The sequence below is a fragment of the Thamnophis sirtalis genome, unplaced genomic scaffold (genome assembly GCF_051295495.1).
Source record: "Thamnophis sirtalis isolate CommonGarterSnake01/CBP01778 unplaced genomic scaffold, rThaSir2_p1.2 scaffold_6, whole genome shotgun sequence".
NCBI classification, from domain to species: Eukaryota; Metazoa; Chordata; class Lepidosauria; order Squamata; family Natricidae; genus Thamnophis; species Thamnophis sirtalis.
Window position 1 is genome coordinate 24506761 of NW_028261386.1, and position 255481 is coordinate 24762241.

At 40.0% G+C, this 255481-nt stretch overlaps 4 protein-coding genes across 8 annotated transcripts; 3 read left to right on the forward strand and 1 right to left on the reverse strand.

Moving 5' to 3' along the window:
- The first annotated feature begins 13643 nt into the window (after window positions 1-13643).
- LOC106552982 (L-gulonolactone oxidase) lies at window positions 13644-51477 on the forward strand. The gene is made up of 11 exons (XM_087717435.1): window positions 13644-13740; window positions 14254-14379; window positions 15679-15773; window positions 17828-17918; window positions 33197-33382; window positions 39692-39799; window positions 40979-41055; window positions 42902-43051; window positions 46784-46948; window positions 48724-48814; window positions 50942-51477. The coding sequence occupies exons 1-11, from the start codon at window positions 13702-13704 to the stop codon at window positions 51068-51070; spliced, it is 1257 nt and encodes a 418-aa protein (XP_087573561.1). The 5' UTR covers window positions 13644-13701; the 3' UTR covers window positions 51071-51477.
- A 4269-nt stretch (window positions 51478-55746) lies between these two features.
- On the reverse strand, window positions 55747-76733 carry FBXO16 (F-box protein 16). 4 transcript variants are annotated; one of them, XM_014074381.2, is made up of 11 exons: window positions 76539-76733; window positions 75200-75292; window positions 69902-69999; window positions 68856-68891; window positions 67456-67662; window positions 66201-66365; window positions 64454-64686; window positions 63521-63626; window positions 61011-61055; window positions 58069-58294; window positions 55747-57325 (listed from the first exon to the last, which is right to left on the reverse strand). In XM_014074381.2, exons 3-11 carry the CDS (start codon window positions 69995-69997, stop codon window positions 57216-57218), a joined length of 1224 nt encoding a protein of 407 aa, XP_013929856.2. In that variant the 5' UTR covers window positions 69998-69999; window positions 75200-75292; window positions 76539-76733; the 3' UTR covers window positions 55747-57215. The 4 variants fall into 4 exon arrangements, with proteins under 4 accessions (XP_013929856.2, XP_087573562.1, XP_087573563.1 ...); XM_087717436.1 differs by lacking the exon at window positions 75200-75292; XM_087717437.1 differs by lacking the exon at window positions 67456-67662.
- Window positions 76734-77004: 271 nt separating this feature from the next.
- FZD3 (frizzled class receptor 3) lies at window positions 77005-105156 on the forward strand. 2 transcript variants are annotated; one of them, XM_014074380.2, is made up of 7 exons: window positions 77005-77122; window positions 85338-85809; window positions 90807-91003; window positions 92336-93353; window positions 97656-97804; window positions 98800-99033; window positions 100324-105156. In XM_014074380.2, exons 2-7 carry the CDS (start codon window positions 85621-85623, stop codon window positions 100535-100537), a joined length of 2001 nt encoding a protein of 666 aa, XP_013929855.1. In that variant the 5' UTR covers window positions 77005-77122; window positions 85338-85620; the 3' UTR covers window positions 100538-105156. The 2 variants fall into 2 exon arrangements, with proteins under 2 accessions (XP_013929855.1, XP_087573564.1); XM_087717438.1 differs by lacking the exons at window positions 77005-77122; window positions 85338-85809; window positions 90807-91003 and having other exon boundaries at window positions 92382-92492; window positions 93169-93353.
- Window positions 105157-114516: 9360 nt separating this feature from the next.
- ELP3 (elongator acetyltransferase complex subunit 3) lies at window positions 114517-216917 on the forward strand. Its single transcript, XM_087717439.1, has 15 exons — window positions 114517-114617; window positions 117083-117182; window positions 118111-118249; window positions 119495-119565; window positions 120601-120664; window positions 122220-122288; window positions 123745-123899; window positions 147739-147900; window positions 155739-155865; window positions 168304-168497; window positions 172835-172925; window positions 176936-177001; window positions 182076-182303; window positions 196532-196613; window positions 216111-216917. The coding sequence occupies exons 1-15, from the start codon at window positions 114599-114601 to the stop codon at window positions 216185-216187; spliced, it is 1644 nt and encodes a 547-aa protein (XP_087573565.1). The 5' UTR covers window positions 114517-114598; the 3' UTR covers window positions 216188-216917.
- The last annotated feature ends 38564 nt before the right edge of the window (window positions 216918-255481 follow it).

The following is a 255481-nucleotide window of genomic DNA, read 5'->3' on the forward strand; positions in this document are numbered from 1 at the left end:
GATTCTACCTTCCTGTAACTTAAATTCATTATTCCGTGTCTGGCTTTCTGAGAAATAAAGGACAGGAGTTGGTTTCCTTCTGAGCCATATCAGAAGGAATTTGAAGAGTAAGATGATATCGTTTTTTCTGCTCAGTTTTCTCAATAATCATAATCCCTCTTCTCAAAACACTGCAATTGGTTCCTAATCCTTATTGTTATTCTCTGAGTATATTTCAGCTTCCTCAATTTTCATAAATACAGGATGCTCAGAACTACCAATCCACTTGAGATGAAGACTGTCAGTATAGAAACAATGGGACTATTATTTCCTGAGACTGGAAGAGTGGCATAATGCAGCCCAAATTTATGTTTGCCTTTATTTTTCCGCATTGTACATTCACCATGTATAATCCCAAGATCTTTTTCCTAGTTATTGTTAGCCAATCAGGTACCCTTCATTGAATATCTACAGATTTCTCATCTAAATTTATCAGAGTTTGTTGCAGAAAAATCAAATCCAGAAAGCACACACAGATAACTGATTCAGCAGGACTCATCAACTTCTTTATATACATAAGAATAGATGAATAAATGTACAATACCAAGAGGTGGTTCTTCCAAATAAACACAAGTCAGGAGAGTTACAGGCAAGCACAAGCAGCTAGTTTCATTTCAGCAGACAAGTCCAGACTGACTGCTGGTTTACTTTTCAGGGCAGCAGACTGCTTAAGTTTCTGTTTCAATTCTCTGCACAGACTCAGATCTGTTTAAGCTCCTGTTGGCTGACTTAGTTGCTATGCCTATTCATTGGCTGACCTTGTTCCCGCGTCTCTCCCAGTCATGACGTCTTTAACAAAATTGAATATACATTTTTTAAACACGGAGATGTTTTAGGACAGTGCTGGCTCTTCGGCTTTGAAATGGAGATGAGCACCACCCCCTAGAGTCAGGAATGACTAGCACATATGTGCGAGGGGAACCTTTACCTTTTTACTTTACAGGCATTATTTTGCAAATCTCAGTGGTGTTTTATAAGCTTTCTGATTTCAGTACTGATGGTACTGAAGTAGTTTTTATTATTTGAGTAATGTATTATTCATGTTTTGTTTTATAGACTGCTTTAGAAGGATATAGATCTCGCAAGTGATCTAAATACGTTCTACACTATTTAAGAAGTCAAGATTAGTCCCAGATGTCAACAACTTAAGGGTCACAAGTAATAGAATGAGAAAAGTGAGTATTTTTTTCTGGAAGTATTTCAAAGTAGACACTTTTCCATGAACTCTAAAACTATAATCCCAGTGGCAATCATTTAAATTGATTCTCAATGGAATTGCTATTGAATTTCAATTTACTTGGATTAATCATTGGACTCAAAGTTTTATCCCCTAAAAAAACCTCCCAGTCTGGACATTTAATTATTGAAATGACCTTTTTAGACTCTTTATAAATTCAGCAAAGAAAAATCAGTGAAGTTGCTAAATGATTGAACCTGGGTCAGAAAAAACCTAAGTCCCTAGATATCCCTACGGCTAACTGGATTATTTTGGATTTTGATTATTTTCTCTTTCAGTTCAATTAACATCACAAGGCAGTATTTGTTGTGATAAAATGAGGGGGGAGCCCAAGAACCCACGACACTAAAGTCTCATGAAAAAAATGTGATCTAAATGCCCAAAATAGATTTAAAAATACTATGAAGCAAATAGCTTAGCCTGTGGATACTCAGTAGATGTGTATCGGATCATGTTGTTAAAAATAATAGGAAAAACAAATAAACTGCAGACAATTGAACTGAGTGCATTCAATCAGGCTTAACTTCAGACGGAGTGCCCTTCCTTGGTATGAAGGCTATTGCCTTGACCTGAATCAAAAGCAAAGGAGAAACTTTACAATGTATGACTTTTAGGACTTCCTGACCTTATTCTGAACACAGCTTGACTGTTTTTATCTTCAAGATTGCTTATCTTGGTTCTTTATTTGTCTGCCCATGGAGATACAGGATGCAAGAGAAATAAGCATTGCGTTGTCAGAGACAAGTTGCAAGTGAGAAGTGATTTCTGAGCAAGAAGCACAGCCTTGATGCTGTAACATTATTCCAATAGAAATACCTTTAAACCACGGATTTCACTGTTTTGATCAGCTCATAAATTCAGGGCCATGAACTTTCTAGGTGATGATGCTCTTATCTGGCCAATTGCAACCGTCCTTAATTAGCTTGGAAAGTTGCCAATGCCTTTTCTATTAGTCCAAATACTCTGTTACTGCAGAAAAATAAGATTCCTGTTTTTGCAGCGGCTTTTGCCCCCCTTAGTTTTCAGTAATAGGAGCCAAATGGATGGATTTAAGAAAACGGGGCTGCCTATGTTAAGAAAATCCAAATCACAGGGAACTAAGCCATAATCCAATTTTATACCTGTTACAATATGGAACATGTGCCTTTTTAGATTTCATATCTCTCACTCAAGAATGGCCATAGAGCCGTGATGGCGAATCTATGGCACACATGCCTCAGGTGTCACGCGGAGCCATATTTGCCGGCCCTCAGCTCTGGTGTGCATGTGCGAGCCAACCAGGTGATTTTTGGCATTCTGGAGGGCCATGGGAAGCCATTTTCCCTTCCCCAGGCTTTAGGAAAGGCTCTGGAGCCTAGAGATGGTGAAAAACCAGCCCAATAGTTCCACCGGAAGTTCCGGTTGGCCCATTGTACCTGTTTTTCACCCTCCCAGGCTCCAGAAGCTTTCCTGAAGCCTAGGGAGGGTGAAAACAGCCTCCCCCAACCCTCCCGGAGGCCTCTAGAGAACCGGGGGGGGCGTTTTCACCCTCCCCAGGCTTCAGGAAAGCCTCCAGATCGTGCGCACACAATTTTGGCACACCTTTAGAAAAAGGTTAGCCATCACTGTCATAGAAGATAGAGGAAAAGTCCACAGATGCTTTGTGTTTAGCAGAATGCTTTTACACTTGGAAAAAAATGTCAGGTCTTTGCAAAAGCTCTTTTCTTACTTACACTTTGTACCAACAGTCAATCTCCCTGGCAACTCCAGCAGTCTCCTTTGATTGTACAAAAATGTTTCTCACTCTGACCCAGGTTTTAAATGGTTTTGTGATGATCCTTCCAACACTGAGTCATCATGAGCTTTGTAGGGCTCCTCCTCCTGCTGCTTTTCTGGATTCATGTGGACTTATTAAACTCACATTAACCAAAGTCTGGGTTTGCTAGACCAGAACCAAAAAGGAAATTTCAGTCTGCAATGCAAAGAATGTATTCTGGCACTAAACTAAAGGTTTCATGCCAACAAGATTCAAGTACATTTAGGGCATAGGTGCCAATCTCGCCACGTCATGTTGCCATCACGTGACATTTAGCAATGTTTTCCCCCTTCGCGGAGCTAGGGTGGGCATGGCCTGTGCGTGATGCATCCATCCCACAGGTCATCAGTTTGACACCCCTGGTTTAGGGGATCCAAGAATGGAGAACATTGATTGGATATTCAACTTAGAGGACTGATCAGGGATAGATTAGCATAGTTATACATATACATATACATATACATATACATATACATATACATATACATATACATATACATATACATATACATATACATATACATATACATATACATATACATATACATATACATATACATGTTTATCTTTGGTGGGGGGTGCAGTGCCCTGCATGCCTTTTCAAATATTTCCTGACAGCCCTGAGAATTAGAAACAAAAGGCAAGGTAAGATTAAAAGTACAAGTATCAGGCACAGATCTATACAATTTGTCTGTGGATGTATATTATTGAGGTTTCCTTCCCAGCAGAATGGATTCTCACAAGAAATCAGATAATCAAATATATATTCTGGAGAAAAATCTGTTTACCTCTTAGCAATCAATTCAGCTCCATTATGAAAAGGAATAATAAAAGGGTCATAAATCTTCCAAGGCTAACAACAGTGGATCTCAACCAGTAATGACATTCAATTTTTTTTACTAACAGTTCTGTGGGCATGGCTTGGTGGGCATGGTGTGGCTTGGTGGGCGTGGCAGGGTCAGGAGACTGCAAAATCCCCATTCCCTCCCCACTCCTGGGGGAAGGATATTGCAAAATCTCCATTCCCATTCCACTCTGGGGCCAGCCAGTTCTCCGAACTACTCAAAATTTCCGCTACTGGTTCTCCAGAACCTGTCAGAATCTGCTGGATTTCACCCCTGATCTCAGCTACAGTTTTGAGCAGGGGCCTTAGAAGATGGGTTGGAGGAGTTCAGTAGTATGAGCTGCTCAACCAAAGGGGAAATTTGTTGAGCATCCAACAAAATCCAAGGATCCAAGACCATCCATGGAAACCTCTTTTCTTCCTGTAGGGCTAACAAAGGCAAACACCTACTCTCTGCTCTCTAGAAATCCAACCCTCCTTATGCAAATTTTTGACCATGATAAGGATTTGGTTTGTCCTCATGTTTGTTTGTGTTAGAGAAAGATTCTTTTTTTCTTGATGCCCTTCTAGTTTCTGCTTATTGTACTTCAGCAAGAACTGAAATCTAGGCATTAAATGACCTGTGAATATTTAGTAGCAGCAGGCTCTTCCTGTGTATGCAAATTGGTCCATTTTCATTGATTCAGTGCCGTGCCTTTAATTAGCATATATATTCCAAGCCATAGCCGCATTCCCCTCACCAGATGTTCCTGTACACTCACCCTTCATCATTTATAATTATAGCCCCACAGTCACAAATGTCCATACTTTATTGTGCAGATTTGCATTTGTATTTATTATGTGCATTATATATTGTATGCTATTTGGCCACTCCCGTCTTATCCAGTAACATTGTTTTCCATTCTGTCCCTCTTCGATGGATACCGTGTCATCATGGAAGCTGCTAACTGTTCAGAGTTAGGTTGGTTGCAGGTGGCTAAAACATGAAGGCTGGAGTTTCCTCAATGGGAATGAATGAAAACGAGATCCTGAAAACTGAGGCTGTCTCTCAGGTTCTTTTCAATGGGATCTCTAGCTCAGATAATACTGCTCCAACTCAGAGGTAGGTTGGAGAGAGAGAGGGGGGGGAGGGAGGGGGGGAGGGAGGGAGGGCGAGCGAGCAAAAACATCTTTGCAATTAACAAAATGAAAAGCGGGGGAGCATTGTCCAGTTGGAGTTAGCAGGAAATTAGCTTGCAGAGCTATAAAGAAAGAGTGGCATTAATTGCAGTTTTGCCATCTCTCAGGTTTGAGTAATTCACCTTTTCCCTAGAGGTATAGGTGAGTCTGTACTGTTCTCTATCCTCTTGTACATAAAGCAAATATTGATGTACATGCAAATGACACAAACTGATCTTATTTGCATGAAGCCATAACTCAAAATGAGATTCATTCAGTTTTCATCTAATGTGCTATGTGGATTTACAAACTTTGATTTATGGTTTAGCAGAGACTGTAGGTAGCTTGCTTGCCCAAGGGCAGGAGGGAAATATAGGTATAACTCAGCTTTGGGCTCTGTGACAAGCCAGGTAATAAATAACACACACACACACACACATATACACACAAACCATACCAAGAACTGATAAGCTTTTCTGTAAGAACTAGGAGAGCAGAGTGCAAAAACAAGTGGTACCTGTAATCATGTGGAACAGACACTAAGAAGAATCATTTTCTCTCTTTTCTCTCTCTCCCCCATCTCTCCAAATAGTCCAGTTAGATTATGACTGTTGAAAAATCACAGCATTTTCCCATTATTTTCAGATAGGAGTATACGAAACCTAAAGCTTGAGACCTAAAGTACGGATAATATTGTAAGGAAAGACAACCTTTCAAAAACAGAGGAGAAAAGAGGAGAGAAAAACCTTTTAGTGGGGTTTTGGAGAGCTCGTATATATTTTTTTTCCTTGATGCTCTGCCTCGTCTCTTAATGCTAATTTTTACAGTTTCTTAATTATTTTGCTATTAAAGGTTTTTTTCTGCATCTGTAATGTTTTCTTTCCACACCCCTGGGTTCACAGCATAATAAAGTATCTATTTCTATAATTTTAAAATCTTCCTTTTGTGGGATGGATTTAAGACTGGAGAGCTGAAATGTCTCTTTTGTCCCTTAAAAGCTATCCACAGTGGGAACAATAAATCCGCTGGGGGAAAGATGTTAATTATGTCCTGCCCATTCAGGATAAGCTCTGAGGGCTACAAATAGGGCTGATGACAATGCATGTCCCAACAAAATGTGAGTTGCCCACCCTTGATCTGGGAAGCTAGATCATCCTGTAATCTCACAGGGATTACACTGAACAGCTATTTGGGCAATCTTAACCTTCTGCTGATGTTCCCCGTGGCTGACTTGGAGAAGCCGAACACTCAATATTGACATAAATATAGAGCCAGAGAAAGCATTTCTTCCAGAACTACTCTAATGCCAACATCAAATTCTCTAATTAGATCTCTTTGGATGACTTCAAGCAGAACATGGATAGATATTTGTCAAGGATGCCTTGATTTGGATTCTACACTGAACAGAAGGTTGGGATCAATGGCCTGAATCAGTATCTCTTAGATTCTGCAAAACTAGTATTCTATAAAAAGCATTCAGATACTGTGTTTTTAAATATCTTCACCTTTGAAGCTTAGTCACTATTACACACAGACAGCTGTGGAAATCTCCTGCAAAGTAATTCAATACATTGCCCTGATTGAATTGCTAGATTGCCTGTGTGGGGAGAATGTTTCTCCACCATACACCATGGTGGCACAGTGGTTAGAAAGCAGTATTGCAGGCTAACTGCGCCCACTGCCAGCAATTCGATCCTGATCGGCTTGAGGTTGACTCAGTTTTCCATCCTTCCAAGCTCATTAAAATGAGGATCCAGATTGTTGGGGAAAATATGCTGACTCTGTAAACCGTACTAAGAGGGCTGTAAAGCACTGTGAAGCGGTATATAAGTCTAAGTGCTATTGCTATAACCCTTCGAACTGAAGTGGGAAAAGGCTCAGTAATGTATCCAGCATTTGTTCTGCACTGGATATGGTATGTATTGTATATAGTTGTAGAACATAACAGGATATGTCTTCTGCATCTTTTCAAGGCTTTGCAAAGAGCAGGGTTGAAACCATGTTGTGGTTCCAGTGGGTTAAGAGAGTTGGCATTCCCTTTGGCATTTCCCAGCAGATGGCAGTAGAGATGCAAGTAGAAAACAGAAAGTTGGCCTCCTATGCTTCTGCCATAACCTAATAACCTTGCAGCTTTCTTCTTTGGAAAAAAGAATACCCATAGGTTGCTCGTTCTGGAAAAAATTAAGAAACACTGGTTTAATTATCCCTTCCAACACAATGATTTTGGGAATATTAATTCCCCTCAGTAAAAAAAAAAAGTTAGATTGGCAACCTCAAAGTTCAAAAGTATGCAAATGCCAATAGATAAATAAGTACCATTACGATGGGAAGCTTACTGTGTTTTGTGTTTCATGCCGGCTACATGATGGCACAAATGTCTCCCACCAAACACAGGTCTCCTCTGCTGAGAGTTGGAGATGAGCCCTACTCCTGCCTATTGCAGATTTTAGGCCCCTTGGGAAGAAGCTCTGTAAGGCACCACCCATAGTGAGCTCTACAAAGGTATAGATGTCCAAATGTTATGCAATCTGGACTGTAATTTCATCAACCTTCAGTTTTCTGAAGTGTCCTCAGTTTTGTTGATGAGTAGCAGACACCCCATTCCACCAAGGGAATTCCATGTGTTCAGCGGTGCCCAAGGGCCTCTAGAATTTATGGGACTCTGAACCAGGTAATAGCTAACTTGCTGATACACTGTTCTTATTAACCATTCTGTGATTAACAGGGTCATTATTCCAGTCAAACTTTAGCCTTTATGTCTGGAATTGAAAAAGAGGGATGGGGCAAGAGGTGTTTTTTTTTTAATCTATTATTCAGCAACTGGATGTTAAAAGAATCACTAGGGAAAGCTGACTCAGTTGTTGCAAAAAAAATCATTTCGGGTTTGTGTCTTGTTTCCCTGTTGTATCAGCATAAGGATTGCATGTAATATTTCAAAGCAATTCCTCCCATCTTGCTAATGGCTATAGTGCGGATGTTAGCAACCAGCAGCTCCAGAGCCGCACGTGGTTCTTTGACCCCCCCCCCCTCCTGTGTTTCCTTGCTGACCTGGTCACGCAACTTGCTCTCTGCCCTGAGACACTGACCCAACGTGGCTGTGGCCGAAGCCAACCTTGCTAACACGAGGGCTGGCAGGATGGGAATGGGATCCAGGAGGAGGGTACAACGGAAAGGGGGACACGCCTGCAGTTGAGGAGTGAGCACGAGCCACAGCCATCGCTTCCCTTTTTTTCCAAAAAAGTTTTTTTTACTTTCCCTTTCAAATTCATTCTTAAATATACATTCTTATAATTGCTATTTAACATTGGTCAATTCATATCATTTTTCCACCTGTTTATTTACATTTTTATACTTTCTTATTTCCCGTCTAAGTTATTTGTTTTATGCTTTGTTCCTTTCTCTTTCTATTTGTATCTTTTTTCAAGCCAATCATAAAATCACCCCCATGTCCTGTAGTACACTGATTCCTCCTTGTGCTTTATTCTCAATGTCAACCTATTCATTTCTGCACAATCTAATATCTTCTTTATTACCTCCCCTTCCGATGGGATTTTGTCTGCTTTCCAATTTTGTGCAAATACAATTCTAGTTGCTGTTATTATTTGTACAATCAAATATGAATCTTCTTTACTATATTTCTCTGGTGGAATACCCAATAAGAATATCTCTGGCTTAAATTCTATGGGTTGATGTATCATTTTTTCTAACCATGTTTATATTTGAACCCAATAGCTTTTTGCTTCCCTACATGTCCACCACTTATGATAATATGTCCCTGGTAATTGGTGACATTTGCAACATTTAGCTGATTTATCCTTAAATGTTTTTGCTAATCTTTCCAGTGTCATGTGCCATTTATAAACCATCTTATATAAATTCTCTTTGTATGCTGTCGCCATTGTCAGTTTATAGTTCCTTTCCCATAGTTGTTGCCATTTTTCTAGTTCTATTGTACTGCAGCTGAGGAGTGAGCATGAGCCACAGCCATCGCTTCCCTGAAACCAGTCCGAACCAGCTGAATCCCACCCCTGGTTGGAAGACAAGATTTGTTTAGGAAATTCTTAGCTCTTTTGGCATGCAGAGAGCAAGGTGGTGTATACAGTGATCAGCAGAAATGCATCTAAAAAGGACACATGTTCTAAGCCAAGTGTCAAACTCAAGATCCTGGGACCAGAATCGGCCCATGGGGTGCTTAGATCTGGCCCACAGGACCACTCTGGAAAGAGCGAAGGACTGGCCCATGGTGCCTCTGCCAGCAAAAATGGAGTTTGCAAGGGCTATGGCCGGTCCTCCTGAGCTCTGTTTTCTCTGGCAGAGGGTTGCAGGAGGCTATCACAGCTGGAAATTGAGCTTGCAAGGGCCATGGGTGGTCCTCCCAAACTCCATTTTCACTGGCAGAGGGTTGCAGGAGTCTGTTGCAGGCGAAAACGGAGCTCAGGAGACTGTTTTTGCTTCCAGAGTGCTCAGGTCACCAAAGGTGCCCCCAACATGAGTGATGTTGAACTGGGCATGTCCATCGTGGGCACACACACCCCGCCCCAGGTCAAACACAACCCTGATGTGGCTCTCAATGAAATCGAGTTTGACACCCCTGTTCTACACTCTTATTGAATTCCCTACAAAGAGAAAAGCAAGATGGGGTTTATTCATTTACTTTAATGGCAGTTGTATGGAATAGTTTATGCGCACTCTAGCTAGGCTATAGAAGAAGGCAGATTCAAGATTCTAGAAGGTATTGCTTGGGGAAAATACCAGAACGAAACCAACAAGATAAACATAAACTGAGGAAGGGAAGGGGCAGCTGTTCATGCGAAAATAAATAAATAAGTAATGACCATTTTTGGGAGCAACTTGTTCAGTTGATGGACTTTGGTTGGATCTGATCAACAAAGCATGTCTTGCATCCTCATTGGCAAATGTTTCTGCCTTTCACACAATGATTTGAGATAGAGGCAAACTGCTAATAAAGGTGTGTGGGGGAGAAAAGGTTGTCTCATGCTTTGGTACAGACTTAGTTCAAGAATAATCCAGCATGAAAAAAGCTTTTTCATTTGATTCGGGCAATCTCTGATTTGCTTTAAATAGTATTTGTGATATCAAGCATTTTCATTTAACCATTTAAAAAAGTATTCATATAAATTATAAATGTATAACATAAGGAAGGACTTAACGAAAATAAAAGAGTTAGAAACAAAACCCAGTGCCAATGAGTAGGCATAATCCTAAAACTGCATGTAAATGTGTGTATATAATACTCTTTGATTTTCTAGTATTTCTCCAAGCATCTATTCCAAACATCTTTAATCATAAAATATTCCTTTCTTTATTGTTGTTTTTGTTAGTTGCAAAGTCATATCTGACCCATTGCAACCCCATGGACAGTGCTCCTCCAGGCCTTCCTGTCCTCTACCATCCTCTGGAGTCCATTTAATCTCATGCCTACTGCTTCAGTGACTCCATCCAGCCACCTCATCCTCTGTCATCCCCTTCTTCTTTTGCCCTCAATCTTTCCCAGCATTAGGCTCTTCTCCAGTGAGTCCTTCCTTCTCATTAGGTGGCCAGCGTATTTGAGTTTCATCTTCAGGATCTGGTCTTCTAAAGAGCAGTCAGGGTTGATCTCCTCTAGCACCGACTTGGTTTGATCGTCTTGCAGTCCAAAGGACTCACAGGACTTACTTTATTCTCCAGCACTTACTTTATTACTCAATTCTTCTTAAATAATTTCTCAGGGCTATCTGTTAATTAAATAGGATAGCTGCTTAGCTTTTATCCCAAATCTAAATTTCTTAACTCCCAAACCAACATTGGTGTTGTTACTCATTAACCCCTTTTTCCCCTGGAGAAAAGCCCTTACGGCACAGAGAAGTATTCCATCATTTGGCTTCTCCCAACTCAGCACTCTTGACTGAATTTCTGAGCCTCCTGTCTTCAGTTTTTAAATCCCCCCCCCCCTTTATTTTTTTTAGGGCTCTTTAATAGAGGACTTCCCATTCTGCAAATCTTCCCTCTGAGGTTCAACGGAAGCCAAGAACAATGGTAAGAATATTTCATTTAATGGTGGGAGAAACTACCCTTGGAATGATGAATGAGTTGGGTTGAGGAGCCGAAGGAAAGATAACCTCATCTGAAATTATCTTGATGGCAATGAAGCGACAGAGGAGAAGTGATGATTTTATAGTATTTGAAAAATGAGGTTCTTGTGTTATTTATCTTACTTATTTTATCACCATTTCCAAAAGGAACCATCTCAGGGGCAGGTTCTATAGAATACTACTTTATGGTGCACCATACTCTGCCCAGAAGCAATAAGGTTCCATTTATTCCTCACCTGCTTAAAACTTTTCCAGCATGGTTTGTTTGAAACCTTGGCCAACCACCCTCTCAGATGGGTCAGAATTCTTTTAATACTGGGGTACCAAGGTCCTTCCCCTATGCAGAATACATACATACATACATACATACATACATACATACATACATACATACATACAATGCAACACAAATGTAACAAAGGCAACAGTAAAAATAATAGCTTTCTGTCTGGATGGTCTCTTGTGATGAGCCGATAGACAGAGAAAGGAAGCAGTATGCTTCCTCCCATATTTGGACATACCAGGGGTTGTGACACAATACATACATACATACAGACAGACAGACAGGCAGACACACACACACACACAGACACACACACACACACACACACACACACATATATATACATGTGCGCCCCAAAGCAAAGCTAGTCCCTTGCATTATATCTTTCTAAGAATGCATCTGAAAATATGTGGCTTGTATGTAATCTTTTCTTTGGAAGTATCCCCACTAACTAGAAAGAAAAAGAAATAAATTAGCAAAATAGAAAATGAATAGAATACAATAGAGTACAGTAGATAGAATAGAATAACAGAGTTGGAAGGGACCTTGGAGGTCTTCTAGTCCAACCCACTGCTTAGGCAGGAAACCCTACACCGCCAATTACTTTAAGGGTTTTTCTCATGGGAAATAGAGGACAAATGTTTTAAAGAAGTTAATAAACTGAGCACTAGAAGCAAAGCACAATTCATCTTCTCATAAACTGTTGTAAATAGTTAGCAAGTCTCCTGTGGAAAATGTTTTCTGTCATTAAAATTGCAATTCCTGTGGCAGGAAAAGGCTTGGAATCTAAATATTTGTGAACTATGTTTGCTATGGATATAACAGTTCGGGGGTTGGGACTGTGTCCTGATTTTTTTTTTCTCCAAGGGTTTCATGAAGAAAAGGGTTCTCTTGAATCAGACTTGACTTCTGCTGGGTACATGACATTTGCTCATGTCAATTTCTTGACAGTAATACAGAAATGATTTGTCATTGCCTTTTTCCAATACAGTTTCTTTAACTTCCTAATCTGGCCTATAGGTCTAGATTTCCTGGTGGTCTCCTATTCAAGTACAATATTAAGCCTACATACATAGAGTAAACAGTTGTTAATTATGAGAGATTACAATTGGAACCTCCAACTTCCAAGTCACATGCTGAAATATCAATGAATTTTCATTGCACCAAAGGAACACAATATCCTTTAAAGGGGCAGTTCAGATACTTGACCAAGAATCATGAGTGTGCAGAAAGGCTCTGCTCCTAAACTATTTTGGAGTCAGACAAACCACTATCCAATTCTTTGTCATCTAAACTGATTATTGGAGGATTTTTCAACCCTGAAGTTCTGGCTCTGGTTTTTCAAATCCTTTTTTAAAGCTGAAAATGACATTTGAGTAGTGATCAAGGGCCCATCCTCCAGAAAATGAATGAGACCCCCAAAAAATAAAATAAAACCAGAATAGGTAGGACCAAGACAGCAGTTACATTTGATTTAATTGAATTTAAATGCTAAATTAAAAAGAAATTAATTCAATAAATGAATATGATTCCTCCTCTCAATTTTTTTTTCTCTTCTATCCTATTAAGAATATTAATTTGGCATTCACTTTTGTAAAAAGTTGGTAGGCAGTGAGACATTCCAATCTGCTGAGGATATCAAACAGTCCTATGGCTTCAACTGGAGCCCCTGCCAAAATAGTCTGGGAACAGGTTATTTGTTCATCATGGAGATGGTGCAAGCGTATGAATTTGCCCAAGCTTTAAGATCAGCAACAGAGGCTAATTTGGTCAATCTTCAAGGTCAGATAGATCAATGTTTCTCAACCTCAGCAGCTTTACGATGTGTGGACTTTAACTCTCAGAATTCCCCAGCTAGCATTCTTTCATAGTTCAGGGGGATACATCCAACTGTTTCAAAAGTCTTGTAATTTTTTTTTAAGTAGACTGTCACAATACTTGATGTATTAGTTGGAAGAGTTCTATTTTAGAATCTTGGAGTTATTTTACTGTACCTCATTTTGTGCATGTAGTTTACCATTTTAAGTGGAGTTGATCCAGTAAGGTAATCTACAAGTAAAGCTATCATCCATGTTTTTTTTAAAAAAAATCTTCCCAGAAGGGTACAGATAAAACTGGCAGTTTTCATGAAACCTGATACAATGAATTCTCAAACGGATTGAACTTCTATTATATGTTTTGGGGCACTAGGTTCATGGTGAAGGTGGAGTCAGATTCCAGAACTGGGCTCGAACATATGGATCCTCTCCAGAAATGTATTTCCAGCCAACAACAGTTGATGAGATCAGAGAGGTAAGCAAGCAACATCCAACCAGGTGTTCTGTTGTTTTGATGTTCTCTATGACTGATTGTTCGCTACCTGTTCTCTATCTTCTTTACTTCTTTACTATTCTCTATATTCCATTCTTCTCTACATATAACAATATGTCCTGTTGTTATATCTGTTGTTATATCTTATATATACCTCTATCTCTATTGTGCCAGCTGCACCTTATGGGAATTCTTGTTGGAAAGTATTGGGTTGCTTATTGGATTGCTTATAAGAGCCATGGTGGCACAGTGGTTAGAATGCAGTATTGCGGGCTAACTCTGCATTCCACTGCCAAGAGTTCAATGCTGACCGTCTCAAGGTTGACTCAGCCTTCCAGTCATCCAAAGTCAGTAAAATGAGGACCCAGATTGTTGGGTGCAATGTGCTGACTCTGCAAACTGCTTTGAGAGGGCTGTAAAACACTATGAAGTTGTATATAAGTCTAAGTTCTATTGCTAAGTGTTATTCTAAATGTGCGATTAACATCTTTGCAGATCTTGGCTCTGGCCAGGCAGAAAAGCAAGAAAGTGAAAGTGGTTGGTGGTGGACACTCCCCATCAGACATTGCCTGCACAGAGGATTTCATGATCCAGATGGGAAGGATGAATAAGATCCTTGAGGTAAAAGGATCTGGCACTGGGTCAGATTCACCATTCATCTTGCTCAGCTTCAGAATTCCAAAGGCTTATTTCCTTTTATGAAAGAGGCAGCTGAACCAACAAGACTAAAGGCTGCTAGGAATGTGTAAAGAGCTCCAAGATGTTGGTAAAGGAGTGGAGAGTAGTTCTGGCTAGGCTCACAAGAAGGACGAGGGGAGACATGATAGCAGTGTTCCAATATCTCAGGGGCTGCCACAAAAAGAGGGAATCAAGCAATGGTGGGATACGATCGGTATGCCCCAGTACGGGCATACCGGTGCCTGCTGGGAGCACCAGGTATGGTGCTCCACAGGGTCCATCCTCCCACCCGCCCTCCTTACCTGTACTTGAGCTGATCGGGGCTTCCGCACACGCGCACGGAGCATACGGTGCCTGCGCAACGCTCCACCAAGCAGTTAGAGCGATGCAGAGCATCGCAGACAGTAAGTACACATGCGTGAGCTGTGCACGTTCTGCACATGTTCATGTGGTGGACACCTGGCCCCGTTGCACTGTACCGGTTGCAATGGGATCCAGAACTCACCACTGGAGTCAAGTTATTCTCCAAAGCACCTGAGGGTAGGACAAGAAGCAATGGGTGGAAACTAATCAAGGAGAGAAGCAACTTAGAACGGAGGAGAAATTTCCTGACAGTTAGAACAATTAATCAGTGGAACAGCTTGCCTCCAGAAGTTGTGAATGCCCCAACACTGCAAGTCTTTAAGAAGATGTTGGATAGCCATCTGTCTGAAACGGTACAGGGTTTCCTGCCTAGGCAGGGGGTTGGACTAGAACATCTCCAAGGTCCCTTCCAACTCTATTATTCTATTCTATACATATCATGCCAAACCATTTTTTAAATTAAGTCTGATTATCAAAGATCCAGTAAGGTAAAATTCTCTTTATCATTTAATCGATCAATCATGTTTGAAGATCACAGTGCCAATTTTATATGATTACTCAAAGAGTTTTGGTGCTTTGACTCTGGTTCTGTATTTAAAACTCCTTGTGCCCACTTTGAAAATAATTCCAAAGAAACAAGCACAGCACCCCTTTACAACTTATTATAGCATGAATATTAAAAAAAAAAAAACTTCTATGCAGGCTTGAAAAAGATGCTGCTGCCTTAGAATCAAATATTTAGTATTTAATCCTTGTGGGATGTCTGATGCATTTCTTCCCAATGATGCTTGGCCCATGTGCAGACATAATCAGTCCTGATCGCATATTTCCTCCAGGGCTGCTTCTTTGATTAACACAACAATGTATTATCCCTCGCAGGTGGACAAAGAGAAGCAGCAAGTGACAGTAGAGGCAGGGATTTTGCTCTCTCATCTGAACGTGGAGCTGAGCAAACATGGCTTAGCTCTACCTATGTAAGTAAACCTTCACTGAGATGGTAGGCACATCCCTCGTTGAAACAAACAAAATGTTTAAAAAGTTATGATATTTATGCAGTTACTTACCCAAGGACATCTAACATTATATTAAAGTAACCAAAATATATTTTCAATCCCCAAAGGCGTGTCACAATTTTTGAGCACCCCAGATGCTCGAAAATTGAAAATTGAAAAATTTGACACACCCTATAAAAATGCTCAGAGGGTTGTGAGCAGAGGTGGTATTCAGGCAGTTCTGACTGGTTTGCCTGAATTGGTAGTGGCGAACTGTGGGTGGACTCCGCCCACCTGCCCCGGCTCCAAAACGTCCTAGGTAGCCTCATTTTTGATACTGCACACATGCGTGTATGCCGCGTGTGTGCAAAGTGCATGCGCGGGAGGTAGCATGCATGCACAAAAGGCTTCCAGTAAACTTTTACAACGCTCACAGTTGCAAACCGGTGGTAAACCTAAGTAAATCCCACCGCTGGTTGTGATACATGTAAGGACAAATATTATCACCAGTCTATAAATGTGGCCAGATGTGTGATGGGCTTCTGAGTGGCAAATTGAATCGAACCATTTTGGGAAGCGGAGAAGACCTTTTTAGAATCTTCCATCTAGTAAAGGTCTCTAGGACCAGGTTTCAACTCATCTAAATTAGTCAAATACATTACAAACTTAAGATTCAAGGCACAAATTTGCTTCTAGGGCCGGGCAGAATGATTTTACCACAGAAGCTCAGGTATAGTTCTCTCCAAAGACCTTATAATTGCATATAGAGGGAATCCTTCACCCCATTGCCCTTTTTTGGAGTGGCAAACAAATTCTTTTAAAGCCAACTGGAAAATGAAATGGGCTTATGGAAGCATATGCAAATGCACTCAGGTGTGGTGACACCAAGATGAAAAAAAACTATAATCACAGAAGGATCTAATAAGACTGACTCTTTTTTTCACAGCCAAGGTTATCCAAGAGTAATTATCAATGCCTGAGCATCCAGAACTGGTTCTCTTCCCCCCCTCCCCCAACAAAACTAAGAGAGGATTTTAGAGGAAGCATGGAAGGATTCTTGGGATGGAGGTGGTTCCCTTGTCAGTTGAGTGCATATAGGAACACAATTTCAGTTTCACAAAGATCAGAAATCCATGCACCCCTGATTACATATGTCCTTGTTAACACGTGAAGTGTTAATACCACTTTATAAAGCCTTGTTAAGGCCACCCTTGGAATACGGCATTCAGTTTTGGTCACCACGATGTAGAAAAGATGTGGAGACTCTAGAAAGAGTGCAGAGAAGAGCAACAAAGTTGATTAGGGGACTGGAGACTAAAACATATGAAGAACGGTTGCAGGAACTGGGTATGTCTAGTTTAATGAAAAGAAGGTCTAGGGGAGACATGATAGCAGTGTTCCAATATCTCAGGGGTTGCCACAAAGAAGAGGGAGTCAAACTATTCTCCAAAGCACCTGACGGCAGGACAAGAAGCAATGGGTGGAGACTAATCAATGAGAGAAGCAACTTAGAACTGAGGAGAAATTTCCGGACAGTTAGAACAATTAATCAGCTTGCCTCCAGAAGTTGTGAATGCTCCAACACTGGAAGTCTTTAAGAAAATGTTGGATAACCATTTGTCTGAAGTGGTGTAGGGTTTCCTACCTAAGCAGGGGGTTGGACTAGAAGACCTCCAAGGTCCCTTCCAACTCTGATATTAGGTTAGGTTAGGTTAGTTATGTTGTGTTGTGTTGTGTTGTGTTGTGTTGTGTTGTGTTGTGTTGTGTTGTGTTGTGTTCCGAATCCAAGGAATCACTCCAGGATCAGAAATACAATTCTGCATGCAACATCCCTTCATAGTCAGTGTCCTATTTCTATGGCTTGATAGGTTGTGACATATGCTCAACACTCATTGGGGCATGTTTTGAAGTCAGAGCAGGTGCAGTTAATTAGCTTTTTTGTATCAGTGTCACATTTGTTAATATCATCCTCTCAACAGTCACCTTTGGATTGGATCCCAGCTAAATCTCTCCCTTCTCTGTGTTTCGTGGCCCAGTTTAGGAGCTGTGTCAGATGTGGCAGCTGCTGGGGTCATTGGAACGGGCACTCACAACACTGGCTTCAGCCACGGCATCTTGGCCACTCAGGTAAGACCCCTGGGTTGTAACTGGCGGGATGTAAAAATTTCCTAGCCATTATGCCTCACGAGCAAGTTATTAGAATGCTAATTATGTCAGCTTTTATTCCCCTGTGGGAGAAAATAAATGAGAATAATGTAGAATTAGTCCCTTTGTATGCAAGGCACCATGGCAGAGCAGTTACTCAAAAGACAGTGCCTGCCTAGAGTTCAGAAGCCTAGTGGATCCTTGGCTGGGATATCCCAGGGCTATAGACTAAATTGGGAAGCAGAAAAACATCCTGTGAAATATATTAGCAAAGTACTTCCTTTATTATTGCCCCAAACACTACAGACAAAGGTTCCATGAGGTCACTGATTTGAGTTGGAAGAGAATTTTCCTTGCACGTTAAGAATCTGGCAAATAGTCATGTGCTGTTCACACAGTGTACTTACTACCTCCTCCCACCTCACCTTTCGCTCTAGATAACTTTGGAAGGAATTGTTTGGGCCCAAAACTTTTCCTTTATGTTCCAACGCTGCGGCAGACTTTAGGTTTAGGTTTAGGTTTCGTTTTATTTATATGCCGTCCTATTCCCAGCGGGACTCAGGGCGGCTCACAAACCAAAGAGGGGAAAGGAAACACAAGAACTACAAATACAAGCATTTAAAATAACCAACAGACACACAATCGAGAGGGGAAGGGGAACTCATCAACCCCAGGCCTGCCGACACAGCCAGGTTTTAACGGCTTTTCGGAAGGCCTGGAGAGAGGTGAGAGGTGAGAGCTCCCTAGACTTTGCTAACATACGTGGTCTCTGAACTGGATCCAGATCACCTTTGTCTTCCAGTTCAGAAGAAGTGCAAGAATCTTCCCAAGCTGGCAACTCATATAGAGCAACTCACATGGAGATCTGATCCAAAAGTTGTGATTGGTGGGGTGGAGGCAATTAATTCTTTTAATGAACTTCTCCATCTTCATGCTTCTAAAAATAGTATTTATTTATTTATTTATTTATTTATTTATTTATTTATTTATTTATTTACTTACTTACTTACTTACTTACTTACTTACTTACTTACTTACTTACTTACTTACTTACTTACTTACTTACTTATTATGGCCAATGTAGCCAACAAATTTGTCACAAGAGACGTTGTTTTTACATTATTTCTTTCTTAAAAATAATAAGCGAGGGGAAAGCCCCTATAAAGTCGGTAATATGACAAGGGGAAAGAAAATAAACCAGATGGTAGTTTGACAGAAAGTAAGACTTTTAAAAGCTTTTCCTCGATTGAGGTGACATGAAAATGCATTGAAGCAATAAGGCTTTTTAAAAGACACTTGTCTCGCTTCTAAATGCTTGCGGTGAATGTTTGCACATCTAAATTGGCACCGAACGGACATATTGTATGGCACTTCGTAGATCTGCCCCCAAATTAATCACCAGGAACCAATAACATACAGAAGAAGGCAGGCTCAGCCAAGGACTTATCAGAATTGTTTCTGTTGAAAAACAATAAAAGCGAGTGAGGAGCAAAAGGGCTGCCTCCTGAACTCCAGCAGTCAAAATTGTCTGTGAGGTTTGAGAGTTCAGCTTAGTTATTTTTTTGCCCCTGGTTCAGCTGCCATTTACTTGCAGCTGGAGCAGAAGTGCAATTTTCCTCAGAGGTGTTGTCCTAATGCATTGTTTCTCAACCTTGGCAACTTGAAGATGTCCGGACTTCAACTCTCAGAATTCCCCAGCCAGCATTCGCTGGCTGGGGAATTCTGGGAGTTGAAGTCCGGACATCTTCAAGTTGCCAAGGTTGAGAAACACTGTCCTAATGCCTGTTTTCTCCTCTATACTCAAGTAGACCTCACAACCCTACATTTCAGCAATCTGTTCCTGAGCTTATTGGCCCCTTTTCTCTACTTCAGTCACAGTAGCATCCTACAAACGGTGGTTATGGTTACTGAGAAACGTGCCTGATGTTGCAAGAGTTCCTAGCATAATCACCAACACAGTTCACGGGGGCCATAAAATGCAGTGGAGGAAAGGGAACTTAGGGGCTTCACAGCCATTTCCATTAGCCATTATTCTGATGTTATGGGAGGCAAATGTATGGAGAAGCTGCATGGATGATCTCATTGCTTAATGCCTTTTTGCGTGGCATGTGGGCAATTTTTGTAACTCCAGGATCTCTAGTGGATCAGGGGAAGTGGTATGATCTAAATACTGGTGTCAGGGTTCCAAGTAACACCCCTAACAGAAGAAGACGCCGAGGCTTGAGTTTCCTCAAAGTTCCATTTTCGGTTCCACCACAAAACTGCGGACGACAAAATCGCGCTCGACGAAAGCGCGCATTTGACGTCATCACAGCGCGACGAAAACATCACGCTGTGATCGATAAATGTAAAAATAAAGCGAAAACCTTACCCTAACCCCCCCAAACCTAACCCTAAACCTAACCCTAAACCTAACCCTTAACCTAACCCTAAATCTAACCCTAAACCTAACCCTTAACCTAACCCTAAACCTAACACTAACCCTTAACCTAACGCTAAACATAACCCTAACGCTCTAAACCTAACCCTAACCCTTAACCTAACCCTAACCCTAACCCTAAACCTAACCCTTACCTTTATGTGAATTGGCTTGCTTTAATTTTATTTTTATTTCAATTTTTAATTTTTTTCGTTGCGCTGTGATGATGTCAAATGCGCGCTTTCGTCGAGCGCGCTTTTGTGGACCGCAGTTTTGACGGGTCACGCCATTTTCTTAGAGATGTCATATTGGCACATCTGGGAAAACCCGAATCTGAAGGCTTCCAGGTTTTCCCCACCCAAATGAAAGTTCAAGTCTCTACCCAGCACCCACATGTCCATCACATGGTCCAATCAGGTACCATCCAAAACTGGAGATGCCCCCCAGTCACACCATCCCATCTGCAGGGCAAGACGTCCTTGACTCTCTGAGAAAAGAATGTTATTTTGACTACATCTCACCCACACTCCATATAATCCACCCTCCCATTTTCCCGCATCAGAAAAATGTGGCAGGCCTAAAGGCCCAATGTAAAAGATGGCCTTCAGGTCTGACAACTGGTTGTTGTTGTTGTTGTTGTTGTTGTTGTTGTTGTTGTTGTTGTTGCACTCTCTTACTGATCAGCTTTGGCCTGCTTTGGTGAGATTGGAGGCAGAGATTGAAACAATGGGAATATAAAAGGATCCCAAATGGGAACACAGAGGCTTTATTAGCAAAAACAAAGGTGGTATTTCTAGGGGTTGACTGGCATTTTTATTTCCCATAAGTTTTTTTGAGAATGGCACCGTGAGAGGCCAACCTTTGCCCTATTCCCAGTCTTCTGCCCTTTGAGGCGAGCAGACTCAGGAAACAAGAATGAGTTGGATCAGAAGCAACCTAGAACTAAGGAGGAATTTCCTGACAGTGAGAACAATAAACCAATGGAATTACTTTCCTTCGAAAGTTATGAGTGCTCAATCACTGGAGGCCTTTAAGAAGAGGCTGGACAGACATTTGTCTGAAATGATGTAGGGTCTCCTGCTTGAACAGGGGATTGGACTAGAAGACCTCCAAAGTCCTTCCAGGTTTGATGTTCCATGTTCTGCAAAGATCTTTACTGCAAGTAGAGTGCAATGACATAAATCTTGAAAGCCTACTAATCCAGCTCAATTTATATCTAGCATAACTACAGGACTGCTGCGTGTATGTGCGGACGGGCGCGCTCACATTTCCAGTGCTGGACGAGCCGGTTGTTTTCATTCAGGAATCTGACAGTCCATGGATAAAAACTGTTCTTCAGCCTGTTTGTGCGAGGCTGCCTATGCTTCTATATCTCCTTCCAGATGGTAGGAGAATAAAGAAGGACTGACCAGGGTGTGAGTTGTCCCTGAGGATTTTCCTCACTCTTCTAAGCCAGCGAGCCCTAGCAATATCATCTAATAGTATCAGGGGACAGCCCACGATGTTCTGTGCTGTGCTCACAACCCTCTGTAGTGTCTTTCTATCTGCAGCTGTCAAGCCAGCACACCACACCGTAATTCTCATCCACTCTGCTAAAAAGAAAAACCCACAATTCCATTCTAAAGCTGATGCAGTAAACAGGAAAATATGTCTCTAGGTAGATGTGGGATGCATTGTGTAACTCATTCCTGAAAAGGCAACCTCCACTTTGACTTGCAGTTGTGGTGTGGGAGGAAATACCAACAAAGATTATGAAGATTTTATTGAATTATGAAGAATGTTTCTATCCTTGAGCTGTCAGACTTTTAAATACAACCACAATCACTCCATGCGCAGGCTAGTTTTTTTTCTTTTTCTTTCTTTTTTCGTTTCTGCTATAATTTTGCACCCGTGAGGTTAAAACCAATTTCGTTGTATTTACCGTATTTTTGGAGTATAAGACGCACCGGAGTATAAGATGCACCAAGGTTTTGAAGAGGCTTTTTTTTTAAAAAAAAAGTAGGTAGGTAGATAGAGGGATAGAGAAGGAGAGAAAGAGAGAGAAATACAGTTGGTAGGTAGGGAGAGAGAGAGAGAGAGTAGTTAGTTGAGTTAGTTAGTTAGTTAGTTAGTTAGTTAGGTAGGTAGGTAGGTAGGTAGGTAGGTAGGTAGGTAAAGGGAGGGAGAGAGAGAGAGAGAGAGAGAGAGAGAGAGAGAGAGAGAGAGAGAGAGAGAGAGAGAGAGGGAAATACAGTAGATAGGTAGGTGTTTCTGTTGGCACAGCACTTGATCTATGTAATTCTCATCAATCAGTTAAAGAGCTTTCCAAAAGGGAAAAAAAGTTTTTGCACTCTGCAAACCTCCCAAAAACAGCCCGTTTTTCGCAAAAACGGGCCTGTTTTTTTTTTAAAGGCATGAATAGCCTTGGGTGGGTGGGAGCTTGCAGAATGCTCCTCGGGAGATGGGGGCCCAAAAAAGAGCAAAAAATGGTTGTTTTTTTGTGAAAACGGGCCCATTTTTTGTCAAAAAAGTTGCATGCATAGTATTATGGAAGCTTATAAAGTGCTGCTGGGGGCTGGGGGGGCAAAAAAGTCCATTCTCTGCTCATTTCTGCCCTCCCCAGCCCTCAGGAGCTCTCTGAAAGCCTCCATAAAGGTATGCACGGGCATTTTGGGGAAGGAGCGGGGCTTCAGGAGGCAAAGTAATGCTGTATTCGGTGTATAAGACGCACCCAGATTTTCAGCCTCTTTTTTTGAGGAAAAAAATTGAGTCTTATACTCCGAAAAATACAGTACATACAATGACAATAAAGATTATACTTATATACTTAAAAGCAAACGTATTATGGAATAGAAATAGCACTTAGACTTATATAGTGTTTTACAGTGATTTAAAGCCCTCTCTAAGTGGTTTACAGAGTCAGCATATTGCCCCCAACAATCTGGGTCCTCATTTTATTCACCTTGGAAGGATGGAAGGCTGAGTCAACCTTGAGCCTGGTGACATTTGAACTGACAAATTGCAGGCAGCTGGCAGGCAGCAGAAATAGCCTGTAGTACTATTGTCAGCATTCCAAATATCATCCAGAATTAAATCAGAGTCCAAGGCAGAGCTTTCCTCAAAGTTCCAATTTAATAAGAGAGACATGTTGGTACATCTGTGGAAAACCCAAACCTGACAGCTTCCTGGGTTTTCCACCTAGTTGAAAGTTCAAGACCTTGCCCCTACACCCACAAGTTCATCACATGGTCCAATCTTCCATCTTTGGCATGTGATGGACCCGTTTTTCGCCCTCTCTTGGCTCCAGAGGCTTTCTAGAAGCCTGATGAGGGTGAAAATGGCCTCCCCTGCCCTCCCCCTCAGAGGCCCTCCAGAGACTTCAGGAGGCTTCCCTAAAGCCTCCAGAGGGAGAAAAATGGCCCAATGAGCAACCCAGCCATTTTTTGCCCTCAGGAGGCTTCCCTGAAGACTCCAGAGGGTGAAAAACTCCCCAACACACTAACTGGAAATCTGTTCCCGAACTTCCGGTTTGTGCATTGGGTTGTTTTTCTCCCTCCGGAGGCTTCAGGGAAGCCTCTGGAGAGAGAAAAACGGCTGAAAATGAAGGCTGAAGTCAGCTGGCCAGCGCGCAATACCTCACCTGCCCTAACAAATGGCTCCACATGCCACCTGTGGCACGCGTGCCATTGGTTCGCCATCACAGATATATACATTTCAAGTACAGGTAGTCCTCAACTAACAATCATTTATTTAGCAACCACTCAAAGTTACAATGGCACTGAAAAAAGTGACATGTCCACACTTACAACAGTCATAGTAATCCACGGTCACATGATTAAAATCTGTACCCATGGCAACTGTACTACCCATGGTAGTGTATTTTATGACAGCTGTAGCATTCCAGGGATATGTGAGAGCTACTTAAGACCTTCCCAACTGGCTTCCCTTGGTCAATGTCAACAGGGGAAGCTGGATTCACTTAACAATTACATGAGTTACTAAAAACCTGTAGTGATTCCAGAGGTGGACGGTAACAAACAGTTTGCCCAGAACCGAAAATGTGAGCATGCGCGGCATCAAAAGAATGGGGATTATATAGGATGAGATAGCGCAGGGCGAGTGGGTGGGCCCAGCTGTTGGTCAGAACTACTGGTTCACCTGAAGTGGTCCAAACTGGCAGGAGCCCACCACTGAGTGATACACTTAACAACTGTGGTAATAAAGAAGAAAGTCATAAAATCAGCTGTGACTCACTTAACCTCCTGTTTAGCAGCAGAAATTCTGGTCTTATTTGAAGCCAAGGGCTACCTATACTTGCAAATGGGCATGCGAACATAGAGGATCCATATAAAGGCTCATTTGCATTAATTCATGAATATTGACATAACATTGCAGAATAGGATGCTCTTCGCTGCCATGTAAGTGTGAGGATTTGTAACCATGAAATGGTATGAGGTGGAGCTAAGATGAAACTCAGAGCTTCGATTCCTTCTTCCAATTATCTGTAGCCCAGGAATAGCCATTTATGGCTACTTGTAAGACAAATTGCTCTCCCTGGTTCAGACATGGTGGCTAGCTAGATTACCTACGTTTGAATGTGGCTAATAATTTTTCTCCCACAAAACTCTGTGAGTTGTAAGGCCCGACAAGAGAAGGCTGTGGAAAAGAAAGAGAGGGAAAGCTAATAAGAGAGGGCGGGTAATCAATTGGGAGACAAAAGAGAAGATGGAATGGCCTTTTTGAGAACCAAGAAGGCATAAAATGTACGAGCAGCTGACAGAAACAGTTCTGAGGGGAAAAAACAAAGGGGAAAAACCTTAGGAAATGGGGAGAAAGTGCAGCAAAGACAAGACAGCCTGTGCTATGAGGGGTCAAGAAAGAAGACGTATTTGATGAATGTTGCCTTCTTGTCTCTTTCTGCCTCTGAGCATCATTTTCCTGCCTGAAAACTTCTGAAGAAAGTTTTACAGTGGCCGCGTTTTTCTTCTGGTGCAAGTGCTTATAAATAAGTGCATGTTGACATACAGACGACTTCTCGGAACCGACCGGGAGTGTGACATACAAATGTGTGAACAAAAGTAAATGCGTAATGGGAATATTTAGGTAACCAGTTGCAAAAGAGCACAGGGCTCTTACAACTTTAACAGTGATCCAGGCACAGAATCAGGAATTTCTGCAGCTGCAAGGAAAAGAAACAAAGTAAATTCCCAAATAGAGTCTCAAAATACAGAATGCAGAATGCAAATTTCAGTTGGAAGAGAGCAATGTGAGCCCAAGTAATATAATGCATATCAACTCAAAAGTAACCTAACTTTCAAATACCCATGGATGAGTCTTGAGCTTGGTAAGCAGGGCATGATAGAAGCATATAAGGCATGGTTTGGAGAAAGTACATGAACATAGCAATAGCACTTATATACCACTTCACAGTGCTTTACAGTCTGCTCTAAGCAGTTTACAGAGTCAGCATATTGCCCCCAACAGTCTGGGTCCTCATTTTACTGACCTCAGAAGGCTGGAAGACTGAGTTAACCTTGAGCCAATCAGGATCGAACTTCTGGCTGTGGGCAAAGTTAGCATGCAATACTGTATTCTAACCACTGCACCACCACAGCTCAATATCACAACGTGATATTGGAAGATTAATGGTAGGAGATGCAGGGTAGAAAACTGGAAATTCATCATATTATAAATTAGATTATAGCATCCACTGCCAGAGGATGTAACTGCAGAGGTGGGATTCACTTACCTTCCCTACCAGTTCGCAAATATGAGCACACAAACCTCATCTGGGCATGCCAATGCTATATCAGAGGTGGCATTCAGCTGGTTCTCTCCGGTTCAGATGAACCGGTAGTAGCAGCTGCGGGAGGCTCTGCCCACCCACTCCGACATAATGCGCAAGCTCTGCGCATGTGTGTGAGCAGAGGCAGCTGCCACTACTGGTTCGCTCGAACCAGAGAGAACCGGCTCAATACCACCTCTGATGTAGCATTGGTCAGAGTTTGTGCTCAGTCCTTGCTTGTTTAAGCACAGTTATTTAAACTAGCCATGTTTGCTTACTTCACATGACACACTAAATCTAAATGCTAGCTTATAACAACAATGTTAGGGTTCAAATAGTAAACTAGGTCAAAACTAAGCAATAGTTTAGCATGAGGTTGAGCCTATTCTGTCTGTGTGCCAGGGGTGGGTTCCTGCCAGTTCTAACCTCTTCTATAGAAGAGGTTCCACAAATCTACAGTGCCATTTAGAACCGGTTCCAGCTCCCTCTCCCCATCCATCCACACATCAAGATGAAGAGCGAGAGGAGGAATTCTGGGAGTTGAAGTCCACAAGTCTTAAAGCTGTCAAGTTTGAATACCCCTGGGTTTTTTTTCTAAAGGGTTAGGGGTACAAGGGTCTTGTAACCTGACAGCTTTAAGAGTTGCGTGCTTCAAATGCCAGAGTTTCTGAGCCAACATTTTGGTTGCTAACAAGAGCGTTGTTAAGTGAGTTTCACCACATTTTACAAGTTGGCCACTCCCCCCTGTCACATGGCCAGCAAGCCACCCCCCACCCGGTCACATGGCTGGCAAGCCACTCCCACAAAGCAGGTCCCACCTACAAAAGAGGTTCTAAAAAAATTTGAAACCCACCACTGCTGTATCCGTACATGTATATATGAGTGCAAGAGAGAAACATAGGAAATGTGAACCGGTCCTCAAGTTCATAGTAAGATGTAGTCCAAATCTGGTAGATTACTGAATGATGTAGAACTGTTCAGAGAGCAGATTTTTAAAGCAATGATGTTGGCCCATATTGTGGCCTCTTTTGCTTGCTAGAATGGAAGTCCATCTTTGTTATTGTATCTAGTCAAAGCCGTTAATGGCTATCTAGAATAGCAGCAGAGTCTCAGCTGTGAAGTTTTCAGAATGATAGACAGGTTTGTTTCAATTGATTTTAGTGTGATTTCCCTAGAGCTTGTTATCTCCTCTGAACCACTTTGACCTCAGAAGATTGCCTAGAGATTAAAAAAAAAAAAAAACCTAGTACGGCAGCAGTACCATGCCAAAGGCCTCCGACTCCTAATTTTCTCTACTTCCTGTCCCTTGTTTTTTCTGTCCCCTGGGAAGTCATTTTCAGCAAGTGAGATTGTAGGGAAGGCAAATCAGAAGATTGATGAAATTTGCTTTGTAGAGCTACTGGAGACTCAGAGGGTAGCCTGAATTTCAACCCATTGGTGCCCTCTGCTGGAGAAAATCTCCCGAGAGAGAAAAAAACTGGGTTAGGTTGGGAAAAATGGATGGCTGGGATGCTTTCATCACGCACTGTGTGAAGAATTGGAATCTCAAAAAACATTGCCTAACAGTTACTTACATCATCATCTAGCATCTTCCAGCTATGGGACCCATCCAGTTCAGGAAGAATGCTAGTTATGAATCATCGGAGGGGATGGCACCTTAGGATCTTGCCTTTCTAGCAACTGTAAACTCAATGATGAGTTTATCTTGGGTTGGGACCTTGCCTCTCTAGCAACTCAGTGAAACTGTAAAGCCAATGATTGAACAGTGCAATATTCTCCACATCCTTGCAGAAGCTTGGCAGTTGATCAAAGGTCATGACTCAGATCTGCAGATGTTCATATTGCTGAAGCAGATGTACTTGAACAAAACCTGAAACTAGGAGCATTTATGCTGAGGTCAAAATAAGCCAAGCACATGGCTATGACTATGCAATTAAAGCTTTGGCCTCTTTTACGTATTTTGCACATACAATGTGCATAAAAACCAATAGAACTTCAATCCTGCAGTCAAAACCACAACCCTAACCTTTTTTTTTATACTGTCTCCTGAGGATGACTCTCTCTGAATCAATACTTGATAAATCCCATTGGAAACAAAACATTAAATGAATGTTAAAACTGAATTATCAGTTCAAAGTAAATCTTCCTGGTGCTTGTTAGATACTTTTAATTTAGAATTTAAATTAGCCAGTTATGAGTGATGGAATTTTCCTTTCTCTTTTCTCAAAGACACAATGCTATGAACCTTCAGCATGGTTTGTGTTTAGAATTCTGTTGAGCATCATTTTTTTTTTTGCTTCTTTTTATTTCTTAAATCAATCATATGATTGAACTGACCCTGCCAGGGATCTTATGGTAAATGAAGCTGATGTTATTTTTTTTTTATAGCCAATCAGATTTTACTGAACCAAAATAAGTGAAGATAAGAAAGTAGACATTTTTATAAGCAGATTTACAAAGTAATTCTATTTTATAACTCAAGAAATCACAAACTAGCTGACACCAACTTTGGCTAACTTTTGGCTCCCTTCTTATGGGGTTAATTTATGGTTCAGTGTATCATGAGATTCCAGTAAATGGGTTTCTTCAATTAAAATTGTTCAGATAACCATGGGTAAGCATAGCAAGCAAGCACAGCCATTGTTAAAAATATGAGCAGTTTGGACTTTGCTGTAATAATATAATGTTACGGTAAAATTAGCCTGAAGTTGAACTGTAATGACTCTAATGTGGCATCTTGTTTAAAATATCTCCAAAGTACCCTCATGGTAATCAGTATGGAGTCTGGTGACGTACAAATAAGGGAGATTTTTTTTAACCGAATCAAATAGTTCAATATCAAGTAATGATGCATATGAATTCCAGCAATTTAAAGTCTCCCTCATTTATCTGTGAGAAATAATTACATCAAAAACTCACAGATGAATGTCTATTTTGAAATCTGTGCACTGAATCAAGTCAGGCGTACAAATCTGCAGCCTTCTTTGTTTGTTCCTTTTATTGCTCCTGTATCCAAAATGCAGATTGCTCTCAAAAGGTTGTCCTGTCCTGCATTTATATGACCACCCCTCTTTCTAAAGTGACTCTGGGTATGCAATAAATGTTAAGAAATACCCAATATAAGGGTTAAGGTAAAGGTTCCCCTCGCACATATGTGCTAGTTGTTCCTGACTCTAGGGGGAGGTTCTCATTCCGTTTCAAAGCTGAAGAGCCAGTGCTGTCCAAAAGACGTCTCCGTGGTCATGTGGCTGGCATGACTAAATGCCAAAAGTGCACGGAATGCTGTTACCTTCCCACCAAGGTGGTCCCTATTTTTCTACTTGCATTTTTTACGTGCTATCAAACTGCTAGGTTGGGAGAAGTTGGGGCAAGTAGCGGGAGCTCACACCGTTACACGGCACTAGGGATTCGAACCGCCAAACTGCCGACCTTTCAATCGACAAGCTCACTTCATAACCTAAACAAAAAAGAAGCTAGCACTGGGGCTGAAGACAACTCTTTTATGAGCAAACCCATTATGCAATATGATGACAGCAAAACCAAGATAAGATTCAAGGGAGGTAAAATATCCTTCTCTCAAGAGCTCTTGGATTCCCAAAGATTTATGGGAATTGATGTCCAACAAATCTGAAAGTCACCAAGCTGGAGATAGCTGCAGTAGAAGTTGTGGTGCTTCAGATTGACTCAAGGCAATGTGTTCCAATGGGATGAGCATATATTCAGTTGTTTGTCTTCAGTTAGCCTTGGATGAGTGCAATGGCACCAACAGGGTTAATGAGCATGTAAGGGTGGTATTAGAAACTAGGTGGCTAGGTTCACTTAGTGCATTTAGGCTAAGAAAACATAGCATCTATGCTTGCATCACATGCTGTACCAAAACCAACCAACTCACCGCATTATGCTTTCACTTGATCGAAGGATTTATCATGTTGATTTATCTTGTTGAATGATTTATCCTGTTGATAGTCCCAAGGGTGCTTTTTCGGGAGGCAACTGGACTTTCTTGTTTTTTTTTCCTTTTGAAGATGTTTCACTTCTTCAAAACATCTTAAAAAGAAAAAAAAAGCCCAATTGCCTCCTGAAAAAGCACCTTTGGGATAACCATGACCTGGATGACTGAGAATCTCTACAGACTTTTAGCTATACAATTTGGGATGGACACCCTTTGAATGGTGTGGGAGTGGGGATGGATTTCTAGAGGAAAAATTGCAGGCTACAGGAACCGGGAGCACTACTCAGGTGACCCCGAGGACATGGATAAATGGATAAAGTGCTTCAACAACCTTCTAAAAGGGTGCAGATTACCAGATGTCTGCAAGGAATATAAATCCTTCCATTCCTCACTGTTCTGACCCCCCCCGTACTCCGAGGCACTCCAAGACAAGATTACTGCTAGACAATTTATTCACAGTAAATTAAACACACCGACAAGACTTTGGCAGCAATCCAGACTACCAAAATAAGAAATACACACGAGAGCTTCTCCAGCGTTGGTATATTAGTTGAATCCTGCAAACAGCCTCCTCTCAAAGTCTCTCCTTATATACTCTCTTGGGAGGAGCCTAATTGCAACCACCTAGGTCCAGTTATCTTCTGTATCTGCGTAGTTGCTCTCTGCGTTTATCTGCCCGCCTTTGCCTGGCGTCCAGGACCAACTCCCTTTGGCTTTCACCACTGCTCCACGCCTCAGGTGCCTCCTGGTGGCAAACCAGCTTCTCTGGTCCCTGCTTGGAGTCTGAACCCTGTCCAGGGTCCTCCACATCTTCCAGAGCTGACTCATAGGGCCCCTCGCTGTCGGAGTCTGTTTGCAGCTCCAACGGCTCCTGCTGGGCCACAACACCTCACCATCCTGTCAGAGCTGAAGAAGCTCCTTGGATGAGAAGTGAAACGTCTTCAAAATTAAAAACAAGAAAGTCCAGTTGCTTCTTGAAAAAGCACCTTTGGGACAACCATGGATGACTGAGAAACTCTACAAACTTTTATCCTGTTGCTACTGCACACTCCAAGCAAACCACCCTGTGGCAGTTTAGAACTTAAAACAATGACATGATCAATAACATCCAATAATCTCAGAGTAAAATAAATGTTGAAAATATGCCAAATAAAATCATAAATAGCATCAACACCCAAAACAGCACAACATAAAAAGCTTCAAACATTAAAAAAATAAAATAAAGTAATTATGTGTAAATCAACCCCTAGATATCAGGCCTTCTGCAGCTTCAATGAAATATTGTTGGCTTGGCTGATAGAACTCAGTAAACCCAGACTACAGGTAATCCTCATTAAGTGACTGCCTCATTTAGCAACCATTGACTGTTACAATAATGATCAAAAGGTATTTCTGTGATTAATCCTCACATTTTCAACTTTTGCAGATCTGTAAAACCAAGTAAAGGTGAAGTAAGATCGTAAGCATAGGGACAGTTTCATTTAATGACCGCTTCATTTAGTGACTGAGTTACCAATACCAACTGTGGTCACTAAACAAGGACTACCTGAAATATGACTTCATGCAACATATTAAGGAAGAAAAAAGTTGATCTGGGAACTTTTTTAAAAACTATCTTAGTATGTTGTATATATGTAATCACAGGTAGCCGCTGACTTACGACCACAATTGAGCCCAACATTTCTGTTGTTAAGTGAGACATTTTTAAGTGAATTTTGCCCTGTTTTACAACCTTTCTTGCCACAGATGTTAAGTGAATCACTGCAGTTGATAAGTTAGGAACATGGTTGTTAAGTGAACCTGGTTTCCCCATTGACTTTGCTTGTCAGAAGGTTGCAAAAGGTGATCACATGACCCTGGGATACAGCAACGGTCATAAATATGAATCAGTTCCAAGCATCTGAATTTTGATCAAACGATCATGGGGATGCTGCGAAGGTTGTAATGTCGAAAAACAATCATAAGTCAGCTTTTTCAATGCTGTTGTAACTTTGAACAGTCATTAAATGAACTGTTGTAAGTCGAGGACTACCTGTACTGAATGTAGCTTGGTTAAATTGAACACAGAACTGTTGTGGCCCAGCAGGAGCCGTTGGAGCTGCTACCAGATTCCAACAGCGAGGGGCCCTATGAGTCGGCTCTGGAGGATGTGGAGGACCCTGGACAGGGTTCCGACTCCGAGCAGGGCGCAGAGTGGCTGGTTGGCCATCAGGAGGAGCCTGAGCCTTGGACCAGTGGGGAGAAGACAAGGGAGTGTGATACAGACGTCAGCAGTGGGGAGGAGCCAAGGGAGTTGTTCCTAGATCCACGGCACTGGAGAGCTAATAGGCGTAAGGAACAATTGCGCAGTTACAGGAGGTAATTGCACTCAGCTGGTGGTAATTAGGCTCCTCTCCAGACTATAAAAGGAATGCTTGTGCACACACCCCTTTTGCAGAAGTCAACGCATTAACTAATGTTGGAGAACAGTATTGTGAGCTTGGCAGGCTGGATTGCTGTCAGGCTTATCTGTGCTGGATTGCTGCCAAGGCTTGTCCGTGCCAGTTTGCTGCCAAGGACCTGTCTGTCTATTAATAAATTCCGTAAAGTATCTTTGGCTTGAAGTGCTTTGGTGTGGAAGAGGGGGGGTCAGAACACAGAACTATGCGTGACAATTTTAACTCACGGTCCACGGTCTACCAGTTGGGCAGATTGACAGATGTTTCTTCTTTCGTGGTGGGTGGATGTAAGCAAATTACAGTAAGGCAGAACTCTTCAAATGTACTGTGATAGGTGGGCTGATTCCAGTGGTGGGATTCAAAAATTGTTACTACCAGTTCTGTGGGCATGGCTTTGTGGGAGTTGTGTGGCTTTGTGGGTGTGGCTTTGTGGGCATGGCAAGGGAAGGATACTGCAAAATCCACATTCCCTCCCCACCCCACTGACCTGCTTTCCAGCTTCGTTCTCCTGTTCAGAGCAACAAAAGCTGGGAGGCAGCAGGGGATGGGGGCAGCCTATTTGCTGGTTCTCCGAACTAATCAAACTTTCCGCTACCGGTTCTCTAGAACCTGTCAGAAGTGGCTGAATACATACCACCTCTGTCTGATTTCCAGATTCAACCAGATCCTTTGCTTTCCCCCTGGCAGGTGGTAGCCATGACATTGTTGACAGCTGCAGGGGACATCCTGGAGTGCTCTGAAACTGTGAATCCTGAACTCTTCCAAGCGGCCTGTGTACATCTGGGTTGTTTGGGCATCGTTCTCACAATCACGTTCCAATGTGTCGCAGAATTCTACTTGCAAGAAACTACCTTCCCTTCTACGCTCAAGGAGGTAAGCTCAGATGCTGCGTTCGGGAAGTATAATTTAAGACCATTTTGAGAGGCACGTGTTGTGTCTGTGTGGCCAAGTTGCCATTTGATATTTTAATGTCTCAGAAGAATCAAAGCTGCTAGAAAAATTCTACCAGCATGCAACGGTAATTGGTTAACAAAGTATTCTTTTTCTATGCACAGCAGTCTCAATTAATCTAATTTGTTAGGAAATCTTCTAAGCTGAGGATCCTAAGTAGGAAGATTGAGTTTCTTTTCAGAGAGTATCTGGTCTTTGGAAATTATTTCTTAGTATCTAAAATGTGTGTGTGCATTCCCCAGGTGTGCCAAATATTTTATCTCTTCTTTTCCCACCGTTAGGAAAGAACAATGTATATTCAATATATTTATACTTGGAGAACTTCACATCTCATGTTATCTTCCATAAAACAAATTTCTGGCAGACTTTGGTTACAGTACAAATGTACCCGTCTAAGAATGCTTTATTTTATATCAAGATTCTTGTCTTGTTTGCCTCTAAGATAAATGGGAGCTGTTCACTCTCCATTTATTTATTCAACCTATATGCTGAATATATATTAAGGGAAAATGGATTGGAAGAACATGAGCATGGATTGAAAATTAGAGGAAGAAACATCAGTAACTTGCAATACGCTGATGACACTAAACATGTAGCCCAAAATGCAAGCTCCAGTAATAAAAGTTAAGGAGCATAGTGAAAAATGGGATGAAAAATTAAATCTAAAGAAGACCAAACTAACGACAACAGGTAGAACAACTATCAATAATACTTAGCACTTATATACCGCTTCATAGTGCTTTACAGCTCTCTCTCTAAACAGTTGGCAGAGTCAGAATATTGCCCCCAACAATCTGGGTCCCCATTTTACCAACCTCGGAAGGAGGGAAGGCTGAATCAACCTTAAGCCGGTCAAGATTGAACTCCCGGCGGTGGGCAGAGTCACCCTGGAATTCATTCCCTAGAATTGACAACGAAGATATTAGAGTGTTGGATAACTTCTGCCTTTCAGGCATTAATAGTAAGCAAGCAGTCACGAAATAAACTGTAGATGATGACTTGGCAGAGCAGCCACCAAAGCCTTGATAAAGATATTTAAAAGTCATGATGTATCTATAACTACAAAAGATCAAAATCATGTTAGGTATGGTGGCGCAGTGGTTAGGGTGCAGTACTACAGGCCACTTCAGCTGACTGTTATCTCCAGTTCAGCGGTTCTAATCTCACTGGCTCAAGGTTGACTCAGCCTTCCATCCTTCCGAGGTGGGTGAAATGAGGACCCAGACTGTGGGGGCGATATGCTGATTCTGTGAACCACTTAGAGAGGGCTGAAAGCCATATGAAGCGGTATATAAGTCTAGCTGCTATTGCTATTGCTATTCTTGTGATGATCTATGGAAGCAAACATTGGAATTTGAAGAAGCAAGATGGGAAGAATATCAACATTTTTAACCTAGGGTATTGGGGGAGACTCCTGAGAATATTGCGGACAGCCAACCAACAAATGGATCATCAAATAAATCAACCCAGGGTTCTCCACACTATACAAAAAATGTTGAGACTCTAGAGAAAGTGCAGAGAAGAACAACCAAGATGATTAGGGGTCTGGAGGCTAAATCATGCAATGAACGCTTGCAGTTAATCAGCATGGCTAGTCTAGTGAAGAGAAGGACCAGGGGAGACATGTTCCAATATTTGAAGGGCTGCCTCAGAGAGGAGGGGGTCAAGCTATTACCCAAAGCACCCAAAGGCCAGACAAGGAATAATGGATGGAAACTGACCAAGGAGAGATTCAACCTGGAAATAAGGAGACTTTTTCTGACAGGGAGAGCAATCAACCAATGGAACAGTTTGCTTTCGGAAGTCGTGGGAGCTTCATCACTGGAAGTCCAATCTGCCATTTGTCAGAAATGGTGTAGGGTCTCCTGCTTGGGTGTGGGGTTGTACTAGAAGACTTACAAGGTCCCTTCCAACTCTGTTAATCTGTTAAATGACCAGGCTCAAACTATGCTATTTTGGTCTCTCTGTCTCTGTGACCTACAAATAACTTACAGCAGCCTTTTGTAGGCAGATGGGCTGCTTTCCAAATTCCCAGCCCACATTGTCAAAAGGGACTGTGCTGTCCCAACCCATCTGGAGGGGGACAGCAGGGGAAGGTTCAGATGAGAACAATTTGCCTCATAACTTTGCTCAATTCATGCTGCAATTTTCCTCGGAGGAGAAATGACAACTTTAGAACATTTCTAGTTTAAAAGGTGAGGTGTGGTGTGTAAAATTATTCAGGGAGTAGAGAAAATAAATACAAAGATATTTTTTCTCTTTTTAAAGTGAGATTGTCCAATTCATCTGACTAATGGAAAGTTATCTTAGATACAGCGCACAGGAATTTCCTGAGCTGGCTTCCAAGGACATTTAATCAAGTATATGGAATAAGTTTATTCCAAGGATGATGCTGTTACTATTGCAAACTGTCTAGTGTTCATGCAGTTTTCAATACTTAGATTTTATTGGCCATTGATTATCATGTTTTAATCCATATTTGACCCAGAGAATTGTGTTTGGGGGACAATTGATAAATGATGGCAATAAAGATGAGGAAAATGTGTAGAAATAGCTAGGAAGAGTCAAAAAGTGGCCGAGAGGTGAAGACACTTGCCTCCCATTTGGAAAGTTGAGAGATCAATCTTAGGCAGGAACAGATGTTTCTCAATCAGGGTGCAAAGAGAAAATATCTGCTGCGAACTCCGCTTAGGCATAAGGAAAGGCATCTGGCCAGTAAACTCTCAGCTCCATTCAGTCACCCCCAACTCCATCCGGATAAAGGGGATTGCAGGATCGTAAAAAGAAGAAGAAGAAAGTTAGAATGAGTCCTCTGAATACCAAACCCAGGCGACCAACTGCAAGAAAAGTCTACTATATTCCTATCCACCTTTAAGGATGACTTAATAGGTCTTTGATGTGACCATCAAGCATAGATTTTCTCATATACTATTTTTTCAGGAAATATAGAGACCTTGAGTGGGCAGTTTTACCGAAACTAGTAGCCTACAAGAAATAGGGGTGAATGGGCCAATTTTTCAAACAATTGAATTCACCCTCTTCTCCTCATTGGCTTTTTTGTTGTGGTTGCTGCAGCTTTGAAAGACTTAATAACTTACAAACACCTATATCTATCTTGATATCTCTCTATCTTTATCCCTATCCCTATCCTTACAGCTACAGCCACAACTAACTAACTATCTATCTATCTATCTATCTATCTATCTATCTATCTATCTATCTATCTATCTATCTACCTACCTACCTACCTACCTACCTACCTACCTACCTATCTATCTATCTATCTATCTATCTATCTATCTATCTATCTATCTATCCATCCCTCCATCCATCCATCTATCCATCCATTGATCTATCTAATTTAGATACCCCCCATCTCATTCCCAGAAGAACTATAATTCCCATAACTCACAACCAGCCAAGCAATCAACCATGTTAGATGTTTAGGAACCACCATATGGTCTAATAAATCTGGCAAGCACCAAATTTTGAAAGGTGCTCCGTGTTAGTACTTCAATAAATGAATGTATGGTGGATTAATCCATTGCAATTAACTACAAACATGGAATTAAACCTTCAGAACAATTGAATCTCTGAATACCTGATACTGGCAAAGGCAGGACCATTAATAAGGGGGACTTGTTAGCTTCCTATTCTGATTATAGGCTTCCAGAGGCCTATAAGCTGGACACTGGACTTTCTAATTCACCAAGGACAAGTTGCAGAAAGAGCAGCACTTCCTATTTTAAAAGAGGGATGCAGATGTCCAGAAGACCTAAATCTGAGCCCATAATTTTATGAATGACCTGGATCAGACATTACATCCCTGAGAAATGCTGGCCTGTGATGCAGAAGACAGTGGTTTCACGTCTTCATGTAATACCTGAATCAGAGTGGCCTCTTTCTTTTCTCTTCTTTGACTGATTTTCAGCATCTCCCTAAATATGCTTCAATATTACATTGTTTGTCCTCAAAGCATTTCCTGTTCCCTGAAGCAGCTGGAGAGAGCAAAATTAAGAGAAAGATTCCCCCTCCCCACCTTTTTTTTTCCTTTTCTTTGTGCCATGATTTTCTTTGGAACATATATATCTCATTTTTCTGATTTTGCACATGGGCTTCCAGATTAGGTTGTACAAACAGATGCTCTTTATACGTGAATTGTTGAGCTTCCGTGGCTGCTCACCTTCTTTGTTTCTCTCCCTGGACCATTCTTGTCCAATATATTTTACTCCTCCTTCAGTTCCTGCATGTTAATTTGTGCTTCTTAGTTCCCATGGTCTCTTAGGCATAGGATTCAGTGAGAGGGATGGCAAAATCAGTGGTTACTTTCTTCTTTCATTTTGGGCATTTTCTTTCCTGGCTTTCAAAAGAAATCTATAGTAGCTACCTTTCCATTTTAAGATAACTAAAAGCTGGTGAAAATATAACAGTAAATCAAATTCCTTGGCTGCAGAAAGGAACTGAGAAAATTCAACCTATTCTTTAGCAATGATTTGCAGTTAGAGAAGATGCCAGGGTTTCCTGATCCTGAAAATTATTTCAAGGGCTCCTCCAGGGTTGAGAAAGCCTGATGTAACACAGTCCTCAATATCAGAGTTTGTTGCACAAATCGCATCCAGAAAGCACACACAGATAACTGATTCAGCTGGATTCATTAACTTCTTTATATACATAATAACACAGGAGTAAATGTACAATACCAAGAGTGGTTCTTCAGTTTCAGATCAGAGCAGCAGGTGCAGACTAGTTTCATTTCCAGCACAGAGCATAATACATACAAGACTAGTTTCAGTTTCAATTCTCAGCACAGCACACAGAGCTGCAGGGCTAAACCACACCCAGGCTCCAATCTGTTTCAGCTCCCATTGGCTGATCTGTTGCTATGCCTATTCATTGGCTGACCTTGTACCATGTCTCTGCCAGTCATGAATTCTCTGACACTCAATTGTGTCAGTTTTGCTGCTAGATTATTTATTTATTAGATTTTTATCCCATCTTTATTACATTATAAGTAATGTACATAATACTCCTTCCTCCTTCTATTTTCTCCATAACAATAACCCTGTAATCTGGGTTGGGCTGAGAGAAAATGACTGACCCTGAATCACCCAGCCAGCTTTCATGTCTATGGTAGGATTAGAATTCACAGTCTCCTGCTTTTTAAGCCAGCACTTTAACCACTACACCAAATTGGCCCTCTGATGTATTAATTCTGCAATTTTGGCTCCCATCTCCAGAGCAAATTTATAACCTTTCACGTAGGAAGTATTGGGATTACTCTCTTTTTCTATTTTTAAGCTACCTTAAACTGGTTCATGGCAGGAAGCAGCAATTAATTAGAACAATTACTGATCTTGTACAATGGTGGCATGAAGTTTCAATTATCAAATTTTGCTAGCAAAACATTTAGAAGGTGGGCAGAGGGAAACACCCAAGATTTGATCCCAAAATATTTTAGTGCAAAATATTTTAAAGTGTAAAAATTGCATTTTATAGACCCTATATGAAACTCCCAGGTGAATGTTCTTGTTCTTCTGCATTATTTTTGAGATCTTCATATTGATGAGAATTCCCTGGAGCATCCTAGGGCAGGAAGGAACATTTAAGCCAGCAGATCTAACCTTCTACTCCAGTATTTCTCAACCGTGACAACTTCCACAGTTCCCCAGCCAGCAAGTGAATCTTCAAGCTGCCAAGGTTGAGAAACACTGCTCTACTCAGGCCAGGAATCCCAGTTAAACATCCCCAGAAGATACGTAACTGTCCACTCAATGAAAAGGATGACAACTGTTTCCACTGTTGAACTGTTCTTGCTGTTAGGAAGAGTGTAGACTATCTGTTTGTGTCCTTTTCTTGCAGCAAATTAATGGGCTGAAAAATCAGGCTCTTGTAGAGGAGACGCAGTGTCTGTGTGATGGTTAAAATATTGAATAAAAGTAGGGAAATGCAGGTTAACCTTACCATGGAAGTTCTTGGGGGTGAGAGGGATGGTCATTAATGTTGAATCAAAACTATTTCACACAGCTGTTGTAAGTATAAATGGAGGAGAGGGTATGATGCATTCCTCCTAGAGGTTCATGAGGAAAGGTGAGAAGTAATAAATTCATAATTTCACTCTTGAACGTGAATTATTCAGCATGTCACACAAGTGACCCACCAAACTAGAAACTTTAGCAATATCACCCAATTTAAAGATGTGTCCGTTCCGCTCTCAATTTGAACACCTTGTAGGTTCTTGACAACCTAGATAATCACCTGAAGAAATCTGAGTATTTCCGCTTCCTTTGGTTCCCTCACAGTGACAACGTGAGCATCATCTACCAAGATCATACCAACAAGGTGAGTACGTGCTACCCTGATGAAAGTCACCTGCCATTAAGTTTATTTGAGAAAGAAAACTAGGAAGGCAGGGATTAAGAACATTTCAGTTGCTATGGGGTGACCTGAGTCTTGCTCATTTCAACAGGACAGGTTGAATGGGGAAAAAATGATAATGGGTAAACCGTCTGTTGGGTTACCCATTATCATTTTCCCCCCATTCAACCTCCCTGCTAGGCAAAGCATAACTGTCATCACTCTACAGATCAAGAAATTACATCTAATCACAACACAAATATGCTAATCTCCATCAACTGTTCCCAGACCATCTCAAAAGTGCCCAGTTGAAAGAGACTGGTCTGTCCTACTAAAATTAGATGTTAAAGCACTGGGCTTCGACCAGAGAAACCCAACCATGGAATTTGCTATGTGAAGTTTGGATCAATCACTCGGTCTCTCAGACAAAAGTTTCCACCACAAAACCGCGCTCGACGAAACCGCATAGCTGATGTCATCAACAGCGCGACAACAGTGCGGAGACAGAAGCACGCTGTAAACGCTAAACCTAAAATTAACCCCTAAACCTAAACCTAACCCCCCTAAACCTAATCCTAATCCTAAACCTAACCCTAAACCTAACCCTTAACCTAACCCTAAACGTAACCCTAAACCTAACCCTTAACCTAACCCTAACCCTAATCCTAACCCTTAACTTAACCCTAAACCTAACCCTAACCCTTAACCTAACCCTAAACCTAACCCTAACCCTTAACCTAACCCTAAACCTAACCCTAAACCTAACCCTAAACCTAACCCTAAACCTAACCCTAAACCTAACCCTTACCTTACATTGAATCGGCTTGCTTTCAAAGCGCTATTTAAAGCGCCCTTCTTTCTCCACGCTCGCTGTTGTCGCCCTGTTGATGACGTCAGCGACATGGTTTAATCGGACGCGGCTTAGTCGAGCGCGGTTTTGTCGTGCCACATAAATTGATGATAGGACCCCGTTTAAGACCCTGTATGAGCTCTGAAATGTACAAAAAAATGGGATATCAGTGCAATCAATCAATTCCATGTTGATACATGCTCGGGTTTATGATGAACTTAGCATTAAGTGGTTCTCGCAATACCATGGGTTTAAAAGCCAGATCCCCAGCCTTGTGTCAAGTTCATAAAAATCCAATACTCTTGTTTTTGCAGTCTCCCTCTTCCTCAGCAAACTGGTTTTGGGATTATGCCATTGGATATTATCTGTTGGAGTTCCTTCTTTGGATCAGGTTAGTTTCTACATCTCTTCAAAACAAAAATTGCCTGGTGGATGGAAGGACTGCATTTGCCTGGTTCATATCTCATTGCTTCCAATGAGGTTTACTATACAGGTTAGCTTGAGGTGGGTTCTTGTAGTTGTCACTCACGAATGTATCCGCCCCTTCTCCAAGCCTTCAAAAATGAATTAAAATATATCAACCCGGGACAGTCTATTTGATATTCTGATTAATTTTTATTCCTGGAAGTCAAGGGATTTCATCCCACACTATGTATCAAGCAAGATTACTCACAGACAGACGCATGCAGAATCTCCTACTACTGTTGTAAATCTCCCTATTCATTCTAGTAGAGTGATAGCTGAACTTAGGCTGTCCTCTGGTGGGCAGAAGATGAAAGCACCTTTGTGAGGTGGAAAAAATTGGTGGAAAAAAGAAATTGCTCCACCCATAATGGATGGACTCAAAACACACCATTGGGAGACTTGAAAGAACAGATTAGGGATGGGTTGCAATGGAGAAAAATCTATGTGGTTGCCAGAAGTTGAAAACAACTTGATGGTACATAATCCATCCATCCATCCACTCATCATCCATAACTTGTTGAAAAGTAAATTCTCATTTGCATGGTGTTCACAAGTATAAATAATATTCTTGGCAACTGTACTGAAGGGATTTGCCATTGCTTTTTTAAAAAGGTTTTCAGTTTAGACCACAGCCCAGATATTTCCTGGTGGTCTCTCATCAAATCAAACCAAATCTGGCCTTGCATAGGTTTTCAAAATCAGCCAAGATTGGCTAGAGATTGCTCCGTAATTGTGCTATTCTATTGAAATCAGTGGCCATATATACAGTAACAATGAATGCAATACAATACAATAGCAGAGTTGGAAGGGACCTTGGAGGTCTTCTAGTCCAACTCCCTGCCTAGGCAGGAAACCCTATACCATTTCAGACAAATGTCTATCCAACATCTTCTTAAAGACTTCCAGTGTTTCACAACTTCTGGAGGCATGATAGAGATGAAGAGTTATAGTAAGGTTTCTTTGCCTGTTAGAATGCACCCTGGGAAATAATGAATAGCAAAGTTGATTGTGAGCCCAAGTCAAAGTTGATTACAAGCCCAGTACTTTATTTGTAGAATGCTGTTTAGCTCCTGGGGCTTCTAGCCTTGTACTTAAATAAGGAGGCCATGGAGAAATGCTAACAGCTCTAGACATGTGTTGCCACTCCCACATGGCTTCCTTTTCATCCTTTTTGGAAGCTACAAAAAGACTCCGTGCTGTGTTCGTGAATAATCTCTGTGACATGAACAGCTTGTTTAGAGGCAGCAATGGGGAAGGCTTTTATTGCCCATTCAGTGAAAGTTTTGCACTACAAAGCTCTCTTTGATGACTTCCAGCATTGACTCTCCAGTCCCCACCACCACCACCGCCGTCCTGGCTGCTTCTGCAAAGTAGAAACAAGGGAAGCAGAATTTCAGCAGCTCAGGATATTTTTCAGTCCAGCCCAGGAATGTTTGACTAGGAGCACTCAACTTGGCCATGGCGGGCAGAGAATGATGGGCAAAGCAATCTCACCACATCTGGATGATATCAGATTGGGGAAAGGAGGTCACAGAGTTGTAATCAAAGATTTGGGAGGTGCCAAACTGGGAAAGGTTTTCCTTCAGACTGCCAGGAGAGGAATCCCAATTCCCCGTGCTGTCAGGGGAATTCTGGGAATTGAAGTCCACACATCTTGCCAAGCTTGAGAATGCCTGCTGCCAACTATACCCTCCGAGGGCTTTAGCCTGCAGACAAAGTGTTCCAACAGTGACTTAGTCCTTCTCAGCTTGTTGTTTCTCCTTCACCTTCAGCGCATTCCTGCCCTTCTTGGTATCTTGGATCAACCGCTTCTTCTTTTGGCTCCTCTTCACCGGCAAAGTGGAAAATGTGAACGTGAGCTACAAAATCTTCAACTATGAATGCCGATTCAAGCAGCACGTGCAAGATTGGGCCATTCCCCTGTAAGTCAATTGGGACTCTCTCCCCCTCTCGCTCCAATAGAAACCAATAGATTCCACAATATCTGGAGGATATTTGACATACAACATGCAGACCTCTACCATTATAAGTTAAAACTATTTCCCTGTGTGTTGGTGATTCTCATGAATTGTTTCGAGATCGCGTCAGAGTGATGTAGTGGTTAAGATGCTGACCTAGAAAGGAGACTGAGTTCTAGGTTTTTATTAGGCAGGGAAGCCAGCTCCGTGACTTTGAGCCAGTCTGCCTCTCTCACAGTCTAATCCAGTACCCAAAGTGGTGGTTATGGGGAAAATAGGAGTATTGAGTATATTCACTGTTTGGAATTGATAATGTAGAATCACACACACACACACACACATGCACGTGCGCGCACACACACACACACACACACACACAGAATGAGGGAGAGGGAGTTGAATATACATATAAGATAACAGGGCAATATAGGAATACCACACATACACACACACACACCATGATGTGAAAAAGATGTTGAGAAAGAGTGCAGAGAAGAGCAACAAAGATGATTAGGGGTCTGGAGGCTAAAACATATGAAGAACGGTTGCAGGAACTGGGTATGTCTAGTTTAATAGAAAGAAGGACTAAGGGAGACATGATAGCAGTCTTCCAATATCTCAGGGGTTGCCACAAAGAAGAGGGAGTCAAACTATTCTTCAAAGCACCCGAAGGCAGCACAAGAAGCAATGGGTAGAAACTAATCAAGGAGAGAAGCAATCTAGAAGAAATTTCCTGACAGAATAATTAATTGTGGAAGGACTTGCCTTCAGAAATTGTGGGTCCTCCAATATTGGAAGGTTTTAAAGAAGAGATTGAACAACAATGTTTTCTGAAGTGGTATAGGGTTTCCTACCTGAGCAGGGGATTGGACTAGAAGACCTCCAAGGTCCCTTCCAACTCTGTTATTCTGGTTGTTAAGCGAATCACCTGGTCATTGGCTGAACCATGCAGTTTTATTTACCTGGCTCCCTTCAGTTGTGTTGGATTTCAGCACTTCAGTTGCATGACATCAAGATAGCATGGTCAACACTGAAATCTCACCCAGTGAAAGACGCCAGACTGTAGAAAGTTGGAGACAGTAAGAGAAGACTTTTATCTCAAGTTACTTACCTTAAAATGGTCTTCAGATCTGTGGTTGGTTGCCAACTCACCCGAGCCCAGGAGTGGGCTGCTACAGGTTTGCCCATGTTCAGGAAAACCCATAGCTAAAATTATGGCCAGTTCGGAAAACCTCCAAATTCCAACCCCTGGCTGGCCATGCCCACCTGCTCCTCCCCTCCCAGGAGTCTCCACACGGCCCATTTTTGATGCCAGGTAAGTGCAGGGCCTGCTCATAGGGGAGGGGGAAAACCAGCCTCCTGGAAGGCCTCCTGAGCCAGGGAAGATGACCTCCCCCCCCCGACTGTGGTGTAGGCGGCCAACTAGGCCATGCCCACGCCCACCGATCAACCAGGCAGAGAACCCCTTCCTGAAATTTTTGAAGCCCACCCCTCACACACACACACACACACACACACAAATAAACATCTAGGATAGTATATGTAATAAAAGAACTTCACTGTACAATGAGCTTAAAGGTTGAAGAAGAAAAGGAAACAGGTCTCTGAGATCAGAGGCACATCGTAAATATTGCCTATAGTTCCGTACAAGGAAAAAGTAACCATATAAATCATTGTCTTAGAATAAATAATGCTCCAGTGCAGCAGGGTGAAGAACTGAAACCAGACCAAAGTAAAGTAGACCAGATGATGTCCAAAGCATTTGAGGAATACGAAACAAGATTAGTTATTCCCCTGGCTGAAGACTTATTTGTATTTTGCATTTCTTAGTTTGTCAAACATATACAAGATAGCAGTTATAAATATGGACATGGACATGAACGAAAGAAATGAATACAAATAAATGGGGCTGTTAGGGACGGTGAGCACGCTGGTGCGCTTATGCACGTCCCCTTTATGGACCTCTTAGGATGGGGTGAGATCCATGGTAGACAGTTTAAAATTGAAGCTGCGGGGGTTAGAGGATGTAACAATGGAGCCAGGTAGAGCATTCCAGGCATTGACTTATCCTCAGCTGAGAAGAAGGCCATTAGAGGACCCATCCCAAGCACCTGAGATGAGATGACATCAGGATCCCCTGTTTCTGGCCCTTGTCATTCAGATCTGGACCCAGACACTCAATCCGTTCCACATGTAACATCAGAATTCAGACTGTTTGCTGAAACAAGACCTGGCTGTGAAGCTTGTCTGGCATGATGATCACGCTCTGGATTCCCTTTGAATTCAGAGTGTATTTATTTCTACCCCTTTGTCCATTGGATGTATAGCCTTGTAATTGCTAATTGATTCCATTCTGGTATCATTTTCAAATCACTTAAAGGCAGGCACTGAATTTAAAGCCCATCTTTAAATTCAGTTTTTATAATGGTATTTTGTCTTTCCTTCAAGGATTTAGGCTGAAATACATAGTGAGTCCTTGCTCCCTTTACATTTACTAACCCTGATAGCTTAGCTAAACTGAATTACTAATTTAAGGTCACAGAGTTACAGATGAATAGCTATTGCTCTTCTGTGGTCTATTTTGCCTTTGATGTAATTAAACAATAATTGTTTGTGTCTGAAGAAAAAATGATTGAAGAGTGCTATCATCTCCTCCATGGCTTTAGTCTCTGAAAATTAAAAGTTCCCATTTCCTTCACTCTCTCTTCATATGATGTTGTTTCTGGTCCCTTGATCACATTTGTTCTTCCCTGAACTTAATTGGCTTTGATCATAAAACACTGTTGCCCAGAACGGGACATCATTCCCAAGATGCGGATAGAATAATGGAACTCTTTTTTCGCCCTTTCATCTGAAAACTTTAGTTTTATGGCCTATCCTTCTATGACCTAAAACTATATTTCTCTTTCGGGCCATAGCTATTCAGTCTGCAATCAACTACTTTCAAGTGCTATTCTTTTCACGGTTATTACTAGCAAGCTAAGTAATCATGTATCTGTATTTGATTCTTTCTTCTTCCTAAAGAGAATAGCATTTGTTTTTTTAAAAGTTAATTCTATTATTTATAATTTCCTAACTTTTTAAAAAAAAAATGTTTCGAAACGAGGGATTTTGAGAATGCCTTTAATTAGCTCTCATTTATTTAATGGACATTTCCAGCTATGACGTTGGTCCACAGTGGTTTTTAAAGTCCCCCGGAGTAGCTATCACTTTGGACAATCTGGAAATCGTAACTATCCATGTTCACTGACAATAATAGAGCCACAAATGTTGCTGGATGCTATTGTGGGTGACAGGATTCCCTTCTTTTATTGAACAACAACAGCAAATGGTTGCTCCCAATGGACTTAAATCAGCCTACTGTGAGGTAGACTGGGTCAAGTAACTGACTCTACAAGATGACTCAAACTCTTGTTTTATTGAGATTGAATATAGCAACAGAATTTGGCAAGTGTACCTACGTTTTCCTTTCCCTCCTATTTATATATGAGGAGTTTGAGTCTATTCTTCATACTCTCCCCCCCTCCTGTGTTTAATGCATCTTTCAGTAGTACTTGTTGGCCTAACAACATCTGGATTCCTTCTTCAAGGTCATCTCCATGGTTCCATATGAGAAGGCATGGATAGTGGTGGAAAGATAATATTGTCCATTATAAAATACTGTCTGATTTGACTACAGAGGTCTTTTTTTTTTAGTGAGAAAACAAAGGATGCTCTTCTGGAGCTAAAGGGGATATTGGAGACTAACCCCAAAATGGTAGCCCACTACCCAGTAGAAGTGCGCTTCACCCAAGGGGATGACTTCCTCCTGAGCCCCTGTTTCCAGAGGAATAGCTGTTACATCAACATTATCATGTACAGGTGAGAAGGGGGGGGAGGCATAACTGGAAAAGACAAGCTGGGTAATTGGAGGCAAGTGTTTCTTTCGGTGCCAATGAAAACTAAAGTGAAGCTTAATTAACTGTGGGCCAAAAAAGCAGAGCTTTAAACATGAAAGACTTGTGGTTCAAAAGGGATGAATGAATCCTGTTTTGGCCCCTCATGATGTCTACACCTTTCATTCAACTTTAATGGCAGGCTCTAACAGAACACCTCTATTTTCTTTCCCAGAATCTCCCATCTGTGAGTCTGGCACAGAGAGAGCTTCTGGGGAAACAAGGGAAGTTCCCTTCCTACCAATAGGCATTGCTTTATTTCCAGAAGATTCCTCCCTCACGGTGCTCCATAGGGAGGGTGTCCTGGGGGGGGTGTTGGCAATCACCAGAAAAGCACCCTGAAGAACCAGCACTCCTGCAGCGAGTTTTCTGTTTGCCAAAATAAATTAATAAAATATATAAACTCTGCTATCCTCCCTATTTCTTTTTTAAGCCGAGCCTTAGCTGCAAAGAAGTAGTGGTACATTCTGATCCAACACTTGTCCTGTTATGATCAGAAGAGTGACATTCAATGTGGTCACTTTCGGTACCACATATCAAGGTCTCCAACCTTGGCAACTTTTAAGACTTGTGGACTTACTGGTCAATTTATGCAGCACTCCAGGATCATTCCAGCACTTCTAGAGGAGTGCTGCATAAATTGACCAGTAATTATTAATCTCACCAACAAACCCCACTGCTCCAGAAAGCCATCTGAAAAGCATTGTTCCAGACTACTGATATGTCAGGGGTCTCCAACCTTGGCAACTTTAAGACTTGTGGACTTCAACTCCCAGAGTTCCTCGGGAAGAAAGGAACAGATTTCTATCCCTCAACACCCTACTTCCTACAAAGAGCCATTTTAGAACAGCCAATGGTGCCCTTCAGATTTACTGAAAATGCAACTACAAGAATTTCCAGCCACCTGGGGATTTTGTAGACCTGAAGTTGAAATGTATCTGGAGGGGCCCAGCCTAAAGATCATTCTACCAGCTGGCTGCACATATGTCAATTCAGAAAGTTAGACTGAATAACCAGAAACATTTTGTGACTGTGAAGCTCTTCAAGAAGTCCTACCCCCACAATGATCTTATCCCGTCTCTAGTAGTATTGAAGGTATCTTCTGCATTTGCAATCATGCTGACAGCCATCCAGCAGGACGACCGGGTTACAAAAGGTGCACAACCTCTCTCCTCACCACTACTTTTGAACCAGTATTTTCCCCCTTCCCTAATCCAGAGAGAGCAAAGTCACCCAGTGTTTGTGGCATGTGCATTTTCTGCGACTTACTGCCTACTTGCCTGACCTAACAACCCTCCCACTTCTGCTCGGCTTTGTGTGTTAAAAGAAAAAAAGAAAGAAAGATTGTTTAACCATGCGGGCTTGCAGAATCTTGACTTGTTGGAAAGGAGCCAGGTTAAAACAAAAGCCATTCCCTCCCTTAGTGGTGAAATAGCACTAAGCTACTGGGTACTGTAAATCAAATAAATGAGCTGAAGTTGCTCCTTGTGAGCTGAATGTATCTGAAATCCCCATGATGAGGGCAGTATGAAAAATCCACATTTAAGATGCCTTCAGGATGCCCTCCAAATGGGGGTGATGGGGATAGTCAGGATGTGGCAAATCAGAAGATTCCCTCTGTAATGATGTCACACATATGTATGTTCTTTAAGGGAGAATCTCTTCCTTGTTCTGACTTTCTGCTGCTGCTTCTTTCTCAAGGCCCTACGGGAAAGATGTTCCACGCCTTAACTACTGGCTTGCCTATGAAGGAGTCATGAAGAAGTTTGGAGGGAGACCACACTGGGCAAAGGTAGTAGGTTTTCTAGTAAATACTGACACTTTCCCCCTTGCAGAGTCAGATCATTTTTGCACATAAAAAACACAAAATGAAAATAAGAGCATGTAGCAATCACACTTAGACTTATATATCGTTTCACAGAGCTTTCCATCCCTCTCTAAGCGGTTTTACAGAGTCAGCATATTGCCCCCAGCAATCTAGGTCCTCATTTTATCCACCTAGGAAGGATGGGAGGCTGAGTCAACCTTGAGCCTGGTCAGATTCGAACTGCCAAACTGCTGGCAGCCAGTGATCAGCAGCAGAAACCTGCAGTACGAATTTTAACCACTATGCCACCGAGGCCCCTTGTAGTCTTTTATCAATTAAGAAGACAACCTGACCTGATACAATTATTTCCTATGTGCTGTCCCATAGTTGGCTACCATACTAAGGTTGACTCCTTGCTCTATCATTGTTCATCATAAGATGAACCCAACAGTATCACAGGGCTTTGTCAGACTTCCCACCAGATACAGCAATAAATCTCTGCAGGAATTCATCCATACATTCAGTAGTGATTTCACAACAGAAGTTTCATATGCTCAACTCTAAGGGTCTCCATGGATGGAGATTTGCGAAATGACAGGTGTGTTGCGATTCAAGTCCCATCTCTTTTGTATATACATGAAAAACAAGTGGGGCTTTGATCATAGCATCATACTCACCATCCTACAGATTTTAAAACAGGACCTAACTTAGAATAATTGCTTTATTGCTGAAGAAGTCATATACATGAAGAAGGCACGGAATTCAGCAACTCCAGGGCTTGAATCCCAAACATTTTCTTCTACCTTTTTAAGTCAATAGAGTTCTGACATTTTTTTCTCAGCCTTGAAATAGGAAAGCTAAGATACCTGCTCAGGACTATATAACAATTTTGTAGCAATTCTGTAGCATTTTAGTTCCTACCACAATTGCTTCCGTTCTTATAGATTTGAATTAAATAATAATAATTATTTTAATATAATTAAAAGTAAAATGAGTATGTAAATTAGTTGATCTAAAAAACTGCTTTGAAATTTCAAGGCCATACAATTTCAAGAGATTAATTCTCTTGCCCAAACTAGGCTGCAACACAATTGGTCTTTAAATAAAAATGTGCACAGGAAGACTACAATATCTCTATGCCCTTTCCAGCCCTTGCATCGCATGCACTAATGCTGTGACACAGACAGTCTAAAGTGAGACTTGAAATAATAAATGCTGTCTAGCATCATGAGACCAAAGTCCCACCCATTCATTTCCATGTTGTGTTGCATGCTACCATCTTGACTTTTTCAATATCTCTCATATATCTGATGTCTCTGGTAACTTCTGCCTCTTGGCTTATCTTAGGATATAGTTTTAGGCTTCACATCAAGAAAAGAACAACTGATAACACCTCTTCAGCAATAGAACAGACTGCCAGGGAGGTGGTGGATTCTCCCACCTGTTTGAAGGAACCTGCACTGTAGAGTAGATTATTTTCTATTTCTTAAATTATATTTCTCATATGCATGTATTCAGTGTGTCCAACTGAAAGCTACACAAGCTCACAATTGTTATCTAGTATCTTGCTTTAAAATACTCAAAGATATAAACTTTGAAAGCAAGCACTGAGTTGCAGATGCCAATATTTTTATTTCCTAAAATGCCTCTGGGATTTATTTCCAACAATTGGAAATATAAATTATGGTTCAGATCATGAGAGCTTCTTATGCTTAAAAAGATTTTACAAAACAAAATCAGGTGGGGCAGAAGTATGGCAGATGTCAGTGAGGTACTGGTAGATTTTCTAAGTGTCCCTAGGAGCTGATTTAGAAACTGGGAGATTACAACCCATTCAGGCTAAGTGCTTTAAGCAGACTGTAGGAAGACAGACTGATTTATAGATGTATAACCAAAGTGATATATTTTACAGTATCATCCATCTGTAATTACTACCAGGAATTTTTGAAGGATGCTTACCAAAAGTTTTGGGTTACAACTTGCAGCACCCATAGCCAATATAATCACATGAGAGAGTAATAGGTGAATTATTTCTGTGCAGATGTTGTGATCCTATGCTTGTTGACACCCATTTTCAAGACCAGTATCATAAAACATATTTTCTGTCACCAGGCCCATACATGCACCCGGAAGGATTTTGAGAAGATGTACCCAGGTTTTCAGAAGTTCTGTTGCATTCGGGAGAAACTAGACCCCAGAGGAATGTTTCTGAATACTTACCTGGAGAGAGTCTTCTATTGAAGGATAAAGTAGAGGAAGTGGTCGCGACATGGACAAGCCCCTTATTAAGGAGTTCTCCATTGGTTATTCTTGTTGGATGGATAAACGCTTATTTGCTGGGATCTGATGCCAAACTGAGCTGCTACAAGCACATTGCTTTTATATTGCCCATTTGTTGTTGTTAGTTGTGAAGTCGTGTTCGACCCATCGCAACCCCATGGACAACTTTCCTCCAGGCCTTCCTGTCCTCTACCATCCTCTGGAGTCCATTTAATCTCATGCCTACTGCTTCAGTGACTCCATCCAGCCACCTCATCCTCTGTCATCCCGTTCTCTTTTGCCCTCAATCTTTCCCAGCATTAGGCTCTTCTCCAGTGAGTCCTTCTTTCTCATTAGGTGGCCAAAGTATTTGAGTTTCCTCTACAGGATCTGGCCTCACTCACTCACTCACTCACTCACTCGACGCCTCTTCACCCAACGTGGGTATAGGCGACTTCCATGGAAAGTCATGGCGATCCATGGAAGCTGTTTCGGCTGGATATACCCAAGGGGACGCCGAATCTGGCCTTCTACAGAGCAGTCAGGGACTGACCGGTTTGATCATCTTGCAGTCCAAGGGACTCGCAGGAGTCTTCTCTAGTATCATAGTTTAAAGGTCCCAATTCTTTGGTGCTCAGCCTTTCTTATGGTCTAACTTTCACAGCCATACATTGCAACTGGGAAAACCATAGCCACTTTTGTTGGCAGGGTGATATTCCTGCTTTTTATTATGCTGTCTAGATTTGCCATAGCTTTCCTCCCCAGGAGGAAGCCTCTTTTACTTTCTTGGCTGCACTCCCCATCTGTGGTGATCCTGCCCATAAGTCCATTTAATAAATAGAAAAAAAAAGTAACAGAAGGGGGAACATTTTTGGAGCAATTAAAATGCAGTCCACTGTTCCTCATTTTCTTAAGAGAGATACAATAAATAGTTGGACAATGATTGCCTTTTCCCAATTCTTTATTCAAAATTATGTTGTGACCCGCTGGACAATTCCGTACTGCTGCTGCTTCCATTCTATTCCCCAATGCTTAGGAAGAAAGAATTACATGATTTGCAGTTGTCTTCAAACTAGCCAATTTTCATATCAACCTTCTTTTTTCAGACGCCAACCATGTTATACTTATTACACTAGCCAATTGCATGGCTGCAATGAAAATGAGGTAAAAACTGAGACAAAAGCCAATTATTTTGGGTTTAGAAGATATTCCATATTAGTATTTTGGGTTTAGCTGATCTTTGATCTTATAAAGAATTGTTGCTATTATTTCATAGGTGAAGGAAATATCCCTTTTTATGCACATGCATGATTTATTAGAACATGGATCTTCTGTCTGAATGTTTATATTAGATTTCTATTCTAAAATACAATCCACAAAGGTCCACAATCAAAATCAAAAGTGATCCACTTGTTTCTTAGATGGCATTAGATTTTTTTAATTACTCCCCTGTCTTTCTAAGGTTACTCCTCAAGATTACCTCTTTTCTTCTTTGTTCTTACATTTGTCAGTTTTGGAGCTCTGACTCCTCCCCTCCAGTCTCTCCCTAATTCAAGCATTTTGATAAAAATGCGGGAAAGGATTCTCAGGAGCAATGTACATTTCCTTAATGAGTCTTTAAATGTGCACTGTAAATGGAATAGGGTTGGTGGTGGAGTGCTAGATAAAGGATGGACAATTTTTGAAAGAAAGTAGATGGTGGAGTAGAATGAGAACTGTATGCCAGTGAATATGACTAGCATTGGTAGAGCAGCTCAACATTTGTACACTCTCTTTTTCCAATCAACCACTAACCATGTATCCATTATCACCACTACATAAGGGAGAATCTCTTTAATCCTTCTTTTCACTTTCTGCTGCTGCTGCTTTCTCAAGCCCCTATGGGAAAGATGTTCCATGCCTTAATGCCATGCACAAACTTTGGTCTCCCCAGTGTGAACCTGGAGGTCACTTCGGAAATTTGATTGCGCTTTCAACACAAAAGTGCAACCCCTTTTTATACACACCGTGGTTTAAATCCAGCATGTTTTTCCTGTCTTTTTCATGGTTTAAAGAACACCTCACTTTGCTTTTCTCCAGCTGGGCTGTAGGTAGCAGATGGCTGGCAGATTACCCATTAACAGAGTTGGAAGGGACCTTGTAGGTCATTAAGCCCAACCAACCCCTGCCCAAGTAGGAGACCCTACACCATTTCTGACAAATGGCAGTCCAATCTTTTCCTGAAAGCCTCCAGTGAGGAAGCTCCCACAACTTCCAAAGGCAAGCTGTTCCATTGTTTGATTGTTCTCACTATTGCCTATTGGCATAATCAGCATTTCTATCCAGGGATACCTTAGCCCTCAGCATGAAAGGAAAAGAGTTAATTCATGTGGCAAACTCCCCTGCAGAAAGAGGTGGGGATCTGACTCATGAGTAACAGCAAACAAACGCTGGACTCCCAAGGAGGTAGAAAACCTGCTGCAGACTCTTAAGCATTCAAGGTCAAGGGCTGAAAACAAAAAGGCCTCTTTTAGCAGTCCAAACAAAGCATGTAAGAGAAAACTCCTCAAACATAAAATAGTCAAATTAAGAGAGAAATGGGATAGACAGCAATAGCTAGAGGCTTGATATCCTCCTTCACACCAGCAGGCTATTCCCTACTTGTGAAGATTCTGGCACCTTCCTTTCTTGCCATAAGGAATTCCAATAGAGGAACTAGCTCTACTTAATGCCTGACAAATCAGCAGATCTCAACAAGGCAACATAAACAGGTGAAAAATTCATTTTTACAATCCTTAATAAGGAAATTTCTGAGGCAAGTGTGTAATAATGGAATTTGCAGAAGAATTGGAAGGAGGTTGCGACATTCACTGACATCTACATTGGCCCCACATTATGCACCTTGCCTTGTTTCCATACTGTTTAATAAGGGAAATCTTTTTTTTTTTAATCTAAGTTTCTCAAAGTTCAATCAGCGGCTACAGAAACAAAGTAAGACCATATCATCTTTCCAAAATATAAAGGTTAATACAATGCAAAATGCAATGTTTGATTCGGTCTTGTATAAACTGAATTATCATTTTTGGATTTCTTTTGAGTCAACTCAGATGCCTGAAAACTTTTCTTGGACTGCCATTAATCTAGTAAAGGGTGGTTCATAAGAAACGTTTTATCAATATTTGCTTTCTATTATGTTATCACTTTGTCAACATTTGATTCATTTGAATGAACAAACTTCTTAATCCTCGAAATGTGCACTACTTTATTTACTTTACCCCAAGGAATGTAAACTGGACTCTAACAGATCGTTTTTTGAAGGTGTTTAGTTACATGGGGACAAACGTTTTCCATACTAAATATAAACAGTATTTCCCCAACAAAACATATATGTAATAGTAAAGGCCTTCCTATAGAACCTCAAAGGCTGGATTTTGCCACAGTAATATTTTGGAGAAAGCAACCTTTTAATCTAAATTTTTCATGCTATGTGTTTGGCCTTTGTGAAAATAGGTGTGAGATGTGATGTAGCCATAACAAAATTCTTTCTAGAAAGCCAAGGTCATCCTTTGTCTTTGCACCTCTGCACATGATTGGAACTGGATGGGTAGAACTGCCAGCATGGCAGTGGAAGATTGGATCATGTGATGGACTTGTGGGTGTGGGGGCAAGATTTTGAACTTTCAACTAGGTGGGGAAAACCGGGAAGCTTTCAGATTCGTTTTTCCCCAGATGTGCCAACATGGCTCTCTTAATAAATTGGAACTTTGAGCAATACTTTGCCTTGGACTTTGATTTACTTTTGGATGCTATTTGGAACCCTGACAATAGGAATGTTTGTTTACAAATATCTCACCTTTAAGGTGGTAAACATACCCAACACACCTGCCTCTTCCTATTTTCCTCACAATAACCCTGTGAGGTGGGTTGGGCTGAGAGTGTGTGACTGGCCCAAAGTTACCCAACCAGCTTTCATGGCTAAGCCAAGACTTGAACTCATGGTCTCCTGCTTTATAGCCTGGTGCCTTAACCACTAGACCAAGCTGGCTCTATTGGTGTTCTTCTGATGACTACATTAGTTCCCCTTTCCATGATCCCTCTTCCTCTTCTGTGGAAGAGCAGGCTGCTTATAAAAATTGCAGGCACCCATCTGGCCTCCCTCCCATATGAGTCCCCCCCGCCCAGCATCAGAATACAAGTGTTGCCAATAAAGCTACAACTTTGAAACAGATGGGGAAGAAAATGGAGGAGGTATGTGTCTTGGAAGTTCTGCAACCAAAGAAAACACAGAACAGTGCCAAATAAAAGGAGGTGTTTTTTCTTTCAAAAGGAGTGGATGGTCCAAAGGAAAAAGAAGTGTAGAGGCACAACAAAGCACAATGTGGAAAAATGTTAGCTATTAACAGGGAAAGAAAAAGCAGAAGAAATTCCAGAGAGGAATTAAAGACAGAAAGTAATATAAGAAAAAAGTATTGCTAGTAGTATTATAAGAGAGTAATATAATAATATTATTGAATAGCAATATAATAGAATATAGTGGTGGTTATAATAGTACTATTTAACAGAGTAATATAATAATAGGAATAAAATGTAATATAATATAGGGTGGAGTCAAAAAGCAAGCACTTGTTGTCAGGCCTGTCTCTGTTTGGACATTTATGAAAGAAAGACCCTTGCTTCCATTTGTTGCGAAAGGTATACTTTTACTTAAGCCAAGTGGTTACAGTATAGGAAAAGCCAAATCTGAAAATTCCCACGCAAAGCCGCTATTTTTCCCTTCTCCCTGGCCTTCCCCCTTGGTCATCTGGCTATTGTCCAATGAAGTTCAAATTAGTTGTTCTGGTAACAGGTCTATCTTTGGTGCCTCTTTGGTGGGCGTTTGCTTTCCGTTACCATGCTGATGTCCTTGGATCACACAACCGCTGTTTCTGGTCGGCACTTCTGATTCCTGACATATGCAGGCCGCCATCAATGCAAAGCAGGGCTGAGGTGGTGTGATGGCAGATCTGACACTCACATATACATGTGTAAATTTCATATTTCACTTTTATACCTTGTTTTATTTTGACAAATCTTCCAACCTTTTAGGGAACTATAAAAAAATTACTCATCCAGGGCTTGTGTGGCTCTTTTGAGTCTGGGTCAGTCTATTTGGGTATAGTTAAAAAAAAAAAAAAACATGACAAGCCAATGCCTTTTTCCCATTCCATATTGCAGTTTTTTTAAAAAATCAAATCATGTTTCTATAGCTTGATTATTGAACAGGTGCTAGTAGCTATTGCACACTGGATTACATTAAAAAGTCAGCATCATAACCAACATTGATGAATTGATACATTACCGTATATTCCTGGTCTTATATTTGACCTTCCTCATTATACATCCCAGTTAATTAGCATGTTCCAGTGCACAGTGAACATTGTCACATTACAAAATGCTTTTTCAAACAGCACCAGCCAAGCATGATTGGCCTCTTTCCAAGGAGTTTTCAAACCCCATGCTAATAATGGCAGCCTTGAAGAGGTGACAATTCTTTATTTAATATACACCCTGCCTTTTTCCTTATATATATTAAATACTTATCTTATTCAAGCATTTATTCATGATAGACGGAAAGAAAAGAAGATGCAGAAATGGATGTGAAAACTACATTTGGCACAGGTCATGATAGTCATTTAGCTATTATTATTTAGTATGATATACACCAATTTCAAATATTCCCCCATTTTTAACTTGTTTTTTTAAAATTCTGCATTGAGATGCATTGTTTTAGTTTCTAAATACCTTCAGCTGCAATTGTTCACTCAGTTATGTAAATTTCACTGAATACATAAATAAATCTAAGCAGAATTGAGCTGTTGCAATCCCTATAACATTCATCCTCACAACATTCCTATGAAATACATTAAGACAATTTCCATTCCACAGCTGAGTAACTGAGGCTGGGAAACCATCCAAGGCCACATGGCAAGTTCCTGGCTTCACAAATTTTTAAAACCAAGATATCCGCTAATTGATTCACTGTGGAAATGGAGTCAGGATAAATCTGTCAGCTAATCTACTTGATTCTTAATCCTTGTCCAAACACCAACTTTGAGAAAGAGGCATCTCACTTAACAATAATTGAACAAGCACTTTTTCTTTTGGGAAACTAAGTCAGTAGTGATGTGGAGGTTCTCTTTTCTTCAGCTTCTTGCTCTGCATCAGATATATAGAGGGATGATGGAACTTCCCAGGGTTGACTTTCAAATAGTGGTGATGCTGGAAGGGAGTGGGAGATTAAAATAATTAAGTTTAGTGTTAAGAAAATTATATTATACATTGCATTTAAGAACATACTATCAGAGCAGAGATCTATCTAGTCAAGCACGCGGATTCCTGCAAGGATCAATCAATTTAGGAAGCCATCAAGTGGAATGCAAACCTAAGCAAATTCTCTGTCATCTACAGCAGTGGTCTGCAACCTTGGCAACTTTAAGACTTGTGGACTTCAACTCCCAGAGTTCCTCAGCCAGCAAAGCTGGCTGAGGAACTCTGAGAGTTAAAGTCCACAGGTCTTAAAGTTGCCAAGGTTGCAGACCACTGATCTACAGCAGCTGCCTCCAACCTTCCTGCCTTTGTGGACTGTTGGGAGCGGGGGATGGCTCTGTGCAAAGGGCAGGCAGGCAGGCAGGCACACGTGCAAAAGCTGCTCATACAAATGGAGCCGCATGTGGTTGCTTGACACTGCGCACGTACATGGAGCTGTGCATGTGCGCACCCTTACCCACCGTTTCCACAGCCTGCATCTGAACGGGCCATGGGCCAGTGGTGGGCCACGGCATGAGGGTTGGGACCTCTGGTCTACAGCATTCAGATTTAAGAGAGATCCAAATGGGCTCTCGCTAAAGTTCAAATCGAGGCACAAACATCAGAGGAGACAGCACTTCTGTTTTCTTTTCATCCCTCTCTCCTTTTCAGCCATCCACCCCATATTTATTTTAAATGAACAAGCGTTTACTGACTTGGTGAGCTTCTGCTAGTTCGGGTAAAGGCTTTCTTTCCTTTCTCACTCAGTTTTGGGATGGGGCTTCGAGCGGGCGCAGGACGTATTTCAGCATTCCACTGAGCACTCTGAGCAAACATTTTAGCTGTTGATTTAGTCAGTGGGTAGCTGTTTGGCTGATGCTGAGCCCAGTTTGGGCGAACTGTCACTTCTGCCTCTGAGTCAAGTTCTGCCGAGAGGGACATCTAGGAAACAAAGTGGATAAACATGAAATTTGGAACCGAGCAAGTGATGACATTTCTGGTAAACATGAAAATGAAGCTTTGACTTCCATGGTTTTAGTGATAAAATTGAAAAAGATAGATGGACTCCAAGAGGTACCATGTACTGAGCCGAGATTTGGCTGTTGATTGCCAAGTATTTTCTGCTAAGGGATGTGAATGAGTGTATGGCATAGTAAATAATGCTAACTGGTAAAATGCTCTTGGGCGTAGTAAACTCTGGAGCATGAAGAGCCACAATTATACCAAAATGTTCTCCAAAAATTTAATATGGAATCCTGAAAATCTCAGCTTTTATGTAATCCTGGGCCTCACTGTATGCTAGTCATCCATTTCTAAACACAGTGATAGCAAAATCATGAAATGCATGTTGTAATGTCACAATGCAAGCTCCATCTTTTTGTTCTTGTAAGTTACATACAATGTGTAGAATTTGTGTTGCAATGTTCATTTCATCATTTGTTTCCCCTTGACCCTACCGAAACCCTTGGTGAACCAGAGGCTCCCAAAGCTGTGTTTAGTTTTAAGGGAGTTTAAAAATTAGAAAGTAAAGCTAACAGTAGAAAGGCATAGTTTCAGCTGCATTACCCAGAATCTTCTTATGTCCAAGCTGCTGGATCTCCATAATTCCTCAAACCCTCTTACAGTTCCCACCTCCCCCCCCCAGTACGCTACAATCAATTAGGCCATGGGTTTTGCCCCAGTTACTAGAAAAGAGGATAGACAAAAAGGCAAAAGAAAGAAACAATGAGAGGAAGCAATTAACTCAGTTGCTGTTTATATATATTTTCTAGATGTTTGTATATACCTGTGGTTTTGAATGTTTTTACTCTTTGTTTTTAATTGTTTCAATTGTTTTGTAATTTTAAAAATGTAAGCTGTCCAGTCATATGGCTATAGAAATTGAATGAAATGAAATGAATGAATGAAACAATGAATGAATGGAGACTCTTTCTTTTACAGAAGTTTGGATAAACTCTAGATTCGTGTAAGAGACCTTTTTTTTTTACTGTTTGCTTTACTGATATAAACCCAGTTTATTCTAATCAGTTCAAGGTCAGGATTTCATTAGATTATAGCACCTATACCAGACATATTGGTATAGGCTAGAAAGCTAAGCAGGATTGGAACTAGTTATCACCTGAAAGGCAGACCACCGAGGAACACTGGGTCTAAAAATTATTAGAAGAAATTTAAAAAACAATCCTAGAAAACAGTATTCACCTCATTTAATTTTCAATTTCCAATTTCATTGGAAATTAATAGTTTTTGCATTTTCAGAATAGGCAGCCATAATTATTTATGTCCACAGGTCTCTGGCTATTACTGTATTTTGGTTTTGGGTTCAGGTTTCCCTTAATTGTTCATTTATTATTTATTTCTTACTTCTATAATAGCAATGATGAGGAACAAGTGTTACAAATAATATCATCTTCAGAAATGCAGCTATCTCCTTTCTTTGAGCCAAAAAAAAGAAACAATTTGGAACCCAAAAAATCCTTAAACTATTAAAGCACACCTTTGACTCTACCACATTAACTTTTACATGTTAAAGCAAATTAAAGTTTTAGAAGTCTCTAACTTATCCTGAATGTCCTGGTGTGCCTGTGGATTCTTTTCAAACCCTTACACTTCGCTCTTCCTACCAGGAGCAGATAAACAGATCACCGAAGCTCTGTCTTAATTTATTGTGCTGTCTGAATTGGGATCCTTCGCTTGTTTCCTCCCTGTATTAAGAAACAAAGCTCAAGCTATGGCTCACAGCACCACGGCCTTAATTCAGATCTCATAAAAAGATCATGAAATAAATGTCCATGCTCTGTTCATCTGTCCCTCTTGGCCAGAAAAGCATGTGATCCAAATGTTCACTCATCTGTCCCATTCATGCTATGACAGAATTGTTTCACGTATGGTTGGTTTGGGCTCCTGCAGTGCTACTGGCTCCAACAAGCGGGGGGATTAGACTGAAAATGCCATTAAGTCCAAACTTTGGATATTTGTAGGTTATAAAATGCTGCATTTTTCTATGCAGCCTGTATGTCACCCATCACGCTGAAAACGTGAGTCACTGATTATTTATGAGAATCCTACTTTGAGACATCCACAGGAAGTCATTCATCTTTATACGGCAGGGCATTCTGTCATGGCCTGTGATTTCAGACCTGAAATTTGAAGTGATACTTTGTGGATACTATTCATTAACCCCAATGATAGCTAGTGCTTAGTAATGCAAAACAAAAAAGCACATTAATCAACAAGACTTACGATTTCCAATCAGAAGGAGACATACTTTAGGATTGCAGCCTTAATTTATTTATCTAATATCTTCTCTAGCACTTATTATAAAGAGATTGTGGCAGATAAAGCTTGCCTGGCAACAGTGTTTAAGTCTGGAAAGGCTAATAGCAGCATTTTCCATTTCCGTAGCATTTGGTTGAAAAAGCTAGAGTTAGAAACAATTTGTGAATGACAGGGATTAATTTGCAATATGATTGGCAGGTAGCAATTGAAAGAGCAACAGATGGGCATGCTAGAGCTTAAAATGTCAAAGATAGTGATGTTGCATGACAGGATGGGATGGCTGGCAGAATGGGAACCTGCTACTGCCTCTCTGCCCCCAGAAACAGAGGAAGCACAGAATGAGCAATGGACAGCAAATGCTCCAAAGGGCTTCATATACCTGAGTCCCACAATCTGGTGTTCTCGATAATTCACTGTTAGGTTGCTAAAGGAGGAGGAAGTAGAATATGTTAATTCACAAAGTCAGGCTCCTCAGAACAAGGAAAATAATAAAAGACACTTGAAGGTGTTTTTTGGAACTCAAGTGTTTTGTATTGTTTTATAAGGTTAATCATGGGCTTGAGCAAGCACATATTGGGGATTTCATTCCAGCGTTAAACCAAAGATCATTACTGAATAACTTAATAACTGAGCCAAGGTGGCGCAGTGGTTAAATGCAGCACTGCAGGCTACTGCTAGATCAGCAGGTCAGCGGTTCAAATCTCACCGGCTCAGGGTTGACTCAGCCTTCCATCCTTCCGAGGTGGGTAAAATGAGGACCCAGATTGTTGGGGGCAATATGCTGACTCTCTGTAAACCGCTTAGAGAGGCCTGAAAGGCCTATGAAGCGGTATATAAGTCTACTGCTATTGCTATTGCTATTAATAATTAACTATACAACCTATTCTTCAAATATGTACAAATGATGAAATTGTTATGATAGATGCTTCAACAAAAACAGGAACCAAAATTTTAAATATATCTACACTGGAATTATTCCATAGTGAACAACTTGGAACCATGTAGGTATTTATATTTTCAGCTTTAAGTTATAAGAAGCTACACCGGTAATGATAACAATAGTAGTAGAAATAATGACGATAAGCCAGGAAAGGTGAAGACTATTTTGGAAATACTTTTCCAAGAAATTCAATATTAAATTTTTAATAGAACAAAGAGGAATTTTACGTCTCATCTTAGAACAATTAGAAATATCTCATTGGTTCCAATATCTTCAAATATACTGTATAATATAATTCAAAACAATTACTAAATCAAGATGGAACATTCAGAAACCTGATCAAAAATTAACAACAGAAAATTTAGAAACCCTATTGGACTTATTTAGACTTACTGGACTTATTATATGATTCTGACACTGAATAAGTCAAAAACTGAATGATTAAATAGTGCAGTATCTAACAGAAAGAATAAGAGTATAATGCCCAGAGGTACCCCACAGACCAAGAGGCTTGGACTCAGGCTATCTTCTCTTGTCACCACTGACTGGACCCAAACACAGAAAAAGCAGGACACTACCTCAGCACTATTCTTCCACTTCCGGCAGACCAGAACAACACTATGGCGGATGGCACTGAAAGAGATCAGTAAGAATCTTGGTCGTAGTTCCTCTAGTCATTAACAAACACAACTATTGCTATCTCTCTACTATGCCTGGGCCTCAAATCTGACTGAAAGGTGTCCAGATAATCAGTTAACTCCAGGACTCTCTTGTAGTCACAATCCATCACTTTCTCAACAAATTTCTCTAAAACAGAAAAGTTAGAGACTGAATAAAAATTCTATTAAGATCTCTTGAGGAAGTGGTGCATCACTGCCCTCCTCCTCAGTGAATCCATGACTACAGCATGAACCCAATCATCTATCACCTCCCAGACAGTGTACACTAACCAAGAGGGGCAGAGATCTAAAAAAGAGAGAGAGGATGGTAGCTAGGTTAGCATCTGAGGACTGTGTCCACCTCCTCAGGATCTATAAGTTCAAACCTGTCTCAGTTAAACACCTTGCTTCTGTCATCTCAAAAGGAATGTCCAGTCAGAATCTAGCTCTGAGTCATCCTTCCATTCCCCACCAGTCAGCCAGAACTGAAGTAGCTTCTTGGATGAGAAGCAAAACGTTTTCAAGGAAAAAAACCCAAGAAAGTCCAATTGTCTTTTGAAAAGCAGCTTTGAGACAACCATGACCTGGATTATTGAAAATCTTCACAGATATCCATCTCTTAGGGATTAGTGCAGAAATGTCAAACTGGCAGCCCGCAGGCTGGATGCATCACGTGCAGGCCACACCCACCCCAGCTCTGTAAAGGCAAAAAATGTTGTCATCGCGTCATTGACACCCGTGATTTAGTGCTAGGAATTTGAACATAGATTGGAATCAGATTTTCTTGAATACTTTCCAAATATGCATAAAATGAAATTAAGATAATCTATCAATTGGAGATCAGTTATCTTTTGTGAGTGCACTGCTGTTCGCATACTGGCAAAGTATCATTAATGAAGAGTGGGAGCGGGGGGAATCACAACTTAATTACACTGTCTGGTAGAACATGTAACTTTTTATTCATGCCTTTACTCTGCACAGTGATATTCTTCTTATTGCCTATGTCTTTAAAAGCTGATCCCAAGGATACCTCCTGTGAGCCCCATTCTGCAAAAAATATTCTGTCCGAAAAGAGCCTGTCTTGCCAGCAGTGATAACAATTTATATGCAAAGATTAAATAGCAGCTTTGAGGTCTGATGGTTAAATTGTAGGCTGCTATACTCAAACAGCAATGAAATGCAGTGGGGCACAAATAAAAGGGGCATTGGGAAAGCTGCCAATAGCCGAGGGTTGGACTCCTCACAGAGTCTGTTGCTTGGCTTACACAGTGAACCAATCACAATACTTGCCAGAGACTTTGCTTTTCTGAGCTTGTACGTTCCACTGCCTGGTTTCCTCTTTTTCTGAAAGGCTGACTGACTGAGGTCTGGGGTGAGACCTCCTCCTTTTCTTCTACTGCAAGAGTGGAGAAAATGGATATATTAAACAACGCTACAATGGCTTCTTAAGACAGACAAGATGAAGGAGTTGTATCAAATGATACCCTGACCTGCAATGAGACTAGTTAGGACAAAAGCACTCACTCTGAAATAAGCCTGATCTCAGCCAAATTGAGAAAGCATGCACACAGCTGAATTGCATGAGGGCTTAAGAGCAGATACGCAGATGGTTCAGGGTTCTGTGGTTTCTAGAATTTTAAAAATCAGTTTGTAATCCATAACTTGGAGTTGGCTTGTTTTGAAAGTGCTGCTACCTGTTGGCTGCAAAATGCTTTATTTTGCTCATTCTGATCTGAAAATATCAAACAATTAAAATATCAGTAAATCTTGGTGAGACCTTTGGGGTATTCAAGAATTGGCTGCATCATAGATTCTTAGCAATGCTCAGTGCCAGAGACATGAAGATAGATCTAGCACAACAGGATTATACTTAGGGCTGGAGTTGCTCTAGGCATATCTGAAAATGACAACACAACTCTTCAATGACTTTCTCAGAATTCTGGTGGAGCCCAGGCTTAGCCAAAATATTTGACCACCACAAGAACCCCTGTTCATATTTTACTGGCTGGAATTAGAGTCCAATTAGGTAGGATGTGCCACTAATCTTGAAAGGAGATACACAAGGAAATAGTGAATAAAAGATTTGGCTTTTGAGGAAAAAATAGGAGAATCCTTTGATCAGCTTCTGCTGATGCAGAGGGCAATGTAATATCAAACATAACATTGGTTTTGTTGCCAGAGAAAGACATAGATAAAAAATACTGTAGGAGAAAGGTTTCTTACGCCTGCCTTGCCTGCTCAATGGGATCAAAGTTATCCAAATAGTTGTAACGAATGATATCTGTTGGATGCTTATCTGATGAACGCCAAGGTGGAAGGTCTCTCTTTCCTTTGTTTATCTTTCTTCTTAACAGAGATGCTGATTCAAGGACTGACAACAAAGACTGCTTTATTTCTGGGACATCTTTTGTTATTGGCTGAACATCAACCACCACAAAATCATTTTTGGGTGGGGTCTAAAGAAAGCAAAACATAAGCAAAGTAACCCCAAAGCTGTTATTGATATTCCATACTACACTGAGTCCCTCTTCTAATGTCCCCCATAGTATCTTTATTTATTGCTTGAAAAGAGTAGTGCACTGGTAGTAATGCACTGGTTCACCATAACTCAGTCTCTCTGAATCTGTTACAGATACTGAAGGCACAAAAAAACTGAGTAAAATGACTGTTTATTAATCAATGAACTATCCAAGATTATCCCTTCTTAACTAGAGATGAAAACAAAACCTTTTCCCCTATATCCGTGATGGTGAAGCTATGGCACGCATGCCACAGGTGGCACGTGGAGCCATATTTGCTGGCACGCAAGTTGTTGGTTCCAGTTTGCATGCACGCGCTGGCCAGTGATTTTCACCCTTCTGGAGAGCCAGTGGATGCCATTTTCATCCTCCCCAGGCTTCAGGAAAGCCTCCGGAGGCTGGGGAGGGCGAATAACAGGGCCAACAGGCCAATCGGAAGTCCCTGTTTTTCGCCCTCCCCAGCCTCCGGAGGCTTTCCTGAAGTCTGGGGAGGGCGAAAAACAGCCCCAATGGGCCAACCAGAAGTTCAGAAATGTTACGTTTCCAGCTTCCGGAAGGCCGGGGGAGGCTGTTTTCACAAGCCCCAGGCTTTAGGAAAGCCTCCGGAGCCTGGGGAAGGATCGTGCATATATGTGCGGGGGGGGGGGGGACGACGAGAGACCTGCACATGCACAGGTGGGCGGGGAGGATTGAATTGGTGTGTGCACGCACACGCAATTTTGGCACGCCGTAATAAAAAGGTTCACCATCACTGATCTATATTTTCTTGTCAGGTATCAATATTTTGATGAACATTAATTCTGATTGTATAAATTTTCTTTAGAGACCATGACCAGCCATGACAAATATATTTATGTGAAATTGTCTTTAGGCTTTAAAGCCAAACAAGTCAATGACCATCATTATACCATGCAGAAATAAATTTCATCCATTCTTTACAAACTGAGTATGGCCAGAATCTCTGGTTATTGTATTTAATTGGATGCAGTAGAAACATAACTGAGTTGTATTAAATCTGCTCCAGCTTTTTCAATATCATCTGAGAACAGTTGTTTCCAACACTATATAAATTTGTTGGGGAATACAGATGGAGCCATCTCCATCTGTATTCCCCAGATGCACCAGCAAAGTGCTCTATCACCAAAACAAAGACCTTCCTTTAAATTTACATCACTATACGTTTTTATACATAAACACTTTGAAGTACCAGCTCAGATATCCACACATGAATTTTCAGGAGATTATACATTCTATGAGACGGTTCAGAATTTCAGAACAGCATCTAGTACAATCTTATAAAACTGTTCTGCTTCAATATGGAATTATAAGCCTGAATGTTTCCCATGTTTACTAAAACATACTTGCATATGGAAATTTCAAACATCCAATATATAATATAACATTCAGATTTATTATCCAAAATACTCATCTTCCAAAGGCTTAATAAATACCTTAGGTCTGGACACTCGAAATTCTTCTATCTTCTTAATATAGTGTTTCTTCCAGATTCCTTGCTCAAATGGAGTTGGAGAGAAATTGATGTACCATTCAAAACGCAGACATTTTGGCATCCAGAGTTGATCAAGCTGGGTTAAGTAGTTCCAGTGCCAATTTACCTGAAAGTGCCAAAATACCTTTACTGTGTTTCAAAGGACTATATCATAGCAAAAACCCATGAGATATGGGGCACATCCTCCAAATACAAAACACATTTTGACAATTTTAAAACACAGTGTTGTTTTAACTCTAATTGATAATTCCAAGGAAGTATTCATTTGAATATATATTCTTTGATCCAACCTAGACTCTGGACTTTTGAAGTATATGTCAGTGCTACATTTCATAATTGTATATCTTCTAATTTGCAGTATGTGATTAGATGTATTTCCTGCAAATACACAAAGTACTGTACAAAAAGCAGGTGTTTTATAAAAGAGTTAAGAGTCGTCTTAGTCACCAATAAAGTCTACTTTACAACCCATTCTGATTCGCTTTACATATTTTAAACTAAAATTGGCATGATCGCAAGGAAGCACAATTAGCAGTCATTCTGGCCAGCTATTACTAGAATTGTATCCATTCAAAGGACTTTGGGAGAGGGAAGACTATAAATCTAGCCCATTATTATTTATTCTGACGTAAAATGGGTCTCCAAGGTCACAACTGAAATATATATTTTGAGAATCTTTTAGCTGAACTTGCCAGAAACTAGAACCATAAAGTTTAGGACCTAAATTAGGTATGTTGATGAGCCTTAACAATGAGTTGAAAATTCATCAATGCCAGTGTGACTCTAAACTGATCTTGCAATTATGTTCAAGTGTTGTAAAATTGCTAGCTGGAAAAGACTCAGATAATTAATCTACTTCCCATGTCCCCATCAAGGTATATAGAATTGACCAGTCTTACTGTGAAAAGCTACACAAGTGAAATTCATTAGCACTTCCTTACTCAGCTCATTTTGTTGTCGAAGAGCTTTTCCAGTAGGAAATATTTCCTAAACTATAATCAATACCTATTAAGTAAGACATTTCTTTGTGCCTTTTACAAAGCAGCATAGGTAACTATTGTTTTGCCTCAGCACCTCTGAAAATGTGAAATCTGTTAACATAATTCCCTTAGCTTTCCCTTCTCTAGGCTAAACCTACCCAATGAGTTCAGCTTTGTATCTCTCCGCTGCATCCTTTCCAACATGCTGAGTTTTACCTGGGCACATTGGGAGAGACTTCGAGGATCCAGGAAAGAAAAGATGTACAAAGTTAACACTCGGGGAAGCTGGGTGGTGAAATCCAGTGCTTCAATTGGCACTCGATCCTGCAGCAGTTTGAAACAGAATTTCAGCTGTGAAAGGGAGCAGTGCTCCAAGAAGTCTGCCAGGACTCTTCGCCTTTGACTGTCTGTCCACTTGTCAAACTGTGGGGAAAAAACGGAGTTGTGATTTTCATGACCTCTGGGGGAGCCATTTACAAGTGACTTTCCCTCATTATAGTTTACAAGCAATAAACTGCAAAGCCAATTATGAACTTAAGCTAATTCCAAAAGTGAGAGAGATCTCTGCACCTTTCCTTGTTTCAAATGTCCGCCAAGAATTCATTTAGGCCACATTTTGCCTCTAGAAGTATTATCTAGGTATTTGTGGACAGTTCATAAGCATAATTTAAAAAAGAATACATTTTGCTTTGTCCTCAACATGGGACATCATTCAAAAGTAGACTGCACTTTTTTATTAAAATCAGCAACACAGAATCATAAGAGTTGAAAGGAACGGTCAAGCCCCTAAAGTATTTCCCACAAATAATTGTCCAGCCTCCCACTAGAACACATCCAACTAAAGAAAGCCCACCATTTCCCTCCATAATTGGTTCCACTTTCAAATTGCTCTTACTATTAAAATATTATTAATATTCAATCAGAATATGTCTTCCTATAACAAGAGCATTATTCTGCATTTTGTGTTTTGATGGAGATCAGGCAATTTTGTATAAGACAGTCATTCAGGTACTGATAAGTCTATGATAACTTTCCTCAACTGCTTTGATTGTAATATATTTTATGTATGTTATTGTAAGCAGTTAAAGTAATGTATGAGCCACTATATAGAAGGAAGGAAGGATACTGTGAGATACTAAAGTTTTTTACTGTATCACTGGCAACCTACTTCAAACTCTATTCCTAAGAGAAGAAAGTTAGGTGCAAGTAAGAATTTCATAAAAGTGGCATGATATAAACTGTTATATACTGAATACACACTAGGAAACCTATTTTTTGAAGACCTAGAATACATTGTTTATGTATAGTATAAGGAATAAATAACCTCTAAATCAGCCTTCCCAAATGAATGTCCTTCAGACAATTCCTGTAATCGAGGAATTATAGAACTATGGAAGTAAAAATCTTTTACATTGTAAAAGTCCCTTTTTGGAAATACTCTTAGATAAATGTTATGCTCTTTTTAAAAATATTCACACACTATGTTCTATGGTTTAAAAAATGCTGATCGTAAGGATTTTGGAATACGCTTACATTTCCCAGCGACGTCTAGATATTGTACAATAAATATTGAAGCCTGTAAGATTGACAGAGCAATTGAAATAAAAGATGATTACCCATTTCCCCAACAAGTTTCTTCTTTCTTCAAATACCTGTAAAGAAATAAAACTAATTTTAAAATTACTTTTTCTAAGATTCAATAAGAAATGACTCATTACATTATTAGAAACAATTAAGTAAATGAAGCTGTCAGAGGAACAGGATAAAAGAGGCAATTCTAATTTAAGAAATGATCAGAATCCTATCTGCTTCAGAAGACCTTAATACAATTTTCAGTTCAATACAATGATCGAAAAACATCACATGACCACATTATTTAGTAATGGGAATCCTGGAATCTCCTGATTGCTTTTGTAACCCCAAAATACACAGGAAGACACAGAAGTCCCAGATAAGAAGTGCATGAATGCCATAGAGGACTGGAGAGCTTGAGGAGAACCAGTGCGGGCCAAAAGTGAATTGAGGGTGGGCTGATATAGGCTATGCGTGGGTGGGAGGTTGCTGTGGTGGGAAAAATGAAGGATGTCTATGGAGATTCTCAGTCATCCAGGTCATGGTTGTCCCAAAAGTGCTTTTTTCAAGAGGCAACTGGACTTTCTTGTTTTTCTTTGAAGATGTTTCACTTCTCATCCAAGAAACTGAAGAAGCTTCTTGGATGAGAAGCGAAATGTCTTAAAAGAAAAACAAGGAAGTCCAGTTGCCTCTTGAAAAAGCACCTATGGGAAAAAAATGAGGGAGTGCCTTGCAACTTTTCCTACTAGTTTCCTCACTGAGTTTGCTTGTGGGAAGCACGCAGTGCAGTTTGAAAATGTGATCATGTGATTAGAGCTCTCTGCAATGTTGTGAGGTTGCCAGGGAATGACAATTTATAGTTTCAACGTATGTGAAAGATATCAAGTCTGGAAAGTCTGAAGTATTGCTAAAACACGAACTATCTGGGTTTTATCCAGGGCAATTCTCCAAGCAGAAAAGGGGCTTATTAGAATCATACAAGAATGATCTTGATGCTGTTGTTACCTAACATGCTGGAGGCCTACGTAGCTGTTAAGAAAGTGGGCAAAAACACAAATGATTCATAATTTATAAAGTTCCTAAAACTTACCTTATCATTCATGAGCTGATGATTCAGTGGTGTCCAGGTGCTCATCTTTGTTTGCATCTTGGGACCATTCAGGTTTTTGGGAGGTCCAAATGCCATGTCTTTTTACATAGAAAGGAGCCAAAATAATTAAAAATGGCAATAACAATATTTGAATTATTTTGCAAACGTAGATTTTAGTTGGGCATCATAGATTTCATAATGATAAAAGCTGTTCAAAGTGGGAGATGATAGACCGTTATTTGTTGGAGGCGTTTAGTCACAGGCTGATGCTGTAGTATAGAATTCCTGCACTGGATAGGGAATAAGGCTACCAGATGGTCTCTAAGTTACTTTCTAGCTCAATGATTATAAATGAACATCCCTCAATCTGGTACTCCTTAGATGTTGGCATTATAGTTGTCAGAATTCTAAGTTAGCATGTTGGTTGGGAATTCTGGAAGCTGCAGTCACAAGTGCAACACATCTAAAAGGTGAGAAGTTGGGCAAGGTTGAGCCAAATGGATGTGCAACAATGATCTGTGTCTTAACTATATCACAATTCTACTGTTGCAATCAACTTAATGTAAATCTAATCTGATGTAATGTTCCGTTAGCTTCAAATACATCATGTTATTAACATTAATGGCTCAAGGGGTGGGTGGGTAATCTTCTCGTGGATAAACATATCCCAACATTTCCAGCTATTGCTCCTAAGTTTTTTTCTTACAGGATTTTATCATTCTGCTTTGTTCTCCTCAGGTCATTCCCACCTACAAATATTTCTGCCTCATTACTCTAAAGCACATTTTTCGGAAGTGCAAAAAATCAATGATATTTATTACAATATCAAAAGCATAACAAAATTGGATGGTGATTCCTAGAAACATAAAAATATCCATGTTACAAATTGTAATCAAATTAGTTATAATTGAGCTGGAACGCTACAGTTTTTGTAAGGTAGATGATATATGTTTTGTTCTACTCATGAATAGTGGGGTTGTGCAAAACCTTAGAAAGAGGTAAATTGCAGCACATACTTTTTTTCAAATTATGAAAGCAGCCACATTTTTCTCCTGGCTAGTATGGCTGCTTCATAAGCAATTTGCAGATGCCTCTTTGTAAGGCTGTTTTAACAATTCAAAATCGTACTTCTGTGTGTTGTGACGTATCTGTTTTGAAGGATTAGCAATTAGGGAATGGAACAACAAGATATCTACAGTATTTTTAGCTATATCGCTTTATAACACAAAAAGACCGGAATTTGAAGTCCCAATAAACCTCACAGAAAGGCAAGGAGCCAAGGTAAGCTGTTCACAGACGTAATTTAATTATATTTAAGAAAGATTAATTACTATAATGCTTGTATCATATTAACTAAAGTCATTAGACTAGGGTTTTTTTTTTTGCATTGTGCTAATCCCGGTTTAACTCAGCAGAAATTCTAAACTGGGGCTTCCAAGACATACAGGCTTTACACGTAAGAGTCTGTATTTTAAATGGTTGAATAAATCAGTGTATTTAATTTAAGACGGGAAATTTTATCAGTTAATATGTAATCATGAGATTGATTCCATCTTTGTTTTTCATTCATATTGTTTTTTATTAGTGTAAGATTTCAAAATACGCGAAAGAAATAATCATAAGAAAAAACATAGGATACAGTATGTAAACTAAAACGGAGTAACTGCCGTTGCATGAGCTGGGTTGGGGCATGGGCGGCCTGGCTGTGGGGGCCCTAAGGTAAGCTGGTGTGGGGTGCATGTGGAGCAGCTCCATCCTCCTGCCTTGCAGTGGCTGCACGCCACTGCAAGGCAGGAGGATGGAGCTGCTCCACATGCACCCCACACCAGCTTACCTTAGGGCCCCCACAGCCAGGCCGCCCATGCCCCAACCCTTGCCTCGCAGCCATGGCATCAACACACTGCTCAGCCTCCTGCTCCATTGCAGCTGTGAGCAAGCAGAAATGGACCGGCACCCATTGGCTGCTAGTGCTGCCACCACAAGGCAGGTATCAGGGCATGGCTATGGCTTGGCTTACCCTGGGGTAAGCTGGTGCAGGACGCATGGGACAGCTCCATTACCCAACTGCCTTGCTCATGGCTGTGGGACCATGAGGAACCAGACAGAATGGATGGGCGGGCAGTTGTGCAGGCTCTTAAGTACAGCTTATTTGGGGGGGGGGGAAGGATTTATATTAAGCTCTACACCCAGGAGTTAAAAAAACATGCTAGGGCTTATTTTCGGGATAGTTCTCATTTTGGGGGAAACAGGGTATATAAATATTGGAACTAAGAGGGAGGGCAGAATGGCTTCAATAGAAGATTTTCTTCAGCAATGACTTCAGCTCATTAATATAATTGTATGTGTAATGTACAGGATATTGTCTTCTATTGCAACCTTTTTTCAATTTCCTCACTCCTTCCATTAGTGGGTGGCCATAAACAATGAAATATTTTGTTTTCTTCCTGAAATCCATTAAGAAAGGAAAAAACAGTACCTAAGTATGAGCTTTCTAGCCAGGAGAAACTGGAGTTCACTATAAGCTATATTTTAATGTTAACTGGATAGCGTACATCAGGTGAAATCAAGAATGTAAGAAAAATGTTGAAACATATAAAACAGAAGAAACAAAAATGTTGTATCCAAGATTTCTAAACTAATTCTGAATTAGGAAAGTAGAGAAATCACCTATTGTAGTATCTTCTTGCAAACATTCCCCCCAAAACAACAATTTTGTGATTTGATTTATAGTTCATACCCCGTTATTTTAGCCTCAGTGTTTATATTTCACTTCTAATTGATATAGCAGTTTTATCATTAAATAAGTACACTCCACTTGCAATTATTTCTTGTACACAGGAAAGGGTTTTGATATACTTGGGATTACTCAATATTTTCAGAAATACTTTGAGGTTTTGAAATTTGGGTAAGTATATGTGTCCCTTAATTATTATTTAACACTCATAGTGAATGATCTTATTTTCTTTACTATAGCTTTCTGAATAAACCACATAGACTGAGCTCATGGAACATTCTAAGCTGCTTCAAAATATATTACATATTAACATGATAAATAAACAAGTCATTCTCAATTCCTATTAAAATTATGTTATTTAGGGCTCCCTTATGCTATTAAGAATATCTATATATGTTCAAGACATTAGTTTAGACAAGGCTGATTTTATGGCCAGATGTTATTTTATGTATTATTCATACTTTTGAAATTTAAGTCCCTAACTTCTATAATATATAAATTTAGGCTTTTATAGAAGAAACAGTTTAAATTGGATGCCACTGGATTCTAACAACACTAATAAAGTAATAAAGGCTTGGAAGTGGTGGTAGTACCTAGAATATTTTTTTTACTTTACATAGGTGTCCCTAAAGAATTTTCAAATATAGTTAATTCAAATTTATCCTACCTTATGAAAACAGTACATAAAGCATGATTTAGAAGGAAACAGACTTTCCTTCTAAATTTGGTCCATGATATATATTTTTCCTTATGTTCAGTCATGTTCAATTCTCAGAGACTATCTGCACAATTCCTTGCAGTTTTCTTGGCAAGGTTTTTCAGAATTGGTTTGCCATTTCCTCCTTTCTAAGGTTGAAAGCCAGACACTGGCCCAAAGTTACCAAGTAGGCTTTTTGCTTAAGGAGGAACTAGAACTCCCTGCCTCCCAGTTTCTAGCCTGGTATCTTAAACACTACACTAAAAGTCTCTTGCATAATAAATACAACTAGTAATTCTGTATTTTAAGGGATTACTCTACTCTTTCAATCTTCCTGTCATTTCAGGGAATATTGTACACTATTCAATTATTCTGATCCAGAAATTAAGAATGTAATTACAAAAACTGTTATGATTTACAGAATAAAGAAATGTGGGGTTTATCTTTCACATTTCCAGTGGAAGAGTGGAACTTTGGTTCTTTATAAAAATCAATAACTTTATAGAAAGTTAAAGAAAAATTTCTTTCTGGAAAGAAATAGCTTAAATTCAATTCATTTCTGGGCTTAACTTCAGAATTATTTGATTGTGGAAATCTATGCAAATATGAGGATCTTTTTTTAAAACAGCACTTAATTTTCCAGTATATATTTCAAAATATATAGAGAAAGAAAGATACTGATTCCTTCATTAATGGAAAATATATATTGAGGGAGAATCTTGAAACACCTGATCAACTTGTTTTCTGAGCATCCATTAATACAAGGGTGTCAAACTCAAGACCTGGGGGCTGGATCCATATGATGGGGTGCTTAGATCTGGCCCGCGGGACAGCCCTGTAAACAGCAAAGGACTGCCCCGCAGTGCCTCTGCCAGTGAAATTGGAGCTTGGAAGGGCTCTGTGCGGCCCTCCTGAGCTCCATTTTCACTGGCAGAGGGTTGCAGGAGGCCATTGCAGCCAAAACGGAACTTGGGAGCCCGTTTTCACTGGCAGAGCACTGGGGCCGCCACAGGTGCCCCTGACATGTGACATTGAGCTGGCCACGCCCACCCCAGCCCCCCAAGGTCAAATACAACCCTGATGTGGCCCTCAATGAAAGCGAGCTTGACAATTATATATAATTAATATAATTATTAGGGGTTTTTTTGTATTGCTGATTTTTGTTTTCTTTAGTGAGATTATTTGAAGTTATAAGCTTATGAGGACCCAGATTGTTGGGGGCAATAAGCTGACTCTGTTAAGCGGTATATAAGTCTAAGTGCTATTGCTATTATGTTATCTAAGCAGAAGTGAGTTGCTATCGATTCGCACCAGTTTGGGTGAACTGGTAGTGGAAATTGTGACTGGGTCACCAAACCAGTAGGGACGGTAGGCTCGCCACACCTCCAAATCAGTTCCTCAGTTGCCGCAGCATGCTTTTTTTGGGACATTTTTAATGTTCTGCACATGTGCAGCCCTATTTACAGGCAACTGCAAACGCGTGCGTGCAAATCACACACGCACCAAACCGGCAGTAATGCCAGCAGAAACCTACCCCTGTATCTAAGCTTTCAGAACCTAATGTGGGAAAGCTAAAGACAGCTATATCTAATATTAACATGAATAAATTAAGCAGAACCCTTCCCTGTCCCTTCAAATCTGCTCCAACAGGTTCCTCAACCCAGAAAAGCAGTCTGAAGCATATTTGAGAGAAATCTATTCCACTGATAGATGTTACAGACAAATATGCTCTCTCTTATGGAGTATGCAATGTATTACAAATCTCTTAATCTAGACAAAAGTTCCCTCTTTTGAGAGGTTATGACTTTGACTTTGAAACTGAAGATTGGGCTCGTACCCAATTCATGCAGTACCATGTGAGGCCTACCTGATGTCAGTTTTCTATTGACAATAAAAGTGGCCTTGAAAGTTGAAAACAGGATGTTCTGGCCTGGGTTTTCTGAACTCCTAGGTCAGGCCTCTGAAAAGAAGTAAAAACAATTTTTTAAAAGATCTATTAATTTGGATATGTCGTCATTATTTGTTGAAGTTGGTATCTGTATTTATATTGTCGTCGCCCCCCCACCCTATAGGGATTCCAACAAAGATCATTGCAATCATATACTCGATGTCAGCAATGATATGCTAGCATAATTAACAATAGTAAAAATAGCATTGTTATATAAGCAGTTACACTACTATAGATTAGAAACATAACTCCTCAAATAAAAGGTGGAAAACATTTTCTAGATGCTTTACTTCCAAATAAAGAAAAGGTACTTTTTTGTTCTAAAAATATTATTTGTCTTCTTTACTAAATGGAAGATGTAATAAAAGAAAATAATTAATTAAAACTCTACGCTTATAATCTTTTGTTATTTAATATGTATTTTACTGAATTTAAATTTGAGGAAGAGTTAGACTGTTCTCATATATCATATATATGAGATATATCATATATCTCATACATCAGTTTGTATGTATAAAATTCCTTCCCAATTTTGTTTTACACTAAAAAAAATGGAGGGTATACTGTAGTGTACAGACTCTTTTCTCAATGTTAATAAGTCATATATGGATAAGGATTCTATTTAAAATAACCTGATATTGCTAATACTAATAATGAAGATTTGTTAGTGACTACCCTAATGCCTATCTATATAAATATTTAAAAATTATCCCACTCTCCCATTTTCTATTCCATTTTTTTTAGCAACTCAGAGCAGCAGATGTCAATCCACCTGCACACTGACACTGTCAAATAGATAAAGATGTAAGACAGGACCTTCCAAGATCACAACTCTTGAACCCAAGGTCCTAATCTAATTACTTCTTTCTACTAGATATCTCATATTTCTTTGCAGGATGTCCAAAGCAGCAAACAAAGAAAAAAAGTAATAATATAATTTCCTACACATATTTTCACAACATAAAAACAGGCATTGTAATAATTACCTTTCAAACATAGGGTATAATTTCAAGCAAAGCAAAAAAAAATAATGATTTGAATTAAAGATTGTTATTATCATATATGTCAAGATGTGTAGAGGGAACTGTGCATCTGTGGGGTCCTTCGTGCTCTGGTAAGTTTGTTTTCTTGCAGACATTTCATTACCAAACTAGGCAACATGACCCACCCCATAAGGACTCAAGGCTCAACTCTGAGCTAGAAATATTCTCTTCTAACAGCACCACCATGACTGGTGTGCCGCCACACAAGCTCTCACCTGTTCTGTTTTGACTCTTTAAAGCTTCAGCAATGACATTAACGATGGCGAGGGCGAGGGGGCCATTAAGGACATAGTTGTCTTCTTCCACAACTCCCCCACCATTCACGCTCCACACAACGGCCTAGTCTCTTGTACAGCGCTCCTTCCTCCAACGCCGCCGCCTGCGAGTTGATTCTCTTCACCATGGAAACCGTTGCCTAGTTGCAGAGGCCCATCCGAAGCGCAGTGTCCTTCCCACCTCCTCCTTTTGTTCTAGCTAGTAGCCAAGCGAGAGCGGCGGTAGGGATCGGTATTTCATTGGGTATTTTTTTCTCTTCTTTCTTCGCCTCTCTCTCTCTCTCTCTCTCTCTCTCACACACACACACAGATACACACACAGACAGACAGACAGAAACACTCCCTCCCCCCCCCCCCGCATTCAAGACTCGTGAGGGGGCGGGGCAGAGTGTGAGGAGAAAAGGCGCGGCGGCGGCGGCGGCGGCGGCGGCCGTTGAGGAAGTTGTTCGCCGGCATATTGTACTTGATGGACCTGGAGTGGCGGAGGCACCTGAAGGAGGAGGAGGAGAAGGAGCCGGAGGCAGGTACAGTAAACGGTGGCGGAGAAAAGGGACGGGTTTGTTTGTTTGTTTTATCCTCCCCCTCTTCCTCGTTCCTCAGAAAAGGAGGAGTCCTTAATTTTCTCCCAGGAAGAAGTGTGAACGCTCCGCTTTCTTTTTCTTTTGTGTGGAGACCGGTTTCTCTCGCCCCATAGTAGCTGTCCGTCCCCCGCTCCCCTCAGCCTGGCCGTTTGTGTTGGACTACAGCGCCCAACATCCTCAGTCTCAGTAACCAAGGGCGGGTTGCCTTCCCTCGCTCGCTCCCGTAGGACAATAAAAACGTGATCTCAGCCTCTCCTTGCGCGACCGAGGAGGTTGGAGTTAAAAGGGCCGCAGGTACCTCTCCTTTTTCTCTCCCGTCCTCATGGCCCCTTCTCTGTCTCCCGTATTCTCCCATATCTTCAGGTCAAAGTGGGCTTGGCACTGAAAGACTGAGAGACAAATGGAGTACATACCTGATTATGCTCTATCTTTCTAGATGGGGAAAGAAAGCGGGAGGATTAATGGAGTCTTTCGGTCTTTGTTTTAACCAGTTATTTTTTGTGTCCCCACCCCACCCCCGGTAGAGGATATGAGGGAGCTGTCAAGAAATAATAGTTATTGTTTATGTGACCAATAATTTTCTTATAGCTTTTTAGATCTGACAATCCTAGGCCACCAAAGTGACTGTCAAAAAAAAAAGGCAAAATGTGTGAAATAAGATTTTTAAAGTGACATTTAATTAAAGGTCAAATATTTTAATGTAACTGAGCTTATCTGTACAGAACCTCATGGGGGGGGGGGAGGGAGCAATTAAAAAAACAATACTATCTTCTTTTTGATTTACTGTCTTGCTATATGTAGACACTGAAATAAGGAGGAATATCTACTGAATTATTTTCACCAAAGATGTGTTTTGCAGGAGCTAGAAGTAATCCTGGGTCAGAGTTGATTTAGAATAACCTTTTCAGATGGAGAATAACACTCCATAGAGAAATTGATATTCCAAATTATCAATAGTGCACAAAGAAAAGCAATGAGTTGCAAAAACAAATGCAATAATCCCTTTGCTTGCTCATTTTCTAGAAGAAAGACAGGGGAAACCCTTTCTGTGGATTGCCTTTCAGTCTTACTGGTGCTGGAAAAGAAATTGTAGAGCGAATCCTCTGATCCCATAAAACAATTTTCCTATTTTTATAATATCTTAATACTGCAAGGCTGCTCCCTTCATTGTCCCCACCATAATTCTAGCAACAAATATATTTTACATAACCACTTTTGTTCTGCTTTAATTTTCCCCCAGGAATGATAGAAGCAAGAATGTGCTTCATAGGAAAACTAAAATATTAATTATGCAAAGAATATGCAATGAGATAGATTAATGTTTTAATGCAAAAGGAGAAAATTACTAGTTAAATTTTACTGACTGCCATACAAGGCATTGATTGAGTACCAAGGAACATACATGGGAAAGTTTTCCATTTCAGTAGATGATAGCATGGAGAGTGAGTTTTCTTTTTTAGTTTATGAGATAATCCTTTAGAAGATATTATGGGACAAGCCTCTAAGCAAAGATTATTTAGCGTGAATTATTATTTTTATTCCAATGATGCAATGAAAGATTCCCAAATCACTACTTTGTAAACTTTTGGCAGTTGTGGACTCCTAAATAAATATTTGGAAATAATAGATTCCCAGTTAAACGAACACCTTCTCTCTCTATTTTTATCTGCAAAATGGAAACCAATTTTTCAATGAATAAGATCATGATTATAGTTACATTTGTGTATGCTTCCCTGTCCTCCCTGTTTGAAAGCTATTTTAAGCTAAATTTTCAATCCCCAAATTCAGTATGCCTTTTCACTCTTAGATTATTTTGTATATCCAAAGCCATAATAATATTTTAGCACAAATCTTCTGTAGAAATCTCTTGAATACTAAAATGGTGGACAAATCAATGTCCTAAATTGATCTCCACTCTATGTTATTAAGATACTCATATATGTATTTCTATTTCTATTTTTCTTTTTAAATTATTTACATAAGATCACAGTTGCAATTAACATTCACTTACAGACTCATAGTCACTTGAGATCTATTTGCTGTTGTTTTATGAATTCTGGTGTTTGTAGTGCTACTTTTATCACCTGTATGCTTCAATGAACCTTTTTTCATCTACTGATTCATTTTCATGAACTAGCTGAACATGCAGAGAATTTACTATAAGGAGGTGGGGACTGAGATAGTTAGCAGACTTTGGTTTAGGCTGCTAACTATCTCAGTCCCCACCTCATTAATGCTGAAGATGGTGGGAAACTCTAGTTGACAATCTGGTAGTCTGCAAACCACTGCTTATTTGACAAGAACCCGATATTGAAATCATTAAACTATTTTTAGTGCTTTAAGAGATTATGCTCTATTTTGTGCTTCTGCTTTCTTTTAGAAACAAGACAGTAACCATAAGAGTAGAACAAACCTGAATAACAGAGTTGGAAGGGACCTTAGAGGTCTTCTAGTCCAACCTCCTGCTCAAGCAAGAAATATACTGTTTCAGACAAATGGCTACCAAATCTCTTCTTAAAAACCTCTAATGGTGGAGCACTCACAACTTCTTCATGACTGCTATCATGTCATCCCTCGTCCTTTTCACTAGACTAGATATGCCTAGTTCCTGCAACTGTTCTTCATATGTTTTAGTCTCCAGTCCCTGAATCATCTTTGTTCCTCTTCTCTGCACTCATTCTAGAGTTTGATTATCTTTTTGGTACTATGGTGATCAAAACTGGATGCAATATTCCAAGTATGGTCTTACCAAAGCATTCTAAAGCAGTACCAACACTTAATGTGATCCCGATTCTATCCCTCTTGTTGATACAGCCTAGGATAGATTAGTTTGACAATTAAAGAGCCTGATTTCTTTTTCCTACTTATGTCACTGATTATTCTTTCACACTTAAATTGCAACTGAAATAATTTTCAAAGCTGGCAGTTTACTGTTGAAACATTAAAAATTGTACCACTAACAACTGATAGAATGCAGAGATAACATTTTCATTATGGTCGCTAGTGATTATATAAATCATTTCAGTAATATGCAGAAATATTGAGGTTTTTTCCTGAGTAATTACATGATCTGTACTTTCATATATAATCTGAGTTGTTTATGTGCATGCTGGTTGTATTAAAAAGATTAAAAAGCTGATAGTGCTGCTGGAATTGAAGTAGGAATGTTTTATTTTAGCTATCAGTTCATATAATTTATTGGGCAGGGTGGTTGTTAAGCCCCTATAAGATTTGGGGGTCTGATTTTTTAACTATTATCACCTATTTATTAATTTCATTTATTTATTTGCTTTTGAAGTGCAAACAGTTGTTTGGAGATGAGAAGACTGTTATGTAAATAAAAAAAAATGAAAGTTTCTTACTTGTATATTTTTGAAGATCATAAATGCTGAATCTCTCAGTAAAGTCTGAAAGCTTAATTTAATTACCAGAGATCTTGTAGGAAATATCACCAAAATGTTTAATATGACAAAATGAACATTATTAAGTGGTCTGGAAATAATTATATTAATTCTGTTTTAATTAAAAACATACCTTCTATTTTTATCTTGATTCTATATACTTTTGGCATATAGCTATAGATATCTTGAGTGATAAAATATGTTCAGGACACAAACCCTGATGCTGTATACTTGTGTCATGGTATAGGATGTAATAATCTGAGTAAAGAAGTATTTCAATTGAATTGCATCATGATGATGTGACATATGTTTCCTCATTTGTTCCCACTTATTCTTATGGAAGTCTGTATATTGATTCCCAAGATATAATCGTAAAATCAAATGCAATGGCCATACATAACAAAAACAGTTTTGTTACAGAAACATAAATATAAATAATAGTAAATTAAAGAAACTTTATTCTAACATTTGTGGCAAAAGTAAATGCAACTAGAAAGTGAAGACTAATGTTACCTTCCTCTTTTCTAAACTATGATTTCTTGGACGTTTCTGTAATTGGTAGAAGGCAGATGGTACATTATCTTGAATAAATTCACAATAAATAATAATCAGTTTTCACCTATATAGAGAACTTTATATTATGCTTGTTATTAATAGCTACTAGATATAATGGTAAATATTACCTGCTATTCCAGATTCGTTTTGCTCTTAAATACCACTTTCCGTGAAGAAATGTTAGAAGTAAGGACATTCTTGGCGTCTCTGAATCAGGATAGTAGATTAGATAATCCCTTTTTGCATCATATGAGAATTCTTATATTACCATATCAGGCTGACTATAGGAAATGATGTTCTAATCATAGATTCCATTCCTTATATGCAGTTTGAAAAATGCTAAAACCATTATGAGAGGATATTTGTCATTCTTAAATTTTTATAACTGTATTAGTAAAAGCATGTGTTGTTTTTTACAGATAATGCCTTTATGTAGCAGGCCTTTGTTTAAAGAGCAGTCAAGTATAAGTCAGCTTAGCTAGAAGGATTCCTAAAAAGAAGGAAAGACTATCTAACCTTGCCAATAAGTATTTAATAACAGAACAACATTCTAAACTGGCGCAAGAATCCTTCACCACATATATCTTTACTGTATATATAAATACTAGTTTTCTGTTTAAACAGTACTAATTATGTTTGAACATAAACCTCACCTGAAAATAATTGTTGGGTTTTTATTGTTACAGTTAATTCTTTTGGATGATCACTAATTCTAATCATGTGTAAGGGCCAATATATTTCTCTGAAAAAAAAGATGTCCTAGTTTACTACCAAAATATATTAAAGAGAGAAGATTCTCTTATTTCAGTAAATCTGAAATAAACTTCTTGCTTTAATGGTAAATTATTAGTTGAAAACTTTATCTATCTATCTATCTATCTATCTATCTATCTATCTATCTATCTATCTATCTATCTATCTATCTATCTATCTATCTAATTGAGGTATTGCACATCTTACTCTCAAATCCTAGTTTTCCTGCCAGATATAGTAATATAGTAAATGTAGTAAATAAAATAACTATACTTTTGCCATAACATTTTATTTTAAAAAATCACTATTAATCATGACAAACAAAATTAGCCTAGTACATGTAATATTTATAGTGAAGGGCTATTTAGCATTGAGGACTAAATTTCAGGGGAACATCATTCTATCTCCAAAGTTATGTAAGAAAAATGCAAATATAAGAACTAACATTTAATCTGGCATCTGGTTTCCTGTACTGATTTACTAGATAGTTTTTGAAAATGCAGCGAGGCTTCGGAAGAAATGTATCCTTTGCTTCTTAAGCAGTTTCTCATATTAGATATCCAATAGTGCAGAATTTGCAGAAAGTAAATTTTTAATCTTCCTGTACTAGGATTCCTATAATAAAGCTGAACTCTGAGGGATTCAGGACAGGTAAGCATTGTATCACATAATTATGGAATGTAATGCCATATTATATAGTTTCATATAAACAAATACTACATTCTTATCATTTAGTTATGTTTCATGTTTCCCCTGTCTTCAAAATTTATGTTTAGTATTTTAATTCTGTTTCTTCCACTTTTAGATTTGCTTTCAAAGGAGGAAATTATGATTATATGTGGGTAATCTACAGACTTGGGAAATAAACATAACTAAATGATGAGAATGTGGTGTGCGGTTATATAAAGCTATCTTGGTCATGTTTTGTAAAATTCGTGCTGATTTGTTCCAACCTGCAAATTCTGCTGGAATTGAATTAATTATTCATTTGGCATTTTGCTTGATCTTCTTTGCAATAGCCATGGCTCTTTTTAAGTTGTTCTATCAAACTCATGGCCTGTGGGTTAGATGTGTCATATGCTGGCCATGCCCCCTTGTTTTAGTGAAAGGGAAAAAGTCATGATATGTCATGTGATGACAACGTGACAACGGGAGTTTGACACCCCTGTTCTATAGCCTCTGCAATTCCTTAACTCTCTAGGTTGTATTTTTGATTTTCTTATTACAAATAGTCCTTGAGTTATGACCATAATGGAGCCTGCCCATCACTGTCATAACTTATGATGGCCAGAAAGCAGGTCAATCATATGATCAATCCAATTTTATGACCTTTTTTCTATGGTTCTTAAGCAAATCATTGCACTTGTTAAGCAGTGTTGTAGTTGTTAAGTGAATGCCACAGTAGATAAGTCAAACCAATGGTTTGTTATGCATGCGGTTTGCCAAATGCAGAAGTAAATATTGGTTTTTGGCAAAATCATAATAAAACTTGGGCTGCAAGGCCTGCAAATGGTGTCCAGTTGCTGAGCACCCTAAGTTACAGTCACATAACTTTTTTTTTGGGGGGGGGGGATGACGACAACCATCACAACTTTGAATCCAGGTCATAATAATACCTTACAGTAGTGATGGTCAACCTTTTCGGCACCGTGCCAAAACTGGAGTGCGCATACGCTTGCCAGAGCACCAAAACCCAGAAAAGAGCAGCGGGCTGGTGCACATGCATGCGACGGAACCCGGAAGAGCAGGTGGCCTCCACATGCGTGCCCACAGAGAGCTCTGCGTGCCATCCTGACACAAGTGCCATAGCTTCGCCATCACGGCCTTAGGGTAAGCAATCAGTTATAAGTCAAGGACTAGCTGTTTTCTAGCTTCCTTTTCTCAAATTCTTCAAATTGCTCAAATCTATGCACATTTTCTTTATCCAGATCCGTGCATTTTCCATTTAGCTTTTCCTTTCTTAATGACTTTATTGCTTCATATTTTAAGCTCCAATTCTTCTATGGTTACATCAGATATAGCATATAATAGCTGGATCATTTGGGTCACATTTTAAACAGCTTCATTAATATTTTTAGTGTTTTAGCCACAGTCTTCTTGTTAATTTGATTCATTTTTGCCAAACATATTCTTTTGGCTTCTTTCATTTGGTCTTTGAATTCCCAACTAGGTCTTGATTAGCTAATAGTATTTGCAATTCTTTAGCACTTTTTAAGCATTTTTTTCTCCTTGTTCTTCATTGAAATCAATAGTCTTTTTACTTTCTACTGTATGTCGCTCACTCTGCAAATTGATATTATTCATAGTTCTGAATAAATCTGAATTTGTTTTTCAATTGTTTCCAGTTCAGTGTTTATAAAAATTTGTGTTTCAGAATTACACACTTTTGGACCATAAATTATTATTAATTACTAAATGAAAATGTCTTTTTTCCCCAAAGCTGGTACATTCACTTTTGAAATCTGCATTTCAATGATTCCAATTGGTAGAATCATTCTATAATTGTCTAGTTTTCTTCCTTTGACCAAATTCTTCGTTTTTGATTGCCTTCCAGTAGTAGCCTGTCAACTCCACACCTAGTTGCCTAGCAGGGGGAATTGAACCTTTGAGCATTTGTCAATGAATACCTAGGAGCCATAGCATCCAATGTGACTTTTGTTAATCTGGGCAATAGTTGATCCAGCATGAAATTCAGATTATGTATTCTCACAGCATTGAATGGGTGTGTGTGTGTGTCAGACAGATTTAGTCTGATTCTTCAACTGATATTGTTGCACCTGTTCAGCATAGCCCTTGACATCACTAAAGCATCCAAGCCCTTCCACTATGATGAAGTACTATTTCTTTGGAGGGGACTTTTATTTATGATTTGTCATATAGTCAACCCAATGTTTAGACTGGATCTGGTATTTTTAATGAGTGCTTCCCAAGGACCTGGAATAGACAAATGTTTGATAGTGGTAAAGATATCATTCCACGATTGCAAGTAATGTATCTTTCATATATTTGGCATACATCTAATAAGCAATGAAATTTTATTTATTGCATTTCTATCTCTTATTTATTTAGAAGTTGATGGCAGTGCACAGGAACCTCTCTTCAGTTATTTGTATCCCACCTTGATTATTTTTACAAATAACTCAATGTGGCAAACATATCCTATTTTCCCCATAACAACCCTGTGAGGTGGGTTAAATTCACAGTCTTTTAACTTGTTGTCTTAACCGGTTAGGCACCAAACTGGCTCTTTTATATCAGATTGTATAAATCTTTCGCCTTTATATCAATTATATCCCTATGACAATCCTATGAGTAGATTGGGCTACAAAAGAATGTTTTCTCCAAAGCAATTCTTTGTGCTCCATGTGTCAGAACTTGAGCGTATATATTTTTAATTATGTCCAGTACTAGTTTGAATTTTAATAAAGTATTTATGTTCTTATCCTTAGATTATTGATAGAAGAAAAAATGCTGTCAACATGGAGTCTGCTTGGGAATGCGGTTAGTCAATAAGTTATGATGATACAGTACAACTTACATGGTGACATGGAAGAAAAAAACAAGACCAAGTATGTTATTAGTGTTTTGGAAATAAAAGTATTCTACTGGACTATGCTAAAAGCTATTAGTGTGAAGAGTTATTCAGTTTCTGAAGAACTTTAAGATAAAAAGATGAAATATCCAGCAATGTCTGATAAATAATTTGGAGACCCTCATGACTGTTGCAGAAGAATGGCTGTGATTTGGATGATCCATTATCTTTGGCTTTTGGCAGTTCTAGCAAGATGCAGTGGTGGCCACAGTCTATTCTCATGTGAACCCATAATCCTGAGGATGTGCCAAGATCTTCCGTACAATACCACATTTATGCCTAACCTTTTGAATCATTATGATCAACAAACAGCAGCTCTAGCAATGGAAGTAAGTATTTGCATTCAAAATATAAATCAAGATCTTCACTTCAGTTGTTCACAATTATTAACAAAGAACAATAAATGTATTTACTACTTTTTTGCTATTTGGAGGTGTTTACAAAGCATGAAACCTTCATGAAGGGTCATCACATGTGATATTGTGTTCTCTGGATCCAGTGCGTTTTATTAATATATAAAATTTATTTTTATATTACCCTATGTGTGATGAGAATTCTTTAAAATAAATATATATAATGTGATTAAAATGACTGTTATGGATTAGGGCAGTAACAGTGGATTTTGAACCAATTGTATTTACTTTCAGTAAACTGCTCATGAACAATTTTTTATCTTGAGACATTATAGAGTTAAACAAGTATGTTCTATGCTTTGGTAGAGCATATGTAATTAATAATTGATTGGTAATATTTACAAAAATGTTCTTCAAAGAATATATTTGCAACTAGAATGAAGCTTTTTGAAATTTTCATGGGGGGTTGTAATTGAGGCTGCAAAGATTCTTCTGGACAAGTTAACTTATAAGATGATAAAAGTGCTATTAGGGAAAAATGTAGGGGAAGCATTATACATGTTTAAAGAGACAAAATAAAACATAATGAGCTATACCAAATGAAAAATGAAGATATACCCTTTTTGTAGTTCATTAATCAGATCTGTATTCTTTCCAAGAAGGAAGGAGAAATGAAGGAATCTATTATTTTTTCTAATATCCTTCTAGAGCTGTTATAATGTATATCAATTCCATAAGCATTCTTTCTACACAAAATGAATGGTGTAATCTGTAAGAAGCAAGGCAAGAGCTATCTGTTTCCGAGCTAAAGGAAATGATTATGTAAACATAATTCATCCATTTCCCAAAGCTATCAGATATTTGCAAAATATATATTAATTTATAAAAATGGCTGGAAAAAGCCTAGATTTTAAATTTTACAGCATAAATGCATAAAGTCTCTCATTCCTTTGACTTGCAGTAGCCAATGTAAGGTTCAAGGTTTTACTGTTAGCAGTATTTCCTAGTACTGCTTGGGCATCCTCTGCCAAGTCTAGACAGGAGCTGAATTAAAAATTTCAAGTCTGGAGATCTGTGATTTACTTCTAGCTCTAGGCATGAATCCTGATATAATTTAACTTTAGTAAAATGATGTCTGCCTTCCAGTGCTATTTTCTTTTGCTCTTCTTCCTGTGTACTCCCAGAATCAATTCTGGAAGTTCAAAAGACTCTCAGAAATAGAATTTAAGAACGTTCAATTAACCTGCCCCTCTACCCCCTGCTGTTGCTCCCATGAGTCAGGCAAGGATGGCTGGATGTGGCTCATGGGCCATAAAATGCCTGGGTCTGATCTAAGCATATTGCCTTTATTAGGAATATATGTTAATTGGTTATACAGTTGCTTTGCTTCTGTTGCTGCTTGTTTTTTTTTGTTGTTGTTGTTTGTTTTTGGTATTTTTATTATTTCTGGAACAGTTGGTTCCTTCCTCAATCATTTCTTAGTTTTTGCTATCTTATGCTATTATCAGCTTCCAGAACTTGATGCCCTTGAGATATCTTATTCCACCTTCCATCTCCCTCAGCAAGCTGAATGGAAGATGGTAAATAAAATATGAAGATTTTATTTCCATAATAATTATATTTTGAAGCAATTTTATATTTAAAGGTTCGCTTTGTTTTAAAATCAATGAGTTAAATTTCTTAGTATTAGAATTAATTCAAAATGTTAAAAAAAAGTCCCTGCGGATTGTATTCCACTAGTTGTTGCAGACTCTAGAGGGCGGTGTGTCAAGGCCATTGAGCCAGCATAGTCCAAAGGCATTTTCATGGTCAAGCGACCAGCATAATATCATGGAGCACTGTTACCTTCCTACCGAAGTGGTACCTATTTATTTACTTGTATTTGTGTGCTTTCAGACTGCTAGGTTGGCAGGAGCTGGAGCGAGAATGGAAGCTCAGCCCATCACGTGGTGCCCAATTCAAAATGTAGGAGCACTGAATAAGAATATAATTATTTTATTGAAAATCATGAGAAATGTGCACTGCAATTTTAAGTAGCCCAACAGAGTCCTCCACAAACATCCTCCCAAAAAACTATATTTTTTCAGTTCAAATTCGCTGCGTAACCAACAGCTGAATTTCAACAGCAAACTATTAAGAAATGGGGATATACTTTTCTATTGCTTTTTCTTTTAAGCTTTACATATGCATCCAGAATGTCCCTAAAAACCAAAACTTTCCCTATTACATTGGAAATGTGAAAATGTGAGAGTTTCAGTGGAGGACTTTTAAATTATCTGGAACCACAGTGAAAATCTTTAATATTATGATAAAAACCCTGTCTATATTTTTCCTTAGTTATTAATCCCTTTAAAGCTCCAACATATGAGTTATTGGAATGGCAGAAAAAAGTAGTTATATCCAGACATAGTGTTAAGTGTTGCCATTGATTTCAAGGGCAGCTTTGCTATTTCATAGCATGCAGACCTGTGCAGTGAAGATGCAGGTTTTTGAATTATTATTCCAGCATAACTCCCTGATAAATCAGAGTAGAAAATATTTGTGTATTTGCCATGATTGCATATTTCATGGTATCTTTGCCTCTCCTGTATACGGTATCTCTTAGTATATTAGCAAGACCCTTTTTCTTTGATAACTGTTCCTATGGTTACCAGCCTTTTGTGGTGTGACAAAGGTTAGTGTTCTGATTCCCATGAGCCAAATTATACCCTTTGACTCTACCCTTTTCACACTTCAGACTAAGCTTGGCCTGTGGTAGGCTTGAAATCCTATAAATGCAATGTTCCCATGGTAATAGGTATGGAACACTGAGAGGAGCAGGCAGATTGTGAATAGAACATGCAAATCTTATTAATTTGGATGTAAATAAAGTGGAAGACTTTAAGGTTTTAAAATTCAGTAATTGGTTAGTAGAAAATAACCTTTTCCAAGTTATAAACTCATTTATGTTTTCTGTTTCTTGATTTGGATTAAATTGTTCATGTCAAAGGCGGTGATCAACAGTAAAACAAGTGTTAAACTGAGTTTCTGTTTCTCATTTTGCAAAGAAACTTCCAACTGAAATTCAGAATACATGCAGTTGAAAGGAGGGAGGAGAGAAATTTTGCTTTCCTAGGCATGAGCAGTTGCCATGCATTCAAGAGGAATTATCCATAAGAAATGTGAATTAATTTATATTTTGTACATTATATAATTGATTGTATTTTTGGGCTATATTTTGTCATTTTCTCTCTTAGAGGAAGGGTAAAGGAAGTAGAACATCATGCTACTGGATTTATAATATGAATATTCCCTCTAATCTGTTTAAAATAAATATAAGCATAGGCAAGAATCCTATTGAAATGCAATTCTTATTAAAAAAGCAGAAGAGGTACATAAACTCTATCTTGACACTGATTATAATGGAGCATACTAATTAAAAATTTAAAGAGAAAAACTATTTGAATAAAGCTCCCTTTGCCCTCTTATTAGAAGCAGCCTTTTGCTGCTAGCTGCTTATATATATAAATGCTTTTCTTTGCATGATATATTTTTTTAAATTTCAAGCTAAAGGTATTATTAAAACATTCCTTCTCTTTCTCTCCCTTATCTTCTAGTATTTCATATTGTTGATCCTCTCCCCCATTAAACTTGTGAACCCCATGCTGTTTTTGTAAGGATTCTCTATTGCAATAATTTATGAAATTTTAGTTCATAATATATTGCTTCTGGCTTCAAGTTAAAATCTGGTCATTGAATTAATCCTTTTCTGAAATCTTGCATTTAAAGTACTGAAAGAGTAGGAGACTGATAAAATTACTTTCTGCATATAGGTAGTTACTTATTCAGAATTTGCATTACTCTAATAATATGCATTCACTGGGAATATTGGCTGTCATTGGGAGTGCTGACAGCTTGTCTTCCAGTGCTTCTTTGTCTAGACATTGTATAATAATATTGGGATATGAAATTGAGATACTGCCTGCATCTGATTTGCATCTTTCCTCCAAATAATTCTAGATACCATACATGTTATTACATCCTCAAAAATTCTGAAATGACCAAACTAACAGGGAATTATTTGTTCAAGTATCACCAAATGGGTTTTTTTGTTAGTCATTTCAGTCAATATTCTAATCCATTATCAGTACAATATTTTCTTCATCTATGTTTGCAGTTGTATCATATTTGTTTTTCAAGCAATATTCAATGCAGTATTATTGCCTTGTTTTTCTTTTACTTTTCCTCACGTCTTTTCTCTAAGTTCTCTATGTAATATGATACTGAATACACTATCTAAACATTTAATATTTGTATCTGTTTTCTAAAGAATTCTTAACCTGAATGTGAATTCTGGTTATATATATATAATATTGCCAAAGAAGGGTAGAATCCTTTGTAATGTTAAAATTATTTCCTATCTAGAATAAGCTGATATTTTAAGTGTGCAATATTTTCGGTGTACATTTTGAGTTAATTTGGACTGGATATACAGCATTGAATAGTTGGGAGTATAAATCCAGTACTGCCCAAAATGTAATAAGTTCACATACAAACACACATATCAACAAAAGGAGGTTTGTGTCTGAGTGTGTAGCATTTCCCTGTCTGGCTGCTTTATCAATTTATCTCATGAAAGCCTATTATATTACTAATGTATCATGATGCCCTCCGCAAGTCACGTTTTTGCCCTCCCAGGCCCCCAGAAGAACTCTGCAGGCCAAAAGCAAGTGCGTTTTTGCATGCAGAGCCCTACAGAGTGCTCCAGGGGGGGCGGGTAGAGCAAAAAATGTGATGCACGGAGGCGAAAAAATTTTTTTGTTTTGTTTTCCTCCTGTAAATTTAGGTGTATCTTATAGTCCGAAAAATACGGTATATTATTTTACCTGTTTTCGCAAACCTGTGTAAGGATTCTGAGAAATCAGAGTACACAATATAGAATTTGGTTGTTGAAATATTGGCCCAGAACCACTTATTTTTACTTCTTTTTATAGCCATTTCATCCTATGGTTAACCTTGATTGTTCCCGAGACTTTCGACCATTCCTATGTGCTCTCTATGCTCCTGTTTGCATGGAATATGGTAGAGTCACCCTCCCATGTCGCAGAATTTGTCAACGAGCATATAATGAATGTTCAAAGCTCATGGAGATGTTTGGTGTGTCTTGGCCTGAAGACATGGAATGCAACAGGTGAGTGAATCCTCAAGATTTGTGTTTATTAAAATTACTACTTAAAATTATTATTACATTAAAATTACCTACTATGTAATGTTTTTTCAAGATATATTTTCAGACAACATGTCATGTGCCTGTGATATTTTCTTGGATATAAAACCAGTCCTGAGCTCCCTGTTCTCATATATATATACAAAGCTATATTTTCAAACTTGAAAAGTTTTACATTAGTTTTTAATCAATCATGTTTTCCAGCCCATCCTAAGCACAGTTTCTTTAGAGAACTTATTACAAACTCTGGTGAATGCTTTCGAAGGGCACTGCTAGGCTGCCTTTGTCAAAACTGAAAGCAGCTTCTACATAGGAGTACCACTTGTATAGAAGCCTCTTCTGGCTTTTGAAAGTGACAGATAGAAGTCAAATATAAACTTGAAACCAATTACATTGGCCTTTATTTCAATGAAAAGGAATATGTAACTTCCACAGTACAAATTACTGAGGGAAATCATACTTACAGACTATTGCAGCCCAGTTATTAGATTTCAGAATTAAAATCTGAAAACTATGGGGTAGAATATTTAGTAGAGTTGAAAGATGTTGTATAAGTACTAAGACAAAACTGAAAAAAGAATGCAGTAAATTAATGAAAAATACAGGAGCAGAAGTATAGGAATACATCTGTGCTATTTATATGCTTAATTAGGAGAAATATATCTTGATTAGATATAATTGGATAAACAGTGATATATTAGTATTTCAGATATTTATACATTATGCTGACTTTTAATAACAATGTGTTTTGCTGAAGGACCCTGTTTTGCTGAAGGACCCAGATTGTGTAAGGCAAGGCATTCCAGATTTGTTTTTGAAGTGTTTGCACTCTAAAATTGAAGACAGTAAAAGCTGCCATGGACATAGCAAATACCAAAGCCTTACCTGGCCATAAAAATGTACACACAAAGCAGTAGCATTTTTCTATTATTCATTTAAATGTTTTAAGATGGTTGGTTAATTGATTGATTGATTGATTGATTGATTGTTTTTCTTGGTTAGCGACAAAAATTCTCTTTGATTATGTACAGGATAAAGGCAGTTGACTATCATAGTTAATATGAAATCTTCAGATATAAGCCTCTGAAAAGAAGCTGGTATTTATAGTTGGATATATGAAATTATTAATCTAAAATTTGTATAAGAATTTGTTTTCTATCCATAGAACCCTATAATTTAATTTTATTTCTTTTTAGACTGTTCCTTCAAATCAATTATTTTTTAAAGAACCAGAACAGGCAGAAATACTTGCTTATATTTAAAAATTATTACAAGTCCTTTGGTCTTGCTTTCTAGGTTCCCAGACTGTGATGAGCCTTACCCTCGCCCCATTGACCTCAATGTAATTGGGGACCCAACAGAAAAAGCAACAGTGGAAGTGCAAAGAGACTATGGTTTTTGGTGCCCTCGAGAACTGAAAATAGACCCTGATCTGGGCTACACATTCCTGCGGGTACGGGACTGCTCTCCTCCTTGTCCAAATATGTACTTTAGACAAGAAGAACTTTCTTTCGCACGATACTTCATTGGTGTGATCTCCATTGTCTGCCTTTCCGCTACCTTGTTCACTTTCTTGACTTTCCTGATTGATGTCACAAGGTTTCGCTATCCAGAAAGACCCATAATCTTCTATGCTGTTTGTTATATGATGGTGTCCCTCATTTTCTTCATTGGCTTTTTGCTAGAGGACCGGGTTGCCTGCAATGCCTCCGGCCCTGCCACTTACAAGGCTTCCACAGTGACACAGGGCTCTCACAATAAAGCATGCACCATGCTTTTCATGGTACTGTATTTCTTTACCATGGCTGGGAGCGTTTGGTGGGTGATTCTTACCATTACTTGGTTTTTGGCAGCTGTCCCAAAATGGGGTAGTGAAGCTATTGAGAAGAAAGCCCTCCTCTTCCATGCTAGTGCATGGGGCATCCCTGGAACCCTTACCATCATTCTCCTAGCTATGAATAAAATAGAAGGTGATAACATCAGTGGCGTGTGTTTTGTTGGCCTTTACGATGTAGATGCCTTGAGATACTTCGTTCTTGCTCCTCTCTGCCTGTATGTGGTGGTTGGAGTTTCTTTGCTACTTGCTGGCATCATTTCTTTAAATCGGGTTCGTATTGAAATTCCCTTAGAGAAGGAAAACCAGGACAAGTTGGTGAAATTTATGATTCGGATTGGCGTCTTCAGTGTACTGTATCTTGTGCCACTCTTGGTTGTCATTGGCTGCTATTTCTATGAACAAGCTTACCGAAGTGTGTGGGAGACAACATGGATTCAAGAAAGGTGCAAGGAATATCACATACCTTGCCCTTATCAGGTAAGTGAGCCTATCTCTTAAATCATTTCTTTATGGTCAATTCCTTTCGTGTCCCTCAAGGCAGAAAGTATGCTGTTTTTTCTATAACTTTGATACCAGTCTCCTGCAATATATTTATCAAGTAAAAACATACTATCTGGCATAATTAGCTGACTAGAAATATGACTCAGAAGAAATCCAGTTTTATAAACTGAAAATTGAAATTGAGATTTGAACATAAATGTGAATTTTTAGAAGGTATGATTTTCAGAGAAAGAATCATTTGGTATATTTTTTTTAAAAAGATATATTTTTATTATTTTAAATGCCCTGAAATATAAAGTCCTTCAGTTAAGAAATGGGGATATTAAAATAATTTAAATACACTAGGCACTAAGCATGTCCATATAGAATTGCACACAGTACTTTTCTGTAGGTTTATGTTGTAAAGATAGACATCTAAGCACTTGCCAAACATGAAAAATGATCAGAAGTACACACTGAACATGCTAAGTAACTGTTAGGGCGAAATACACACCAGTATGAAATGAAGAGGATGGTTTATTGAACAGAAGCAATCTTTATTATAGTATCTTGAATAGAGTTTATTCAGAAGAATGAATTGCAATTGCTTTGCTATTAAATGCCTTTTCTTTTAAGCTGATAAACTGCTGTTATGAGGTGGTAAATAAGGTTCTAGAATAATAGTGCTTTCTTTTGTGTGTATCTCACTAGGTCGTATTTGAAAAAAGAGTCATGTGTAATAGATTTCCAACTTTGGCATTCCAGTCTCCAATCATAAATAGCATATTTTATTTGCATTTTCTTTCACTGTTCATTAACATAAAACATGTCAACCACCTCTTCTAGTTTGGTATTCCAATGTAATAAACTGAATATAATGATGCTGTAGTGTAGTCTTTTGTGACTGAAATTTGTGGGGAAAAAAGTGTCAAAAATACTTTTGATAATATCCAAAGAAATTATATTCAAGCAATAGTAATCTATGTGGTTGCTAGTAGTTGGAAACAACTTAATGGCAGATTGTTTTATCTATCTATCTATCTATCTATCTATCTATCTATCTATCTATCTATCTATCTATCTATCATCTGTCAATCATTCTTCCTTTATTTTTATAAATAACTCAAGACAGCTCCTTCTTTCTCCTCATATTTTCCCCACAACAACAACCCTGTGAGATGTGTTGGTCTGAAAGAGAGCGGTTGGCCCAAAATCACCCAACTGGCTTTCATGCCTAAGGTGGGACTGGAACTCCAGGCCAAAACCAAACAAACCACACTATGGCTTAGGATAGAACTTAGAAACTCAGTATCTGTCTTGCTTGAAATGTAGATTGTATTGGTCTATTTCATGTTTCTGATCACTAGATCTGGGTTAGTTCTTGGGCATACTCCTTTTAACTATGCAGAATAGCACATAAGTAAATGACGATCCTGGGGATTTTTTAAATTTATGACATTTATATAATCATATCACAATGAAGTGACAATAGGCAGCTTGTTAAAAACTGCAATTAAAAGATATCAACAGTATTATTAACAATAAGATAATGGAGCCAGTCTCACCTTATGTGGGATGAAGTTTTACAGGGTGGATGCCATGGCAAAAAAAAAAAAAGCATGTCTCTTGGGTCCTGCCAGATTGAAACACTTTTACAGATGGGTTCCACATCATATCTATTCTGCGAACCTGATGAAATAGGTAGATATAACTGGAAGAAAGTGATCCCTCAAATAACCCAGTCCATGCCCTGAAAGTCTTTAAAGAGCATTCGGCGACTTCAGCTTGTCCAGAATGCAGCCGCGCGAGCGATCGTGGGTGCACCTCGGTTCACCCACGTAACACCTATCCTCCGCAAGCTGCACTGGCTGCCTATTGGTCTCCGGATACGCTTCAAGGCGCTAGTCGTCACTTATAAAGCCCTTCATGGTATTGGACCTAGGTACTTGAGAGACCGCCTGCTGCCAATTACCTCCACTAGACCGATCAGATCCCACAGATTAGGCCTCCTCCGAATTCCATCTGCTGGCCAGTGTCGACTGGCGACTACCCGGAGGAGAGCCTTCTCTGTGGCTGCTCCGACCCTCTGGAACGAACTCCCCGTGGAGATTCGAACCCTCACCACCCTCCAGGCCTTCCGCAAAGCCCTTAAAACCTGGCTGTTCCGACAGGCCTGGGGCTAAAGAACTGTTGCCCCCGTCTCGAATTGGTATGACTGTTGTGTGTTTTTAACTATGCATTGTTTTGTGTTGTTTTAATTTTTTGTTTGTATCCCCCTTCCCTGGTTGAGTTGTGAGCCGCCCTGAGTCCCCTTCGGGGGAAAAGGGCAGCATATAAATTAAATCAACATTCAACATTCAAAGGTAAAAAAACATCACCTTGAATTGAACCCAAAAGTAAACTGACAACCAATGCCACTCAAAGAGCAGGAATGTAATGTGCTGTTCTAAGGGGCAGACATAATTGTCTGTGCCACTGCATTTTGCATCAGCTGAATCTTCTAGATGCTATCCACCGGCAACTCCATGTAGAGGAGATTCTAATAGTCCACTTGAGGGGTGATCAGGGCATAAGTGACTGTAAGCAGAGCGTACTGGTCCAGCAATAGGCACAATTAGCAAACAACATGAAGCTTGCAGAAGCCCTTCTTGCTCCAAATTGCATACCAGGTCTGTTTGAGACAGTGCTGGGAAGAAAGGTGCCTATGGAGGGATAGTGTTGTGATGGACTATAGTGAAATAGCAATTTTTCAGGAAGGAGGTATAGCACATTCCAAGGAGAGGGATGAGACAAGAGGCCATACAACCATAGAGCTTGATAGGAGACAGAGGAAGAGAATTAGGATAGCCACTCCCTAGAATCTGTCAGGGTATGGGATAAGGTTTAACCTGGCTAAATTCTGTGTATTGAGTATAAAGAAATAAAGAACTGAACTTTGGCTGGATTGTTCTATGTTATTCTTGGACTGAGGCTGACAAGTGAATCCTATAGAGTCCAAAGAGGCATAATCCCTGAGCTAGAGGGTGCAAATACCAAGAGCCACTCAGTTTTGCCAGGGTTTAGCTGAACTCTCTTGTTCTTCATCCCCACAGCCTCCAGTCATTGGAATAGAACATCAATAGTGTTTTTTAAGTCATCGGGGACAGAAAAGTATATTACATGCAGATGATACCACTCTCCATGGTGATGGATGATCTCATCCATGTAAATTTTTGTCTTGTGCTTTACTTTTTATATTAAGAATTAAGCTTCCTAGTCTAGCAGATTATTTTTCTCTTGATATGAAGCATCACAGTCTAAATTAGGGACTATTTGATCCAAAGACATTCTTTTTTTATATGTAGAGTTATTCTTCAGGGATAAATAATTAAAGAATCTCAGATTATAATTGTTCACTTTCTCTCACCATCTGGTCTGTTCTATTATGTCATTTAAATTATTGATAAAGGAGCTAAAGGAAGCAGCTACAATTTGAAATTTGAGAAATCAAAAATCCAACAAACCACCTAGCTTTTAATGGCTACACAGAATGTTTGTCTTTGTACATTGTACAATACCAATTGCAGAAATAGAGGTCAAACTATAGCACTGCATTTTTAGATGAGTTCCTATCCCATCATGTCAACAAAGTTCAATAGTCACTACACTGATTAACCATTTCTTGATGCCCTTCTCTAATATCTTCAATGCCACATTGCCCTGGAACCATAAGAGATTCAGACAACGTTGACAAAGCTGGAAGTTTGAAAAAACTCCAGATTTCTACATGCAGGCAGTCCAGCTCCCTCTTCTTCAAGAAGAGGAAATATATTTACGAAATATTGCTCAAGCACAAAAATAATTAATATAAATGAGAAGCTTGCAAATAAGAAATCCATGTAGATTTTTTTGTAGAACATAAGAACAACTGCCTTTTCCTCACTAATTTAATACCATTCTCAATCCAGCAGTGATTACTAAATTAATTGTACAAATTAAAAATGAAGGTATTGGGAACACTATTTCAAGAAAACAGCCCTTTTCCTAGCATGTCTCATGCAGGGGTACTAGGGATATAGGGTTTTCTTTGGGTAGTGATACATAAACGTATTACCCAATCACAATAGGGACATTTAAATTGACTTAAAGTGATTTATCTACATCTGGATAAGAAGGACTTTCCGATAAGCACCTTTGGGTAATAAAGGAAAAAGTTTGGGTACACCTAGGTCTATAGTAATTATTTTTAAATGACTTAATACCTAGAACTGTATCTGTGCAGCCCTTTCTCTGCTTGTTACACTTGCCTCTTTTTTATAGGTTACCCAGATGAGTCGACCGGACCTGATCCTCTTCCTTATGAAATATCTGATGGCCCTCATAGTAGGAATCCCATCAGTCTTTTGGGTTGGAAGTAAAAAGACTTGCTTTGAATGGGCCAGCTTTTTTCATGGGCGCAGGAAAAAAGAGTGAGTTGAAGTCCATATACTTGGAAGGTGGGGAAGGTTGAAATATATGAGAAGCCAAATCTGTCTTTTCTAGTTGATATGTTAAACCAAAGTCCATAAATGTCATACCTGGCTATTTGCACTACTTGTGCTTTCAGAATTAAAAATGAAGCCAGAAACACCTTTTAACTATAAACTTGATTTTAGGAGGTATGCAGCTCTACCCCATTAGTTGAACTCTTTTGCCTGGGAAATACATTTTCCATTGATTTTAGTTCCTGAGCTTGTTTCCCCTCCTCAGTTCCAAAATCATCTGTTTTGGATTTATGGGTAAAAAAAAGCATCAAGTTTCCATATACTGATGACATTGCATTCCAAAACTGAAGGTGACTTTCCTTTATGAGCTATAAATGTTAATAACATGGGCAATAAAACCATGGTGATGCATTATTGCAGTACTGAATGCAATATTGCAGGCTAACTCTGCCCACAATCTGGAGTTCAATCCTAATGTACTTGAGGATGACTCAGCCTTCCATCCTTCCAAGGTTGGTAAAATGAGGACCCAAATTGTTGGGGGCAATATGCTGGCTCTGTAATATTGTTAATATTAAGTGTCTGCATTACTTCCCAGGACCAATTTGTCAGATACAATTAAACCCTAACCCTAACCCATAATATCATGCCTCCCCAAAGCTTATTATATTGCTTAGATGGCAGTTAGTATACAGCAGCCATGTGGCATGACCAAATTGTGCCCAATAATAGCTAATATCTGTTTGGTGGTTGCAATATTCTGGGAATGATACAATGCAACTGCTGTAATTGTAGTGTTAATTTTTAACCACTTTCAACCTTCTGTCATACATTGCCTTCATTTTAAATGATATACAGTAGATGTAACAGAAATATGCACTTCTGAATTCAGTATAGTCAGAACTTTTTGTTGCCTGGCTTCTTCTACATGCTGCTGTTTCCATTTATCATTTGGTGTTAAACTGATTTATATTTACCAGGGTTGTTAATGAGAGTCGACAAGTACTTCAGGAACCCGACTTTGCTCAGTCTCTCTTGAGAGATCCAAATACACCCATAATTCGCAAATCCAGAGGGACTTCAACCCAAGGGACTTCTACTCATGCCTCCTCGACACAATTGGCTATGATGGATGACCAACGAAGCAAAGCAGGCAGTGTGCATAGCAAAGTCAGTAGCTACCATGGCAGCTTGCATAGGTCACGAGATGGCAGGTGAGAACATTAAAATATTATCCTGTAAATACATAAGCAGAGTATAAAAAATTCTTATCAAAGCCAGGGCAGAATGAATTCAAGGAAAATGATTGAGTCAAAGTTCCTAATGAAAAGTTATATGCAGTTATTCTTTCTTCTACCTACTCTATGCTAATTTGAAATAAAATTTAGCAAGTTGTTTTCTAGGGCTTAAATTGTCTTTCTCTAACCTGGTATATTCCTAATATAAGTTCATTGTGAACGTCTGAAACATATCTAGAGGACATGATTTGAGGAAGTCAGTTTTTGGTTGAGCTTCTGTCACAAGATCTCCACATTTAGAGAAATTCAGTACAAATTACCGTGTTTCCCTGAAAATACGACCTGTCCTGAAACTAATGCCTTGCCACATTTTTCACGTGGGCAAAAATACAAGCCCACCCCCAAAAATAAGCCCCCCTTACATTGCTTGCCACCTTCGGGATACTGCTAGGTTGGGGAGTGGCGTTCTGCCTGCCTGGAGGGGGGAGTTACCGGGCGGCTGCTCCCTTGCAAACTGGCTCCCGAACAGCCTCGGGCGAAGCAGCCATGAGGTGACCATGCTCACGAGCAGCTGCCCGGCAAACCCCTTCTCCAGCCGGGCAGAGCGCCATTCTCCCCAGCTCCCGCAGCTTGGCACATTCGGGATACCCCCTAGGTCAGTGCATGGAGCTCTACCTGGCTGGAGAGGGGGGGGGGGGTTGCACGAGCATAACTTCTTCTCTGGCTTCCAAACTCCAAAACTTGGCTGCCGAGTCTTCCAGCAGCGGCCGCTCTAGGAGTGCGCTCTGTGGTTGTGGGTTAGCTGCTGGAAGACTCTCTGTCTGGAAGACACTCTGGCAGCCGGCCCACAATCAAAACAATAAGCCCTCCCCCTATAATAAGCCCAAGGCCATATTTCATGGGGCAAAAGTAAATAACACCCTATCTTATTTTTGGGGAAACATGGTAGGAAGTCAAATGCTGTAATTCTTAGCAATTCCATTCTGTAATATTTTCAGTGATATATAACTAATTAATGAGGGCAATCATGTCTAGAGCATTTTATAACCATTCCAGGGTGCAAGTTATATATATATCCCACCCAGTTGCTTATTAAATATAAACTATTTTTACTGAAAACTGATAGTATTACAAATGAAAATATTTGGATTAAACTGCAGTACATCTAAATTTTGCTTATCTAATGTATATATTTGGGAGATAATTTAAATATTTTCAAGGTATATGTGTCTGTATTACTAAAACAGATACGTCTTTATGAATTAGATATACCCCCTGCAGTTACCGTGGAATTGAAGATCGACTACCTCATGGCAGTATGTCCCGATTGACTGACCACTCCAGGCATAGCAGTTCCCATCGGCTCAATGATCAGTCACGTCACAGTAGCACCAGAGACCTCAGTGGAAATCCAGTAACTCACATAACTCATGGCACCAGCATGAACCGAGTTATTGAAGAGGATGGGACCAGCGCTTGATCTGCACTTCTTTTCCCATCTCACACTTATTTTTAAATGAACGTCATCCATTTCTTATCAAAATAATATATCAGCTTTTACTCCTCTTATCAGCCAGAATGGCACCCAGTTCGGTCAGTACCTTTTTCCTGTAGCTCAAGATTTCTTAGGAAGATTGCCTCTAAGCAAGTCTGTTGTTGATCAAGTCTACAAGTTAACGGTGGATGCATTTAAGATTGGCTACTATAATTATTTGTTGATATTTTCCCCATCTTTTCTAAAAATCCCTATGCATCTATAAGTGTCAGAAGGCTCTATGAAAAGTTTCTCAAAATAGAAGACTGGATTGGCTTTTTTGTGGAGGGAGATATCTGTTTTGCTTTTTTCCATTCTAATAAAATAATAAACTAGTTAGTTATTCTCCAGTGGCACAGAATGTAGGCTGCATATTAAAAGCTGTATAGAGGGCATCAGAGATTATTAGTGAATGCACTGGAAATACATCAAAGGGGGGAGGGATAGCAAAAGTCTTAATATTGTTGGCTCTTAAGTTAAATTCTGGTCTTGGTGGAGAGGGAGGGAGTTTATCAACATTTAGTGTAAAGTTTCTTGTATGGTTTGTGTTTTGGTAGAAAATATTCCAATTTACTACTAGTTTTCAAAGAAAAGCAAAGTGAAGTTGGTTCTTAATTATCAAACTGAATTCAACACCTTCAGCATTCTCACTGAATAGGAGAGAAATTGATTTCTTAATATAGCAATTAATGTAGCCTTTAGGAATATTAAGAAAATTCCCACATGCTTCAATTCTTTCAGCATCAGTGCCTTGAACGGTTCTTCCTATATCTATTCTAGGACAATTTGGGAGGAAAGAGTTAATGGCCTCTTTCAAAGAATCTGAGATACTTTTTTTGAGAAATGAAGGGCAAGAAGATCTATAAAATAATAAGTACTTTGAATTTATCCTGTTTATGAAGAATATTTGCTGAGCCCTGCAGTTAGCCATTGAGGAGAAAATGTTGAATTAGATCATTTTCAGTTCCAAACTCAAGATATGCATATAGAAACCAGAAGAACAAATGCAGCCAAACTCTTCAGTGTTCATATTGTAAGAAGCTTTTTGGAGTCAACTGCCCAATTGCGAAGCACTAGCTTTCAATTTATTATTTCAAAGTTCTTTGATATTTAGGGACCAATTCAAGATTAACAGCAGTGAGACTATAATTCCAGAATAGGGATTTTTCTAATTTGAAGATGCAAGTCAAAATATATTGTACAAGACAATAAGACCAGTTAAATAGAATGAGTTTTACCTCCAAGTTAAAAGTACAAACAATGAGTTCTTAACTGCAGTGTAAACCAGCTATAGTTTTGTATTCATTCACACTTACGAATGATATGCACATGAGCAATTTAAATATGCAAACCTACAGTTCTTAATTAAAACATTGCCCATGCTTGTCTTGGACAGTGAACTTGATTTTTCTAAGGCAGCTATTGGCATGAGTTAAGGAAGCACTTGTGTGTGTTTAAATCTACCTCATCTATTGCTCTAATACTACTGCTGGAAGATTGTTCTGCTTCTTTTTCTTAAAATGCGCCCTCCCTTATATCAACTTTTTATATATATAATGGAGAACAAATATGCTAAGTATCTGAATTTAATGACAAATCATTTCATTCTTGGTTCATCAAGAAAAGTAACCGATGCTGAAATACTTTGGAGCTATAAGAAATAGGCTTAGTATTATTTTAAATTCTAATTTATAAATTGTGAGGTGCCAGATCAGCAGCTTTGTAACTTGATTAGGTACTTTAAATCAATTGGGATCAAGCTAATGTTAATTATGAGAATATAATTATGAGGAAGCCTGAACAGCATCCAAACCATGGTAAGCAAGGATTTTTTTTCTGTTCTTGTTCTAGCAAAATTTGCAGTATTTGCATTTCAAGAGAAATATTAATATCAAGGGAGTTTTCCATAAAATGTAAATATAATGTAGGTAGCCCTTGTTATTTGTGATGGTTCTATTCCAGTCTAACATCAATTGATAACAGAATTGTGCATAACAAGACTTTGAAGAAGTGTGCTTTATTCATGAGCAAGTCCACCATTATTTTGTGCACACTTAAATATTTCCCTCAATTTAAAAAAAATATTCTAGAAATCTTCCAAATGTATCAAGGATAAAAGCTATCCAATCCTTTTGCAAATAATAAAATCTGATCTATATTTACCAACCATAACTAATCGATTGCAGATAACAAAGGTCACTTGTACCAACTTCAGAGAAGCGAGACTGTTAGATCAGAATTGGAGAAAGACAAGTTAAACCTCGAGTTTAGAGTTTGTTTGGTTTTTTTTAATATAATTAAAATATATATACACATTCATACACACCCATACCCACACTATACGTGATTCAATCAGTGCAACAAACATCTGATTTAACTCTAAGGCAGCACAATTATTCAATATCCAGCAATGTTTTTTCTTTGTTCTTGGCATACAGCAGTCCCCAAACTACGTAATTCAAAATAAGGCAAAAATAAAAATCTCTGGTAGGGGAAAATATCTGTAGAATTTTAGGAAATTTTAAAAGATGTAAAATATTTTTTTTCTTAATGTCTTTACAATTTGAGAAAGCATGGATTCCCATAGATTTAGCTCACTCAGACAAAAAAATGTCCTACAAAATAGTGACGTAGTTTGCTTCTGCATTCTAGTCAAAGCTTACACATCAGCTGCCTTTTTCTATTAATGTAAGGCAGAATGGCGCCAAAAGAGTTCCCATAGCTACATATTTCAAAGCCACTTGCAAGCAGACAAAAAAATTGCCACATTCTTTTTTTCCATTAATTGCCTGTTAAGATACCTACCTTTTAAAATCTGAGATTTATATGCCAAGTAATGCTGCTTCTTAAAAAAACTGTACTGGGGTATCTCCACTTCTCAACTGTTGAAATTGGGGCAAGTGCCTGTAAACTAATATTTTTCCACCTTCATTGTTAAATGAGGCAGGCAGTTTTCAAAATCACTTTTTGCATCATACTGCCTACCTCCTTAGGCAGCTTGCCTGACCCCTCTAGCCCACAAGAACTATTTTCACTTCAGTTAACCATATTTAGGTAGTGCTGGATAAAACATTCACATGGCATTTTTATAAAATGCTATACTCAAGACAGTGCGCAGAAAATCATATATTGTGATCATGCAGTTAATCTGTACAATTTCTCAAAACTAGAATGTGTTTTTCATTGGGATTGATGTGGCCAAAATAGAAAATTCTGGGCTTAATTCAGCCTATGTTTATATAAATGAATAAAAACTAATTTGCAATCTCAAGTACTTTTTAAAGAATATTAATAAAACAATCCAAGTGGCTCTAGAAATTCCAAGGCATTCCTGCCACTTTGGGCTCCATCTTGCATACATGAAACTGCTAGTCCCAAAGCATCTATTTTTTCCTCCCTACTCAGGAGCTGTAGAAATAGATTGTTTAGACCAATTCTTCAGTTTACTTTCTCATGTACAACAAATAGTGTCCTGGGTTAGCAATGCTGTCACCATAAACCAAACAGTTTTAGAGTTTATTGTTAGCGGGAGGCTTTTTTATTTTATTTTATTTGGGGTAATCGCAATAGACTTAATCTTTGGTTTTACAAAGAATTTGTTTTTCTCTTGCAAAGTGATACTAAGCAAAAAAATCAGGCTATATTTAGCATTAGCTTGTTACTTCGCTTTTTTTTTTTAATGACTGGGACAAGCATCCTTGGAATGGTGTTATGTAAAAATCTATGTCCAATTTTGAATACAAGTTATGCAGATCACTCTTGTGGCTCTTTATATATAAAGAAAACTGTCTTAAAATGACACATAAACTAGTTTTAGTAGAATGGCATTTGGGCTCCCATTTGTTCCCCTTGCTGAGAAGCATCATTTTCCCATTCCCTAATTTTGATTTGATTATGTCACTGTTGCAGGTAATGTTGCAACTATAACAAATATAGAATATTGAACAATTTAGTAAATAAGCCAGTTTCTGTCAGTTCTGGCATAGTTAGGCAGAGAAGGTAAGTCTTCGTTCTAGAAAAAGAAATAGTTCAGCCTTAGCACAAAACACCTGTATTTAATATTGTTATTTGTATAAAATGACTTGATGGATATAAGCTACTTTTTGCCAGTGCAGAAAAACCAAAATGAAGTAGCAGATTAAAGAAAAGATTGTTTACTTTATTTTCAATCAGGAAAGGTTTTTTTTAAACTATATAATTTCTTTTAGGAAAAATCTTCCCAAATTAGTACTTCTAATCAATGGTGTTATTTCGTGAAGGGGAGCGGTGTTGTTACTGTTTCTATAAAAAATCAGGTTTATTACCTTTATCTGAAATTGTGATTTGAGTATAAGAGATAGTGAATATACCAGCATGGTACTTGATCTCCAATGCTAACAATTCAACTTGCACTAAACTCCTTGTAGATTTGATTCCTCATGTACTATAAGCCAGTGTCCTACTCACTTTTATTTTGTTTTTAGCACCTTAACTGTGCATGTACAAACGGTTACCATAGCATTGATTAAGCATTTTGTTTTTGTTTTTTAAAGACTAGAATTTTTAATAAAAAGATTAAAATGAAAGGTTTGAAGTGTTTGTTGCTTCTTTAAACATCTAGGAAAAAGAGTAAACTACAAAGGTATACATAGAATGTGCAGGCTTTTAGGGGAAGTGCAGAATTCTGCCATATACCAGGAGTCACCTCAAGACTTGTTTTATTTCATGGCTGATTCATGAAATATGATACAGGCTTCCCCTGGCTTATAAATCGGTTTCCCACTAATATCATTAGTTGCTTGACATAATTCCATGACCCAATAAAGCTTTAAAATAGCGCACCAGAAACCAAATCCCTTTTTATTCCAAGTAAGAATTGCAGTATCAATCTTACGGTTTTAATATCTGCTGACTTCGCAGTTAAAGCCACCATGCTAGGTTTTTCACTGGGAGCTGTTTATTCACACATTATACTAAGCAGTTAGTACATTGGGGCATTTTTTTTTTTGAATAATCCAAAATTATTCAAATCTACAAAGCAAACTTAACATAGAAGCAATCTTTGAGACTGCGGATGACATTTTCTTTTTTCCAAAAATTTATTTCCTGAAGGACATAGGGAGTGTTTCTGGAGACATAATTGAAAATGTTCAGCTGTTGGGAGAAGGGAAAAATAGGTCTATTACACCACAGTTTAACACACACTTTCTATCTTTGGGAACAAAAAAAAGAAATATCCTTGAATATTAATTTGTTTGCTGCTAAATTTCAGTGCTGCCATCTTTACATGGTCTGAGGCAACATGTGGACTCTGGATTGTCTAGTAGTGTTTATACCAAGTTGCATCTCCTTAGATTAGTCTTAGTATTGGACTAATAATCACATTTGTGGTCTATACATCTGCAAGTCCCTGTACTAAAGTAGATGGTTTCAGGTAAGTTTCAGAAAAGCTTTGATTGCTTTTGGTTACTGCAGCCATAATATGTTCCCTCAATGGAAATTAATCCCTATTGCAGTTTCAGTTCTCAAAATTGTGGTCTGCACTTAGGAAAATCAATTTGGTTTATGGCATTAAAAGTATACACAAATGTTTTAGAAATTTGCTACGATGTTCATAAAATGTATAGTAGAAACTTAAGAGAGTTATTACTTTTGTCAGCTGTTTGAAATTATACAGAATAAACTGACCTTATTCCTCTGCTAAATTTGTATGACTTCTTGTAGGCATGCCTTTCTCCTTTGGCTTTGCTCATGAGTTTCTACCAAATACCTTGAAGCATGAAATTGAAGGATCATCCAGCTACTAATTCCATCTGAAAGCTGCCAAAACTAACAAGTCTGAACAATATGTGAATTCCACTGATAACTATACTTTCAGAGTACTTTACCTGGTGAATTCTTTATGGGACAAAATGTTGCAAAACTAAAGGGAATGGTTGTCATACTAGTGCTTTTCTCTAAAAACTGGTAAAAATCCAGTTGTGTTACGAGCTATCAGTGTTTAGGCACAGCTAATTCCTAGCCCAAAATAGGAGCAAGCTTTGGACAGCTGTTATATACCAACTGAACAAATGAAAAGTCCTTTGTATAAGTCAATTGTATGCAAATATTTCTCAGCTCTACATCAAGAAGGCTTAACATAAATTGGATCCAAAGCAAAAATCTGACATTACAGGAGTTCCTGGAAGATTCATAAAAGTTTGTGCTATAATAAAAATGTTGTTCTTTAGGTGAGACCTACTGTAAATTTGTGTTGCTGTTTTACCTTGTAAAGCTCTAACCACGCCTGATGTGTTATATCAAAGTGTTTGATTAATTCCCATAATCCAAATAGTGCCATCTCGACCTAGACAACTGGTTGGAGAATATAGGCGCTCAATGCAGAGCAGAGAAATAAGTATGTCTGCAGCTTCTATGGAACCATTATTTTCACTTCTGGGCTCTACCTGCATACATTTGTATATAGTACAAAAATTAATCTTTTTAATATATCATTTGTGAATCATTTCATATATTGAAAAGGAGGGCAAATAATAGTTTACACCTGAAGGTGTTATTGCAATATATGAATAGTATGCTATTTTTATCCATCGTTATTTCTAGTTATAACAAGCAGCTTTAGAGGGCTTTAGAAATATAAAATATGTCAGTTTGTTGCAAAATTTAAATCTAGAAAGCGCATACAGATAACTGATTCAACTGGATGCATTTTTATATACATAAGAATAGATGAATAAATGTACAATACCAACAGGTGGTTCTTCCAAGTAAACACAAGGCAGGAGAGTTACAGGCAAACACAAGCAGCTAGTTTCATTTTAGAAGACAAGCCCAGACAGACTGCTTGTTTACTTCTCAAAGGAGCAGACTGCTTAAGTTTCTGTTTCAATTCTCTGCACAGACTCATCTGTTTAAGCTCCCATTAGCTGACATAGTTGCTATGCCTATTCATTGGCTGACCTTATTCCCATGTCTCTCCCAGTCATGAATATTTTAACAAAATATATTTACTATGCGATATCTGAAGTGCTTTTCATTGGTCTGTGGAAAAAGCAGATATAATAAACATCCATACCATGACATCTTTGAAAAAAATGTCTCCTCTCATTTTACTTTTATCCTGTTCTGATATCTTAGTTCTGTTTGCAGGATCACTCAGCTCAGTTTAAACTTTCTAATACAACAATCCAACCTAGGAGCATTATTACATTGATAGGTTAATTGTGGCTTAGCCATTGTGCTGTTTTGCTGTCCTCTTTCAAATATTCAGTCCTCCTAAATCGTATTAGTAAATACGCAAAAATTAGAGGGAGCGGTGCAGAGATGGGTTGCAAATCCCAGCACTACCGGTTCGCTCGCGCGCAATGAGCAAACCAGTAGCGCCAGTAGGTGGGCGGAGCCTCCCGTCGCCACCACTAACAGTTCGCCCGAACCGGACTGAACCGAGAGCAACCCATCTCTGGAGCAGTGGTACTTTTCTGCCAAGGAAGTTTATCAAAACTAAGACAGAATCAGTAACAACTTTTAAGTATGATGACATGGCTTTTTACCATAAACTACTAAAACAGCAATTTAAAACTGAACACAATTAAGGAGATAGTGAAATGTTTTCTCTCTGCCCTGTCTCTTCTGATTTACTGTGCAGAGATATTTAGTAATAGCTATTCTATAAATCCAAAATAAAGGACTATTGATTTTCTGAATAACAGATTTATCTTGATTTGTGGCCATATTTAATCTCCATCCATTTTCATTCTGTAATTTAGAATACTATAATTTGTGCTTGGCTTCACATTCCCTTTCATTTTAATGCTTCCTTCATCGTTGCAAGAATTTTTATATATTTTAATATCCAATACTCTCTGAAGTATTCTGAAAATTCTGAAGTTTTCCAGCAGAGCGTACAAATAAATGATCCATATTGTGCACACAATATGGGATGGAAAGGGAGAGGAAGGAGAAAAAGATTGGCAGAGGAAGGGAGAGAGGGAGAGGGGAAGAAATGAAGATGGAAGGAAAAGAAAAAATAAGGAAGAGGCAAGGGCACTAAACATGAAAATGATCAGGCAAAGAGATGTATATTATAGCCTTTTACAAAATTGCTTGTATTGGGAAGAGAAGGAGGGAGGTCAGAAAGGAAAGATGGAGAAATAAAATGAAAAGATGGAGAAAGAGGAAGAGGGGAGAATGAATTATGGCAAGATGACAGAAAATGAACAGAAGGGGCAGGAAGGGACGGAGCAGAGATAAAGTCAAAGGGTAGAAGAAAGGAAAAGAGATTATGAAGAGCAGATAGGATTATGTTCTGCGGCTGTAATTCTCTGCCCATTTAATTGGGAATAAAACTTGCTCATTTGCATTTTTATTCACACTTAGCATAAGAAGTCCACAATGAAGTTCACCAATAAAGAAAGCAATTTAAAATTAGTAGCAGGTGGCTTTCAAATCATCCACTATCCCCAGCAGGCAGAAAAAGCAATCAGCTAACAGATAAAATCCCTGGGTATACACCCCGAATGAAGGTTACTGCATAGAGCAGGGCTGTCAAACTCCCGGCCCACAGGCCAGATGTGCCATGTGCTGGCCACACCCACGCCTGGTTTAGTGAAGGGGGGAAAAGTCACGATAGGTCACAACGATGTTGTCACGACACGAGTTTGACACCCCTGGCATAGAGGGTTAGATGGGCAATCTTAAGCAGCAACTTCCAGAATTGGAGCAACCATTAAAAAGGCCCCTTTTTGGTGACCTTATCACAGTGGTCTCCAACCTTGGCAACTTTAAGACCTGTGGACTTCAACTCCCAGAGCTTTGCTGGCTGAGGAACTCTGGGAGTTGAAGTCCACAGGTCTTAAAGTTGCCAAGGTTGGAGACCACTACCTTATCAAATTCATTTGTAATAAACGATGAACACTCTGGAACAAGATTTTGAAGATCTTGCAGACTTACAGAAGAAGAATCCTGTTTGTCCAACAAATCATCTATTCAGCATTTTCAGTCACTGAGTGGTAGATGATTTTTTTTTAATTTATTTTCGTCAAGCAGTATAAACATAACTATAAATACATGAAATGGATACGAATAAAAGGGAACAGTAGGACAAGGATGGTAGGCATATTGGTGCGCTTATGCACGCCCCTTACAGACCTCTTAGGAATGGGGTGAGGTCGACAGTAGACAGTCTAAGGTTAAAGTTGTGGAGGTTTGGGGAAGAAACCACAGTGTCAGGTAGGGCATTCCAGGTATTGACAACTCTATTAATGAAGTTGTATTTTCTGCAATCAAGTTTGGAGGGGTTTACCTTAAGTTTGTATCTATTCTGTGTATTGTTGTGGTTGAACCTGAAATATTCATTGGTAGGACATTGTAGCAGATAATTGTATGTACTACGCTTAGGTCTGATCGAAGGCGGCCAAGTTGTCTAAGCCCAACATTTCAAGCCTGATGGCATAAGGTATTCTGTTGAGAGCAGAGGAGTAGAGTACTCTTCTCATGAAATATCTCTGGCCTTGCACAATTGTATTAATATGTGATATGCAGTGTGGGTTCCAGACAGAAGAGCTGTATTCAAGAATTGGTCTAGCAAATGTTTTGTATCTTCTAGTTAGTAGTACAATATTACCAGAGAAGAAGCTACTGAAATCTTTCACCTGCAGCTGTCTCTGGCTACAACCAGATCATATTCAGGAATTTGGCAACCGGCATGTATTTGTAATAGTTGCAGCCAGGGGTGGTTTCCAGCTGTGCCGTGGGTGCATGCACGCTTGATGCGTGCTCTGCATGCATGCACAATACTGAAAAAATGCTTCTGAGCATGCACAGAGCAAAAAACAAGATGGTGCCGCCTATGGCGCCGCCGATAGAACCGGTTCATGGGCATGGCAGGCTGAGTTACTATCTACTCGGCCGAACCGATTCGAACTGGTAGGAACCCATGTCTGGTTGCAGCATCTTGAGATTCTGTGATTGCCATTTGCGACCCTTCCAAGCTGGCTTTTAACAACCAAGTCAATAAGGGCTGTCGGCTTCGCTTAGTGACTGATTTATTTAACAGCAGTAATTTACTTAACAACAGTGGCAAAAAACAGTCATATAATTGAATGCAACTTACTTAACAACTGCCTTGTTTAGCCATGGAAATTATGTCTTCCAATTGTGGTCGTAAGTTGAATATTGAAATTCTCAGCTAGTCCTGCTTTCCATCTCCTCAGATATAATAAATATATTTATTATGTCTGCTCACTGCAGAAGACCCTGGGTGACTTATAATATTTATACAATTAACAGTTAAAAACACGAAACTGCTCTTCTTTTGTACATCTTTGTGACTTAATAGCAATTTCTGAAAATTAAAGGTATATGCTCAAAATCATATCATAGACATTGGATCTGCATTAGCTGGACTTGGGGCTTGCACATCAATGGTTCATGATCTATTCCAGGGGTTCACACTCAAGGCCCACAGGCTGGATCCGGCCTGTGGGATGCTTAGATCTGGCCCATGAGGCTGCCCTAGAAACAGCGAAGGACCAGCCCGTGGTACCTCTGCCAGAGAAAATGGAGCTCTTTCGGCTGCAGTGGTCTCCTGTAACCTTCTGCCAGCAAAAATGGAGCTTGGGACTCCATTTTGTTGGCTACCACATGATAGCGAGTGGTCAGTAGCCCTGATACGAGAGGTGTCGAGCTGGCCAAGCTGGCCACTGACATCAAACCAGGGGTAAAATTCAGCAGGTTCTGACAGGTTCTGGAGAACCAGTAGTGGAAATTTTGAGAAGTTCAGAGAACCGGCAAATACCACCTCTGGCTGGCCCCAAAGTGGGGAGGGAATGGAGATTTTGCAGTATCCTTCCCCTGCCATGCCCACCAAGCCATGCCAACAGAACTGGTAGTAAAAAAAAAAAATTGAATTTCACCACTGCATCAAACACAACCCTCATGTGGCCCTCAATGAAATCAAGTTTGACACCCCTGATGTATTCCATAATCAGCAATTAGCCACATCCTTGCTATTCCACCTCTCTGTATCAATAATTTAGTTGACTTGATTTGTCTGTTACATCTATGTATGTATATACTGTAGATTATGTGCATGTATATAAGTGTTGCTTTGATTGCTGGAAGACTAGGTTAGCAATGAAGAAATCAACAGATTGACAAACTGATAGGACGATATCCCGATTCATTTCATTTCTGTTTCATAGGCCATTCAGTCTAGCTCCAACTTTGGCATTAGTCTCCAACCATAAGTATCACATCTTGACTGCATGTTCTACATCTAATTTCAGGTTGAACTTGGACACAAAACCTTTCAACCTTATTTTTTGCATCAGTGGTTCAAGCATAAACTTATATTGTCTTATTAAAGGATTGTCTGCAAATCTAATTGCTACTTTCAGCCATTGACTTCATTGGACCCAAGTACTATCCTTTATATATGCTTTGATAACTGAAAGAAAGCAATTTTTTTCTTCTTTGTTTTTGGGTCCTGAGCAGTAAATAGTATGGTCGACTGACCGAAAGTGTCCAATTTCAGTTTATGTCAATTTGGTAATGCCCAAAATGTCAATGTTCATGCATTCCATATCTCACCCTGTTAAGCTTTCCTTTGTTCCTGCTTCTTTGTTTCATGTTCCCACTGTAATTCAATCTTTGTAGTTTTGGATTATTTTTCCCCCCTGCATGATCACAACTAGAGAAACAGACTTAATCTGCTCATGGCATACCATTAGTAGGCCGAAAGATAATATTTCTGAGTAGAATTAATATATCTGGGGGCCCATCATTCAGCACTATCATCATCAATCACTTCATATTTTTATACACATTTTTTTTCTGGTGAAATATAGGGGTGGCTTATCATTGCCTTCTCCAGTGCAGTATGAAATGAACTTTCTCAGTCATTAAAATGATCAAGAATCAGAATTCTACCAGATATGGGATAAATGGTACAGGTGGATGGAGGAAAGAAACAAGAATCAATGAAGGAATATAACAAAACTCAAAAAATAATAGTTATGAGTAAAATAAGAGGGTTACGAATGGTGAAATCCAAATGAAATACAATAGAAGGGGAAATAATATAAGGTGAGCTGTATCCATTGATAATTGCTATTAGAAAAAACAGGAAGCTCCTGTTCGTATTGTATTGTGTAAATGTGTACGTCTAGGTTTTGTGTGTGTGTATTTTACATGTTTGTTAATAAAAAAATATGAAAAATAAAATAAAAATAAAATGATCATCTGCCTTCAACATTTTTCTACATCGCTGCTGTTCAATAAACATCCCTCGCTTGTTTTAGTTGGGCAGCATTTAAACTGATGACTTTTATGGTTTGAATGACCTTTCAGGGATTATATATACTCTTGGCATACACTCAAAGCATTATTTACTCAGCCCTGCAAGAACCACCATCACCATCATGGCTATGGAGATTCAGTCATCCAGGGCATAATTGTCCCAAAAGTGCTTTTTCAATAGACAACTGGACTTTGTTTTTCCTTGGTTTTGCTTCTCATCCAAGATGAGATAATAAAACAACAATAGACACAAACTTAAGGTAAACCGCTCCAAACTTGATTGCAGAAAATAAGACTTCAGCAACAGAATGGTCAATGCCTGGAATGCACTACCTGACTCAAGTGGCTTCTTTCCCAAACCCCCACAACTTTCAACTTAGACTGTCTACTATCGAGCTCACCCCATTCCCAAGAGGTATTTAAGGGGCGTGAACAAGCGGACCAACGTGCCTACCATCGTATTCATTTCATGTATTCAAAATCATGTTTATACTTATTAAGTTATCAAATACATGCTTGATTAAATGAAAAAAATAAAAATAAAAATCAGCTTTTGGATGAGAAGGTTTCAAGGTTTATTACACTTGTATGCTGCCCTATTCCCGGAGGGACTCAGGGCAGCTAACAAACGGAAGGGGAACGGAATAATACAGACAAAAAACAAAAAAAAACAAAAAAAAAATACGGAAACAATTTAAAAGCAGTCAACAGCCACACAATTCGAGTGGGGATGGGAACTCATCAGCCCCAGGCCTGTTGGAACAGCCAGGTTTTGACGGCTTTGCAGAAAGCCTGAAGGGTGGTGAGGGTCCGGATCTCCACGGGGAGGTCGTTCCAGAGGGCCGGAGCAGTCACAGAGAAGGCAAAACCTCATCAAGGAAAAACAAAAGTCCAGCTGCCTCTTGAACAAACATATTTGGGACACCACCACGAGGCATTGTAAAAACAGGACTCATTAAGTGTCTATCAGTCATACATTATTATGAGAATTCATTGTCGGTTTTTAGTAAAGAATGATTAAATAAAACTTGCGACAGCAAACCACGTCTACTAAAAGTATCGAACCGACGGCCTTGCTGGAAAAAAGCAACCGCCTGAGATCGTACGAGTTAATCTTTTTGAAGGCAAGAGGGCTGACTTAGGTTCACTTAAAACGGGGGTTCTCTACGTGCTTACGCGACCTTAAGTGATACCAGATTCGAGCTGCAAAAACCCTTAAAATTCCTACATGGCAGCAAAATTTTCTGCTTCGTCCTGGCATCCGGATTTTGGAGTAGGTAGTATACGTAAACGCCATAAGGGAGAGATGGGGAACGATGGCCCTTTTATGACTTGTGGACTTCAACTCCCAGGATTCCTAAGCCAGCCAGAATTCTGGGAGTTGAAGTCCACAAGGGCCATCGTTCCCCACTCCTGCCATAAAGGCATCAATACCCGTCTTGGCTCCGGCTGCAGCGGAATATCGTCAGTTCGAAGAGGCGGGACGTCTCGCGCTCTACCAATCCCTTCTCCTCGTGCGCGCGCTCGACTCGCTTAGAAAAAAACCTGCCTCCTGTTTCTACTCGGTTCCCCGTATTTCTTCTTTGTTTTTACGGCACTGTCGTGAAGAAGAAAAAAGAAGAGATTTGCCTAGAGCGGCATAACAGAAGCTCCTGCTTGACGGCCGGCGAGAAGAAACGGGGAGGGGAGGGCTTGAGAAACCGTTTCGTTGTCGCCGGGGGGACCTTCACCATGAGGCAGAAAAAGAAAGGTAGAAAGGGGACGGGACAGAAGGGAGATTGGTATGAAGCCTCCTAAAATAGATGCTCTCCAGAGGCCTTGGATCGGGTGTAGGGCCGCGCTATTGGGGTATTCTGGGAAATGTAGTCCCACTACAGCTGGAACGCCTCAAGATAGGACAGTCTCATGTGCATCGATAGGAAGTTGCGACTGAGATAACTTTTAAATACGATTGGCATCGTTAGCTCAAAAAGGAGTAACTTCATCCTGAAAATGCTTGTTGAGTGTTCAGAGACTTAAGGGGTGCCCTCTGTTCAGCGTAGGAATCCAGGTTAAAGCATCCCAAGGAGAGAACGGTCTTGTTTTCCACCCAAACACATCCACTGAAGGGGAAACCACCACACTCAATCACAGCCTGCCCTCCCGTAATTTAAATCTATGATCCCATATCCTGCTCTCTGGGGCAGGATTCTAGAGAATCTGCTGGGTCCCTTTCAGGTGTTTAACAATGCTAATATATCCTGTTAAGATCGAGGTTTCTTTACTCAAGACTTATTCCCAGTTCCTTCGTCTCTCTCTCTCTCTCTCTCTCTCTCTCTCTCTCTCTCTCTCTCTCTCTCTCTCTCCCTCCCTCCCTCCCTCCCTCCCTCCCCCTTTCAAGTCAGTGCTGATTTCTGATCTGGACAAGTTCCTGCAGTTTTTTTAGGCCGGGGTTTTCAGTAGTTTGCCATTCCCTGCTCCTTAGGGCTGAGAGAGAGTGACTGGCTCAATGTCACTCAGCTGACTTTGTGCCTAAGGTAGAGTTAGAGTAGAATATAATTCTTTATCGGCCAAGTGTGATTGGAAATTTGTCTTTGGTGCATATGCCCTCAGTGTACATAAAGAAAAATAAAATAGAATACATTTGTCAAGAATCATAAGATACAACACTTAGTGATAGTCACTGGTTACTAATAAGCAATCGAATTATACTAGGAAACAAATAAAACAATATAAATTTTAAAGATATAAGTAACATGGTAATAATCATAAGTGGAAAGAGATAGGTACTAGGAAGGAAAAGAAGAATAATAGAAATAAGTCTTAGTAGATAATTTGATAGTGTTGTGTGGATTTGTTGTTTAGCAGAGTAATAGCATGGTGGGGGGAAGAACTGTCTTTGTCTCTACTTGTTCTGGTGTGCAGTGCCTTATAGCTTCATTTTGAGGGTAGAAGTTGAAACAATTTATATCCAGGATGTGAGGGGTCAGTCGATATTTTCACAGCTATTCACAGATATTTTGATTTGTGCAGTATACAGGCCCTCAATGGAAGGCAGGTTGGTAGTAATTGTTCTTTCTGCAGTTCTAATTATCTGTTGAAGTCTGTGTTTGTCTTCTTTGGTTGCAGAGCCAAACTAAATTAAAACTCATGGTCTCCCGATTTCTGCCTACTGCCCTAACCATTATGCTAAACTGATTGTCTTCTTACTTGATTTCTAATCTTCTGATCATCCTTGCTGCTTTTCTCTAATTCGTTCCACTTTGCCTTAATCCATACTATGTGGTGTCCCAAACCCAGTCTTGATGGTACATCTCACCAAAGCAAAACGGAGTGGTTACTTTCTGTCATTTGGAAATTATACTTCTGTTATGTTGATGCTGCCTAAAATTGCATTTATATTCTTTTTGCAACCCAATTACCTTGTTCATTTAATTTATAATCTATTCCTTGGCCTGGTAGGACAAATATCACCTTTGCTCTCTGTGCATTTGATTTTTCCCCTTTAGGGAAGAACTTGTCTCCGTTAAACTTAATTCTGTGACTTTTGGTCCACTTCTCTAAAATACAAGGCTTTTTTCAATTTCCTTTTGGTCTTCTAGGTGTTATTCCATCTCAGATTTCATATGCATTTTTCCTGCATCTTCTCCCCCAAAGCATTACTGAAAGGATTGAAAAGTATAGGGTCAAAGTTTGAACCCCATGGTATCCACTCAATATGTCAGTTCAGTTTGATAAAACATTAATAAATGCTTTTTGAGTATGATTTTCCAGTAAGCTAGGTGTTTACTTAATTGCCATATCCTCCAGTCCATGACTATTCTATGTGAATAATTGTTCCTTAGAAAAGAATAAACTTTTGTAAAAAATATATAGTTCTTCCAAGAACTCTTTATTACCTTCCTTCTTGGAGTCTTCAAACATCCTTGAGGAAAGTTAACTAAGGGACACGTAATAGTTTTCACTTCATCCTTTGCAGTATGTACTACAGTTATCTTGCCTCTTACCTGAAGGCAGCATTTTCTCAACCCTCACACATCATCTACTGCAGAGCAATACAGATGCCACATTGATTAGTACTAAAGGCACTTGTGTTCTGTGACTCAGGTGAATAGGCTTTAGGCTTTGAGAGAAGATAAAGGCTATTCTGTCAGAGAGAGCACAAGTCACTTTACATTTGTATGTGAGAAATCACTTTTGCCCAGACTCTTTCATAACCTTTTATTTCTATTTTAGGAGATCTCAGCCGAGCAGAACTCATGATGATGACTATAGCTGATGTCATCAAACAACTCATTGATGCCCATGACGAGGGCAAAGATGTGAATTTAAACAAGTGAGTTGTCTTTTATTTCTTCTTTGCTCTTCAACATTTTATTGTTTCTGTCTTCCCCACTTTTTATGGGAAAGCCAATGTCCTATAAAAGGTTTGTATCTGAAGTTATAAAGAACTTAAATATAGCAAACACTAGGTTGGAGAGATCCTGGTTGAATGCTAGTGTGTCAGATTTTAGTGAATAGCAAAATATAATTGGAGATAGGCTGTTCTATGCCATGAGTAGCTCTTTAGGTGACCATCAACACCTTCAGTTGCACCCAAAAACCCACTGACAACCAAAGCAGCTTATGGAGTACCGGTTATTTAGGCATATAATGAGGTATGCACATCTGTATTTGTGCCACTGTATTCTAGACTATAGCTTCTGAGTTAACCCCACAAAGCAATACCACCCCATCCAGAATCAAGAATAGACTTTCAGATCTAGACAGTCCCGAAATTCTTAGTCACTCAATCTTTCTAAGTTGAGCTTAAGTCTGTTCCTTTCCATCCAGAACCTAAGATGCTGAGATAGAAACTTAAGAACATAATTTGGCCAGCCCAATGATTAAATAAGTGCAATAACTGATATCTAACTCTTTGCCGACAGCCTCACCCAGTGGCTTTATATAGATATTGAATAGGATCGGAGAGAGAATAAAATCATGACATCATCCAAAGGCAAGGTTATAGGGCTGGAGCTCTTCCCTCCTTTTTTGTACCCATTGTAGTATACTCCAATGTAATTGTGTTGAAGAAAGACATATATAATAGAAACAACCTGAAGCTTTTGGGTTATTATTGACCATAGCATTAACAATTTCTTGCCAAGGCAAGTTTAAATATTGATGTAAACTGATATGAGTTGAAATCCAAATCATCTGGAGAGCATCAGGTTGCCTCTCCCTATTATATAGCCTCTAAGTAGCATGGCTTTCAATTTTAGGATTAAAACAAGGACGGCTGCCAAGTATGGCCTTTCAGCACAGCCACGCCTGGTTGACATCATTGCTGCTGTTCCCCCTCAGTACCGCAAAGTGCTGGTTCCTAAGCTGAAAGCAAAACCCATCCGAACTGCTAGTGGGGTAAGTCTTTCTTTGTTTATTTTTCATGCACAAGGTCCCAGAGTCAATGATTGGGGGGGGGGGGGGGGGCAAGGCCAGGGTGAGCATGGCCAGCTCAATGTCCCTCGTGTCGGGCACCAAGTGCTCTGCCAGTGAAAACGGGCTCCAGAGCTCTGTTTCGGCTGTGACAGCCTCTTGCAACTCTCTGCCAGCAAAAATGGAACAGTAGAGGGCCACACGCAGCCTTCCCAAGCTCTGTTTTTATTGGCAGAGGCACTGTCGGACGGTCCTTCATTTTTTCCAGGGTGGCTCTGTGGCCCAGATTTAAGCATCCCATGGGTCGAATCCTGCCCCTGGGTCTTGGGTTTGACACCCCTGGTCTAAGGTGATAGCTACGCTTTGAAAAACAATGCTTGTAAAATTGTAGTTACAACTTCCTTTGGTGATTTTCAGGAAAAGTTTTTTTTCCATTCAAGGTTTTTTATTTTTTAATACAAATTATACATATTATAGGAACAAAGAGTTGTCTGAGTCTTTTCTTTTACATCCTCTCATTTACATAGTCCTTTTTACATCATAGCTTTGTTTTCCCTTTCTGCCAAATTATTCTCTTCTATTATTTTTCATCTTTATGATTATTTTTTCTTTGCCCCTTCAAAGTTACACCAAATTTTCCTTTCTTATTTTCTGCATTGGTATATCTTGCTATAAACAGCATACATTGTCTAATTCAATTTAAGCAGAGAGCATTTCTTTCAATTTTTTTCTACAATTAACAATGTACTATCATTTCTTTATTTCCTAATTAGTTACCTCTTAATAACAATCTTACTACTATTCTCTTTAGTCTACTAATGTAACTCTTTTTCCTTTTCTTCCTCTTTTAACCGTTTTCTCTCGTGCTCTCAAAAATTCCAGTTTTAATTCTCCTCCTCTTCTCCCCCTTTTCCCTAACTTCTTTTTCTTTTTCCTATTTTTGTGATTGTTGTATCTTTTCTTCAGAGTATTTACTTTTATTATTTTAGTAACTTTCCCAGGGGTTTTCCCTGTTCTCCTCCTTTCCTTGCTATTTTGTGGTTTCTTTTTTGGGAGAACTCCTTTCTCTGCCTTTTCTTTGTGGCAGGAAAAGTTAACAAAGTGATCAGGTTCAGGAAGTTCTGAGCAGAACAGTTGTTTTAACCCTTCCTTCCTTGTGGATTGATGTATTTGGGGTATACAAAAAGACCAGATATTAAATAACTTCTCTGCAATACTCCTTTCTTTCAGATTGCTGTTGTGGCAGTAATGTGCAAACCACACAGATGTCCACATATTAATTTCACAGGAAATATATGTGTGTGAGTATGCCTAATAACATGTCAGAATATCTTAAATACCTAGCCAAAACATATGGAATGCATTAAAATATTCAGCTTCATCTAAAAATAAATTCCTAATAATTGTAAACATATTTTACAATAATAGAGAGGCTATTCTCTTTCTTTAGACTCATATAAAATGAGGCTTGCATACATATGTTATTTTTCTATGATTATAGTACCTGTTCTTTATGATATACCGGTAGGTGCAAGACTTTTTTCAGGTGAATGGCTGAACGTGGCATTTGATAGTGTAATAAGAGTATTCTAAAAAGAAGATGTAACCTAAATGTAACATTATTTTAATGTCAATTTATAAACTTGAAGGGACTCCAGCCATCTTTTAGGAAATAAAAATACTGAGCAACTGCAATTTAGTGCTTTTTTTGGTAAATGTGCTCAGGTGATGAATTTTTGCAGGAAGTTTTAAAAAAAAGTAATATGGGCCTAGGATTTCAACCATGATTTGTGGAGTATGGAGCAATTTAGACATAGATTTTGCTTGCACGTGTTATTAAACAATGGCTTTTCTAATAATTAACTAACTAACTATGGTTATAAATACAATGGTTGTTGCAAATAACACACTGAACCAGTGCCAAAGAAACTACATTATGCTGTAGCATAATACAGCCATGGATTTTCCTAGCAACACTCATTATCAACTTTGCCTTTCAGAAAACAACATTGGGACTGGTTTTCCTAGTACCTCTGAGGTCCCATTCCACTCTTTGACCTGGAAGGTCTCTGGTTCATGTTCTTTCTTCTGTCTTGGAATTGATCAGTACCCTAAACTGAATTTCTTTTCTGGCACTGCATCTTAGGGGCTGGATCTATTTAGGCTAATAGCCTGCTTCCTACAGGGGTCACTTTGAAAGTTCATTGGAACAGTTCTTTTGCCTTCAAGCATCTGCTACTCATTTCAATATACACAGTTTATGGGTTGTCAACCCATGCTTTTAATTATATACTTAATCTCTAGCTATGATTTCATATTTTTCCTTGAAAATGCAGATACTGTCCTGGAGGGCCTGATTCAGACTTTGAATATTCAACACAATCTTACACTGGATATGAGGTACTGCTCTCATGGACCTGTTGATCCTATTATTTTTGTGTGTGTGGGGGGGGGATGTACTATAAACCAAAATATCAGAAATTTTAGGGGAGGACCAGTTTATTTTACATTCATAGAATAGTGAGGGCTTCGGATTTTTTTTCTTTCTTTCAATATTTCACAACTGGACCTCTATCTGGTAATTATTAGTCTCAAGTGTGAGATGGTCATGCTTGAGACCATCTCAATATTTTAGAAATTAAGTTAGAAATGAAGAGATGGTTGTGGGTACAGGTAAGTATACTTTCTACATTGTTGTACTGACACTGTTAATCATATAACAGCTTCCCCAACCCAATGCTCTCCTGGAGTATGTTGGATTTCAGCTCCCCTAATTCTCATCCAGAATGGACAATGCATATGGAGGACCTAAGTTAAAGATACAAGTTAAATATATTACATTTGTGAAGTAATATATTAAGACTTTTCCAAACTGTGTCTCCACAAGTGCTCTATTACATCTCTCCTTGTTTTCAAATAACATAGTCACTAAGAGTGGCCTCTGTTTTTAAAAAGACACTTAGCTTTTTATTAAATTGATAGCTGATTCAATCTGGTCATTTGCTAAAGTCTGATATATGAACCAGAAACAACTTTTAAGAAATTATGTTATATTGAGTTAGATACCTTTTCCCCTAACTCCTTAATCTATTCATCTAGCATATCCCACCCCCCCCCACCCCCCCGTATTTTGGATTGCTTTGAAATTGGATTGGCGATTCTATAAAATTATTTTATAATCACTCCATTAGTTGGAGATTTATTTATGAAATCCCATTTGGACAGCATCTGTGAAATTGATTTGCATATATCATATTAAAATTAATTCAGCTCTTAGAGTTGTTAAGATCAAATCAGATACATACAACACATATGATTCTCCAGAGCCAAGGATGAGGTTTCCCGAGCTTTTCTGGACATTGCTACTTAAATGTCAAATTCAATATGCTAGAATGAATTATTAAACAGAAGAATGGTCATCTTGTTTGCAGCATGTCATTTATATTTACATTACATAAATTTTAGTTTACATACTGAACCCGGTTAACTTTTTTTAATATGTTAAGCACCATTTTTGAGCAAGACTGAGTAATCCTCAGTCCAATAAAAGCTATATACTCCTGATCTAGCAAAAATAAAATTTGACAGTACAGTTAGGAATTTGGATTTGATGCATTCTTTGCCATTAATTCAGTTAATTCATTAATTCTTAACAAACACATAAATTTTCTCAATCTGTCCATAACCTAAGAGTTCAAGTCTTCACGGAGTACCATTCGCCACTGTGACTGAGTCCATCCAACTTGCTAATGGTGGTTCTCTTCTTTTTCCTTCCACCTGTCCCAGCGTTAGAATTTTCTACATACAGCTAAGTCCTTACATAATTGGTCTGAAGTACTATAAGATAATTTAAGCTTGATCATTTGTCCCTGGAGTGAGAGGAGTTTGAATTATAGACTCTTTAAAACAACCTTGCTAGTTGTTTCCTAAGGAATTTTGTTTTGATTTCTTTTAGCCAACATCTATGAGAGCCATACGTGCCAGATATGATCCTTATCTCCAGACCAGACACCGAGTTGAACAAGTAAGGATTTGTTATGGTGGAAGAATGTGATGATGGTGGGATAAAAATGAAGCAATTTAGTTCTTTGTAGCTAAATGCGAAGCTTAGGCTACAACTATGTCCATGATTTTATTGCGTTCATGGAGATTAACCAATTGGCAAAAGATTTTTTCACATAGGGAAAGCATCAGTAAAAATGAAAACTGAACCAAAAGGAAACTATGCGGAATGCCAAATGGTTAAGTAAGGCAAAGCTGGATCTGAAGTTTTGCGCCCAAAGCATCTAGGAAACTGTTCCCTTCTCCCCACCTTTCCCCTAATTATCTTTAACTATCCAATTACATTCAAACAAATTGTTTTGCAACAGTCCCTGGCTTGGCAGGTTGGATGGCATCACATTCCATTGCATGAACTTGGAACTGCCAGCAGTTCTCATGTGGCACAAACGGTAGATTCAATTCCCCTTTATCCCAGCCACCCTTCTACCTCCCCTCAGGCTCCCTATCCCAATTTCCTATGGCAGACTGGCATTTGGCAAAGCGTGGATGTAGCTGGATGGGAGTCCTGATAATTACTCTTAACTACTGCAGCAAATCATTTGTCTAAAGATCAGGGCTAGATTAAAAACTTTTCACCAAACTCTGAACCTTTTTCATTGAGAAGATTATAATTGCTTCAAGAGGGAAATAGATCCCACTAATATGACTTATATTGCTTGGACTTCATAAGTCAACATCAACTTCTTGAATGGTGATCTGCAGAGCTCTTATGCTAGATGTTAAGCATTCTCCACCATGGTATTTCATTCAAAAAGGTGTCTTACACTGAGTTACACCACTTATAGCCAAAGGTTATTTATATCACCTGCCAACAACTCTCTTACAGGTTGAGAAAGTAGTCTTCCTCTACAACAGGGGTGTCAAACTTGTGGTGCCCAGGTCAGATGCGTCATGCACTGGCCACACCCATGCCAGGTTTAGCGAAGGGGGAAAAAGTAATGATATGTCATGTGACAATGCGAGTTTGACACCCCTGCTCTACAAGTTTCCAAATACTATTCAAAATAAATAAATGAATACATATAATATTTTATTAAAATGTTGGTGTGAGGAAAGCAAGAGTACTCTAAATATTCCACCCTATCCCTCCATCCTCCTGGAATATCCTACATCTGTAACATGAATGGCCAGAGATTAAGGAGAGGCATAACATAGGCATTAATAGGACTCCAAGGAAGAGAATTCCAAACTTGATGGGCTATTAAGAGAGAAGGCTTGTGAGTGAGATGGATAGCTCAATATAAGTTTGTTGCTTGAAGTTGAAGGACACTCTAAAATAAATCTGCTAATACTATAATGCTTGTTTTATAAAAAGCTGTGAAGTAACATCACTTAAAATATTTTACAGTGTTTTGATAACCAGACGTAAAAATATGTAGTTTTTGGCATGGTTCAAAAGACTGATCTTGTTTTTACAGCTGAAACAGCTGGGTCACAGCATCGACAAAGTGGAATTCATTGTGATGGGTGGAACATTCATGGCTCTTCCAGAAGAATACAGAGATTACTTTATCCGTAATTTGCATGATGCCTTATCAGGTCATACGTCTAACAATGTAGCAGAAGCAGTCAAGTAAGTATCTTGTGCAGCAGATACTTTGGTGCATCAATTAATTTACTATGTTAATTTGTTTATTGTACCTGACAGTTGCATCATATGGGTGTTCACAGTGAAAATTCCCCTGGTGTCTTTAAACATTCCTGGCGAGGTTTAAAATATTTTGAAAAAAATATTGTAAAAATCATTAAGACCAACAGTGATAACTATGGAAGCTGCTGTACTGTTAGCTAAAAAAAAAGGATCAAGAGCTTCTACGAAAGTCTGTTCCTGCTGACTAATTCGGTTTCCTTGTCTGCACCGTTGCTTATTCAAGAAGGAGGATGAGAATCAAGGCAAAAGTTTGGGGAAATGAGATGTTTTATGGATTATCAGCAGATAAAAATTGCCAAATAATTAGGTAAGGATAGCATCTACCCAAGAAATCTTAGGTATGTGTCCTTTATGATAGTATAGCAAAAATGTGTATCTCGCTACCAGCATTGGCCTCAATAGTTAAAAAGTAACCAATGTATTGCTCATTTTAAAATAAGACCAAAGGGAAAATGAATTAATTAAAGGCCATCTTGAGTGATTTTTATTTTGGGTAAATTGGTAGACAGCAGCATTAACTTTAGTAACTATTATAATATCTGTTGAAGATGGACCAATATATGTTTTATAGAGGTAAAGCAAACTAGTTGTCTAGAACTGCTTTTGATTATGTCCTTCACCAAGCACTTCTAAATAAATATATCTGTGGGTAACTTCATGGAATAATAATAAACAGCAAAGTATGGACTAAATATATAAAATTTATTAATTTCTATAGCTGAGGCACTTTTTTTAAAAAAAGACAGTTGGGTTTTTAAGGAGTTTGTAAGTGATTTGGAGTTGATGGTGAGTAGTGGTGCAGTCTAGCTGGTTAATATTAGCTAATTACAATGCAAAACATTAAGAAATTCCAAAAAATCCCTAGAAAGTCTAAGCATTCCAATCTTTCATATAATTTGGAGGTGACATACATAAGACATCCCTCCTTTTATCCTTCATCAAATAAGAGATTCATGGATATTAGTGAGATTCACAAGATAAGATGAATTTAGCTCTCTGCCTTTGAAATCAAAATAAATATTGTTGTATCCTAAAACCCATAAACTTTTGTGAAACACGACTGTAAAACCATGTGAAGTACATACAATGTTCATTCTAGAATCTTAAACATTTCTTTCCTCCGGAGGGCAGCAGATACTTAAAATAGTTTATTAGAAAAAAAAATTCCACTTGATTTTCCAGAGTTGCTCTTCAGGTGTGACTTGACAATCATAAATTAAATAGAAAAAGTATTACATGGGAAGGAATCCATAACTTTAGCTGTTTCTCAGACTATTGAGCTGGCATGCTGCCAATGGGGGTCTGATGTTCATTAATCTTTCTTGAAGACTTGCTTGAAAAACTCAAATTGAAAATTTACTTGTACATGTGTTCAGACAGCTATATAAAGAAGAGCTATAGATGTGTGGTGCACCTATGTTTCCACGATCAACTCTGTCATGTCCAGTATGAGTCTGAAGGTCAACAAAGTCACTTCTTATTAATATAGTCTAGGTTTCTCCAGTATAGTGCCTCTGGGTTTGTTGGGTCACATCTTCCATAATCCCTATACAATCTAGGTTGGCATAATAATGTATGAAAACAATACCTCAATCAAGGAACTACTAACTCAGGCAAACAAGTTAACACAACAGCAACCCAAACAAGGAACCACCAAGACCACTCCCACCAATACTGACAGGGCAAACCACTAGTATATAAAATGAGAACAAACCCCACTCCCTTTTAACACTGATGATGTTACCTAGTTTGGTAACAAAATGTCTGTAAGAAAACAACCAAGCTCAGAGAGCACCAAGGACCTCACATTTCAACCCTGAGTGGCAAATATTCTCTTCTATTGATAATAGTAAGTTAGCTAGAATAATCTGTTTCCTACATAGTGTTCCTGCATTTCAATAATCAAATGATTGTTCTATGTTATTTTACATTATTTTGTGGTTGCTTTTCTTTTCTTTTAAAATCCATACTCTTTTGTAGAGGTGTGTGCATAGGTACACGTAAGAAAATCATTAGTCAGAAACATAGCTGTCAGTTTACTGCTGAAATTCCAATGGAGGAAAGGTAGACAGCAGGTAATGATGAAAATAGATGAATATTTTAATCATGATTGACCTATCCTCTTCTCCTGTGTGCTGCTTGGGGAATCCAAGCATGGGTTAACTTTGTCCATTAGCCTTGAGACTGAGTTATGTAAATTGGTCCCAGACTGTGGGGGCGATATGCTGACTCTGTAAACCGCTTAGAGAGGGCTGAAAGCCCTATGAAGCGGTATATAAGTCTAACTGCTATTGCTATTGCTATTGGTGACCACGCCTCCACTGGCCGGATGGGCTCAGTTTTCTTAACTCAGTCCAGCCGACGAGACGTATATCAATTCTTCTCCAGACTTCTGGGACAAATTTATACTCTTTTTCTGGATTTCCTTACAAGCACGATGGACTTAGTTGGTGGAAAAGATTTGCAATGGGGAGGCGACAGTTCGCTATCTGCCAGTTCCCTCTATGGCCCCTTTTACTGCTCAGGTATTTCTCTACCGTTTGGAGCCGTTTGGGGCTTGAGTTTTCCCCGCAGGCGTTTAGAGCCTTTGCAGATGGCTGGGCGGCAAGGGCTTTGTTCCTGCTGGCAGGGGGTTTTCTTCCACAGCGCGGAGCTTCAGCTGGCGCTAACGACGAGATTAAGAGCCCCCGCTGCGTTAAGAGCCTCGGAGCCTTTGAATTGCCTGCCGTTCACGGCGTGGCTTCTCTCCTCTTGCCGCTGGGAGTTACCCACCGTTCGCGGCGAGGTTTGCCTTTGCGGAAAGCCGATCGCATTAGGGCTGCGCGCTAGCGATTCCGGCATTATTTTCCCCCTGAGAGCCTAAAGTGATTGTGCTTGTGGCTTACGATTTGAATTTTGGCGCTCGTTTGTTCGGCACCATGCTGGGGCCGTTTCTGACGCAGGCGCAGCTGAGACCGGGCGTTTCCTCTTCTTGCAGTTGCTGACTCATCGGCCCCTCCCAATTCCCTCACTTCGGCTTTGTGTGCCTTGGGGAGGAGTTGTTTTCCTGCTGCTTTGCTGGCCACGCGGTCTCTTTGCCTTACAGTGAACTCTGTGCTCTGTGCCTTTTGAGTCTTTTCGAATCTCAATTCATTGCAATGGCTGATCATTCTACTGTGGGAGTTGAATCCTCTTCTGATAATCAGGGTGCTGCCCAAGCGGGGGTTAGTTCAAGGCCTGGCAGAGCCACCTCTAGGGCCACCAGTCAGAGGCCCAGAGAGACCTCCGGAGCTCCGGATAAGGGCCACAAAAAGAAAGATAAATGTAAAGCATCATCTAAAGCCTCTGGAGAGGGTAGAGTTTCCCCTCCCACGCTCTTACCTCAGCATATTTCACCAGCCCCACAACCTGCAGGCTCCAGACCTGGTCTCCGGATCGTTCCTTGCCTGTTATCCCTGAATCTGGGGCGGTCGACGGTTCCTGCGTTTCCACTTTGCGGGCCGTCATTTCCAGTACAGGGCCTTGCCCTTCGGCCTCTCATCGGCGCCCCGCACTTTTACCAAGCTCCTGGCGGTGGTGGCGGCCTCCCTTCGTTCGGTTCTGGTGAGAGTGAATTGTTACTTAGACGACATCTTGGTCCTGTCACCATCCCGGGACCAGGCCCTATGGGATCTTCAGGTAACGATGGACTCCCTGCGGAGGCACGGTTTTGTGCTGAACCTTCCCAAGAGCCATCTGCAGCCGACTACAACGCTGCTTCGCTTAGGGACCATCATCAATTCCACCACTTGCCAAGTTTTCCTGTCTCTGGAAAGGCGACAGAGCATCCAACGGCTGGCTTCTCAAGTGTCAGCCTTGCGGCTCGTGCCCCTGGCTTTACTCTCTCAGTTGTTAGGGAAGATGATTTCTTGCATCGACATCATTCCTAGGTTTCACGCACGACCACTCCAATGGTTCCTGCTTCCTTATCAGAGATCTCACACCAGTCATTCTCAGCTCAAGGTCCGTCTTTCACCCAAGGCCCTCAGATCACTCTGATGGTGGGCGTCCTCAAAGATTCTCAAGGAGTGTCCATTCAAAGAGCCGGAATGTATCCAGGTTATGACGGATGCCAGACTGTTTGGATGGGGCGGCCATGCCCTGGACAGGATGGCACAGGGTCGCTGGTCGGACCGGGAGCTGTCCAACAGCATCAATTGGCTAGAGCTGCGGGCCATCAGACTGGCCCTGCGAGTTTCAGGACATTGTGACTCACAAGCACGTGCTGATTTTGACCAACAATGTGGCCTCCAAGGCGCATGTCAACCGCCAGGGGGGCACGCACTCCAGAGCTCTCATGATGGAGGCGGAGAAATTGCATCATTGGGCAGAGTCCAGGCTGTTGTCCCTTCAAGCGGAACACATTTCAGGCAAATCCAACGTCCAGGCGGATTGGCTGAGCAGAGCCACAGTGGATCATGTGGAGTGGCAGTTACATCCAGACCTCTTCCAGCAGATTTCTCTTCGATTCGGCCATCCGGTGGTGGACTTGTTCGTGCAGCCTCACAATGCGCAACTGCCCCGTTTCTTCTCCAGGTATGTGACCCCTGGAGCGGAGGGAATGGATGCCTTGCGCAGCCTGTGGCCGGCCGGCCTCCTTTACGCCTTTCCACCTCTTCCAGTAATCCCGGCGGTCATCCAGAAGATTCTGTCGGAATGTGCGGAAGTCCTCCTGGTGGCTCCGATGTGGTCCCGGCGGACCTGGTATGCCGACCTGGTGCATCTGTCGATCTCCTGCCGGTGGAGGATCCCGGACGATCAAATCCAGCTCCATCAAGGGGCCCTCATTCATCCGAACCCCCAGTTGCTACAATTAGCCATGTGGCACGTGAGCGGACTATTCTGACAAACCTTCAGTATTCCAGCGAGGTCGTCAGTACGATTCAGGCAGCCCGCCTACCTTCCACCACTCAAATTTACGAGGCTACTTGGCAGGCCTTCTGCAGGTGGTGCCGACGGGCTGGGGCAGACCCCCTCCAGGATTCGGTGCCCCGAGTGTTGGACTTTCTACAATCTGGTCTTAACAAAGGTTTGGCACCCAACACGCTCCGCAGGCAGGTCACAGCTCTTGCCACAGTGATTGGGGGAGGTCAGGGATGCTCCTTGTCACAACATTCTCAAGTCAAGGCCTTCCTGAAGGGGGCGGCCAACATCCGACCTCCGACCATGCACCACTACCCTACTTGGGATCTGTTATTAGTGCTCAGGGCACTTATGGACTCTCCTTTCGAACCTATTTCTTCCATCAGTCTTCGACTATTGACTCTTAAGACAGTGTTTTTGGTGGCGATTACATCAGCCAGGCGGGTTTCCGAGCTGGCGGCTCTTTCCGTTCGAGCGGATCTCTGTATATTCCACCCCAGCAGAGTTGTTCTCCGCTTGGACCCAGCCTTTCTACCAAAAATCAACACGCTGTTCCACAGAGCTCAGGAACTCGTCCTTCCGGACATTTGTCCCAACCCTTCTCATCCGCAGGAGTGCCAATGACATCACCTGGATGTGCACAGGGTTCTTCGCCGCTACGTGAAGCGGACAGCGTCCTTCCGACGGTCTGAGGCACTCTTTGTTTCCTTTCAACCATCTTCCATGGGACAGAAAGTTTCTTCTCATACGATAGGGCGGTGGTTGAAGGCGTGCATTGCCCTTGCTTATGACAGTCAATCCCGGCAGGTTCCCAGGCGCATCACCCCTCACTCTACCAGGAGGGCGGCCACCACGGCCGCCTGGGCCATGCAAGCCTCAGTGGAAGAGGTCTGTAGAGCAGCCACCTGGTCTACACCATCACCATTTATCAGACATTACAAGGTTGATGTGTATGCCTCGGCTGAGGCGTCCTTCGGGCGGCGTGTATTGCAACAGGTGCTCCCCCCTGCGGGGTACCCTGGCCAGCCTGGTTCCTGCCCTGGACCTTAATTGCTTTGGCATGTCCCATGCTTGGATTCCCCAAGCAGCACACAGGAGAACGACCGTTGACTTACCTGAACGGTCCTTCTATGTGTGCTGCGAGAGGAATCCAAACCCGCCCGCAGCTGCGGCTGGCCAGGGTGGTCATGTCTTGAAATTCATTATCTTCATTGATATGTTACCGCTTTATGTCAGATGTTATTTACTTATGACTTGCGTTTCTTCTTGACTATGTTTGTATGCCTTTTGGCAACAGCCTTTATTGCTACTGTTATTGTTATGTTATCAGTGTTCTTCTTGTTATACATCAATAAACGGCTGACTTCGTACGAAACTGAGCCCACCCGGCCACTGGAGGCATGGTCACCAATTTACATAACTCAGTCTCAAGGTTAATGGACAAAGTTAACCCATGCTTGGATTCCCCTCGCAGCACACATAGAAGGACCGTTCAGGTAAGTCAATGGTCGTTTTAAGGCAGGAAATTAAGATGTATTGGCAAGCTATAATCTAGGAGGGGTATTGTTCTAGTTTATTATAGAATGTGAATGTACCTAATTACATATTATTCAACATACCATGGTTAAACAAAGTTAGTCCAAAGTGCTGAAGCAATCATTATTAATTAAATTGGATAGGTCCTGTATAGCTTGAGCCCTTCAATAAGCAGGGATATGGTAGTACATTTTCAGACTAAGGTTTTCTCATTTCATTGAAGCATAAGATTTGTGAGCTATAGCTCACTTCATCAGATGCAATGGAGTGGTTAGATTGATGTCAGATTTAAATTGGAATGAGTCAGAGGGGTATTGCTGATCAATTGGGTGAAAAATTGCTTGTGTATTATCACCCTTTCATTATATTGCATCCAATAAAGAGAGCCATAGCTTACAAAAGCTTATACCTCTTAATGAAATCCATTAATCCGAAAGATTCTACTAGCCTTCTTCTGATATCGGGCTACCATAGACTAACACAGCTCTCTTCCTATAATATCTGATCCCGTCATTGATCAAAAAATCCTAGCAGTACAAAGAGATTGTCAGGTTGGTAATCCCCAAATGAAGTCCCACAGCTTTTTTCAACGTGATTCCATAAATGTACTGTTTTACTTTAAATATCATGTATACAGTACACATCACCAGTGTAGTATAGAAGTTAAAGCATTGGAGATAGTTCAAGTACCCACCCAGTTGTAGAGTTAAGTGGTGACTTTCTGCTAGTCATATTCTCTCAGACCAACACAACACACTGAATTGTTGCAAAGATTAAATTTGGAGAGACTTTCCCTTATATACGGTGTTGTGTTTACATGTTCAAAGAGCTATTCTGTAGGACAGAGTTGAGGAAACATTTTGTTTAAATGTCTACAATCATTAATTTACTTTATAAGGCTAGCTGATTGAAAGTAATTTAAAATGCTTTCAGAAAATATATAATATATATATATATATATATATATATATATATATATATATATATATATATATATATATATATATATATATATATATATATATATATATATATATATTATATATATATATATATATATATATATATATATATATATATATATATATATATATATATATATATATATATATTCTCCCTTTATTTATTTATATATATATATATATATTCTCCCTTTATTTATTTATCAGCATAAATATAACATATATATATGTGTGTGTATATATATATACACACACACACATACATACATACATACATACATATATATACATATTATGTATGTATGTATGCATGATTGATTGATTGATTGTGGGGGTGGGGGTGTGTGTGTGTTCCAGCATAACTCTGGAATGCCTCAAGCAATTTCAAACCAACTTGCTACCCACATGACTTACCCTCTGGAGACAAATACTGTGGGGGAAAGACACCGCTAACACTCCTTGGGGTGTGTGTTCTGTTAAGATACCTGTTGTGCCTTTAAATGGCTTCTACTGTACTGCCATAAAATGACTTCTACTGTACAGTGTAATGGAGTTGCTATGCAGGGGCTGGGTCTGATAAGGGGGAAAATCCAACATTAGAAATTATGTTTGGTCCGGATATTTTCCCCTTATAAATAAATACCCGGGCAACGCCGGGTTATCAGCTAGTGCTTTGAAAAATGCCACTTGGGAACAATACAATAATAGGGAAGATGCATATATTTCCTGGAGAAACTTCAAGTCTAGTTTAGATGCCAGGTAGTGAGTTTTTTCCAGAGCAGGCAATGTCTGTTTAGTTCATTGATGGCACATGTGTCCAAGACAATATGCTACAATATTTCGGGTAACATGCCAAGATTCACCAACTAAGTCTTTTTTTTTAAAGCATGCCCTCTTTTCGTGTGACTTTTGGAAGCTGCAACAGAATGGGATATGCTCTCACATGGGCACTGGAGCCTCAAAAATTGTAGAAGAATTGGCCCTGTGAGAATGGGGCATGCTTTTACAAGTTTTTCAGAGGCTGTGGAGAGCATGTGAGAATGGGATGTGTTCTGGGGCAGCCTCTGAACCCTCCCAAACTTTCAGTAGAAGACTGTGTGTTTTGGGGTAGTTTTTGGAGGCTGAAGAGGCCATAAAAGAAAAACCGGTCTTTGAAGCCATTTCAAGAACAAAGGCCTTGTGCAACCCAGAGCAGCTTTAGGTATACCACAGGGACCTGTCAACAGAAAGAGAACACCTGAATGTAAGAGCTGAGGTGGCTCAGTGGTTAGAGTGCAGTACTGCAGGCTACTTCAGCTAACTGCTAGCTGCAGTTAGGTAGTTCAAATCTCACCGGCTCAAGGTTGACTTAGCCTTCCATCCTTCCAAGGTGGATAAAATGAGGACCCAGATTGTTGGCGGCAAGAGGCTGACTCTGTAAACCGTTTAGAGAGGGATGTATAAGCACCATGAAGTGGTATTTAAGTCTAAGTGCTATTGCTATGTGGCATGCAGTAGATCCATGGGGGCAATTGTGCGAATCCCAAAGGATTGTGCACGTTTTGAATGACATCAGTGATGCTAGAGCTAAACTTTTGACTTTTCTTTTGTGTGTGTGTGAGAGAGAGGGGGTGGGGAAGGAGGTTGGTTCACCAACACTGGTCTAGCTGATATGCCTGACTTTTTTTCTACTGAAGAATTCATGGAATATGTAGAGATAGTCCTTGGCTTATAATCATCATGGAATATGTAGAGATAGTCCTTGGCTTATAATCATAACTGGGACCGGAACATCCACTAAGTGATGCAATCATTAAGTAAGTCATCAGGTGAAACAAATCATGGGGTGTTAAGCAAATCCATCTTCCTCCATTGATTTTGCTTGTCAGAAGCCAGCTGGGAAGGTTGTAAATCATGATCACAGGACTCGGGACACTGCCGCCATCGTAAAACTTGGTTGCCAAGTACCTGAATTGCAATTATACAACCCAAGTGACACTGCGACAGTCATACATCATTTATTTTAGCACTGTCATAACTTCAAACATTTGTTAAATGAATGGCTATAATTCGAGAACTACCTGTAAAGCAATGAAGTGCACTAATGTGCTTTTTTGTAACCTAAGGGCAGCAAACCTCTATTTCGTTATTATCTTAACTGAACTAATTGATAAAACAAATGTCATCCTGATTGCTAGAAATACTTTTCTAAAATACTTGAGCATAAAACGTGTTGTCGCTCATGTCAACACGTTGTCACATGATGTATTGTGTCTTTCTCCCCCTTCGCTAAAATGGGGGTGGGGGTGGCCAAGGTGTGATGCATCCAGCCTGTGGGCTGTGAGTTTGCCGCCCCTGGTATAAAAATTTGCAACTGGAATTAATAAAAGTAGCCTTAAGCAAGGAAATTGCTTAATCAGTATATAATTTTGCATGTCTGTTAAAAATAATATACCAGACAATGTAAACACTTCTCTCTTTCGCTAACACGGTTTTCATGATGATATTTTTTTAAAACTTTCACAAAAGCTTAAATAATTTAAACAAATATTCTTCAATAATATTTTGGCAGATTGGCTCTCAGCTGGCACTGTAAGGATACCGTAGGATTTTTAGAATGACATCAAAAGAGAAGAGCAGTCTTGGCCACCTCTTTCCCACCTTCACCTGCATTTAGTATTTCTTTCACCTTCCCTTTAGTGCAACAAGGGATGATGGGGGTTGTGAGTCAACGCAGCTGGAGGGAAGCTCTGAGGAGAAGACAATTCTAAAGAGCATTAAAGCAATCTCTGTTCTTTGGAAGTCCCATATGCACCTGGCATCTGAGCCTTTAAATGTACATTGTCTCCAATGAATGGCCAATCAATTGTCTTCTACGCTGAATGATAATCCAGCTCCTTATAGAATCAAGTTCTGTGCCCACAATAAATATCTTTTTAGTCCAGGGGGTTCCTACATGGCCACATATTGCTGGCCTTTTATAGAAAAATTCCAGCAGATGCAAGCAATTTTTCCCAGAAGGCATTGCATGAAGGAGCCTCTGTGTTTGGGGGAAACAGAACCATCCCCTGACCCAATCACAAGGGCTTTTCTCTTTCTAAAGAATGCCTGGCAAGGCTGATGAATTTTATCTCTTGAGAACATGAGGCCACTAAAGAGATTTCAATAGGCTTCCCAGATCCCTATCAAACAAGGCCCAGCTGGGGATTTGATGATTACATGGATAAGGCAGAGGGCGTCACATCTGTGGGAGGACAGCTGCCTGCATGGCAATCATCACTCTGCTGCGACTTGACTTTGTTCTTTAGAGAAAGGGTTTCACTTCTAGGTGTTGAAACACAGAATTCTGGGGAGAAAGCAGGTAGGAGGGGAAGAGAAAGTGATTGGAACAGGAGCACATAGATGACCTTAACTTTTTAAATGAAAATAAACCGGGTTTTCTTTATCTTACTTTTTCTTCTGACTCATTTAGGAGATGGAGGAAAATGTTCGCCAAAACCAATCCAGTTCTGACTCACGATTTAAAACCTTGAGTGAAGTCCAAGAAAGTTTAACTTGGCCATCAAGTTGTTAGTAACTTTTGGCAGAGAAAAGAGAACAGATAAGACCTTTAATTATGTGTCTTTTGAACAGGCTTAAAGAATTTTAAACAAATTGGAGTAGAAGCAAGTTGGCAGAAGACAGATGGGGGGGGGGATGCTTTTATCCTTATCCTGCCAATGGGAAGAGCGCTGGGTTCTCGTTTTACCTGCCAGAGATTTAATTTTGCATTGTGTAACTTTATGCACAATGATGCTGTCAGTTATTTTTATTTGGAAAATAAAATTCACACTGCGACTTGTAGTTTGGCTGAATTTGAAGACCTGCATTGATTTATTCTAGAGGCAGTCACAATGTCAGTGGCTCTTTAAAATGATTTCAGTCTGTTAGTTGCTCCCTGTTTCAGTTTTTTATGGTTATTAAATGGAAATTAGATAATAAGGTATTGTAACAAATTCTGGTACCTGCCAAGCAGTTTTTTAGACAATGCTGTGTTTTAGTATTTTATAAACTATTGGTAACAGACTATTTTATTTTCCCTGAATTAAAATTAGAGAAGCATTTCAGTATTGCAGACATATTTTATCTATATTGCTGTTCAGATCCCAAAATGGTATGTTAGGATGATCTGCATTATATTATTACTGTGTGCAGAGGGATATATACATAACCTTAAAGAAGGGATAGAGGTAAAGCAAAATAAGAGATGAAATCCTGGGAAAGGAGAAAGTATGAGAAAGAAACTGAAAATAACTTCACCTTGAGTCTTTTTGGTATAAGAGAGGACGTAGGAGGAATCATCAACAGACATTCAGGTTTTTTTATTCCAACAATAAAGTAACCTTACCGTAATTCTTGTCTGCTTCCTGATCTGGCCTACCTCATAATTCCAACTCTTCTTACGATCAGTCATTTTGGTTTTTGCAAATTCTTGCTAGATTTGTGAAAATTAGGCACATGGAGTCTTTCTGTTCAAAGGAAGATTGAACTGTTGAGGTATACAATAACATGGTGAGATGAAGTCTCAAGACACCTCTCAAATCTGTAGAGTGCCATCAATTCTGTGTTACTAAAGTATTTGCAGAAGCCCAAAAAAGTTATAACTTAAATCTTTTTCCAGATTCTGCCTACAACAGCTTTTTCCAGCTTATGGCCCTTCCCAAGAATAGCAGTTCCCATCATTCTTCAACCAATGTGGCTAACAGCCCTCTCAGAATAACTAATTCTGAGGCAGTAACTGCTTGAACTCATGTCTACTTCTTATTTTTCAACATGAGGGTAAATTTAAAGAAGTTGGAAGAAGATGAGAAATCACTGCAGGTGTACACTCAAATCCCCCCTTTTTGTGTGCATGAGCATATTCTTTAAAGAAGTAAGCTTATCACTGAAGAATTAATTCAGTTTTTATTGCCAGAGGCAAGCAATGTTTCTGAGTCAGTGGATCCGTTTAAAATTTTGAGAACATCTCTTTAACACTTCTAAATGCTTGCCTGTTAAATCCAGCCACAATCTTGTAAATTCACCATTTGAAGACATTAAAACATACACATTTTTTAAAAAAAAAATGTAAACCAAATGTATTATAAAAACCAACCAAATTTTGGCAATATGAATACCAATTTTATTTAAACAATAAAAGATGGCAAAGATGATAAAGTTCATTTAACAGACCAGGAAACACTTTGCATCTTTAACATTCTGAAAGTCATCAAGAAAGAGGCTACTCTGAACTCTGTGGTAAGTCTGTTCTGAAGCAATGGCATTGAAAAGCAGTGCCTCCTGGCTTCAGTCTTTTTCTTTTCTTGGAAGTGGGAAACCATGAAGAGTTTCTTCCAGGATGATGTACAAATTGAGTTAACCTGATCTAACCTCTTCACAAAGTTAATACCTAACAGTTAAAAAAAATTATCAGAAAGCAAAATAGTAAATTTAACCATTCTTTCCAAACTCCAGTATGCTTTAGATCAGCGATCCCCAACCTTTCTGGCTCTGTGTACCAGTGTTGAGGGGTGGGGATAAGGGATGATTTAACGTGCATACACTGCTTGGACAAATGAAGCTTCGTGTGCTTGCCTATGGCTTGTGTGATCCAGTTCCCAACAGGCCATGGCCCAGTTCCAGGCTGCAGCTCAGGGGTTGAAGACCGCTGCTTCAAATCACTCATATTCACTTTGGACATGGAGAACAGATATATACTGTACATCTCAGGCGGCGCAGTGGTTAAATGCAGCACTGCAGGCTATTTCAGCTGACTGCAGTTCTGCAGTTTGGCTGTTCAAATCTCACCGGCTCAAGGTTGACTCAGCCTTCCATCCTTCCGAGGTGGGTAAAATGAGGACCCGGATTGCTGGGGGCAATATGCTGACTCTGTAAACCGCTTAGAGAGGGCTGAAAGCCCTATGAAGCGGTATATAAGTCTAACTGCTATTGCTATTGCTATCTCCAAACAAAGCTACTCATCATTTTATGAATGGTGGATCCCAGTCACATCCTTCCAGTGGTGGGATTCAGCCAGTTCGCACCTATTCGGGAGAACCGGTTCTTAACTTTCTAAGAGGTTCAGAGAACTGGTTGTTGGAAGAAATCTTCTTTTGTTTTTGTTTCTGCTTTACAGGGCTAATCCTGTAAGGAAGGCAGGAAGGAAACATTCTGCTGTTGTTTCTAACTTAATCTTTATTGCCCTGCTTACAGAAACTGCCTCTCCGGTTAACCCTTATTACATTGTAACAGCTAAGGCAAAGTGCCCATCGACCTGAATAATGTTGAGTTGGCCACGCCCACACGGTCTCATGACCACTAAGCCCCGCCTACCCACCTGGTCATTAGGACAGAGAACTGGTTGTTAAATTATTTGAATCCCACCATTGCATCCTTCTAAATAAATATGATACACTGTAATAGACTAATTTATCATATGATTTTTCTAAAAACAGTATTTAAAAGAATTTGATTTCCTCATGGGCATTTTATGTCTTTCATTAATATGAACTATATTAGGTGACAAGGAGGGGTTGTTAAATTTCCTGAAAACATAAATTATCTGAGAACTTTCTTGGTGGTGCATTTGTGCCCAGTACTATTTCCTCAACTTTGAAATTTCAGAAGAGTTCAATATCATATCTGGTTACTCCCACTAGAATTCAGTGGATGACTCCAGAGATGGTTATATCCATCTCAATTCTACAAGGTTTCTATTATACCTCTGTTTTCAGTTTAAAACAAAGGAACCCTAGAAAAAGTAGTAGTTCCATTGACTCTGAGAAAATTCAGAAAGCATATGAGTCCACAGGAACTGTGTGCCAATAAATATAAATAAATAATAAAATATTTTAGGAACAGTTCAATTTAACAAAATATTGTAAAAGTCCGGAAGTTTTTGGCAGATTAGAGATGAATGGAGTGATGGATGTTTTCAAGAAGGTTTCATCACATAAAGTAGTTAAAAGTCTGTGGGAGAGGAGCACAAATATAACATGTTCAAATCGTGTCTACATTTGTTTACAGTTTAAGATAGATTGAGGGAGATGTTTCCCACAATATAATGGATTAGTCTTAGTTTGTTCCATGAATTCTCCCAAAATTCTGGAGAATAGATAAGTAAACAAAATCTTAATTCTCCTTTTTTGGAAATACCAAACTCAGATACAAGCTCAGATCTGTTTCTCTCCCTGAGTAAAACAAATATCTCTCTTGTTAAATGAAACTCAGTAGAGAGATGAGCATTTATTTGGATGAATGCAAGATTAATATTAAATAATATTTTAAATGTTTCCTGAGTGTGAATCTTACATTTTTTCATTGTCTTGTGAGATAATTTTCAATTTTCCCACATGAATTAATGCATGAAATATCTTGGCAAAAAATGGGAATGAAAGAAAAAGCAGTGAAAGAAACAAGAGGAAGAAGTATGATGACTATGGGAAGAGAAAGTACATATCCTGTATGAAGAAGTATTAGAAGATGAATTTTCCAATATAATGAGTAAAAAATGGATGCCAGGAAACAGGCAAAAAAAATCAATATGTATTATATACTACTCAATGGAGTAGCCATGAGGACTGGAGCTTTTCTTCTTTTTATGATTTTAATAGGATCTGTTATTTCCTGAAGAAATAAAGGTACAGCTAGAGAGGAAGTTTGATCATGTGTGAGCAATATTACATAAGAATTGATTTGTTTTTTCCTCAGTTACATTGGAGTCAGTTTTATATAGTAACAGATAAACGTTTTTAAAATTTGATTGATGAAGTTGTAGCCATTGTATTCTTTTATCCTGACTATCTTTAAGTAAGAAAAATAATAACATTTTGTTATAACTGTTTCAATCAAGAGGCCAGTGATTTATTTTCTCTTTTCTTTCATTCCCAATGCTTACTTTATATACCGTACTTTTCAGAGTATAAGGCACACTCCCCCCCTCCCCCAGTGGTGGGTTTCAAAATTTTTAGAACCTCTTCTGTAGATGTGGCCTGCTTTGTGGGAGTGGCTTGCTGGCCATTTGACTGGGTGGGAGTGGCTTGCCGGCCATGTGACCAGGTAGGAGTGGCTTGCCAGCCATGTGACTGGGTGGGCATGGCCAATTTGTAAAATGTGGTGAAACTCACATAACAACACTCTTGCTTAGCAACCAAAATGTTAACTCAGAAACTCTGGCATTTGAAGCACGCAAGTCTTAAAGCTGTAAGGTTACAAGACCCTTGCACCCCTAACCCTTTAGAAAAAAAAACCCTGGGGTGTTCAAACTTGACAGCTTTAAAACTTGTGGACTTCAACTCCCAGAATTCCTCCTCCAGTCATGTTGGCTCAGGAACTCTGGCGTTGAAGTATGCAAGTCTTAAAGCTGTCAAGTTACAAGATACTCTCACCCCTAATTATTTAGAAAAAAAGCCCAGGGGTGTTCAAACCTGACAGCTTTAAGACTTGTGCACTTCAACTTCCAGAATTCCTCCTCTCGCTCTTCATCTTGATGATGTGCAGACTGGCGGGGGGAGGGAGCTGGAACCAGTTCTAAATGGCACTGTAGATTTGTGGAATCTCTTCTATAGAAGAGGTTAGAACTGGCAGGAACCCACCGCTGCCATTCCCTAAAAGAGGGTGGAAATGTCAGTGCGTCTTATACACCAAATATGGCCATTTTTGGCCTCCTGAAAACCCGCCCTGCACGTCCCGGTTTTGCCAAAAAGGGGCCCATTTTTTGCAAAAAAGCAGGGTGCACAGAGGGCTTGGGAGGTGTGGAGAGTGGTCCTGGGGGCTGCGGAGGGAAAAAAGTGGGGGGTTTGGGAGGCCAAAAACGGGTCCGCTTTTTGCAAAAATGGGATGTGTAGAGGGTTTGAGAGGACTGCAGAGTGTTCCTGAGGATCAGGGAGGGCAAAAACTATTTTTTTCTTGTTTTCCTCTTCAAAATCTTGGTGCATCTTATACTCCAGTGCGACTTATACTCCAAAAAATATGGTACTTCAATCACAATATAGCAACAGAAAACAAGATTCTCCCAAAGTCATATTTAATTAGATTTATTAAAACATTAGAGAAAAGGCTTTTTGATAAGTGGATAGTTAGCAAAATATTTTACTTTACTAATACACTAGGGTGTGATTATTTCTTAATTATCTTGCTAACAAGATAGGACAACTCTGCAGATGTTCCAGGCTAACAATGTTTTATTTCTGTGTTAGGCTCCAGGAAGCTAACATTCATGTGTCCATTTCTTTATGAAAGCCGCTATGGGTTGCTCTCACATTATAAGGAATGTTTAAAAATTATACATAATTTCTACTAAAGTTAGTGGCCATATACTTTATCATCTAGATCAGGGGTGTCAAACTCACGTCATCACGGCGGTGTCATGTGATGTATCAGTACTTTTTCCCCCTTTGCTAAATCGGGCGTGGGCATGGCCAGCATGTGACACATCTGGCCTGTGGGCCAGGAGTTTGACAGCCCTGATCTAGACCAAACATCTTTTGGGAGTGAAAGGAGGTGCTAAAAATAATTAACATTCCTCCTGATCCAGCTAACACCAGGCTGGCTGTTTCTTGGACCTCATATGCCACAGCATATAGCAGGGCTGTCAAACTCCTGGCCCGCAGTCCAGATGCATCACCCGCTGGCCACACCCATGCCTGGTTTAGCAAAGGGGGAAAAACTCCCATCACGTGATAGCAATAGCAATAGCAGTAGACTTATATACCGCTTCATAGGCCTTTCAGGCCTCTCTAAGCGGTTTACAGAGAGTCAGCATATTGCCCCCAACAATCTGGGTCCTCATTTTACCCACCTCGGAAGGATGGAAGGCTGAGTCAACCCTGATGATGCCACTGTGACGCCCTGAGTTTGACATACTGGCATACAATATGACCCACATAATGAGGTAATTTCCCATTTGGTTGTTAAGTGAGTCATGGGTCATTAAGGAAGGCCTCACATGACCCATGACTTGGGAATTTACTGCTGCCTTCTGCATTGACTTCTTCTCTGAAGCCAGATGTGAAGCATGGAAATAGCAATCATGTGACCATAGGAAGCTGCCATGATTGTAAATTCCTGCGGGTTGAGATGTGTCCAAATGTTGGTTGTGACCATGGGGAAGCCTTGATGATCGTAAATGAGAGAATTGGTCATAAAGTTACCTTTCCAGCGTCATCATACCTTTGAACAATTGCTAAGCAGGGTAAGTTGTTAAGCAAGATCGGCCTTTATAATGTAGCTAACATAACGTTGTTTAGTATGAGCCTTTAAAAAAAATATTGGAGTATCTACAGTATTATAAATCAGAAAAAAGTGCAGCCTGAAGGCGCACACGCCATGGATTCAGTCCTGCCTGATTACATCTCCTGGTCTCATCTAGAATATTCTGGAACTTGCCTCACAGGGTGACTGAACAGAGACCATTAAAGCAAGCTCTTGAAAACATTCATCTATAATGAAGCTAGAAGAGAGAATACAAATATTTTGCAGGTGTGAACCTCTGTATTTTCTTAGTGGTGAAAAGTCTTTGCTATGAATCATAGCTCATTTTGTATTTAATATAAAAATGGAGTGAAACACTACACAGTTATGTATAATGGTGAAAAAATAAAAAATAAAGGAAGGGGATGAGTTTGTGTTTATTTTAAACAAATGTTTGAAAGACAAGTATTCCATAAATTTCTATTTATGGAATACTTGTCTACTATTTCTTACATGTATGATTTGCACATCTGCATATACTAGAATCTATAAAAGCTAAAGCAAGTAGAACAACAGTAGGAGGAAATATACTTAGAAAATAATAGCCCCACCTTAGCATAAAATCCTTTCCTTAACATAGAGTTTTGCAGTTGTTTCATGGCAACTGCGATTATTTGAGAGATAAGAAATGTATGAAATACACACACAATATCTTTGTATCATTTTTAAAAAAATCCAACTTGTAATTAACAATTTGTTTTGTAAAGCTTGCATGCAACCGTGTAAGTCTGAGTTTGAAATTTCCTTCCTACGTGCCAAATAAGCTTTTGTGGCTTCTCTTTCTGATTCTCTTCTACCCAAAAATAAAAAAAATTCAAGCCATTTAAAGTTTGGCTTACTTAGACCATAATAGAACAAGTTCTGCTTCACCCAACTTTGCCTGAAATGCTGACTGGTTCATGATCTATCCCTTTAAATTGCATGTTAATGTCCTCCGACATTAGTTATAGGGAGTGAATTTTATTTATTTGAAAAGTGTTTCCAAACTGCTTATTAAAATAACCCTAAAGGTAAAAATATTAAGATATAATAAAACATTGTAATGAATCTGAACTCACAAAAGCATTCCTATAATTAAAAAAAAGCAATAAAATGTGCCCTGGAAGGGAAGAGATTATTTGTAAGTAAGTAATTCAGAAGCAAGAATTGTTTTGCTAACAGATGGTAGCCGAAGAGCTGTTTGTTGAAAGCAGCCAAATGATAGCCCAGTCTCTACAATAAGATTTCTAATGTGCTATAGTTTATTCAATAATCCTATTAATGTGTGTGTATTGGGGGGGGCGGTCCTTGAAGAATTGACTATGGTTCAGAGTTGGCTATTCTTATGAAAGAATTCAGGCTATATTACAGAAAATATGAGAAAGATATCCGATGATATTCAATTATACATCTCAATTCCAGGCCGACAAGGTGATGCTGTCAAGGCCCTAGTATCTGAAGACTGTGTAGGTCTGATGAGGAGGAATACACTCTGGTCCAATCCTGACAAGATTGAGTGGCTGTAGATATTTTGGAGGCCTGGCTCTGGGATCTTCAGTCTTTGGTCTTGAAATGAATTGCAGTTTCTTATTCAAGACTGATGTGCAGTTTGGAGAATCCTTATGGATTCATTGCACCTCATTACATCTACAGTAAAGAGCAGGTGGCAGCTATGATCAGGAGTGCCTTTGCACCAGTTACATTCTTTCCAGGAACCAAGAAGCATTTCAGTCATTCATCTTAGTTAGCTCACAAACTGATTGCTTAATGGGCTTTCTATTGGGCTGCCTTTGAAGACTGCCCAGAATCTACAGGTACTCCAGAATACAGTGGTACGGTGATGGATTTCTTGTTATGGCCATGTGACATCATTGTTCTGCAAGCTGCTCTAGTTACTGATTGGCTTCCAAATGCAATTTAAGATACTGGTTTCATCTATAAAATCCTTTGTGGCATAAGACCTCCCAGACTTGTTGGGAGTCAGATGCCCTAAAAATTATACTCTGTTTCCCTGAAAATAAGCCCAATCAAGCTTTTGAGCGCATGCGCTAAAATAAGCTCCCCCCCCGAAAATAAGCCCTCCCTGAAAATATTGCCACACAGCAGCAGCCATAAGGTGATTATGCTCGCTGCCTCCTGCACCTCAAAAATAATAAAACCTCTCCGAAAATAAGGCCAAGCGCTTATTTTGGGGTCAAAAGAAAATAAGACCCTGTCTTATTTTCAGGGAAACATGGTATATATATGTGTGGGCCGTAATACAATGTTTGAATTATCTCCTACAAGCCTTAAGAATACATTGCTAAACTCACAAGGATGGCATTGATTGAAGTACAGAAAGATTAAAAGTCAAAATGAACAATTATAGAGGAAAATGTTGTGGGAGTAGACATAACGATCTGAACACCCATTTTCCATCCCTTGGACCAGGCAAATGACATTCGATGGTAAAACCATCAACTGTCAGTACTGCAAGTTTCCATATCTCTTTCTCTCTCCCCATATATCTAAACATAAAAACCTGGCATGTTAACAGTTTATATGTAACACCATCTTCAGTGCTGGATGGGGTTATTTGGCTCCAGAAAGACCCAATATGCTATTTGTGGGTCCTCCTGACCTCACAACTCCTAGAAGAGCAGATGGCAGTCATGACTAGGAGGGCATTTGCACTGTTTCATTTATGCATCAGTTACACAGATTCTTGGACCGGGTGGCTCTGCTGACAGTTATTCCTTCTGTAGCCACCTTCTGACTGGAGTATTGTAATGTGCTTTATGTGGGGCTGCAATGGAAGAATATCTGGAAGTTTCCACTTGTGCAAAATGCAGTGGCACAGGCATGTGTGCTTCTGAAACAACACATATTACTTCTCCATTCTGTCAGATGCATTGTTTGCCTGTCTCCTTCTAAACCATTCTACACTCTGAAGTGAAGTCAGCTACATATGCCCTTATTTTTCAGAAGTCCCTCAAGACCTTGGTTTGTCATCTTGCTTGGAGGTTTCAGGGACCCAGTAAGATCTCTTGTGTGTCCTCCTTTTTCTAACTTGTTTAATATGACTGGGTTTGGCACGTTTATTGTTTTATGATTTGTTTTGCAGTATGCCATCCAGATTCACTTCTTGTGAGATGGATGGGCATATCACTATAATAAATAAAAGAAAAATAACAGGCCACATTTAAAACATCTGCAGAACAATTCCAGAAAGGGCCAAGAATATTCCTCTTCCCTCTAATAATATCATATCACTGAATGTCCTTTTTGTAAGTGATTGTTGATATTCAGTATTGACTGGATACACTTTAATTGCTACTTATTTAGAATAGGTTCATTGAGCACTAGGCAGCTTCTTAATGGTATGGGTGGTTGGCAGCTTTCCAAATTCCCAGTGCTGGAAGGAACATTGGTCATTGTTGGACTTGGTCATTCTTAGGTTCAAAGAACCTAAATGGCTGGATTTATTCCCTGATGACGTCCCATGCCGTGGCTGATTCCTAAGCTATGTCACTTGCATTTTCATATCCTGGTCATTGGTAGGAACATGAATTGACTTCTGGCGTCTTACCTTTCTTGCCCCACTGGTCTATGAATACACTTTGTAGAATGGGTAAATTGTGGATTATGCAACTCTGCTTTGTCTATATTTTTCTAAGTTCCATTCTGGTGACCTGCCTCCATTGTGAATCTTCCAATGAGCTTGGCCATTTTCTTCAAAGTAGCTATTACTTTTCTTAATAGGATATAGGGGTTCTTAATCTATATGTTTCTACATATGTTGCATTCATACCAGATGAACATGATGCAAAGTTATATTACAATCATCTAATCTAGATCTCAACAAATACATTTCTATAACTTCTAGATTTAACTCGCTGCATAGTATGGCTATGACAAATAACAGTAGCTGCTGCAATGCAGAGTTTTAGCAGTGAGGATATGATCCCCTGCCTGCAACTAGGAAATGTAGTTAATAACCTAGTTTCTATCTCTTTTTATATTTAATTGTGTTCTTCTTCTTTGAAATACTTTTTCTACAACTTCAAAGTAGAATGATTACTTCAAAATCAAGATATATTACCTTTGATTTTATTTGCCAGGTTGTGTTTTGCAACAGTGCACTATATATTAGTCATCAGTGGAAAATTTGTGTTCCACCATTCATTCATTCATTGAAAATAGGCTTCTGAAAACTACTTCTTCCCTGCAGCGTGGGATGTGGCTGAAAGTAAAAGCTTCACAGTAGTTACAGGAAGTTGGCAGACCAGAGGCAACAAGGTTTTTTTTAAGGATTCTCTAGAGAGTATAATTATAGTCTCTCCAACAGGAGCTAGATTTTGCTTCCAGTGGATTCCAAGATTGAGCAATGGATTCCTTTTCAGATTGTGATGCAGCATCTAGAGTTCAGTAACTTGGGAAAGGCTGATGAACAGTACCCCACTTTACTTCCCAGATTCAAATTGAATCTGAAGGAATTAAAATCCAATGAAAGTAATAAAATACAAGGCAAAATTATTTATCCACTGGAATTGATTGATCACGTACCCTTACACCTTTATCGGTTGTTAGATAGACCTTCTTCAGGAGCATCTATCATCATCTAGTTCTTTAGGTTGCCCCAGCTACGGTAAGTACCTATCACCACTATAAGTCAAGTCTATCCACCTTTGTCATCTTCTTTTATTTCCTTCCACCTTTTTCAGCATGATGGACTTGATAAGAGAACTGGTTCTTCACATACTGTGCCAAAATATCATAGAGCCATACCATTTGCATGTCAAGTGACAACACTGATTTATTGTTTTGTGATCCATTTGTTTGTTTTCTTTGTTACTGTATTCCCTAGCAACAAATTTCAGAAGGGTCAATGCTCTTTCAATACTATTTTTTTTTCCTTCAAACTCAAACTTTCACACTTTTGTCACAGGGAAAAGCATTGTCTTCACAGTTGTGAAGTATAGACATAGCATCTGAATATCCTTTCCAAGCCTTTTGTTGCTACCTCGCGACATAGTAGCCTGTGGCACAATTCTCAAACTACCTGAAATAATAGCCAAAACCATTTTTAATAAAGCAATACTGCTCCAAAAAGCTAGTATAAAAGAATGATAATTTTAACTGAAATAAAAGAATATCTACACACTAATAATGTTGACTAATATTGATTGCTTTTTCTCATTGAGATATTTCAGATCAGCATTTCCCTTAAATGCGAAAACATTTAAAAACATTTAAGTACCAAGACTCACAGGTTTTCATTTGAGGCTAGCCAGTTCTTGTGCTAGCCTTGAATGAGGTGGCTCATCTGTATATATCTGCAAATCAGTCCCATTAAATACTAATACACGATGCACAGGCGTGCACTGAAGTCAAGGCTGCGGTTATTTGAAGCACAGTGGACATGCGCCAGTCTTTGGTGAGCTTCAGGAACATTTTCAAGACAATTCACATGTTGATTTGTCTATCATAAAATTGTGAAAAAAATCTTGCATTTGTGAATACCAGAAACCCACTGGCATTGTTCTCTGGTTCTTTTCATAGAGCAGAGGTGTCAAACTGATGGTGTATGGCCTGGATGTGTCACATGCAGGCCACGCCCACCCCGAGTTCCGCAAAGAGAAAACCGTTGTGATACATCATGTGACTGCAATGTGATGCCACGAGTTTGACATCTGTGTCATAGAGGGAGGAAAAAACTTCTTTGTTTTCTAATATTGGAAGTAGAATTAACGTTTCTTTAAAACTAGTTCGCGTTGAAACATGTCTGAAGCAAATAGTGTCCTGAAAAGAGAAAACATTCAAGCAAATGTCCTTTTTCTCCAAAGCTATTATGACATGAGGCAGCATAGTTTTTCACTGCAATGGATAATCACAAGTGTGATCAGCTCCAGACTATCTTTTAGTAAAAGATCCTAGTTTACACAATATTTCAGCGGCAGACTGCAGAGATTTAGAGGCAGTTCTGAATGCACCATTGTCATAGCTGTCATAAAATGATTTGCTAAAATATTCTCCGAAGCCAGTGATTGTAATGAGCTGTGCCAGCTTAGATAGATGTAACCTGTGGACCATAACATGAACAATCTTGACTAAACTTAACCCATTTCATTTGCAGCTCTTTTTCACCTCACTTTGCCTATTACTTCCTTCTACAGATACTCTGAGCGAAGCCTTACAAAGTGCATTGGGATTACTATAGAGACCAGGCCAGATTATTGTCTAAAACGGCATTTGAGTGACATGTTGTCCTATGGATGCACAAGGCTGGAGATTGGAGTACAAAGCATTTATGAAGATGTGGCCAGAGATACTAACAGGTAAGACTTGGGGTGGGGGGGAGGAAACAAAAGTAAAAAGGAATAAGAGAATAATAACAGAGTTGTAAGGGACCTTGGAGGTCTTCTAGTTCGACCCCCTGCTCAGGCAGGAAACCCTATACAATTTCAGACAAAAGGGAATTAGAAGCTTTTAGAGGGAGATTACACAAATTTAGAAATGAGGCTCTAACAGAATCATCTGTGGAAAAATGGCTATATTTTCAGTGTTTCCTGCTTCCAAGATTCCTGGCTGGAATTTTGCATTATGTAGGCGGGATAGGCAATGTGGGCACATTGCTTAGCATGCCTACAATATTCTTTTGACCACCAGGTTGTTTTGATTTTTGTTATCCTTTTTAAAATTAAAAATAAATAGGAAGTCGGTGTACTACAACACAAATTATACCTTTATCTTTACTTCTAAGAAAGTATTTGAGACATATAGCTGACAGTCTGTGAAAAATGGTGATTGCTTGGAGCTCAGTGTTGTGTATGGAATGTGCCTACCCCATAAATTGAAGTGATAGGTAATTTCTTGGAGCACTAAAGAGAATGATGGGGAAGCAAGTGGCAAACAAGTGATTTGCCACTCACATCCATCCTGCCATCAACTCATGATACTAGTCTGTGAAATATGCAGGTAGTCCTCAACTACAATCGAGGCCAACATTTCTGTGGTTAAGCGAGATGTGTGTCAAGTGAGTTTGCCCCACTTTACAACCTCACTTGCTACAGTTTTTAAGTGAAGCATTACAGTTGATAAATTACTAACCGGGTTGTTAAGTGAATCTGGCTCCTCCATTGATTTTGCTCTTCAGAGGATCGCAAAAGGTGATCACATGACCCTGGGACACTGCAATGGTCATGAATATGAACCAGCCATCACATGATCTTGGGGATGCTGCAACGGTCGTGAGTGTGAAAAAAAAATCATGTCACTTTTTTCAGTGCTGTTGTAGCTTTGAACTGTCACTAAACAAACTCTTGTAAGTTGAGGACTACCTGAAATTCATCTCACAGATTGCAGTAACTGAAATGCTTCCAATTAATTGCTTCTTGAGGGCTGAGGTAACTTTAAAAACACACTTGCAGAGTTGGGTTTTAATATATAAGATGCAGCCAAAATAGTGAGATTATTGCAACTTCTTCACAGCAATTTTAGGGCTTCTTACTTTGGTGTCTATGTTATGGTTTGGCATATATAGAATAGAATTGAATTGAATTGAATTGAATTGAATTGAATTGAATTCTTTATTGGCCAAATGTGATTGGACACACAAGGAATTTGTCTTTCATGCATATGCTCTCAGTGTACATAAAGAAAAATAAAATACAATACATTCATCAAGAATCATAAGATCCAACACTTAGTGATTGTCATAGGTTACTAATAAGCAATCAAATAAACAATAGGAAACAAATAAAACAATATAAATTTTAAAGATACAAGAAACATGGTTATAGTCAAAAGTGGGAAGAGATAGGTACTAGGAAGGAAAAGAAGAGTAATAGCAATTATTAGTCTTAGTAGATAATTTGACAGTGTTGCCGGGATTAGTTGTTTAGCAGAGTGATGGCATTTGGGGAAAAACTGTCCTTGTGTCTAGTTGTTCTGGTGTGCAGTGGCGTTGTTTTGAGAGTAGGAGTTGAAACAATTTATGTCCAGGATGCGAGGGGTCTGTAAATATTTTCACGACTCTTTTTTTGACTCATGAAGTATATAAGTCCTCAATAGAAGGTTGGTTGGTAGCAATTGTTTTTTCTGCAGTTCTAATTATCTGTTGAAGTCTGTGTCTGTCTCCTTTGGTTGCAGAGCCAAATCAGACAGTTATAGAGGTGTAGATGACACACTCAATAATTCCTCTGTAGAACAGAATCAGCAGCTCTTTGGGCAGTTTGAACTTTCAAACTTAATTAAAAATTGGGTTTTAATATATAAGATGCAGCCAAAATAGTCAGATTATTACAACTTTTTTTTCACAGCAACCTTAGTACTTCTTACTTTGGTGTCTATGCTATGGCTTGGCATATATGAATGTCATTGAGATTTATTATGGTTTGAAATAAATGGCAAGGAGAAAAGAAAACTTTTCTGATGCTAATAATACTAATATTTTGGCCAGAAAGCAAATCTAACTGGCAATAGGTTTATGTTAGACGAGAGAGGGGGGGGAGGGAGGGAGGGAAGGAGAGAGATGGAGATGGAGATGGAGATGGAGATGGAGATGGAGATGGAGAGAGAGAGAGAGAGAGAGAGAGAGAGAGAGAGAGAGAGAGAGAGAGAGAGAGAGAGAGAGAATCCCCAAGTAGTTTACAAGTCATTTGTGCCATTTGGCAGCACTAGGCCAGAGATTATGTTCTCTAGCGTAGCAATTATTTTCTTTCCATATGAACTCAAGTCCTGGTACTTGAAATGTCCATGAGGTTTTCTTGGCAGTGGTACAGGTCTAATTGACAGCCCTGGTATTCCTGGAGGTCCCCCATCTAAACACCCACCAAGCTCAGCTCTGCTTACCCTTCTGACTCCAGAGATGTTCACTTAAATGCTTAAATGATGAGACATGCTCCAGCTTGCTAGATGTTAACAGAATTAGACATTCTGAGAGCAGAATGCAAATCTACATCAGTCCATAGCCTTAACCCTGCATGTATTTTTGATACTGGCATTATGCTAACTTTCCCTGCCCCCTTTCTGTATTTGTGGAAATTGTCTCAGATGTACAGCAGAAGTACAGCCAAGTAAAACTGGTCCACTAGGATTGGGTGGATTTAAATAAGTTTGAATAAATAATAGCAGTAAACAAATATTTGCTGATTTTTAACCAAATTAATGCAAAAGAATTGTGCTGATCTGATAATTTGGGGAGTGAACCAGATTTAAGGGGTTCATATGTACAATTGACTATATTTAAAAAGGGAAGTGCATCAAAGTTTACCTTTGAGATGAGTGACTATCCTGGATTTGATAGACTTATGAATATTAGGGCCTAGGATTCAAAGTTGAAAGAAGTTTGGGTTTATACCACACTATGACTGCAGAAAGTTTTAGTCATCGTATGTAATTCTAAATTAAACTTATTCTGCTACATATTCATCCAAAATGAAAGCTTCCAGATCTAAAGCTCTCATGAGAGTTTTTATGGGCAGATTATTGTAGTAAACCACAAATGATTGGCTTTCCATATGTCAGGTGTTCTCTTTGGATGCAGGAAAGACTTGGAAATGCTGTGAAGAAATCAACAGCAATTCCTGTACACTCTGTATCCAAGGCAGTGTGCTTTATCAAATGTTGCCCTGTTTTTTTGGAATTTCCTTTGGGCAGAGATTTATTTAACTTAGTCCTTCTTTGACTTTACAGAAAAATTGAAACACCTACATATTCCATCTTTCATGGGAGGAGGGTGTGTTGTAATGGGAAGTACTAAGGCTAAAACCCAGCCTGAAGATGGCGAGTGAGACCTCGCCGAAACATTGCCAAGACAATCTCAATATTACATGGGAAAAGACCCAAATACAACAAGACCAGACTACAACAAGACCAGCATATATACGTGTGTATGTTTGTGTGTGTGTGTGTGTGCGCGCGCATGCATGCATGCATGCATATACATAGATAGATAGATAGATAGATAGATAGATAGATAGATAGAAATATGATAGATAGATGATAGATGATAGATAGATAGATAGATAGAGAGAGAGAGAGAGAGAGAGAGATGATATATAGATGATAGATGGATGGATGGATGGATGGATGTGTACATATATACATATACATATACATATACATCATATACATATACATACATACATACATACATACATACATACATATATATATATTTAAAGTCACAACCCCTGGTATGCCCCAATTATGGGAGGAAGCTAACTGCTTCCATTCTCTGTCAATCGCTCATCACAAGAGTCCATCACGACAGAAACCCAATATTTTTACTGTTGCCTTTGTTATATTTGTGTTTTTTTATTTGTGCTGATAAATAAATAAAGGCACAAATTTATCAGCACAAATAAAAAAACATATATATATATATAGATAGATAGATAGATAGATAGATAGATAGATAGATAGATAGGGAGGGAGGGGGAGAGGGAGGGAGGGAGGGGGAGAGGGAGAGGGAGAGAGAGAGAGAGAGAGAGATGCCAAATATCTGTATATGCATTTAGCCCAGATGGTACTTGCAGAAATCAAATTCGATATTGAATATTCAACAAAAAAAAGTGGCTGCCAGCTGCTACATTCCAGTTACGATTATCAGTAACTTCACACTTTTGTTATCTCGTTTTGCATTCATATCTGCAAACATTTAATAGTGTCTATAAAAATGTAGTATGTGAATGAGCCTTGAAGTGTTCTTAACTGTTCCTAACTTTTCCCTTTAAAATATTTCACCTTCGCTTTCCAATTTTTTTCTTGCAATATGGAATTATAAGCATTTCTTAGGTAGGTTAGTTTTCTATTAAAAGGTAAATGGCTCAAAGAAAACTGTACGAAAAATTCCCTGATGTGGAATTTTTTCTGATTGAGTAAAATGGGCTGACTGACTGACTTTCTGACTCTGGCAGGCTTTCAAAACAGCAATAACATACATTTTCAGAGGTTTCTGTAGTGTATTAGTTCCTGACCCCAGCTGACTTGACTCCCCCACATGCCCCCCGCCCCCTCACATGTATGGCAGAGACCCGAGGACCAGCTGGCTGGTGGGAGGCATACATGCGCGGTGGAGCTGGGCTGGGGCGATGACTGGCGGGCCCACAGAGAGGGCTCTGTGTGCCACCTGTTCGCCATCATGGACCTAGATGATCTAGTACACTATTAGAACAATGTTCTATAGACAGATGAAACCCCCTCAAATTGTATTTTTGGTATTAATCAGAAATGTTATACTTGAAGAAAATAAAACATAGTGAATTTCTGCTTAGTGTGTTCAGTAAAGTTATGACACCACACATTATTTTGTTAAACATTGATGCTTATTGTTTAACCAGAATCTCTTCATGTATTAATAGAGCTTAGATGAAGCTCAGTTCACAACTTAAGTCTAAATAGCAGTCTAAATGACTCACTACCCTTTTCTTATTACTCCAGGCATCTAAAATGCATTTTGGTACATTTATACATACGTACATTTTTTAACTTTATCTTCTGCTCATCTCACTGTGGGCGCGGGGACGCAGCGGCTAAGACACTGAGCTTGTCGATCAGAAAGGTTGGCAGTTCGGTGGTTCGAATCCCTAATGCCGCATAACAGAGTGAGCTCCTGTTACTCGTCCCAGCTTCTGTCAGCCGTTCAAAAGCATGTAAAAAACACAAGTAGAAAAATAGGGATCATCTTTAGTGGGAAGGTAAGAGAGTTCTGTGCGCCTTCAGCGTTTAGTCATGCCAGCCACATGACCACGGAGATGTCTTCAGACAGTGCTGGCTCTTTGGCTTTGAAACAGAGATGAGCACCGTCCCCTAGAGTCGGGAACAACCAGCACATATGTACGAGGGGAACTTTTACTTTTACCTTTATACATACATGCATTTGTTAAGTTTATCTGCTGCCCATCTCCCTGTGGGGCTATTCTGGGTGATTTACAATAGTAAAATGGAAAAAGGAAATAATAAAAATAAAAAAATGTAAATATAACAATAGAAAAGCAGTGAAAAAATAAAAACAAATAAAGGAAAGTACAATAATATGAATTCAAAGAAGGGCAAGAGGGGGAACCAAAAGTGCAGAGGGGAGATGGGATCAGCTAATCAGTCCAGTAGCCATCTCCAGTGCCCTTCCATATTGGGGCCCAGGCCAAACAGCAGAGTCAGGTCTTCAGGCCCTTGCAGAAGGACAGGAGGATAAGAGCAAACCATGTTCATGTTCCAAAAGGCCGGCACTACAGCTGAGAAGGCTCTTCTGGATCCTTCCAGTCCGAGTTAAAAGCCCTACATGGTATCGGACCTGGGTACTTGAGAGACCGCCTCTTGCCAATTACCTCCCTACGACCAATTAGATCCCACAGACTAGGCCTCCTCCAAATACCATCAGCTAGCCAATGTCGACTGTCGACCACTCGGGGGAGGGCCTTCTCTGTGGCCGCTCCTGCCCTCTGGAACGATCTCCCCGTGGAGGTCCGGACCCTCTCCATCCTTCCGGCTTTCCGCAAAGCCACTAAGACCTGGCTATTCCGGCAGGCCTGGGGCTGATGAGTTCCCGGCCCCACTTAAATGGTTATGACTGTTGTTCTGTTTTTAACTTGTTTGTTTTGTCTTTTGTTTGTATCCCCCCTCCCCCCCCCTGCTTGTTAGCCGCCCTAAGTCCCTCGGGATAGGGCGGCATACAAATGACATAAATGAAATGAATGAAATGAAATGAAATGAGTTTCTTGACTGACAGGATCTGCAACAGGCTTTCTCTGTTGACACAAGTAACAGGGGGCTTGCCTTAGCAAGACGAGTTGGTCCTTTGCTTATGACAGAAATAGAGATACAGATATAATTTTTGAAATTTAATTGTGTGGCAATATTATAAACAATGTGTATCAAATATATAAAGGAAGATCCTACAAAGTAAAGGGGTTAATAAAACATTTGGGAAGGAACACAATGAGCAATTCTTAGCCTTCATTTAAAACACTTGAAATTGGTGAATGCAATAAATCACCCAACATGGGTTTCTGCCTGTGCTGTGCAATAGGAGTCTCCTTCATTCTTTTTCTCCATCACAAACAACCTGGATTCATATTAGGAGATTCTATAATCTTGTAGGCCAGAGGGAGAATAAATTCTGTTGGCAGAACTGATATGCAGTTCCATGATTAATTGGATTAAGCACAATGTTTTATCAACAGAACTGTGTATCAGTTCTGCCAACAGAATGCTTCATTTTCCTATCCAATATTTGCCTCCTAATATTGTGGATTTGTTTGCATGTATTTAGCATTCTTGTCCCAATAACCCCAAGTCTTGTATGCATCTATTAACCTTCCGCTAATGGCTTCTTTCACCTATAAAGAAGAGAGAATCTGGAAGATGAAAATATTTTCATGCTTATCTCAGGTAGCTATATGCTTTTAAGGGTCCTGTTATCTTTCACAGACAAATAAATAATGGAATATAGAATATATTACAATATAGAAGGCAGACCTTCCGTGTTTGAGTAAATTAATATCTTCTCTAATTTTTCCTACATCAACTCAATTGGAGGTAGAAAAATTAACAGATATAGCAACATGGAACAGAACATGGGTACAAATTGAGGTTTGTAGAAAGAATGTTACTAAATGTGTATTTCACGCATGTTCCATTTGAACATGGTTCTGCCTTTAGCTTTTGTTGGGAGTAATATGCTTGTTTACATGACTGTTAATCAGTTACTATATATTAATGATATATATGTTGTTCTTGATTGTAGCTTCAGTATTTGAAATCTGCTGCTTTCAGAAATTATGGGTATAGGTTTGTCTAAAAAATTATGTAACATTAGAAGGGAAAAAAACTATACAAGATTTGTAGTAATTGATTTTTCTATGCTTATTAACATTTGAATTACTCTCTTTTTTGATAATGGACATAAAAAAGACTTTTAACCAACATGGCCAACATGTTTAAAATTATTTTGTCTAGAACATAGTTTCCAGGCCTTTCTTTGTTCCATGCTTATTAATTTTTTGGTTATACTGTTCCTTTAATGTTATTTATAGATTTTATGAGTTTTCATAATATTTAGAAAGTAAAGAGTTTTGGATACAGGTATTCTAAAATGTCTACTCAAGAGGTTTTCATCACAGGGAACATAATTTTTGCATATGTACGTTTCTCAACAAATTCCTTATTCCAGGGGCCATACTGTAAAGGCTGTGTGTGAATCGTTCCACTTAGCCAAAGATGCCGGGTTCAAGGTGGTAGCGCATATGATGCCAGATCTCCCCAACATGGGACTTGAGAGAGACATCAACCAGTTTGTGGTAAGAATTTACTTTTTAAAAAATTTATCTCTGATTATTGCTCCCTTAGACTGATGAGACAATCAGGCTCACTTGCCTGGAGAAGGAGAATAAAGAAAGCAACCAATTGAAACTTGATCTTTCCTTTGAGTATCCTTTTATCACCAAGCCTTTTCATCAGATGCTTGACTATTTGACACAAAAATTCATCCTGACTGTATCTTAAAGTCCAATGTTTAGCAAATCAGTGGTGATTACATGGACAAAGAGTCATTACAAACTGGCTGAGTAAGCTATGCAGAAATTGGTGTTTAGCAAGATCATAACTGAATCAGAGTTCACTTTAGCAAAAGGGGGAGAGAAAGGGAGCATAGGTTGGAGACAAAGTAGCATCTGTCTGTCTGTCTGTCTGTCTGTCTGTCTGTCTGTCTGTCTGTCTATCTATCTATCTATCTATCTATCTATCTATCTATCTATCTATCTATCTATATACATACACATACACCAAGGGTGTTTCCCATAATATTATTATACTATTTCCCATAATACTAATAGAACTGCTCAGGGCCATAGGTTCTAGAGAAGCTAAAGGAATATTTCACCAAACATACTGCAGCTAGACAAATTAATAAATAGTTTACAATTAATGCTTTTACAGCACTGGTTTCTATGTCCAGTGATAATTTAAAAAGCTTGATATTATAAAGATACGGTTTAATTCACATATTTTGATATGCCATTGGTTGCTTATCCAATCTTTGTGGCCTAAGCCTTAATTGTCAGGGTTCAAACAATATACCATTAACCATCAAACGGGTCTCCTTGAACCTCAAGATGGGTGGCAAATACATTTGATGATGATGATGAAGATAACAACAAGGATAACAAATAGCACCCTATGCTATCAACTACCATTTAGAGACACTCTATCTAGGTTTGCAAAACATATCATATCAGGCAAACCATATCAAGGCTCATTCAGTATGTGAACCCAGCTGCATTTCATAAATATTACAATAATTTAACAGGATATCCAATGTTGAAAGATAGAACTAAATTACTAGGTATCATTACATTACTACAAGCAGTCAAATGGGTCTAGGACTATTCGGCGTGGCCAGCTCACTGCCGCCAGCTCACCACTACCAAGTTGCCTCTGCCAACTCACTGCCACCAAGTCACTGCAGGACAACTCTACCCCACAATTCGCTGCAGGGACAGTTCCCTGTGGGCAGCTGGAGGAAGTGCCAGCCTGGTGAGCAAGTGGGTGGGCAGAACAGTGGTAGCAACTGGAGGCTTCCCATTTTCATATCCCTTGCCGCTCTAGGCCATTCAGCAGTGGTAGTGTTTGGGTCAGGGGTGGGATTCAGACGGTTCAGGCGAACCGGATGCTAACTTTCCATCTGGTTCTCTGAACCGGTACTTGGAAGGATTGGCTGGCTCCGCCCACCCTAATCCTAACCCCCTCCCTTGAGTCTCCATTTGGCCCGTTCATCATGCCAAGTAAGTGCAGGGCCCGCACGGAGGTTCTGGGAGGGTGAAAAACGGGCCTTCCGGAAGGGCGGGAACAGGCCTGTTTCCAGCCTTCAGAGCCGGGGGGATGCCGTTTTCGCCCTCCCAGAGGCTTGAAGAAAGCCTCTGGAGTCTGGGGAGGGTGAAAACACCCCCCCCCACACACAACATGGTGCAGGAGGCTGAGTAGGCCATGCCCCCCATGCCCACACTCACCCAGCAAACAGGCAGAGAACCGGTTGGCAAAATTTTTCAATCCCGCCCCTGGTTTGGGCCATTTGGCAGTGACAGTGGACGGGGCTGGGGACAAAGAGGCAGCAGCAACTGTGCATGTCCCATTTTCACACGCATCCACCACTGCCGAGCTCCGGGATACAATTACAACATTCATTAGTGAATTTTAATTGGCCATTGTATTTTAATAAGTCACGTGGTTCCGTACCTGAAGTGTTTTGTTTTATTTCAGCAAAACCTCATTTTAATAGATTGATTGAGTATAGTGCAGTAAGAACCAGAGTAGGTTATCTTTGGACTTAACATCATTTGTGTGATGACATCAGGTACATTTTTACATAAATAAATATACATTCATTTCTGACATCTGCATAATGTAGATATCACATCAGTGAAGATGCAAATGACTTATTTGTATCATTCGGGTAATTACTTCTTTATGCAAGTAATATAAATCATAGTGGAGATTTGCTTTGCTTTGCTTCATGTGAAGTCTTTTCCATTAAGACCTGATCAAATGAGATTTCATTATATTAAAATGAAGACAAGTCTAAGAAAAGGAATAGTTTGTAGTTAAAAGACCACAGCAAATGGAGGAATCCCAAGTGGGCATTTTCCACTTGTAGAACTTAGTTCAATGCTGTTTTGACAGCATGGGTGATTCATGGACACCCCCCCCTTATATTTCCCCCCCCCCCAAGTCACCTCATTTTTCTTGCCTTGCGACAACACACGTGTGCCTTTTATTGCCTAATGTAGTCTTGAAATGCTGGCTGTGTTAAAAACCTCATTAATTTTGGTGAGCAGTTGATTTATGCCAGCTATTAATTTGATCATGTTATAAATCCCCTGCTGAATCTGAGGCACTTGAAGGGATATGCGTTCCCTTTCTCTAGTTTTCTCTAATTTCGGCCCTATTGATGTTAATTGTTCACAGTAGAGGTTCTGGAACAGTGTTGTGAATTATGTGTTGTTAATCTGCACAGTTTATTATTACACTGTAAACAAAAAGATGCTTTTGAAATTCTCTCTTCAGAATTTAGAAATCTCAATAGATATTGTAGCAACCCATGGTGCTTGCTAGCAATAGAAAGTCCCGCATGAAATCCTCATGAAATTTTTATATATTTATCTAGCTTTATCAAACACCATAACCTAAGAAGAACCATAATGAATCAGTTTAAGCACCTTTCTAGTCCAGCATTCTCTTTTTGTAGTAGTAATTATGGAAATCTCTAAGAAGAACATGAGTACAATATTCATATTCCCAAAATTGGTAGTAAAAAGATCGGCTGACCATGATATGGAGAAGGGACAATGAAGGTACATTGCAAAAAAAAAAAGTAGCCATTAGTAATCTTATCCTTCATGATTTTATTTAAAAGTTTAAAGTAATCTCCATTGCTAGATTTTTTTGAAAGCGGATTCCATAGTTAACTGTGAAGTTGTGAAAAAAAATTTTCTTTCTTTTGTTTAGTATCCTAATCGTCAATGATTCCTATTCATTAAATGACCTAGATTTTCATACAACTTGGATAGCAAATGAAGTGTAATGGTTCAAGTGCTAAACTAAGATAAGGAAAATCCAGGTTCAGATTTCTAATTAGCCATGAGGTTCGCTCAATTATTTGATCCTAGCGTTATCTCAGAAACTAATGAATGTCTTAGGATTGTTATGAGGATGAACTTGGACAAGATAATCTACAATATATTGAGGTCCTGTAAGAAATGCAGGATAAACAAATAGTAAATATGCTGTTAAAAATTTATAGTATTCTGCAAGAGAAAGAAGGAATTTCACTTCATCCTGTTTTTCCACACCATAATTAGTGATAGTTACCTCTGCCATTTCCACCCCTATTCCCATCTCTTAACTCATGGAGGTATAACTACTTATCAGTAAATCTAGAACAGCAAGAAATGTCTTCATATTTCAACAATACTTCATAGGCCTTAAGCTATAGGCCTCCCAAAATGTTTAAATAAGCAAATAAAAGGGATGAACAAAGGAAAGGTATTTTTCCCATTATTGTACACAGAGGGAAAATCTCTTAAAAGACTTATAAAACTGACAAACATCCCCTTGAAAACCTGCCATTTTTGCAGAAGGGAAAAAACCCTTCAAGAAAATCTTTTTACCTTTTCCACTCTTAGATTAGCAGAGGAAAGATACAAGGTGTTTGGCAGCAGTGACTTGAAAAAAATATTTCCAAGAGCTTTATTCCACAAATGCCTGAAATAATAACTTTAATTACAAACAAATTGCAGTCACTTACACTCTGAACAATATAATGCTCTTCTTTCAGCCCTGTGTCTATCCATCTGTCTGTCCATCCATCAGCAGAATGACCCTCCCAAACAAACAAACAAACAAAATTGCTTTGACTGGAACAGCTAACACAACAAAAAGGAGTAGTTTGGAAATGGGCTATTGGGGAGGGGGGGAGGGAGATCCCACTGTGCAACCCTATGACCATAATCTCTACAGAGTTCTTTCTTTCCTTTGATAAATAAGCATCTTGGCAGCAAACCACTGAATGTTTTTAGACTCCACATTTTCCCTTGATGGTAGAGATTATACATTCTTCTAAAATAGAAATATATGACCACCCTGGGTAGTGTCTAAAATATAAGCCACAATTCATCTGACATTGCTAAACCAAGCGAACAACATAAAGTCTTAACAGATTTTCATTGTTTTTGGTTTAGCATGTCAGGTGAATTGTGGCTTATATCTTAGAATGAGTGAGCCCCAATAGTTGTGGTTTATGCCCATGGTCCCCAGCCTTTGTAGCTTAGCAGCCCGGCGGGGGGTGGTGGGGTGTAGAGAGAACCAGTCCGTGCAAGCAACAGGCTGGTGCACCGTGACCCGGCAAATGCGCACACGACAATAGTGCACCAACAAAACCGCGTCGAGAAAACTGCGATGTCATAAACACACCCATAACAACGTGCTGACAAAACTACGCCCACAAAAGCGTGATTTAAGTTAGGGTTAGGGTTAGGGTTAAGTTTATTACGTAGTTTTTGTTGTTTTTTGATGGCGCGCTTTCGTCGGCGCACATTTGTTGGCACGCTTCTGTGCGCATTTGTCGCCGTGATTCTGACCTCGCGGTTTTCTCACCGTGGTTTTGTCGGCGTGCTTTTGTCGAGTGTGCATTTGTCGGTGAACCCTGGTGCACACATGCGCACGCCACTCAACTTACACAAGCGGTGGGCCAGGACACATATTCATGCACACGCAACTTGACTTGTGCAAGTTGTGTGGCATGTGCACATGCGCTGGCCCACCGCTCGTGCAAGTTGAGCTGCACACATGGGTGCATGCCATCCCACTACTTGTGCGGCCCAGTTGCAAATAGGCAATGGCCTGGTAGTCAGTGGTTGGGGATCCCTGGTTTATACAACAAAGCATCATTAAAAAGAACCTTTTTTAGCACATAGTACAGCCCCAACCTTTCCATGCACTATAGCAGTTATGGGACTATACAGAAAGTAAAGTTTTGCTGGTTCCTTTCTTCTTTTCAAAAAAAGCTACTGTTTAACTGTTTATTAAATTTATAGGCCGCCCAATCCTGGAGGACTCCGGGCGGCTTACAGAAACAAAAATTAAGAGAAATTAAAAACAGATAAAACACGACAAATTTAAAAAGACACAACATGCACCCAATCTGAGCGGGGCTGGACCTCAGTCTAGAGGTCAACAGCCCCCGGGCTGCCGGAATAGCCAGGTCTTAATAGCTTTTCGGAAGGCCATGAGAGTGGGTAGACTTGGATTTAAATGACCCAGAATTGTTGATTGAGAAGGGTGTTTAAATTAAATAAATATATTCCATATAGTATGAGAAATGTACTAATTTTTGTACCAACAGCTAATACTGTTCTGTTCTGATCCATGTGCTCCGATCTCTTATCTTTGACACTCAGTGAATAGCACAAAGGAGACAAACTGTGAACATGTGCTAGGTACATCTGCCTCTGTCATGAACTACGTGGGGCAGCTTTCTATGTGGAAAAAACCCCCTCTGTGAACGACTATAAGCAGTTCGCAATTTTTCTCTTGCACCTTCATTTCTTTTAACAGATGATGAATGGTAAAAACTGTTCCTCTGCCTTGGGCTGCTTATGACTCATCAGCTGAAAATGTGCAGGGCAATTTTGAGAGTTGAATGATAAACCTTTGCTATCCTCCCCTCTGCTCTGCCTTTGGATTAATTGTTGCTGTAACATCACTGACATTTAAAATCTCTGAAATAACTGCAAGGGAAAAAGTCAGCTGTGCAGATTCTCTGGTTGAGAAACTCATATGCCTTTGCAAGGAATTGCCCAACTTGTCGACTTTTTTTGCTAGCAGAGTAAATGTGTAGTAATAGTACAGTGTTACTTTAGTAATAGTAAACAGCGTAGTCTAAATGATAGTGAAGAATTCTCAAATAACTATAACCAGATTTAAGACTGTCAATCATGTTCCCCCCCCCAAGCAGCCCTCTTCCCCAGGCTGTAGAATCCCTACGATCTCCACATTCCTCTTTACATAAATGTAGGTAAAGCACTAACTTCAACATGTCCTGACATTTTTTTTTATGCAAGCAGTGTCTCAAAATAATGTTAATTCTGGCTTTAAACTCAGGTTTTTTTTGTTTTCATTTCAATAATAGCAATAGCAATAGCAGTTAGACTTATATACCGCTTCATAGGGCTTTCAGCCCTCTCTAAGCGGTTTACAGAATCAGCATATTGCCCCCAACAATCCGGGTCCTCATTTTACCCACCTCGGAAGGATGGAAGGCTGAGTCAACTTTGAGCCGGTGAGATTTGAACAGCCGAACTGCAGAACTGCAGTCAGCTGAAGTAGCCTGCAGTGCTGCACTCTAACCACTGCACCACCTCGGCTTCTCAATAATGTATGTGGGTAAGAAATTCTGGTGACAAATCCTTGGTGTTTCCCGTTTTGCATCCACATTTGGATATACATCCTAATACCCAATATTTTAATACCGTTTGTTGATGTTTAGAAAGGGTATTCTTGGTACCCAGATGATAAGCCACCCACTTTATGCCGCTGTTATTTGATGATGGCTCCTGGCCTAGGTGGTTTTGAAAAGCAATTTTTAAAAACCAGAAAAGAAAAGAGGCCTGTTGAGTTAATCTCAATGCAAAGGGCCTCGCTAAAGAAAAATCTGGGATGTTAATGAATATCAAGGGGCAAGAATGAGGGAGAATGCAGAAACAGCATGAGTTTCAGAGGTGTTTAATTCATCAGTTGGAAATATATTTTCACTATATCGGTGATGGCGAACCTTTTAAACATCGAGTGCCCAAACTGCATGTGCACATGTGCCCAAACTGAAATTTGTGTGTGTGCAAATGCCTGCATGTGCATGTGGACATGTGTGCATATGTGCATAGACATGTGTGGATATACGCAGCAGAGAGCTGAAGCCCAGCTGGCTGGCAGGAGGTGGGCCATCCCAACACTGGCAGCGCGGCTAGAAGTAAGATCTTTTTTCTTTTGACAGCTTCTGTTTCATCGTTTGCAGGGAAACAGAAGCTCACGAAAGAAACGCCATGGAGAGTTGAGCTGGGGCAACGGCACACATGCCAGCAGAGAGGACTCTGCGTGCCACCTCTGGCATGCATGCCATAGGTTCCCCATCATAACACTATATCTTCAGTCTGATTAAACTTTTCTGATGGTTTTATGAGTGGTTGAGTGGTATGATCTTCACAATTTAATCTGTGAAGATTTTGGAAAACTACACAAAACTAGGAACCATAGAGGAGATGACCCACATATAAATCGAAACTACCATAATTTTATGGGACCAGGATGCAAAGTGATGGGAACTTTATCACATAGATTGCTGGGATTTTTCTTGTTCTTCTCCAGGCTTAGTTGGAATATTCTGGAAAGGGTGTGCATGTGCTCGCACGTATGTTTTAACTATATTAAATCTATTGAGGGAGTTGCATTACAATTTTGTAATGCTTCTCTCAAAATGGCATGGAACAATCTTCAGCAATTGCAAAAACTATCCTTTTCGACCGTGATATTCACAGGGGTTTAGGAAGGTGCAGGTTGCTACTCTGGCCCAAGAGGTGGAACTATCCTGGAATCCCTGTAGTGAAAGGGCTTTTATGCAGGAGACTCAGTTAACATGTTTTGAATTTTAGGACTGATTGAGAAAGATGAGGACTCCCAGATCTGAAATATGCAAATATGCAGATGACCTTGAAATAACAGCAAAGAGTCCAGACAACTCTACACATAGATTTTTCACCTTTTCAATTTTGACTTTGTTGTAAGCGACCCAAGCCGCCAAACCACTGAACCAGTCCGAACCAGTAGGAACCACCACTGATTTAAACATCCTCTTAATTTCTGAAGATACTGGTGTGCTATTCTTGGTAGCAGATCTGTTCTACCTAAAATGTACAACAAGCATTTTGTGGTGTCTGTTGTATATCTTTGATATAAGCAAGCTTTGATAACATGTTTTTGGCCTCCCTATTCCAACATGCTTCCTGTCTTTCACAGTATTTCTTACGGTAACAAAGTTTCTTCTGTATGCACTCAGACATATACAGGTAGTCCTCAACTTACAGCCCCAATTGGGACTGGAACTTCTGTCACTAAGTGATGAGGTTGTTAAGTGAGTCGCACTGAGTTTATGATCTTTTTTTGACAAAGTTATTATTCAAATCATGCTCCGCTGAAGCCAATCTGCCTTTCCCCATTGACTTTGCTTGTCAGATACTGTGTTTCCCCAAAAATAAGACAGGGTCTCATTTTCTTTTGACTCCCGAAATAAGTGCTTGACCTTATTTTTGGGGAGGTCTTATTATTTTTGAAGTGCAGGAGGCGGCAAGCATGGTCACTTCATGGCTGCTGCTGTGTGGCAATATTTTCGGGAAGAGCTTATTTTAGTGCATGCGCTCAAAAGCCCAATTGGACTTATTACCAGGGAGGTCTTATTTTCAGGGAAACAGGGTAGGTTGCAAATGGCAGCCAAGTGACCTTGAGACACTACAAACATTGTAAATACATTCCAGTTTCCAAATGCTGGAATCACAATCCCATGAGCATGAGGACATTGCAACGGTCATAAGTGTATTGACCGGTCCATAAATCGCTTATTAAATGCTGTTGTAACTTTGAGTGATTGTTAAACAAATGGTTGTAAGTCAAGGACTACCTATACAATGCAAAGGGAATGAAACAAATTGACCACATAGCTTTGTTTGATTTGGAGGGGGGCAGACACTAGTTGGGAAAGAAAAGAATTCTAACCTCTAGCAAACTTGGCATAAAGTCTCACAAGAAAGTAAATAGTTTATTGCCTCTGTACATGTCCATGTATCAAGTGGCTGTTTTTACATCCTGGTAGCTTGGAGTCATTCAACAAAAATCAGTCTTGGTTGTTTGATGTATTATTCCAAGGCCCGCTCACTGTTCATTATTTTGTCAGGAATTCAGGCATAGATAAGGATGGCTGCATGGTAGAGGCTGAAATTATTGATTCTTTCATCTTCCTGAATGAGGAGCGTAACATTAAGCTGCTGCCTGTTATGCCTAACCTGTACAATCACCACGCAGGAATATTCTAGGTCGATGCTAGGCTGATTAGAGCTGAACCCAAAAAAATCCAACTCTCTTCAGGGCATCATTATTATTGTTTGTTATTGCTTTCTACAAGATTTTCTTTAAAAATTAACAAGCACCCTTTTTTACTTGACTATTTTTTCAGTGTCCTATGTTTCTGTCTCTCAATTGAGAATATATTCTCAGTAACACTGACTTATAGTCAGTTATGATTAACTAGGTATTGTAGTGAATTTAACTCTTTCATCACATAATCTTTGATCAGTTAGGATCACCCATATTTCATAGAATTCTTTATAGAATTCTTCATTAGCCAAGTGTGATTTGACACACAAGGAATTTGTCTTTGTTGCATATGATGTCAGTGTACATAAGAGAATAAAATACATTCATCAGGAATAAAATGATACAGCACTTAGTGATAGTCAGGGTTACTAATAAGCTATCAAATTGTGATAGTCAAGGTTACTAATAAGCTATCAAATCGTACTAGGTCATCCAGAGAAGAGAGTAGTAATTGGAGGGAACCACAGTAGCAACAAAGATAATTTTAATGTGATAGATCAGTGTTTCTCAACCTTGGCCACTTTTAAGATGGTTGGGCTTCAACTCCCAGGAATCCACCCATCTGAAAGTGGCCAAGATTGAGGAAATGCTGTGACAGATTTTCATATACAGCAGACTACAAATTTTCAAGCTTTTAGGCCCAGTTCGAAATTTTGTGTTGTGTCCTTGATGCCACAAAAATTGTCATAGCAATGGGACAATTTGGGAACACTCTCCTTTGTTTGTAAGAATGGTTATAAATTTTGCAATGAGTGGATAGTTTTAATTCATAGTGCTCTTCTCTGCCTCCTGACATCCTCCTCTCTCTCCCTCTATCTATCTCATACACACACACACACACACACACAACCTCATAAACACACACACACACACATGCACACATACACACAAAGAAAGTTTCCTCTCCTTCTCAGATTTCTCCACTGCACTATCATTCCCAAACTTTCCAGGTTTATCTGAATCTTTCTTATCATTACTAGCTTCAATTTTTTTAGCTGAACACAGGACACAGTGAAATTCTGACCTGAAGCCACCAAGCCTATTTTTTCTTAAAATGTTGCTAGCCACATATTACAGAAAAAAATGAAGTTGGTGCTGGTATCCAAAAATTAGAATTCTACTTTGGAGTACTGTAATTCTAATAACTGGATAAAAAATATCAAGTGGGAGTGTCTATACTGAACCCTCCACATCGTGTATCTGATCCCCACTTCTGACCCGTGCCTAATCCCCCAATATATGGGAGAAAACATTAAATGAAGTACTAGAAGTAGCACACTAAAGAGCAACAAATTTAAAAACAATACTTAAAACCCCATCAAAATAAACAGTAGCTTGTTTAGTGTTTAAAAGTCTGTTGAAGTAAAAGGGTTGGAAGAAGCCCATTGTGGTCTTCTGCAATTTTAACTCTTAGCTTTCCTGAAAGCTACCTGCCTGCCTAATCTTCACATAACAACAGAACAGAGATCCATCCATCTTCTGGAATATTGTCACTTTCTCATCCATTTCAGTTTTTCCTTGTTTGATTGTTTTTGCTAAATTATTCAGAGTGAGCAGTAAACCAATTCCATAGATATTTCTCCTGCCAAAGCAAGATAATCACCTGTTTGTCTGCCCCTGCAGGAAAAGCTGTAGCTGCACAGTTGAATAGCCATCCTCTCACAATAATGGGAAAGCAGTTTTTTGACATCCACATTACTAATTTGTACAATTTGCATCCTGCTTATTTATGCTAGCAGGCTTAGAAGAGTGTGAATGAATGAGGTTTGTTGATGTCATTAGTGGTAATAATAGTGGAAGGGGAGGTTTTTTAAGAAAAAGATTAAAATAGATTGACTTGTGCTGGCAAAATCAGTCTTGAACCTTATAGACTAACTGGCGTGTGTCCTGAAAACCTATGCTGTGGGGTGGTGGGTGGTGGTGGAGATGTACTGATTTATTTATTTTTTGATAAAGTGAACCCTTTGGAACATAATAGTACTGCTTTCTTTGGACGCAAACATTTGAAATATAATATTTTGGAGATCAAAATATACAATTCCATCTCCAGAAGTTTTGTTTATAAAAAGACTTTCTTTGCATTGGACTTTAAGCCCATTGACCTAGGCAAATGTTATATCCACGTGTGGTTTCTCCCAGGTATGAACAGTAGCTATTACTGCTCTGTTTCATTACAGTGTGAAAATTGTTATTGACTATGATCTTTCCATCATCTTGGTTCCCATGATTCCAAACTAATGTCTGTGAGATCTACTTGAGGGCTTCCTGTGAATCATAAATTCCTTCACCTGCTGTTCTTCCATAGCAGTTGTTAACTTACATATTTATGTATCTGAACATGGAGGTTTTAGATAATCATTATAAACTGTCAAGCCTGTTGCTCACTGAATTTTTTAAATCACAATTTAAAGGCATTTTGAGACAGCAGCTATTTCAGTAACTGGCGCATCACATTCTATCCATCAACATTGTGTGAAGAATTGGTCTGTTTGGCACAGAAGAAAAACATAAGACTCCAAACTAGACAGGTTGTGATTGGGGTTGCCATCTTCAACTGTCAAACAACCTTGATAACATTCAACCCATGTTTAAAATCAGCTCACCTTATGGAGTGCTGCATAGTGCACCGACGGAGAACTACCTGTCAGGTGTTAAGACAGCTATTTTTAAACACAGGTTTAAAAAGATTTAGTACTCTTCTGAAATAGCATTAAATCCATGGTTTAAAAATAGGCTTAGGGCCTCTCATGAGTGGTGTGGTACAGCAGGAGTTTCAGCTGGTACGCACACAGAGGAAGGTTTTTTTAGTGTGATGACAGAAAGGCTTCTAGTCAATGAATGCCTCGCCCTGTCACTGAATCACACATCCCTCCAATGCCTATCTACTGGCATGGTGAGGTTTTGTGATGAAATCTTGCTGCTACTGGACTATACAGACTCCCCACTCCCATCTCCCATGTGCCTGTCAGAGTGATGACTTATTGAACTGTCCAGCTGTTGTGAGCCATTGCACTAATCTCTCTTACGTGTTGCTTCTTCTGCAGGAGTTTTTTGAGAATCCTGCCTTTCGCCCAGATGGCATGAAGCTATACCCAACTCTTGTGATCCGTGGCACTGGCCTCTATGAACTCTGGAAAACCGGGAGGTACAAAAGTTATCCTCCAAGCACCCTTGTGGATTTGGTGGCAAGGATTCTTGCCCTCGTGCCTCCCTGGACTCGAGTGTACCGAGTACAAAGGTAACATTTGATTTTCCCATCCTAAGTCTTAATAAAATGTGGTAGTGCAACAATGAGATAACAAAACAGCTTGATTTCCTCATGCAGCATCTATTTCTGACCCTATTATGCTCTCAGAATAAATGTTTCTGGAAATCTAAATCATTTCACCATCCCTCACTTCCCTGAAAGTAACTGGCAATGTTGCACTTCTTCTGCTCTGTCATTCAAATTCTCATCACAGATATCAAGCCATTTACATGTGATTCAGGATGAATCGACACACCAGGCTAATGTTATGATAATTGTGGCTTGTGCTTGATAGCTCATCTGTGCATAACTACTAGGGTTCATCTCTGATGAGTCACCATACATTGTGGCCACTTGAATCTTAGACAGATACTTGCAAATGAGCTTTGAAAATAGAAACCAAGCTGGGAAGGGGTAAGCAGTGATGATCTGTAGATATTCAGCAAATGTGGATTGACCCCTAGGCAATAAGGGATGAAGGACACACAACAGAAGAGCACTTTGAGCGATAGAGTACAATATTAATGTAAAACTACTATGTGGCGAAAGTGTGGATAAATGAGGGAATTTTGTGGAGTAGCTAGGTAGAGGAAATGTTCAGTTTCTAGAGGAAGGATATTGCCGAATTGTAATTCACTGCAACCCAACCAGTGTGATCAGTAACATAAGATTTGAGGAATAACAGCCTTAGAATATTCAGAGAGCCACACATTGTCAATTCTTACTCTATTATACATTTGAATGCATATGGCAGCCAGTGACCCAAAAATGGTGTGACTATTTGCATAACTTGTTTTAGCCAAAAGAAGGAATGCATTGCCTTTCTTTAGTCAAGATATTAGCTGATAAACATTTCAGAATATTAAACCAATGTTTGTCACCACTGATTTTCACCTAGTGAGGGAAGGGTATCCCATTTATAATTGTCAGCACAGAACATATTGATAACAGTTGGTCTGCTTAAGGGTGGGAATTAATAAGAAGCAATATAATTATCAAGTAATTTGTCTTTGCCTGTCAGATGGTCGAAACCATGTTAGGGGACTACCAGGAATGGTGTTTTTTTTTAAAGATATAGTCTTTGAAAGCTTGCCCACCATTAAAGGAATCAGTGGGAGTCTAGACAATCAGAAGAACACTCCATTGAAGATATTGCAGAACATCTTTCCTCAACCTGGTGCTTTCTGGTTGTATTAGATTATATCTCATAAAATGGCATTAGTAGTGATAGGGAAGCCTCCGCGGTAAAGATTCTCTCATGTTGGACTTATCCAGTCATGTGATTCGAATTTTTTTACTACCAGTTCTGTGGGTGTGGCTTGGTGGGTGTGGCAGGGGAAGGATACTGTAAAATATCTATTCCCTCCATACTCCAGGGGAAGGTTACTGCAAAATCTCCATTCCATCCCGATCAGCTAGGATTGGGAAGCAGAGAATAGATGAGGGCAGGGCCAGTCAAAGGTGGTATTTACTGGTTCTCCGAACTATTCATAATTTCTGCTACCGGTTCCCCAGAACTGGTCAGAACCTGCTGAATACAACCTCTGATTTTATCCCCCCCCCCCCCAATAACAGCTGCTCGACACCAGCTAAAATGCCAACTTATGTAGTGGTAGAAGGAGAGCTCTATTCTTAAATTTTCATTTGTAATATTGCCATATCCAATAAGCCTTGCCTAACACATGGCTTCTATTTGATGCCTTGCCTTGTTGAAAAAAATATTAGAAAAGTCTTTGAGCAGGTAAACTTCAGCAAACGGACCTGTGACATCCCACGTTGTCTTCACTGCTGGAAAAATCTAGCGAGGACACCTTAAACCTTTGACATCAATCGAGAGGGAGAATGGAGATTTGTCTTTACACTCTTCAAATTTGCCATATTTGCATATGTGTATATGCTGATTTGAGTCACATCCTCTTCTTACACAGAAATGAAAATATGTTTCACAGCAGATGGCCACCCAAGGCCTTCGGGCACGCCAATACACTGTGTCACTTTTCCAGAGATGATAGACTAGCTCAGTGGATACTGCTATGTAGGCTACGTGCTAGGGTGCAAGAGTGGTTTTATTGACATCCCTGTGGTGAATCGTGCAACAGCCTGGGGTTCCTGCAGTATTTTGGTAATTGGAAAGAAGCACAGCTCTCTGACGGCTGCCTATGTTCTAACGTGCCTAGATAGAAATTGCATTCTCCTCCAATGTATCCTTTAGCTGGAGCAGGGAAGAGCTTATTAACTCTTAACTGTTACTGCCTGAAGACTGTTAATGTCTGTTGACAAGATGAGGTTGTATTTACTCCCAGGGCCCAGCTGAATAAATTAATGAGTGAGCTAATTATTACTGTATTCTGGGGGAGAGGCTAGGCTAGGTGGTTGATGTAGAAGAGAGCAGGGGGTGAGGGAATTAAGCCCCAGCGTGCCAGCGGGTGGAGAATCTGTCGTGATAGTCTGCCGTACCTTCTCATCATCAATCCTCTTTTTTTTCTTACATTCCCAACTTTTGTAGTCCCCAGATCTTTTTTCTTCATTTTCCTTATAGCAAGATAGCAGTTTTCAGCCTGACATATTGGAACTTTAAGAGAAAGTTTCAGAAATGCTGCCTTTTTGGTTTTGCTGTCTCTTGTACCTTACTCTCTTACATGTATGCCATGTCTTCCCCCCAAAAGACTTCTAACATCCCTCTCCCTTGTCAATAATCTGGCATGACCCCATAGTTCTCATCTCCAATTTTTTAAAAAGCCGTATGGACACAGCATAGGCCCAATATAATGTTTATGTCTCTAGTCCATGTTAATTTTCCTGGAAGGGTGCTTTAGATGAAGTAAGGGGTTTCCTATCTCCCACTCGTATATTTATTTATATTTTATATTTCTTAACCATCAATTCCCCCCGTCGCATAATTATATTGCAAAAGTGTAATTCTCTTTAACACCCCCCTAGAATGGCAATGAATTGGAACATATAATCCACTGTTAGATTTCACTGGGTGCCCTCTTCTTAATGATTGTAGCATATTCATGTTTTCCTTTTCAATTTTCTCTTTCTGTTATGCCACTCATTTTTTACTTGATCAAAGCTTATATTAAGATTTCAGCTCAACTTTTTATATTATTTACTATATTTTGCCTTTTCTCCAAAATCCCAAAGCAGAATACCCTGGTGGGAAAAATATTTTTCCGTCACTTGATCCTTGTGAACTAAGTTTCGTTTGAGAACAAATGGTCTCTTTTGTAGGGCTGAGGATTTGAACCTGGGTCTTGGTCCAAGTATAATACCCAAATGATTACACAGTGCTATTATCTGGATCTCTAGCAGCTGTCCAGTTGTTGTGAATTTTTTTGCTTCAAAATATAAAATAATCTTCAACTTTAGGTTAAGCAAATTCTTGAATCTCAAGCCAGTAAATGGTTGCAAATAATTATGGCAGTGTGATATTTTTGTGTCCGGAGGCAGGGCCTTTCTGAAATCTAGCTCAGTGTTTCTCAGTCTTGGCAACTGTAAGATGTGTGGACTTCAACTCCCAGGATTCTCTGGCCAAGTTTGCCAAAGTTGTGAAATGCTAGTCTAGTTAATGGAGATAAACAATTGGGTAGGATATTTCTACATTTTCTGGAAGCATTTACCATATTTGGATATTTTGGGAACCAAACTTTGGTGCAGTGGATCTGTGTTCAAAATCAACAGCGCTATTCTTAATATTCATAGTTCAGTTATTGTTGCCAGAGTAAGTCACAACACAATGTTTGTGGACAGGAAATAGATGGCAACAGAAGAAGCAACAGTACCATTCAAGATATTAATGCTTCTCCAAAAGAACAAATGTGTTATATTTGGAATTATCTCACATTTATCTGAATTATTTTAGCAACTAAATTTTTTGCTATGCTTGTTAAGCAAATCATTGTGGTCATTAAGCAAATCCAACTCCTCTCATTGACTTTGCTTGTCATATGGCCCCTGGGAGTCATGTGATCTTGGGATTCTGCAACCATTGTAAATACCTGCTAATTGCCTGTCACCTGAATTCTGATTATGTGACCACAGGGATACTATGACAATCGTTAGTGTGAGGACCTGTCATAAGTCACTTTCAGTGCTGTTGTAACTTTGAATAGTTATTACATGAATGGTCATAAGTCAAAGCAATAGCAAAGACAGCAAACTCTTAGTCATGTATCAAGAACAGCACCAGAACAATGCAGGGATGAATTCCTGCTGATTCAACCAAGTAGTAGTAGACAAAGAACTGTTGTATTTTATATTTAAAGCATTGATGGTTAATTTTTTGAAGTTATGTTTTTGTTTAATGGAGGGTCTGTTTCTTGCAGAGATATCCCAATGCCTTTAGTCACTTCTGGGGTGGAACATGGCAACTTGAGAGAACTGGCTTTGGCTAGGATGAAGGACTTGGGAACAGAGGTAAAACACATAATTTTATTCTGTATTTCTTAAGTCTACCAGACTTGTATCTATTCTTATCTGTACCAAGAATGATTGCTTTGTTTTGCAAGATCTGTGCAAAGTCACCTGGTAGAGAGATGGGAAGCATACAAATGCATTAAATAAGTATTTTTCTGCACTCGTAGGTCTGATGCAGCCATAGAGATCCATGAAGAAGGAATCGTTACAAATAGTGAAATCTTGTTTTTTTATGGAAGGGTATATAATAGGCAGCCTGAAGTCCTTTGAAACAATTGCCTCATCACAGATTAGTTGCATGAACATTGTTAGTCTCATCATTGTGATGATGGATAAATATACTCCATCCTGCTGGGTTCCCCCCCCTCCCCAAATGCATAGAAGAAACCTACGCTTCTGATTTTGGATTTTTCTACCTAAATAAATACCATATTTTTCGGAGTATAAGACGCTCCAAAGTATAAGAGGCATCTAGCTTTTGGGGAGCAAAACAAGGGAAAAATCTGCCTCTGCCTCCCAGCAATTTGCCTCCTTGCAACAAACAGCAAACAGTACAGACAATATACACTGTTTGTGGTGTTACATTTCAGACTATACTTGTACAAATGCTGTTAAAATTGATGTGGCTTTCTGGAAGTATAGTTATTCTCTGCTATTTAAAAGAAAATACAATAGCATGGGGCCTCTTCAAATCAAGCCTTTATTTTAAAAAGCTTCTTCATTTTGTTGTCTACAACAATAATAAAGCAGTCTTTAAAAAATAAGTCTAATAATTTGAACATTCTATAGGCATTTATAGTTATTGACTTACCATATTTTATAAGACACACCGGAGTATAAGATGCACCAAGGTTTTAAAGAGGCTTTTTTTTTAAGGTTTTGCACTCTGCAAACCTCCCAAAAATGGCCCCCTTTTTTTAAAGGCATGAATAGCCCTTAGGAGGCTTGTATAATGCTCCCGGGGGGGGGGGGAATGAGCAAAAACCAGCCCATTTTTAATTAAGACGGACCCATTTTTTGTCAAAGAAAGGGCATGGATAGCCCTTAGGAAGCTTACAGAGTGCTCCTGGGGGCTGGGGCAAAATTGAGCAAAAAACGGCCCATTTTTTGCTCATTTCTGCCCTCCCCAGGAACCCGTTACTCGTGCTTGTTACTTGTTACTCGTGTAAATGGAGCTGTGTGCACAAGTATGTACGCCTACTGTTTGCATGGCCCAGTTCTAAACAGGCTACAGCCCAGTACCGAGCTGGGCCCTGGGGTTGGGGACCCCTGATATAGCTGATTTATAAAAAGCTATTCTGTGTTTGCAGATATATTAAAACAAGACCAGTCTTGCCTAAAGTTCTCCTATTTACATTAGATGGCTTTTCTTTACAGCTTGAACTATACAAATATAATTTATAATCTCTTTAAGACTAAAGGGATTTGGGTGAAGTGCCACCAAATGTATTTGTTCATGGAAAAAGGCTTTTAAAATGTTTTTTCCCTTGTTAAGCAAAGCTCATTGTTGCTTGTTCTCCCTTGGTGTATTTAATGTATTTATATAGGATAGAAATAAATAATCATTTGGAGCAAAAGTATATTTGGAACATTGACAGCATATGGTGGATGCATCCTCCAAAGATGACTATAATAGAAGGCTGCTACTTTACTGAAGCTGGCGCTTTGCCACATGCCAGGATCCTACTTATTTATTTTTCTTTTTAAAATGTTGGGTACCATCGGGAGCCTAGAGGACCACAAGTTTGGAAGTGTCTTAGTGCCCAGGAGCACTTTCTTCCTATCGAACCTACTGCAGAGGAAAATGTCACATTTTACTTTATAGGCCCAGCTGAGAGGCTTGCATTCTCAGCAACTTGCTGTAGCAGAACAAAAGTGTTGACAATTATTAGTCCAAATTAGCCAGGTTTATGATAAATATGCTGGCTAAATCAAGATTTGCATGGCACCTATTCAAGATTCACAGCAACATTAGTAGTACAGAAGATAAATGATGAACTGTTACTTCCACTGAAAATTCCTTGAAGAAGATCATCATTGCTGAAGAGGTTCATCTGAGAATGGCTGAATAGGAGTTTTTAATGGCTTTAAGGTTAAAAACAATGCTTGATTTCTGCTTAGAAATTGATAATAGATGTTTAAGAAGCAGTCTGCTGTGCTCAGATTTTTGGTTCTTTCAGCATTTTTCTCAAACATTGCCTCAAACTTCTAGACTGTTTTCAAGGCCGTCAAGATATGAGGTAGAGCACTAACTTTATCTTGGTCCTTGGTAATCACCATTTTACAAATATCTAGAAGTCACATTCTTTCCCTCTCCCTCCTTCCCCATTAAAAAAGGAGCACAACTGTTATACCAAGCTGAGCTTATTATATTTTGGATACTTTGTGCCAGTGATGTCACTTGTACATCCAAAATTGGGGACCACACTACTTGAACTAAATGATTTATAGATCAGATCCATGTTGTCTTCTAGAAATTTTGGATTACAGTTCTCTTAAACTGTTATACAAGTCATTCTGCTGTGCTTGACAGGAATTAAACACAAGCGGCTTGTCCTGTTTTAATATAAACTCGGGCAGAATAAACATGATACTGTATTTTTTGGAGTATAAGATGCTCTGGAATATAAGATGCATATTAGTTTTTGGGGAGGAAAACTAGAAAAAAAATCTGCTTCTCCCTACCAACATCCATCAGTATTCATCTGGCTACTGTCCTTGCAACAAATAGCCAACAGCCTGATCAGCTTCAGCACTTTATTGCAGCCTGATTCAGCACAAGCAGCTGATTGGTGGTTGGATCATCCTCCTGGAATAGTGCCAATCAGCTGTTCCAGGCTGTGGGGATTGCCACAGCACATCACTGCCAATTGCCACCTCTGCACGTCACATTTTTGGCCTATGCGCATCGCGTTTTAGCCCCTGCGTGTCACATTTTCATCCCATTCCAGACTGTGGGGATCACCACAGCACATCGCCGCCAATTGCCACCTCTGCACATTTATGAACTCTACATGGCCCCGTTTTTGGCCTCTCTGCATCACATTTTCAGCCCGTTCCAGGTGGTGGGGATCGCTGCTGCTGCTGCCAATCCCTGCTGCCTGGAACTGGCCAAAAATGCAACATCCGGAGGCCAAAAATGGTGTGTGCAGAGGCTGAAAACACGAAGTGCAGAGGCATTGATTGACAGCGTGTTTGAGTGGCGATGGGTGGTGGCGATCCCCACAGTCTGGAACAGCTGATAGGCGGTATTCCAGGAGGACGAGCCAACTACCAATCAGCTGGTCGTGCTAAATCAGGCTGTGCTGAAGCTGACGAGACTGTTTGCTGTTTGCTACAAGGAGGCAAATTGCTGGGAGGCAGAAGCTGAAGGGTGGAGGCCAGTGGGTGGGCGGGGCTTCAGCAACATTCGCTGTCTAAGATGTACATACATTTCTACCCACTTTTTTGGGGGGAGTGCATCTAATACATCAAAAAGTATGGTACTTTTCATCACATTTGAAAGATTCTTTCCCCTAAGACTTTCTTAGAAAAGCATGGCAAATTTCAGCCCCTAAGCCTTCATGGAAAGCACACTCTACATTTATGACAAATTTTTCAGGAGTTTCTCTGCTTCAATCCTTACTTAGCCAGTGCAAAATACAGTTAACATTGGTGTTTCATATTTGATGAGAAATTTCTTCTCACCTGGCTGTTTTTAAAAAAAAATATCAATACATTTCTCCATAAGATGCAGATCGCTCAAGAAAACTATTGTCCGCTAACATTTACAATGGATGGGCTTTTATTTTATATACCAGGCTTTCCATTCCTTATCCTACAATGGAGAAGTAAGCATTTTTATTTTGAAATCTCCCCTTCAAATTGTCATCTTGTCTATTCTAACTTAATTTTCAACCCTGCAGGAAGTGATGGTGATGATGAGGGCAGTATTCCTTAGCCTAAATACATTCCCTGTTGCAATTCTTGTCTTCTTATCTGAAGCTTTATCGCTTACTCCTCCTATCTAGTGTCGTGATGTGAGAACAAGAGAAGTTGGAATACAAGAGATACATCACAAAGTCAGACCCTACCAGGTGAGCTTTGTTTTTCCTTCATGTGAGTGTTTTAAAAACAAACAAACTTGACACTCTATTATAAAGGTTGAGATAGAAAGAAATGCTTGTCTTTGTTCCCAAAGTAACAAAAGGAACCTGCCTTTTATCAAGCCAGATCAGTAGTCTAAATAACAGTGAATATGTCTTGAATGAAAACATCTCAGCTAGTAATTCTCAACTGGTGATGGATGTACCATCAATAGAAATTGAAACCGAACCAAATTAGGTGGGATGCGGAGTATGTCTAAAAGTCCATCTGATGAGAAAAGGCACAACTGCATCTCTTGATACACATTGCTGACTGTGGTTCACCCAGCGTTTTTGTCTAACGCGGAATCTACTTCGACTCTTGCTCATCCTTGTCAGTTTTACAGTTCCTGGAAGAAGAAAAATCATGCTTACTTTGCATCTGCCAGAATTTAAAATGCTGCTGCTGTGGGTTTGCAATAGCCATCGAGTCTATTGCTAGACTAGGGAGTTGAACAATTGCCCACTTGGCACCTTAGCAGCAGCAGAAGCCATCAGAAGTGAAAGGCAATGTGTCATTCCTCTCTGCAAGCCAACTGGGGTTGTCCCACATCCATCCCATAACTCGCCTCCTTTCTTTTATAACTTCTGTTAGGCACTGATCTTGGCATTGGCCCATGCATGCCCATTGACAGGATTCCAAATGGTCTCCTTTCCCACAGGGCAGCTTTGACTGTTGCAAAGATTTATTGGGCATTGATCCTTTCCTTTCATTTTAACAGCTGCCTTCTAGGTAGAAATGTCCCTCTGAGCAGCCAGTAGTATGGGAAGTAGTCCTGGCTGAACATCTGTCTCATCCATCATCGTTATCCTAAAGGCATTTTTTTTTTAGCATCTGAGAATCCAGCAAGAAAAAGTTAACCTGGGAGCCCTTTATCCAATCCTTTTTTTTCCCCATACCTTTTTATTTCTGGTGAGATCTAGGCTCTTTTGGCAGATGCAGTTGTAGATATAGACGGCTGAGAACCATTGTTCTTGCTCTCTTTATTAGCAAAAAAAAATTTTTTTTTTTAAAAATGTTTATTTGAGGAAGGGAAATCTACTTCAAATAAAATTAGCATAAGTCAAATAAACATGTTACCAAACATCTCAGCCAATTTAGGCTCAGAAAATTATTTTCCAGTTCAAAAAGCATGTTTATCCATAATTGGGTCTGTGATAGAAAACATTCTATTAACATTTTGTTAACATTCCAGAAAGCTGTGAAAACACTGCTTTTACAGAGAGCCCTCCAGGGCAAACAATGCTATTTAATTGGAGGAAAGTGCTTTTGGGGGTGGGGGCACGAGGGGTGTCTGATTTATTGTGGCTACATGATGTTGCTTTGTGGTATGTTTTTATGAGATGAAAGCTGCCTAGAATCTTTCAATGAGACAGCACACAAATACATGTTGAAATTATAAAATATGCCACAGTATAATCAGCTGTGGATGATAATTACAAATATTTTGTTTCTATTTACTTAGTCCAGGAATATAATAACCCACCATGGAACTCTGGTTCCTTGAGATAGTTTAGAAGTGGGCAAAATCAAACAAAGTTGAGATGAATACAGATTAGATGCTATGGCTATGGAACATGATCTTTCTGAAAGGAGGTGTCCATTCTGTTCTGACCGAGGAGGCTCAGGTGGCAGCAGAACCCTGGAATGAATCTTAATAGCTTTGGCTAATAAACTGGTTGCAGGGGAAGAGAGCCAATTTGCACTAGTGGCAGGTTAAAACTTCAAGATGCTTGTGATGCAACTGCCTTTGAAGAAGAATTGAATACCGCCAATTGAACATTGGTGGTATAAACCACCCGACTTTATGACATACGGAGAGCACCAGCTGAACTAGTTGCCAGAGTATTGGCGGCTTTAAGCTGCACATTTCAATTTATTTTATTTTATTTTATGTATTGATATTTTAACCTTGGAAGAAGATTAAAGTCAAAGATAAACAACTCAAATTGCATATTGCCCCCAGAACTGTCTGTCCTGCTGCTGCAATTTTTTTACAATCTATACAAAGCCTTGGAGAGTTCCTCTTCCATGTGAGAAATACAGGGTATAGATCAGGGGTGTCAAGCTCACGTCGTCACATCATCATCACGTGACATATTGGGACTCCCCCCCTTCGCTAAACTGGGGGTGGGCGTGGCCAGCACATGACCCATCTGGCCCATGGGCCATGTGTTTGTCACCCCTGGTATAGATTAATATTCTCTGGTATCCCTGCATTTTCAAGGTTTGCCTGGAAGTATTCATGATCCCAACTCTTCTTGCATTGTGAAAGCAAATTAAAACAATGCTATTGCACTCTTAGCTCAAGTTGATTGGGAAATTCTATCATAGGATATTATAGCAAATGGATTATGTTAATTAAAAGCAGCAGGGTTATTTTCCATTAGATGTTGATGGGAAATAAAATTAAAATCTTTAAGCCCTAGATTATGCTTAAAACATTAAACTTGAGAGAGCCATAGCATATGATACAATACAGTACAATAGGAGTGTTGGAAGGGACCTTAGGGATCTTCTAGTCCAACCCCCTGCCTAGGCAGGAAACCCTATACCGTTTCAGACAAATGACTATCCAACATCTTCTTAAAGACTTCCAGTGTTGGGGCATTCACAACTTCTGGAGGCAAGCTGTTCCACCGATTGATTGTTCTAACTGTCAGGAAATTTCTTCTCTGTTCTAAGTTGCTTCTCTCCTTGATTAGTTTCCACCCATTGCTTCTTGTTCTACGCTCAGGTGCCTTGGAGACTAGTTTGACTCCCTCTTCTTTGTGGCAACCCCTGAGATATTGGAACACAGCTATCATGTCACCTAGTCCTTCTTTTCATTAAACTAGACATACCCAGTTCCTGCAATCGTTCTTCATATGTTTTAGCCTGCAGTCCCCTAATCATATTTGTTGCTCTTCTCTGCACTCTTTCCAGAGTCTCCACATCTTTTCTACATTGTGGTGACCAAAACTGAATGCAGTATTCCACACTTGGAATGGTATTATGAAGTTATGTTAACACTTCACGTGATTTTGATTCTGTCCCTCTGTTTATGCAGCCTAGAACTGTGTTGGCTTTTTTGACAGCTGCTGCACACTGCTGGCTCATATTTAAATGGTTGTCCACTAGGACTTCAAGATCCCTCTCACAGTTACTACTGTTGAGCAAGGTAAACATGAGAGCTGTGGTGGCGCAGTGGTTAGACTGCAGTATTGCAGGCTAACTTTATTGACTGCCAGCAGTTCAATCCTAAGCGGCTCAAGTTTGCCTCAAGTTTCCAAGGTAGCTAAAATGAGGATTGTTGTGGGCAATAGGCTGACTCTGTAAACCACTAAGAGAGAGCTGAAAAGCCCTGTGAAGCGATATATAAGTAAGTGCTATTGCTATTCCCAAAACTCTGGGAAATCCTGAGTGTCAGAGCATTTGCAGCATGACTATTATTAGGAGACAACCCAGGAGCAAAGCACAGCACACAGAGACTTAGATATTTAACAGTGGTTTATATACAACATATACAGAAATATACACGATAGCAATTACCCGACAAGTAATCAATCTTCTTAACTCTACATGGAGAACTTAACAATGGATACAGTGGACATAAGGAGAAAGACATTCACCGTCTCCTGGCTTCCTTATATAAACACCTCCTAAAGTGGTAAAGACTTTTGTGGACCCCTTCATATCTTCAACTGGCTATACCAATGCTGATTCATCTTCATTGCATCTGCCTTACATTTCATCAGCTTTACAGTTTCATCAGCTTTACAGCTGGTCAGCTCTTAAATCTCACTCAGTTTATATGAAATAATCCCAAATACATCACATCATCTTCTGTATCAAGATTTATGCAGCATGGGCAGATATATGATCAGATTATCAAAAGCAACAAGAAGGTTTTATAATAGACTCTATCACCACAAGCAGAATCAAGATTGAGTCTAGAATTCAAAGTCCAGGATCAATAGATGTTCAGGTATTTGAGCAACAAAGCAGGAACAAGGTGAAGAAACCGGGGCAGTCTCAGCAAGCATAGATACATAGAAGGACAAGCTGTCACTGACATTGTGTTTGAATCCTCTCAAGCAGAGGCTTATATAATGGAAGCTCCTCTCCTCTGCCCAGATAGTATCTCAGCTGATCAGATCTGGATCAGAAAGAGAGATCCTTGAGAGGTCTCTGATGAGAAGTCAAGAGAGGATCTATGGAGGGATGGGGCAAGGCAGGAAATCTCACTAATGCATAACAAAACTCCAACGGAGATACTGTAGAACTGTCTTCAAGTGTTTCCTCTAGAGCAGCAACTGAATTAACCCAACTATAACCAATCAGCAATTAACAAGTTCATCTTGTGAAAACCTCCAGAAACTACACAGTATTTGAAGCATGGCTTCAATTCCAGATTTGGGCTGACCAGCATGTAGAGGGGCCCATAGTCTTCGTATTCTAGTGACTGGACTATTTGTATCTACATTGCTTGAAATGGCAGAAGTTGTTCAAACCCTACCTTTTTAAAAAAAAACTTCTGGAGTGCTAAGAGCCTAAGAAGAGATTTTGATTAGACAAGCATCCTACCTTCTGTAAAGGTAGGATGCTTGTCTAATCAAAATCTCTTCTGTAACATTTTGTTCCCTCAGTGGCCAACTATAAGCAAAAAATGCATAAGTTGTGGCTAAGCATGATGCTTCTTCATATATTCTCAGCAGACGGTGTTGAGAGGCGGCAAACGCTGAGTTCTCTTCTGAGAAGTGTTCAAGTGATTTTCCACCAAAAAAAATGTTTTCATTTAACATTTTAACTTCTGTGGAAAGACAATAATCACACTTTTTGACTCTTCTCTTAGATGTTAAAAATCCATCTATTGTGACCCGCACATTGTGAAACTATTTCATGCTACTTTTCTCCTGCACACAGAAAGAATTGCCTGCATTACCATGAAATTGGCTTTGGTCCCTTTTGAGTGCTGCACAATGTTTATAGTGGCTACTATCTAATATCATTTATCAACCTTTTGGCTCTTTCTCTTTTGACCAGGTTGAGCTGGTCCGGAGAGACTATGTGGCCAATAGTGGTTGGGAGACCTTTCTTTCTTATGAAGATCCTGAGCAGGACATCCTGATTGGACTTCTACGTTTGCGGAAATGTTCGGAGGACACCTTCAGACCGGAGCTGAAGGGTGGTGTCTCCATTGTCCGGGAACTCCATGTCTATGGGAGTGTGGTTCCTGTCAGCAGCCGAGATCCCTCTAAATTCCAGCATCAGGTAACTGCAGCTTATTAAAGTGAACAGCGGCAGCAACATATAGAATTAATCCATCTGCATTTGATACATATTGATATTTGAGCTCTTGAATAGGGTATCATTTTATAATAAATATAAAAGTAAGTGAAGTCTCCTTTGAGTCAAACTAAACTCCAGATGATTGACTAATTCTCTTGGCAATAAGATGGATGAAGCTGGTCACTGCATTCATCTATGGCAGGGGTGTCAAACACAAGGCCCACAGGCCAGATGTGGCACACAATGTGCTCGGATACAGCCCACCGGTTTGTCCTGGAAAATGTGAGGGGCTGGCCTGCATCGCTTTGGCCCGGTCTACCCGCATCGCTTCAGCCCGGTCTACCCAATGCAAAGAGGAAACATGACAGCAGTTTGGGGAGCGGCATGAAGCTGACCACACCCACCCAGTCGGCCATGCATACCCAGCCCCCTGTGGTCAACCAGAGCCCTGATGCAGCCCTCAATTAAATTCCTAATCTAGTTAATTGGTATTTCCTGGCAGTTTTATATCAAAATAGAAAAGAGGAGTACTTCTGTTTACGTTTTTGAAATCAGCCAAGATTAGCTACATAGTAGAACCCTAATTAGGTCTTTTTAACAGTAGCATTATTTGCATTCCAATCAATGACACACTTATATACGTTATTTCAATAATGTTTATATTCCTGCAGCCTGTATCTTTTTAGTGCTGCTTTCTGTGTCTATTCTCATGCTAGTCTCCATTGCTACAGTTTCTTTTGAATGACTGTGCAAACTTCCTTGTACAGTGCATACAGGTGAAATGCTAGGGATTTGTAACAAAGTGTAGACAAATAGTGGCTCCTGAAAGAATTTTTTTTTAAAAAAAAGTATGAAGAAAACATTTCCCTTTTTTAATTTTGTCAAGTGTTATGGTGAAAAAATCAGAAATTAGATACAAAAATATTTCATAAGTCTTTAAAATATATATAAAAGTATTTTTTCCCTTGGGCTGAGAAAAATGCCTTTTATGTCAAGTTGTAAACAGGCAAATGTAAATGTTGCAAAATAACATTTTTCTCATTGTTTGAACCATGATTCCTGTATATTCTGTTCAGTGTTTCTAATGCTACCAATTTTAATTTGATACCCATATTTGGGCCTTAATAGAGTCATCTTATAGGGGAGATGGCATAAGTAATTAAGTAAATAAATAATAGCAAAATGCATGTACAATAATTTCAGAATTCAAGTACAGGGCGGGGCATAACCTTTTCCTAGGGGGTCACAGCAACACTTGTAATAACAACACAAATAATTCATACACCATTCGAAAGCCCATCAAAAACTGAGTTTATTGACACGATTTAATAGTCAGTATGACCACCATTAGCCCTTCGAACAGCATTCAAACGAGGTGGATAAGAACACAACAAATCTTCAAACAGTTCCGTTCGATTTTCCAGATTTTTCAACACAGTTTCCAAATTCATTCTCAAAGTTTCAACCGAATATCGATTTTGACCTTGCTCCTGAATCATCAGAGCTTCCACTTCCAATTATCAGTAACCCAATCCGGATGACGTTTCAATTTGTTTGCAATCCATTTTCGATTGATAAACGTCGCTCCAGCATCGCGAGCCTCTCGAAAGGCAATGCATTTTATTCTGTCAATGATCCTTTGTTCTTCCAAATCGAATTTTCCAGCCATTCTTAAAGCAAATTTAACATTTAATAGCTCATTCAATTCAGTTTTTTATGGGCTTTAAAATGAGGTGTCGCGGAAGTTGTAAACTGCTGTCGATCTTGCTGTGACCCCCTAGGAAAAGGTTATGCCCCGCCCTGTACATGGACATCCTGCTCTTAATACTTGCTCTCTCTAATATTGGTATATTAGCAGTTTCGCTTCTACATAAATCAGAAAGCTGTTCTTTATAGGCATATTTTGCAGTAAATCCTAGTGAACTTTATTTATTTATTAAATTTCTATGCCTCCTGTGACTCCCAAAAAAATAAAATAAAATAAATGAGTTAGATTTGATGCCAGTGTCCAACCAACTCCTTGTTGGAGACTTTGGGTAAAATTACTACTAATTATTAAGACCAATAGAATTAATTGTTGGAGCACCTGATTGATATATGTCATTGTTTCTTATGAATCTATTCCATTGTTTTCTAAGTTGATATTTTCCATGTGTCTTCAATTACAACTGCCATAATTTTCTTCCATAAGTGAGACAAGACTAGATTACATACATATTTGTTTGTGGGTATCAGTGGTGGGAACAATTTTTATTGTACTGCGCATATGCGCACAAGCACGCCTGTGTGCCATGCATCCACCAGCGAACCAGCAGTAGTGACTGCTGGAATCCACCCCAGTGGGTATGTGTGCACATGTGTCTTTGAGTCAGTATTTACTCCTAACAATTCCTTTGACAAGCTCCTGAAGTTTTCTTGGCAATATTTTGGAAGTGGTTTGCCATTTCTTTCGTCCTAGAACTGAGAGAGTGTGACTCGCTCAAGGTCATCCACTGGCTTTGTGCCTAAGACAGAACTAGAATTCACAGCCTTCCATTTTTCGGGATAATGCCTTAATCACTACACCAAACTGGCTCTCTTTTTCTATCATTTGGCTTCACTAAAGTGAGTCTTTACCCTATTTATTTCTGGATTGATATCACGCCCAACCCAAGAAGGACATAGAACAATCCAGCTAAGGCTCAGTTTTTGAATTGCTTATACCATAGAGGCAGAATCTTACCATACTAAACCTGTGCTATGTAATCCTAATGAATATCCACTGGAAGATTCTAAGGAGTGGCTATACTTAATCTCTTTCTCTGATCCAGCTCTGGGCTGTGATATCTCTTGTCTCATCCCCTCTTCTTGGAATATACCCCCTCCTTCATGGGAAACTGCCCTTTCATTGTAATCCATCACACACACATGCACACACACACCCTTTAGCAGACACTTTCCACTCCATCTAAAGATAGACTTTGTAAAGATGATCTTTTCTACTTACATTTTTGTTCTGGCACTAAAACTAGTGTCTTGGCAAGGGTATTTCTAGCTTAAATTTCTCAGTGACACTCTGGTTTTCTGAACAGTGGAAAGTTCTTTTTGCACACTGGTTTATTCAACCCTAGGGCAGCCTCCACTTACAGCCTGGCTAGGTTGATAAGACCCAGATTGCCTCATGTCAATCCCAGTTACGATAACGTCCATGGAATTGCCTTGTGAGTTGTGGTGGCACACTGGTTAGAATGCAGTATTGCAGGCTAATTCTGCTGACTGCCAGCAGTTCGATTCTCACTGGCTGAAGGTTGACACAAGACATCCATTCTTCCGAGGTTGGTAAAATGAGGATGCAGATTGTTGGGAGCAATATGCTGGCTCTGTAAACTCTCTGTTTAGAGAGGGCTGTAAAGTACTATGAAGTGATATATAAGTTTAAATGGTATTGCTATTGCCTTACCATAATAAATATGTGTTTTCACAATGTGTTTATAGTGCATTTCCTTTCCATTACCTCAATTCTCCGCCATGTGGGCTGTACAGCTGCTTCCCATCATTGCTTTTTTCTCTCTAAATAAATGGAATACAGTTAAGTAAATATTAAATTAAGTGTCTCTTGGATGTGATCATTAGTTCGCCACCTTTGAGCTTTTAGCCAGAATAGAGAAATTATCAGCATGCACTTTATATACCTAATGTTTTCAATTCAAGTCATTGCGATTTAAAAGGAGGTGTTTTGAAGCGTTCTTTTTTTTTTTTGGCCGTATGTGCATTAGAATGTGACTTCTGTTTGATGTTAATAACCCTGGGCAATGAGGCAGCAGCAATAGAGAAGTAGGGGAAAGAGCAGAAAATGAATTCTTATTTCCCGAAAGTGAAATTTCAAAAGCCAGGAGTGGAAAAGTGTTTGACGCACGTGGAAGACAAAAGGGAGAAAAATCAATTGAATAAAGCTAGCACTAATAAAGGGAAATAGATTGGAAGCGAAGTCCTGAGTGGATGACGCACATAGATGGACTGGAGGAATGTAGCTGCGGTACCCCAGAAATGGCACTATTTTGCTTCCTCTTTCCCTCCCATGCTTGACATTCCCAGAGCATAATAGAATACTGCATAGCGCATAGGTCATGTAAAGCTGTATTAATTTATGGATGGATCTTCTTGAAAAAAATGGACTGGATTTTTTCCTCTAACTCTTTTTTGTACCTTGGTCTATTCCTACTGGTACAACTAAGCAACAGAAAAATATATTAGGCACAATTGTTTCAACCACACTGTTCTTCTTGGGCTGCCATGACCAGCAGTTTTGACTGCTCCTCTGCTGCCAAGTCAACACCCATTTATAAAGTTGACATAACTCTCTGCTATCTCATTTTACATTAATCAAAATCTTAATGCGAAATCAACAAATCTATACGTATCAAAATGACCAGACTCTTCCCGCCTCTCACCCCTAAACTGCCTGTCTGTCTGTAAGCTCAGTTTTTCAGCCAGCTGAGCCTTCATGTGTTCCACAGTTGTTGAGAAAGTCCATTGCTACACGATTGCGCATTTTTGGATATGTATCAGGCTATTGTTAGACCTGGTTTAAACCGTGTTTTGATCTCTTCTTTAAATTTAGTAAATAACGCAGGTAATACTCTGATATATCCTGATTTAGGCATGTGGGAAATCAAGCTGTCTTACTAGGAGCATTTCCAAGCATTTTTTAAATAGAGGACAATATCAGAAGATATCATTCTCTCATTCTAGTTACCCCATGTTACAACAGATGCTACTTTAAAGACTTGGAGATGTAGCAGCCTCAGTCCTCTGCATAGCTTAATAACCCATAGGAAGAATAGAAAACAAAAATCTCCCACTAAAGATTCTGGCCTGGTATACTTGCTTTTCTCTTAGTTGATAGCAATAGCATTTTGGCAGGAGTGGGTTCCAGCAGGCACTACTGCAGGTTTGTGCACGCTGTGCATGCATGCACAGTGCAATTAAAATTGTTCTGCGCATGTGCAGAACTTAAAAACAAGGTGGTGGTGCCAACGGCGGCGCCCAGTGAGCCAGTTCGGGGGCGTGGCAGGCCTGGGTCGCCGCCGGTTTCAGCAACCCAGGCTGCCAAACTACTACTGGTTCAGCTGAACCAGTAGGAACTCACCACTGCACTTAGGCTTATATACTGCTTCACAGAGCTTTACAGCCCTCTCTAAGTGGTTTACAGAGTCAGCCTATTGTCCCCAACAGTCTGGGTCCTCATTTTACCAACCTCAGAATGATGGAAGTCTGAATCAACCTTGAGCCTCGTGAGATTTGAATTGCCAAATTGCAGGCAGCCGACAGGCAGCCAATGTAGCCTGCAGTACTGCATTCTAACCACTGTGCCACCTTGGCTCATGATAAAGGGAAATTAAGTTTAGGGAGATTTAGGTTTAAATCCACCCCACCCATGAAAGCTTATTGGTGACTTGAGCCAATCTAATCTGTTGCACAAGGCTTTAGACCAGGGTCCCCAAGCCCCTGTCCATGGACCAGTACCAGTCCATAGCATAGCAGAAACCAACCCTCACAAACAAGAGAAGCCCATCCATGGGATGCAGGCAGCCTATGAAACCATTCCCCCTCCAGTCCGTGGAAAAGCCTCTCTCCACAGAACCAATCCCTAGTTCCCAAAAGGTTGGGGGGGGGCACTCCTTTAGACCAAAAGGGGAAAAAAATGAAGGATGGAATACTATATATGGGTAGTCCATGACTTATCCCCACAGTTGGGACCCCAGAATTTCTGTTGCTAAGCAAGGTGATTATTAAGTGTATTGTGTCCAGTTTTACTACCTTTTGACTATTGTTGTTAATCAAATCACATGGTTGCTTAGTGAAGCTTGCAGATGATGATTACCGTATATGACCCTAGAATGCTACAACCATCATAAATACATGCCAGTTGTCAAGCACCCAAATTTGGATCATGTGTACATGAGGATGCTACGTCGATAGTCGTAAGTAAGAGGACTGGTTGTAAGTCATTTTTTCAGAGCTGTTGTAACTTTGACCGGGCATTAAGCAGATAGTGGTAAGTTGAGGGCTACCTGTACGTCTACTTGAGTTCTAAAAAGAAAGATGGACACAAACATAACTAATTTTACCTGTCCTTCATTCTTTTCATCTTAAAGCATGTTAAATTATGCAGTTTTAACCAGAAATATAGCCTTTCATGACCATAGACGATTCCCTGTCATGATTTCTCATTTAATTGACATGGTTGTCATGGTGAAACGACCTGAGGGAGCTTGGTAAAAAATAGTTTTATTTTTGGAGGAACAGCCACATCATATGTTCATAAACATGACGTGATAATTGTAACTATATTGCCTTTTAAAAGGCTTCCTTATCTGATAAGTCAGTTGCAGAAAATAATTGGCCCTATTTATAACAGGTACATTTACAAGCTAAAGTGTTCTTCTACAATGTTTTTTAGATGCAGTTCCTTTTATTTTTAAGTTGGACTGCCCACGTTAAAGTTGAAGATAAAATCACACAAGTCATTTCCTTAGGCCATTTCAAATCCTTCCTGAGCTGAAGCGAGTTGTGGTCGGCTAGATAGCACGGAATAACAAAACAACACTGTAGGAAAATGAAATGGTGCTTGTGTTAATATTGCGAAATTGAGAATTGAGAAATGCCATTTTGTGTGCATTAATTGTTTTGAGTGGAGCTTGGCTTGCTTGTCCTATACAAAGTGACTGACAATTGAATCATAGGTAATATTATGAATTAAACAAATGAAGCCCCAGTTGTGTAGATTGACATTACAGGATCCTGTAACAATGGTATCAGCGTACACAGAGGGTGCCATTACTTGAAAATTGCTATTCTTACACCGTTTGTTTCTTCTGCATCTTTCTGAGATGGTCTGTATTGCTAGTGTGTTATCATTTGACATTGGACAATTGTCTGTAAGAAAGTACAGGCCAATCATTAAGATCTATGGGTGGAAAGGCTTTAGTTCCAAGCTGAGTTGGATCTCATATGTTTGAATCGGTTTTAGTTCAGAACTAGATGGGACAAGTGATGTTCTGTCTTTTTGTTTTCTAAATCTCTGTTGCAGTGGGTTATTCTAGTGTACCAGCCTGGAGTTGCTGATCAGGATTTCCCCCCCCCCCCCAGTTCACTGGCTGGATACGGCAGTTTGAGAAATGTCCAATGTAAATTGTTGTGGATCTCTTCTTCATGGGTGGGCAGACAACAGCCCACAACACACGCACAGAAGATCATACTGTCAAAGTTAAGTGGTAAAATAGCCAAAGATGGAATTGGTTTGCTTCTCAGAAGTGTCCTGTTCTTACTTAAAATAAAAAACCTGAAACAGCTGCCCAAAGGCCACAAAAAACTCAGCCCCCTGCTCCTTCAAGTGATGTTACAATATCCCCAGAGGACTTGTAAAAAGGTTAAATCATGGCAAGTGAACCAAAGTTTATTACATTGAGATGTTTCGTTACTCATCCAAGTAACTACTTCAGTCAAATGAAAATTTTAGCCATAGAATCTACATTTACATATCCCCAGAGGACCCCTTGTGCGTCTTCAGCAGACAAAGGTAGTTGTTCCCAGCCTGGGGAAACTCTTTTCTTCTTCTGCTTCTTGTATTAGTTAAATAGTTACTGCTCTATCCTAGGAATCTGGCAGTGCATTTTGTAATATTGTGGGCAAAAGTGTCTAGGTATGTATAATCGATAATAGGATTTCAGTTGTGTATTCTCTACAGCAGTTGTGTCCTGAAATTTAATTAATTACAAGCTTCTAGTCTAATCTAGACAAAACTAACTCTGTATGTATATACTATTCAGTTTTGGGGTAAACAACTTTATCTACAATGCAGCAACTTTCTCCCATTCATACTTTCTCAGTGAGTTACTAAAGTGCCAACATTTGGTCACTTCATACTCCACACAGCATAAAACCTCACTGCGTTTCCCAAATTTTGCTCATTGTCAGATAGATTTTTCTCAAACATTTTTCCGGAAAACATAGCAAGTCATGTCTCTAGAGTTTTGCATTCAATGAATGCTATGATCTTTAGAATCAAGGTATTCTTCCAGTTGCCATACATAGTTGTAATCTTCACAATCATATAGCTATAGCACTCAGACATATATAGCACTTCATAGTATTTTATAGCACTCTCTGAGTGGTTTTCAAATGTTGGCATATTGCCCCCAACAGTCTGGGTCCTCATTTTACCAACCTTGGAAAGATAGAGGGCTGAGTCAACATTGAGCCAGTCAGAATCAAACTCCTGGCATTCAGCAGAATTAGCCTACACCAATTAGCTTATATTAAATAACTTGCACAGCCACTCTGTGACCAAACCATATCCATATTTTAATTTTTTTTTCTAATTGTCCCATCTACACTTGCAGGCTTACTATTCTTAAGTATTTTCATTGCTTTTTATCTTCATAAATGGTTTAGATGAAGGAATAGAAGGGGAACTCATGAAATTTGCAGATGATACTAAGGTGGCAGGAATAGCCAACATCCCAGAAGGTAAGCTCAGGATCCAAAAATATCTTGACAGACTTGAACAATGGGCCCTATCCAACAACATGAAAGTTAATGTGGAGAAAAGCAAGGTTTTACACCTGGGCAGGAAAAACCAAAGGTACAAGTACAGATTAGGTGAAACTTGGCTCAAAAACAGTAACTATGAGAGGAACTTTGGATTCTTAATGAACGATCACTTGAATATGAACCAATACTGTGCGGTAGCAGCCAAAAAGGCTAATATAATCCTTGGTTATATAAACAGAGGCATAGAATCAAAATCACAGGAAGTGTGAGTACCACTGTATAAAGCCTTAGTAAGGCCACACCTGGGATACTGTATCTAGTTTTGGTCACCACGTTACAAAGAAGTTGTTGAGACAACTTTGGAAAAAGTGCAGAGAAGAGCAACTAAGATGATTAAGGGCATGGAGACTAAAACATATGATGAATAGTTGCTGGATTTGGAGTTGGCTAGTCTAGAGAAAAGAAGGGAGTAGTGAGGACATGATAGCAGTAGTCCAGTATTTGAGAGGCTGCCACAAAGAGGTGGGGGTCAATTTAGTTTCCAAAGCAACAGAGGGCAGAACAAGAAACAATGGATGGAAACTAATCAAGGAGAGAAACAACCTGGAATTAAGGAAAAACTTCCTAACAGTGAGGACAATTAAGTAGTGGAACAAGTTGCCTTCCGAAGGTGGGTGCTTCATCACTGGAGGTTTTAAAGAAGAGACTGGATAGTTTCTCTTCTGAAATGGTATAGGGTCTCCTGCTTGAGCAAGGGGCTGGACTAGAAGACCTTTAAGATCCCTTCCAGCTCTTTTCTGATTGAAAATTTATTCTTCACCTCTATTTCTTAGACATTAACACAATATTCAATTTAGTTCTATATTTCAACATATTTATTTTATTTCCATATAGATCCCTAAAATATTCCATCATTATTCTCTTATTTCATCTTCCTTCCACATCATTTGATTTCTATTATTTTTAATTCCATTCACTATGCTGGCGGCTCATTGTTTAGCCTCCTTCACCTAAATTATTATTTCCATTAAAACCACTCTGCCTTTTCTCTGCTTCTTAATCTTGTTTCTTGTTCTTTCACTATATTCCTTGAAACTATATTTTATCCTCTATTGACATGCAATATCTTTCATTCTCATTTTTTTTTGCATTAATATTCCCTTACAGTAATTGCATTTCCAGAACCCTTTTTTATTTTTGCACGCCAGCAAAAATCTTTGTTCATATTTCTCCAGATACCCGTGTGACATTCTATAAAATAATTCCTTTTTCTCTGTTCCAAGCAGCTACCACACCCTCTTTCTACATTTTGTCTGGAAATTTAAAAATATATAGTCTAATGCTTTTTATATGATTAATATTTTCTTTTTCTCCATGCATTCTACTTTCACTTGTGTTTTTCACATCTTTCTTTTCCTTCCACATCCATTTTCCCAGAGACATTTTTGACTTTACAAAAAAAAAGGTCTACCCCATATCCAGAATATCTCATTACCAATGTAGCTTTCACAGGTGTTTTGTCTTTCATTATAAGCAAGCATATCGATAATCTTTTCTATTTATTTATTTTCCATTTGCAGAAATGATTAGAGTTATGTGTAAATGACATATTTGAAATAATATCTTTCTCTAAGCAATCACCAAACCATCACCATTCGCATCTATTCTTGTATCTCCGGATGGTTCAATTTATTCTTAGATTGTTTGCACTCATCCATTCATTTCATCTAATACAGGGGTGTCAAACTCAAGACCCAAGGGCTGGAACTGGCACTTAGATTTGGCCCGCAGGGTCACCCTGGAAACAGCCTAGGACCGGCCTGCAGTGCTTCTGCCAGTGAAAATGGAGCTCCGAATTCCATTTTCATTGGCAAAGGGTTGCATGAGGCCGTGGCAGGCAAAAACTTAGCTCAGGAGCCCATTTTTGCTGGTGGCGCACTCAGGCCTCCACAGGTGCCCCTGACACAAGTGATGTTGAGCTGGCCATGCCCACCACAGCCACGCCCACCACAGCCCCCCGAGGTCAAACACAACCTGATGTGGCCCTCAATGAAATCGAGTTTGACACCCCCGATCTAACAGAATAATGCTTACCTTCGGATTGCATTCATTTACAATGTTGTTTAGTTTTTTCCTCCAAAGTTATCCTTGGTTCCTCAATTATCCTATTATTCAGCAAAACATGTTTTCATCAAACTATGAAGTCCTACTTTGAATCACAGCCACAAAATCATGGATAAAACCAATTAATATGTTTTATTTCCTTCATTCATTTCCTTAGGCATACATTTGACTTCACAAGATTGGACCACTTTCATGCATGTCTATTATATCTGTTCCCTTTCTCTTAGTTCCACAAACACATAACATATCCATAGTCAACCTTCAATTTATGATCTTTGGTTCAGCTGATTTTGAATGTAACAAGCAAAATCTAAGGTTATACTTTATGCAAAACAACAGACAAAATTTATTGTTTGCAAACAATCTGGACAATGCACATACATTATCTAAGTTTTATGGACATATTGTACAGTTTATAGACTCTGTGTACATTTTACTCATGCATAAAATTCCACTAATGGACATTAGGCTTTAACAGATTTCCAATTAGTTTGTGAAATCAAACATTTAGTCTATTTTTATATCTTTATTTCATTTATTGTCACATACTTCACTATTTACTGTTCTTACATTTCAAGTTATACTCTTCCATATGTCATGAATTTTGCTAGAGTGGCCTTAACATTGCTAGTGGGTGTCTGTGCCTGTCAAGGGTTGGGAAAAAGGAAAGAAACTTTCTAGTCACTCACACACCTACAGAAAATACACATGTACTATTTTTCTCTAAACTAATATTTAGCATTAAAAACTCATGTCACTCACTGAATCATCACTGGTATGGCAATCCATGCCACATACCTATGTAACCTCACTGAACTATGCAGTGCCTCTTGCACACCTCCACATACCCTCCCCAATCTGCACAGCACCTCTTTTGCACATACCTGACCCACGCAGTGTCTCTTGCTCACCTCTGCAGCCCAGGTCAGGAAGAGTGGAAGGGGATGTGCAGGTTTGTATGAGTTATGCAGGATGGGTTAGGAAGGGTGTGCAAGAGGTACCATAGGGGTCAGGGAGGACATGTGAGGGTATTCATCTGATTCTCCCCGGTTTGGGGCAAACTGGTAGTGGTGGCTGTGGGAGGCTCTGCCCACCTGCCCCGACGTAATGCATGAGCACTGCGCATGTGCAGAAGACAGCATGCATGTACAGACAAGGCACATGCAAGTGAGGCGAGCATGCGAGCAAGTGCGTTCACATTTGCGAACCGGTAGGAAATGCAGCCTATCAGTATCACCACATGGATGTAAACTGTAGTGCATTGTCATTAGTTTCCTAATAGACTATAGTTTACTGATAGACTATATCTGCCCCGAAAATCAGGTGGCAGAGGATTATTGCAAGTGAAGCAAACAGTCGAAGAAGAAAAGCATGCACTGGCTGATTATTTAAAAGAGAGTCAAGAACATCTATTAATCGAAGTAAAGAACAAAAATCTACTGAAGGCCCAACAGACGAAACAAGAATACAGAAAAGATGTGATAAAATCAAGAATGGAGAGTTGGCAGAACAAAGCACTGCATGGCCAATTTCTGGAAAAAATAAAAGATAAAGTGGACAGTGAACAAACTTGGCTATGGTTAACAACAGGTACATTAAAGAAAGAAACAGAGTCACTAATCCTGGCTGCGCAAGAACAAGCTATCCGCAGAAATGCCATTAAGGCCAAAATCGAAAAATCCTCTGATGATGCCAAATGCAGACTTTGCAAAGAAGCTGATGAAACTGTTGATCACATACTCAGCTGCTGTAAAAAAAATCGCGCAGACTGATTATAAATTGCGACACAATTCAGTAGCACAAATGATCCATTGGAATTTGTGCAAAAATTATAATATTAAAACAGCAACAAACTGGTGGGAACATCACCCTGAAAAAGTCACCGAAAATCAGATGGTCAAGATCTTGTGGGATTTCCGCATACAAACAGACAAAATACTGGCGCATAATACACCAGACATCACACTGGTTGAGAAAAATAAGGTCACAATCATAGACATCGCAATACCAGGTGATAGGAGGGTCGCCGAGAAGCAACATGAAAAAATCGCAAAATACCAGAACTTAAAAATCGAAATTCAACAACTGTGGCACAAACCAGCAGTGGTAATTCCAGTGGTAATTGCCACACTGGGTGCTACTCCAAAAGCACTGGAATTACATTTAAAACAGTTAAAAATTGACAAAATCACCATCTGTCAAATGCAAAAAGCAGCACTGCTTGGATCTGCACGCATATTACGAAAATACGTTACGACGTCCTAGGCCCCTGGGCGGGACCCGACTAGTAACCAATGCCAAATCCGGCGAAACAACTGGCCGCTGTGATACAATTGTATAATAATAATAAGTAGTGGTGGTGGTGGTGGTGGTGGTAGTAGTAGTAGTATAAACTTTTATTCATTAAACATGAAGCTCAGTCAACTGAACATTTAAAAATGTATCAGAAATATCATTGATTGGTTCTGATGATTGATATGGGTTGCTGCCAGCATCCTATTATTGTTATATCATTATTATTTCTCCTCTTCCTCCTCCTCTTCCTCTGTTCACATACTACCTCCAATTCAGACAGTTCAAATGCAGTCCCAAAACAACCTCTATATCTTAACAAACCTATCCCTTTTATATACTTTCACTAAGATTTGCCTGGTCTTAGGCATTTAATTAAGTTGCTTCTAGGGTTGATGTGGCACTTTGCCAGGTTTAGCCTGTACAGAAAAAGTTTTAACGTTCAAATTACTTGACATATCTGTCCCAATCAGGGCATCTTCTGACATCCATTATGCCTTTGTTCAAATGAGGTTTTCGGATTGTAATTTTAGAAAGATGGAGAAAATATAGACTAGATTATGAGCCTGAGTCATAGCCATGCTATAGGCAGCATTATTTGCTAATGCTAAATAATATATCATCTATTTCAGTTGCTTGTGTTCTATAGGTGCCAATGTTCTCAAATCATGCTCCCATTATTCATTGTATGCCTGGTAGGAGCCAATATAGTGGGCATCCATGTACCAATTCAGAGGCACATGTGTTGTACTGATAAAGGATATCTCAACATTCTCCTTCGGGTTTTTTTTGTTTTGTTTTGGTGGTTTTGGATCTCCCCCACCCCCGTAGCAGATCAATGCAACTGTCCCATAGGAGCTGGTGTAATTGTTAAAAACAAGGAAATGTTTGAGTTATTTTAAATCATTTTTTTTCCTTTTCCTCAATCCTATCTGCTTCTCCATAGTTCACCATACTACCTTCTAAGTCAGGGGTGTCAACCCTGCTTTCATTAAGGGCCGCATAAGGATTGTGTTTGACCTCAGAGAGCCAAGTGGGCACGGCCAAGGTGGGTGAGGCCAGAGTAGGCATTGCCAGCTCGTCATCCTGCAGCTCTTTGCCGCAGGCCAGATCTAAGCACCCGGCAGGCCAGATTCAGCCCACAGGCCTTGAGTTTAACACCTCTGTTCTAAATGTTCTGCCAGCTAATTTCTAAATTATAAACTCCCTGTATTCTGGAAACTTACATTTCCCTTCCTCCGTACTATTTCTTTTTCTAGGGATTTGGAATGCTGCTCATGGAAGAGGCAGAGAGAATTGCCAAGGAAGAGCATGGCTCATGGAAGATAGCTGTCATTTCAGGTAATAAACTACTAGCAACTGTGTAAGTATGTACCCTCCTTTGTTAGCAGGTGAATGGGAGAGAAAGTGTTGGATAGCCGAGAATCGGAAAATTGCTAAAGAAAAAAAGCTTTCTAGATCAGAAGTCTTTGTCTGTGACAGAGGGAGCATTTTGCTATTGAAAAAAACCAGTCACGTATGTTTACAGAAAGTATCTATGGTTTGATGAGATTTCTAATTGTTTCTTCATATGTTCATCCAGGAAAATAGGACATGTTATGAAATATAGATCAGATAACTGGAATCAGCAGTTTCTTTAATTTACTTTCCATGCAATTGTCTACAACATCCATTGGAATTTGAATGGTGAATAGTCTGCCCTTTAAAACTGCAGGATATATATATAGGGCAAGTTGTGAGATTGCTTTTTCCCTCTCTAGGATGGTCTCAACTGATATTTCAACAGTGATCAGGAAATAATGTATATTTCCAGCTACTGATAAACACCACTCCCAAATATTGCTCTTCAAACTATATAAATTGGGGATAATCAGCTGTACCTGCTTTGTTTCTGGACAGCATAATCAGTAGGAATGGTTTATGGGAATTCATCTCTAGTAATGTCTTGTTTGGCTACATGTAACATACTCCTAATGTGCATACTTATTTTCTAAAGAGAGAGGTACTATAGTTCAAATCTATCTAGGGACCATATCCTATATCCATGATGGCAAACCTATGGCACACATGCCACAGGTGGCACGCGGAGCCCTTTCTGTGGCCACGCGAGCCATCGCCCAGCTCAGCTCCACTGTGCATGTGTGCGCGCCTCCCACTGGCCAGCTGATTTTGGGGTCTCTGCCGTGCATGCAGGAGCCCAGAGGAGGCCGTTTTTGCCCTCCCAGAAGCTTGAGGAAAGCCTCAGAGCCTGGGAATGGCAAAAGCTCCCCCCCCCCCTGTGGTGCAGGAGGCCAAGTAGGCCACACAGGGGGTTCGTACAAACGTGTACGCATGGGGGGGGGGCGCATGCACAGCGGGGGGAGGCATTGTAGTGTGGGTATGGGCATGCACGCACACACAATTTCGGCACATGAGAAAAAGGTTAGCCATCACTGTCCTATATCCTCCTAATTGTGAGGAATTCCTGTACTTTGCACAGAAATAAGATTGATATTCACTCCTAGCTTTGCACTAAACTGAAAGTTACATCAATCTGCTGATACAATCATAAATTTACACACAGTAGTCACCGTGTGCTAGAGACGATGGCGAACTCTTCAGAGTCAAATTGAAAAGAGGGTTGCAGAAGGAAAGAGAAAAAAGGGAGTCCCCATTATGTGTGCATTGTACAGTTCATCTATTCATAAATTCAACCCAAGGGTTAATAATCTTGGCGGAAAGTCTAGAATAAATTTAAATCTATCAAAGAATAAGACAGCCAGGAGAAGGCCTGAAGCAATAATACTTTTCTCTATTATGTAATTTCTGGATATTTTAGGACTTTAACTTTGGGATGGGAAGGATGATATTTTTAAAAGAACCAGTTTGGTCTAGTGGTTAAGGCAGGGGTGTCAAACTCAAGGCCCGGGGACTTGATCTGGCCCATAGGGTTCTTAGATCTGGCCCGTGGGGCTGTCCTGGAAAGAACGAAGAACCGGCCCACGGTGCCTCTGCCAGCAAAAATTGAGCTTGGGAGGGCTGCGGGTGGAGGGTTGCAGGAAACCGTTGCATCCTAAAATGGATTTTGAGAGGGCCATGGATGGCCCTCCTGGCTCCATTTTCACTGGCAGAGGGTTGCAGGAAGCCATTGTAGCCGAAAACGGAGCTCAGGAGTTTGTTTTCTCTGGCAGAGCGCTCTGGCCACCACAGGTGCCCCCGACACGAGTGATATTGAGCTGGCCATACCCACTCTGGTCCACCAAGGTCAAACAAAACCCTGATGCAGCATTCAATGAAATCAAGTTTGACACCTCTGAGTTAAAGCACCAGGCTAAAAACCAGGAGACAGTGAGCTGTCGTCCCGCCTTAGTCATGAAAGCTGGTTAAGTGACTTGCGGCCAGTCACTATCTTAGCCCAACCCACCTCACATGGTCGTGGTGTGGAAAATAGGAGGAGGAAGGGATAGTAGGTATGTTTGCTACCTTGAGTTTATTTATAAAAATAATAAAGACAAGATTTTAAAAAAAAAATCTGATTGCCAATCTTTTCCAAGCACCAAACCTTTGTTGCATTGCAATAAGTGAGAAAACTAAGGCTTCTCTAATGGCCCAATAAAGAGATCAATCAAGGAAGAAGGATGAGACGTTTAATCGTTATTCATGGCAGTTCATATGGTACAGGACATGTCTTGTACACTCAAAAAGCAAAAGGCAAATAAGAGCATGGTACTTCCACTCCTTAACAACTTCTCTCACTCTCTCTTGGTCACATTTTCACCCGCCCTCAAACTGTTTCAGAGATACCAAAGAAGTGCTATTTTTTTGTTGTTAATTATTCTCATTTTCCTTACAAAGAGGCAAAGGAGAGGAAGCGCTTAAAGAGAGTGTGAGCATATTTTAAAGCAGCATGAAATGCATAAGATGATATTGTGGAGAAGCCTCTAAGCAGTCTTTAGAAAGCTTGATGTACTTTAGAAAATCTCACTTTTACCTCAGTTGGGGATCATTCTTGCTGCAGACTTGATTAAAATCTCTCTCACTCTCTCGGTCTCTCACCCAAACACACACACACACAAGTATGCAAAGCCAAAAAGAGATAGAAAGTAAGATAAAAAGAAAGGAAAGGAAAAAGAAAAAGAAAATATACAATTATTTCCATTCTTTTTTTCTATTGAGTAATGGCAATGTCAATTTTTCTTCATCCCATTTTATCATCTCTGAATTATCAGACTTTTCTACAGTCCATGTAGAATTTACAGTCTTTCCAACAGATTCTTATCATTTTTGCCAAATGAATTAATCTTATGGGAAAGGCAGGACATATTTCTAGATGTGGGTGCTTCCCTGAATTTAAAGTCATATCTTTTTGAAGAAATTTCTTAGACACCTCATGGTCTCTAGCATTGCATGGAGACCTGACCTGTGCCTTAAAAGAAACCCACAATAGACTGTCCTTTTCATAAAAGTCAGCCTTCATAAAGGTGTAGAGAGGGGAAAAAACACCAAAAACCAAATTGTACTTTTTATAGGGTGAAATACCAGACAGAAACTCTGTAGATGAAGCCATTTAAAATGACATGGAAATGTGAGCAAGTTACTTTCTAAATCCTCAGTGAGTGTACCTAGAATAATCCAGAGACTTCATTTATGGTACTTTTTTTGAAATTATTCAAGTCCACCAGGATGATCAGGCAGATCAAGATGTAGGATGTAACCTACCAGTATTACCGTATTTTTCAGGCTTATAAGACGCATCATGATTTTGAAGAGAGAAATTTTTTTTAAAAAAGTTTTTGCACTCTGCAGGCCTTCCAAACCCTCCTCGTCCCGTCCCCCCAAAAGGCAAGAAGCCTTTTTTGGGAGGCTTGTAGAGTGCCCCTGGGGGCTGGAGGGGGGGGGCAAAACGAGCAAAAAAGTGGCCATTTTTTTTGCAAAAAGGGGGGGCATGCAGAGGCTTTGGAAGGCTTATAGAGAGCTCCTGGAGGCTTGGTGGGGCAAAAATGGGGCAGTTTTTTGCTCTTTTTTGCTCTCCCCAGCCCTCAGGAGCCCTTTGCAAGCCTCCCAAATCCTCTGCACATCCATTTTTGCAAAGGCGGCGGGGTTTCAGTAGGCTAAAAATGCTGTATTCAGTGTATAAGACGCACCCAGATTTTCACTCTCTTTTTTGAGGGAAAAAAGTGTGTCTTATACTCCGAAAAATACGGTAAGTCAAATGGTGTAATTTGTAGAAAAAATTGCCAAGGATATGTTTTATAGATTCCACTTGATCTTCACATTTCAGCAGCAATTGCCAGCATCCCTGGCAATACAGGCAATCCTTGATTTATGACCGCAGTTGAGCCCAAAATTTCTGTTGCTAAGTGAGACATTTATTAAGCAGGTTTTGCCACTTTACAGCTTATTTTGACACAGTTGTTAAGTGGATCACTGCAGTTGTTAAGTTAGTAACATGGTTGTTAAATGAATCTGGCTTCCCCATTGGCTTTGCTTGTCTGAAGGTCACAAAAATTGATCACGTGATTCCAGGATGCTGCAACTGTCATAAATACGAGTCAAATGCCAAGTGTCTGAATTTTGATCTTGTGACCATGGGGATGCTGCAATGGTCATAAGTGAAAACTGTTGTAAGTCACTTTTTTCAGTGCTGTTGTAACTTCAAAAGGTCACCAAACAAACCGTTGTAAGTTGAGGATTTACCTGTATTAGATAAAATTGCTTGCTGCTTTAAGCCATGATTTTTTTATCCAGGCTGTATTTATACAAGTATATTTCCATGCCTCTCTTTCATTTTGTGGGAAACATTTCTAGCACGTGGCCAATTCATCATCATTATCCTCATCATTTTCTTTTTTTGTCATAAATAAACTTACAAAGCTCCCCTAAGCTTTTTCATCTACATTTTGACTAATGATGCATTGCTCATATGTTTCTTTTTTTGAAACTCTTTCCATCAGATTAATATTTGCTTTGATTTGTATGTCTAAAATTAAGTCAAATTATTCCAAATAAAATACCTTTAATGGAAAAGAGGAAAATGTATATTGGTCTTTAGGACAGGAAGGATGGATTAAATTTACTTCAGGAGACATTTTGGTCATATCTGCCTCAAGATCCAACTAAATTCATTCCCCATACTGAGATTTTCCAGGTGCATTGGGATTGCAATTCTCAGCTAATATTTCTTCCAAATAATTTTGAAAGAATGCATAGCCATACTATTTAACATTTATACCTCAAACCTTGTGTTTTTATTTCTTTCAAGCTTATTGATATTACTGGATGGATAACTGCTGCTTTTCTGATCTTGCAAAAAAAAGGGGGAATGCAGGGGTCTCTCCCTTTTAATTCTAGGTTGACATATTGTTTTGACTATTTAATAGGAAAGTCGAATGTTTTCCTAGTCTTCATACTTCATAAAGGATTTAAAAGAAATACTTTGGGCCTCATGTGAGTGCCACACTCCTCTGCTGATTCATTAAAGTAGCCTGCCCATAATAGCAAATGTAACAGAAATCAAAAGGCACTTTAAAGATTCGTCTTCTGATGATTCTCCCACCTCTCAACAAGACAGGAAGCTTTTCCGTCAGCCCACCGCATATCTGTATTTTGTACACATAGAAAAACCAAATTAAAATTGACAAGCTTGTTGAAAAATGCATTCACTGCTTAAAACTTCTCTCTGTACCAATTTAGTACTCTTCCTTGGCAATTGGTTGCCAACTCAGGTAAAGGAGAACTTGGTATTTGATTCTGTTATCTATCTTTCAGGGAAGTTGCCCCTCTGCCCCACCCCCAGAGAAAGCAGGGAGAACATTCTAGGCTTGTAAATGACTTCCTTCGCCTCTCTCTTATCTAAGCAATTCTTCTTGCTTAGGCAAGAGAGAATCTGTGCCGTCTGAGCTACCTGCCATACAGCTGCAGTTTGGGTTCTTAACCACTGCGCCACTGTGGTGGCACCGTGGTTAGAGTGCAGTACTGCAGGCTACTTCTGCTGATCACTGGCTGCCTGCAGTTTGACATATTGAATCCCACCAGGTTCAAGGTTGACTCAGCCTTCCATCCTTCTGAGGTGGGTAAAATGAGAACCCAGATTGTTAGGTGCAATAGGCTGACTCTGTAAACCACTTAGAGAGGGCTTTAAAGCACTAAGAAGCGCTATATAGGTCTAAGTGCTATTGCTATTCTATCCCAAGCCAACATCAAGCTCATCTTCCCATAGTTTTCTCCACTGGACCATAAGCCCGTTTTAAAATAACACAAGATAAGGCCCTGAACAATGTCCATCTAAAAACCCCTTCCTATTCCAGAGCACACCCACCCAAACCCTTAACACTGGTGAGGGCAAGAAACCTCTCTGAAATTTCCTCAGTCCTCTTAGGCAACATCAATTCAGGGTGGTGAAGGAGAGAGAAACATGAACAGACAAAATCTTAAGAAATACTATCACGAAGGAGGAACTGAGTACATTATAACCCTGTCACTACACTAACAGAGCTTGAAATGAATCAAATCAGAAGATAGTTAAGAACAGGCGCTCCGGTGGAAGCTTCTGGCAGTCACTGATGAAATCTTGTGCCACCTGCCATGCAGCTGCAGTTTGGGTTCTTAGCAGTCTCTGCTAAGAAAAATGTGCTTAGAATAAATTGAACAAGTCATTGTGCTTTGATTCCCATCCATGTTTATATCTTTTGGCTGGCTGTGGACCTAAAATGCAACTTTTTCTGCCCACTGTTGACCAGTTGTTTATACAAATGGTGGTACTCATCGGGTTTGTTGTTCTCCACATTTACTTGCTGGCATTTAAGAAGGCTACTTTCCTATTTTTATCTACCCTAAATTAATTGGCCACAGGCAATGGTAACCTGCAATGGTTTCACGTCTACATGTCAGCTTCACAAAGGCTGGGTTTATTTGTCAGCAACTAGAGCTATTGTTTTCTTAGAGCAGCTTTTGTTTAATGAGTCCACAAATGCTCCTTCTAAAGATTGGTGTTTAGAAGATACTGCGTGGTTGATGAGGACAGGAAAGTATTTGGGCTGTACTGTTTCATTTGGAAAAGAAAAAACTACCCCTTTTTATGAGGTTAGAACATTACATTCAAAGAATCTCAAAACTCTTGATACAAACTTACATTTAATGGAATGTTAAAAATAACAAGCAGCAGGAGGTAATAAAATAATGCAATGTTGCAATGTATATTTAGCTTTTTAGGTTAATTCTCTTTTTTCTTGGGCTTCTCCCCATTCAGTCTATGCCTGGAGAATGGGGCTTCATCAACAGCTTTCTTTGCCCTGGTATCAATGCTTCCTATTGACCTTTTTTTTTGAGGACATAACTTCAAATGGAACCACCATCTCAATAGAAAATTGAAGCAGAATTAAGGTGATCTGGCAGGAAACTATATTTCCCTTTGAGAAAACAAAACCAGTCCTCCACTTTGGAAGCATTCTTTGTCATGTAGGTGAAGAGCCTATGTGAGATTATTGATCTTCAGGACACCAATTAGCAGACTGCAACCATGATCTAGTCCAACACTTTAATTGCTACATCACTCTGATTCTGCCATCATGTGGAGTCTGACAGCATATTTCACAGATACAGCCAAAATTTTCTGACAGTGGTTCCATCTTCATGCAGTTTCAGTAGCTGCTATCTTTAAAGCTGGTAATACATCCATAAAAGCTAAATTGATATTCCAGCATTCTCAACATTTATTTATTTAAAGTAATTTATAGTATATGTCCCTTCTCATCATCACCAATTCTAAAGCAGTTAACAGCAATCATTAAAAAGGCAGCTGATTAAAAATATTACGGGAGTTAATGGGTAATTGAAGCTAAATTTAAAAAATGAGTTTTTAAAAAACATCTGAAATATGGATCTTTATAACGGCTGGAGAAAAAGCTTTTCCATCCTATCATGCAGTAATATAATAGCAGTAGCAACAGCATTTAAACTTATATTTTGCTCCATAATGCACTACAACACAAACTGCACAGAGCCAAGGTGGCGCAGTGGTTAAAAGCAGCACTGCAGGCTACTGCTAGATCAGCAGGTCAGCGGTTCAAATCTCACCGGCTCAGGGTTGACTCAGCCTTCCATCCTTCCGAGGTGGGTAAAATGAGGACCCAGATTGTTGGGGGCAATATGCTGACTCTCTGTAAACCGCTTAGAGAGGCCTGAAAGGCCTATGAAGCGGTATATAAGTCTACTGCTATTTTCAAATGTCAGCATATTGCCCCCAACAATCTGGGTCCCCATTTTACCAACCTCAGAAGGACAGAAAGTTGAGTCAACCTCAAGCCAGTCAGGATCAAACTCCTGGTTGTGGGCAGAGTCAGCCTGCAATACTTCATTTTAACCATTTCATCACCACGACTATGGAACTTTGGTTCCATCCATTGAAGTGATTGGCAGAATATTCAGGACAGAATCCTTTCTTTGCACAGCTAGTAATTGTAACTTTCTGCTGATATATGCAAAGGGTATTATTAATTTGGATATCTTTGAAAAGAAAATAGTCAAGTTCAGAGAAGAAAACCTTAATTTATTACCTTTATATCCTATCTTTTTCTGAGATGTGAAGGTTGCGTGTTGGTGGTCTCCCCTAGCTTTATCTTCGCAAGAACAGCTCTTGTGAGAAAGTTTGAAGTGAGAGAGACTAAGGCCCCAAGTCCTCTCTCAGTGATGATGAGGTGTAACCTTTATATTCTGAAAAAACAAAGGACAGCTTCTTGGGAATATCAACAGGCGAAGCATTTTGGGAGTTCCTTTGTAGACTTTCCAAGACTTCTAGTTGCTCCCTCTGGGAAACATAATGCTAGACTACATCTGAAGGGTACTGGGATGGGAAAGGTTTAAAGGTAGGTTCAATTGTGTCAATTCATAGTTTTGCTTATAGAGCAACCTTTCTTAATCTGGGTGCTGTCCAATTATGCTATGAGCATCATTCACAGATTCTTCAGCCAGGTTGGCTAGTATGTTTGACTGGAAAGCCTTAAAATTGTGATGTCAGCCTATCTGGAGATCATCTGGTTGGCAAAAGCTGCTACTGCTGTTCTTCCAGAACATACGAACAACTTCCTCCCATATATTGCATATACATATACACAAGCTAGGTCTTGGAGCACTAATCAACAGTGTCCAAAGCATTTGTAGACATTAATGGTGGAAAGAATAGGAGAAAGCTGTTGGGGCAGTAGGCTGCGTACTGAGCAGCCCTGATTCTATTTTCTAAAGATTTAATTTTACATTCTAGATGCTTGTTCAATTCTTTCATGTTTGGCCAATCAGTCCTCCATTGTTCTCACTTGAAAAGGTGGGCTGTATGTCCTTAGCAACCAAAAAGCCGTCCCTCCCCACTCTATCCCCTTTTCCTTCTCCTTCCTCAGCAGTTGTCTCCAAGAGCCAAACATAAATGGAACAACTTACTTATTGTGAAAGTGTTGCTTGATCTTCCAAGATTGAGTAATGTACCAGCATGGCAGAAGGAATTGCTTTTGTTTTGACCTTAGGGGGTAGCCCTATTGGAGCTCCTCAGTGCTTTAATTCACAATCTTAATTTCTGTTTCCAAATGTTTATATATCTAAAATGGCAGTTTCTGACTTTTCATAGGAAATCAAGATGTAAGTGCCACTTAATTTTTTTTAAATCCTTTGTTTTAGCTTTATGGAATGTTTCGGAAATGTTGCCTAAACTGAGAGGGAAACCCAAGTTTGTGGTGGATTAGGCATGCTTTTCTTTTGGAAGAGCAGTTTTCTATTTGTTTCATAGTTGGCTAAATAATATCTGAGAGTTTAGAGTCTATTTCCAGACTGTTTTTATTGACTTTTTTATCTGGAAACAGATTACCTCCAGCAAGTGGACTGAGGTAAGTTGGAGGAGCTTTGTAGGAACAATCTCATTTTTTTTCTTGTCTCCTTGCTCACCTAATTTATCTCCCAATTCCACTTTCACCAAAACTGTGTCTTCTTGAAAAGATTAAAGATAACATTCTTCGTGATATTTATCCAGCCTTCAGAGCCCGAATATATAGAACTACATAGTAAAAAAAAATGGCCAACCCAAGTTCCCTGTTATCAGGCAGTGTTCTCCTGTCTGCTGCCCCTTCATCATTGAAAGGAAATGGAGGTGTTCTTCCTCTTGTGGGGGCCCTGAGATTTTCATCCAGTTCGTAAACACCTTCATGTCCTTGTAGGGAACTCAAGGCCAGCTCCGTTTGAAAGAATTGTGTTTTTATTGTGTGTGTAAATTTGGAGGTAGGCAAGAATACCCAAAATTTACATCTCTTACGTTATGATGACATCTCATCTCCGCTGCTGTACGGGGTGGGTGGAGGGGAGGGCAGTGACACCTTGCAGAACTGCCTGTCTTTGCTGTGAATTAATTACCATGTAGTGAGTTGATCAGCTTTCCTCCAGACCAGATTTCGATTTGTGTGCCATCAAGTAGAAAATTAACATGGACACAGGCCAGAAATGTTGCATGCCTGAGCGCACACGGCTGCCAAAGTGCCTGTAGAGGAGAGGAGGGGCATTTCTGGGAACTGATGACATCCAAGCTGGCCAGCCCTTCATAGTAGCCTTTAAAAAGCAAAAGACAAAAGTGGCCTTTGGCAGGACAGAGACCTCGGTCCCCTTCCTTCCACTCATGAGATTGGAAAATCCTTTAAAATAAATAAAGAAATAAAGCTAGGGGAACCTTCACCCATACCAGTCTGCCCTGAAAGAAAGAGGCACAGCTTCATTTCAATCAGGAAAATGTTTTCCTCCATTTTTATTCCATAGGTATAAATTAGGATTATGAACTGATAATAAAGCTGCATTGGGAAATCAGCAGCCTCTCTCTATATTAAATTCTCCAGTGATGTCTGTTTCTGAATCCCTGTTACACCTTCCTATAGGTTCTGTGTAGGAAGCTGCCTGTTGTTTCTCCATCTAGCACAAAATTCTTGGCTTAAATTGCAATGGTTTTCCACCAGCTCAGCAGTAAGGAAAAGGCTTTTCTTGCTTGCTTTGGAGGCATTAAAAGTAAGCAAGGATGGGAAAGTGAGGACAGGTCAAACTAAGCAATTTCCACATCGCATTCTTTTGAATCCTTTTTGTTTTTAATTCAAAAGAAAAAAACAACAAGAAAGTCCAGTAGCCTCCTGGATGACTGAGAATCTCTGTAGACTTGCAGCACATAGTTAAACTTAAGAAAGTCATTAAGAAAATGCTACAACTTTGAATGATGAGGAAAACTTATGAATAATAAGTCTTTCACAGAGACTAGTCATACTGGAATATAATATGTATACTTTTTATAATCACTTATTGTTTGCGTATTGGTCATAAGTAATTGTGGATGGGGGATGCTGCTGTCCCTTTTTTGGATTTCCCAACAGTACCGATTGGCCGGTGAGTAAGAGAATACTGCATTAGGTGAACTTTTAGTTTGACTCAGCAGGACTCTTCATATTCATCTGATCCTTTTTTAAATTGATGAGGTCAGAGGCTGTTTAAGACTTCCTCTATCCAAACCTGCTGATTGACTTCTGAGTTATGGGCACCATTAATTCTCCATTCACCTGAGAGTTTATTGTGTACAATGAGGCTGGCCCTGTTCAGGCAGCCCACAGCTCCGCATTTCCAAAATCTTGTTGAAAAACCATTCCTTGAGATTTGTGCAGTATTCCATAGGCAATTCAAGTGTTACTTTCCATATAAAAGGAATGAAAGCTGATTACAGTTTATACATCCGATGCCAGAGGTGACGTTTGTAAAGCCAGAGGAGATGCTGAGATTTACTACAATCTTGAGAAAGGGTTTTTTTTTTCCTGAGGCAGAAAGATTCACATGAGCTCAATATGACACCAGGAGGAGCTAATGACAGACATGTCATGGTGTAGATTTTGAAATAATAAACTGTCCTTGAATGTTTTACTTTATTATGGCTGAACCTAATGATTAATGTTCTGACAATAATGTTTGGGGGCAGATAAATCTGTCCATTCCATCCTTGTGAAGATTCTAGCTCCTTTGGACTGTAGGTTTTGCTTTCTGCGATTAAAACCAGGCTCAGAACTGTCGCAGACCTTCCAGATGGAGTGATTATATCTCATTGAGCTCCTGCAGAGATGGCAATATTTCATTAATGGCACTTCAGCTCGGCCTCATCCCCAGCTGTATTCCCCCTCCCCAAAAACCCCCACTGTGGGCATCAATGCTTACAAAAGAAACAGAAACAATTTAAAAAATTGGCACACAATTAGATATTTATGTATAACTTATGGCTGCAATTGTTTTTATTAAAAAAACCCAAAAAGGTAAAGGAATCCCTGCGGGTTTTACTCCACTTGTTATTGCTGAGTGTAGGGGATGGTGCTCATCTCCATTTCAAGGCCATTGAGATAGTGCTGTCCGAAGACATTTCCACATGTGAACAGCATGACGCCATCGAGCGCTGCTACCTTCCCATCAAAGTGGTACCTATTTATCTACTCGCATTTGCATACTTTCGAGATGCTAGGTTAGCAGGAGTTGGGGCAAGGAGAGGAGCTCACCCCATCATGTGGCGCTCAGGTTCAAACAGGCTACCGGCTTTCCAGATGAAACTTAAAAATGATCTTTCAATAATTATTAGGGTTTGATTTAAACCAGAGATTGATTTTGTTGTGATTGTGTTTTTGAAGGTTGGATGCTTCTAATATGTTTACATACCATATTTTTCGGAGTATAAGACGTACCTTTCCCCCCCCCCCCCCCCCCGAATAGAGGTTTGAAATCTTATACACTGAATACAGCATTTTTGGCCTCCCAAAACCCTGACCCTTCACAAAAATGGATGTGCAGAGGGTTTGGGAGGCCTTCAAAGTGCTCCTGGGGGCTGGGGAGGGCAAAAACAAGGGGAAAACAGGCCATTTTTTAACTCGTTTTTGCCTCCTCCCAGCCTCCAGGAGCACTTTACAGGTCTCTCAAATTCTCTGCATGCCCCATTTTTCACAAAAAATGAAGCGTTCGGAGGGTTTGGGAGGTCTGCAGAGTGCAAACACTTTTTTAAAAAATTACCTCTTCAAAATCTTGGTGCGTCTTATACTCTGAAAAATTTGGTAGCTTTCCCTCATCATGCATTACTTATGACCAGTGCTCATCAGCAGAGGTTGGTGGTAGGATATGACAATTCACCTTTAAGCAGCATCTGGGCTTTCCTTGTTTTGGGGTTAGGAACTGAACCTCATCTTTTAGTGATTACATATGTGCCTTTGCTGGTTCTAAAAGTGATAGAAAATTTTCCTATCCTTAATTAGGACTAATCCTCAAAATCAAAAAAACAGACTCTATCCTCAACATGGTTCTAGTTAGAAACAAAAAATAAAGGAGAGAGGAATTTATGTGCCATATAAATGAATAAGTCCATTATTAAATCCATATGCAAAAGATAATTCTCAGTGGGCTACGGGGAGGCTGTGCTTCAGAAATTAAAAACTTGGATACACCTGGCTTATTCATCACATTGTTTAGTAGGCGACTTGGAGTTACTCACTGTCTCTCTACCTAATTTTAATGTTATAGCGTGGGATGGAAAATGAAAGCTAGCCATGAAAACCAACTTACACTTTATAAGTTGAAGCACAAGTACATACACAGTGGCTACTTATGTGTATCTTTTTCTTCAGTTGATCAGACTAGGAAATCAAAGTCATATAGGCTAACACTTCTTTTAACATAAGGTTATAATGTTGCAGCAGATTTGAGGTTTGCAATCTACTTACGAAAGACCAGGACTCGAGACCACGAAGGTGCGAGAGAAACAGGTTTCTTTGATGCATCGAGTTCAGCATGCTCACACACCAAAATCTGAACTGCCTGGGCTCTGCCCAGGATGCTACTTTTATGCCGTGTTCCACACTGTGCATTCTCAAGGCGTTTCCATACACGAGACAAACATGACATTTCAAAAAGGAGAAGTTCACTTTGGAATGTTACCGAGAAGTACATAGGAAAAATACAAAAAGAGAAGTTCCTATAATGTCTTAAGCTGTCAGCTGTTTTACCTCTGTTCTATCTGACACCCACGCCTGGCTTCCTGTGCCCCTCCTTTACAGGGTCTTGCCACACTGTTCAGCCCTATTTTTAATACTTATGAGGAAGTTGGAGAGAAAGTTCACTCAAGCTACAAGTCAAAGTTGGAACTCCAGGGCACTAGAATGAAAAGCCAAGCTAATATGAATTTATAAGGTCCATTCTATTAAGACCACCTAACCTGGCCAGCCACTGGTGGGTTTACCTGTGCACCTGCTCCTGCATCAATAATAACAGAATCTTGCAAGTGTGGATGTTTCCCTCCTCCATTTTTCTACATGAGGAGTTCATTTCAGATGCTTTCTCAGGTTACAATTCTGCCCCAAACTCGGGTTTCTTTTATCTGATCATTTTCAGCTCTTCCTACTGTTCCTCAAGGTAGTTTCTTCTATTCATTACAAGGGAATATATTAACTGTATTTCATTTAAATAAAGTGCAATTGTATTCAAGGGCCTCTGCAGTGGTGGTAAACAAAATCAAGATGGCAGCTGTGATCCACCCCTTCCTTTTGTAAATCATGAATGAAAAACGCATAAAGAAGCAAAGCTTTTGTCATGTAGCCACAGTTGCCTTCTTGACAATTTCAATCCCCTGCCTTTGGTTTTTTTTAAAAAATATTTTTGTCCTGATTATATTCTGCCTCCAGTTTGGAATATAGCTCTTAAGGCTCTTGCCATGCTGGCTGAGGCTTCTAGAAGCTATAGTCTAAAATATTTAGAAAGCATCAGGTTGCTAATTCTGACCTAAGAATTTGCATCAGCTTTGTTTCAAACTCATTCAACAAGCTGAAAAGGGAAGGGGGAGATAGCTGGGAATAATTGATTACAGGACCAGCCTTGAAGAGAAAATGATAGTGTTTTGTTTATTGCCACTTGCAAGCCCCATTTAAAATCATTTCAAAGTATAACAAGTGACGGACAGCCCATCCTAAATTGTATCATTTGCCTCTCCAAAGCCTGTGGGTGGCAACCCTGTATTTAGTTATGAGTGCCAGCAACCACCAGAAGCAGCCACTTGCCAGAGGCAACCACAAACTTGTAACAGGCAGAACAAGAGCAAGGAAATAGAAATTGCCAAAGAGCTAAATACCAACTCCATCTTTTCTCCAGGAAGAGTTTGTGGCAGTGCTATTATGGGGCAATATAAGAACATAGAGAATTTGCTGACTTACCCATCCTCCAGTATTATGTATACATCGTCTGCTAGAAATACCTTTCCGCATTCCATATAGAACTAACATATTCCATGTTTTAATGTTTGCTGATAATTGGTAATTGTTTTGTGAATGACCAGATACTCTTCAATATCTTCATCAATGATTTAGAAAAGGTGATAAGAAAGAGAACTCATCAAATTTACAGTCAACACCAAGCTGGCAGGAATAGCTAATACTCCAGAACCGTGCTGGCGAACTATGGTATGCATACCACAGGTGGCATGCGGAGCCATATTTGCTGGCACGTGAAAGGTCAGCATGCGCACCCCGGCCAACTGATTTTCGGTCTTCCAGAGGGCTGGAGGGGCTGTTTTCACTTTTCCCAGACTTCAGGAAAGCCTCCAGAGCCTGGGGCGGGCAAAAAACGGGCCCAATGAGCCAACTGCACCCCCCATGAGGGTGTGTGTGTGTGCGTGCATGCGCAGGGGGGTGTCGCACACGCATGTGGAGATGTGCATGGTGCATTGAATTGTGGGTATGGGCATGCAGACAATTTTGGCACACCTTTATAAAAAGGTTCTCCATCACTGCTCCAGAAGATAGGCTCAAGATACAGAAGGAACTTGACATATTGGAACACTGGGCTCTATCTAACAACATGAAATTCAGTGACAAAAAAAAGGAAAGTTCTGCATTTAGGCAAGAAAAACCAATGCACAGGTATAGAATAGGTGATACTTGGCTCAATAGTAGTAACTGCAAAATGAATTTTGGAGTCCTAGTGGGCAATCACTTAAAAATGAGCCAGTAGTGTGCTGCAGCTGACCAAAAAGCCGATGCGGCCCTAGGCTGCATTAACAGAGCGATAGATTCAAGATCATGTGATGTGTTACTACCACTTTATAATACCTTGGTAAGATCACACTTGGAATATTGCATCTAGTTTTGGTTGCCACAATATAAAAAAGATGTTGAGACTTTACAAAGCCTGCAGAGAAGAGCATCAAAGATATTTAGGAAATTGGAGGCTAAAACATACAAGGAACAGTTGCAGGAATTGGGTATGTCTAGTTTAATGACAGACATGGAATGATATAATAGCAATATTCCAATATCTAAGGGACTGCCACAAAGAAGAGAGGGTCACCTATACATTTCCAAAGCATCTGAAGACAGGACAAGAAGCAACAGATGGAGACTAATCAAGGAGAGAACCAACCTAGGAGAAATTTCTTGACAGAACAATTAATCAATAGAATGATTTGCCTCTAGAAGTTGTGGGTGCTCCAACACTATAAGAAGAGATTTGGCAAATCTTTGTCTGAAATGGTGTAGTAGGGTTTCCTGCTTGAGTAGGAGGTTGAACTAGAAGATCTCCAAAGTCCTTACCAATTCTGTCATCTTATTCAGTATTAATAAGCTTATCTGTATTGCCTGTGTTTCATTTCCTATTCCCCAGTATAATATTTCAAGTGTCTGATAAAATAGTTCCTGGTCCACCAAAAATATTATCATATTATCCTTTGCAACTAGGCAAATAAGAGGCTCTGTATAGTGTTCCAGTTTATGTGTGTATGCAGAGGTGGGCTTCACATAATTTAACAACCAGTTCCCCTCGTGCAGAGCCAAAAATGTGAACACATCCATGCTTTGCTCGTGCGTGCGCCTTCCACACTTGCTTACGGCTTCAAACACACTGCGATTTCATACACGCGGCTTCCAGCACACCTCCTTGGGCAGCCGCAGTGAGTCGAGTGGGCGATACACGGAAATCAGCTGGGCTGCATGGGCAGGGCGAGCAAGCCAGAGAGAGAGAGATATATAGGACAGGATAGCAGCAGGGCAGGTAGGCAGGCTCAGCCGGTGGTCAGAACTAACGGTTCACCCGAACCGGCAGCAGCTCACCTCTGTGTTGGGTATGAGTATGTCTAGTTTAATGAAAAGAAGGGCTAGGGGAGACATGATAGCAGTGTTCCAATATCTCAAGGGTTGCCACAAAGAAGAGGGAGTCAAACTATTCTCCAAAGCACCTGAGGGTAGGACAAGAGGCAATGGATAGAAACTAATCAAGGAGAGAAGCAACTTAGAACTGAGGAGAAAGTTCCTCGCAGTTAGAACAATTAATCAGTGGAACAACTTGCCTCCAGAAGTTGTGAATGCCCCAACAGTGGAAGTTTTAAAGAAGATGTTGGATAGCCATTTGTCTGAAATGGTATATGGTTTCCTGCCTAAGCAGGGGGTTGGAATTAAAGACCTCCAAGGTCCCTTCCAACTCTGTTATTCTGTTCTGTTCTGTGAGTATGTAGTTATCCTACATATCAGTCAGAAGTAAAAGTGAAGTGATTCTATGTTCACCTTTCTTATTTTAAAAAGTACCGTATTTTTCAGAGTATAAGACGCACTGGAGGATAAGACGCACCAAGGTTTTGAAGAGGCAAATTTTTTAAAAAAAGTTTTTGCGGTGTGCAAACCTCTCAAAAACAGCCCGTGTTTTGCGAAAACAAGCCTGTGGTTTTTTTTTAAAGGCATGAATAGCCTTTAGGAAGCTTGTACAGTGCTTCTTGGGGGTGGGGGGTGGGGCAAAACAAGCAAAAAAATGCCTGTTTTTTGCAAAAACAGGCACGTTTTTTGTCAAAAAAATTGCATGCATAGCCTTTATGAAGCTTATAGAGTGCTCCTGGGGGCTGGCGGGGGGGAGCAAAATTGAGCAAAACAATGGCCCGTTTTCTGCTCTCCCCAGCCCTCAAGAGCTCTCTGAAAGCCTTCTACAGGCTCTGCATGGCCATTTTGGTGAAGGGGGCGGGGCTTTGGGAGGCAAAAAATGTTGTATTCAGTGTATAAGACACACCCAGATTTTCAGCCTCTTTTTTCTTCTTTCTTCTTTCTTTCTTTATTAATATTTATAGGCCGCCCTTTTCCCTAAGGGGACTCAGGGCGGCTTACATAAAATAAGGAAGGGAGGGTACAGACAATAGACACAAACAATACATAGAAGTAAAATAGTAAGCAACATTCATTCATCATTCGGGTGGGGACAAATTATCTTTATCCCCAGGCCTGACGGGCTAGCCAGGTCTTAAGGGCTGTGCGGAAGGTCTGGACGGTGGTGAGGGTACGAATCTCCACGGGGAGATCGTTCCAAAGGGTCGGAGCTACTACTGAAAAGGCTCTCCTCCGTGTAGTTGCCAGTCGGCAGATGGAACTCGGAGGAGGCCTAATCTATGCAATCTAATTGGTCGCAGGGAGGTAATTGGCAGGAGGCGGTCTCTCAAGTTTTTTGAGGGAAAATGGTGCATGTTATACTCTGAAAAATACTGTATATATTTCAGAACTTATAAATCATATCTTTTATGTATATATGATTTAGAATTTTCGTACTTGATCTTCTGGATTGGCGAGAACCTGATGTTAAAAAAAAGAATACGATTTTCATAAAGCCCACACATTATTCAAAATAATGGAACATATAGGCCAGCCATCTTTCAGAAAAATCTATAGCTCGCACACATCTATTTCCTTGTTTTTATTCGGCACCTTCAACCCCTCATTGAATCACTGATTAAGAACTTTATTTTCCAGCAGCAAAATAGGAGATATGCTAATGGGTTCTCTTTGTCTCCACAAGATACATTGGAGGAAACCATATGCTCTGGGTTATAGTTCCTCATCTGGAAAAAAAAAGCTTTAGTTCAGTTTAATAATCATAAACGCAAATAAAAAGATCACTTGACTGTCAACAATATTATTATGTAGCAAATGTCACAGAATAGTCATGAACGTTTTAGTTAATCGTGTGGAAAGCCTGGTCACGGAATAACTAAAAAGCTCTGCAGCTGAAATGGAGGATTGGTTTAAGTCAAAGATTTGCAGCCCATCAAGAGCCACATTCCCTTGAATAACGTGATAGAAGTGTATTGGGGAGGGAGCCTCTCTGGCACCCACTTTTTCCTCCTCATAACATCTCAGCAGACAAAGGACAGGTCACTCTTATCAGTAATTTGAGCTTGCATAAGATTTTTGATGATTAAGCCTCAAGCTGAATGAAATCAGCCCAAGGGCTGCAAGGTTTCCCATCTCTGGTATCAATGGAAGAACATGGTGCTCTAAAGAAAAAAAACAGGGTCCCCTGTAATGTGGGAAATGGGGATGAATAACCTGAGGACTGAAACATGGGGCAATATGAAGCAAACTTAATTGGTGTCATGTGCAGATGGTAGCGAAGAAGACATGCAGATGCAATAGCAATAGCAATAGCAGTTAGACTTATATACCGCTTCATAGGGCTTTCAACCCTCTCTAAGCGGTTTACAGAGTCAGCATATCGCCCCCAACAACAATCCAGGTCCTCATTTCACCCACCTCGGAAGGATGGAAGGCTGAGTAAACCCTGAGCCGGTGAGATTTGAACCGTTGAACTGCAGATAGCAGTCAGCTGAATTGGCCTGCAGTACTGCACCCTAACCACTGCGCCACCTCCGCTCTATGTTATTTCAAAGGAAACATACTTTGCTGCCGATAATAGATATAATAGGGGTAGTTTGAAATATGTGTTTCAATGCATCTTCCAGTCAGACTGGCTATTTGCATATTCTTCTCCGCAAGTTGTTTTTTGAACTACGTCTTTTTTTTTCCCTTGCAGGTGTGGGTACCAGAGATTACTACAGGAAGATTGGCTATGGACTAGAAGGGCCCTATATGGTGAAAAGACTGGACTGAAATTTAGCGAAGAACACCTGAGGCTTTGCATTTGCACATTAAGGCCCAGAGCAGAATGGAGATGCCATGGCCCTACTTCAAACATTGTGTGAACTAGCCAAACAAGGTCCATTTAGATCACTTGATCTCAAAGAGTGGATTCTCTTTTGAGTATCACATTCAAATCCATCCAATGAATTTTGTTGGCTCTTCTATAAGGCAAAAAAAAAAGAGTTGACCATTATTTCATTTCTCTGATTATCATTTACGAAGGGGTAACAGCCTGGAAACCTTCAGGGTTTCAGATCTATGGTATCATAAGGCAGGGGTGTCAAACCTGCGGCCAGATGTGTCACATGATGGACATGCTAACTCCCATTTTAGCAAAGGGGGGGAAAGTCGTGATATGTCATGTGATGACAACGTGACACCACGAGTTTGACACCCCATCATAAGGTGTCTGCAACGTAGACCTTTTTATATCAGCTGCAGCTATTTTTAACAGCGTTGGGCTTTCTTTTGGTTTAGTCTAATGTTAAGTGACAATTGCCTCGTGTGCAAGATTAAACTTGCCACTTTTAGTATCTGCCGTGTTAGCCTGACCTTCAGTTGTTTACTTGATAGCCTCAGAGTATATCTGGCTTTACAGATAAAGTTTATACTCCTACTTGCAGATACACAAGAGAAAAGGCATTATTTCTTCTATAAAGTAAAATTGCTCCTGCCAATTAAATACAGGTTTTTACATTCACTGCGTATTTATGTTGACATCTGTATCCCTCCACTTTATTATCTACGTACCAGTGTGGTTCACAAAAGCTTAAGACCACCATGCTGCATTAAACCATAGAGTCATTAAAATGAATTTACAATCCAGCAGAGGGGATCATAGAGAAACAGTCTATTAGCCTCTAGACAAGATGAGTGGCATACAAATAATATTAAAAATCTTTTCAGAATCAAGGTGGATTTATCTTAATGAAGAGAAATTACTGTAAACTATTCAAAAATTCAACTTTGAGTCAATATTCTAAAATCATACAGTTTCAGATTTTCACTGCTTTTTTGCTTTGGCTAGGATGCAATTTGCGATACACTTAGTGAAGCTAGAATTTTGTACCGGGTTACAAGTGAAGCAAAATTTTATGGCAGGTTTAGTAAGACACCCCCACCCCCAAAAATTTACATGCAGGGTTTGAGTTTAGTCCTTGGCAGTATCTCCAATCTGAAGGACCTCAGATCAAGAGACTGGGAAAGGCCTCTCTGTTAAGGCCTTGGAAGCGGTTCCACCACAAAACCGCGGTAGACTAAAGCGCGCTCGACGAAAGCACGTACGTGACGTCATCACAGCGCGACGAAAACAGCACGCTGTGAGCAGTAAATTTAAAATTAACGCGAAAACCTTACCCTAACCCCCCTAAACCTAACCCTAAGCCTAACCCTAAACCTAACCCTTAACCTAACGCTAAACCTAACGCTAACCCTTAACCTAACCCTAAACCTAACCCTAACGCTTAACGTAACCCTAACCCTAATCCTTAACCTAACCCTAAACCTAACCCTTACCTTTATGTGAATCGGCTTGCTTTAATTTAATTTTAATTTAATTTATTTTTAATTTTATTTGTCGCGCTGCTGATGACGTCACGTACGCCCTTTCGTCGGGCACGCTTTAGTCGACCGCGGCTTGGAAGCCACAGTGATATTGCAAGCGACATTTCTATCATCCTGTTGTCCTCCAGTTATGATGCAACCATATCTCCCAGAATTACTGTGGAATATCTGGTTGGGATATTGGACACAGTGGACCAAAGATCTAATTTTCTCTTGGATACTATCAGATGTGTCCAGACTCAACCTGCCATATCTGTGGGTACCTGGCACTGGAGCAAGCCTTTTTCAGGGACTCAAGTATCTCCATTGGGATCTTTCTAGTAACTCCAGTAAATTGAGTTTTATTATATATTTACTCAGTAAAGTGAGTAAAAATACTAGGGTCATTCTAAGAACTCCAGTGAAGATACTGAAAGAAACTGAAACCCCCACCACCATGCTACTTCTTGCTTCTTACATTGTATTCACAACGTGAATACTATAAACCTTTTCTACAAGGTGCAGTTGCCTGCAGAATGATTTTAGCTAATAAAGTTTTAAAGAATTGCTGTGATTACATGCAAATCCTGAAATTCTTATAATCCCACTTCCAAAGTGCTGATTGCAAAAGCAGTTAATGCCTTTCTCTTCCCAGCTATCCATAAAACAACCCCAGTAGGAAGCAGAGGCTTCAGTAGGACCAACAAAGATTGGAGAAAATTAAAGCATGCCTGAACCAGCCAAATAGCTCTCAACTTTTCAAAATCCCAGCAATGACTAGTCTTCTGTCAGCCTTGGAGCAAGGCACAGGGCACCTGCTTGTGTAATTTAAAGCGCCACCTGCCAGGTTTCATAAAAAGCTGCAACAAGAAGTGTTTTCTTCTAGCTGTGTATGATTTGCCTCACAGGGCTGAGAATGAAACAATTCCTGATTGGCCACTTCTTACAATTTCTGCTTTTTCTTTTTCTTTTAGTCTGTGCTAAGCAGGGTAGTCTGTAGCATAGAGTCAAAATAATGGCCTTTAAAACTGCACCTTAATTTTTAAAAAAAATACAGATGAGAGATTCAGAACTGAGTGAGCAGTGTGTCAGGGTTCCAAATAGCATCCAAAATTAAATCAAGTCCAAGGCAAAGTATTGCTCAAAAGTTCCAATTTATTAAGAGAGTCATGTTGGCACATCTGGGAAAACCCGAATCTGAAAGCTTCCCGGTTTTCCCCACCCAGTTGAAAGTTCATGCTCTTGCCCCCACACCCACAAGTCCATCATATGGTCCAATCTTCCACTGCCATGCTGGCAGTTCTGCTCATTCAGTTCCGGTCAGGTGCAGAGACAAAGGATGACCTTGGCTTTCTAGAAAGGAATTTTGTTGTGGCTACATAGCATCTACTCCGTACAATCCCCCCTTCCATTTTCCCACAATAGAAAAGACATAGTAGAATAATAGAAAGTGTAGCAGGGCAAGGATCAAAGAGGAATATGACTCTTAGGAACATGACATAGAGCAGGAAATGTTTAAATTTGGCCTGCAAAAAGTGGGTAGACCAAGACCCCAAGGTTATGAAAATTCAGATCCCCTCAGGTAGCTGCGCTGCCTGCCAGGCCAAAACTTCTTGGGATACTGCTGTTCTTTAATTAAATGCTTGGCATGTCTTTCTTTGTACAGTGTACAGATATTGTTTATTTATATTATACATTTTAAGTGCTATTCTGTTTCCAGGTCTCCTTTCCTGAAGAAAGTTAGTTCTGACAGGATTATACTCATCAAAGGGCTCGGGATGAGATCTAGAGGGATAGAGCAGATACGTAAGGTCTATCCTCTCATTATAAATAAGAAAAAGAAGAGCTTTAGAATTTCATTAGGGCTGAAGTTGCAATTCCACTGCTTCCTATTGTTACTCTTCTTCCTCCCTACATTTTAAGGCATTACATACACACTTCCAGGACTGTCCTGTAGTTGTATGTAGTGGGCTGATGAGGTCTTGGCTTTAGTTTACAATGTCCTTCTGAAGCTTGAAAGGGAAACTAGTTCCAGTTACCTCTTTCTGAATGTTTGGAACTACTAGCAGTTTAGATTTACAACATTCACCTTTTCTATTGGCTCCCTAGCTTTTCTGCAACATCTTACTAAGGTTCTATTGTGCCTGATCTGTTGACTTTAATTTGGCTTTGATGGGAGAAGTTATATGGACACGTTTGGTGGTCGGATTTTACACATTAAAGATTTTGATTGTTTCGATGGATCTGGATAATTTGTCAAAGGCAAAAGTAAACAGGCAACTGTTCTGACCTAGGCTTCTTGAGAAAGCATAAATCACTTAGTCCCAAAAACCTTCTTTTATTTATATGGCTGTAAATTATGGTCATTAATAGTCCACAAGGTTTCACAAACAGTCTGTGAAGGTTCCGACAGATGTCTGCTCGAATTGCCACAGTCTTTCAGGTGAATGTTGATAAGCACCCACCTTATCTCCTTGGAATGTTGCCAGAGACCTAATTGCCAAATGCAGAGCAAGGCCAAACTTAGCAGAGAATTAAACAGAATTTTTCAAAGCTTGAACTGACCAGATGAACTATTTGCTTCCTGAAAAAGCTTATGTCTCGTTTGCTCCTCTTTTATGTCTTATAGGAGGGGCCAATTATTTCTAAGCCTTACTCCCAAGTTGACCCTGTTTTCTTAATTGTTCTTGCCTTCTGGCAGCTCTGCGCATGCGCACACTGAGAACAGGCTCCCGCTGTTCTTCTGCCTCACTGATGTCAGATTCTGGAGGCAGCAAATAATTACCAGATGGCCTTGGTTCCCGCTATGCCTCCGACACAGAGTCCTCGCCTGAGGCTCCCCAGACTCCAGGACTGGCCCATGTTCCTCCCCAACCTCTTCAATGTCTGAATCTGCTGCCAGATCTGTTGGCCGCTAGCGGGCCACAAGAGCAACTGCACAAAATGAACAAGTTCTGTCATCTTGAGTGTAGTTCCTATTTCGGAGAGGGGGGCAGTTTGGGGGAAAGGTTCTTTGCTTTCAAAAACATATTTGATTATATTGCGAGCTTACATTATGGTTTCAGTCCCAAAATGGGAAATCTCACAATTTATTATCCATAGCAGTCAGAGAGGGTTTTGAAGACTCAGAAAAGAAAAGAAGGGATCCTGAGGTCACAGGATATACGCACCCTACATTAGAGAGACCCACAGCTTAGTGTGGTGCTTCATAGGTTCAGACAATTGGAATCTGCCTAATCTCGAGATCTCGAGCAATCCAACCAGGGATTGTTTTCCCACTGGAAATGTGTGTGTGTGTGTGTGTGTGTGTGTGTGTGTGGTCATTAACACTCAAAAAGAGAGGGTTGTTCCAGCATGTTCTAGCCCATGCTAGCTGATGGATTCTGGTACTTGAAGTCCACACATTTTAAAGTTGCCAAAGTTGGGAAACCCTAATTTATTGGGTCTTTAAGTAGGCTGATAAAAACCGATGTTCCACCTATGTCTATGAGGATTCTCAGTCATCCAGGTCATAGTTGTCCCAAAGGTGCTTTTTCAAGAGGCAACTGGGCTTTCTGGTTTTTCTTTGAAAGCATTTTGCTTCTCATCCAGGAATCCTCTTCATCTCTGACCGGATACAGGGAAACATATGAATAAATTATCAATCCTTCCATTCCACTCCAACCAGTCAGAGCTGAAGAAACATCTTGGATAAGAAGCAAAATGTTTTCAAAGAAAAAGTGCCTTTGGGACTCAGAATACAATATGGCCATGGAATTGAAGGAACTATCAAAGGATGATCATCTTGATTATGAGCTCTCAGGCAACGGAGAGTTACATTATTCAATTAAATTCATTATCAGGTTGAGAAATCAAAAAGTTAATACTCCTCTGAATACTTTTCAAGGCCTTACTGAGTTGTGGACTCTGGAAACATGACAGAGGCAATATTTATAGTCAGAGGTACTTGAAGTCTATACCAAGCCTCAACTGTTGTTCCCTTGGTTTTTATTTGGCAGTAAACTTTCTGAATAATAGGCTGTTTTCCACTATCACCACCACTATTTTTATCTTTTGCTATCAAAGGAGTACATTTTAACTGAATCCTTGAGTATCACAATGTTGTTGCCACATAATGAAAACAAACGACTGGTATTTCCAAAACCAGTTGTTATCCCTATCTCCCGTCTCTCTTTTTTATAACATCATCAGGTCTGGAGCAATGTATTCTTTTCTGCATTTTACTACTTTATATACTTTCTGGTCTGGTCTCCTCCAATTGCGCATCTTGACTATGTTGCGATTTTTGTTGTGACATTGGATAAACTCGTTTTCTATTTTACTGCCAAAAGGGGGGGGGAAATGTCAGAGAGAAATCCAACCCCGTTTGTTTCAGTAGATCTTTAGCATATTTCAAGGCAGGTAAAAACTGTCCTGGAAAAACTACTCTTTTCACAGCAGATCACTTGGTCCATTGAGAACTCAACACTGTATATTCAATGCTAGTATGTACAGGAAACTCAGCAGGTTGCTGTCAAAACTTGAGTCACAGTTGAGAAGCAGGATAGAAATGCAATTGTGCCCCAATTAACATCCCCTAGTATCTAGGTACCTATTGGCCTATCGGAGGTAGCCCAGCCATGAAGCCAAGCAAAAAGCCATGAATACTAATCTACTTTTACTATAAAATCATAGTAACAGAATCTTGCAAGTCTGAAAGCTTTCCAGAGAACCAGGAAGGATCCCTTCTGAGTTCCTTTGTCCACCTGCATTCCTACCTCCCTACTTTGGACTTGGATCTCTCTTTTTGGACCTTTGTCTAAGCTGTGGCTCTTCCTCCTGCCTCCCAAGGTTGTTATTACAGCCCATTACAGTACCATCCTGGCATCTTGAATAGTAATTATTAGCTAATAGTCCTTCCGGCTATGAAAGAGAATACAGTGATCAGTCATCGTTAGAAACAAAACCAGATCCTGTACAACAATTCTTAAGAGAATGTCAGAATGAAAGGAACCACAAGGACCAGCTAGTCCAAAGTGCTGCATTGTGTAAGAAAACCAGTTAAATCACCCACGAGAACAAAATCCAAGCAGGAATGGCTCTCCCATATTCAGCATTATACACAGGAAGGCAAGTTTCAAACATGTGGAATATGGCATCCAGCATTTAGTTACAAACCAGTAACAATTTTTAATGCTTAAGGTAAAATGCAGATAGCTTAACTGCACTTAGCAATTGGAGACACAAACAGAAAGGAAAGATGTGCTAGTAAACGTCTTGACACAATGCTTTTAATTAAAATTTAACAATGATCTAATTGCCTGTTTTACTATTTTAATAATAAAATAGGAAGTTAAAAAGTATGATAGGTGGCTGCTAGGCTCGTCTTAAAAACTTCCAAATTCGATTAGGTAGCTCACTCATAATATAGGTAAAGTAAATTATTCTACTGTTCCACTGATCATTCTATGTCTTCTTGATGAATATAAGCCTGACATGTTTAGACAAGAAGCTGATTGGATTACACCGCTCCATCCTTGGGAATTTCTTGCTTAACTTGGCTTATGCGATCAACCAAAGAAGAGTAAATGTTATTTTTGCCTCCTCTTGTTTTACCTAAAGGCACCCGAGAATTGTAGAATCGTTATTTGTACAGGTGTGTTAAATTCAAGCATTAATGGACAAAGAAATTAGATCCCATTTAACCCATTTTAATGTCTGTGCAGGCTACATCCTTCTTATACTGTAAAAAGGGAGAGAAATGTAAATGTGCTTCCGTTAAACAGTTTGCACAAATACTCAGAAGAATAATTGGGGAAGTTTGCTTTGCCAATTGCTTGACCCAGAGAGGAGTGTTTTTTTGGCAGATGAAGTGACTGATCTGTCTGTGGAAATGGTTACGGATGCACAGGAGCTCTTATCTCAAAGCAGCAGGTGCTGAATGAATTATCCTTTTTTTAATAACACTGCAGAGGCTGTTTGTGGGTCCCTGTAAGTGAATGTGTCTGTTGCTCTCTGAGAATACCCACCATTGTCTTTCATATCTTGTACAGTTGCTGGCCAAACTTTTAAAAATAGCACTGCTTCCAGATTTTTCAATTAGTCTTTGGGAAGGTAGATACCTGCACTTCTTTATGTAACTGGAAAACAACATTTAGATGCTTTAGGCCATGACTGCAACATCAGCCATGCTGGATGGAGACAGCGGATGCTGAAAGCTATATTCATTACACAGGTCTGCAAAAAAAAATTTTTCGAGAGCTGTTTTGGTTATTCCACGTACTCTTTATGTTTTTTGGTGTGCTGAATCTGAAAATGACCTCCATTTTGTCATAGGACATCACGTTTCCTGACAATTTAGGTAACTATGTTAAATAAGGCAATACCTCAAAATAAATGGAAATAGACTTATAAAATTAAAGTTTTATTACAATATTTTCATGAAAATCCTTTTTTGAACTGAAATGAGCTCATCTACAAATGCTAAACTCGATTCTTCTTCCTTGTGAGGGTCCTCTTGGTGCATTTACACTTGTAAGTAGCATCTGGAATGTCTCTCTGAAGCATCCAACAGTAGTCTGCCATCATTGTAATGCTCCATTTTCCCTGGTATCTCCTTTCCATCTCTTTAATGTCTTGGTGGAATTGTTCACCTTGTTCCTCACTCACAGCTCCCAAATTTTCAGGAAAGTAGTCAAGGTGGGACTGGAGGAAATGCACTTTCAAACTCATCAGGCAACCTAAAGCTTGAAATGCTTTCAGCATTCTTCTGATGATCTTTTTGTAGTGAGGATCTTTGTTATTCCCTAAAAATTTCTGTACGACTTCTTTAAATGCAATCCACCCTTCTTTTTGAGGATCTGTCATGGTATTGACAAACTCTTGATCAACTATAAGCCTTCTAATGTCTGGTCTGACGAACACACCTTCCTTCAATTTTGCCTCTGACAGGCATGGAAACTTGGTGACCAAGTATTTGAAGCATTCTCCATCTCTTGGAAGTGATTTTATGAATTGCTTCATCAATTCCAATTTTATGTGGAGAGGTGGTAGAAGAACTTTATGGGAAGGTACCAAAGTTTCTCGGAGGACATTTTTTTCACCGACTGCTAACACCCTCGGCTGCCAACTCTTCTTGGTCCAGTGATTTTGTCGGTCTCGACTGTCCCATAGACACAGAAAACAAGGGTATTTGGTTTACCCAGCTTGTTGCCCGAGCAGCATTCGCAAGACCTTCAAGTTCCCACACCCTTGCCAACCATGGTCTTCATATTTAAGTTTACGAAGAACCAATTCCAAGTTCTCATAGGTTTCCTTCAAGTGTACAGAATCACCTACAGGTATCGAAGCGTAAAAACCGTTGTGGAGTAAATCTGCTTTGAGACTTCTTTTTGAAGAATCTATAAAAAGACGCCATTGCTCTGAATTATATTGGATTTTAAATTGACCCATCAGATCTTCGACATTGATGCAATAAACCAACTTGTATTCCTGGGCGAAGTAAGGAACGAATTCCCTTTCACAATGTCTGAACCATGAAGATGACACTCCTGGCAACAATAAATTCCTGCTTTTCAGCCTTGATCTGAGCAACTCAGCGGCATCTTTGGGAAGATTCAAGTCTCTTACCAAATCATTCATGTCCTCCTGAGAAAACAATTTTGGTCTTGTATCATCTTCAAAGTTAGAACTTGATTCATCATCTGGTTCAGATATGACTTCACCTTCATCAGAGCTAGGTATCTCTTCAAGGGTAGCAGGGGGCTTGGGTACTGGTATATTTGTGCCATGGGGGATGGGACGAATTACTGAGTGAAGATTGGGGTATGGAATGGAATGCTTCCGTTTGGAATTAAACCCTTTCACATCGCATGAACAAAAGTAACAGTCATCACTATGGTTCTTTTGCTCTCGCCATACCATAGGAATCCCATAATGGAAAGATTTTTTCTGACCCTTGAACCAGTTTCGGAGGTCCTCAACACATCATTTGCACACTTTAGGAGGTGCCCAAACTTTATCTTGATCTCCTATTTTTAGTCCAAAGTATGCAAAGTATATTTTTTTTTCAAAAAGTCTGTAATATTCTGCTGTTGCTTCAATACTGTATATTCACCACAGATGAAACAGAAACTGTCTGGCGAATTAATACACTTTCACGGAGCCATAACATAACGGTTGAAGAATGACAAGCTAACGTGAATTGCCATGAAAAAGTGTGAACAGCCTAGAACCAAGAACCTGATAATGATTCGTGCACAAGTGTGACATGCAGGAGAGAGCAGCTCTGTGTCTGTACATGAGATGTCTCAGTGCTGGCCACGCCCCCTGCACTGACCGGAGATGCTGCTATCTGCCCTGTGTCTCCCTCTCACTGGACTCTTTAGGAAAGATTAACCCCTTCTACCATTAGAAGCACAGACTTAAAACTTGCTTAGCTTATGTATATATTGCTGACCATCAGATTTACAGTGCTATATTTTTTTTACATAACTCAGACAAACCCTTTAAGGTTTTTTTGGCATTTTATATCTTAAATGCACTTATGTGAATTAATTAATAGTAATTTGGACTTTAAATTTGGTTAAAAACCCATAATAAAAAATACCAAAAATTTAAAAAAATGATAAATTTGAAGACAATTTTGCATGTTGTGGCAAATCATGATGTCTAGGAGTTTTTTCAATATTTTATTTTTTTTCAGCACACCAAAATACATGGAAATTAGATGAAAATAATCAAACAGGTTTTTAGTCACAGACCTGTGAATCCTTTGCGCTGTTTCATTTTTCTTCAAAATCTGTACACAAAGTGCATGCATCATATGGAAAAGATCTCTGTCCATTCAGACGTGAGCCTTATTTTAAAAATTAATCAGACTTAATTTCAGATAGGTTTATGTAAGCACAGTTCTGCTTGTTCCAATTAACATCTAAAGTGTTTTAATAGTGACCATTAGGAGATGATGCTTTACCAGCTATCCCTACAGAGCAAGGGGTGGAGTAACTGGGACCCAAAACTCAAACACCATTTAATTTCACAGCCACTCTTTTGTTATCCAATCCAGTTTATTAGATTTTTTAAAATCACAAAATGCCAGTCAATATAATTAATCGTGATTCTATTGCTTGAGAAAACTGAAATGTGCTATGTTCTTCAATTTGCTTATTTTTATTTTTGTCCCCCCCCAAAAAAAAACAAATTGCACATGCTAGTAGTCAAATAATATCTCAAAATCCAGAACAAACCCAGAAATTACTTTCTGATCTAGAACTGGAATTCATGAGACTATGCAGACCAATACACTTTTGATTTTTTTTTCCCAGTGGATCTGGGAAATTCCAATCTTTTCTGCCAAAATATTTTGGAGAGGATGGAAAACTACACCCCCCACCCCCCCACCCCACCCCAAAAAAGGAAAAACAGAAAGCTGGGCAAATTCTAGAAGACAATATTTTCTTGGAGGAATTTGACCCATTTTCAGAATAGGTTTTGAAACCATCAAACAAGCAAGCCTTTACAGCTAGAAAGCTTTTCAATAAATCAAAGTGTCTGAAAGAAAATGAGGGAGTCCATCCTTTAATTATTCCCTTTTACACAAATGGGCTGCGTGCCCAGAAAATCACTAAAAGTGTATGTTGTTAACCACATAGAAAATACACACAGTTGGTCAGGGAGAAGGATTAGAAGTAGTCTCCTCTGAAGAAAAGTTGCCATGGTTTCTTGATATGGAGATATTTGGACAGATTTGTGACCTGGCTTTTGATAGGGCCAAATTGTCCCTTAAGCATAATACCAAGCCACAAAAAGTGGGTTGCAATTTCATTTTGTGCCTGTGGAAGTTAGTGTTCATCTTATAGTGTAGGTAGTCTTCATTTAGTGACTTTCTCATTTAGTGACCAATCACAGTTATGACAGTGATGAAAAAACAACTTTACCATCAATCCTCACATCATCAAATTGAAATCTATTTGAAATCTATCAACAGCAATTGATTTTTTTGTAAATAAAGATGGCCAAACAATTATTAAACAAGTTAGGAAACCAATGCTTATGATTTATTGCAGCAATATATTGCCGATATGTATATCTGTCAGCAAATCTTTTAGATAAATGGTACAAGGAAGAGGACTTTCAAGCAATCAAGTCACTATTTTTGTGAGTGTGTTTATTTATCTGACTCATTTCCTGTCCTTTTGCACAGGAGCTTAAGGCAATATACGTAGTTTTTCTCCTATATATAAAACAACCTGTGGTTTTGCTCTTTTTATTCATTATAAGTTGTTGAATTGTTTTATTTATTAAATGACCGGACCATTCTGTACACCCAAGCACACTTACACGTGTGTATCCCCTTGTATATCAAGATATAGAAAGGTTATCATACTGCTTATGTCCTGCTACGTACTCACACCATAGTTGTTTTAAAACATCTACAGTCATTTAAGTGTTAGCAGTTTATTTATTTATATAGCAGCCCAATCAATAGATCAAAACAGCACATCATCATCAAAGATGTTATAGTACAATGAAGTATAGTAGGTCAGAGTGAATGTGGTCCAAGCAAACATAATCAAAAAGCAATCAAGGTTGGCACAGAACCTCCTAACTCGATGCGTGGGAACAAAGCCAAGTCTCTGAAAAAGCAGGTACGGTTGGAGCCATCCAAATCTCACAGGGATTGCTGTTCTGTAAGACAGGCATGTCAACAGAGAAGCACATCTGTTGAATTTCATCAGATGACAATGATGGACCCCATGCACCCTTCTGCCAAGGGCAGAAATAATCACAAAAAAAGAGGTCTTGAGGAAATAAGGCTCTGGACCGGTAAGTGCTTTATAGGGTACAACCAGTGCTTTCAACTGCCTCTGGAAGACTACTAGTAACCACTGCAGCTCATGAAGCAGAACTGCTACATAGCCATAGCTAGGTTTGCTCATAACTACTCAGGCTGCTGCATTCTGGACCTGCAGTAGCCTTCAAATGGTCCTCAAGCGTGGTTTGCTCATGTAGAGTCCATTCCAGTAATAAGGATGAAAGATGACTGAGAAGGACTGTCCAGGAATAAGTGCATTTGGTGACCAAGATTGATTTGGTCAAAATCCATCTGCTCTTGAAGACATCTGTCCAGGAAGATATCCGAACTCTGCTTGATTTCTGTCTGGATAGTGTGATGGCACCCAGAACCAAAAGAGAAAACTGACTGGATCCAGGTGGCTCTAAAATTCATAATTGCCACAATAATTTTCTGAAATTGTTGGCTAATCTATGCCACCAGAGATAAAGCATTTTGCTTGATTAGGCAAAACAGTGGACATCACACACACACACACACACACACACACACACAGAGGGGGGGGAGAGAGCAAGCTTTCTCTTATTTTTCATATTGTATAATACTATGAAGATGGTTCTGAAGAAACAAGGACGTCTTCCTAACAGTCTTCAAACAGATGTCTTGGATCAGGGGTGTCCCACCTGAGCAATTTTAAGAGAGTTCTTCTAGATCAGGGGTGTCCAACCTGGGCAAGTTGGACTTCAACTCCCAGAATTCTGGAAATTGAAGCCCATAAGTCTTAAAAGTTGCCAAGATTGGACACTACTGATCTAGAAGATCATTCTCTGCCTACTCTTATTTTGCAATAACTTCTGAAGATATGCAGAAACACAAGATCTTAATAAATTATAAGTCACTAGTTCAGCTAGACTGACAGTAATGATTAAAATTGGAATTCTGGCTATAATTGTGTGTGTGACCATATTTTCCAAGGAAGGAAAGAAAGTAAGTTTAGCTTCATTGATTTAAAAATGATTTTTTTCAGACAAAAAAAAATCCAGGTGTTCCCTGTGTGCAAGTACAGATAGTCCTTGACTTACAACAGTTCATTTAGTGACCATTAAAAGTTACAATGGTGCTGAAAACAGCGACTATTTTTCACACTTAACAACCATTATGAAATCCCCATGGACATATGATCAAAATTCAGATGCTTGGCAACTGACTCATATTTATGACGGTTGCAATATCCTAGGGTCATGTGATCACCTTTTGCGACCTTCTGACCAGCAAAGTCAATGGGGAAGCCAGATTCATCTGACCCTCTTAGTAACTTAACAACTGCAGTGATTCATTTAACAACCGTGGCAAGAAAGCCCATAAAGTGGGGGAAATTAACAACTCTCTTGCTTAGCAACAGCAATTTTGAGCTCAGTTGTGTTTTGTAAGTCGAGAACTACCTGTATGCACAATTCTGGAGTTAGCATTTGTGTTCCAGAATTGGCATAAGATACAAATCTTACACAAATAACTCCTGTTGTTGCTGTCTTGGGACAGAAGGTTCCATGGTATCTTCCTTCATATTTTTCACACAGTGTGCTAGACGAAGAAGTGCAGAGCATGTCAGAAACCTCAAGACTAATTGATGGCAACCAGTTGTAATTACTTTCATGATGGAGCCCTTGGAAACCTTCTGCCAGGGAGGTTTTAAATTATCCCCTTCCCATTTCACAACACCCTTCAACTGACAAAGTGAGGATTATAAAACACTCAGCCGCTCTATTCAAAGCTTGCGTTCAAGATTGACTTTAATTTTTTAAAATAAAAGTAAACCTGCTCCTTTCAAGATCTCTTTAGGGGGGAATAGGCGTGTCTTGAATATCAGAAATGTCAGAAAGGTCACTGACGTTTTCTGTCAGCTGCATTTTGTAGTACCAGTTGGCTGAGAGCTAATTCAGCAACTGTTTAAACAACAAAGCAGGTCAAAATATAGTGCCCTACTTGAAATGTCCGGGAAGTCCGGATGCTTTGATCCTTGGCCCAAAAGTCTGGCATTGGAATGACAAACTCCTGTCACACAAATTGCCACTGTGTGAAAGGCCTTGACACTTATTTCAACCAAAGGTACTTTGCTTTGAAAAGATTCCCTGTGAGTAAGAACCACTTAACTAGGACCCAAAAATTTTAGTTTTATAAGTATGTTGTCATACCTGCAAGCCATCTTTTCTTTTGGACTTCAGGCCTGCCACTCTTTCTACTGTTCACTTTCTATTGTGGGAAAATGGGAGGGAGGATTATACGGAGTTGGGTGATATTTAGCCATAATAACATTCTTCTTAGAAAGCTAAGGTCATCCTTGTCTCTGCACCTGGCCGGAACTGGATAGGTGGAAGCTGTCAGTGTGGCAGTGGAAGATTGGATCATGCGATGGACTTGTGGGTGTGCGGGCAGGATCTTGAACTTTCAGCTGGGTGGGAAAACCTGGAAGCTTTCAGATTTAGGTTTTCCCAGATGTGCCAACATGGCTCTTTTAATAAATCGGAACTTTGAGGAATCCTTTGCCTCGAACTCTGATTTAATTTGGGATGCTATTTGGAACCCTGACAGTAACCCAAATCTGATGTAGCTTGAACCAGGCTCAGGAGTGAATTAAGCATCAACTGAACTCTTTCGGAATCAATAAAAGAGAGCCCACCTGCTACAATAATTAAAACAGCTATCATTAGTGCTTTCTTGTTGCTGCTTTTATTACATAAGCCCTTTTAACTAATTAAGCTAGTGTGCTACAAAGTAAAAACCAGCATCATCTTTCTGACTATGTGGGTAGTACAGGTAGTCCTCAGGCTACAATGGCAATTGGGACTCTGTCGCTAAGTGATGTGGTTGTAAAGTCATCACATGACGATGCCACTTGGCAATGGCCATTCCAGCAGTCCATTGCCATCATTAAACAAGGACTTCATGGGTCATTAAGCATCGATGGACCTCATATGATCACAGCTTCTGACTTCCTGCCAGCTTCCCCATTGGCTTTGCTTGTGTAAGATGGGGAGGAACGACATAAATTATGATCCTGTGACCAAAGGTCAACTGTGAAATCAGAATTATGAGCCAAGTACCAAGAACCAAGATCACAATCACATAATGATGGGGATACTGTAACAGCCAGAACACAAAGGGTTGGTCGTAAGGACCATGCATTCAGTGTTGTCATAACTTTGAATGGTCATTGACCAAATGGTGGTAATACGAAGGCCAAGAATGGTGTATGGCTACCGTTTAATATGGTTGTGTTCCCAACTCTCTAGGAAAAATAACAGTGAAAAACTGAGATAGGAATGAGACCATTCTGGGAAGGCAGGAATATCCTCTACAGTAGAAGTCGCCAACCTTTCTGGCTTTGCGGACTGATGTGGGATTGGGGATGGTTCCGTGTGAGTAGAGGGCACGCATACTTGCTGCTCATACAAATGGAGCTGGGCATGTTCACCTGCCCGTTGCATGCGCAAGTGAAACTGTGTGTGCGCACATCCACCTGCTGCTTCCACGGCCCAGTTTTCAATGGGCCACAGTGGGCCAAGGCACTGGGGTTGGGGACCACTACTGTACACTTTATCTTCTGGTAGCTTGTACATTTTTTGTGGCTGACCACACTCACCACTGCAACCATTCACCAGAGAAGCTATTTTGCAAGAACGCCCATAACAGATTCTCCAAACATGTCCTTCCCCAAAATATATTATTTAAATTTATATGCTACTTGACTCCCAGCAACTCTGGGTGATTTCCAAATGATTTGGTGGGGGGGGGAAACCCCACACAAAACAAAAAAGGGTAGAGCTAGCAGAATAACAATCCATGTCGAAACAAAAAAACCCAAGGTAGGTTAAAAGGAGACTTCAGTCATTCTCACCAAAGCCCTGGGTGAAAATTGCCTACCCTTCTGAGCTCAGTCTTCAAGACCTGCAGTGATGGATTGACCGTTACCTCCTGAGGCAGTTAGTTGCATTTTCAGATTAATGGGATGCTTATTACGGCTTCTAATTAGAAAACAGCAGCCCTGATCCTCCCCATCCTTCAGCCCTGGCAACTATTCAGTGTTAGTTGCTAAGTTGAGCAAGCCGCTGCACTTTTCTGCTTGGAAATTCCACATTCAACAGGAACAACCGCAATTAAATGGTGCATAAATGAAGGATGTTATGTTCTGTAATTCATGGAGGAACCTTTGAGAGCAAAAAATTTGGACTCTCAGGATAAAGTAGTAAAGTTCAACAGAACATGAAATGGAGTTCTGCTCTGACTGCCTCTGTAACATTACAAGACAGTGTAATAGGCACTGGACTGTATGTGGGAATTTACCACCTAACTCCAGTAGAGATCCAGCTTCTCTTAAAGACTAGCTCAACATGGTATGTCTCATCTCTAGTGAATAACCAAAGCCAACTGAGGCATGTCACTGAGATGGGATCCTGTTTTCTTTATTGTTGTTGTTGTTAGCTGTGAAGTCATGTCCAACCCATCGCGACACCGTGGACAATGTTCTTCTAGGCCTGTCTGTCCTCTACAATCCCCCGGAGTCCATTTAAGCTCATGCCTACTGTTTCAGTGACTCCATCCAGACCAGTGGTGGGTTGCCAATTTTTTTTACTACCGGTTTGGGCATGCTCCCGCACTTGCTTGCGTGACTCTTCTGCATATGTGCAGAAGTGTCCAGGTGGATGGGCAGAGCCTTCCACTACCACTACTATCGGTTTGCCTGATCCAGGCTGAACTGGAAGCAACCCACTTCTGATCCAGGCACCTCGTTCTCTAGCGTTCCCTTCTTCTTTTGCCCTCAATTTTTCCCAGCAGTAGGCTCTTCTCCAGTGAATCCTTCCTTCTCATTAGGTGGCCAAAGTATTTGAGTTTCATCTTCAGGATCTGGTCTTCTAAAGAGCAGTCAGGGTTGATCTCCTCTAGGACTGACCGGTTTGATTGCCTTGCAGTCCAAGGGACTTGCAGAAGTTTTCTCCAGCACCCTAGTTCAAAGGCCTCAATTCTTTGGTGCTCAGCCTTTCTTATGGTCCAAATTTCACAGCCATCCATTGCAACTGGGAAAACCGTAGCCTTGACTATACGCACTTTTGTTGGCAGGGGGATGTCTCTGCTTTTTATTATGCTGTCTAGATTTGCCATAGCTTTTCTCCCCAGTTCCAAGGGGTCTTTTAATTTCTTGGCTGCAGTCCCCATCTGCAGTGATCTTGGAGCCGAAGAAAATAAAATCTATCACTTCCTCCATTTTTCCCCCATCTATTTGCCAGGAATTGAGAGGGCAATGATGCCATGTTTTTATTTTGCCAAATTTTCTTTATTAGGCATTTGAAATGCAGGCTGAGTCTGAAATTCCATTCCACATTGGCAAAACTGCTCATCTGCAGATGCTATAGAGACTTTCGAGGATTGTTACCTTCGGAGTCATGTGTACACCCTCTTTTTCACAATTCGGTGCTCAGGGTAAGCAACGATGCCCTTGTTCAGCTTAAAAGGGAGACCTTCACAGATCAAAAACAATAAATGGAAATCCCTCTAATGTTCCAATGTGCAAGATCAGTAGAATAACTGATGCTAAGAGGCAGCTGGTTCTCCAAATTTTTTTCTATCCATTTGCTTATTCTGATAATAAACACTCCTAAATGAACTATAGTAAACAATACAACCAATTGAACTTGGGGTTAATTCTTTAGCTTTTTCTTTTAATTAAATAACCTACGATCAATACTGTCTGATTCAAAAACCAGTAACAATGAGCTGATTGTAGAATAAATCCTGCATCTTTTTTTCTAACATACACACTTTTGGGGGAACTTTCCCATACAATGCAGACTTTTCCATAAATACTGCAAATTCACTGCAAAATTGGGGAAAATGTTAATATTAAATATAATGATTTCTCAGTTTATTAGTTTTGGAAGTGCAAAATTAGCTACGTTTGTATTAAAATGCAACTGAAATAAATTTCTATTCCATCCCTACTGACAGGTTATGAAATATTGTATCTAATCCCTGCTAAAATAAGAAGTCTGTAATCTGGAAACATTCCAAAATTGATTTCAGTTTTAACTTCAACTGCAGATTAAGATTTCATAATGTGAGCTCAATACTTGGAGAAATTGTCATTTAAAGAGATTAGTAAGTAGAAACATCAAGATCAAATAACCAAGCACCTCAATTGCATGAAGAGAAGTAAATGATCTCTCCATTTGCATACAGGACTGCTTCCCAATCTGATAGTCTCCATTATGTGCTGAAATACAATTCATGGAATTTAATACTGATTGATAATTCAACTGAAGGACTAACAAAATCAGGCATACAGAAATCTAGTATTGGAAGGAAAGAATTCTCTAGATCACAACATTCATATAACAATTCTTTTCAGCCTTCAAATATTACTGCCCATAATAAAGATGAGATGTTCTTTAAACAGCAGTTAGACTAGTGACAGAATAACAGAGTTGGAAGAGACCTTGGAGGTCTTCTAGTCCAAGCTCAAGCAGGAGACCCTATACCAGGGGTGTCAAACTTGATTTCATTGAGAGCCACATCAGGGTTCTGTTTGACCCCAGGGTGCTGGGTGCTGGGGTGGGCATGGCCAGCTTGACATCACTCCGTTTTTGGCTGCGATGGTCTCTGCAACCCTCTGCCAGCAAAAATGAAACCCAGGTGGGCTGCGCTCCAAAGCTCCACTTTTCCCGGCAAAGCCACCACAGGATGGTTCTTCGCTGTTTCTACAGCAGCCCCGCAAGCTAGATCTAAGCACCCCACAGGCCAGATCCCCTACACTTTGAGTTTGACATCCCTGCCTTATACCATTTCAGATAAATGGTTCTCCAATCTCTTCTTAAAAACCTTTAGCAATGGAGCACACACAAATTCTAAAGGCAAGCCATTCCAAAGCGGATTTTAAAACCAGACCCAGCGTTGCTGAGGATTCATGCAGTAGCTGCAAATTTCGTAGGAACCCCTTAATTCCTGGTTGCGAAAGTGTCTCTTTAGTTTTTAGAGTCTACATTCCGCCAAATCCAGATATGAAAGACACTGGCAAGTGTAATGTCCTATTCAAGAATGCAATGTCCAAAGGAATATTTATAGCAACCGTAAAGCATTTCAAAAACCATTCCATTCTCATGATGTCATGGTAAAACTAATGAGAAACCATACAGTGACAGGTAAATAACACAATCTGATCTTTCAATTAAACTCCAATTTGCAACAAAATAGAAGAAATACTTGGCAGTCCCATGTGGCATCCTCCTCCATCTTGCACCAAGAGGCTCCTAGCATTCCAAATGATACATTCCAGTGGCTCTTGTATATTGGTGCCAAGCGAGAGGAAGGCCAAAGACGGCGCCATTTGGAAAAAGAGGCCATTTTAGAAGAAGCCATTTCTCCTACTTGGATTGGGAAGGTTTGACAGTCTTCTCAAAGGTGGAAACAGCAGACATGAAGCCCTTCCTATTCTGACTGTAAACATTCAGTAGCTAACTGGCTTGGTGCTGTTGGAAACAGCAAAGCTGAATGAAGGCCCTTGCTGGAGAGAAAGTGAAGGAAAACAGGTTTCTGCTAAAAACAAATTCTCACTTTGTCATCATTTCATTTCAGCAGATGTAAATTGAAGAGTGCTTTGTTGTGCTTACAATTTCAGTTTGATTGCAGTTCTATATTTGACAAGATAAAGTTTTCTTGTTGTGCAATAAAAGAATACCAATGAACTAAAAACCACCATACAAAAGCTAACATAAAGTATTGCATGTATTATATCAATCTGTATACTTCCCACATCAGAGGAGTATCAAGGTTGTATACTGGCTTGCATAAGTGGCCTTTGGGCAGTGTGTCTTTGTTAGAAGGTACAGCTTTGGAGGAGAAGAGCCTGGGGCCATAATTTTTTTTTCTTATTTCCGCCAGCTACAATATGAATGGGTCAAATATCTCTGTGTTGACTTTGTAGAAGCAACGCTTGGTTTGCCCCCCATTTGACTTCCAATGTCCCTCTGGGTCTCTTACGTTGATCCACAGGAAAAAGCAGGCCACATTCCATGACTGCAGGAATTTTCAGTCATCTGTAGCTCATAGGATGTTGGGTGGAAAGCAGATCTGCATTAAGGAGGGACTAACCTCCAAAGGCTTTACCATTGCTCTACCTTACAAGATTTAGCACTGAATGTTCATCACAGCCTGATTCTGCTCAGGCTTTTCCAGTGCAAGTCATGCCCAGAAGTAACCACATTAGTAGGAGAAGCCGTGCTGGCTGAAGAATTCTGGGAATTAAAAGTCCACACATCTTAGTGTCGCCAAGATTCAGAAACACTGCAATAAAGTATGGCTTTCCAGCTCTGAATCAGTCCCCCCATCCCAAACCTTCTAAACCTCTATCTTTGGGAACAAATTGGATCCTTTCCCCCACCTCCATTTTCATTATGGTCCAGATTCTGAGGCAAGGTCCCCCCCAGAACAAAAGGGGCTGTATTATAAAAGTGTTAGCTTGTTTAGAAGTGGAATGACTCTAACAAGCTCCCACAAAACAGTGCTATCAAATATGTTGAAACCAGGGGTGGGTTCCAGCAGGCACTACTGCCGGTTCACTCATGTGCATGCCCCATGTATGTGTGTGCTTAATGCGTTCTGCCGTGCATGCACAGTGCAATAAAAATTGTTATGTGCATGCACAAAAGCGAAAAACAAGATAGTGGCACCTATGGCATTGCCTGGAGAACCAGTTCGGGGGCATGGCAAGCTTGGGTCGCTGCCGGTTCCAGTGACCCAAGCCACCAAACCACTACCAGTTCAGCTGAACCGGTCTGAACTGGTAGGAACCCACCACTGGTTGAACCTCAGCCTGCTGTTAGTGTTCCCAAAAGACCCAACTCCTATGAAAACCTCCGAGACAGGCATTTTCTCAAAGCTCTCCTTTATTAGAGTAGTTATACTGGCACATCTGGGAAAACCCGAATCTGAGATTTCCGGGCTTTCCCTCAGTAAATCAAAAGTCCAAAAGTCCCATCCCTTGCACCCATCAGTCCATCACTTGGTTCAATCCCAATCCATCCCACTCAAGACATCACTTCAACCACTCCTCTTCCAGGTGCAGGAATGCCATGACCTTGACCGAAAAGAAGAATGCTATTATGTCTAACTACATTCCCTCTACTCAATCTCCCCTCCGAATTTCCCAAGCACGGGAATTTGGCAATGTGGAAGCCACATGTTAATATGGCTTCCAAAGCTGACACCCGCAACACGTCCAATGGCTCCAGGAGGCAGTCTTTTATGGCCCTAAGTAGATGGTAACATACTATGTCTTTGGAAAGGGAGAAGTGGCTTTTGATTGACTTGCTTTAACTATATGATGTCAAAAGGACTCCTTTCTGTTGTGGCCCAGCAGGAGCTGTTGGAGCTGCCACCAGACTCTGACAGCGAGGAGTCTTATGAGTTGGCCCTGGAGGAGGTGGAAGACTCTGGACAGAGTGCCAACTCCGAGCAGGGCGAGGAGAGACTGGTTGGCCACCAGGTGCTGCTGGAGCCTTGGATCAGAGGGAGTGATCAGGAAAACACTTGTGAGTTGTTTCGGGATGCACGCCGTCAAAGGGCTACTCGGCGGCAAGAACAACTGCGTAATTATACGAGATGATTACGCTCAGCTGATGCTTATTAAGATCCTCTCCTGATTATAAAAGAGACTGCTTGTGCCACGCCCTTTTGCAGAAGTCAACGTTCACGATTAGGAGAAGCCAACTTGGAGAAGTGGTTTGCTGTGAGAGTTTGTTTGCATTTGCTGCCTAGGTTTGTAGGACTTGCTGCCAGAGTGCTTATCTCTTTGTTTATTTTGCGCTTGCAGCCAATGAGAGTCTGGACTGATAAAAGTATTCTTATTTACGTTTGTTTTTGGCTTTCGTTCCTGGACGGAGAAGGGAAGGTCAGAACACTTTCCTACATTACAAAAGGATTTTCTCTCACACTTGAGCTAGCAACCTCCCAAATAGGAAAACAATTGGATTGGGTGGCTTGGATCCCTGCTGAAGGCTGCCAGCATGGTTTGTGCAAATCAGATTTTGCATACAGAATATTTTTTAAAAGGTTAGAAATACTAATTGTAAAAAACCTGAAATAGCAATCCCATTGGCTCGTTACAGCACAACAAGCTGCTTTAACATTTGTTAAAGTCTGACATAACACAAGTAGTAAGATGTTCACATTCAAACACTGGGCATAGCCTGCTATGTGAACGCAATGCTGGAGTTTACTAAAATGTATTCATTTATTCATTCCATTTTTGTGACTGCCTGCTTCATAGCAACGTCATTAGGAGATTGATTTCAACATAGACAAGACTTGAAGAGGAAATAATAGATCCTAACTTTTAGTGTGTCATTGTGTAATGGGAACTGTTATTCCTGCACTCTTGTGCTGTCGTTTGCAAGAGTGCAGGAATAACAGCCCTCATCACATTAGTGTGAGTGTTTTTATTTCGTGGTAGGTAGTCACACAATTTGGAAGATGCTTGGAGCTGAGTAGCCTGGGGTTTAGTCTGAAATTTAAGAATTGCTGCAGAAACAACATTCAACAACTCCTAAAATTCTGCCTAATTATTTGTCCTACAAAACAATGCCTCTGCCCCCCCCTTTTTTTAAACCAGGGATCTTTTTTGGGAAAGACTGACAGCAGTGGTGGGTGGGGGATGGTTTCACACACTATCTAACAGGTTGCAGATCAATACTGGTTCACAGCCCAGAGGATGTAGACTTCTGCTACAAAGAACTGCAAACTTGGTGGTTAGTCTTCTTTAGAACTTAGAATAACACAGTTGGAAAGGGCCTTGGAGGTCTTCTAGTCCAACCCCCTGCTTAGGCAAGAAACCCTACACCACTTCAGACAAATGGTTATCCAACATCTTCTTTAAAACTTCCAGTGCTGGAGCATTCACAACTTCTGGAGGCAAGCTGTTCCACAGATAAATTGTACTAACTGTCAGGAAATTTCTCCTCAGTTCTAAGTTGCTTCCCTCCTTGATTAATTTTTGCCCATTTCTTCTTGTCCTGGGTGCTTGGAGAATAGCTTGACTCCCTCTTCTTTGTGGCAGCCCCTGAGATATTGGAACACTGCTATATGTCACCCCTAGTCATTCTTTTCATTAAACTAGACATACCCAGTTCCTACAACCGTTCTTCATATGTTTTAGCCTCCAGTCCCAAATCATCTTTGTTGCTCTTCGCTGCACTCTTTCTAGAGTCTCAACATCTTGATTCTATCCCTCTATTTATGTAGTCTAGAACTGTGTTGGCTTCATCTGAGGCAGAGCATTCCATTCACCTAAATAACTTAGTTATCTCCTGGTTCAGTGGAGTGGGATCTTCTGCTGCAACGCCAGAACTCCATCACAACAAAATTAAATCATGGCTTGTGATATGAGAAAAAAATCATCAAGGCTATGGGTCCTCTGTAATCACAAACATCTCTTAACATGAGCTAAGGTTCTAATACCTTTAAAACAAATCTCATGTCTTTTCTACCAGTTGTTATTCAATTTGAAGGAAAATAACTTGCTTCAGAAGTTGATTTTAAATAACATTGATGAAATCCTCTTGTTCTTGTGTATATCTTAGTCCAAGCATTTGTCTAAGTGTCTAATGATCTGCAGCTTCTTCAACTTCCTCCTTCAACTTCCCCAGGAGGAACTTAATCATGAAGGAATTCCTCTTATACTATAGGGAAACTTCTTTTTGAAAAATTGTTGGAAAATTTCTGTTTCCCCCTGGAAAAATTCAGAAAAATGCATCCATTTTCGCTGCCCACAAATTGGTAGTGAAATTCCAATGTGTTCAGTTCAATTTCAGAACCACCTGTGCAAAGTGGAATTGAGTTGGGAACTTGTTTTATGAATTATGGCAGAAGGAATGTACTTTTGATGCTACTTCTAATAGGAAAAATAATTTCTGGAACTGTACTGCTATAGGTCAATGGAGATTCTCAGTCATCCTGGTCATGGTTGTCCCAAAGATGTTTTTCAGGAGGCAACTGGACTTTCTTGCCTTTTCTTTGAAGATGTTTTGCTTCTCATCCAAGAAAACAAGAAAGTCCAGTTGCCTCCTGAAAAAACACCTTTGCACTTCTGTAAACTACTTGTCAGGGTTCCAAATAGCATCCAAAAGTAAATCAGAGTCCAAGGCAAAGTATTGCTCAAAGTTCCAATTTATTAAGAGAGCCATGTTGGTACATCTGGGAAAACCCAAATCGGAAAGCTTCCTGGTTTCCCACCACCTAGTTGAAAGTTCAAGATCTTGCCCCCACACCCACAAGTCCATCATATGGTCCAATCTCCCACTGCCATGGTGGCAGTTCCACCCATCCAGTTCCAGTCATGTGCAGAGACAAAGGATGACTTTGACTTTCTAGAAATAATTTTGTTGTGGCTACACAGCATCTCACTCCTTACAATCCCCCCTCCCATTTTCCCACAATAGAAAATGCATAGCAGAATAATAGAAAGTGTAGCAGGCCAAAGTCCCAAAAGAAAAGATGGCTGCAGCTCTGACACTACTATGCAATTTAGATTAGATTTTATTTGTATTTTACGTTTATTATTTTTACAAATAATTCAAGGAAGTGAACATATCCAGTATACCTTTCTCTCCTGTGAGGTGGGTTGAGGGACTGGCCCAATATCACCCAGCTGGTTTTCATGGCTAAGGTGGGCTTCAGCTCATGATCTCCTGCTATCCAGCCTGGTGCCTTAACCACTGGCCCATTCAAAAGAAATTCATGTCCACAAAAGCATCAAAGTCACCTTGACCATTTAACTGGAGAATGTTCAGACCATTTATGCTCTGCTGAAGCATTTCCTCTCTGGATTTTAAAGGATCCCCTTGGCTGTCTGTGACTAACATGACTGCAAAATAGCCCATATCATATAACTGTAAGATTCTGTTCTTTTCCATTCACTTGCTGAAGCATCAGCTGACCCTCAGAAGAGTAAATAGGGCTTTGATTGTCACCTAATCTGTTGCTAAAATACTAAGAGAAAAGAAGACGGGGAGGTGGGAAGAATATTTGCCCTCTAATAAGGTTGATTTATTTTTTTCTTGGTTATTCTAATCATTGGCTCCCATTAACTGCAGACCCTGATATTTATCAGAATGTATATGACTCATCAGCTATTGGGAAACGGGAATGAGGAGTAATGGGAAATGAATGAGAAGTAGGGAGTGGAGTGGAACGAGGTGAAACTGTTCAAATCATTGTTTTCTCAGAGCCGTCACTGATGACTTTATTTTTATTATATTTTTTGAAAATAGCAATAGACACACAGAAACCATTCACATCCAGGGAGGGGCGAGAAATGAATCTGTGCACACAACTCAGCCTCGTCTATATGGTCTTGTTAAAAGGCACCAGAGAGCAAAGCTGAATGGAGGCCTGAGACAAAGAGAGCTAATGAGACTAACCGACCCTCAATGAAGTAATCTTCAAATTTGTGATCGTGGTAAAGAACTACAGACTTGGGCAGGAGCTCTGTAGGTTTAGTAGGAGGTGCAGTTCAGTGGTAGAGCATTTGCTTTGCCCATTTAGACATAAAATGTATTGGCCGCCCCTCTTACCACAGGGTAACTCTGGGTGGTTTACAGTTACATATACTGTAGATCTGTTCCTGACTTCTTGCCAAGTAATTGCTGCTACAGCATGTCATTTGGAAGATATCAGTCAGGCAACTCTCCAAGCCTAAAAGTAAAGTCTGTAGTTATGAAATCTCACGAAAGACTGTTTATCGGGACTTTGATGGAGAGGAATTCCCTTTGGCCAGGGGTGGGTTCCCACCCGTGGTTGGTACCAGTTTGCTTTGCGCGCACTTTGCGTTCGTGTGCAGTTCACTATAAATTGTTTTGCACATGTGAAAGCTAATAAAAACTAATAAAAAAACATGCCTGCAATGGCAACGGAGACTAAGGAACCATTCAGGGATGTGGCCAGCCTGAGTCACTGCCGGCTCTGCGACCCAAGCCAAATCACCACTACCGGTTCGCCTGAAGTGGTGCGAATCGGTAGAAATCCACATCTGCCTTTAACCTAAATAAAAGAGGTTTTATCAGGACAAGGCTTCATGATCTTGGAAGGCCTATAGAACACCTATGTGGCACAAGATCTGCAGGATCGCCTTTACCTCAGGACATCTACCAGTCCTTCCAGTCAGATAAAGTGGGCACGCCCCTGATTCCTTTCCCCAAATATCGTCAGCTAATGGGAGTGAGGAAACGTACTTTTTCTGTGGCAGCCCCTGCCCTATGGAGCATCTTGTCTCTGGCCTCCACTCTTTTAGCCATCTGTAAGGCTTCAAAGGCCTGCCTTTTCCTCCAGGTGTTGGGAGAAGATTAGATAATGGCACGTTAGCATGGATTGGCATCAGGTTTTCATTTTTTTAAGGTTTTATGTTTTCACTGGTTGTATTTTATAGTTTTAAAATTTAGTTTATGTCTTTTAATCTTTAATGGGAGCCTCCCAGAGTTGGCTGAATGGTGGATGGCTATATAAATGTTTTAAATAAATAAAATAAATACGTGCCACAAGCTACAGCCAGGGAAAGGTATCTCTTTGCCTCATCTTGGTGAATCTCTGCCAATCAGAAGCAGCAATGTGTTAGATCAGGTCATTCATTTAGGTTTCATAGCACTTATGAGCAGCCACCTCCAGCTAGGACTGGTTCTCAGGCAGTAAGTGGAAATGGATAATACCTGAAGGCCAGGAGTAGAGAGGAGAGCAGAAAGATTAAATTTCTAATTATTCTTTCAAAGCACCCACAACGTTTAAAATGCAATTATTCCTATTTCGACATCAGAAAGCATTGCATTAAAAAGACAGCAGCTAAAAAAAATGCCTCAGGTACAATATAATTTAAAAGCAGATGGAAGAAGAACATCTTCAGAATTTCCTTTTAAAATATGCAGTAATGAGGTTATACACATTTCTCTCCCCAGGTTAAGTGAGCACTAGGCATAGGCGTCCACGGCTAGTCACAATAATGAACATATGACAATTTGCACACAAGGTGATCATGACACAACCACAAGGATGTCATTGCATCTTTGCATCCCAACTTCTGATGCAAGTTGCAGGGTTTCAACTGTAGCATCATGGTTCATGTTCAATCACTTAAAACCTCCACCTCTGCTCCACACATTTCTCTCTCCATGATTCACTAATAGTGCTTCCTTCAGATAAATATCCATCTTTCTTCTTTGTCAAGAATGGTGAACATCCCAATGACCAGCAAAGTAATGGCTGGGAAGAACATTGGCAGATTGATGGCTGCTGGTCCAGAGGTGGGATGCTGGGGGCTTGCAGGGATTTGGGAGAATCTATAGCTAAGATTCTGTGCAGTTCAGAGATCCCACCCACAATCCCAATCCTGACTGGCCCTGCCCACCCCGCCCCTCTCAGGAATCTCTTCACAGACTGTTTTGGATGCAGTGATATACAGGGCATGTGCTGAGGCTCAGGGAGGGTAAAAAACAGGCCTACCAGAAGCTCAGGAAGGCTGGAAATGGCCCTAGAGGGCCTCCAGAGCTGAGGGAGGCCATTTTCGCCCTCCTGGAGGCTCGGAAAAAGCCTCCACAGCCAGGGGAGGGCAAAAATGTCTATCGTGTGTCCCTCCCCCCCCCACTGTGGTGAAGGAGGCCAACTAGGCCACACCTACCACACCCATCCCCACCCAGAGAACCGCTTGCTAAATCTTTGAAGCCCACCCCTTTACTGGTCCCTTCCTGGCAGGTACAAAAAATAAGAAGGAAATTCACATTTATGCCTCTAGGATAGGATAGAATGGGTTGGATGGATGGATGGATGGATGGATGGATGGATGGATGGATGGATGGATGGGATGGGATGGGATGGGATGGGATGGGATGGGATAGAATAGAATAGAATAGAATAGAATAGAATAGAATAGAATAGAATAGAATAGAATAGAATAGAATAGAATAACTTTATTGGCCAAGTGTGATTGGACACAAAGGAATTGGGTTTTGGTCCAAATGCTCTCAATTTACATAAAAAGACAAGATACTTTTCTAGTGAACTTCCAAGTCTAGTTGTAGCTCCCCACAATTCTATTCTTTCTCCCCCCCAAAACAGCACTTAATAAGCTCCATCTCCTTGGGAAAGACTTAATGAACAAAAAATCAGTCAAGGCGTGATCACTTATACAGCAGCAAAAACAAAATAACATCTCAAAGGCTTGCAGGACGTATACACCTACACTTTCTCTGGATATTGTTCCAAGAAATTATAGAGATAAAAATCTCTCTGCTACCAGCAGGTTTATTGTGCAATTTCACTTGTTGAGGCAAGGAAGGTACTTTTGCTGTCAACGGAAGCCATGGGCCCTTTGAAACAAGTGAAAGTTTTGAGATTGATTTGTTGTTATGTTTGAAAAAAGCTGGGCAAAGTTTTTAACAGGCAGTTAATTTGTAGCAGACTTTTGTGGACACCTCATTGTGGCTGATGACAATGAAAAATGGACTCATAAATTTCTCCATTATTTCTAAAAAGAGACCCTGCAAGATAAGAAAATAAAGAGTTCAGTCCGTTAACTGTTAAATTAGATAAGCATTTCTCAGTTTCGACTCTTTAGGTTTGTGGGATACAATTTATAGAACTCTCAATAAACATGACCCAAATAGCTGAGAATTTTATAGGTTTTAAACTCAATCAGGGATATCCACAGGTCAAAGTCGAGATGGTGTCTGCAACTGTGTGATCAAAGCTAGCATTTCTGCTTTATAAAAAAAAACACGCTGTGGACATCTGTGATTATAGCACACCTAGAGAGCACCAAGTTGCAGAAAGTCACATTGGTTGACCAACCGAATATTCTAACACTAAGAGTGTTTCTGTTTTGCAGCTTATGGAAGATCTCAACACAATTCTAACATCAGGGTGTTTCCTTCTACACACTTTGTTCCAACCAGAAGATTGATAGTGCATTAAAGAGAGACATAAAATAACTTTTCTTGGTTTGATTTTTAAACATAGTTATCCTGTGTTTCCTGGGACCACATATTATATGAGAGACCTATAACAACATACCTGGAAAGCCTGGGAAAATCATCAGGACAGACATATAATTGATATGCCTGTGATTCTCCAACTTTTTCATAATTTTGAGGATACTACAGGACAGGGTGTCAAACTCAAGGCCCAGGGGCAGGATCCAGCACATGGAGTACTTAGATCTGGCCCACAGGGCCACCCTTGAAACAGCGAAGGACCAGCCTGCGGTGTCTCTGCCAGTGAAAACAGAGCTTGGGAGGGCTGTGTGCAGCTCTCCCGATCTCTGTTTTTACTGGCAGAGGGTTGCCAGGAGGCCATCACAACCACAAATGGAGCTCGTGAGGGCCATGTGCGGTTCTCCTGAGCTCCGTTTTTGGTGGCAGAGGATTGCCAGGAGGTCATCAAAGCTGAAAATGGGGCCATGTGCAGCTCTCCTGAGCTCTGTTTTTAGTGGTAGAGGATTGCCAGGAGCCATCACTTCTGAAAATGGAGCTCGAGGGCCATGTGCAGCTCTCCTGAGCTCTGTTTTTGGTGGCAGAGGGTTGCCAGGAGGCCATCACAGCTGAAAATGGAGCTCATGGGGGCCATGTGCAGCTCTCCTGAGCTTCGTTTTTGGTGGCAGAGGGTTGCCAGGAGCCATCACAGCTGAAAATGGAGCTCATGAGGGCCATGTGCAGCTCTCCTGAGCTCCGTTTTTGGTGGCAGAGGGTTGCCAGGAGGCCATCACAGCTGAAAATGGAGCTCATGGGGGCCATGTGCGGCTCTCCTGAGCTCCGTTTTTGGTGGCAAAGGGTTGCCAGGAGGCCATCACAGCTGAAAATGGAGCTCATGGGGGCCATGTGCGGCTCTCCTGAGCTCCGTTTTTGGTGGCAGAGGGTTGCCAGGAGGCCCTCGCAGCTGAAAAAGGAGCTTGGGAGCCTGTTTTCACTGGTAGAGCACTTGGGCTGCCACAGGCACCCCCAACCTGAGTGACATCAAGCTGGCCATGCCCATCCATCCAAGGTCAAACACAACCCTGATAGGGCCCTCAATGAAATTGAGTTTGACACCCCTGCTACAGGACAAATCCATCAGTGATCCAGAGTCATCTGCCCAGTGTTGAAATCCACAATGGTAACAGTTGCATGGACATAGCATATGGATCAAGGTGGTATTTAGCAAGTTCTGACCAGTTCTCGAGAACTGGTAGCAGAAATTTTGCATACTTCGGAGAAATGGTAAATACTACCTCTGACTAGCCCCACCCCCATCTCTTCTCTGCCTCTTGAGTCTCAGCTGATCAGGAGGAAATGGGGATTTTGTAGTAACCTTCCCCTGGAGTAGGGAGGGAATAGAGATTTTACAGTATTCTTCCCCTGCCACACCCACCAAGCCACACCACGGCCACTAAGCCACGCCCACAGAACCGGTAATAAAAAAAATTGAATCCCACCACTGATATGGATAATGACCCAGGTTTTTTGCATATTGTATTGAACCGGTTATTAGGTTAAGGAGCAGTATAATGTATTTGTGTATATCATTTTATACAGAAAGAGAGTAATTGGGTCTTAACCTAGGCTTAGCCATTGCAACCTCTTTAGAAACTCAAAGAAAAAGATCAATTAAAAAGTTAATAAAAAGTTTGAAGATTCTCAAGGATTATGAACATTCTAAAGCAGACTCCATGATAATTTCATTTAAAAGTGACATGCAATTATCTAAATTGGGAACCATGTGGATAAATGACAGTGATAAAGTGTGAAATGAAATGGCACTCTTAAAAACACCCCTAAAATGACTAATCCAAAGGAAGGAATGTGTAGAAGTTATCCATTTGATTCAGTGAAATGTGAATGAAAGAGGAAATTCAGAGAGTTGAAGCTGGAGAACAACTGGCTAGAAGAGATAAATCAGAACCAGGCTCTTACTGGGAGGGTCCAGAACAGGAAAAGGGATTTTTCTCTCCTGACATAAATAAACAGAATTGCATGAATTGAAAGGTAGTGTTGTAATGCATCCATGGACAAACTCCAAGACATCTTAATTTTTAAGAATCTTTCCAGAAGGAAAAGAGAAAAAGGAATGCCAGACACAAGAAAATGTCAACTTCCAGTGTAATTTTACCCTCATTCCATAATCCCCACTGGTGTTAGTAGTAAATAAAAATAACAAATGACTACTGCCTAGGAAAGGAAAGGGAAGGGAAGGGAAGGAAAGGAAAGGAAAGGAAAGGAAAGGGAAGGGAAGGGAAGGGAAGGGAAGGGAGGGGAAGGGAAGGGAGAGAAGGGGAAGGGAGAGGAGAGGAGAAAGAGAAAGGAAGGAAGGAAGGAAGGAAGGAAGGAAGGTGATAGGAGAAATTATAGGACTGTGATGGCGAACCTATGGCACATGTGCCATGGGTGGCATGCAGAGCCCTCTTTGTGGGCACGCCCCCCATTGCCAGCTGCTCTTCTGGTTTCTGGTCCACACATGCGCTCTGATCCACTAGTCTTTGTGGATACCGGAGCACTGGAAAACAGCCTGAAAATGGCCTGGAAAATGGCTTGAAAACAGCCCAGAAAACAGTCAAAACCACCCAAAAAAAAGGCATGTCTGTGCTGGCCAGCTGATCTTTGAGTTTCCAGTGCTCTGGCAGGCACAAAGACCAGTTGGCTGGCATGCATACGCATGCCGGAAACCCAAAGACCAGCTGGCCGGTGTGTGCCTGTGCACCAGTCATCTGGTCTTCAGGTTTTCGGCGCTCTGGCGCATGCACTTGCACATGCCTGCACGTGCGTTCCATTTTGGGCACTTGGTGCTGAAAAGGTTCACCATCCCATCTTCATTGTTGAAGAACAACACCAATTTTTCCCCCATCACTTGACAGCCCCTGATGAATAAACAAGGTCCCACAATAGCCACCGTTTTGTGAGAACACCTACAACAGTGTTTCTCAACCTTAGCAACTTGAAGTCCAGACATCTTCAAGTTGCCAAGGTTGAGAAACACTGACCTACAATATGTTCTCAAAAATCCCCAATATAATTACAGTACTAACCTGACAATTTGGAGATAGTTGTTTTAGTGTTCCTACCTGTCTATAACGGTTTGGGAAGAAATTGCCATTGCAAATGATTTCAGAAGGTACAGCTCCCTTTTGTCATTTAGTCAGCGTTGCAAACCATCAAAAGGAGTGATACACAGTACATTGTTTCCAGATTAGAAGATTCCAGAAAAATTTTCTTTTCAGAAGATTAGTGCCTGCCCACAGTAAGAAGGAAATTCCAAACCAAGAATATTCCCTCAATTCTTAGCAGGATAAGAGTTTTATTAGGACCATCCAAAAGGGTGTAAATACTTGGTTTCTCTGGAATATTTAATCCTATATTAAGGAGTCAAACAGACCTGTCCTCCTGCACCTTCCTTATTTAATTTTTGTATTAATAATGTTGCAATTGCCCTGCAGTTACAAAGCTTCTTCCCTTCCTCATTGAACAGACTGAAATGTTAAGTTTTAATGTATGGCTAGGACACAGTGCTGGGTTTCAAAAATTTTTAGAACCCCTTCTATAGGTGTAACCTACTTTGTGGGAGTGGCTTGCCGGCCATGTGACCAGGTGGGAGTGGCTTGCCAGCCATGTGACTGGGTGGGTGTGGTCAACTTTTAAAATGTGGTGAAACTCACTTAACAACGCTCTTGCTTAGCAACCAAAATGTTGGCTCAGAAACTCTGGCATTTGAAGCACGTAAGTCTTAAAGGTGTCACGTTACAAGACCCTTGCACCCCTAACCCTTTAGAAAAAAAAAACCCGGTGGTGTTCAAACTTGACAGCTTTAAGACATGTGGACTTCAACTCCCAGAATTCCTCCTCCAGTCATGTTGTCTCAGGAACTCTGGCATTTGAAGCCCGCAAGTCTTAAAGCTGTCAAGTTACAAGACCCTTGCACCCCTACCCTTTAGAAAAAAAAACCAAGGGGTGTTCAAACTTGACAGCTTTAAGACTTGCACACTTCAACTCTCAGAATTCCTCCTCTCACTCTTCATCTTGATGATGTGTGGATGGGCGGGGGGAGGAAGCTGGAACCGGTTCTAAACGGCACTGTAGATTTGTGGAACCTCTTCTATAGATGAGGTTAGAACTGGCAGGAACCCACCCCTGCTAGGACATGACTTTTATTTCCTCTCCTAAGATTGGCTTTAGAGGATTATTGGTCAGATTAACTAATAGCTGATTACTGTAAAAGGAAAAAACTGGGGACAAATTATGAAAAAGAGTACAGTAATGGCTTTTGGTGGAAACAATATCATACTCAGGTGGGCTGAAGGCTAAAACAGTTGTAGGAGTTGGATATGTTTGGTCTAGAGAAAAGAAGAGCTAGAAGTGACATGATAGCAGTATTCCAATATTTGAGGGGCAGCCACAAAAAAAGTGAGTTAAGCTATTTTCCCAAGCCACAGAAGGCAAAACAAGAAACAATAGATGGAAACTAACCAAGGAAAGAATGGGTGGGCACGTGCACACCTTTAGAAAAAAGTTAGCCATCACTAGACTAGAAGTTCTTAATCATAGTCCTGGATTGTTTCTTGTTTTCACCTCTTTGTATCAAATATTTTTTATTCCTTTGTTCACTAAAATGAATATCAAAAACTCAACATTTTTTTCGCCAACCCATCCATCCCATCTAAAATCTAACCCTTATCCAGAAGCAAATTTACATATACAAATGTATGTGTTCCTGATTATACCAAGTTCTCGTGATGTAAGAGAGAACCCCCCCTATCAGAATTTCTACCTCCTCTCTTGCAACGTTTCATTTTCTACATATTTTCCAGTTCTACAGTATTCTTTGTGAGGGGCTGACAATCAGACTTGGGTTATGTCAATCTAAAAGTCATTGTACTACAAATGTGTATAAAGGTATTATGACAAGCCTGAAGTCAATCAATCAGTTTGCACAATTGATTGTGGTCTTCAGTTTAAGTTTTCCCAGTTCTAATCCAATACCTTCATAATTATCTGATACCGGCTCTTATTCTCTGTTATCTCTTTTTCAATTAAAGTTTACACTATAATTTTAATATAAAAACAACATTGCTGTAAGCTTTTTGAAAGTCCAAGTAAACAATGTCCACCTCTGTTCAGATACCTGTAGACCAGTGGTGGGTTTCAAATTGTTTTAGAACCTCTTCTGTAGGTGTGGCCTGCTTTGTGGGAGTGGCTTGCCGGCCATGTGACTGGGTGGGCATGGCCAACTTGTAAAATGTGGTGAAACTCATTTAACAATGTTCTTGCTTAGCCACCAAAATGTTGGCTCAGAAACTCTGGCATTTGAAGCACGCAACTCTTAAAGCTGTCAAGTTACAAGACCCTTGCAACCCTAACCCTTTAGAAAAACAACCCCAGGGGTGTTCAAACTTGACAGCTTTAAGACTTATGGACTTCAACTCCCAGAATTCCTCCTCTCGCTCTTCATCTTGATGATGTGCGGACGGGCAGGGGGAGGGAGCTGGAACCGGTTCTAAACGGCACTGTAGATTTGTGGAACCTCTTCTATAGAAGAGCTTAGAACTTGCAGGAGCCCACCCCTGCTGTAGACATTCTAAGAAACAAAGAGCTCTAAAAGAGTAGTGGCTCAGAGCTTACTTTGGCAGAAACTCTAAGAATACTCTGTCAGCTCAATTTATGTTTCTGTGTGTGGAAAATGACATTTGTGTCATTGTGTTCATAGCTGCAAATGTTGAATTTCAAAAATCCCATTAGAATAGCCAAAGTGTAAGTGTGTTTACCATATTTTTCAGAGTATAAGACAAACCTTTTTCCCTCAAAAAAGAGGGTGAAAATCTGGGTGTGTCTTATATAGTGAATACAGCAAATTTGGCCTACTGAAACCCCACCCCCTTTGCAAAAATGGGTTTGGGAGCCTTGTAAAGTGCCCCTGAGGGCTCGGGAGGGGTGTTTTTGCTTGTTTCCCCCAGCCCCCAGGAACACTCTACAAGCCTCCCAAAGCCTCTGTATGCCATTTTTTATGCAAAAATGGCCCATTTTTGTGAAAAATGAGCCAATTTTTTTGCTCATTTGAAGGGGGGCAACCCCCAGGAGCACTCTACAAACTTCCCAAAGCTCTGCATGCCCCTCCTTTTTTGCAAAAAATGAGGCATGCAGAGGGTTTGGGAGGCCTGCAGAGTGCAAAAACCTTTTTTTTAATTTACCTCTTCAAAATCTTATACTCCGGTATGTCTTAAAGTCCGAAAAATACGGTCCCTCCTAAAATGCTTGATGATTATTTCACACTACTCTAGTTGCAAACCGATTCCACAAACATGCCCCCATGAAGAGTATTTTTAGAACATCTTTTGCCCCAATTTTATCATCCCAATATTGACCAGAAATTGAGGAGAAATCTAGAGGGATTGACTTATTCTCCAAAGCAACAGAGGGCTGGACAAGAAGTAATGGTTGGAAGCTTGTTAAAGATAGATCCCACCTAAAAATTTCTGAATAAGAGGAAATTTTTGGCTAGTAAGATTAATTAATCAATGAGTCACGATGGCTCAGTAGTTACAATGAAGTATTGCAGGCTGACTCTGCCCACTGCCAGAAGTTCAATCTTGACGGGCTGAAGGTTGGCTCAGCCTTCCATCCTTCTGAAGTTGGTAAAATTACCCAGATTGTTGGGGGCAATCTGCTGATATTTGTAAATCGCTTAGAGGGTGCTATAAAGCCCTATGAAGTGGTATATAAGTCTAAGTGCTATTGCTATGGCTAAGGAAATAGCTTGCCTCCTAGCTCATTGGAGCTTTTCCAAATTGGATTTGCACTGTGTGTGCAATCATTTGGCCAGGATGGTATAAGAGCCGAGGTGGCGCAGTGGTTAAATGCAGCACTGCAGGCTGCAGGCTACTTCAGCTGACTGCAGTTCTGCAGTTCGGCTATTCAAATCTCACCGGCTCAGGGTTGACTCAGCCTTCCATCCTTCTGAGGTGGGTAAAATGAGGACCCGGATTGTTGCTGGGGGCAATATGCTGACTCTGTAAACCGCTTAGAGAGGGCTGAAAGCCCTATGAAGTGGTATATAAGTCTAACTGCTATTGCTATTGGTATAAGGTCTTCTGCCTTGAGCACGGGGTTGGATTAGAAAACCTCTTGAGGTCCATTCCAGCCCTGCGATTCTATTGTGTTCTCTTTTGGGGTTTAGTTATAAATCACTGGTCCCTTCTATACAGGTTTGCATGTCTACTTCAAATGCCCAGGACTTCCAGAGTACAACCAGTATGCTTTTCTCTGACAGAGATGGGTATTTCTTAAATACAATAAATAAAGAGGATAAATAAAATAAATTCACAGAATAAATTTCACAGAAGGTAAAGCGTCTAGCTTCCCCCAACTGATTCATACCAAATATTTTAGATAACTGACATGATCAATGGGAACAGTAGTCCAAAACTCCTGAAGGCACCAAATCGAAGAAACTAAAGTAAACAAAGTCTACCCCCCCCTCCCTCAGTTACCTGTCCATGGTCCTGACCTTTTGTTGGGCTTGTTTTCATGCTTCTCCGCCTGGGGAACTCAGAGCACTGACTTGAGAACTCCTGGAAGGAAGAAAACTAGGAACACTGCCATTTATTTCATGGTGCACACATGGACCTTTTAGGTTTCCTACTCATGAGCTCACTGATGGGAAACCTAAAAGGTCCCTGACTATTTTTGTAACCCCCTACAGCTACTTCAGATTGAGCTGTCAGAATTTAACAGTAAAACGGCAGTGGGTGGTTTTTGGGGGGGATTTTTTTAAAAATGTGATCCCTAAGATAAATATACTATATTTCTCCTTTGGCTTGATTTGCTGATTTTTAATTTGATTTAAAAACTCAAAAGTCCCTCTTTCTAAAAGCGGATAACCCACCAAGTCTGAACATTTCAGTTCCATTCCTACCTGTGGCTTCACTCTGCTACTGTTACATCTAATTCTGGTGCGAAAATAAATAAAATACCGTATTTTTTGGAGTATAAGACACACTTCCCCTCCTTAAAGAGGGTGAACATTTGGGTGAGTCTTATACACCTAATCTAGTTTGATCGAAGTTTGTGAATCAGAAGGTTGGCAGTTCAGTGGTTCGAATCCCTAGTGCCGCGTAACGGAGTGAGCTCCCTTTACTTGTCCCTGCTTCTGCCAATCTAACAGTTCAATAGCATGTAAAAATGCAAGTAGAAAAATAGGGGCCAGCTTTGGTGGGGAGGTAATATTAGTCATGCTGGCCACACAATCATGGAGACGTCTTCGGACAGCGCTGGCTCTTTGGCTTTGAAATGGAGATGACTACTGCCCCATAGAGTTGGGAACAATTATCACATATGTGCGAGCCTTTACCTTATACACTGAATATACCCCCACCCACCCGCCCAACCCCAACCTTTAGCCATTTTCGGATTCCATGCATCACGTTTTAGACCTGTTCCAGGCTGCAGAGATTGCCACAGACAATTGCCACCTTCCTGCCTCACCAGTGAACCGGTTGTTAATGTTCAACTCTGGGAACAGCTGATTGGGAGTATTCTGGGGGGCCGATCCACCCGCCAATCAGCTACTCATGCTGAATCAGGCTGCGATAATGTGCTAAATCTGACCAGGCTGTTTGCTAAGGGTGCTAGCCAGATGAATTCCAATAGATGCTGGTAGGCAGAGGCAGAATTTGTTTTTCTTATTTTCACCCCCCAAAACTAATGTGTGTGTCTTATACTCCGGAGCATCTTATACTTTGAAAAATACAGTAGATCCCTTGACCAGAAGAATATTACCAAACTGTGATTTTCTGCCTGCTCACTTCTTTGGTGGGAGGGGAGAGTTATATTGTATAATTTGGCACAAGGGAGAAGAAAAAATGAAGGGAGGGTAAGATCAATATGGGAAATACGTTACAAGTATGATGATTTAAAATATGTTAGTAACAGAAGAGTGAGCTAATTTTGAGTAGTGGTTAAAGCACCAGGGTAAAACAGGAGACCAAAAATTCTAAGTCCTGTCGGTTGAGTGACCTTGGGCCAGTCATTCTCTCTCAGCCCTGGGAAGCAGGCAATGGTGAACTACTTTTTAAAATCTTGCTAAGAAAACAGCAGGAACTTGTCCAGGCAACTGTCAGGAAGCAAGAAGGAAAATAAAGGAAAGGAAAGGAAAGGAAAGGAAAGGAAAGGAAAGGAAAGGAAAGGAAAGGAAAGGAAAGGAAAGGGGAAAGGAAGTTGGTTAATGGACCAAATCATTATTAGGAGAAAAAAACAAGAAAATGTTCTTTTTTTAGTCTGTGGTTGCAACTGAGGTATAGAATACGCCTGAGACCGCTTATTAGTATGTGAGTTAGGTAGACGTTTTCTTTGTACACAGAGATTTTCCATTCTGTTGTCCTCCGTGGATGAAGGGCAGCTACAGCATATCTTTTGGATGCAGAAGATGTCAGCTCTCAGTTCCTGGGCTCTCCAGTTAAAAAAAACAACATGTAGCTAATTATAGGCAAGAATGGGATAAGAGAGAACACTTATGGGGGTAACCCAGCCTGCCATCTCATGTCCTTGGAGTGCCACAGAAGTTTGTTTGCTGGCAGAATTTAGCTGCAAATGATCCTTTTAATAATTACCCTTGGTTCTTATTCTTTTACTCTTTTAAGATTTTGAGAATGAAGGGACAGGCATGAAATGCTATCATCTTCACTCCCGATTCGGACCTGGGAGTGTGATTGCGTGATTTGCGCACGTGCGGCACTTCTGCGCATGCACAGAACCTTCTGCACATGTGCAGAGCGTCTTTGATGACTTCTGGGTGGGTGGGCAGAGCCTGATGTCACTGCAACTACCAGTTCGCCCGAACAGGGGCGAACCGCCAGAATACCACCTCTGAAGTGGGGGAAATATTTCTTACTATTCCTTTTTAATCAT

Bases quoted from the DNA above. Each gene is read 5' to 3' on its own strand.
- LOC106552982 (XM_087717435.1), top strand. From the start codon at position 13,702: ATGTATTTCCAGCCAACAACAGTTGATGAGATCAGAGAG. The intron at 15,774-17,827 runs GTAAGTAAACCT...TTCGTGGCCCAG, and splicing joins CATGGCTTAGCTCTACCTAT to TTTAGGAGCTGTGTCAGATG. The intron at 33,383-39,691 runs GTAAGCTCAGAT...AACACCTTGTAG, and splicing joins TCCCTTCTACGCTCAAGGAG to GTTCTTGACAACCTAGATAA.
- ELP3 (XM_087717439.1), top strand. The intron at 172,926-176,935 runs GTAAAACACATA...CCTCCTATCTAG, and splicing joins TGAAGGACTTGGGAACAGAG to TGTCGTGATGTGAGAACAAG. The intron at 196,614-216,110 runs GTAATAAACTAC...TTTCCCTTGCAG, and splicing joins GAAGATAGCTGTCATTTCAG to GTGTGGGTACCAGAGATTAC.
- FBXO16 (XM_087717436.1), bottom strand. From the start codon at position 69,997: ATGGCATTTGGACCTCCCAAAAACCTGAATGGTCCCAAGATGCAAACA. The intron at 67,663-68,855 runs GTAATCATCTTT...TTTTCCCCACAG, and splicing joins GAAACTTGTTGGGGAAATGG to TTTGACAAGTGGACAGACAG. The intron at 61,056-63,520 runs GCAAGTATTGTG...CTCCTCCTTTAG, and splicing joins TCAGAAAAGCAAAGTCTCTG to CAACCTAACAGTGAATTATC.
- FZD3 (XM_014074380.2), top strand. From the start codon at position 85,621: ATGGCTGTGATTTGGATGATCCATTATCTTTGGCTTTTGGCAGTTCTA. The intron at 85,810-90,806 runs GTAAGTATTTGC...TTCTTTTTATAG, and splicing joins CAGCAGCTCTAGCAATGGAA to CCATTTCATCCTATGGTTAA. The intron at 91,004-92,335 runs GTGAGTGAATCC...CTTGCTTTCTAG, and splicing joins GAAGACATGGAATGCAACAG to GTTCCCAGACTGTGATGAGC.